This window comes from Ochotona princeps, chromosome 4 (assembly GCF_030435755.1).
Source record: "Ochotona princeps isolate mOchPri1 chromosome 4, mOchPri1.hap1, whole genome shotgun sequence".
NCBI lineage: Eukaryota > Metazoa > Chordata > Mammalia > Lagomorpha > Ochotonidae > Ochotona > Ochotona princeps.
In genome coordinates, this window is record NC_080835.1 from 110734786 (window position 1) to 111003501 (window position 268716).

A 268716-nucleotide genomic window follows, 5' to 3' on the forward strand; every position below is an offset into this window, starting at 1 on the left:
TTTATATCTAAGTAATATGGTCTTTCAATGGAAGGTTTCTATTGGAAATAGCATGTGGTCTCCAGAATAAATGTGTCTGTTTGCCCAAATGATCAGTAACCCAGATAGCATTGAATGATCTTTTTATATGGAGCCAGGCTTTTACGTGAGTCACCTAGTTGACCACTGCTATAAACATAATCTTTCCCCTTTTTTATGTGTTTTCAGACCAGGGTGTTGACAGAAAGGATGTTTAAACATTTTCGGAAATGGTTTGTCATGCACCTCTTCCGGCGTTCTCGGCAAAGGGCAAGGCTGGTCTCCAAGGATGGAAGGTGCAACATAGAGTTTGGCAATGTGGAGGCACAGTCACGGCTCATATTCATTGTGGACATCTGGACAACTGTGCTTGACCTCAAATGGCGATATAAAATGACCGTTTTCATCACGGCCTTCTTGGGGAGCTGGTTCCTCTTTGGTCTTCTGTGGTACGTGGTCGCCTTTGTACACAAGGACCTCCCGGAGTTTCACCCTCCTGCCAACCACACCCCCTGTGTGGAAAACATCAATGGCATGACTGCAGCATTTCTGTTTTCTCTGGAAACGCAAGTGACCATTGGGTATGGATTCAGGTGTGTGACAGAACAATGTGCCACTGCCATTTTTCTGCTGATCTTCCAGTCTATACTTGGGGTTATCATCAACTCCTTCATGTGTGGTGCCATCTTAGCCAAGATCTCCAGGCCTAAGAAACGTGCCAAGACCATTACCTTCAGCAAGAACGCAGTAATCAGCAAGCGCGGTGGGAAGCTTTGCCTCCTGATCCGAGTGGCTAATCTAAGGAAGAGCCTTCTTATTAGCAGCCACATCTATGGGAAACTTCTGACAACCACAGTGACCCCTGAAGGGGAGACCATCATTTTGGATCAGACCAATATTAACTTTCTGGTCGATGCTGGCAATGAAAATTTATTCTTCATCTCCCCACTGACAGTTTATCACATCATTGATCACAATAGTCCCTTCTTCCACATGGCAGCAGAAACACTCCCCCAGCAGGACTTTGAATTAGTGGTGTTTTTAGACGGCACAGTGGAATCAACCAGCGCCACCTGTCAAGTGCGGACATCTTATGTCCCAGAGGAGGTGCTTTGGGGGTACCGCTTTGCTCCCATAGTGTCCAAGACCAAGGAAGGGAAATACCGAGTGGATTTTCATAACTTTAGCAAGACTGTGGAAGTGGAGACCCCTCACTGTGCCATGTGTCTTTACAATGAGAAAGACGGGAGAGGCAGGATCAAGACAGGCTACGACAACCCCAGCTTTACCTTGTCAGAAGTCAATGAAACCAATGACACTCAAATGTAGCAGGAGCTTTTCAATTCGAGCAACACTGATTCTTTAGTGTAACTAGTGCCAGAAGTATTACAAACCAATCAACAATTTAGGAGTAAGAAAGTAGGATAAAAGTCTTCAAAATCTATCAGCACTATGACCCCTGGTAAATGTGATCCTGAAAGACTGGCGGTTCTCAAAGCTACTAGATTGGAACATGCAATGCATTTGTAAGAAACTGGCTTACAGAAACCATATGCACTCGCTTGGATCTTGACCATGGAATCGGGAAGTATTTCTGGGAATGGAAAACAAAAACAAACAAACAAAAAAACAAATAAAAAACCAGGTTTCATGAGCAGGTCAGGTAAGATATTCCTTGAATTTTCTATGAAGAAACTTGCTGAGTTCTGTGCTTTGCATAGGATCAGGGGAATACTGCATTCTTCCTTGGAGTCTACTGATGAGAAAGACAGCATTTCAGCAGTGACTTCTAACAATGGGAAAATGGTACCCTGCATTGGAAGTGATGAACTAACTGACTGGTCACCAGAAAAGACCGCCACTTGAAGCAGGACTTGAGAGTCTTGAACCTTTTGAAGCCTTGGTATCTGCAGGCTTTGTCTTAGACTGTAACATGTATGTTTCAAGAAGTACCTGGCAAGGAGCAGGCCGGGGACTCTGCACCCTCCATCTGCGAGATAGAGAGGAAGGCACCAGAACAGCAGCTGTTCTACGATATCCAGGTGCTGCGGCCTCTGCTGAGTTTGGGTCCAAATGATCTCAAGTGGAACACTTAGATGGAGCCTACATCTGCATTCTAAAATGTTGATGAATACTCTCCTCTAAGCCAGGAAGGATTGAGCTGAGAGTGTAGAGGACACGTCTTCATTCTGTACCGGAAGGCTGAAGTGCTGCACATCCGTTACAACAGCATTTCTTGCTCTTCCAAGTCATCAATGAGAACTCCAAAGGTGCAATGTGAGGCTGGAAGAGGGTACGCTGCTGCTACTTCGGAGAGAAGTCCTGTGTGTTCTCCGCCTGGTGTTTGTCCACAAAGTGATTCAAAGGAGAAGTGGGAAGGAGAAGATTGGGATGTGGCTTCACACTGAGGACACCTCTGTGTCTTTTCTTGGACAACCCATGCCACATCTTCCTGGAAGGCATCACGTTAATGAAAAGATTGCCCTTTGGGAAGATTTTGCTGTGAATGTCTTGTTCAGTTCCCTGCCTGCATTATTTTGAATGTACCTTGGGAAACAAACAAAAACAGGTACTCCAGGATGCTTGAGAATCAAATGTTTCTATTGATTAAAATTAAATTTCTGAAGCTGTGCATGCCATTTTCCAAAGTGTCCGTCAACAGTAATAGCCAACTGGGAAAAATTCTCTTGCTAGAGGTGAGATGTCCCCCGGATGGGGACGGACAGGTGAGAGGGGGGTAGATAGGAAACAGTTGTTGTTTTGACTGCTCAGGAGGAAATGACCTCAGCTGCAGACCCACCCTTTCCTGTACACCTCCATTAAATCTCTCCAGGGTGAGCCTGGGCATATCCAGTGGCAACTGCTGGCAGTTGTCTGTGTGCCTGGGTTTGTTTTTCTGCACTTGGGAGTGGAGCTGGCATAAATGCATATACACTGTGGCACTTCTGACCAAGACCAGTGAAAAGGCTCCTGCGTTTAGGGTTACACACTTTGGTAGCAGCTTGAACAGTTGGCCCAACCAGCCCACACAGACGATTGCTCTGTACGGGCTCTGGCATCACAACTTAACTTGCTGATAAAGTTAAATGGAATCGGGTATCACAAAGCCACGGAAGCTGAAATCCTCGGCTGGCCCTTGGTCCTGAGGTCTAATGGCTTTGTAGCTCTTTATGAACTGCGGGGAGAGAGATATATTGATTCAAGTCATTCATGTCAGTACACACTCCTTTTGGTCTGTTCTGTTGGTTGGCAGCATGCTTGGGGCTTGCTGGAAGTGGAACATTCATAAGCCATCCATTCCCTTGATTGCTAAGAGAGCCGAGTAACTGAAATCCTTCTGATTGGTATTTATTTCTGAGTTCCTTAGAGAAGTTTGTCCTGATTCCAAACATGTTTTTGTTAGGATCTAGGCACTGTGCAGTTAGAGTCTCCCTTTTAAAGCGAAGTCCCACTAGTAGGCATTAATGTTTATCCAGTAAAGCTCTCAGGATTTGGGGCTTGGGGCAGGTAATTGGATATTTCTAAAAGGTGCCTGGATCTCAAAAGCACCCCAAGAACATGGAGCCTTTGGTGAGGAAGGTGTGACAGAACTAAAATAGATGGATCAGAAGCAGGTAGTTCCAGAAAGCCAGCTTGCCTTTGGTTAAGGCTGGCACCCAAAGCAGACTTATCATCTCAAGGCAGGGACATTCTCCCAGTGGCATCTGACCAAAGGGGCCCTGGGATGGCTAAAGGTGGGCCACACCACTGTAATGACTGCCTCGTATATTATAAAAGCCATCACATATCTCTTTTACCCTTCCAAAAAAGGGCATTTGGTGATGGATTCTTACAGTCAGCATTTTTCCTGGTCCTGATTCCCTTTGTACTTCCCAATTTATTTCTGTTGCTAAAGAGATTTTTGACTTGTTTTATTCATCCCAGACTTAAGTTGACTCATGTTCCAATAGTCTAATTAAGCTCTGGGAGACTGTCATGTACAGAAAGGCCTCAATGCCTCTACATTATTGCTTGCTCAAGAAATGAGGGGCAGAAGGAAGAGAGCCTCTGTAAGTGGCCAGCTCTGAGGAGCGTGGTGATGAGAGGGGCTGTGTGCACCCAGGGTCTTCCCTGGACTTTGCAGCGGCATTACAGAGACCATGGCAGAGGTGTCTTCCCTGAATATGTGTCATCAAACGGGAGCTGGGACCTCAATGGGTCTTAACCTGCCCTATCCAGAACACAGGTTAGAGAAACCTCTGGTGGCAAGAATGCAAATGAGGGCCCGCCCCAGTCCTGGGCCGTTGTTGTCTGCCATTACAGGAAGTGTGTGTCAATCAAAGCACGACAAGGGAGATAGAGCACTTTATTTTGGAAGCCAGAAGTTTGAGAACAATGACTGGAATTTCCTCTTTCTGTCCAGCAAGGGCTGTTTGTCACTGGGGAGATAAAAGTCCAGGGGTAGGGAATAAAGGTTATCGGGAACTGTGTGAGGCAGCAGAGCTGTGGGGGGCGCCACAGGAGGAGGGGGTGCAGAGGAAATCTATTTCAATGCCTGTCATTAAAGTTTCCATTAAAAGAACATTCAGTTAGGAATTCAAAAATAATTTAATCTCCCCAACCAGATGCACCCAGCTGGACTCCTTGGAGCTGAGCCCTGCTGGGAGGGAGATTGGGCCGCTGCTGGGGGTTGGGGGTGGGTGGAGGCTGGTGGGTCCCCCTCCATGCAGCATGTCCTTGAGGGCACTGGTGTTCTAGAAGACACAAGTATGGACCAGGCAACTGGGAAACCCCAAGACTCAGGCTGGGGAAGAAGAGACTTGGCAAAGGGACCATTGACCAAATTTCTGCTGTGTCTCAGGTTCTGTTGCAGGCCCTTCAGACATTGCGTCTCACTGAACTTTCTCAACAACCCTCTGACGTTAGCATTGGTGTCACACTTCCTCTGTAGTTGAGGCAACTGAGGGAAGGGCTGGTCCAGGGTCACGGGCTCAGTAAATGGCAGGACTGTGAAACGTGACTTTAATTTTGTAGCGCCTCAGTTTCCTGATTGCCAAGTAGAACTTCAAGGTCGAGTCAAGGGGAGGATCACATGAGCAGCCATAGGCATAGATTTTTCTACCAAGCAAAGGGTTGTTGTCCGGCAGCTGGGGGGGCGGGGCACAGACCCGCAGGACAGGTCCTGTGCAGCTGCTGCTGCCGGGCAGAGGAAAGCAGAGCCCTGCTTGGGGGCTGGGGTGCAGCATGGGGGCCCACGAGGACAAGCATCCTCTCCCAGAGGCCCATCTGTGCCAGCATGGGCTAGGAATTGGAAAAACCAGAGGAGAATCCTGGTGCTTTGGACTTCATTTGGACTCAGCAGAAGTTAGGGGTGAAGCACGAGCCAGCTGGGGCTGTGCAAAGGGAGCTGTGCGCAGTAACGGATGCAGAAGGCTTCAGACAGCCTCGCGGAGAGAGCTGAACCGCTCAATTGTTGGTTACAGAGAAAAACTTTTCTTTTCCTTATGTGATGTGCTTAAGACAGCTTCCAAAATACGATACTGACCTTACCACTCATGGTAAGACTGCTTGTTTTTGCTTTATATATTCCTTTTCATCTTTTTTTTTTTTTAAATTTGAAAAGCAGAGAGGGGCAGAGATATTCCACCTGCTGTTTTTCTCCTCAGATACCCCCAATAGCCAGGGCTGGACCAGGCAAGAGCCAGGAGCCTGGAACTCCATCCAGGCTTCCTGTGTGTGCTGCAGGGACTCAACCATGTGGGCCATCCTCTGCTGTCCCCCGGGATGTGCATTAGCAGGAACCTGGAACCTGCAGGAGATCTGGGACTCCAGTAAGGACCGAGAATGTTCCAAGTAGCCTTGCCAATCACTGCGTCAAATGCTGGCCCCAGAAAGACTATTGGCTGCAGTGTTAAAATCGATTGGCATGGAAAGAAAACATTGCTTTACCTTATTCTACTGGAAATTTAATTGAACCACCTTTAAAACAATTTTTTAAAGGAAGATTTGTTTGAGTTACAGAGAAATGGGGAAGCAGAAAGAGAGAGAACGAGAGAGAGAAAATGAGAGAGAGAGAATCTCCCATCTTCTGGCTCACTCTCCAAGTGGCTGCAATGACAGGCTATGCCAGGCTGAAGCCCAAAGTCAGAAACTCCCACTGGGGTGTCCCACATGAGTGGCAGAGGCCCAAATACCTGGGCCATCTTCTGCTGTTTTCCTGGGTACATCAGCATGGAATTGATCTGGAAGTGGAGTAGTTAGGACTAGAACCAATACCTACATGGGACGCTGCTGTCTCCGCTGGCAGCTTTACCTGTAGCACCACAGTGCTGGCTCTAGCTCCATGCTGGTTTTTGTTTTTGTTTTAAGATTTTTTTTTTTTGAAAGGCAGATGTACAGAGAGAAAGATATTCCATCTGTTAATCCACTCCCCAATTGGCTGCAGTGACTGGAGCTGGGCTGATCTGAAGCCAGGAATCCAGAGCCTCCTCCAGGTCTCCCATGCAGGTGCAGGATTCCAAGGACTTGGGCCATTCTTGACTGCCTTCCCAGGCCACAAGCAGGGAGCTGAATGGCAAGTGGAACTGCTGGGATTAGAACTGGAGCCCGTATGGGATCCCGGCACATTCAAGGCAAGGACCTTAGCTGATAGGCCACTGTGCCAGACCCTGCATGCTATTCTGAAGTCACTTGATGTGCTTCTTTGCTCTGTATGGCTATACACCCAGTGGACATAGTTCTCATCTGTCTCTGCTTATTTTTACTAGTTAGATCTTGCTCAGTGTCTTTTTAAAAATGTCTCTTATTGATCATTCGATTAATTTATATGATTTCAAAAATCACAGAATCAGAGAAACCTCACTTCCCTCTCTGTGCCCTCTGCTTCTGGAGAGGCAGTCATGCCCATCAGGTGCTCCTGCTGCTGGTTCTTGTAGTCATAAGCAATGCCTGTTCTACAGAATGGCTGGAATCCTAGAAGCAACGTGCTATGAGACGTCCTCCCTGCCAACAGTACGTCCTGCACACCACGATGCTGGGATGATGGCTAACAGTGCCGCCACCTGAGGGACCCGCGCCTTGTTGTCCCTCATGGCTACATGTGCGGATGTTGCTGGACTCTGCTCCAGCTCTCTGGGGCCTGGGAGATTGTAGCTCTGCCTGTTTTGAATTCCTCCATAATGCTGCAGGGCCCACGCTGTCTTCTCATGCAGGATTCACTAGGCCAAGAGGGCTAGGGTCCCCCGCAAGGTGGCATCATCCGTCCAGAGTTGGCAGCTCTTTAAGGATCAAATCTCACCAGAATTTTTGCTGCTTGGAAAACTTAGAACAGATTTCCTCAAGCAGGGCTGTGACAGGGGAGAGGTGGTGTTGGTTCCCAGAGAATTCAGTGCAAACACCTGCTTATGGCTCATGCACACAACACTATGGAGTTATGGAGCCCATATGTGCAAGACTTCATGTACAGATGCATCTAAAATATTAATTTAAAAAATAAAAATTCACAAAGAATAAAATATTAAGTTAGTGTCAGATGCAAATGCCACAAATGATATACAAAAAGTGCCAAGGTAGCAAGAGAAAATAGGACAAATATGTCAAGAAAGCATGCATACAAGATTTTGAAAACTCTCAACACAAAAAGATGGATCTAACTGTATGATTGAGGTGATAAATGTATCAGTTGCCCTAATCTGATCTTTATACATTCTGCACAGGTACTGACATGTCACCCTGTATGCCATCACTATGTCTAATCACTCTATGTCAGGTAAAAATATCTTATATTTAAAAGTTAAAGCTTAAACATGCCAAGTGAGACACAGGTAGGAAGAGGTTTCTTGGACATGGCTGCCAACCTGAAATTAACGAGAAGCTCTGAAACAGGACGGAGAAGAAGCGAAGCGGGTGGCTGGGCGAGTCTGGGCTCCAGGCTAACAAAGCAGTAAAGTGGGCAAGTCTGCTGGGGTTCTGGGACAAAGATGTGCAGGGTCATATGGCCTCAGCATGGGTCTGTTGGAGGGGACTGGAAGCCCATGGCCCAAGGAGTTGGACATTTGGTGGTTAGGTTAGGGTTACAGCTGAGTTGGAGTCCTGGCTGCTTCAGTTAGCCATTGCAGCCTTTGAAAGGACTAGACAAACACTTTAGGAGTACACTTCTTGGTTTTCGTGTGTGTGATGGATTGGAGACGAGATTGGGGGCAGAAACTGGCTTTTCCAGGAAGCAGGCAAAAATGTGGCCATTCCTATAGAGCAGAAGGGGAAACTGAGGGTCCAGTGCTGTGGTGTAGCTGGTAAGGCTCTGCCTGCAGTGCTGGCATCCCAGATAGGCGCCGATTCGAGTGCTTGTTGCTCCACCTCCCATCCAGCTCCCTGCTAGTGTGCCTGGGAGAGCAATGGAAGATGGCCCGCAGCCACCCACTCCAGAGAGCCAGAGGAGACTCCGGCTGTTGTAGCCATCTGGGCAGTGAATCAGCAGATGGAAGAGCACTCTCTCTCCCTTTCTGTGACTCTCTCAAATAAAGATTTAGAAGAAGAAGAAGAAGAAGAAGAGGAGGAGGAGGAGGAGGAGGAGGAGGAAGAAGAAGAAGAAGAAGAAGAAGAAGAAGAAGAAGAAACCAAGATCAGTTGACTAGCCCAGCTCTAGCAGCCATGGAGTGGGGAGAAGGTGTCAGAGCCATGGAGTGGGGAGACAGGTGTCAGAGCCATGGAGTGGGGAGACAGGTGTCAGAGCCATGGAGTGGGGAGAAGGTGTCAGAGCCATGGAGTGGGGAGACAGGTGTCAGAGCCATGGAGTGGGGAGAAGGTGTCAGAGCCATGGAGTGGGGAGAAGGTGTCAGAGCCATGGAGTGGGGAGAAGGTGTCAGAGCCATGGAGTGGGGAGAAGGTGTCAGAGCCATGGAGTGGGGAGAAGGTGTCAGAGCCATGGAGTGGGGAGAAGGTGTCAGAGCCATGGAGTGGGGAGAAGGTGTCAGAGCCATGGAGTGGGGAGAAGGTGTCAGAGCCATGGAGTGGGGAGACAGGTGTCAGAGCCATGGAGTGGGGAGACAGGTGTCAGAGCCATGGAGTGGGGAGAAGGTGTCAGAGCCATGGAGTGGGGAGAAGGTGTCAGAGCCATGGAGTGGGGAGAAGGTGTCAGAGCCATGGAGTGGGGAGAAGGTGTCAGAGCCATGGAGTGGGGAGACAGGTATCAGAGCCATGGAGTGGGGAGACAGGTGTCAGAGCCATGGAGTGGGGAGACAGGTGTCAGAGCCATGGAGTGGGGAGAAGGTGTCAGAGCCATGGAGTGGGGAGAAGGTGTCAGAGCCATGGAGTGGGGAGAAGGTGTCAGAGCCATGGAGTGGGGAGAAGGTGTCAGAGCCATGGAGTGGGGAGAAGGTGTCAGAGCCATGGAGTGGGGAGACAGGTGTCAGAGCCATGGAGTGGGGAGAAGGTGTCAGAGCCATGGAGTGGGGAGAAGGTGTCAGAGCCATGGAGTGGGGAGAAGGTGTCAGAGCCATGGAGTGGGGAGAAGGTGTCAGAGCCATGGAGTGGGAGAAGGTGTCAGAGCCATGGAGTGGGGAGAAGGTGTCAGAGCCATGGAGTGGGGAGACAGGTGTCAGAGCCATGGAGTGGGGAGACAGGTGTCAGAGCCATGGAGTGGGGAGAAGGTGTCAGAGCCATGGAGTGGGGAGAAGGTGTCAGAGCCATGGAGTGGGGAGAAGGTGTCAGAGCCATGGAGTGGGGAGAAGGTGTCAGAGCCATGGAGTGGGGAGAAGGTGTCAGAGCCATGGAGTGGGGAGAAGGTGTCAGAGCCATGGAGTGGGGAGAAGGTGTCAGAGCCATGGAGTGGGGAGACAGGTGTCAGAGCCATGGAGTGGGGAGACAGGTGTCAGAGCCATGGAGTGGGGAGAAGGTGTCAGAGCCATGGAGTGGGGAGACAGGTGTCAGAGCCATGGAGTGGGGAGACAGGTATCAGAGCCATGGAGTGGGGAGACAGGTGTCAGAGCCATGGAGTGGGGAGACAGGTGTCAGAGCCATGGAGTGGGGAGAAGGTGTCAGAGCCATGGAGTGGGGAGAAGGTGTCAGAGCCATGGAGTGGGGAGAAGGTGTCAGAGCCATGGAGTGGGGAGAAGGTGTCAGAGCCATGGAGTGGGGAGACAGGTGTCAGAGCCATGGAGTGGGGAGAAGGTGTCAGAGCCATGGAGTGGGGAGAAGGTGTCAGAGCCATGGAGTGGGGAGAAGGTGTCAGAGCCATGGAGTGGGGAGAAGGTGTCAGAGCCATGGAGTGGGGAGAAGGTGTCAGAGCCATGGAGTGGGGAGAAGGTGTCAGAGCCATGGAGTGGGGAGACAGGTGTCAGAGCCATGGAGTGGGGAGAAGGTGTCAGAGCCATGGAGTGGGGAGAAGGTGTCAGAGCCATGGAGTGGGGAGAAGGTGTCAGAGCCATGGAGTGGGGAGAAGGTGTCAGAGCCATGGAGTGGGGAGAAGGTGTCAGAGCCATGGAGTGGGGAGAAGGTGTCAGAGCCATGGAGTGGGGAGACAGGTGTCAGAGCCATGGAGTGGGGAGAAGGTGTCAGAGCCATGGAGTGGGGAGAAGGTGTCAGAGCCATGGAGTGGGGAGACAGGTATCAGAGCCATGGAGTGGGGAGACAGGTGTCAGAGCCATGGAGTGGGGAGACAGGTGTCAGAGCCATGGAGTGGGGAGAAGGTGTCAGAGCCATGGAGTGGGGAGAAGGTGTCAGAGCCATGGAGTGGGGAGAAGGTGTCAGAGCCATGGAGTGGGGAGAAGGTGTCAGAGCCATGGAGTGGGGAGACAGGTATCAGAGCCATGGAGTGGGGAGACAGGTGTCAGAGCCATGGAGTGGGGAGACAGGTGTCAGAGCCATGGAGTGGGGAGAAGGTGTCAGAGCCATGGAGTGGGGAGAAGGTGTCAGAGCCATGGAGTGGGGAGAAGGTGTCAGAGCCATGGAGTGGGGAGAAGGTGTCAGAGCCATGGAGTGGGGAGAAGGTGTCAGAGCCATGGAGTGGGGAGAAGGTGTCAGAGCCATGGAGTGGGGAGAAGGTGTCAGAGCCATGGAGTGGGGAGACAGGTATCAGAGCCATGGAGTGGGGAGACAGGTGTCAGAGCCATGGAGTGGGGAGAAGGTGTCAGAGCCATGGAGTGGGGAGAAGGTGTCAGAGCCATGGAGTGGGGAGAAGGTGTCAGAGCCATGGAGTGGGGAGAAGGTGTCAGAGCCATGGAGTGGGGAGACAGGTATCAGAGCCATGGAGTGGGGAGACAGGTGTCAGAGCCATGGAGTGGGGAGACAGGTGTCAGAGCCATGGAGTGGGGAGAAGGTGTCAGAGCCATGGAGTGGGGAGAAGGTGTCAGAGCCATGGAGTGGGGAGACAGGTGTCAGAGCCATGGAGTGGGGAGAAGGTGTCAGAGCCATGGAGTGGGGAGACAGGTGTCAGAGCCATGGAGTGGGGAGAAGGTGTCAGAGCCATGGAGTGGGGAGAAGGTGTCAGAGCCAGGGCTCTGGGCTTCTGATTAGTTCAGCAGTCCTTCCTGTCCATGCCTCTTGCCTTGCTGGGGACAACTCCAAATTTCATACCTGAAATCACGGTTCCTGAAGGAAAGACAGGTGAGTCTGGGGAACTTTGAGAAAGGTGCTCACTACCTTTGAACTGCTTCTCTGGGGGCATGCAGAGGCCACGTGCATCTACTTTTGCCCCTACAATCCTGAGGAGCCCGTGAGGTCCTCACTGCAGAGACCACATTCCTCCTCGCAGCTGCCTGAAATTTCTGCTCACTGCCTGTGGTTAGGTGCAAGCCGGCCCTGCCAAAGTCTTTGAGAAACAGATCCTGATGAATGCAGGGGCAAAAAGGATGCTGGTAAGAACAGAGGAGCAATGAAGGCAGGGAATGCCCCGTGGGTCCTGGGGACCGTGAAGATGGATGGACTTGGGGCAAGCCCTAGTTTTCCTGTTTGCTAGTGTTCTTAAATCTGTATGTCAGGTTGTGAACAGTGATGACAGCAATGTGGAAACGCTGCTATAAGAACAATAGCATGAAATCATTCAGAGCCGTCTATAGCACACTCTGCACTGTGTCTGATGCAAGCTCCCAGTCCTGGCAGTTTGAGGAGTGGCCCTTGTGGTGCAGTGGGTTACGCCATCATTTGTTGCATGTCATCCTCAGCTGCTCCACTTCCCACGCAGCCATCTGTTAGTAATGCACCTGGGAGGCAGTGGGTGTGGGCCCCTGCCATGCCATGGGGGTGGCCTGCATGGAGGTCCAGGCTCTCGGCCTCAGCTAGACCTGGCCCTGGCTCTCGTAGGCATTGTGGACGTGAACCAGTGGATACAAGGTACCTCTCTCTGCAGTTCATATAAAATAAATCATTTTAAAAATGGGAGTTGAAGTGAGCGCCGTGAAGCTGAGATGGGGATTGCAGGGATGATGGCAAAGTAAGGCAATGTGGGTCCTTACCCATATGATGGGTCCTTACCCATATGATGGGTCCTTGTCCATGGCCAGGGTCTGCCCCCACTCCTGCCATGCATTCTGTTCTCAGCTTTGATCTGAGCCTGGGACAAACACCTCGCCTTTGTTGTCATCAAGCTCCAGCGTCAGCAGCAGGTGCACAAACTTGTCAAAAATGAGCAGGAAAGGCACCCTGGGCAAACTGATGAACCGCTATCTTACAGGTTACAGAAACCAAGATCCCCAGCACGGGTGGCCTGTTCCACGTGAACCATGTTTGTTCCCCTCTGTCCTCCTGAACCTCAGCCAGGAGGGCAGAGGTGAGTAACACTATTGAATTAACCAGAGCTGAACAGGAAGAGGAGGGAGCCGGCCAAGGGTGACTAAGGCAGGCAAGGCACACTTCCTGATTTAGCTGTGCCATAGGCCAGCAGGTGGCGCCATACACTTCCAGATCCCCCATAGTGAACCTAATCTGATTGCAAAGTGGTGGGTCTCTGGGTTAAGAGGGTTTAGCCATAGCCAGTGAGCCCTTTAACAGCCAGCATATGGTTTTCAATATTTAACAGACAGATATAAAATATCAGGATCCACTAATCATTGTTGGACTAGCAAAATGTCAAGGACTTTAAAAATATTGGATTATGATGTAAATTAGAAGTTGATTAAGTGAGATTAGGGTAGCTGAAGAGAAAGTTGTTACCATGTGAGTCTATGAGCTTCCACATTTTTAAACACTTTTCACTAAAGGAAAGCTGCAGTACTATTTTTTAAGTTTATGTTTCATTTTTATTGGAGGGGCAGAGAGAGACACGCAGAACGATCTCATACGTTGGTTCATTCCTCAAGCTCCCATGATGGCTAGGACTAGATTTGGGCGAAAACTTGGGTAGCAACTGAATCTGGGTCTCCCGCATGGATGGCAGAAAGCTAGAGGCAGGAGTCGGCGGTGGGACTTGAACCCAGGCAGTCCGTTGTGGAATGTGAGGCTCTTCACCAGCAGGTCAAATGGCCCACCCTTGGAGGAGTGTTACTATTCCCATCTTCTGGGCAGCCGACTGAGGCTCAGGACAAGACTGTTTAGACAAAGCTGGTATGCGTTGAGGCTCTCAATGCTGGTCAGAGTTGATTTCGGGCAAGCAGAGTCGTAAGTGCTTCACTACTCAGTCCATCCTCATCACAGCTTGAGGTGGCGGAGCACCATCCATAAAGCACGGGAGACAGCACGGCTTCTCCCCAGCAGCTCGCGGCGGCTCAAGAGCAAGCCCGACTCTCCCAGTAGCTCTCACATGAACTTGGCAGGTCCCCAAACTCCTCTGAGATGCAGCTTTAAAAAAAAATTTATTTATTTATTTATTTTGACAATCTTGATGTAATTAGGGTAAAAAAGTTTCAAGCACTACAAGAAGATGGGCAAGACAATTAGTTCTGTATTGTTTCCTTAATATATCTGATGTAAAAGGAGATATTGAGGGAGAAGCCCCACCCAGTCTCCCACCTACCCCAGGTCCCCGATGTGGGGCATGCTCCGAAGGTCTTGCTCAAGTGGTTTTGATAGTTCAGCAGTTATGAATTGCTGCCACTCTCACCATTCCAAGCATGATGTGGTCATTGGAGAATCCACTGATTGACATAGTCCATCATAGAGTCTCCGTTTGCCCAGTATTTTCATTGCCAATATATCTCAGGTGGTTGATAGACTTGTTCTGACCTCTGTGTTTTCATTGTTAGGGTTCTGAGTCTGGAAGCTCGATTGGGGGGATCCCCAAAGAAACTTTGTCTGAGGTGTTCCCAGACCAGATTCTTGTATGCTCTAGCAAGTACAGGGCCCGGCACAGTCCACGCCCCGATCAGCTGGTGGTTGCAGTTGCTGGGTTGGTTCCGTTTTCAGGCCCAACTTCCACTGGAACCAATGGCTGTTGCAGTCCAGCCTGGTTCTGCCCAGCACATACTCGGCCCTCACATATACCAGTGGGAGGAGCTGCAGCTTTTTGTCTGTAAAAGGAAAATGAGACCAGCCATTGCTGTAGTTGAGATGACAAACACACATGAACATACAAGATTGTATGGAAAGGCACTTTGCAGCCCACAGGCACTGCGTGCGTTCATTCATGGGGAGACACACACAAGGGCGCTTGTTCCAAACCTGGGTGTGGTGCTGAGACACCACGCGGACTACAACAGCAAAATGAGCCAGTAGTGTGGACCCTAGCAGGATGAACCACGCTGCGACTTCCTATGAATACCTCGGTCCTAACCAAAGTTCTGGACAAGAAGGCAAAACACATTAGGTGCCCCTATTCTAGCGACAGCTACTGGGAAGCATCGCTGTGAAAGGGGAGCCATGGGACAAGGGCCCTTCCCTGAGCTCAGGCACAAGAGAGAGTGTGAGCTGTTGGCTGGGAGAGAGACATCCTGGTGTTTTTAAATTTTTTTTATTGCTTTTATTTTTTTTATTACTGACATTGCATTATGTGACAGTTTCATAGGCTCTGGGATTCCCCCACCCCTCCCCGTGTCCTCCCCCCATGGTGGATTCCTCCACCTTGTTGCAGTATTGCAGTTCAAATTCAGTCAAGATTATTTCATTGCAAGCATCTACCAAGCATAGAGTCCAGCATCTTATTGACCAGATAAATTCAATGGTTTCTTGGGGAGACCATCTCTGGTCTGAAGGCAGAGCTGGCAGAATATCATCCCGATCAATTAAAAGCCACAGCATAACATCAACAACAATTTACAACATTATGGAATTAATTGACGTGGTATTGAGTAACCAATATGTTAGAAAATGCAAGTTCTTAACCACATCCTGTGACTACTTCATTGACATTTTGATTTTAGTTTATATACAATCGGATTCTATACACCTTAAAATGACTATGGGGTACTATTCAGCTGTCTCGTGTCTATTTTCACTTAAGTATTTAGCAGTTTATAGTGTTGAAGCATAATTTTGCTGAACCTGGCAGATTTAGGATAGTCTAAACTGGCTTATAACTCTAACAAGAGTAAAACCTAATATACTTTTAAGACCCTATGCTACCCGGAAATGGGGCGGGAGAGCAGAGGAATCTTCCATCTCCTTAGAATGTGTGAGGAAGACGTTAAGTATAACCTATCAGGAACATAACAGGTAACTTATACACAACAGACTTGAATCAGTATTAGATAATAGTAAAACTATAAAGACATACAGGGGGAATCAAGAGTGATCCTGACAACCTCTTAACAGGAGGTCATATGCATAGAGCAGGCGGGGACCCCAGAGTGGAGCAGGTGGACAGGAGGAGGCTGTATCCCAACCCTGGAGACTTCCGGATCCTCACCAAGGACTATCAGTATGGGCACCAAGCACTACATCCCAACTGCCAAGGAGACCACGGAGAAATGGAGTGCCTTCGGAGGCCAAGAACTCTGAGGCCATCCACCCCCATTTGGATCTACCACATGGGATGGAAGAAGACCAAATCCTCCCTCGCAAGATCCAATGTCGTCGGAACAACAGCCAGGAGCCCTGAGAGGTCCTCAGAAACAGAAGAACAGTAAACTTCCTTCTGGACCAGGGAGAGGAGCTTTCTCTGGTCCTTACTTAGTTTCAACTTTGGATCCCCACCCTCTCTTGCAATGACCATCAGGGTCGCTCCAGAGGCCTCCCCCAAACAACAACAACAACAACAAATTAGAATAGATAAAGAACAACAAGGGAAGCTTAGAACCAGACAGAAAATGGTCAGTGTGGACTCACACACATCTTACTAGGTCGGAAACCAAGATTAGTTACTCCTCACCAAGGTATTGAAGATTTCTCTGCACACCCCTCCTAAAACTGTTCTGCACCTCAACTGTCGACATATGCGTTGTAGGGATCCAATTTTTAAAAGATCCTCAAAAGGCCACCTTGAGGCAGTGTGAAACAAAACCAAGAAGTCATGTAGAATTAGCAAAGTTTTAACGATTTGTCTGGAATTTTTTTAAGGTGACATTTTGTTGCATGGGTTCATGTGCACCTACATATACAAGGAAGTTTCAGAGAATTCATGGGAAATGTGCACCGTGAGAAAGCTAGGCACGCATTTAAAAATATTTGGCAGCAAAATAAACTCATGCCTCTTTCCTTTTAAAAAAGATGTGTTTATTTACTTGAAAAGTAGTTACACACAGAGAGAGGAATAGACAAAGAGAGCTCTCTCATGCACTGATTCATCTCCCACATGGCTGCAACGGCTGGAGCTGCACTGGTCCAAAGCCAGGAGCCAGGAGCTTCTTGGTGGTTGCCCACATGGGTGCAGGGGCCCAGCTATTTGAGCCATTTCTACTGCTTTTCCCGGGAGCATTAGCAGGGAAAACAGCAACTGGGACTCAAATGACAGGTGCAACAGCTGGGACTCAAAGCTGAGCCCAGAGGGGATGCTGGCACCACAGGCAGCAGCTTTATTTGCAATGCCACGGTGGCAGCCCCTGAACTCTTATTTATACTTTTGATAGGCTTTTTGAGTTTGCTTTGTGTATGGACAAACATGAAGACAGAGAAGTAACCACAAATTCACTTATTCATTCATTCATTCCAATGTGTGCTGAGGCCTCCTGCTCTGGGGACAGTTACAGCCAACAGGACACAGGTAGGGAAGGACGGACAAAGGCCCCTGCTTCATGCACTGACTTCCTAGAGGAGAGACTAAGAAAGGCAAACACACGCATTACACTTAGGATCATTTCCGATGGTGGTACAGGCCACAAAGACGATGTCAATGAGCAGACAGGAGTGACTCAGTATGAGGGCTGCCTTAGACGCCGTGGTGAGGGACCTCCCTACAGCATGGACCCTGAGACCTGAGCAGTCAGGAGGAGGTCACCATGGAAGACTGTGGAACATTCCAAGCTGCTGACCCTCAACCTTATCCATGGAACTACCAAAATAATGTGAATGCTGGCCAGTGAATGCCCAGCTCCCCAGCTCTGGGCTAATTGTATGAAAGCTCAAGCTGACCACTGGGACCTTGAGAGCAATTTTTGTGACCGCTCTTGGCCACTAGCACCCACCGAGCCTGGGAACCACCACTCCAGCAGAAGTTGACACTGCAGTCAGTGATCACCTTGCCAGCTTTAGGGGGACATTTTCTTTTTTTTTTTTCCTTTTTTTTTCTTTTTTCTTTCTTTCTTTATTATTTTTAATTCATTAATTACATTGTATTATGTGACACAGTTTCATAGGTACTTGGATTCTCCCCACCCCTCCCCAAACCCTCCCACCATGGTGGATTCCTCCACCTTGTTGCATAACCACAGTTCAAGTTCAGTTCAGATTCCCCCATTGCAAGCGTATACCAAACATAGAGTCCAGCATCTTATTGTCCAGTCAAGTTCAACGGCTTCTTAGGTATACCCTCTCTGGTCTGAAGACAGAGCCAGCAGAGTATCGTCCCAATCAATTAAAAGCTCCAACATACCATCAGCAAAAATTTACATCATTATGGAATTAATTGACACAGTAATGAGTAACCAATATGTTAAAAGTAAATGCGAGTTCTTATCCACCTTCTGTGACCACCTCATTGACATTCCAATTTTAGTTTATACACAACATATAACATACATAACATAACATGTTATACATAACATCATATCATCTTAAATTAAGGCAAACATGTGGTATTTAACCTTTTGGGATTGGCTCATTTCCCTTAGCATTATGGTTTCCAGTTTGGCCCATTTGGCCACAAAGAACTGCATTTTGTTTTTTTTAATAGCTGAGTAGTATTCCATGGAGTAGATGAACCATAGCTTTCTTATCCAATCTTCTGCTGATGGGCATTTTGGTTGTTTCCATGTTTTTGCAATTACTGATTGTGCTGCTATGAGCATAGGAGTGCATGTTGGTTTCTCATAAAACAAATGTTCTGGATATATTCCTAGGAGTGCTATTGCTGGATCATATGGTATGTTGATTTTGAGTTGTTTGTTCTCCATACTGATTTCCATAGAGGCTGTACCAGCCTGCAGCTGGTAGGGAGTAGGGATCCCTTTTCCCCGCAACCTCGCCAACAAGTGTTGTTGGTGCTTTTATTCATGTGGGCCAGTCTTACTGGCGTTAGGTGGTACCTCATTGATGTTTTAATTTGGATTTCCCTTATTGCCAGGGAACTTGAGCATTTTTTCATATGTTTATTTGCCATTTGGGTTTGTTCTTTTGTGAAGTATTTGCCCATTTCCCGTGCCCATTTCTTGAGTGGCTTGTTTGTTTTGGTGTTTTGGCTGTTTTGTAGTTCTTTGTATATTCTGGAGATTAGCCCTCTATCACCCACGTAGCATCATCACCATTTTCATGGCCTTTTGTTAAAAGTCTGGGTTTGACAGATTTCTCTGTCATGGCCATTCACTTCTTAGAGACAGCATGCTGGAGCATGGAGAGACTTTGGCATACGCCAAATGTAGGGAACCTGAACTGAATGTTAGCACCACTGAGCTTCTAAATAGTGGTACAATCTTGGGGAGATCATGTCTGCGTCCCGGTTGCTCCACTTCCCTGTCCAGCTCGTTGCTAATGTGCTTGGGAAAGCAGCCGGAATGGGAAACAGAAGAAGCTCCTGGCTCTTGATTGCAGCCTGGCCCAGACCTGGCCGTTGTGGCCATCTGGGCAGTGAACTGGCAGATGGAAGAGCTCTCTTCATCTCTTAAAATCAATAATTAAAATCATAGTAAAGGTGAACCCGTCCTTCTCCTTGTCCCATTTCTCCCGTAGCACTCCACTCTGCTCCCACCCCAACACAGCACAATCCACTTCCCATTGTCCCAGACCAGCTGCAGAAATACTGTTCCTTTGGCCTCTGACTCGGCCACCACTCCACCTGCACGCTTCAGAATCCTTTTCTCAGCCTCAAGACCTCAAAGGGAAGATGGACTTGATGAACTGATTCTGGGCCTGCTTCCCGACTTCGCTCTGGCTTGGTGACCTCAGAACCACCCCTGTGCTCCTTGGTCGGGATTTCTGTAGAGGAAGAGGACAGTGGTTAAATGGGAAGTCATGTGTGGCTGCCCTGGGACAGAGCCCCGAGTCCCATGGCTCTTGTGGCTCTGTCCCCAAAGCTGTGTCATTTCATGGCTGTGAGTCTCTGAGGAGGGCCAGGGGGTGCAGTGGGGCTGACTGGGAGCCTCGTCCCCCAGCCTTGCAGTGTGACATGGCTCATGGTGGAAATTCTCATAGTTTGGAAATGAATATGGCCACGGCTCCTTGCCTATCACTGAGGGCGTCAAGCCCAGTGGTGTCCATGGCCCCCCTGAGTTGTTCAAGGTACTGTAGAGGATTCCGCGGGCCAGTGCACAGATCCACATGGGGAGCCGGTGCAGGGACATCTCTTCTGGCAACCTCCTGCTGCTCTATGGAGCAACAAGCCCAGGAAGCTGCGAGAGAAGCCTCAAGCACTGCAGCTGAGTTTGGGGACCAGTTCTGCTAGAGCAGCTCAGAGACTCAGGAGGAGTCTCCTCCCCTGTCTGCAGTTCCCCGGGGCTGCTGGATAGCCAGCCCAGCTAGGCAGGCGCTGCCTGCTAGCTGTGCGGTGGGACGCCCACAGCGCTTTCTGCAGCCACGCGGGGGATGCCTGGTCAAGGGAGCATATCCTGCCATGCTCAGGATGAGCAGGGAACACAGCAGTTAGCCGCGGGCAGCCTGAGTGGCTGTGGAGTTCGTTCTTTCCCCAGCCTTCTCCTCTCTGGGCCAGCCAAGTTGTTGTGCCCTCTCCGGGCCTGTGTCTCCCGACCCCAGCTTCTCCCGTTTGGCTTCCAGAGTCTTTCTGAATTAGGCCTCTCCAGCCCCGCTATTTTATGCCCATTGCAGCCTTCATCTCTGGAAAACCCTACTCGAGCTTCCTATACTGTGTAAGACAGGCCACGCCACTGTGCAGGAGCCCTGGGTGGACTTCTCAGAGCCCAGGGCTTCAGGAGGGAAGCAGGGAGTGCACCACCAGTTGTGGGGCAGGGCACCTCAGCGAGGGTCCCTGTTCCAACTTCCTTCTCAGTTGACCCCCACCCCCACCCCCCCTGCACTGCCATTGCTTCAAGACCACCAGGTGACCACTGCCAGGTCGCCTAGCGCCTACGCTGGGGAGGGACCTCACTGTCGCTGTCAGACCTTTCTGTCATCGCAATCAGACCAGGGCGGGGGTGCAGAGCAGGAGCAGGCCCCTGTGCCGCACCCGCTGCGCTGCCCAGTGCTGCGCCCCTCGCCGCCGCCAGCGCCCCGGGCCGCCGCGGGGCTGAGTCGGAGCCGGCTCCGGCTGTCTGCGCGCCGCGCTCCAAGGCAGCGGGGTGAATGGACGGCGTCCAGCCCGGCCGGCAACTTGAAAATAAAAATAAAACAGAGCGAAAAGAAATAAATAATAAGGAGCGCGCCAGAAAGCCAAAGAAAATACAATTGCAAGCCTGCAGCCGGCCGCGGGCCGCGGGCCTTTGGCAGCGCCGCAGGCGGGCCCTTTGCCGCCCTCGCCGCCCCCGCGCGTTTCTCTCCTAATTGAAGAAACACAATCCCGGGGTTGCGCTGCGTCCCGGCCGCCCCCGCCCGCAACAGAGCCCGGCTTGTTCTTTGTGCGGGCAAATATTTATTTTGGTTCAAGTGGACCCCTTCCACAAAGCCCACCTGGTTGTGATCAATAACACCTATTTTCAGATAATCTGCCGCTCTCGAGGCAGGGCCCACGGAACGCACCCGAACAGAGACCTTTTTCAAAGGCAACTTTCAATGGGCTGGATTCACGGAGGGTTGAGGGAGGTGACCGGGCGGGGTCGGGCCTGGGTGGTCAGGCACCACCAGGTGGACCCGGCCCAACATGGAGCTGGGTGGGGCTGCGGCGGCCGGGGAGGGACCCAGGTAGCAAATGAATTAAAAGCCTTTTTGGTGGTGGTGGTGGTGGTGGTGGTGGGGTGTGTGTGTGTGCGTGTGTGTGTGTGTGTGTGTATGTAATGGGAATAGGGATAATGTTGCAGCCCAGGCAGGATGGAAGGTCCCCAGTAGCTTCCTTTGACCCCAGAGGGCATGTGTCCGCAAACCAGCGTACTTGACCCTGGAATCCCATCACCGTGTGGCTTTCTCCCAGGCCAACCTTCATTCTAGCACGCACCTGAGCACCTGCGGAGGGAGGGAGTTGAGCAGAGAGCTGTTGGGAGGCTGCCAGGTTGCAGGCAGGGACGCAGGCTAGCCACCAGGTGCATGGAGGAAGGAAAGGTGGGTGGAGATCCCCCAGAAACCAGTAGAGGGTGGAGCGCCTTGCCTTTCAGCCTGGAGGGGGATGCAGCTCCCCCTGCTCAGGGCCCTGCTCCCTGCAGCAGGGGTCCAGGAGGTTTCTTCACACAGGTGGAGCAGGTACAACTGCTGCCAGGTCCTCAAGTAGCCCCGGCCTGAGTCAGCAGGCCAAGGGCCAAGTCCACCTCCTACTGTTAGTTTCAGAGGCTCAGAGCCCTGAAGTGCGAGGCAGAGGGACAGTGCCTACCTGGCTGGGTTGTTGTAAGCGTGAGGTGAACTCATGCCTTGCTCTCCGTGTGGGGGTAGGCCTCATTTGGCTCTAGGCCCAATGACAATATAATCTCCTTTGGTGATGTGACATTCTGAGACTTGCCCTAAGGAAGTTTTTTTTTTTTTTTTTTTTTTTACCGTTTCTGGAGGAACCATGGAGGCCGAATAAGTGCTGACTGCTGGAGCTCGGGATGCCATCTGAGCCGTCCGTCACCTGCAGTTCTTCTGCCCTTGGTAGTCGGGATGGCCTCAGCTGGCCAGTGAAGGTACTTGCTGTGCCCTGGGGATGCTCAGGTTGCGCTAAGCTAGGGGTACTCTCTGAACCCTGATCCTCCCCCACCGCCATCTGCAGATTTCATAGAAACCCGGGCTGCTCACAAAGAGGTGACAATAGTTAGTTTAACAAGGCTGATTATGTTTTCACTACAAAGGGTGGAGAGACTGAAGCCAGTGTAAATGGAACAAACGGTAAATGCGAAGATGGCAGGTGCAGAGCTCAACCAGGAGAAGCTGGGACCACCTCCCTGGGACCCAGCCTCCCAGGGACTGTCTCTTGAGGAGTTCCTGTTGGTTCAGGTCCCCCAGCTCTCATTGCCATAAAGTGCCTAGTACTCCAAGAAGCCTGAATGGGCACCTGCCCCTCCTCCATTTTTTTTTTTTTTTAAAGTCAGTGTGGTAGAGAAAGATAAAGACACAGAGAGGCCTTCCATTGGCTGCTGCACTCTCCAAGTGGCCACAGCGCTAGGCAGATATCAGGAGCCTGAAGCTTCATCCTGGTCCCTCACAGGAAGATCCCATTGGTAGATAAGCAAGGGCTGTTCTTGAACCATCAGTGGCCTGTGGGAGGCAGGTGGGGCAGGCCAGTGGTCAATACGCAGTCTGTGCAGTGGGGGATGTCACCTCAGCAGGTTAGCTATTGCTAGGCTTTCCTTTTATTCTCCTCTAACAGGAGTCTCCATGTTCTCACAAGTTCTCATCTCCTAAAGCCGTGTAGTTTGCCCTTGGAGATGGCAGGAAAAGAAAGCACGAGGCTGATTTACTTGCCTTTTGTGTGGCTTAGGCAGGCCAGAGCTGAATTTATGTCACTGCTGTTTATCAAGAATGTGGCTTGTTGCCTCTGATGGGATGCCTCCAGCATGGACTCTCAGCTCAGAATTTGCTGAAAGATTAAACATGTGCTCGCTTGGACACCCCAGCGGGGGGCTGGCAGCCCAGGAAAGATTTGAGAAGGCAGTGGCGAGGGACAGGAAGAAGGGTGGTGTGCAAGAATTTGGGATAATTGAGTTTGTTGTGCAGCCTGCAGTTATGACTTGGGTCATCCACCGGGTCTTTGGTCGTAAATCCACCAGGACCAGGAAATTCCATGGTTAGGCCAATCTTTCCATTTTTCTCAGGGCTAGGGATGGCTTAGGATTAATGAGGAAATGGTTTTCACCTCTAGAGATACCGTGACTCCCTGCAGACTACACTTTTACATTGAGATCCTTAAACTTGTATCTTGGAACCCCAGTGTCAGTCCCCCATTCTGTTTTTCTGCCAGGAGCTCAGTAGGCCCTCAGGCACAAAGAATACTTTTCCATCTACTCTGAGTACCCCAAATACTGGAATCATTAGGGGGTGTAACCAGGGGCCTACTGTAAGTGATCAGGCAGTGCTTTTAATGCCAGTTTTCCCTTCATGGCCATTGGGCCATTTTTAAAGAGCTCTGAGCTGACTGAATAACCCATCTCTGAAAAGTAGTCATTTCTTTTAAGATTAAACCTACGTGCATGCAGTGCACATGGTGTACATGTGTGAATTCTATGGTACTTTGGAGTTTTCTGGAAACTCTACAAATACTCATGATATCCTTCCTGGAATTAGCCTGACTCTGCCAGAGGGAAGGGGCTTGGATTGTCTTGGAATGCAAATCTCCTAAGAGAGCCAGGCAGCTGGCAGAAGAACTGTGTCTTTGACAAGGTAGTTCACTGTAGGGATGGAAATTCTTGCTTTTCTCTCCAGTGTACCCTAAGTCTTGAAGAGCTGATGTGGAGCACAAAGGACAACCCTAGGATTTGGTTGCTGATTTGAAGCCACTGGAGGAACTGGGTCTCTTGTTCTGTTGCGTGTCCTGGATTCGGATCAAGGGAACACTGACATTTTTGATGATTCGGTGTGAAAGGAGCAAGCTGAGAGTTATCAGCTATAATCCGATTAAGTTTGCCGTGCTGTCAGGGGCTGGCATTGATGGCTGCTGCCTGTGGATGGCGTTCCATAGGCGTGCTGATGGGAGTCTAGCTCTTGATGCTCCCCTTTCTACGCAGCTCCCTGCAGATGTGCCTATGGAAGCAGAACATATTGAGGGCATATGGGGAATGAACCAGCAGATGGAAGGTTCTGTGTAATACTGTGATACTAGCATTTCATATTGGCAGTGGCATCCTGGATGCTCCTTTGGCAATCTAACTCCCTGCCAGTGGCTTGGGAAAATCTGTGAAAGATGACCTAAATGTTCGAATCTTTGCACCCTCGCAGGAGACCCAAATGAAGCTCCTGGCTCCTGGTTTCGACCTGGCCTGGCCGTGACCCTTGTGGTCATTTGGTGAGTGAACCAATGGAGAGAAAATCTCTTTCTCTTGTCTCTGCCTGTCTTTCTGTGCAATGATGACTTTCAAATAAATAAATATTGTTAAAAAGAACTAAATTAGTCACAAACGTCTATTTGTCCCTCCACAGATTAAATAATTATGGATCGTTTTTAATTTCTCATATTTAAAGTTCACAGATATATATATGTTATACCGATTGGTTTCCTCATGGGCAGATTTTCTGGTGCAATGCTTTGCTGATAAATGATAAAACTTTTAAGTAGGCAACACATGGCTAGATAAGGAGACACTGCTGAAAAAGAGAGAAAGACCGAAGAAAGTTAAAACTGTCAAGAAAAGTTGAGATGTCTGGAAAGTGTTGCTGAAACGTATGTGATGTCTGATGAAAGAGTTTTGAAAACCAGGGACTCCGGGAAATCTAACAACCAGTGGGGAGAAAATACTGAAATCTAACAACCAGCGGGGAGAAAATACTGAAATCTAACAACCAGCGGGGAGAAAATACTGAAATCTAACAACCAGCGGGGAGAAAATACTGAAATCTAACAACCAGCGGGGAGAAAATACTGAAATCTAACAACCAGCGGGGAGAAAATACCGTATCTTCTGGAAGGAATCAGCCAGCTCCAAACACAAACTTGGTAAAAGTGGCCCCAAATTGTCACAGTGTTGGAGTCCAATGTTTTAAGCGCATCTTCCATGCTTATTATTTTCTCTGCGCATCTCTGGAGTTAACAGTGGCTGAGCAGAAAGGGCCCCCCACACTGACTCTTATTGTTGCTGGGAAGTTCTGTCGAGCTTTGGAAGCTTTCAGTCAAGCAGGTGCAGTTGGACAAAGCATAGACACGGACTGGCTTTTCCTCTCCATCAGATACTGGCTTACCAAGTAAGAATCAAATTTACTGTTGATGAGGACATAGACTTTCTTTCTTTTTTTTTTTTTTTTAAAGATTTTATTGTTATTGGAAAGCTGGATATACAGAGAGGAGGAGAGACAGAGAGGAAGATCTTCCATCCGATGATTCACTCCCCAAGTGAGCCGCAACGGGCCGGTAAGCGCCGATCCAAAGCCCGGACCAGGAACCTCTTCCGGGTCTCCCACACGGGTGCAGTGTCCCAATGCTTTGGGCCGTCCTCGACTGCTTTCCCAGGCCACAAGCAGGGAGCTGGATGGGAAGTAGAGCCGCCGGGATTAGAACCGGCGCTCATATGGGATCCCGGGGCTTTCAAGGCGAGAACTTTAGCCGCTAGGCCACGCCGCCGGGCCCGAGGACATAGACTTTCAAACACATGTAGATCCTGAGGTCTTGTGTTGCTGTCTTCACACTTTCTAACAGCCAAAAGTGATGAAGAAGTCAGGCATCCTTTATCTTAGCCTCTATCAAAGCATTAAATGTTAGGACCCAGAGCATTGTCCACTGTCTCCAGCCTTTCTAGTTAACCACCACTCCTATCCCTTTCTGTCTTGTCTTTATTTCCTGGATTATACATTTCAAAAGAACATTTTTTGGGGGGGGAGAGGGATCAGGAAGAAAGTCACAAAATTACGACTCTGTAGTCGTGCACACGCACACAGAGCTGCACGCAACTGTAAATCTACGATTCCCGCAATTTCACCATTTCCCTTCCATTTCCTTCCTTTTCCCCCTGAAGCATTTATTCTTGAAGCCCAGGGTGAAGGCCAGTACAGGGCTGCCATGGTGGTGGGGCCTGGACACCGGTCCAACAAATGCAATGTCCTTTTATATAAGAGACCTGAACACCAGGAGTTTTGTTTCCTCATGGTGCCTCAGCACCAATCCCCTGGGAGAGGCTGGGAGCAGGAACAGACCCCAACCATGAGTACAGCTAGCACCCAGACATGGGCCTCCAAATATCGCTTTCCAATGAAATGAACCAGGAATCCATGGAAGAATATCTGATTTCAGGGCTGGAACAGGAACTCTCAAGTAGGTTGTTACAGGAGAAAGTGAGGAAATGCTTACAGATTGGCACAGCCAGCTCGGGTGGCCACCCTCTGCCACAGTATAATCAATCAAAGTATCTAATGACAAGAACACACGCTGTCCTCCCAGTGAAAGAGGAAGCCAGGCAGCTAGAGATATGAATGAGTGAAGCCATTGATAATACGTGGGATGTTTAGAGTCTTTCAGACTACATCTCCACAAAAAAACCTACTGCAAAGAGGCCGAGAGTGACTGCACCACTTTCACCCGCCATTGGAATGAGTGCTGGCAAACGTGGGGAGTGAGATCGGGCTGAGGAGAAGGAGTGAGCTGTGCCTCAGGGCTGGGCCTCTCAGAGAAGCCAAAATCTTATTAGAATGAGGTATCAGATGGCCCCAGATGGAGGGGTCTCGACCAAATAAGTGCCCTCTGCTGCTTGGGCAGGTGCTGCTACCTCCTGTCAGAACCTGGTAACCAAAGGCCGTTTGTGTTTCTGAACAGAAGCTGTTGGCTGCGCAAGATCACAGTGTGGGCAGTTAGCAAAAAGGCAATGACAACTGCGAGTATCAGATTGCCTACTTTCCCTCCAGTGAGTCCATACAAAGCATTCCTTGTGGGGCCAGCATTGTGGTACAGTGTGTCGAGCCGCTGATTGCAATGCCAGCATCCCATATGAGAGTGCATTGGAGTTACAGTTGCTCCACTTCTAATCCAGCACCTAGCTAACACATCTGGAAAACCAGAGGAAGATAGCCCAGGTTCTTGAGTCTCTGCCACCCATATGGGAGACCTGGATGAATTTCCAGGCTCCTGGTTTCAGCCTGACCCAGCCCTGGTCATCATAGTTGTTTAAGGAGTGACTCAGCAGCTGGAAGATTCTCTTTCTCTCTCTCTGACTCTACCTTTCAAATAAATGATATTTTTAGAAAAAAAAAATTTTGTACTATTCTTATTTTTGTGTACGTTTGTGACTGTTTCAAGATTGAACATATGATTTAAAAATTGTGTGTTCACTACACATTAGGATAATATGGTTTAGCTGTGACTGATGGCAGAGACCTGCCCAGTTCAGGGAGACGGAATGGGGTTGCCTGTGAACCCAGACAGCGCTCTGCCAATCCTGTGGGTCTCTCCAAGGCAGAGGACACCTTCTGGTATGTCACTGACTTCCCCTGATGAGCTTGTGCAGTGTTTACATCACTTTGCTTTTATGGATGGGAAGATTGAGCTAGGAGACAGCAGGTTGGAATGCAGTGGTGGAATTGCTGGAATTGCAGGCCTGTTTATTACGCAGTCACTTACTGACTGGTAGACATGGTTCCTTCTCACAAGGCCATCAGATGGCTTTAGTTCTGTGGAAAAATCTAGATCCAGGCTTACCGGGCAAATAGCCCCATCTTTCAAGCTATTTGTTGATTTAAAAACCCACCCGTTTTTCTGACCAAGTGTGCTTCCAGCATTCCTTTGCCGTCACCTCATTTTCTCTGCCGCATCCTGCAGTGCGGCCACACACTCTCCTGACTGCGAGATTGCACTCTGGGCCGGAGAAGCACGCAGGCTGGAGGGCAAGGGGGACCAACCAGGCAAAGGCAAATGGCCTCTAGAAAATTAAATTTGCTCTCATTTTTGCCTCGTTTAGAAAATGAACAAAATGCCGTTCCTGACTACGCAGAATCTCCACTGCTCTGAGCTCTGCAGGCAGAGACCGCTGCAGCTCCCGAGGACTTGAACGCTTTTGGGAAAAACACTGGCAAAGCCCAGCAGAGAGCCGTGGTTGTAAGCGCTCCCTAGATGCGTGTGCTGCTGGGTTTTCCACACTGTCACTGAACACCTCCCAGAAACACACGCAGGAGGTATTTCTCAGCTCCCCAGCTAATAGGTGTAGACAAATGACACAAGGTAGAAAGGCCCAGATTTGAACCCAGGGTCTCCAACACTTGTGCTCATGCTCATTTATCTACTCACATCACCTCTGTCGTCTAAGCAAACACATGAGTTAACTCAGTTAGAATCCAGAAGGTTAATCCAGCCATTGTAGGTAAGTTGATGGTCTCACTGGAAACTCTGTGTTTCCCCCTAGAGCTTTTATGCTAAGTGTAAATTGACTATGTGCTTAGGAATTTACCAGCTCAGACAGACTGAAACAATTAGACGGGAGGCCAAGAATGAGCCAGCGAGACAGACCCCAGGCGAGAGAGCTGACATTCCTTTCAAAAGCTTCCCTGTGTATCCTTTCTCAATAGGCTGAAATCCCAGAGGTTTGCCTTGGCTAAACCACTTCCTCTCAGAAGTGTCCGGCCCCCGAGGGAGCCTGGGATTTGTAGTCTTGAAATCCGATGACCTTTCCTAATCCTTAACTGGACTCCTGGCTCAAGGCATGCAGTGTCGATTTCAGTAGCTTTCTACATGATGAAATGCCCAGTGTGCTTTTTGGCAAAACGTAAATTCTTCCTGGCTGAAAAGTAAAGCCTCTCTGTGTTTGGCAGAACTGGTCCCCCCACCTCCATCCAGTTGTCTCCTGTCCACCTCTCTCTGCCCCCTGGATACCAACCACCTTCTCACACAGCTGGCTGTCTCTGGAGGGTCTTTTGGACCCAAGCCCAGCATTGCTATGAATGGTGAGGGGCGCCTCAAGAGACAGCCCCAGTCAGGGGTGGGAGCAGAGCTGGGCAGTGGCGAGCCATGCTTGTGGCTGCTTCCCCCACCCAGAGCACATTCTCCCAAAGGGTGCTTTCTCGGTGTTTACAAGATGCTTGTTAAAGAGTGGGTGGGTCTGAGAGGGATTCGAATGTGAAACCAGTTCACAGATGTCTCGCAGAGATGCTGTTTCTGTTTTGCTAGTTCCCCACTGATCAGTGTCATGGCCTGGTTTGGGGCGTATTGGGGGGGAGGGCACACTGTCCCGTAGCGGCTCCCCTCAGTGTCTTTCCGCCCTAGTGTTTAGGACCCTCCTGATCTCACTGGATCTCAACTGGCGATGGCCCATCTGAGCATCCAGTTGTCATGCATTAAACAGGCACTCAGTATGTACACTTGTTGTTCAATTGCATGCAGGTACTATTGGTTCTGGAAAATGCTGACCATTTTAAGTGTTCTTAAATTTATAGCCTATCTTGGGCATTAAAACTGTTTCTAGATGATTGAAAATCTTAGTATATGTGCTGCCGAAGCGAGCACAGATGATTGAAAATCTAATTTCCTTTGCTTCCCTCCTCTCTCCCTGTCCACCCCTGCCACTATTCCATAGCCTGAACTTGTTGCTCATTTGTTCAAGTTCAATCCACAATGGGAATGTATGAAGGAGACAGGTGCTTTAGGAGGTGAGTAGGTCATGAGCATGGATTCCTCATGGATGGGGTTAGAGTCCTCTGTCAGAGACCTGGGAGAGCTGTCCTGGCTTCTCTTCTCTGTGAGGATCCCATGGAAAGTCACCATCTATGCAAGGAAGCAGCTCCCCAGCAGACATCAAATCTGCCTTAATCCTTAGGACTTCAGAACTGTAACACATTTCTGTTGGTGATGAGCCATTCATCTCCGAGAGTTGGTTAGAGTAATCCGCCAGAACTCAGACAACCTCCTGCTCAAAAGTGCTGCTGGCCTCTGCCCGTGCTGTGAGGATAAAGTGTGGCTTCCATGAGATTGGTCACAGCCCTGCTACACTGCTTGGCAGGGCATAGCTGTATGGTCTGTTAGGCTCTGTAAGTTTCAAGGTGCAAGATAAAGTGACTGAATAGGGCAAAGAGTGCCTACTAACCAGGAGCAAGTCTAAATTGTACTGTGCTACTGGGTGTTCTCTGTGACTCATCCCTTAGTATCCTAGAGCTGTCCAAAGCACTTTATATCTGACATCACAGCAGATTAAATGTCAGTCCTCCCTTCACAGCCTATGAGGAACAAACATTGTGGTCCAGCTTCTGAAATATGGAACAAGTCACTATGGCATACATTCTGGGGACCAACTGTGGGTCAAGTTTCAAGACTTTACAGAGGCAATGAACTGATGGCAGCGTTTGAATAGGACAAGCAAAGAAATCTCATAAAACGGTAAACATGACTAGAGCATCCATTGCTGCAGTGGGCACAACCATGGGTCTTTTCTACGCCCTAAGGATGTTCACTAGGTTTCAAGGTGGATACCAAAAATTCTGAGCAGGGATAGAGATTTGCAGAAGAATCCCATCCACATTATCCTTAAACATGCCCGCGTCCTACATCAGAATGCCTGGTTCAAGTACGGGTTCCTCCACTTCCAGTCCAGCTTCCTGGCGATGTACGCTTTGAGAATCAACTGATGGTGGTTGAAGAACGTGGGTACCTGCCACCACATGGATGGGTGGATTGAGTTCTAGGCTCATGGCTGCAGCCTGGTTCAGCCCTGGATGTTGTAAGCATTTGGGAAGCAAAACATCTCTCTTTGTCTCATTACTGCCTTTCACATAAACAATAAAAATGAAAATAAAATCATCAACAGCTATGAATCACAGTAATTTCGCACCTTTTGCTGTATTGAAGTATGTGCATTTGAAAAGTTCTTCATAATCCAAGAGACAAATAGAGACCTTTCCCTGGAGAAACTGAGGGTCAATGAAGAAACAGAGTCCGTGGTTCTGATAGAAGAAGGCACAATTTATTTAGTAAAATTATTTTACAACATAGTCTCCATTGACAGTTGTCAGCTTAGCACTTAATATAGTTAAAAAAGTCATCGGTTACCTGCAAAATTATATATATTTTAATGTCTAAAAATATATTGCATATATAGAGCAGGAAACTCCCTCGTCTCCACAAGGGCAGGTTGGGTTGGCTATCAGAGCTGTGACGATTGCAGTACTGTTATGTACAAACATCTCCAAAACATTTACGCGTGAAATGATCGCCCTCTCTTGCTTGTACAAGCTTGTTAAATAACCAGTGCTTCTTTTCCCAGGAAGTCAGTGACTTGAACGCCCTGTTTTCTTTCCAGCAATAGTCACATTATGCTTTAAAAAAAAAAGCTATAAAAAGTACAAACAGCCCAAATGTACAGATTGACAAAAGATGTACAAATTACATTTAAAAAAATAACAACGACTGATTTGATAGTAAAATTGCATTTGTGACCGAGGTCAACTCGTTTATTTATTCTTTTTAATTTTAATTATTTACTTTTAATACTGTGAGATATAGGAAAATAACTCTGCATAATTTATACAGTAAGTTGCCTTCTGATTGGTTGACCCTGGTCGGATGGTCTGACAAACGCACAGCGTTTGCGAATCTGCTTATGTTTAGAAATCCCTGTGACTTTTCCAAGTTCTGGGACCCAATGTCATCATAGAAAAAATAGTTATTTCTCTGTCTTTCAGAAATGTCTGGATTTGTATTAAAAATTCTTAGTTCATATTTTGACTATTTCTAGAGAGAGTGGTCAGCCGAGAGCATGTTTCCCACCGAGGAGAATTTTGTAATGCTCATGGCTTCTTAAATACACACACAAACACACACGCTCAGCTGTTCTTTCTTTCAATTTCCAGTTGGGTGAAAACTTCACTGGCCTTAACAACCAATGTTCCAGTTACCGTCCACTGAATTAGATCCCCCTAAAATAAGATTACCAGCTTCTTACCTCTATTTCCTTAAGTCTCAAACAAGAACATGGTGGGTAAGTTCCCAACTCTTTATTGTACTGAATCTTACAATGACGAGACCCGTGTGCTGATAAGAAACTGCTTTGGTCATAGAAGTATAAAGAAAAGACAACTTTTTTCTCAGAACAATAGTATAACCATTCCAGTCATCAAACAGTCAACTCATAAGATGAGAGGAGACTGAGAATCCAAACTGGCATACTGGCCCACAGAATCATTCATTTCTTTGTTCAGGTAGAGGAAGCAAAAGTTACCGACGTTTTTTTAAAAAATTGCTTTTAAAGAGCAAATACAAAGGTTCCATCCAATAAGAAAGAACATATCCAGTTTCATTTTCTCTTCAAGGTCACGTATGTCCTTCGAAGTCCAAATTATCCAGGAAGTGCGAGGGATAGGGCTTCGGCCAGACGACTCCCAGTGACTAAGCTGCTAATAGTAGCTGCCTAAGTGTGAAGGCACGTGGCTGTTAGGATGGCGGGGCACGTTGGGACTGGGGTAGATTCCCCCTGTTGGGGAGGTCCAGTATTGTGATGCAGCTCCAAAGAAGCTGGAAGAAGTGACAGGCATGGAGGTTGGGTGAGGAGGGACAAAGTTCACCTTTTGCTGGTGGGCATGGTAGGAAGGCATGTAGGAGATATCAGAGGGGTACTTGTACATGGAAGACTCGGTTGGGTGTGGCTGCAGGGCCTGGGCGATGCCATGGAAGTCAAATTTGTAGGCATACCTTTTGCCATGCACTTTGGTCATAATGTTTTTATCGTAGTAGTATCGGAGGGCCCGGCTCAGCTTGTCGTAATTCATGTTGGGCTTGCTTTTGCGCTCCCCCCAGCGCCTGGCCACCTCATCGGGGTCCGTCATTTTGAACTCTCCGTTGGTCCCCTCCCAGGTGATACAGCTGGCGTTGGCACTGTCGGAGAGGAGCTCCAGGAGGAACTGCCAGAGCTGAATCTGCCCGCTTCCTGCAGGTGATGAGGCAGACAGGAGGAAACAGAGCAGTTCAGCCTGGAGAAGTCAGAGTCCCCTTCCCTAAACCCCCGGCTCCTGGCACGCATTGTGTGAACCCCTTTGCTTCTCCTATGCTCAGAATCAACTGATTGCTCTCTTAGCATTTACTAAAAACAAGAAAAACTGACATCTAAAATGAGACATACATGGTGACATTTCTATCCACGTGTGTCAGGTGGAATAAGTAGCATATCTGCCTCTTCAGACCATTGATGGCTTCCTTGTAGCGAGGACATTCGAAATCCTTTCTTCTAGCTATCTTGAAATCTGCACTCAATTATTCACCATAGTGTTTGTCATGGAGATGATCATCATAAGCAAGCTTAGACGTTAGGAGGATCTGCTGTGAAGCCTGCTATGTGCAACCTCGGTAATGAACTTGACCTTGAGAACTTGGGCAAGCCAGCCCTCTGCACCCCCTTGGGAAAGACTTTGGACTCTGACCGTCTACAAAAGTCTAAGTGTTGGTCTAGTCTTCACTAGTCATGAAGCTGCTGAGGCATTCCCTGTCAGCAAAGACTGTCACAGCTCAGCAAGAAGGTGCAGCACAGACTCAGCCGATAGGACCTGCATGGTTCCCTAGGAGGGGTGCTGGTGTTTGGCCATCAGTTCTAGACTCTACGGAGACCTTGCTCAGGGAAGGAAAGGAGAGAAACAGGTGGGAGGTGGCTTCTCTCTACCTGGCTTGGACCAATCAGGCACTTAGGAACCTGTAAGGTGAAAGTGACAGGCACTTCCTGGAGATGAGAGGTATAGGCCTCCTGGCAGCAAAGGGCCTCCTGACTCACGGTCTTATGGGGGCGTGGGTTAGAAGAACTCAACTGGGAGTTACTTTACTAATGAACTCTTCAAAGACACAGCCAAACCTATTCTATCTGAAACTTTTCCGAGACACACCTCTTGTCAAAGATGGGAGACCCAGCAGCTCTTTCCCAAGTAGTTCCTCACTGTGTCTCACAGGAGGAGCTAGCCAAGAACCTGCGGAATTGTTTCCTATCTTTTTCTCCCCATCTTTCCCTCCTGAAGTTTGTACAATCCCGTGTTTGCATTCCAGAGACTTCCTCAGCTAACTGACATTGCCCACTTGATACCTAGTCCTGGCCTTTGTGGGCTGTACAGTTTTGGGTGTCCACTACTTGAAGACAAGACATATTATTCACCAGTTGGTTTCTGGACTTAGAGCAGAAATCTCTGCAACCTTACAAAGCTATAGAGCATTCCAGAAGGAAGGGCTTTACACTCACCAGGGTTGGCTAGACGACTGCTGGTAGGACCCAGGATCTGATAGGGATCTAAGGAAACAAAAAAGGAAACTTTCCATCAAGGGCTTATGCTTTTATCTCGGTGCTGCGGGAAGAGCAGATTTCATGAAACTCCACTTTTTCATAGACCCAAGGTGCGTTACTTGAAGTTATGGTCTCCATCACATTAACTACAGAAACAGTATGGAACAGTAATGATGTGTGTTTTCATATCTCAGTTATAAACTTTGTAAATTTCTCAGCCATTACCTAAAATAAAATGACAAAAATGTTTGGGAAAGGCTGGTGTTGTGACACAGTGGGTCAATCTGCACTCCATTTCAAAGGGCTGTTTAAATCCAGCTGCTTTGCTTTCCATCCAGCTTCCTGCTAATGTGTCTGATAGAGCAGTAGAGGATAACTCAAGGTTTGGGTTTCTTGCCACCCATGTGGGAGACCCAGCTGGAATTAAAAGCTCCTGACTTCTAATTGGACCTGCTGTGGTTTTGTGGCCATTTGCAGAGTGAGGCAGTAGGTAGAAGATTTCCCTTTATTTTTGAACTTCTGTCTCTGGTTCTATCTATGTCACTCTGCCTTAATAAAATAAAAATGGGTCTTTAAAAAGTAATTGGTCAGCCAATAAGTTGAAGGAAAGCTTATTAATGGGTTTAAAGACAGACTTATGACCACAGGTCTTTAACAGTTCTATATAATACTAACACACAAATCTCTGTTTTTCTGATGTAGCATAAAAAAACCCCCACATGCCTGGAAACCAAGCAGCCTTGGTTCCAACCTCCATTGTGGTATAAACTAAATAATTATTGGAGAAAGTCTGGAATCAGCTTTCTCATCTGAGAAATGATTGGGTTGAACTACTGGATCCCTCAGCTCCTTTCTAGTGCAATGCTCTGTGATTTTAAGCTTGGAAATGTTAAGTCTAACCAGAATTTATAGTTTAGCTATAAAATCACTATTCTTAAGAAGTCAGTTTGCTTAAAATGTACATGATTATTTAGTTGTAAAATATGTCATGGCAATATTGGCTTAGGTGAGGCTTGTCTGCATCTTTGCAATGGAGGGAATCGTAGAGGAGACCTGGATTTCATACGGCCAGTGTTTTGCATAATTTTGCTGTTTTTTACAATTATGATGTTTTAAATCGCTATAATTTTCAGGCTTTTACTCGGAGCCATGAATGAAGAGTCCTTAAGACCATTTATTCACCTCTTTTTCATCTATACTCTAATGCTACAGCTAGATGACTCTTGGCAGGTGACATCTGCTTCTGCAGTTTTTGAGGTTATTAGCCAACACTCCACATCTGACTGAGTTTTACCACCAGCAAGCATTTTCTTGCCCTTCCTGTGTGATTTTCTGCAGGTGGAGACGAAGCAGATGGCTTGTTCTGAGCCTAATCTGAACTGTTATCTCTATTGAGCACAGAGTGAAGCTGGAGCTTGGGCTCCTGCAACACAGCCCTGCTTAGGTTCATGAAGAACCTTTGCCTACAGTGAATGGGGAGCTTCCCCAGGGAGTGAACTCCGGAGAGGGAGCTGGAGTAAGACTTCAGAGAGGCAAGCTTTGGTTCAGACGGTGGAATTGAGCTCCACTAGGCAGTAAACACCTGGTCATTTAATTTTTTTGGAATTTAAAGCGTGTCAGCCAGACAGAAGAGCTGTCATCTGCTGGCTTATGTCCCAAATATCCACCGCAATTGGGGTTTGCAAAGGCTGGGTTCTCAAATCCAGGTCTTCCACATATGTGGGAGGAACTCAGGTCCACAGTGTCTACCGAGCTAGGACTGAGAGACAGAAGCTCAGAGCTGGACTGCAGGCATCTTAACTGTTAAGCCCAGTGTCTACCCTGTGAACTTCCCAGCCTTGCAGCAGAGGTGTGGCAGGTCCAGGATGGGGCTGCTGCACAGTCCTACTAGACCAAGAACTCACTCAATTCTGCTCCAACAGCAAAGATTTCTAGGCCCACCACAAAACTCTTCTGTCTTAAGGGTTAAGCAGTTGCATCATTGGGTGAGGGTCATTTCCAAAGACATGCTGATGATTTAAAGGTTGGAGAGAATTTGGTTACTGCTCCAGCACTCTCATAAACCAGCTGTGTGGCTTCTGGCAAATCACTTCATCTCTCTGCCCCTCAGCTTCTTTCTTTTACAAAGTGAGACACTAGAACATTTAAGCTCTAAGATCTTTCACCCTTGATATTTGATATATATATCCACCTAATTTTCAGTATCCCTTCATTCACAGATCTGCTACAGAGGCAAATAGAAATAGAAACTGTCTTTGAAAAAAAAGAAAAGATGGGGCAGATACCATTAGCCTGCGGATTCATGTCCCAGCTGTTCTGTGGCTGATTCACTTTTCTGTTAATGTACCAGGGACGGTGGGGGAAGATGGTCAAAGTGCTTGGGCCCCTGCAATCCATGCGGGAAACCAAGATGGAACTTTGGTTCCTGGCTTCAGCCTGGCCCATTCTCAGCTGTCGTGGCTATTTGGGGAGTGAACCAGTAAATGGAAGACTTGTTCTCCCTCTCTGTCTACTCATTCCTCTATCATTCTGCCTTTTGAATAAATAATTGAAGCAAATCTTTAGAGAAAGGAAAGAGAGGTGATATATGCAAAGCAGTGTAAATCTCCCATAGTTGACCATGTGGACTCAACAGCTGCAGCAGAAGCAAAGAAGAGATGGTGTGTCCTGGTCAGGTACCTGGTTGGGGCCGTTGCTCGGCATTCTTGCTCATGGTCTGTGCTCCTCCGAGGGGAGGACCTGGAACAAGAAGACAAGGAGTACAGTGAGTATACAGACAAAGAAACATCTGTCAAAGGCCCTCCGGAGGGATGACAAATGCTCCTGCATTCATTCTCTCATCCACTTCCCGCTGACTCATTTATTCCTTTTATTTCATAAACACTTTTGTAGAATCTGCTATGTGCTAGCTCTAGGTTGAGGCTTCAGTAATGTGCAGGAAGGTTTCTTGGTCAAACTGACACTTTAATGGAGAAACAATGATAAACAGATTTTTTTTTAAAAGTAAACTAAGAGTCTAGCCTGTCTGCTGGATTTGTTTTTAAGTTGGACATTTACAGAGGCCCTTAAGGAGAAGGTGACATCTAAGTGAAGATCACCTGTTCCTCATGAGCCTGTTTCTTGAGTTCCCCTTCATGACGTCTGCACCATTTCCACTTTAGAAGTGTGCTGTTTTTCATGTAGCTGCAGGCTTGGTCTTATCACTTCAACACACTCCACGTGCAAGACTGGTAGTGACTTGGTTGTCTCAGGAATTGGAATCCATTAGCGGATGTTTGATATAGTGATGAAGACATCACTTGGGAGACCCACATTCTATATTGCAGGGCCTGGGTTCAGGTCCTGACTCTCTCCCCAATTTCAGCTTCCTGCTAATGTGCACACTGTGAGGCGTCCATGATGTTTCAAGGAGTTATGTTCCCTGTCACCCACATGGAGACCTAGACTGAGTTCCCAATTCCCACCTTTAGGCTGATTCAGACCTTGCCACTTCAGATAAACTGTCTCTCAATTTTTTTTTTAAGTCTCATCATTCACATGTTCCTTCTTACCTACTTAGAAGCACTTTCTGCCACACATCCCACATGTATGGACCTATAATCCTCACTGCCAGACATGCAGGTCTTCTCTGCCTATCCTTCCAGAGCTAACGCAAATGGCAGCAATCCACAAACCCTCCGATGATAGCCCCAGATAAAGGATGTTGTGTGTGCCCAGTTTCTGTCTCTTGAGTAAGGAAAAAGCCCGTGCCTGACTCATCTATGCGAGTCTCTCACTGCCAAGCTCTGTGTGCAGAGTAAACAAATAATACATATAATTGAAATGGGTCTGGGTTGATGTTTGGATGTTAATTTGCAATCCCAGACTCATGCTTGGAAGCATTCTCTTTACCACTCATTCATATGCTTGGCATCCTACTTCCCAGAGACAGCAACACTGATACATTCTGGTTGAGGAAGCTCTTCGAGTCACCCCCTTTCCGTTCTCTCTCAATGCTCTCTCTCTCATACTGGGTAGACTTCCTGATTGGTTTTGACCTCCATCACTTCCCTGTCAGGTTCTCCTACCACCTCATTCTTTCTTGAAATGGACACAGGGACAAGGGTATCGTCAAGCTTTGACAATTATAGGAACTATGTCATAGCCATTTACCCAAACCTAGTGTCCTCGAATATAGAATTTTATCTCCCAAATCCCTCATACTTCAATGACGCTAACACCAAGTGCAGTGAAACTAACCCAGAGGTCTAAAAGGAAATCCTCTATTGTCTTCCAAGGAGTGGCTTTCAAGGACAAGCCCCCAACAGCAATTCATTTTGCTGTCTACTCAAAAAGCCTGGAGGCAGATGCCCATTTGTATCTTCCTCTACCACCTGACCCTGATTTTCATCCTATCCTCATAAAAAGTGCTTTCTCCCAAAGAATGGTATGGCATTACTTACTTTTGTTGATGCCAGAATTCATGTTATTGCCCCATCCTCCTCTCCTCACTGGGTCGTAAGAAGGATCTGATGGAGAACAACAAACAGAGGTGTGTTAGCCTTGCACGTTTTTCAGACAGCCTGCATGAAGATGATCTCTCTGTGACTGGGAGAAATTCAATCTATTCATTTTGAAATGCTACTAATTCCCAAAGTATACACTCCCATTGGAGTTGAGGATGGGACAATGGAGGGAACTGAACACTCTGACTTTGAGAAGGTTTCAGTCTTTTTCAAAAGCCAAAGTCAGGAAGAAACCTGGATTTGAAGTCAGGAACTTGGCAGGACTTCTAGCACTGATGCCATTAGGTGTGACACCTTAGGTGAATCCTAAAAAAATCTACACGACTTATTCACATCATGGCGTTATGGAATGATCACATCAGATGCCTATGTATCTTCTGAGAAATAGTAACACAAGGTTATAAAGAAAATATTTGTGTGAAAAATTGCTTATGCAACTCTGAAGAAACGGGGGATGTCTGGATGGAAGTTGTGATGGGAGGCTTTGCACCCTGGGCCGTGGACAGCAGGCCCCTTCATCAGCCCCCATGCTATGGGCTGTGATTCTCAGAGCGGTGCTCACACTCCAGGTTGTGTTGGGTCTCTCATGTTTTCCTGTGGCTGGAGAGTTGCCTAGCCCCGATGGCCACAGAACAGGGAATTAGTCCCAACTCATGGCTGGGCAAAGGGCAGAAACAAGAAACGCACGGAGGGGAAGCTGCTTTCTATCTGCAAGAGACCAAGTTTTGCTGCCAGGATGCCCTAGGGTGCATGTGATACCAAACTGTACCTTGAACGAGCCCACATGCTTCCATAGCCATGCCCAGCACTTGCCTAACTGGCTAGGACCTTCCCTTACGTGCTTGTGTCTGCTCTGACTCTCGGAGAGACACTGAACAGGAATAGCAGAAGGATTTAAGGATACAGAATTATGACTTTCAAAGTCTTTCTACGAACAACAAAGAAACCATAAAAACCATCCTAACAAATGGAGCACAAACCTCATCAAACAGCATCCTGATGGGCTGAAACACAAACCATCCCCTTTGGGCCTGTCGGAGCCTCACAAACAAATTAGAAGAAGGCCTGGGGAGAAGGTGGACTCATCCCATGGCCTCATTGTTTCTGGCTCACAATAATCCAAAGACAGGGACCGTTTTCTTGTGGAAAAATCCACGTGCAGATGCACATTCCTCGTGGCTCTGGAAAAGCCAGTTCAGTTTGTAAATTACAGTCTTTAGCCTTGGCATGAAAAGCAAAACAGAATGGGAGGCAGGAGAACAGAGTGGGGGGTGGGGCCGCAGGACCGGGAAGGGGACAAAAAGGAGAGACGTAGTTTAGCTTCTCTAAGTAGTCTGGTTTTATTTTTCCTTGACTATTTCTTTTCCTTTCAGAAGTCCTCCTGTAAATAGATTCTTCTGCTTGCTTCAAAGCTAACCAAGCAAACATGGAAGACCACCTTGTTTACAAGCTTGAAATGGGGTAGCAGGCACTGATGGGCACTTTCAGAGAGGGATGCGGAGTTTATGCCAGGCTGGAGCAAGCACCTGGAAGTTGTCAGAAAGTTTTCTCTGAATAGAAGCAGCCTGCAGGTGAAACCTCCAACCTCCATTTATCTGGGACAAATTTCTACAATGTATTGTGTGTTTTGGTTTCCAAAGAGTTCATGGAAAATGCATATTATGAAAAATCTATTCATGGGCTTCAAATCTTTTATTTTTGTGTGTGTACCCAAATAAACATATTTTTAAATTTCCTTTCTCCATGGGCTTTGTAAAGTGTCTCCACAGACAGGGTGTGAAGTAATAGGTTTCCCCTCTTTGCATTTAGATATGAGATCACTGGGCCCGGTGGCGTGGACTAGCAGCTAAAGTCCTCGCCTTGAACAAGCCGGGATCCCATATGGGCGCCAGTTCTAATCCCGGCGGCTCCACTTCCCATCCAGCTCCCTGCTTGTGGCCTGGGAAAAGCAGTTGAGGACGTCCCAAGGCATTGGGACACTGCACCCGTGTGGGAGACCCGGAGGAGGTTCCAGGTTCCTGGAATCGGATCGGCGCAGCACCGGCCCGTTGTGGCTCACTTGGGGAGTGAGTCATCGGACTGAAGATCTTCCTCTCTGTCTCTCCTCCTCTCTGTATATCTGACTTTGTAATAAAAATAAATCTTTTAAAAAAATAGATATGAGATCAGCAAGCTTGTGAGGAAATGTGGTCTTATGTCCAAGGCCGTGTTGAAGGCAGTTAGACAAGTTTCGTGGCCTTGGTGACACTCACAGGGGAGACCAAGGGAGGCTTTGAGTCTCTGGTGGCACCAGGTAACAAGGCCTGGTGGAGAATGAGCTCACTGAGTACCTGGTAATGGAGGTCATTCTTGCACAAACATAGCACAGAGTGGAATCAAAAGCAACAAACTCAAGCGAAAGAAAAAGAAAATCACTCAATCCCTGGAATCAGTGTATGTGTTACCGGAAGCCTGATTTGACATCATTCTTAGAGCACTGATAAAGCATGTCTCCCATCCATCCTTTTGCTCAGTCATCGGTCCATGGAGGGCTTCAGGGCGCCTGCGCGCTGCATGAGCGGCTTTCAGCACAGTCACTTTTTTTCCCATTGTCTACCCTGGCCTTCATTACCATTGTCTTCTTGGTGTTTCTTTCTCATTTAACTGTAGCTCCATGGATAGAGCACGCTTGTGAAAGTTATGGAACACAGGAAAGAGAATTCCTTTTTCCCACAAAGAGTGAGGGATCCCTGGGCTTTCCTGTCACTCTCAGGGAGCAGTCAGGGTTTGATGACTTGAAGTCGCCTGCTCAGGGAAAGTGATAGCCCCACCTTTTCCGCATTGCCTCAGGGCCCACAGTGGAATGTAAAGCTTTATCCACACGTACTACAAGGCCCGTGTCAGGCCAAACCGTTGGCTGGGAGGACTTACTTGAGAAGTCCCCACCAATCTTAGAGTTCTGTAGGTGTGAAAGGAAGTAACAGAATCAGGGAGGCCACCCAGTGATCAGTCTGAACTGTGTGCTCACTGTGAAGTTAATAGAGCAATAAACAGCAACGGGCCATGCTGGCGTCCTCGGCTGGCATGGGGCAGTGAATGGAGTCACACAGCAGCAACCACAAGCATCCCTCTCCTGTGCTTTGAAATTACAATCTATTCTCACAGAAAATCCTACCACTGGCACTGGAATTCACGAACAACAGCCTGGACTCCTTCACGATGAAGCTCAACAAATGCATATTAGAGGTACTGGGCTTCCTTGGGCTAAGGACTCAACATAAGAGCCAAGTGAAAGCCAATGTGAAGATGCAGGAGATCAAGACCAAGAGCTCAAGCGTGGCCTTCTCAGAGGGCTGTAGAATCAAGGCAGCCTGGCCAATGGTGCCTGGCAGGGAACTGGCTTCCACAAATGTCACACACCTAAAAAACATTCAGCCCCAGAAACCTGGGGCCATTCCAGCACGTACACCTTTTCTCCCTCCTTCCCTCCTCTCCATCCTTCTGACTTGGCTCTACTTCTTAGTCTTCCTAATTAGCTAAGCTAATCAACAGTTCATTCACGTGCACTGTTAAATGTCTGATTTTCCCGCCTGAACACCAGATGTGCAAGGGCAGGGATCCAGGTCATGATTTCTGATTTGTTCTAAGTCACGAGGGCAGTGCCCAGTGTGGAGCAAGCATCAATCAGTGTTCGAGGAATGAGTGGTTCAATCAACCCAGCATTTTATTTCTTGCTAAAGGTACAACAACGCCTCTCCTTGTCCTTTTTTATCACCAGTTGAAGAGAATCCAGAGATCCTGTGCTAACTCTTCCCCCTTTGAACTGAGCCTCCAGTGGAGTGAAGCCTGGAGTTATGGGAGCATGACCATACAGACCTGCATACCCTGGAGACCGAATCATCCACAAGGGGACCTCAAAAAGGGTTGGAAATGGAATTAAAAGATATGTTTGTCTTGCTGCAAAAAAAAGTTTGAAATCCACGCATAGCTTTTTTATAGTACACATTTTTTTTCAGGAACTTTTGGACGACCCTTCCCATGAATGGATCTCATATTTTTTGGCACTCAAATAAGCTTATCTTTTAATTCCATCTCCACAAACTTTGCTAAAGTACCCCTATATTTTCAGGACAGAGGCTAAAAAATTCTCTCTTGGCGGGGGTAGTCAAGGACTAGATGCCACTCCCTGAATTGGCCCGCAATATCTATCATTTCAACACAGGTCATTGTGGCAATGAGTATTTGTTCATTTTCCTACTAAAAGTCAGGCAAGAGGAACTTTCGCAGCATGATCAGGTCTAGTCTCAGATGCATAAATAGAAATATGTCTATAACCAACATGGTAAAACTGCACCAGGAGCTAACCCAGCTTATATTCAAACAGAACACTCTCCCTCTAGGAGCCTGATGCTGACTGGATCAGCGTCTCAGCCCTGCAGGAAAAGACAAGCTCCAGGTAACAGTTGGGGTGCTGTGTGCAGAAATTGTAGCCTCTGGGCTGAGTGCATGAGTCTCAGAAGGTGGTTGACCGCTCTGTCCTCAGGCATCACAGCCTGAGCTGACAAACTCACTTTTGACTTGAGTGGAGGCTGATGCCCCTGACTTTCCAGCACAGCAGATGACAAGCCTCCCTGTGATTTCTTTTGCAGAAGAGTCACCCGAGAGCTTTGCCTTGAGTTTCTTGCTCCAGGCAGTACAGAGATCGGCTTTTGCCAAAGCAAAGAAGCCTGAGTCTCATTGTGGACAATCATGGCATTGGCAGCCATTGTGGAGAACTCGGCCTCACATATGTGACGGCCTAAACAGTATCTCCATTATGCAATGCTCCGTGTGGCTGAATCTGACACTAACCAGCCTTTTGGCTTCCAAGGGAGCCTCCCAGGGTAGGGAAATGTGAGCGTGGAGAAGTTTTCCTGCAAAGTCCCTGTTGGAAAGGGAAAGCTTTCTCTGGACCTGACCTTGGACACACAGACGCGTACCAGAGCTCACTCAGCTTGCAAGTAAAGCTTCAGGCTGATTCTAGAAATAGGGCCAGGGGCTCAGCAAAGAGATCCCTGTCTGCTCCGCTGTCTCCCACTGGTTGTGTGAGGCCCAGACCAGCCAATATGCGGCTCTCCATGTTGTCATGACCTCACCCGGAGGCTAACGACGCGGTGACATCGGCACACAAAAGCCTCTCTCTTCGTCCCCTATGACACTTGGTCTCCCTCTCGATGACTTGGTGGAAAAAAGACAATTTTTTTTTTTCCTGAAACCTCTCCTTCAATTTCTGGTGGCTGCCGAGACGGCTGGCAGAATGTACCCTGTTTATCCCCAGGAAGCCCAGTTGCTGAATACAGACCTTTTACAGCTGAGTGGGGACTTGGGTCACCAGCCCCAGACCTCCTTTCTGGAAGGAGTCAGGATGCCAAGGACAGAAGCTCACAGGAGTGAGGGCCCCAGATCTCATATCCTTGACTTCTAAGGAAAGGTCAGGCTCATCATCTAAGCAGGTGAGAGTCATGTTGGCCTTGGAGGCCTGTAGGATTGGCTACCGCTTGAGCCACACTAGCCTAGAAGAGGCTCTGAAAGCCCTCTTGCTTTTGAGTCCTCCTGTCATCCACGGGGCCTCCTCCCAGAGGGGAAACAGGTTCTGCTGGCCACGTGTCCCACTCAGATCGCTTCCCTCTAAGATCTCTGTCATGCTGGGCCTCATGAACTCCCTCTTTGCCACCATCTCTGTGTCACCCTTGCTCTTGGTCCTACCAGAGGGCATGTGAGCCATGATTCCCTCTTGCCTGAAATCACAAAGAAACTGTACTAGAAGCAAGTATAGCTTATGCAGAATTTAAGACCCTTGATGAACCTTGCGGTTATCTTTAGGGTTGCGATATGACATGGCATTTGGGATCACATAGCTCTGCTGTCCACTCAGTCTCTCTGAACCCTGCTTCTTCAAAAGGCACTGACAAGGGCGAGTGTTGTGGCATAATAGATTAACCACTGCCTGTGCTTAATTCCGTTGCATACCACTATAGCTTGTGCTTGAACCACACTACAGCTGCTCCATTTCCAACCCATCTCCCTGTTAATGTGTCTGAGAAAGCAGCAGAAGTTGGCCCAAGTCTTTGGCCTCTGCATCCACATTTGAGACACAGAAGAAGCTCCTGGCTGCCTGTTTTGGCATAAGCCTGCCCCTGCCACGGCGGCCATTTGGAGAGTGAGCCAGTAAGTGAAATACTCTTTCTCTCTCCCCTTCTCCCTAACTCTGCCTTTCAAATAACTCTTTAATAAACAAACACTATTAACAAATGATTTAGCAGATTGCTAGGAGTATCAAATAAGCATTGGATAAATGGGAATTTTAAAAAGTTGCCTATTCATTCAGTCTTGCTTGTATCTTGATAATGCCTAATTTGGTAAAAATGAGTTTTAGATCTCACAAAGCAAGGGCTTGAACAGGAAAATAAGCCAAGAAGACAGGTGTTGGCTGCAGGTGGAGTCCTGGGATATGGAACTCCATGTTCTCCGACAGGTTTCTTCCCCACTGACCCGCTCCTGGCTGGCCCTAAAGCTCAAGGCTGAGGCCTCAGCTCACTTCCACTCACTCTCCAGGGGCCATGTGGACTTTGACCGGCTGGCATCTTATGTCCCTAAGAGTCACAGAGGAACTGCGCCATCACTAAAACCTCCACAGGGGGGAAGCAACCACAGCTTTCCCCAAACTTGAAAGCTATCAAAACACACACACACACACACACACACACATCCTGGATCAGATTGCCTTTACTCAAGGATCTTGTCCTAGAATCCAAACACAACCTGCCCTGCTGTGTGGAGTATAATGGAGACACTGTTTAAGATATTATATGTGCAAGAGAGAGAAAAAAAGCCAGACAAGCAAAATACTTGAAACAAATGGATTTCTTTTTCAAATATGAAAACCATGCAGTTAAGTGGCACACTCGCCAGGAATGGCCTTGCCACAGTCACGCAAGGCTCACTGCTTTCATTCGTTGTTCTGTGGGCTCCATGTCTAAATGACGCAGATGTCTAAAGGACCTATTTATTTTGATAAAGCCTCAAAGTGGGAGTTTTGAGCCAGCCTTATGTGGAAAAGCAATTCATACTGACTAGATTAATTGGGTATTTGCCAAAATTCCCCTTCACATTGACCCTCATGGATGCAACTAAGCTGCATATTTCTTGGGTTAAATCTGCCTTTGGTTTAAAAGGATTCCAGGTAGGAAAAAGAAAACATAACAGTTCACTTAGGTAACCAGCCTTGAGGAGAAATGCGAGGCGGTCTTTTCTCCATGCCCCCTACTCTGTGGAGAGCGCTGGGCTCACCCTCTTGTGTTGTAATGTTCCAGGCTAGTAGCCTTCTCTCTGGGCCAGCCTATGCCTACCTAAAAACTCAGTATTCACATTCTTCACTTGCAAAGTTCTGCGGGGCTCACTGGTGTGCTGTCTTATGTGTACTTCCATTGACTTGCCAGTCGTCTAGTGGAATTCATTGAATTTCTTTTCTTTGCTAGAATGCAATTTTTTAGAAGGGAGGCACTGTAGCCTAATCACCTTTGCTTTTCCCCTATAATTGATTCTCGACCTCTTGTCCCAGCCACACCTGTCGACTGGATTTAATTGGTATTTTATATCTTGCAATGTAGTCATTTATTCAACAAAATTTTATGGACTATCCACCATTGTGCTAGACACATTTATGTGTTGTAAATACGATCATAGCCAGATAAACACCCTTTCTCTGTGAGGCTTACATTCAAAAGACGTAGTGAACTACACTGTACGTCACATGATGATGAATGTTAGGGAGGAAGGAAGGTAGTGCTGCAGTGGGAGGGCTCTGCTGGAAACACAAACTTGATGCAAGGACTTTCTCTGTCTGAAAGTACAGCTTTCTGTAACTCCATAGTGTTCTCTTGAAAAGTGACCAAATCACGAAATAGCGCTCTCACAACTTGCAGGGTAAGTTAGTTCCTTTGGATTAGTTCTTTATCTAGTGAGAATTGCTCTATCTTGAAATATAGAAAAGGTAGCTAAACAAACAAGCAAATTGAAAGGGTCACTTTAATGTTGGAATAAGAAATAGTGAAAGGTGGGACAAAGTTCCAGTCAGTAAGAGGCAACTGGGGAGGAGCGTTGTGGTGCAGTGGGCTCAGCGGCCACTCGGGCTGCCTGTGTCCCATATTGGAGTGCCCAGGATTGAAGCTTCCTAGCCAGCTTCATTCCAATGTGTGCTTGGGAAGCCTCAGATGATGGCTGAATGCCACCCACATGGGAACTCCGAATGGAATTCTTGGCTCCATGGCTTCAGCCTGACCTAGCGCCAGCTGTTGCAGACACTTGGAGGGGGATAGAGCAGATGGAATCTCTCTTGGTCTTTCAAATACATAATTAAGCAAATAAACTGTTTAAAAAAGCCAACCAATTGTTGCCTATTTGGAGTGAATCTATGATCTTAGACTTGGATTGATTTAGGATTGACATTCCAGTTAAGAAATTTAAAATCGTAATGCTTGCTATGACTTGCATATTGCCTGTAGAAAAAGACAAACTTGGAGTTACACAGGGAGAGGTGGACAGGAGAGCTCGTTCTGAAGAAAAGCCCATCGTTTGTGGTCTTGCAGGTGAACGCAATATCCTCAGCTCCTGAGCCCTGCATCTGCACAGTGGTTAAGAGAAAAGGAACCACCAGTTTCTGGTAGGCAGCCTGTGGCCTCCTCACACCACAGTGGCTCCCTTGTGGACTTGAAGGGACCCCCAGCATTATCCGAGCCAGACATGCAAATCAACAGAGACCTGGAAGCCCAAAGCTGCAGTGACAGCATTTGGTGGCCTTGTAAGAATTTTAATAGACATTGGAAATATGACTCATAGCATCAAAAGTGCCTTTCTCTAACTCTTCTGGGACTCGGGGAAACACTGATAATTATTTTGCTGGCAGGCCAAAGATTTTTTTTAAGATCAAAGACTTTTAAAAATTATATCATAAGTACTGTTCATCACATCAGAACAGTGATCTATAAATTTTATCAAGTATGGCACTGTCTGTGTCGTGGTTAAAGACTTCAAGACTTTCATGGAATAAGATTCCATAATTTCTCTTTAATCTATTCCAAACAGGGAAACGGCTCACTGCAAAGAACTGTGGACTGGAGGCTGGGAGGTGCTGGTTTACCTTCTGGCTCTGCCAGCAGTGGGTGGTATGAGCTTAGGCAAGTGACTTAATGTCTCTGAATCTCAGTCTGTAACAGGTAGACATCTAAGAGAAAATTATTCCTAAGTTTGAGAGTCTGGAAAAGTAAGCAATGCATTTAACCCTCACTGGAATCATTAGACAATAAATGAGATCATGTGTGTGTGAAAATGTTTTCTATACTCTAGAGGATCCCACAGACTCATAACTGCAAATCTTCAAAAGTTTAAAAAGTTAGTCATTCTTGTGTCAACCAAAGCTACTTTCTTCTCGTTCTTTCTTTAGTGGAGCAGAAGGACTGAATAAATAGATGGACAAAAACTAGATTTTTCTTCCTGGTGGATCCATTGGCTGTCAAGAATATGGACCAAACAGTTACAGGGCTTGGAGAGGGGCTATAGTTTTTTTTTAAGTTTTATTTTATTTTTATTGCAAAATCAGATATACAGAGAGGTGCAGAGACAGAGAGGAAGCTCTTCTGTCTGAGGATTCACTCCCCAAAGCTCAGAAATGAAGACCACAGAGTAATCACCGATTCGATTCCTAGATAGCTTGAGAGTGGTGGGACTTAGAGACTGTAGTCCTTGGGAGTAAGGTGAAGTCTTTTGGGGCAGGCAAGTCTTGGGACCGGCTCTGAGGGTGTGCTGGATCTTGACAGATAAAGGGACTGTCAGTGCTAACTGTCTTCTCCCCAGAGGAAGCATGTTAAGCTTGTTAGTCGCTGCCTGTGGGTGCAGACGGATCCTGGAGACCAGAGAGGAAAAGGCCTCCTCAGGTGCTGCTGACTGTTGTTGGCCTCAGCATCGCTTCCTCTAGGGCTTTCTCTCTCTCCTGCAAGGTTGTTTCATGAGCAAGAAGCTCTTTATGACCCCAGAGGCTTCTCTTCATAGAGAGAGCTCCCGCATCGATACAAAGAGCTTGGGGAAAGTTCTCAGGGTAGAATAACAATGATGCTACTGACACCTGGCCTTCCTAGAAGGATGCCCCCACATCCACACACCTCCATCAGCCAGGAAGAAAGCTTCTCTGTCTCTCTCTCTCTCGTTGGAGACACAGACAGAAAGACAGAGGGGACAGTGATGAATGAGTATGAGACTAAACAAGCTTCCTTTAAATACTGTAAAGGATCCTTGCTCTCCAAAAGGATCTCTTGTCAAGAAATTTTCAGATCAATACATTAGGCAAAACAGATGCATATGGAATACCCTGGGTTGAGATAGCCACTACTGGCTATCCAAAACACTTGTGGATCCATTTTTTTCTTCTCTGAAACAGCCATCAGGGGTCACTTTCAGTTTCTGGATTAGACCACAAGCCATGATGACATGGTGGGGCTACACGGGAGGCTGCTTTCAGTTTGAATCGCAATTCTGCTCTCTGGAGTTAGGGGTAGTGGGAGGGAGTTGAATATCCAAGTCATAGTGAAATTGGGCGGGGCTGGCAAAGCTGAAACAGTCACTGCACCGAGTGTGGAGATGAATTTGGAAGGTGAGGCCCAGTGGCCCACACATGAAGCGTGAGTGGCCTCTGAGAAATGAGTTCAGCTGTGTACTAGAACCTGCCCAGTGACAAGTCCCAGGGATGCCTCCCAGCGGAAGAGGTGCAGGCAGTCAAGAGTGCCTGAGCCCAAGGAAGGGCGGCTCGGGAGGACAGGTCGCCCCACACTGCATCCCCACAGCCTGGTGCCATCCCCTTCCCTTGGAGACATGCTCAGCATTATCTTTTCCTATTAAAACGCGGTAGGGATGGTGCCTGCCTTGGCTCACTGTGAATGTGCAGAGCAGGTGCTTCCTCTCATGTTGGAGAGGGGTGTCCTGTGAGCCATGGGCCATGGCCGTGCTTAACAAGGGCAGGAAGGCCAGCATAGCAAAGCAGGAGCAACCAGGCACAGTACTGAGTGCTCAGGGCCAACCTGGCTCAAAGAAGAAAAGCAATGGCTGTGTGATGGCAGAAGGGAAGCTGGTGCCAAGTGAGGTACCTGGGAGGTTTTTCCAGCAAGGTATTGGGACTCAGTAGAGGGGACATGGGAAGCAAGGGGCATTTTGGCATTTTGGAACCAGTGGGAAGAGCTCATTCTGAGCACAGGAAGACTCAGCTTTGGCCTCCTTCCCTGCTCCTTCACCTGCCAGCTGCAACAAGAAGACTTTGGAGTGGCTGGAACATCCTAGAAAATGTCTTTAAGATGATTCTTGGGGCTGGTGCTGTGGTCCCAGCTGCTCTACTTCCAGCTCCCTGCTAATGTGTCTTAGAAAGCAGCAGAAGATAATCCAAGCCATCTTCAGAAAGAACGGAGTAACTTCTGTAACTGCCTCCAGATCAGCACAGTTCCAACCAATGAGGTCGCTCAGGAAATGATTCAGCAGATGGAAGATTCTCTCTCTCTCTCTCTCTCTCTCTCTCTCTCTCTCTCTCTCTCTCTCTCTCTCTCACACACACACACACACACACACACACACACACCTTCTTTCTGTAATAGTCTTTCAAATAAATAAATCAATCTTTTAAAAAAGATTATTCTCTCATGGTTCTGAGATCTTTTCCTTTCAGAATGTTCACTTATTTGTTTATTTGAGGGGATATACACAAACGGGTAAAAAGACCTCCCATTAAACAACTTCTTTCCCCCAAACGCCTGCAATAGCCAGGGCTGGACCAGGAAGAGGTTAGGCTCTAAAGTATGTGTCAGGCACCCAAGGACATAAGTTACCAGCTGATGCCTCTCAGGGTGGGTGTTAGCAAGAAGCTGGAAGCTAGAGTAGAGCTAGGTCTTGGCCCAGGCACTCCCATATGGCAGGTGGACATCCTAACAAGGCATCTTCACCACCAGGCGAAGTGCTTGCCTTCTGACGCCCTTACTTCCTCCTGCCAGAGAACCATGTGTTCATGGGAACTGGAATCACAAGACAAGCTTATTTTTATCAAAAGAGTTTTGAGATTTCTGTCTTGAGTTTGTAATACTCACTGTTCATGAACATCCTGAAGTGCCCCTATGCACTGCTCATTGGGATGATGGGCTGCTTTTCTGGAATCTGAGGAGCACTTTAAAGCCCCACTTCCTGGATCACCAGTCCTCATGTTTAAGATTAAAGCTATTGCACCAGCAATGTTGGGATACACTTAAATAAGAGACTGATGGAATTATAATTCCTTATGAAGGATTATACCACTATAGTCAAATGGGGAAAATCTGTCGGGGCTTGGGAGTTTGGGGGGGAAATCCCAATCTATACAAAATTGTAACACATAATTCAAAAATTCAAAATAAAAAAAAAGAATTAAAAAAAAGCTATTGCAATGCTTATTGACCATGCTATTTCAGAAAATCTTTCCTTCCAAAACTTCTTCTTTTTCCCTTATCCTTTGCAGTGCCATATTAAACACAGGAGGAAAAGAAGGGCCCGCACAATGGCACATCAGGCTAATCCTCCATCCCGAGGCACGGGCATCCCATGTACATCAGTCCATGTCCTGGCAGCTCCACTTCTGATCCCGTTCCCTGCTGTACGATCTGGGGAAAGCAAGGGAGAATGACTCAAATACTTTGGACCTTTTACCTATGTGAGAGACTTGGAAGAAACTCCTGGCTGCCAGCTTTGGATCCGTTCAGCTATGGTCATTGTGGTTGTTTGGGAAATGGAAAACCTCTCTTCTCTCTCTCTTCAAAATCTGCCTTTCAGATAAAAAAGAAATCTTTCTCAAAAACGTGGAAAGTGTGAGAGTCATTGCCTGGGATTCCCCCAGTGGGTTTGGCTCTTCTCTCAGTTTCCACAGGCAACATCCTGGACCCACACTGCAGGGCCATGAGGACAGCCTATTGGTCCAGCAAGTGGACCAATGTGCAGAGGGAACTGACTGCCACCATGGGGTTGAAGTTCGCCCCGTGGAAGCTCCCTTGTTAGCTCAGGGATAGAATGGATCAGAGTTGCAGAGGAATTGCTGGTGGTATAGGGAGCAGAGATTTAGGGAAAGGCACCTGAAACTTGAGGTGAAGAGTCGAGGGGTCACACCATACCAGGCACTCAATGGGGGTGAAGGGAGTGTCCACCTGCCAGTGTGGAGTGTGGTGAATTCTGGGCTTAAGCAGAATGTGGAGCAGTGGTGTGAGTCATTTGGCTTGTCATTTTTACTCAGGCATCCACCCCAGAATTTCTAGTTCTAGGACACCCCAAGTCTTACAAGATCAAAAGCACCATGGTATGCCTTCTGACCCAAGTCCTAGAATCTAGATTTCGGGTGTGGGTAATGAAATGTGGGTGGGAAGGTCTTCCAAGGCAGAAGGAGAATGGAGAAATTTCCAAACTGAGTTTGGAGAGAAATTCAACAGGAATGTGTTCACATCTGAAAAACAGAGCTGACCTTGAATGGGCAAAGCTGTCATACCTCTGAACTCTGGCGTTTTAGAACGCGCACCTCTAGCCATTCCTTAGTTGCCTTCAAACAGGAGTCTGCTGGAAGGCTGGGTGTATATTTCCCAATGCTTCACAGTATGACATTCAAGTCCACAGGGCTCACCCAGTGTGGCCTGGCTCCCAGGCACAGCAGTGCCCCCTGGAGCTCTATATGCTCATCCGTAGCTGAGCTGCTGCTCTGGCAACCTCCGCCCTGCAGGAGGCTGCTGGCTCCTGCCTCACTGTACATGATGGGGAGCATCTGGGTTCCTTCCACACTGAGGGGCAATGGGGATGCATTTCTTTAAAAACCATCAGTCAGTTAATCACCAGTCAACACAGAGGCTCAGGGAATGATTTATCATTGGGTATTATTTTTGTTTGTGTATGTCTCCAAGGAGTAAAACACACACATACAACACCTCACCCCTCCTCTGATGGGATAGACCGCCTCTAATAAAGCAAAGGCATACTATTAAACTCATTTGCCTCATTATCCTGGAACAAATTTACACTTGTCTTGGGAAACAGACTAACTGTTTCCAATAATTTAGAGAAAGTGTGTCTTCATTGCAGTGTAACCCACACGTGTGCAATAACAGAGCATGCAGCACACCCGCAGAAAGAAATAACAGTTCTTTTACTTAGAGAAAGGAAGGATAATGGTTACTTAGAAAGTGTCCCAGACAAGCTGTCAAATTGAATTCAGAGAGCTGGAGTTTGACTCCGGGACAGGGCTGGCTGGCTAAATTCCCTTGGGGCTGGGGTTTCCTGCCTGCTACAGCTTAGAGACAAGGATTCTTTGTTTCCAACTCCCTCACTCCTCTCTCTCTCTCTCTCTCTCTCTCTCTCTCTCTCTCTCTGCCCCCCCCACCGTTCTCTCTCTCTCTCTCTTTCTCTCTCTCTCTCTCTCTAATCTCTCTGGTGAAAAAGAAATGCAATTCTCCAAAGAGGGTCAGATAGAAAGCAGACAAAACATTAGCTGTGGAATTTCAAAGGAAAACAATTTTTAAAAAATAAAATGGAGAGCCTAAGCTACTGTCTACCCTAGAACCATAAATCTTGTGTTGGGACCTCAGAAACAGCATGCAAAGCCATCCGGCAATTTTTTTTTCTAAGAATGGACCAGGGGTATTTCATCATTAAGGGAAAACATGTAACGACACAGGCTCTCTGGGGAGGGGGGAGGGTGTCTCAATGCCCTCACATTTCAAGTACATGTTCGTTGGCTCAGAGAGAGTCTGTGGAGCCACGCAACCTGCTCCATAAGAGATGTTATTGACTCCCTATAAATAACAACGATTACCTCACTGTATTACCAGCCTTTTCCTTTGGGTGCACGTGTTCCAGACCAGTCCCCACAGTGGCTGCTACATGAGGCAGCACAGTCCGAGCTCGCAGCTCACCCACCCTTGCACACATGCACACAAAAGCACATGTAGGATGGCCCAAAGGCCCACACTCCAAAAGTGTTGTCACACATGGCCCTCATTCACTGCATAGTACAGAGGGTGCAGAGCTAGGAGCCAAGATTCCCTGCTCACTTGCAGCAGATCTTCCATCCACACACAACCTCACGGGCATCTCTTACATCATGGAAAATGTCAGAGACACAAGATGCACACCCAAGACATACACAGAGGTCATGGTTGCTCCCACAGGGACTCACCTGCTCCCATCCTCAACACTGGATGTGGAAACTGCCCCCAGATCTGCACTCTGGGTTCTCTGGTGTCCATTCCCTCCACATTTATCAATATTCACTGCTGGACCCTCACAGCATGTCCCACATTGGGGACCTGGGATGGGTGGGAGGCTGGGTAGGGCTTCTCCCTTTTTCTTTTCATTTACCCCAGATTAAAAAAAAATAACAATAATAATAATGAGGAAACAAAGGTCTTACCCACTTTCCTGTAGCCCTTGACCCTTTGTGCCCTAATCAACTATGTAAAGATTGTCAAAATAAAATAATTACAGTCCCCCTCAAAAAATCTAAATATCCTTGTTTGCAATTGACTGAAAATATTGATTTCATGTTACTATCATCCAATTAAATAAATCATTCTGTAAAATTGCTAACTCATTATCAAGTCAGTAAAAAAAAAAAAAGTAGGCAACATTAAAAAAAATACATCTACTGCTGACCCCTAAAATCAAATCATGAAGGACTGGGGGAGGTATCACCCCTATTCTAGGACATAGACTTTCTTATCTGTCGTCTGGCTGGCTGGCTGGATTGAGGTCTCAGCTTGGAGTTTTACACAGAGTAGCTTCTTAGTAAGTCAAGGAACAGAGCAATGCATGATGGGCTTGTATCAATGAATGCCGCGGATTGCAGAAGTAGCATTGAATGTCTACAACATCTATCGCTTCTCAGCCTTTTGGCTAAGATCAAGTGAGAATGTCTACAACATCTAGCAATAAATGTGTCTCAATGCATTTGTCTTCACTCGGCGTGACCTCACTTGGTGTGACTTCGATGCGTCCACACTTTCTCAGGACTCAGACCACAAACCTCTTCTTTTAGAGGAGAGATTTAGCACATATATACAACTTTAACATTTTTGTCTCTGACTGTCCATGGAAAATGTCATGTAGGTAGTCTGTGTCTTCATGTTTAATTAAAGGCAATTTCACATTCTTCCTAAAATCTCATAGGTGTATCTCACTAATGTGTTAAAGCTACTCTTTGGTATCATTTATGATATATTGTTCCCTTCGCAATCCTGGGTGTTGTGTTGGCATCTGGCAAACCCTGAGAAAGAATGTGATGTGGAGGAATATTTGGTTGAGCAGTTAAGACATCAGTTGGGGTGCCTGTGTGAAATGGAGTGCCTGGGTTTGACAGCAGTTCTAGCTTCTGAGTGCACACAATGGTGATAGGTCAAGTACTTGCGTCCCCATCACCTACGGGACAGACTCAGATTCAGAGACTTGAGATTGAATCCTTAGCTTCTAGTTTTTGCCCAGGGCATACATCAGTGAAAGAGGACTCTGTCTCTTTAATAAAACATTTTAAAAGTATTATCATTAGTTTTCAATAACAATTTTATTATAAATTTCATTGTCATACATTATGATAATTTATTATTATTGTTAATGCTAAACCTTCATTCATCACTTGACGTCTCATTTACATTGTGCTGTTGATGAGTACAATACCACCCATGAAAGGACATGATAATTCTCATTTTATATGAGGAAACTTCAGAAAGTTTACAGAAAGTGGTGCCCAAGATGTTGCATCCATGAGAATGAGGTCTTCAAAACAACCATGCAAGCAAGAATAAAAAAAATCTTCTGTATCAAAGTACATTTCTTTTTATCTTTTGTGAAGCTTTTCAAATACCTTCATGCACAAAGAAGTCAAGGGAGGAAAACCTAATCGCCTTCTCCAGGGTCACGTGTAAGGCGGGGCTCCAGTACTCCATCAATAAGCTCTCAAGCTCAAAAGGGAACTTAACATCGGTTTTTGCCAATTAAGAGCACTCAGTCAAGTTGTTGTCAGATGCTTCCACGAAGACACTTAAACTGCTGTTGTGAGAAGCAGTCTGGGGCAATGGGAGGGGAGGGCGGAAAAGAGCAGAGGCTTGGATTTGAGTCCTGGTCTGCCTGAGGACCTAGCTGACCTTGAATGAACCCTGTGACCTCTTTGCATATGATTTCAGTATCTACAGAATGAAGATGAAAATGATACTCGCCTTACTGGCTCAAGGATGCAAAGGATGTGCAAAAACTTGGCAGATAATAGAATCCTGAACAAAAGTAGTTGTTACAGCACTAGAGAGGAGCTGGCCCTGATCAATAAGGTCTCTAGTAATGGCTGGACATTTCACTGTGGAGGACAGAGGTCATCTCACCCCTCTCCTTCCTGCACTGAATGGGAAAGCAGACAGACCTTTTATCCATTAGCCAAGCGGCTGCTGGAGATGGGATTCCACAGGCAGACACCAGCCGCAGTGGGGCTGTGGTTTAGGGGTTTCTTGTCCAGCATTAGGCCCTGGGAGGCTCCCGGACTGGAGCTAGCAGCTCAGCGCTCCACGGGCCCTGGGCAGGTTTATGAGTTCCAGGAGTTAATAAATGAGCAGCTCAATATCCTCTGCCTTTTGAACAGTCAGAGGTATTTAAACAGATTCAGCCTGAGCAGCTAAGGAAATGAGGGCTCAGGCATGCAAAGCAGCTCTGAAGCAGGGGTTCCTACGTGCTCCCAGCCCCGCAGAGAACACTGGGAATGCCCCAGGGCAGGGTCAGCCCAGAAAAACAAAATGAAGCTCAGACCTGTGACCAGGACAGCCTGGAGGAGGCGCGGAGGAGAGTCAGTAGCCCCAGCTCCACAATGCAGAGGTCTTTGAAAAGCCACTTAGCTTCTAGAACCCCACTGCAGGGTCATTTTACGAAAACCATGCTTAATTTTCAGAGGACTAAATAAGGGTATTCAAGGCTAGAATTTCTGGAGCCAGTGTGACAGCACAACAGATTAAACCACCAGCCCACATCGGAGTACCACTTGGAGATCTGTCTGCTCCATTTTTGATCCAGCTCCCTGTTAGTGCACCTGGGAAAGGAACAGAATAAGGCTCAAACACTTGGGTCCCTGACGGACCCAGTGGAGTTTCAGGGTGTACTCAATGAACCCAGATGGAGTTCCAGGCTCCTGCCTTCAGCCTGGTGTAAGGCTTAACCATCATAACATTCAATCAGTGGATGGAAGATCTCCTCTAGCCTCTCTCTCTCTCTCACTCCGCCTTTCAAATAAATAAAACAATTTTAACAAGATGATTGGATTTCTTAGATATAAAGTCAAAATCAAAGACAAGATCAATGACCATGAAGAAACGAACTAACTGTAACCATTCAGGCCCTCCACTGATCCATACCCTCATGATTTACCCTTGGTTCTTGCTCTTGCTTGTCTGGGATGACAAAGGACCAGGCAAGGTCAAATGCAAGTGTCCAGCATATAAGGAAGCACGCCTGGGCCAGCCATGCGGGCACCTTTTCTGGCCTGGTTTGTGCCATCAAGTGGGGCTTCTGAGGGCCAGCTGCAGGCTAGCAGAGCAGTCAGGAGAGCGTGAGGGGCAAGTGCAATGGGGAGTCACCACAAATGCTGACTCAACTGGTCATGTGTGGGCCTGGGCATTAGCATTTTTAATTGATACTTCTGTATTTCTTGTTTTAGTAAAGTCTGTATAAAATGGACTGTGTAAGCTATTTTAACTGGTCAGCTCAGCTGCCTTAAGTACATTCACATTGCTGGGTAACCAGCACCACTATCCGCTTTTGGAAACTTTTCATCTCCCTATACTGGAATCTTCGGGCCCCTTAAACAATAACTCCCCGCTTCCCCTCCCCAGGTCCCTGGTACCACTATCCTGGCTTCTGTCCCCATGAATTTATCTGCTCTAGTTATGCTGTACAATCAGAGTCATATGGTGGTTGTCCTGGGCCATCAGTTTTTTGCTGAGGTCTTCAGGTGATTCCCTATAATGTCAGGGAAGGACAGTGCCAAGAACAGGTTGTATGTGAGTTCATCCTTGGGAACCAGAATAGTTAGAGATACAGATGTAGATGATAGTGGGAAAGGTGCAAAGAAAGAGAAAAACAATGCAAAAACACGATCCAAATCTCTGACCATCTCCCATTTAGACCGCATGTTGCTTTGTGAAAAGGCAAAAAGGTAGTTGGGATGGGAAGGCTGTATTCTTCAGAATGATGATTTGAAGTGAGGGATGTAAAAAATACACTCAAGAGAGAAAGGGAGAGGACAGATTCTATCTTCTGATTTACTTCCAAATGTGTGTTAACTGGTGGGTCCGGGCCAGGCTGAAGTGAGAACTCAATCCAGGGCTCCCACAAGGATGGCAGGGATGCAACTCCTTGAGTCATCCTCTGCTGCCTCCCAGGGTCTGCACTAGCAGTAACCCGCAGTCAGGATCCAGCGCAGGGAATCAAACACCCGGCACTGGAATAGCAAAGCATCATAGGTGCCAAATGTTGAAGTGAGGGATTTTGAATCTGCAATGTGGGTTTGCATCCTTGCTCTGCTGCTGAAAGCTGTGCACCCTTCATGTTACAGAACCTCAGCCTCTGTGAAACAGAATTAGAAGCACCTGCCTCACAGGGATGTGGCAAGCAACAAAAGCGGAGCACATGCAAGTGCCCAGGGTGCTCTAAGATGCTATGTTTGCTGCTGGAAAAGCTAAATGACAGCTTCCACTTCTGTGCAATAACCTTGATAAAGAAAGTCACGGAGGGAGTTTTGCTCAGGCTGGTCCAACCCACATCCACAGACTATGTAAAGAGCTTAAAGATTGTTATGAATCCATTTTTTAAAATCCAGCCTTGTTTCCCTTAGAGGTGGCAGCCGTTTTCAAGAGATAAACTTGATGGATATTTACCCCATCTTAAAGTAAAAAGGCATTCTGATTTGATAAGTGCTTTGAAGATGCATTAATAAACATCATCACTTCAGCTTCTTTCCTTTGTGCACGATGCCAGCACCTGCCCTTTGTGGGGTTTGCGCACGCGCGTGCACACACATAGAGCATGAGTGCTTTTGACAAACTCTGGTTTTGTTTAGACCTGTGTGTGAGGATAGGGCCAAAGCTGCATGATGCCTTCTCCTTCTGCCATTTAATATTTCCAAACTAAAGATAGCTATTAGAGTGGAGCATGAGACAGAGAAGAGAGAGAGAGGTGGGGAGAGGAGGGTGGAGTGGGGAGAGGGAAGCTGGCTAGCTTTGTCTTGCTAATGTGCTTTGTTTTTGCACACTGGGTCCCTGGGTCATTCATACAGATTCAGACCACCTCGCAAAGAGGGTGGGGGAGATGACAGCGGAGCAAGGCAGCACAAGTGCAGAGCTTTATGGGAGACAAAAGGTGCACCTGCAAAGCGCAGACTTAGTTGCCTCTAGAGGCCATGGCCGATGCTGGGAGATAAGTGCCCAGCAGTACCTGAATGAGGCCTTTGGCCATGTGCGTTTGCCTGGATACTACAGCTAATTTATTTCAGAAGAGGGGTTGCTAAACAGCGGGACTGAACCACTTCTTAATCAGCCTGAATAAGCCAGTAGCAGTACAAATGCACTCCCCAACACAAAAGAACCCAGGGAAGGAAACGCTGGCAGGTAGAGGAGGGAGCCTGGTGCAGAGACCTTCAGCCAAGAAGGAGTTGGGTAGCAAAACACTGAAACTTTGCTGAGCCAAATTTGAAACTAAAACTTATGCTGTAGCCCCTATGTCAGAAGCACCCAGAGCTTCCTTGCTTCAGAGCTTCCTTGGCTCATTCTAACACTGTTTAGGGCTTCTCCACCCTTTCTTTCCTCCCTTCTCCAGTGATTTCTCTCGCCCTCTCTCTTTTCTCTCTCTCATCTTTCCTTTCAAGAACCAGGTCTGTATGCAGAACAATTAGGGCATAGACATGGAATCAACTTAAGTGTCCATCAAGGGTATAGAATCAATCCATCAATGGACACAGAAAACATGTTTTGTATTCACAGTGGAATATGATTTAGCCTATAGAAAGAACGAAGTCCTGTCTTTTGTATCAGTAGGAATGAGCCTGGTAGGTAACATGCTACATGAAAAAAGTTAGGCGCAGGAAGACAGTGTTGAACAATTACACTCACATGTGCAATCCAAACAAACTCTCTTTGTAGAAACAAAGAGAACAGTGGAGACTAGCATGGAACGTGGGAAAGAGCAATGAGGAGAGATGATTCTCTCGATACCCAGTTACCATCCAGAGGAAAGCTGGTGCTCATAGTCCGTAATAATGCAAGGTGCATATCAGAGTAGCTAGCAGAGGGGATTCTGAGATTCACCATATGGAAACGACTGAGGGGATATGTGCACTGAATACCACATTACCCATAAATACGTACAATCATTCTATCAGGTAAAAATAATAAAAATATTGTTACAAAAATATGTAAAGCAAATCAAAGTGGAGCGAATGGATGTGTAGCCAAGCTGTGGCTTCTAGATGCCAAGAGCTGCAGAACCAGTGCTGGACTCGGATTCAGCTCCTTACGCGGCGGGAAATGAAGCCTCAGGGGACGAGGTGACTTCCCAAAGCATGTAAAGGGTGCCCTTCAGCCTCTACTCTCAAGTGTTTATTCACTGACATAAATTCTGTCTCTTTCAGACAGCATGCAAGCTGTTCAAACAGGTCATCAGGTAAAACGTGACTGGTTGCAAGATCAATTTGTAGAATTTAAGTTTTCACGAAAAAATGCCATCCATCTAATTTGCAAAGGGAAAACAATGGCATGGGGGTGGTTCAGGAGAAAGAAGGAAATGAAAAGTAACTAAGTTTTAAAGCAGATTTGTGTGGTTGTGTATTTCCCCCACTGAAGGTTTCGGGTGATTATCAAGCTATAAGCTGTTAGCAGGAAATACAAAGTCCTACCTCAACAACCTTGGGCAAGACCCATGGGACTCTTCACCTCTCTGCTCCCTCCATTCCCCAGGAGGAACTCAACTAGCCTCTGCCCTTACACTGTGCCACACTACTCAATATGCAATCAATAACAAGTGATGCTTGCATCCCACCCAATAACAGGTGTCACACACACACAAGGAAGGAGAGAGGGTTGCAGAGCAGAGCAACCCCCCTTTGTTCTGCCAGTACCAGCAGCAGTTTCCCCCTGCTGGATTTACCTTTTGCCACAGGAAGATATTTTTCTGCCCTCCTGCTTGCTAATTATTTGTTCATCTGTGATTTCACGGTAAGTCTAGGAACCATGCTTAAATGTCTAAGATATAACAGAGCCTTTTGCCACTCCCCACAACATTATATTATGAAGATGCTGAGAAAGGGGATTGCGTGGTATCTGTTAAGACCCCAGAGACAAGAATTATTGCTAGAGCTGGCTTTGCCTGCCTCTCAACCAAAGCCAAGTTACAGAACCATCAATTTGAACATGAACCCATATCGATAGCATCTGTTGAGAAAAACTGTCAAGAGATGCACATGCTAAGTTCATTGTCGTCAACTCAGAAAACTCCAGAACTTTTAGGCCTTGAAAGGAAGCAGTATACAACCTGGTTTAAGAACAACATGTTTTTACTCATGGGGTGGCAACTTCAGAGTCTATCTTAATAATATGAGTACCAGACATTTTAAAACCTTATTGTATTTTTGCAAAGAGCTACACAAGTCAGGAGACTTTGGCTAAGATGCCAGGGAGAAAATGAGTGGAATAAGGAGGTGGGTACAGAGACATGAGGTTTTCCACTCCAGTCTTAAACTGCATCAGCCTGCGTGTTACCTGAGGAAACTCTAATCCTGGGGAGGACCAGGCTCACCTTCTTTGACACTCAGCCGTGATGACTGGTCTGTGTGGGAGCTTGTATTGTAGGTCAGCAGTGAACCTGGAAGAAGGAACCAAAACAGGTTACAGGGGTAGGCATTTGGCCTCGTGCTTAAGATGTGGATTAAGATGCTTGTGTCCCGTAGTGGAGCAGCAGGGCACAATGGCCGGCTCCGTCTCCTAGTTGCAACTTCCAGCAAGTGAACATCCTAGGAGGCAGTGGATGGCTTAGGCCACTGTGTTTCCATCACCTGAGTGGTTGAATTCCTAGCCTCTGGCTTCAGCTCTAGTCTAGATCCCTGGCAGACCCTGGGGGCTGGGGTGAGGCATGGTACATCGGCAGGTGGGGCATCTCTCCACCCCTTTTTTTTTCTCTAACTGCCTGCTTGCCTGTCTCTCTGTATATGTCTACTTCTCAATTAATAGATAAATAACTAAACATATATTAAAAAAAAAAACCCTGAACATCTTATAACCAAAACCTTCTGAGACCAAGAGCAGATGAGAGCAGAAGAAGGGAGGGGCGGGAGTGGGCAGTGGGAAGAGGGCAGAGCCCACCACACCCCCTGGAGGATAAGGAACAAGCTGCTGTGATCCATTGCTGGGAACCAGGCATGCAGACTGTACTGGCAGCTTCGGGGATGTCTGTCCTTCCCCACATATTGTGTGAGTGTGGCAACTGACGTTGCATGTCTAGACTGGGATTTCTTCATCAGAAAACTGAAAGGAGTGAACCAGATCAGGCATTGGCGAACTGCTTGTCTCCAGGCCAGATAGTAAATACTTGAGGCTTTACTTGCTGTCTACAGGGACTGTTGCAGTCTGCTTAGTTTTTGTTTCGTTTTGTCCGTGAGTCAGATTTGGTCTGTGACTTGCAGTCTGTCATGTCTCCTGAGGAGGAGCTGGCCTCACTGCTTGCTGCAATGATATCTGGATGCATGCACACTTGGGTTCTTTTACAAGATACGGGTCACTGGGATGTTGGGAGTTGGGAGGGAGTTCTTCCAAGCAGGAGCATTTGCCTCGCCTTGCTTCTGTCTGGGAGGACACAGCTAAGCATCAGGAATATGTGCTGACATGAGGGCAATGGGACTATGGTATCTGTGGGACACTGGATCCAGGAAGCCACACTATGCTGAAATGTACAGATGCTAGAGTCCCTGATAAGAAATAGCAGATGGGCATAGGACCTGTGTACCTCCTGGCCTGCACCTGGCATCATCTCTAGGAGCCAGCAGGGTGGTGGAGTGACTGAAAAGGTGGCCCTTCCAATACCAGCATTCCATAGGAGTGCCTGTTCGTGTCTTGCTGCCTCCACTTCCAATCCAGCTCTTTGCTAATGGTCTGGGGAACATAGTGGAGGATGGCTCGGGTGTTTGGGCCCTTGGCTTTGGTCTGGCTCAGTGCTAGCCATTGTGGCCATTTGGGGAGGGAGTCAGGGGATGGAAGATCTCTCCCTCCCTCCCTCCCTCCCTCCCCCTCTCTCTCTTCCTCCCTCTCTCTCTTTCTTTGTAACTCTGACTTTAAAAACAAACAAAGCAAAGCAGAATAAAGCATGTCCAGGTCACTTACAATACCCCAGACAACCCAAGTGCTCTGTAAACAGTGGCTGTGTTCTATTGGTTAGAGAATGTCAAGGAGAAAAAAACCAGGCTGCACATGCGCAGTACAGCTGCAGTGTTAAATGAATATGGCATGCTGGTGTAGAGAGCTGGCTTTCTGACCTATAATCTTTTAACATTAAGCATCAATGCCTACCTATGCTGGGCCAGGTATTAATTGGTGGTATTTTAAACGGATTTTGTTGTTGTTGTTGTTGTTGCGTATAAAACACAATGTCCTTGCTTCCCTCACACTGGGCTTTCCCTTTGTTTTGCGTTAATTCCAGGGCTGTATTTGGTAATACGCATTTTTGCGATTCTCCTGGGGAAATTGTACAGGGCCACTGGAACTGGGACTGGGGTCTGCTTTGACAAAGGATGCCATAAACTCTCACACATGTGTTTCGGGTGGAGGAGAAAGGTTTTCTCAACAACCCTCTCCCCTGGTGTCCACGGCCAAGGGCGCCAACTGGGTGCCAGGCTGGGGACGGGCTGTCAGACGCTTCTATTTTCAGTCTGCAGTCATGACAGGGACACGGCGGCAGAGTTGCTGCCTCACCCAGCTGTGGGCGTTGGGCTGTGTGCCTCCCAGAAAATGTGTGTTCTAGCAGGCCAGACTGTGGGGAACAGAATTTTGTATGAATCCTCCTGCTGCCTAGACCATTTCACTTCTGGTTTTGGGTGCCTGTTTCTTTCAGCTCTGAAGCAGTTCTAGATGAAAACCAGGAGTGGGAGCGGGGCATGAAGTGGTTCTGCTATGGGGACTGCTGGTTGCCAATGTGTGGCTATGTGGGTACCATTTTAAAACTGAGGTGGTCAAGGGAATTCGGGATGCAAGAACAAGTGATGTTTGGTGTTCCTTCCTCAAGAACATCGGGTCAAAGTGAGACTGGGGCAAATACGTTTTACTATACAGTATGCCAATGAGAGCTTACAAGGAGATCTGCCTCTTACCTCCGACTGGCTTTGTGAACTCCATCGCTCTGGGCCACAGGTCAAATGGGCTAATAACCATACCTGCCTGATGTGGTAGTTGTGAAGATTAAATAAAATAGGAGTGGGTGTTTGACGTAGTGATTAGATGATGCTAAGGCCATTTGCAACCCACATCAGAGGCTCTGGGTTCAAGTCAGGCTCTGCTCTGGATTCCAGCTTCCAGCTAATGCTCACGCTGGCAGGCAGCACGTGATGGCTCCAGTACTTGGATCCTTGCTGTGTGGATAACGTGTGGATGGGGTTCCTAGCTCCTGACTTCAGCCTGGCCTGGTCCTGGCTGTTGTGGGTATCTGGGGAGTCAATGAATGGGAGATTTCTTTTTCTGTCTCTTTAATAATAATAGTAATAATAGTAGTAATAGTAATAATAATGATGATGAATCATTGTAGCTGTGATATTTGCTGCCTTCGTGTCCCTCTGCCACAGATGCCACAGTTCTGCAGAAGAAAATCCTTTAGGCAGCAGTTAGCTGAGCATCAGTGTTGTTCTCTGAAGTTGGAGATAGGAGTGGGTTCTGCTGCAATAAGAAATAATCCTCCAGGACCAGAAGGCAGATCAGAAATGGGACAGAATGTTCCAAGAAAATACAGAAGACCCTCCACTTCCTTGCAGGTGCAAAAAAAAAAAAATACCTGTCTCAAAGCCCCAAAGGGCCTGAGTCTTAAAACCAAAGGACGCCAAGAGCATGCAGCTTCCTAAACCATGTTCACTCTACTTCCCCCTTGCTGGAAGTTCTGTGGGAACATGTGAGTTCCACAGGAAACTCAGAAAACCAAGAGAAGGGGTTGCACGACCTCTGGGAAGCCTGCATGAAATATCTATTTCATGGTAGCCTCAGCAAAGCATTTTGTCCTGAAGAATGGTTTTGGCTCAAGTTTCACTCCTGAAGGAAAGGCCGCATGCCCTTAGCAGGAGCTGCCGGGGGCTGCTGGGCTCTCTCCCAAGGGACCCACATTCCAGCTCCTTTTGGATCCTTCTTTTAACCAGGGCCTCAGGCTATCGAGGGTGGCATGGCACACGCATTTCTTACAGGAACTCATTCCGGGGCGGCAGGGTCCTCCCCGATTCTAGCCTTTGCATTTCTTTCTCCAGCTCTGAAGTTCTTTTTAAGCTCAGCCTGAACAGCTCTCAGCTGCCACGTCTTCCTGCACCAGTGGGCCATGACAGAGAGGAGGGAAGTCACGCGCACTGTGTACCAGGCACTTTCCCTCTTGCCCCTCCCCGAGTCCCGGCAGGAGCCATGCAGAGCCAGTGTTGCCTCGTACCCCTTCGTGGACAAGGATATGAGCATTCAGCAGAGTCACGTCCTTAGTGCAGCAAGATGCAGTGAGCAGAATCCCTTTGCAGCCCCAGACCAGCATCCCCAGCAGTCTCCAGAATACATTCTAGAAACAGGCAAGACCTGCAATGGTGTTGGGAGGCAGGGTGGGCTTGTTTTTGGGGAGGAGTTTGGTGGTGATGGAGAGAGGGTACTGGGGCTCCTCTTCTACTCCTTGGCTTGGGAGTGCTTACACAGGTGTGTGGATTCACACTGGAATAATTCTGCGAGTTGCACATCTGTGAGTTCTGCACACCTCTATGTGCTATGCTTCTCTGTGCTATGCTTCTATTCAAACACCAAGGGCTAGTGTTGTAGTGCAGTAAGTTAGGCTGCTCTGCGAACTTACAGCCCATAGGGGTGCTGCTTTGAGTCCCAGCAACTCTACTTCTGCTTGAGCTCTCTGCTAACATGCCCACAGAGACAGTGGAGGATGGAGTTCCAGGCTCCTGGCTCAGGCCTGGCCTAACCCTAGCGGTTGCAGCCATGTGGGGAGTGAATCAGAGATGGCAATCTCTCTCTCTTAATCTGCCTTTCAAATAAATAAATAAATCTTTACAAATGAAGACATCTGTTTCTTGGGTTCTTTGTTTACAAAGGTAAACAAAAAAGTTCATGACAAATAAAATTTAAAAGATAAATTTGTTTTTGCTGCAAAATATTTGAAATCCATGTATTTTTAAAATAACATGCATTTTCTATGAACTTCTTGGAGGATCTTGGTAGTAAGGATGTTGGTATACAGGCATACATGGCAGTATGTCTATTTATTTGGGGCGATCTTTGTTCTTAAAAAGCTTCAAGTGACTGCTGCCGAGCACGACTGGCCTCCTCAAAGTCCAAACATAAGGAAACAAGGGTTTTCTGCCTGTGAGCCTGTCTGTTGCTGGACACAGTGTTCTGGGCCTAAAAGAAGACAGAAGCAGGCAGAAAGTGGGGGGGTGGCTTGCAGCTGGGGTGGGGGCAGAGTGCTGCCTGCAGCTTGCTTCAGCTCCATAGCTCTCTACCCAACCTGCTTTGCGCCTGGGACACCTGGAGCAGGGCCCCAGGGTCCCCATGCCAAGGCCTTTGTCTGCAACCTTGCTGTTGCCATAGAATTCAACAGTGCCCGCTCACGGGCAGCCTATTGAACACAGGTCTCCCTTTCTGCGTGCCGAGTCAATAGCGCAGGCTGGCTCTATCTCCACTCCTTCAACAACAGGCCTGGCCGGCTTCTGAGTCCAGGGCCTTCGGGGCCCTTTGTTCTGCTGGAATCCCAGCCTCTTTTCTCGGTCAGCTTGGGACCTGGAAGGGATAAGACTTCACCCCGGCTTAATTGCCAGACCCCCTCACCTTTGCCTGACCAGCTGAGACTGCAGGTGGGAACAAGGCAGCAAGCAAAATGTGTTTTCCATTAGGTTTAAATTAAAAATGGGAATCAAGATAGATATCTTTTTGGTGGACTCCTTTTCACACAATATATTTCACCCTCTTGAGCTGCCACTGTTTGAACATGCAATTCCTTAGTATTTTCCCCCAGGTCAGACTCCAGATACCTACCAACCCAACTCATTTATAAAATGAAGCAGGGCTCTTTCTCTTCTGCCTTTGTCCCTGTACCACTTATTGGGCTCCCAGACAATCCCAAACTCCTCATACTTGCCCTGAGTTTGAGCTGCCAGATGGGGTCTTTGAGTCGTCTTCCAGTCTCGCCTCTCGCTCCCACCCAACGCTGCTGCCCTCTGTATGTGGGGTGGCAGACACACCCTGTGCACACATCAGGCCCCAGTGAGAGGAGATGTGGGCACAGAGGACAGGGTCAGTTGAGGCATACATTTAGCTTAATCTGCCTCATTCCAGAAGCCACAGGAAAGATTTTGGAGCGGACTTATCTGTTGGTGTAAATAAAACCAGAACAGAGGCCTGGATTCTCACACTGCAGCTGGAGGAGTGAGGCCAACTCCAAGAGGAGACGTGGTGTGTGGGGTCCTTTGATGCTGTCTGGTTTTGGGCAGCTTGGGCAAGGGCAGGCACATGCTCAGCTTGGGATGGGCCTGGATAGACGCTTAGGGTGGCTGAAGTGCCAGGTCTCAGTTGTCTTGCCTTTATTATTTTTTAAAATAAAATTGTTTATGTATTAGAGAGATAGCTACAGATAGAGATTTCATATCCCACACACAGGCTCACTCCCCAAATGCCTACCAAATGGTCAGGATATGGCCAGACGGAGGCCAGGGACCAGGAACTCAATCTGAGCCTTCCACGTAGGTGACAGGGACCAAGTATCTGAGCCATCACAACTGCTCTCTGGGACGTTTATCATCAGGAAGCTGCAATCAGGAGCAGAGCTGGGAGTTGACTGCAGATACCCTGGTGTAGGATGTAAGTGCCCTAATTGGCATCTTAATTGCTATTGCACATGCTCATTCTGGTTTAATTTTTATATTTAAAATAATTGCTTGAGAAGCAGAGAGAAAGACAGAACTGCTTGCAGGTTCATGCTCCCAAATATCCCAACAGGCAAGACTCTGCCAGGCTGGTCACTCAACACAAGTCTCCTACTTGGTTGGCAGGGATGTAAATGCTTGGACTAGCATGTGCTAGTTTGCAAAGTCTGCATTAGCAGAAGCTGAAACTGAGAATTGGATCCTGAACTTGAACCCAGGAACTGGGATTCTACTATTTTAACTGCCAGTCCAAACACCTATCCTTGCCTTAGCTTGTTGGAGCTTTTAATTGATCGGGATGATACTCTGCTGGCTCTGTCTTCAGACTAGAGAGGGTATACCTAAGAAGCCGTTGAACGTGACTAGACAACAAGATGCTGGACTCTATGTTTGGTATATGCTTGCAATGGGGGAATCTCAACTGAACTTGAACTGTGGTTATGCAACAAGGTGGAGGAATCCACCATGGTGGGAGGGTTTGGGGAGGGGTGGGGAGAATCCCAGTACCTATGAAACTGTGTCACATAATACAATGTAATTAATGAATTTAAAATAAAATAAAAAAAAAAAATAAAAAAAAAAAATAAAATAAAATAGGGACTATAAAAAGTTGTCCACATGCTGGCCACAGGGGGGCATCCTATCTATGTAAAGTGAATGACATCTGGTCAGATACCTGTCCAAACCCTTGGGCTCTCCAGACCAGAATGGTCCCAAATACTGTGGGTACCAGCACACCTCGTCCTGGAATTTCAAGTGTGGGTGATGTTCACATGGCCATTCGCTCTAGGCAGCTGACATGCCCAGAAGAGCAAGCCACTCCAGCCAGGCCAAGTATCTCTGTGGCTTCCAGACTCTCAGAAAGGTTGCAGGGGGCTGTTTTCTTTCCACCTTGGACAACACATTTTGTAAGTTTAAAATTTGGCATATAACAGTTCAAAGTTTAGCTCCCTCTCAGATAACCAGAAAATATGGTCAATGTCCTTTTGTGAAAGGTCTGATACTAGATCTCCTTATCCTACAAAATGCCTCGTCTTCAACTAACATCCAGAAATACCAGCTGAGAGAAGCGCCAACATTTTTGACACTTCTGACTTAAGCCTTGGGCTCTCGTCCCTGATTCTCCTGCAGTGGCTTTGCCCCACACAGGTCCCCAGCTATGTTCAGAATCTCAGCTGGGCTCCTTCCACCTCTTCTCAAAGTGGGAACTCCACTCCAGCTCGCCCCAGCTAAATGACGAGGTAACAAAGCACAAGGCACAAGGCACCCTTCCTCTATCCCTGACTCAGTCACTTGGACCTCTTTCCCAAGCATCGACCTTGCACTTTGGCACAAAGCATCCACTGGAAGTCAGTTTGGGAAACCAACAAAGGGGCCCAAGATGAGCTGCTCAGCCCCAGGGAGTCCCCAATGACCAAGAGTCAGTACCCATGCCTTCCTGTGAGCATGCATGCAATCAACCATCACCCAGCACCAGAGGGGCCCAGAAATGCACCTCCAAGGTCAGGATTCATGACAAAGGAACGGAATCAAAACCCTTTTTCTTGACATTGGATCAATTTAAGTCCAGGTCTTTCCAAAGATTATCATGACACCATGTTGGGGCATGCCGCTTTTTAAAACTTTGTTCAACTATCTGAAATTTTGCTTTCACAGGTATACCTATCAACACTCAGAGCACTTTATTGATGAGTCTTTTTCAGCAATGTGGTATCATGAACACATCTCTAGGTTTTGCAGCAGAACCAATCCCATCTTGCAGTGCCCTGCTCTTCACCCATTGTGTCCCTGCTTCTGGGGCTTCATCCTACATTTGCAATTGTCTTCTGTGTGTGTGTGTGTGCGCGCGTGCTGGGATTTGCCTTCTCTCTACTCTGGGGATTTGCTAATCAGCCTCTTTCCGGAAACTTCATATTCTAATGCCTTTGGTGGCATCTTCCTTAATGACCATTGACGTTCTCAAGAAAAACAAAAGTCATCCACCTTGTATCTTGCCACCCACAAATATAAGCTTCTTCCCCTCTCTGTTTCCCCACCTGCTCACTGCTTTGTCCTTTGTTCCCTGTACTCCAGTAGAAGAAAGTCAGGCAGATAATTAGACATACATGACTGAGGAGTGGCCAAGAAACCCGCATGGAGGGCAGTGGGCCCAGGACCTCTATCCTCTGTTGAGTCCCACTTAAGACTGTTCATTCTACACCTTAGCTTGTAATTAACACAACTCTCAGATGTCAATTACAAATGCCAATCATGACTATCACGTCCATGTTACCAGCCAATGCCCCTGGTATCTTAGTGGCCAAGCCAGGAAGACAGGTTACCATGTTCTTCCTACCAGCTCTTTCCATCTTGGAAGGCATTCCCACAAACTTAGGCTTAACTGTGCTTCCTTTTGTCTCTCTGAGCTGTAATTCCTCACTCCATTGGTGAAAATGAACTTAGGCAAGCCAGCTGCCACTGGAGATGAAAGGTCTCCTGAGGTTACCAGTGACTGAAAAGTCTCCCTCTCCTGGGCCCTCTGAGTGGCAGATCTTGGTCTCACCTCAGTGTCTGTGGCTTGAATTCTTGGTAACAGGAAGTCCTAGCAGGGACTTGGGTTGTTGATGGGGCAGCCAGAAAGTAGGACCTGTGGTCACATGGCCTGAATTGGCTTTCCCCACCTGGAGTTAGAATGCACTTGAACATCCTCCCAACAAGGGCCTTTGCCTCAGAACCCTCAATTCTTGGGCCCTTTGCCCACATAGAGTATGCTGTCCACACCGCTCCTGTCACCTCTTGTCCCATCAAGCAAGCAAAAAGCTGAGGGGCCCTTCAGTCCTCCCCTGCACGTGACTTGAGGAGAAGTAGAAAAGGCAGAAGTGGCTCCTGTTTCACTTTGCTGGTCTCTCCTTCCCCCCCAACCTCTGCACACTCACTTCCACCTCTACTCTACCTGGATTAGCAGGACTCTGCTCAACAGACTTTATTTTGGTTTTTTTTTTGTTTTTGTTGTTGTTTACAAATTCTTAAAGGCTCAGAGCTTCAGATGGTTAGAAACGGTGAATTATCCCAAGCTCAGAAAATCTGGGTGGAAAGTTACCCCCTTTGTTGAATGTCTTGTTTTTTGGGCTGGTCTCATGTTGTAGCGTGGTGCTGACACACACTGCATCATCCTTTCACATCCACAGATTAGCAGCCACTTTACAGGGGTGATCAGAAAGCCTGGCGCCCCAACGGAAGCATTCGGCTAGTATGTGTGACCCCCTTTTCTGGGCCCTGGAGAACCCTACTACAGGAGCCCTGGATTATAAAGATGCTCAGTTAAAGACCCACTGAATAACGGAGAGCAAATGCGAAGCCAGTAGAATCCTGGGTCCCTAAGGAGCTGTCCAAGAGCCCAGCTCTGAAGGGGCTTAAAATCTTCAAACACTTTTCCAAAGCTTAACCTCAGCAAGCCTTGATGTTGTAGCCCATACAGTATCCGGCCATCTTGGAACGAGGCTGACAGAGCCCTCGTCTGAGAGAGCCCTCATCTGTCTTCCAGTGACTGTGCTCCCTGTCCCTGGCACCTTCTTCCCAGGCCACAGCACCAGGCATTAATGCTTGGGCATATCCATGTGCCACTCGGCCTGCATGTCCACTGAGCCAGGCTTGAGCGCCTCAGGAATCTCCATCCTTCGAGTTGTGACATTTGTCTCCCTTCTTCTCTCCCTCCCTTGCTTCCTTCTTCCTTCCTTTCAAATATTTATTAGTTTATTTTGAGAAGCAGATTAAGAAGAAAGAGAGATCCTCCATCTACTGGCTCACTCTCCAAAAGGCCAAGACAACCAGATCTTGGCCAGGCCAAAGCCTGGAGCTAGGAACTTCGTCCTCATCACCCACATGGGTGGCAGGGACCCGAGGATTTGGGCCATCATCTGCTGCCGTCACAGGTTCCTTAGCAAAAAGCTGCATGGGAAGCTAGGCAGCTTGCTCTTGAGCTGGCACTCCCATATGGGAGGCAGGCATTGCAAGTAACGCCTTAACTTGCTGTTCCAAAACATGAGTCTTTTTGGGACATTTTGTATCAAATGAAATTCACACCAAATGGATGAGCTCTTGGTGCTAGGAACTGAACTTTATGTTAGAGAACACAGCAAAACTGTCTTTTTTTCTCTCTCTTGAGCACTCCCTTTGTAAAGACAAGTCCATTTTCCCAGCTGTACCAGGAGAAAACTTCAACCAGACCCCATCACCACTACAGCATCAGAGACTCCCTACAGGCAGCACTGCTGTGGAGTGCCCAGAGAACCTCAAAGACAAGAGGAAGTTAACATGACATTACTAAATTCACCGGGAAGTGGGATGAAAAGATATATTGATCTTGGTGTAAAAAAAAATTTGAAATCCATGTACACAAAGGATATTCACAAAAAGTTCATGGAAAATCAGGGCAGGCATTTGGTGCAGCAACTGAGACGCTGCTTTGAGGTGCCCTCATCCTATATCGGTGCTTGGGTTCGAGTCCCAGCTCTGCTCCATCTTCTAGCTTCCTGCCAATGTCCATTCTGGAGGCAGTGGCAATGGCTCAAGATGGGAGATCCCTCCCCTCTATCTTTCTTTCTCTCTCTATATATATATATATACTTTTCCAATAGATGAAAAATAAGATTCATGGAAAATACATGTTATGTTAAACTATATGGGTTTCAAAATTTTGACGAATCTAAATAAACACGACTTTGCATTTCAATTTTCTGTGATTTTTTTTGTAAACTTCCAAGACTTTAAATCTCATCCATGAACTCAGAAATTCCTGCAAGAAATTAGAAAAACACCTTCTGGTGGCAGAAGATTCTAGAAAGGAATTCTCAAAGGAGGAGCATAACTAGTCTCTGGTAGAACACTCCCACCCCTCAGGTTACAGATCCCCACTTTTTCTTCATCCCTCTTCCTCCACTCCTGACCCATGTCTGGAAGCCTGCTGCCCACCAGCCTCATGGCCCAGGGCTACACTTACTTTCCCTGAGGTAACTGAGGTGTGACAACAGCACTTCTGTGTTGTAGAGCGAGGTGGCGCGGAGAAAGTCCTCCTTGTTCATTTTGCACAGCTCCTTGCCGTCCATGTTCTGAAAAAAGGACGTGTCGATCTCCATCAAGCCATATTCCTTTATTGCCCACTCCAGCCACTGCCGCACATGCTCCTGCGTCCACAGTGTGGGGTCTGCAGGAGGAAAGGCTGGTTAGCAAGGGGGGCATGGGAAGCCCCTCTCCCCAGGCTCTGGGTCTCTGCCTTCCTGCCCCTCTTCTCTCTTTCACCACCTCTCCAGCCCTTTCCTCTGCCCCTCTCTTCCTGCCTCTCTGTCTTCGCATTGTCTGTTTCTGTCCCCCACTTCTCTCTCACTCTCTCCCCTCCCCCACTATCTCTTCTCTCGCCTCCATCTCTAGTCTTTCTTTCTCCTATTCCCTCTCTCCCCTTCCTCATTTTGTTTCAGTCTCTTCTCTCTTCCCATTTTCTCTGTTCTCTCCCTCTCTCCTTTCTCAGAGTTGGTTTCCTTCTAGCTGGTCTCCATAGAGGATCTATTTGACTCCGCAACATTGAGGAGCTTCTTAGCTTCCTCACTCTAAAGTTTTTCCAGGGTAGCAGCTAAAACATTTGCCTGAGCAATAGTGGCGTCAAGGTGAGACCACAGATCCACGGTCCCAGGGAACATTAGTGACCCGTGTGTGTGTGTGTGTGTGTGTGTGTGTGTGATTGGCAGGTGAATGCTCAGAGCCTCCTATGGCATCCCACAGATGCCATAGGAGGCACACAGGTCATACCACTTAGGATGGTCAGGACCCCAGGTCTTCACAGCCCAATGTTGATGTGGCTCTGATCCTTGAGAAATCCCAATTCCCACAAGACCATGAGGGAGAAAGGCACACACTAAGCCATAGATTCCCTGGTGATCATTCAAGGTCTCGGCCTCCAGCTTCCACAGAGCCTGCTTTATGTGGCGAGTTTAGTTTGCAGACATGTCTTGCAACCAACTCCTAGCTTGTGTCCTACAGAGTTCCTTCAACCAGGAACCAGATTGTCCAGCACCAGGTGGACAATCACCAAGCCAGGTGTCCAGCACCAAGCCATGCAAACAGGCAGATGCTGAAATGGTGCTCGAGGTGGAGGGGCTGTTTGGGATCCCAGGTCCCAGACCCTGGGCATTGACAGCTCACATTGTGGGGGGCTTGTTTCGTGCCAGCTGCTCTTCATGACTCCTCTATACTTATCAAGGAAATCCTGCAAAGGGGGTTTAATCATCCCCATTTTACAGAGGGATAGCAGAGTCTTGGGAGGCCCACCACTGCTGAGCACCCTGGCTGGGATTCCAACAGAAGTCCTCTGGGGATTCACTTCAAGAGGTAGGCCCCTTCTGGTCTTAACTTACCTGTGACATTCCCTGTTCTTAGGCCCCAAACCAGAGCTTCTCCAACACGTCATTGTGCAAGTATGCATGCCTGTCTCTGTTGCAGATAAATTCCCTGTTTTGTTTGACTCTTTTATTCTCCAGAAGCAATTAGGCATGGGCCATTGGTAAGTGGCAATAATTTTGCACCATTTCACAATTTTCAAGAAAAATGCCCTGGGGGAGGATTGAATCACACACCATATTATTCCATCCTTCCCTTCTCCTAATTTTTCACTGCGAGTATCCACGGCCTCAAATTCAATTTTACACTATATATTTTATTTATTTTATTATTTCCTCTTTTGCTTTGGGCTGTATCACAACATTATTTCTCTCCCTCTACTGCACAATGAGTTATAAATCTTGCACTCCGGATCATGCTAAACTCTTCCAAATGTATTTCCTGGATGATTTAGTTCTAGTTTCTTCAAATCCAAATGTGGGGTGGGTGATTAACTAGGGCCCTCGTTTATGCCTGTCTTAAAATCCCGTCATAAATTCAATCGGATGTTCCACTAATGTTTTATGGCCTTGATTTGTGGACAGGCTCATTTGAGCCTTCTGCTCGTGTCCAGGAGCCTGACCTGGGAAAGTTAGAATGTTGCGGAGAACACATCGAGATTTAGCAGCGAGATCATGAAGTTAATTCATAGCCTGTGAACTTACTGTGCACAGTGCTTTGAAGACTGCTTGTATGAATTCACGCTATTTGCCTTATCGTGGTTATAGTTTAGTCAGCTCATTGGGGCCAGGCATTTTGCTAGTCCTTCTGAAAGCATTTCAACACCCATAAAGAGTTGGAAGGTCCACCAATCAATCTGGCCACTTCTATCCTCTCTCCATGCCACTTCCCCAAAATGAGATGGTGCCAACAATTACTTCAGAGGTACTCCTGGAGGCTCTAGCATGCCAGTTCCTCAGCGTTTTCTTTCTATGCTGATAACTCTCGCCAGAGCAGACGATTGTGAGACCATTTAAGCCTGTGAGGTTCAGTTCTGCTCTGGGGAGAGCAGAGAGAGGTTCCCACCAGGTTTGCTTACTGGTGGGGTTGTTGTCTGCTTTCTTTGGGCTGGTCTTTGCCAGCTGGTCTCCTAAGGGAGCTGGTATTGCGAGGTAGCCAGTGCAGCTTTCATGGTGCCAGGCAGCTGGGAGACGCCTCTGTCAATGGGACTGCCTCCTCCTCTGTTAGCAAACAAGCTTGTGGGGGAGGGGACACAGTAATGCTTCCCAAGCAGAGTCCAAATCCTCTCAGGTGCAGAAACACCACCCTTTCCCCCAGCTTCTCCTGCTTCACTCTTGCCCACACCTGCTGTCCCTGGTCACATTGAAATTGGCCCAAAGTCCATGGATGCCACCATAGTTCCAGGAGCTGGTGAGACACTGCTTCCCACAAAACAACACAAGGGTTTGGGAGGGGGGGTGGTGCATGGCACAGCCACACCTTCAGACCAACAGATTCCCTGGCACCTTCTCAAAGAGAAGTCTACCTATTTGCCTCCAGACACAGCTGCACTTGCATCTTTGCAGGTGCAAGGGGTTTGCTCAGAGTTCCATCATTTTAGCCAAGATCAGTTTTAATCATTGCCTTTCACTGCCTTGCTCCTTCTGCCTGGCACCGACTCCTCACATGGCCATGTTTACCCCATGCTGTGCCTGGACGGCTAAGCTTGCCACTGCTGGCCCAGGCAGAGTGCCTGGATGACAGATCCAGGGATTGAGACGATGATTGTATTTTCTGTAACCAAAAGTACCAATACCTAGGAAAAAGAGGCTATTTTTACATAATGACATAACTCTTGGGACACATGGGACAGCACTCCATGTGTTAAATATAGTTATTGCTATTTTGAAACTGAAAAGCTGGCTGTAATTTTGGAAAGGTGGAACCCAACTGGTGCCAGGAAGTCCATGCCTGAAGGGAAGGACAGGCCTCGGTGGCCACCCTCCTCTTTACAGGCAAGTTCAGCCACGCTGGGGAGCCAAAGGACTCCTTCTGGGCTGTGGCCGGTGGCCTGGCCTCCTTCTGTGCCTCCCAAAGGACCAGACTGCTGATGCAGACTCCGAGGTGTGACCTGTTTGAGGTGGGACTTTGGGAATTAGCAATGCAGGGTGACCCTTGGTGGCTGTGTCTTGGAGGGCAGCTAGGGAGGAGGCAGGCTGTGCAGATTTCTGGGTTTCCATTTCCATAGGCTATAGGGAAGTAGGAGCAGGCAGATGTTTCCTTCATCGTCAAGGGACAGGCTCATGCTTCCCTCTGAGAGAGTAGGGAAGGGAAGATTCCCGCAGCCTGGTCCCCGAGGTACCTGCGGGAACGATGACTCTTCTCTCGTTGGTGGTCATGTTGGGAGGAGGGGGGCCGTTCTTCTCATCCATGTAGTTGTTGTAGTTCATGGGGTTGGCCTCACTTCCACCCACCAGCTTGCTGCATTTGCTCACACTGCAGTCCACTGGTGATTCCCTAGAGCAAGAGGAGACAGGGCCCAAAAAGTCATCACGGATGGGACAGGTGGCCCCGGCCTCTGAGCTAAGGCCCCAGCAGCTCAGACGCGGTTGAGTCACTTCCCAGCCCCATGTGGTAGAATAACCCTGATGATGCCCATAAGGATGCTCTACTTAAGAGCCCAACCCGGCCCTGTCCTTGTGGCATCTAAAAGCCTTTGCAGCTCTCAGTGCCCTCAGACTCAAGTCCAAGCCTCACCAGCTGGCACCACAGCTTGCCTTCAATTCCCACCTTGCCTGGCACTCCCTGCACCTAGATATGTCTTTTTCACCATCTCAGAGCAACTCAGCATCAGCCTTGGCTATGGCATTTGTCACACTGGGCATTAGCATGTCAGCACTCTTCCTGTGCTGGGCTATGAGATGGTTTTACCATACACAGAGTGAACGATGGATGTTATTTGCGTTGCACTTAAATCATTGTAGCGCATTTCCCACACACACTGGTACAGCCGAATTTCCCAATCACCCTCCAACATAAGCCTGCCAAGATTTCCTATTTCCCTTTCACAGGTAAGGAAACCAAGCTGAGGTGGTGTCTGGCCAGGCTGCACACAGCTAATGATGGGGCAAGCAGGACTAAGAGGACTTCAGGACTAAGTTTCCCTGTCACCGCAAACATGCCAAAGAGACCTGGGATCCAGGAATGCCCACATGGCCCTGACAGTGTGGCATGCAGTCATTGCCAGTTCTGGCTACCAAGCTCACAGGTGAACCAACACAGAAATTCACAAGAAAGAAAGTGGTTCATCCAACTCAACTCAGCAGCATTTTTTTTTTTTTTTTTTTTGCAGCAGAGGGGACAAAGTGCCTGTCTGGAGACCTGCAATGACACCCACCTGTGGCCACCGGGAACCCCAAAGCTGGCGGGTGGGAGCGATACACCTTTGTGTCCTGGCCTGCTCCCACTCAGCCCCTGTAGCAGTAGCAGGAGCAGCAGGACCAGCAAGAGCAGGGGCCCAGCAGAGGCTGTAGCCACAGTTATCCAGAGCAGGAAGCCTCGGTTCTGGCAGCCTGGGAGACATCCAGTTCGCTCAAGAGCTCCTATCCCAGCCTTCAGACCCAGGTCAGATAAGGTTCAGATTGCAGCCTCCCAACCCAGGCCGCAGAGCCTTTCCAGACGTTCCACAATCGCTCTGCCATGGGCATGGAGGACCTCCGCAAGGCCCCAGACGGCGGGGCTGTGCCTGAGAGGGACCCACCCAGTGCCGTAGGCAGAGGCAGTTGAGAGCTACCACCCACCAGGAGGAGGGAGACCAGCCCTGGGCTTCCAGACTCAGGCCGGGTGGGGAGGCCTGAGCACACTCAATAAAGAAAATTAAATGAATTTGTTTCTTAATCTGAAAGGAAAAAAAATATTGAAGATCACTTATCATAGCTGGGAGATAAATGCTCCACTGAGATATTAGAAGTCAGACGGTAATTTTTTCCTGATGTCTTACAGAGGGGAACATGGGCTGAAAATGAAAATAAGATGTATAACTTACACATGTTAGAATTTAAGGTTTTACTATTCGCCTACTGTTTTTCCAGGCAGAGAACCAAGAACCAGCCGTCACAGTCCCAGATTGCTGAAGGTTTAATGTCCCCGTGGCAGGCGGAGGGGAGGCAGTAGCACATCGGGCTTTTCACCAGCGCTGGGCCCTTTGGCTTCTGCCGTTGAAGGACCTGGCCTGAGATGAAGCGGCTCCAGGCGGACCGTGAGCCTGCGTCTGAGCAGCGCCTTGGCCCCAGTTGCCTGGGTCTCCCCTCCCACCCTACGTACAGCTGACTGCATGGTGCACATATTTCTACATATGCACACACACACTCCATGACATATAGACATGCGTACACACTCCACCACAGACATGCATGTATCTACACAAACTGCACCATATAGACACACACACTTCACCACACTCACATGCACATATACATTCTACCACATGTGGGCACACATGCACACACACTACCCTACATTCTGACACAGGCAACACACGTATGTCACCACAGACACACATGCACATACACCAATACATGTAGACACACATGTCCACCATTCCACCACATAAACATGCACAATGCACATATGCAGATACTCCACAACATGCATATACATGCATTCATATGTACACTGGCACATGGACACACATATATATACCACTACATGCATGCACATATAATGCATGTGTGTGCATAAACATTCACTCCATCTCATATATATATAGATAGATATAGATGATTCACACCTGCCAAACCCATCACACACAATATAACCTAATCACACATGATAGACATACATGTTCATACATGCACGTACATAAATGCGCACCTGCATACACAGATAACATGCACAAGCACTCCATTTCCACCACATACAGGCATATGTGCACACAGACTCATACACACAAAGCATTCACACTTGACCACGTATACACAGTGCACATATTCACACACTCGAGCACATGCATGCACAAGTCACGCACACACATAATGCTACCTCACACACATGCCTTTATATGCACACACACACTTTACCACATACACGCACCACCACCACCACCACAGTCTGGCTATCTTTCCCAGCACCCCTGCCAGTTGTAAAGCAGCCCAAGTACTGCAGAAATTTGGAGGATTAAATTGGCTGGCCGCCAAGGGAGCAGAGTTTCATTGGCTGGGGACCTGGGTGGGCGATGGTGCTGGGGACACAGCACTCTTGTCCCCTGGGAGTGCTCAGAGTCAGTCCATGGGCACAGGGCCAGAGAGCAGGGTCGGGAAGGCTTCTTTATGAAGCTCAGAAAGATAATTTTTGAAAAATCCTTTTCCACATCATCATCATCTCCCTGGAGATTTCTTAGCTTAAAACTGACTTTCTGCCATTCAGAAAAGTCAGAGCCTCAAGAATCAGGGAAATGAAATGACCTTTCGTGGTTTATGGCTCTGGGAGCTAGGTACACATGGCAGGACTGGTCCCTGATGCCAGAAGGAGGGAAAATAAACTTGCAAAAACACAAAAGATTTGGTAAAATCTGTCTGACGCATGACCTGGTTAAGAGACAGGCTGTAAGCACTGCCCAGGAGGTGTGGGGAGGAGTTAGGGCAGCTGTTGGAACTGTCCAGTAAGGGCAAGTTCCTTGTTTGTGAATCTGCAGCTGACTGACTCTCCTTGCCGTTCTCCGTCCCTGCATCCATGCCTGCTCCCCAGCTGGACAGCTGAGTTTCCTGACTTCCCACCTGCCTGGCTTTCTCTGTAGCAAGGCACTGTCCTGGGATCCCAGAGCTCTGTGCAAGGACCTGCAAAGGGGGAAGCCTTGCCTTGCTTCCTGGACCCCCACCCTGGCCCAAGGCCAGCCCTCCTCCATCTGCTCAAAGAGACAAAAAAGGAAGCCATCCCTCTCCCCTGCTCACCTGCCAGCCTGCCCTCCGTCCTCTGAGCTTCAGGGCTCTGTGCCTCTGCCAGACGGCACGAGCCTTGCACACACGACCACAGGGCTCCACAGCTACTGCTAAGGGTGGGTACAGGTGAAGCCGGGCATGCAGGCTGCTCTCTAATGAGGCAGCTGGCGCCTGTGAAGAGGGCTCAATGGAAACAAGAGGGAGGGAGGGAGAGCCAGCTCACAGGGGGGCGAGGTTTGCCATTCAGCTGGCCCGCAACACTGCTGCTAATTTGTATTGAGTCCTGCACTTATAGCTAGCATGGGGCTGGGGCCCACAGGCAGCTGACAGCCCCGGGACAGGTGACAGGAGGGCCCAGAGCTGCCACAATGGAGCAGGGAGGAGGTGGTAGCTCCCAGAGTTAAGAACTCAGAACATCTCTATCTCCAGACACCAGAACACCAGGACCCCAGCAATGCTGACCAGGCCTTGTCCTTTCTTGTTGCCACTGGATGCAAGCTCTTTAGGCCTCTGATTCAATTTGTGTATGTTTACTCAAAAATGCTTTGAAAAGACTGCTAGGGTTTGAAAGAAAGGAGAAACCAGACTTCTCCCACAGATTGCCCGTTTACACTAAAGCAATTGTTTTCTCTACCTTCCTATTCAACTCAAGAGGACTGTATTCCCAGCACACACTCAGCCAACACAAGGCCTGCAGGAATAATGGAGCAGAGTACCGCAGGAGAACCCGTCAAGTGTGTCTTTTACGTTGCATTCATATTTTGTATGAATTAAACCATATGAATGGTCTTTAAGATTTTTGTAAGGTCCATGCATAGACGTGACTTTGTTTTCTGGTTTCAGTTTTTAAAAAGGCAATGCGATTGTTATAAAGCAAATTCAAGACAAAGAATTCTACTCAAAATAAAACAAATCCAAGACTAGGAATGCGGCCCATAATAAAGCCATCACTGTGAACCTAGAGCTATTTTCATGTCCACGCGCAGTTAGATGCTGATAACTTATCCAGATTCCTGAGTAGGCCTTCCCTCTCAGGCTATGTGTGGCATGTCTTTGATTGTCAGGCTCAGAACACAGGGATTTCGGAAGCTGCTTTGCAGAGGCACAGGAGACAGGGTGTGTGAGGCCTATCTTGCTGAGTGTGCAGCACAGGTCTCTGGGTGCCCCCGCACCCACATGCTGCTGACTAGTTCGAGGAACATGGGGGCAGGTTAACATGGAACTCAGGTTCTCAACCCCAGCTGCACAGTGCTCTCTTGCACTCCGTCCCTCAAACTCATATTCTTTCTTTCCTGGGATGTTTCCCCCAATTTCCACGGTTAGATAGGATGCAGCCAAGAGGTCTTGGCAGACCACAGCATGGATTAAGATGCTGACGTCTACATCCAACCCAGAGCCTATGGGCCATGCTACTTCAAAGGCAACTCCAGCCAGCAGCTTCAACCATGGCTGGACGGTGTCAAGAGGAGAGCACAAGTGACCCATGACACAGGCAGCCCAGATCTTCTCCATGTCCCTTGGGCCGGCCCCCTGCTTGAACACTTACCCTGGATTCAAAGGGCCTGATGAAAAGCAAGGGAACATGGTAGCACCAGGCACATGGAATACCCTCTTCCTATCAGACACAGCATCTAATGGGTCTCCTTAAGCAGGAAGTAACTCAAAAACATATATGAACAGATAGGAGCCCAGGGTCAGCCAAAGCGCTCCGGCCCAGTGCTATCCCACTTAAGTAGAATGGTAGCCACACAGATCATGTCATACCGTTTGGTTTTGTTTTTGCAAGCATGTTCCCACTTTCTCTTTTCTCAAAGATTTATCTTATTTGTTTGAAAGGCAGAGAGAGAGAGAGAGAGAGAGAGAGAGAGTTTCTCTATTGATTCACTCCTATATGGTTGTATCAGCCAGGGCTGGGCCAGGGCAGAGCCAAGAATCAGGAGTTTTCCTGGGTCTTCCACTTTGCTGCTGGGTTCAAAGCATCTGGTCCAGTCTCCAATATTTTAATCAGATGCATTAGCAGGGAGCTGGATTGGAAATGGAACAGTCCATATGGGATTCTGGCAACCTAGGTAGATTAACCTGCTATACCATAGTACTGGCCCCACAATATTTTTAATTAAAAATCTGAAATGAATTTTAATATTAAAATGTATGAATATGTTAACATAGTCCAGAGATTATCATTTCAATAAAATAATCAAGTATTTTATAGTTTTTCCACATTGTTTTCTAAATCCAGTGATTATTTGTAATTTTTTTTAATTTAATTATCTCAGAGGCATAGAGACAAAGAGATAGGGAGAGGCGAAGAAGGGCAGGACAGAGGAAGGAAGCCAAAGAGAGTGAGAGAGAAAAAAGAAACAGAGATGGAGTGACAGACAGAGTAAGTTCACCCCCCAATTGTCTGCAATGGCTGCTGTTGGGTCTAGCCAAAGTCAGGAGCTGGCAACCCAACCCATGTATCCTATGGAATGGTTGGGGTCCCAATTACCTAAGCTGCCCCTGTTGCTTCCCTGAATCTACATTAACAGGAAGTTGGTGACAGAAATAGGAGTCGAGAATGAAACCCAGACACTATGAAATGGGGTGCAGCGTCTCAACTGCAGGGCCAATCATTTGTACTTTGGCTTCTATTTTCCTTGAAGTGCTCTTGCAATCCTAGTGCTCGGCAGCCATGCCTGGTTCTTCTGGCATGGGATGGCACAGGAAAAGTCCAGAAGCCGACAGACTCAGGTTGTAGGCTCCACTTTGTCACATCTGAGACTTGGAACCTCTTTGTGCAACCTCATCTGTGTTCCATGTTGACTCAGTCACCCAAACTCAAATGATTAAATCACACAAGAGTATCCAAGTAACGGAGCAACAAAGCACCGTTATCAACGAACCTTAGCAGGATTACTATCTGGAGTGTTCAGCATGAGAGGGTTGAAGAGCATGGCATCTATTTAATCACATCACTCCCTTTTGCATCATTAAACAAAGGATCCGACATGACTTCACCTTAACTGAAGACAGACTTCTAAAAATTACGACTGCATGCTCCCTACCCAAGCAGCGTACAAATGATCACTTGGAGAATATTTATGAGGTACATGTGAAGGATGTGCCTAACCTGCTTGGTTCGAGGGTCCCTGAAATCGTCTTTATTTTCCTCATAGCAAATTGGTCTTTTTGAGCCTACTTTGTCACCTGCTGGTGGTCTGGGTCAAAACAGGCAAATCAAAAGTGAAGGCTTCTTTGTGCAACCAAAGCCAGGCAAATACCTTGTCTGCCCTCCTTAGTTGGCTCGAGCGGGACCAGATTTGGCAAGTGGGCTGCAACAATTGATTCCATGGGGCCGAGGGTGGTGCTCTGATAGCAGGTGAGCTGATAAATGCGGTCTCACTCAGCGCCACAACAGACTATGTCAGCGAACCTGCATGTCTCGCCTTATTCACATGTGACCAGTTTAGCATCCATAATCTCAAAGCCTGAACTCACAAATGCTCCCAAATCTACAAACAGTTCAAGTGGACAATTTTCCACTTAACCCATTGTGATGGATGAGTTGCAGTCCAAATACAGATACACTATAAATACTCCACAAAATTACCTTCAGGATACACATATAAGGTGCATATGCAACACAAATGAAATCTGTGTTTACATTTTATTCCATTGCCATTTTATTAGCTATGTTTGAGTATTCCAAAATCTGGGAAAAATAAATATTTGTGGTCCTCCAAGCATTTTGAATGAGGAATATACATGCAACTTGCTCCTTAGAATTTGGCTTTCATATAGGTATTTAACAGCTCTTTACTGAGCATCTATTCAGATTGGCACTGACTAGACTTTACTGATGGAGGAGACAGAACTAGGGAGAGCAATTGGAGACTGGAAAAAGCATGACAGCAGGGAGATGCTTTAGATCCCATGGTCAGGGTTCTGAAACTCATAGCGATGGAACTTGTATGGATGAATAGACCAGGGATGTTCCAGAAAGAAAGAAACTGTGCGAGTGAGTGCTTGGGGGCCAAGGAGCATCTACTGTCTTGTGTGGAGAGTTCAGGGAGCTGGAGAGCAAGAAGGGAGGCTGTGGGAAGGGGTGGGGCCATTCTAAGGACTTTGCCTTTGTTGTAAGACAAGCGAGTCTTGAGCAAGGGCCCCCTATCTTGAAAGAATCACTGGCTCTTTGCTGTCTGCACAACAAACTTCAGGGAGACAAGCAGAGGCAAGGATGGGAGGAGGCTCTGCAACCAGCGCGGAGGGCTGCTGCTGCCTTGGAGGCAATGGTGGGCAATGTCGTTCTGAACAAAGATTGTCCAGTGGCAGAGCCTGGGGTTGCAGCAGGTGCCAGGAGCTCCTATTGGGCATGACAGCCCCTTATGGGCAGGTTAGTATGGGAGACATTGGGAAACGACTATCTTGCCCTCTGGGTGTTGGAAACATGGTATACAAGCGTGGCATATGGTCAGGGGGCAGGCCAGAGAGGGGCCTAACCCTAATGAATGACATGCCTATAGGGCCAGGAATTAGGAAGACTGGTTAGACTGGTTGCTGACACTGGGTTTGCCTCCTCTGAGAAGGCATGTAACCCTCAAAGCCAAACTTGCCTTTCTATGAAACAGCAGTCACCCTGCCTGCTCCCTAGCATAGAGACAGGAAGACTAAGACAGTCTGGAGAAAGATTGCACCAACCCCGTCCTGCAGCCATGAGGCACAACAGCATCATTTTATCATGAGACACTCATCAGAGGGACTCTGGGCTTGGAACCTCTAAGCCTTCCTGAAATCCTAGAATCTGGGAAGGTGGCTGAGATCCCAGTGGCTGGTTTTGGTTAGTGGGATTGAAACGTGGTAGGGCTGGGAGTTCCCACAAGCAGGTCAGAGACCGGCTGCTCTGGAGATCTCCCCCTCTCCCTTTCCCCATTCTCTGGACTTGGGTCCTTCCCTACCCAGCTAACACTCCTTAGAAAGGATGCCCAAACCTAACTCGCAGTCCCCAAAGATAACCAGAGGTTCATTTTCCGAGGCCTTCCAGACATTTTTATCTGATGTCCCGCGGGTGGCTCACCAGGAATCTCAACCAGACTGTCGACATTGGCTCTTGTCTCTGTGTTCTGGCGGTTGCCAGCAGCACTAACCTTGTGCAAAACACCCAGGCTTCTGTCATCTCTGATTTTTGCCTCTCATCTACACCTCCTTGTCAATATTAATTCACCTAAGTGCTGCTGGCATTCTCTTCTCACATGATCCATCCTATGTAACTAACTTTCAAAATTTCCATCGCCCTAGTTCAGGACTTCATGCGTTCTTATCTCAGATACTGCCCTCACTTCTAAACTGATCTTGCCCTCTCTCCCACTCCCATGGGCATGACAGCTGCCAGCTCACTAGTCTCTGATCACAGCCCTGAGGGGGTTTCATGGCACATCTGTGGTTGGAATTGGTGTCTGCCTGGAAAATGAATGGTGTGTTCTCTTAGCTTGTCACTCAGAGCCTTCTCTTCCTGTTCACTGCTATCTCCCTGTGCCTTAGGCCCTGCAGACTATCTGATCCACTGGAGATGATCAAGTCAGACATCAGGTTTATGCTTTCTCCAAGGAGCACTGTCACCAGTGAGGACCATCTGAGTTCTAGAGGACCTCCCTGGTCCTTTCCTGGCAGCACCTAAATTAAGCAGCCTGGGGAAAAGTGAGCATTCTAGCCTTGGTTCTGAGAGGGGTAGCTGCAGGCCCTGAAGCTGCAGGTTGCCTTCCTCCAAGGTGGGCTCTTCCTTGCCTCTGAGCTGTTTCCACTCCTCCTCCAGGTGCATGGAGTGGCTCCATGCTGAGATAGGGAGCCCCTGCTGTACTCATCTTTGTCCCTAGGCTACCACTTTTACTATCACTGGTTAGGTTCTCTCTACCCTACTGAGACTCCTTCAGGGGTTACATATCCTCAGGGTAAGTGTCCTGACTGCTAACTCATCCCCAAGAAATACCGTGCTTGAGTTTGGGCCAAGGACACTGCAAGGTCCCAAAGAATAAGTAGGCAGGCCCCGGCCTGTTCTAGTACCCTAGGGACTGAGGCAGATTCCCTGGGTCAACATCGGATCCCCACCTGCTGAGGTGCCAGCAGCTGATTAGCATGGACATGCCTGATTTGGACACCTACAGAGCCAATGAGCCCAAGCTATCTTCCAGCCCCCACACGGGGGCCTGGTGGGCTTACCTGGAACCATTCATGTGGTCATACTCCCGCTTGACATTGACCCTCACTGGCTGGTTGATCCACTCCTGCTGCGGCGGGAGGGGGTTGATTTTGTGGGGCTGCCCATAGTCAGGACTCCCCGAGGCGGTCATGTCGGCCTTGGAGAGATGGGCTGCTGCTCCGTACGCTGAGTCGAAGAGGGACTGGTCGTCACTCACCACCGACAGAGCCTCCTGCAGAGCCCAAGAAGAGACAAAGAACCTATGTCACTCCTCACCCAAGCAAGTGGCACTCTCACTTTGAGCTGGCAGGGTGGTCCAGGGCTGCCCTGAGACAGTTTGCCCGGAAGTCCCAACTGTACCAATGACTGATTCACTCACACTCCCAGGGGAGGGTTTGACCTTATGCAAACTTGGTGGGGTCTTTATAGCCACCCTAGGGGGACAGGGAATCTGGAGAGTGGAGCAATAGTGGGAGACACATGGAAGTTCATTTTTGGTTAGATCTGTAGGCTGGGATCCCCAGAAAGGAGGCTGTGGGTGGTATGAACACTTAAGAACAGTGGTTGGGTGATATGGGGTGCAGTAATTTGGGGTGGGGCTTGAATGATGAACTTTTACAACAATGACTTTTTTATTTGAAAAGCAGGGTGATGTGGTGGGGTAGACAGAGGGAATCTTTCATTTGCTGGTATACTCTCCAAATGGCCTCACTAGCCAGTGCTGGGCCAAGTCAAAGTCAGGAACTCATTCTGGGTCTCCCCCATCGGTGGCAGAGTCTGAGGCACTTAGGCCATCTTCTGCTGCCTCTCAAGTCCATTAGCAGGAAGTGAAACAGCTGGAACTTGAGCTAGCACTCTGATCTGGGATCTGGGATGCTGGGCTGCAGTGCCAGTCACTCGGCATTACACGTTCCAGATGTAAGCAGAATCTGCCATTCCTAGCCATAGTGACTTGCCCAGCTGTGGAGGTGAAATGAGAATGAGCATTTATTTCCTAGCTGAGGCCAGAGAGAGCCATCAGGGGAGGATGAGTGGCTTGCTGAGGGCCACATAGTCAAGGGTGGGGCTCAGAGCTGTGGCCAGGTCCATTTCAGTTTCTTTATCTGTAAACAGGCAACAGAAAAACATTTTCAGAGTTGATGATAGATTAAACGAGAAGGTCTACAGCAGGTGCCTGGTTGAGAGGAAATGCTTGGCACTTGGCCAAGGAGCTCTCTAAGATATGCTGGTGCAGCTCACCGATCTAAGCTTTGCTGACTCCACCTGCCAAAGCGGAGAAGACTCTCAGGGGGGTGTTTTGGTGGGTTATCAGGAAAAGCCCTCTATGAAAGGTTATGGGGTCCTCTCACACATGTGAACCCTTTACCTAACTCAAGGAAGATTTTTTTAGGAGACCACAGATGGAGGAAGGGAACCTTGTGCTTTCCAGAAATCCACCGATCAAGACACAATGGTAAGCTTCTATCTTATGCCCCAAGACATCAAATTACAGCAGTCCAAGGTCATGGGCTGCAGTGTAGGGTTCATTACAGCCACGTAATTACACCAAGTTAAGTTTACCAACTTCAGAAAAGAGGGTAGTGATCTACATACTCTATAATTGTGTTCACTTATAATTGTGAAGAAGAGGTGGAGTAACACATGGAAAGTGCTTAAAATCATTTCCGGCTAGTAATGACACTCAGTAAGTTCAGGCAAAGATCTCTCAGGCTGTTACGTACTGAATCATGCCCACTCCCCAGATATATAGGATGAAGTTCTAACCCCCAACACCTTAGAGCATGACTTGTATTCAGATGGCTTTAGAAGTGGTAAATTGGTTGAAATGGGGCCCTGAAGGTGGCCCTAATCTAATCTGAATGGTATTATTACAAGAGGAAGTTTGGACATAGAGATGTGTGTCGATGAGGCTGGTTGTGTGAAGACACAAGGAGCAGTGGGTATCAGCAAGCCAGGGAGAGAGGCCACCAAGAAGCAGGTACTCCTGGAACCCTAATCTGGATCTCTAGATTCCAAACTGTGAGCAAACAGATGTCTGCTGCTCTCACCTCAACTTGAGGGGTGTCATTACAGTGGCAACCATGGGAAAGAAAGCCATCTCCTTGGCTAATCATTGCAGTGAGAAATGAACAGCACCTCTCCAACCCGGATGCTTCTACCTGTCTTGTGTAAGTCACAGTCCCACCTGAATGTCTCCTCCAATTAAAACGCTCATCACATGCCTGTACAATTACAATCTGTCCCACCAGATAGCTCTCAATCGCTCTCCCTTGGCTACTCTCTACCCTATAGGACATCTGTGCTTCAAAAAGAATGACTCTTCTGTGGCTGCCTGTGCTTGCGGCTGGGGAGAAGGACTGGACCATACACCAGTCAGTTGGTTAATGGTCCAGAAGGCTCTGGTTGGTTGCAGGTGCCTCTAGGCACACATCTGAAGCTCAGCTTTCCTGACAGCATTGAAAGGCTCACTTTCCTAAGCTAAGTGGAGATCCCTCGATTCATGCCTTTGAATCTCCTGTTGATCTTTCCTCATTTTCCACCTGATGCCTTTGTGTAATGCATGAGGAAAAACTGTGCTTCTCAGAGCCTTCTGTCTTTTGGCTATTACCTCCACTGTACATTTTGGGTTGGGATGATCTCTGGCTCCTCATCTCAAACTTCATACTGTTACTTAGACACAAAGAACTGTGGCTCCAAGCTGAAGAGTGTGAGGCTGTGACCTCTCAGAAGATTGACACTTAGTCCATGAAATTCCTTAGATTCCACACTTGTGTAAGAGTATACTTTCCTGGGCTCGGCAGCGTGGCCTAGTGGCTAAGGTCCTCGCCTTGATCCCATATGGCCGCTGATTCTAATCCCAGCAGCTCCACTTCCTCTCTGTCTCTCCTCCTCTCAGTATATCTGACTTTGTAATAAAAATAAAATAAATCTTTAATAAAAAAAAGAGTATACTTTCCTACCTAGGACACACAAGTTCCCTCTTGAAGGCTGTTCACCCTAGTTCTGTTACAAGAAGAAATTGCAGGCCAGGCTTTGTAGTGCAATGGGTTAAGCCACAACTTGAGACACCTGCAGTCCATAACAGAGTGTTTGTCCAAGTACTGTTCCCTCTGACTGCCATTCAGTTTCCTGCTAGTGTGCCTGGGAAGGCAGCAAAGGGTGGCTTAAGGGCTAAGGACCCTACCATCTGCATAAGAGACCAGAGGGGGTTCTTTCTGGCTTTGGTCTACCTCAGTCAAGATTGTTGTAAGCACAATAGGAGTGGTCCAGTCTATGGAAGAGTGTCTCTCTCTCTGTCACTCTGCCTTCAAAATAAAATTTTTGAAAAATAAATATTTTAAAAAAGAAAAGATTACTTTTAAAGAATCAGATATCACATTCTGCTGTGGGGGAATGGCTTGCATTTTGTTTAATCATGCCTGAATCTTAGAATTTTAGTAGAGAAGTTTCTTCTACCTCTCTTTTTTAGGCTAGAGGTGTAGATAATGGAATAGTGGGGAGGCAGCACAGGGCATAGGGACGATCTGGTGTAGGGCAAAGCTCTCACCATCTTTATCCAAAACAGGATTGACCAGAAAACAAGCGAAGCGAGATTGGCAAATTCAAAGGCAAGCCAAGATCTACAATGAAGAGGTGGCAACAAAGAAAAGATAGGATGAAACTGGGGTTCTGGAGGCGGATCTTGGAGAAATGTCTTAAGGCAATGGATTATAACAATGAAGTGGGGAAAAGGTGTCATAGGACAAAGTATAGGGCAGTGTTGCAAAGGTGCCAGACTGGTTTGAGCTAATTTTGAAATACTAATATCTTACAGGATATAATTGACAATTAATAAAGTATGTTTCAGGAAGAAAGCACCAATGAATTCACTCTAGAACATCTCACAATTCTGTCCAGTACCCTCACTCCCAGACCCAGGCACATGCACTTCTAACATGTGTCTCTTTAAATCTCTTCTCCTTGGCTATGCGCTTCCACACTCTTCCTTTTTCATTCCATCTTGCATGCTCCTCTGAAAGCTGTAGTCCCACCACAACCTGCTTGGAAATCTCCAAGAGTCTACTAGAGATCAAACACAGCAAATCCACTCTTACCCACCTCTTCTACAAAGAGCTCAGCTTCACACAGCTCATTTGCCTTCTATAACCTGACTTTCTCATATCTGGTCTTCTGCCCAATTCTCCCTATTGTCATTGCTGCACTAAACAAGCTCCATTCATGTATACTTCTTTTGTTATATTTTACTGGCCACTTTTCTGTGAGTATCCTTTCTTTGCCCTTCCACCTGGATTTGAGATCAATCCTTGGTTGTTTTGTAAGATGCATGAAAACTTCTTTACTCCACAAAATCCTTCCTGCAACTGCTTGTTTTTAGATAATTGCCTGGGTGCGCGCGCACACACACACACACCTACAAATACTCATACACACAGTTTCTGTTGACTGTCACTGACAAACAAAGAGCATTTTATTTCCCATAATGGTATGGAGAAGAGGATTGGAAGATGGTGGAGGTTGGATAGAGAAAGAAGATAAAAGGGTTCTCTGTATGACCAGTTGGACTGAACTGGGGAACCCAACATGGGCAGAAGGAGGAAGATGAGGAAAACTAAGTGGGGAGATGAGGTCCCAAATAAGCAGATAGAGACCTAAAGAGATGAAGAGGATATTCTTGCTGCCTGTGCAAAGAAACAGCACTGCTCTTCCAACTCAAGGAAAGACTGGCCCTTGGTAAATGCTCACTGTGGACTTTTGAATGAGCAGCAGCAGTGAGGAGCCTTCTCCAAACTGCTTTGAGGGCAGCAGGCATCAAGCAGGGAGCTAGGAGGAGAGTAGCAGAGGATCAACAGCAGCACTGACACGGGTGATGGTGGCCCACCCTATGTCCCTGCTGGGGACTAAAAAGATGTCACTGGGAACTAATCTGGTGTAGCCTGAGGTCCTGCTGTCACCAGGTGAGGAGCTATTGGGCTGCCAGATGTTTTAATTAATCACTCGCTCATTGGTGCACACATGCAACTGTTACTACTCCAAGTATCCTGCAAAACTCTTACACTCTTCTAAACTTCAAATTCTTTTTTGTATTCACAACTCTTTACAGGAAGTGAGCACATTATTAGAGTTTCAGAAAATGCCACCAATGAACTATAGATAAGTGTTCAACTTTGGGCGAACAGATTGCATAGAGGAAGGACCCAGCATACAAATCCACCAGTGAGTCTCTTTTTGTTTCTCACAACCTTGCTGTTCCTGTTGAGAAGAGAAGCTACTGCCAGAAACACTTGCTGAGTTGGTGTTATTTTAAATCATGCTGCATAAAGATAACTTCCAAGAGGGAAAGATGGAAGGCATGGGCTTCTAAGCCTAGCGCTCAGGTCTGGGTTCTTTTTTTCATAGTTGCCACTATGAAAGGAACTTCAAAACTGGGTAAGTGGGTTTAAAAGTATTTCATTTGTCTATTTGAAAAGCAGGGGAAGAGAGAATGTGCATGAAAGGGGGAGACAGACAGACTGTCCCTCTATTGTTTCATTCCTCAAATGCCTTCAACAGATGAATCTGGGCCAAGCTGAAAACAGGAACCAGGTACTCGATATAGGTCTCCCATGCGGATGGCAGAGACCTAAGTTCCCAAGCCCTCACCCACTGCCTCTCATGGTGTGCATCAGCAGAAAGTTGGAACTGAGAGTGGAGCCAGGACCAAAACCAAGGCACTGTGATGTGGATGTCACATGCAGTGTCCAAACCACTATGCAGAAATGTTTCTCTTGGTAAGTGGGTTTTTAGAAACACCTTCCTTTGCTGAATGCAAGAATGTCCGGTTCTGTGGGACAGGATTCCCTGTGCCCTTAACCACTGAACACTAGACCTGGGAGTAGCATGTGGTCCCTTGTTTCAAGCCAGGAAGTGTCCTGGTACATTAGTAATGCCAAGGTGTCTCTTTCCCAGAGAGTTCCAGCAAGGGGACAGCAAGGGTGTTAGCTCAAGTCTTGAGTTTTAGAACATGACCCATATTTGCCCATAGAAATGTTTCCTTCCTACAACCCCTGTTGGTCCAGGCAATTGGGTGAGAAATACAGATCGGGGTGCCTGTGTCCTGATGGGCTCTACTGTATACCCGATGAGGAAAAAGGGCTTTAGAACACAATTTCTGATACATTCCATGTTATCATTATAGAAAATAGAACCAGAAGACAATTAGTAAAGATGTATAAATACAAAGCATAACTTCAATGATTAATCCATCAATACTCCTAGCAATTATAATGAACATGATTAACACATCTGTTTTGTTTGTTTGTTTTGTTTTCAGGTGAGAAAATGGATATTCAGGGATGTGAAAGAACCTGTTGCATTACGCACTGAATAACTGTGATCTGGAATTCAAATTCAGGTCTACTGCTTGGGATGTCACGACTCCTCATTCATCAGGTCTGCATGAATTTCCTGTTCTAGCAATCCGGCTATCAGCTCCTTGACGGCGAGTCTTGTGATTGTCAGAGCACAGTCTTAGTCAGAGATATCTGAACCCCAATCCAAGCTCCATCAGTTGCTCATTAAGTACAAAGGGCAATGTATTTATATCCAGAACTTCATTTCCTCATCCGTCAAATGAGAACAGTAATATCATTTAACCCAGCAGCTTTTGAATAAAGATGAAAATATAAGACATTGTAAATAAGATACCTAAATCAATACTTAAAGTTCTGAACCATAAAATTATTTCAATTTAAACCGATGTCAAGAACTGGACCAGGAGCCATTGGGTTGGAGATAGGTGCAGAAGATCAACCCCAGAGAAATGTTCTCTCCCTGCATTGGGTAAGACCAGTTTCCTGGACAAAGGAATTTAGTTCTCTCTTGGAGCTGGAATACTCATCATTTCCTGTCTTGGGCATCAGATTTCAGGTTCCTTGGCCATTGGGTTCTGGAACCTGAAGCAGTGGATGCCCACATTCTCGGGTTTGGGCCTTTGAACTGAGAGTGACAGTTAACTTCCCTGGTTTCCAAGTCTTTTGACTTAGACTGAGCCACACAATTGGTATTCTTGATTCCGCCTGTCTCAGCCTTTCTGATTGCCAGAGTCACCCCCTCTCTTAGATCTCTGTCTGTTTGCCCACCTGTCTCCTACATGTTTGTCTTCTCTAGAGAACCCTGGCTTGGGGGCGGGTGAGGGAGCAGGCAATCATAACTTTTTATTCCCAAGAATGTGCAATCAAGCCTGAAATAAGCAAATCATTTCTATTGGTAGCTTGACTCAAGATGGGTGAGCTCAGTAGCCACAGGTGGGCACTCCTCCTCCTCATGGTTAGAGATATGTAGAAGTCTGGTCTAATGAAGAAAAGGCAGGAAGCAGACATGCACAGAATGGGCAGATTTCACAACCTAGACGGGACCCATGAGATCTCTGCCTCCTTCCCACAGCCTGTCCAGCTCCTGTGCCCTTGGACAGCAGACCCTATTGTCTGGTTCCAGGGAAGCTCCTGTCCAGCTCCTGTGCCCCTGGACAGCAGACCCTATTGTCTGGTTCCAGGGAAGCTCCAGGATGCTCCCCCACACTCCTTATTTGTTTTGAAACTGTTTCCAGCTTGACTAAGATCCCACACTATCCCTCCTATATGACCAAAGTATCCTACAAGACTGTCACAGATGTCCCCTGCTTGGACAAGCCCTCCCTAACTCCTGCAAGCAACATGAATCATTTCCTGCCCAAGATTCTTCTACTACCACAGTCACCCCATGTGACCACATCACACAACCACAGTCACCCTATATTCGCTACATACCAGACTACCAACCATGTGGCCATCACTGCCCATGGGCCCGTGACCATTACTTGTTCCCTTGTTGATTATACTTGAGCTCTTGATGACATGACAGTGTCTCACTCAAGCCTTCTCCCTGGTGCCTACAATATTGTGCCATGCCTACAAGAGATATACCTTGTCTTGTCACCAGGGTGACCCTGGCACTCAGCAGAGTGACTGGCAGATGAGACAATGAAGTTTATTGAAGCAATGAATTAGTAGGTATTTGAGGAAAAAGAAGTAGGAGGTGTTTGGACTGTGAGGAACTAAATCGTACCTTCCTGTAATTCCTTGACCACAGATAGTAATTTTCTGAACACCATTCGTAATTTTTAAGCCACTTATTTGCCTTCTATTTTTAAGAAAACGTTGAGTAGAAAATCCAGCAGTTATTTAGAAAGCGTTGCAGGCCCCCAGAGTCTCTGACTCCCAACTCACCACCACACCCCTGAACAAGGTAGATGGTTCCCTATACTTTGGACATCTGCCTTCATTTTTCTGTCCATCATTTCAGAAAGAACTTCGCCTCTCTGACAGTTGAGAAGATTGAGACCAGGGAGGCTTCTCTGTCTCTCCTGGTCTCTCTCTTTTTGTCATCCTGTGCTTCTGTCTGGCTAGGCTAGGCTAGGCCCTGACATTCCCGTTCCCTCCCTCACAGTGTCCATTCTGAGCAGAAGCTCCAGGTAAATTCTTTAACTTGGCTCAGGCTGGAGAAGAGGGAAGAGCAATGTGTGACTGTGTCAGTTCCTGTATGCTTACTGAATTCTCACTGTGCCTCACACTGTACCTATAGACTTGGATTCTTGGCTTCCATGGATTACAAAAATAAAAAGAGATCCATTGATTAAGATTCAGAATTAGTAGGCCTGGTGATAAGAGATTATGAAACATGAATTCCATGGGATCCTAGAGGAATGTTGATCAGTAATCTGTTTTTCCATTCTTCCTTTCAAACTGTGGTCCCTGTTCTCTTGCAGGCTCTGGCGTCTCTGTCTCTCTGGTTTCTGAGTCCAGGCTTCTAGATAAGGTTGTATTAGCAGTCATACAAATGAGAGATTAGACATCTGGTCCAAAATAATGAAAACCAATAGATGATTAACAGATGCTTTTGTAGAGTACTTAAAGAAGTACTTGGCATAGTATCGATGCTGCTGCTTACGATGTCCAGCTCTGCTTCCAAGTCCAGCCAACCTTCTATTGTACACCTTGGGAGGCAGCAGGTGAAACTTAAGTAGTTAGTTAATGGGGGACCTGGATTGAGATCTAGGCTTCTGGTTTGATCTGGTCTAGCCCCGGATGTTGTGACATTTGGGGAGTGAGCCAGCAGAGGAAAGGTTATATCTCTCTATCTGTGTTTCTCTATCTCTACCATCTCGCGTTCCATCTCTAACTCTTTCTCAAAAAAAAAAGAGTTTGTGAAAAATTGAATTAACAGATAAATTTATTATGGTGCAAAAAACTTCTTGAAATCCACACATACAAGGAATCTTCGAAAATGTTATAGAGATGCCTTTTATGAAAGAATTATATATAGACATAAAGAACATTTTTGTACTAAAATAAACTTGCCTTTTAATTCAATTTTCCCACGAATCTTTTGAAGTATCCCATATTGCTGGTCAACGTACCATATATTCAGTAAATATCAGAAGAAGGCCATCTGTCTGTGTGTGAATTCACTAATAATATCCCTTCTTTTCACACCCATCTCCATGAGAACACATGCTTGTGTTTCCTAGATTAAGCCAACTGTGACCATGTGGAGTGTTAGGCAATGTGGTTGTAGCATGGTCCCACAATGGCCTGACTGATGTGAGTGATGAACAAGCCACTACAGCCCCAAACAGCTTTGGTAAAGCAAGGGGTATCTTGAGGACCTCACTCAGTCTGTTCAGGAAGATGTGAAAGGAATTTCTGGCATTGTCCTGTTGGAAGAAGGATACAAACAGGAATCACAGTGCCGACCCACACATCCCAGGCACTTCTACTTTGCTGGTCTTTACACTTAGGCTGTGTTTTTGTTTCCATGACAGCGATGAGATGGGACATGGGGCTTGTGAAGCAATCACGTCCCATTGTGTGCCATCCTGAAATGCCAACGGACAGAGTTCTTCCTGTGGTTGATGAGTTGCACTGGAGGAGGCGGGTGAAAGGAACGTCAAAGGCAACTCGACTAGGTTCCCTGCTGCTGCCTCTGCGCACAGGGGCCATTTGGCTGCTCCCAGAAGAAGGCTCTGGAAAGCTAATCCCTGGCATATCCATTACCCAGGGCCACCACAGGGAGCACACAAGCTTTGGCTTTTTATTACATTCTTTGCATAATGGCACCACGTCCCTTCTCTTGCTGCCAGAGAGCACACAAAATGCAGACAAGGTTCTTGGGAGCAAAGCCCTCTCTGTCTTCCCTGCTCAGGGGACCCAGCAGGCTGCGCAGCAGGGAAAGCATTCCGGGGGTCATTCCAGGTCATAGCTGAAGTATCAAGAAGAGGTGCTGTTATGAGCCAAGTCCAGTTTTTGAACCTCCCACCTCCAGTTACCAGCCATCGGCGTATTTCTTGCTCATCACTTCCATCCCCAGAGGACAGGGGGAGAAAAGGAAAAGGCAGTAAAGAAGATGGAGACATCAGTCAGTATGAACTGAATGAAAGCTCCTTTCAAAGAACATAGTTGGTTCTTTGAAACAAAATGAACAAAATGGTCACCACAGTAGTTGTACTTTTTCTCTCCACATGAAGAGGTAGAGCTTATTTCCCTCCTTCCTGAACCCACATGTAGTTTTACAATGGCTTCAACAAATGCAAAGTGGCAGTGCTGGTAGTCTTGCGTGGCTTCCAAGCCTGGTGATAAAAGTCATCACACCTTGCATCTCAGCCTCTCATCCTTGGGAACCAACCACCATACCTTGAGAACCCCAGATGGACCCGAGCACAGACACTCTATGCAGACACCCACACAATGAAGAATGGAGCCCACCTGCCAGTATCAGCCAATGGCACTATGTGATGGACAATGGCATTGCCTTATAGTGATCAACATTGGCACTATGCTGAGCTGGAGGTGGGCACACAAAGCAAGCATAGTCTGGGCCATGCAAGAGTGGTGTTGGGGAATGCCTTAGTACTTCTGAGCCTTAAGAGGAGACCTGAGATAACTGAGCCCACAGCTGTGGGCAGGCCCTCAGCCTTGGATCTCTTAAGGAAGCTGGTGGGTTCCCTGTCTCTGTGACTCACTCTGCAGGTGTCCAGTGGCAGTGGGGGCCACATAAGCCAGTTTCCATCTGGGACTCAGGCTGCAGGCAGGATTGACCCCATAGAAGACCAAAACTGGACCAGATCAACTGTGGCAGGAAGGTATCCAGGGACCAGCCACCAGGAGCCCCAGCCCCTCCCTGCACTTGCAAGCTAAATGGTCTTCACAGACATTATGTGTGTGTACAAATATACGTTGCAGTTTCCATGGGTGACAGATCTCATTCTTGGAAATGATCCAAGTTATATTTCCTAAGTGAAAGAATAAATAACTACCAATTGGGATTTTCAACTCCCTTCTAATGTCTAATAGTATGAGAAACCTTTAAACCAGTGGTTTCTTCCACTTAAAGCAGAAACTTTAAAAAAGCTTCTGTATTTAAAACAAAACAAAACAAAACAAAAAAACTCTACACTTGTGAGTGGTGAATCTTCAGATCTGAATAACAAGCGCTGCCACAGCACAGTAGCTGATTTGTGCCACTACATTTGAAGGTTATTTCTCGTTAACCAGGGTAATTGGCACATCTCCTATTGCCGCATTCAACAGCAAGAGAACACTGAAGCACGCCAAGGGGATTGTCTGCCTCACCTCCCATTGTGGTTGCTGGCATCAGGTGGCAGAAATCGGCACCGTGATTGACCAGTGGGGAAAGTACAGAGTGCCACCTTCCTAGATTCTGACAGGGAGAGAGGTTCAATCTCAGCATGAAGGCCTAATTTCTCTGACAATCACATATACTAAAATTACCCCCCAAATAACAATAAATCACACAAGGACCTCAAATTAGGGAGAGCAAATACTATTAAGCATTATGTGACAAATAATAAGTTTCTATAGAACTTTCACAATCCTTGCCTCATTAGTGAGTCACCACACTGGTTTCCTGATGACAAACCTATTCCCCTCACACACACACACACACACACACACTTACTCTGTGCCATTTCAGTTGGCCATCTCCTACCCCAGGCCATGCTGCCTGGCCAAAGACACCTGAGCCTCCAGGTCATTGTACTGAATACCGCTCCCTTCCCCAAGGGCCCTCTCCCTCTTCCTGTGGTTTGAATGCATCTCCCAGAGTTCAGTGGGAGTTAATCCCCCCATGTTAACAGTGTTGGGAGGTGGGACCTCTGTGAAAAAATGAGGTCATGACGGCTTTGGCCTGAGTGGACTGATGTCACTGTTGAGGAAATAGGTTTGCTACACCAAGCAAGTTTCATTCCCTCTTGCATGCTTTCTCGTCCGCTGGTGTGCATGCTTTTCCTGGCCTTCCACCCTTTGCCATGGCGTGATGCAGCCAGAGGGTCTTCATTAGGTGTGGCTCCTTTCCCACCTCCAGAACCAGAAGCTGAATCAATTTCTATGCCACAAACAAGACACCCTGTAGTATTCTGTCAGGGCATACGTAATGGAGCCATACACCTACTCATCACTCAGATCTGCACTCAGGCCTGCTGTTATGGATGGCTGCGAAAAAGACGGAGCTCCTACAATATGCAGTCAACATCCCTTGCTAGTGCAAGTGCTTTGTTACGAGGAGTCTACTCAAGTTTTTGGACAGAGTGTAAGTATTTTCAGGGAGGATGATTTCAGTGTTCTTGAAGAGCCTGCCTTGCAGTCCAGTTCAGAGCTGGGGCTTTCACCTAAGGCCTCCCCTGAGATGTTCCCCCAGGTCTCCCATAGTCTTCTGCAGGCAGGTGCCTTTATCTGTGGAGTTTGAGTTTCTACAGTCACTTTGTGACCATAACCACATTTAAAGGGCATCTCTCAAGATCAAAGCGAGGTTGTCCTCCCACAGAGAATGATCTCACTGCTGAAAAGAATGAAGTGCTGAACATGGAAACTCACAGGAAGAGGGATAGAAGGTTCAACTGAGCCCCACACAGAGATGATCTTACACTGTTTTACTTTCTGTTTTCTTACTGTGCGTCTGATCACTCGGCAGGCTGCTTTTACTCCACAACAGTGAGAGCAAACAGAAAACATGCAAACATGCTCTGTTATGCATGGTTCATCCCATCTCACCACGTGGGGGCCAAGCTCCTCTTCAATAACAGAGGTGGACCAATGGGGCCAAAAGCACAGGGCAGAGTGGGGGTGGGAGGTTGAGCCTAGTGCCTTCTTCTGCCCATTCTGGTGGATTGGGAAGCTTCTATAAGCCCAGGGGTGACGGTGAACAGGGGAATACCAAACATCAGAGCCAAACCTAGCTGCTCTGGGAAGAGCAAAGGAGGAAAGGCCACAGAGCAAGGTGGCTACCGGGAGAAACCAGCACAAGTGGTTTCCTGGTATTTTGCCTTAAGGTCTAATTTGGTCTGTTTGCACCAAAGTTGCTATACCAGTCCTCTGTCTACTGTGATCTGGCCGTCTGTTCCCCAGAAGTCCTAAGTTAACAGTATTTGGAGGCAGGGTCATTGAAAAGTAAGTGGAATTAAATGCAGTCATGAGGGTGGGGCCCCAACGATTGCATTAGTAGCTCAAGATGAAAGCGGAAAACATGCCCAAGTTAGCAAGCTTGTTCTGCCAGTCCAAATACTGCCTTGGGCTCTTCATGGAGTGGCCACCAGCAAGAAGGCCCTCACTAGATACAAAGCAGATGCTGGTATAGTATCACTGGACTCAGTTCCTGCAGAATTGTGACCCAGTAAACCTCTCTTATTGACAAGTTAGCCAGACAGACAGGCTGAGAGGCTGGCACACCGCTGGTTCCCTGCTGTGCCTCTGAGAGCCCTTCTGGGCTCTCCCGGGATGATACAAGGGTCAGGAAAGGCATGAGAACCCTACAGAACCCTGCTCCAAGATAAGTGGTCAGTACACTATGTACCATACAAGTTGTTACAGATTTAAACATCATCAGTGACATGGAAAATGGTTTTCATGGGCCAGTGATGGTGCTGTGAGAGGATGGGAGTCAGATCTGACCTCAGCTGGGAGTGACCCCTTTCCTGCACAGGAGCCCTGGCACTTAGGTTGGCCTAGGGTAAAGGAAGCAAGCCACTCTGATGCTGTATTCCCTATGCAGATTGTTGCTGCAAAATCTGTCTTCATTCAAGTTCCTGGATACCAGGTAGGTCAAGGAGCTTGGTTGGCTATGTGACTGCCAACAAGCAACCCAGCCTCTGGTTCCAGGACATTTTCACTGTCTTCTATTGAAGTTTTCTTTGATGAATGCGTAGTCTTCCTTGACCTCAGAGAGAGCTAAACATGGATCAAGTGTCCTCTCCGGACAGTGACTACAAGAATTCCACTGAAGGAACACAGGAACAGACCAGAAGCCAGGCTGTGGCTCTTAACCTTTCCTGTAACTCAGAAAGGTCTACAAGGTTTCCCTTGAAGTCCAATCCTTTGGGATCTGGGCTGGCAGCTTGACCAAGAGGACCTCAGGCTGGGTCTGAAGGGACAACGGGGGCTTCTGAATGACAAGGGAAATGGTGGAGAACAAGGCCCTCCAAGTTCAGGCTCTCCTGGGAACCACAGACACTTTTGCCCCAAGGTGGAGATGATACCTTCTCCACTTCTGGCAAACACAGGGGAGAGAAAGAAGGGGTCAGAGCATGTGCCCTTGGATGTGGCTTTGGGTCCTAGCATCATGACATCATTCCCGTCCTTTTCCTCAAAGATCAGTTCTGACGCTATGAGTACCTTGATGAGAGGAAACACATCTATGTTATCCCTCCCCGGGTGCTTGCACACTTCCTGGCACCTAACAGGCGTAGAATGCAACGCTTCAATGAATAGAAACCTCAGAGAATGATGGGAAATACAGAAGCCCTCCCTCCCTTGGCAACACCTCTCAGCAACAGCCAGGATGTCCCATGCCATCTCTGTGCCGTGGGCAACTTCAGTATAGCCATTGTTCCCACAGGCTATCCACCGCCAACACTGGTGGCCAGTTCTTGTTCGAATTTTAAGACTCAGCCACACCACAGATTGCTCCCCACAAGCAGCTATTTGAGATCCTGTTCCTTGAAGCTATGATCTTATCCAGCAGTGTGCTCAAGTGACAGTTGCTACAGCAACCTGGGCTCTCAGAGTCACAGGAATCCAACCAGGAAGTGGGCAAGAGGTGGGGGAGGGGGACCTTTGATCCCACCTGTCCTGCAACGCCCGAGGGCCACCCTGGCAGAGGACGAAAGCAAAGCCAGCTCACCGAGCAGGAGGTCCTGCTTCAGGCCCACTAGTGGAGAAATGCCTGAGCTGTTTGGTGTGGCTGGTGCCTGCCAGGGACAATGCCGCTTCAATGTCACGGGCAGACAGCACAGCATGAGAGATACCATTTTGTTCTTTTTCCTCACAGGGCACTGGGGATGCAGAGACCTGGAATCCGGCTCCCAGCTCCCAATGGTTGCCTCTTTTCTGTGATTCACAGCTGACAAACCCTGGTTGGTGGCTTGGTGACCTCACGCTCACGGCGTTGGGAGGTAGCATGACCTGGAGTCCTGAGGGTGCAGTATTTCCAAGGTGTTTGTTCCAAGTTCTACCCAAGGTGTTTAACCCTGAAGCAGGGCTTCTGTGGCCCTGAAGCAAATTATTATCCAGGAACCCTGATTTCTTCGTCCATGAATTGAACACCATGACAGTCTCCTTCCAAGGGCTGGAAATGATGATTGAGTGAGTTGACATGTGTAGGGTGATCTCTACTGTGAGACATCCAGAGACCTAATATTTTGGAGACATTGTGCCAGCGACCAGATTGTTGGGGACCTGCCACATTCTACTGGGGGGTGGGAGGGAGCTCTGTGCCCCAGCTTTCTTTGGGGTAAAAGTCAAGCCTATCACATAATAAACACTTCCTAAATGTCATTTGTCACAGTTCACGTGTTCTAATATAGGAAGAGCTCGCTGTCTCTTTAGGTTTGCTTCTATGTCACATAAAAGGACTGAATTAGACAACCTATAAGATCCTGTCCAAGGCTACAACCCTAAAATGTATTAGTGGAGTAATTCTCTAAGTCCATTTTTCTGGGATTTAGAAAATGCTAACTGCGGCCCCCTTTCACATTCAAAATTATTCCAGCTTAAATGATGTACCATATGGTTAGTCCATGAGCTGCTTCAGGTGTCTCTGTGTGCCTTGGCTTCGTGGACTACTGGTTGTCATCTTTCTGTCTTTCAGAGAAAAGGTAGGGGAACTGAGGACAGCCTGCTGTGTCCACAAGAGGCCAAGCATCCACCCGTCACGGCCCTCAGGCTCCATCTCCGGTGCACAGCTGATCTCAGATCAGTCACCCACTGGGTTGGCCTTCATCTTTGCTTGGCTTGAATGCTAAACCTAGGCAGTCTGGCACCGAGGCTTCCCGTCTCTCAACATCCATCCAAAGGAAAGACAGATATTTTGTGAACAAGTCTTGCCATAACCCTCCAATGAAAACACCTCAGTGGGATGACATGGAGATATTTTCTTTGTCAATTTCAATAAAGCTGTTTAAGCAGACAACCCAGCTGAAACCTATTGACAATTCCTAAAGACTTGAGGCTGGTTTCATTATGGACTCTATAAAGAGACTCAGTGTTTTGCTGTTGGAAGCTTCTGAAGGTACTGGCCTTGCCCAGTAGGAACCATGCCTGTCTGTTTGTCTCAAGGTCATGTGTCATGGTGACAGTGAGGTTTAATCCCATGGCATTCAGAAACTCATGGAAAATGGGAAAGTAACCTACCAGATGCAAAAAAAAACCACAAAAGTTTCTTTGCTGGCTTCTCTTGCTCAGTTTCATTTGCTTTAGGATCTATTGTCAAAGGCTGCAAAATTCTTATACTGTCACTTCTGCTTGGTTTTTTGGTACTATTTAAAATTCCCCTTTAGGTTATAGAGTTTCTGATTTTAGTGTGAAGGTCAATGGCAGTGATGCCAACCTTCCCATCCCTTCCTCTCCTGGGAAGCAAGGAGCAAAGTACCTATGGGGAGTCTGTGCTCCCCTTGAATCTTCCAATATTGACCGAAGAAATGTCTTGCATTTAATAGCCAGATTGGCTTGTAAAAGGTGTTGAGCATTCTAGAAAAGACCAACAAATGCATACTTTTCAGTGTCAGCCTTATAATTAAAATCAGGACTAGGAGCCAGGAAATGTTGTGTTCCACACAGAAAGAAATTAAAATCTTTAATTTAGTCTTTGAGATCAGCATTGTCCAGTGGAAATTTCTATAATGATATAGCTGATCTACAATCTGGGCTGTACCATGTAAAAGACACTGGCATGTGAACCTGCTGAGCGTTTGAAATGTTGCTAGTGTGACTAGGGGATCTCATTTTTCATTTTATTTAACTGTAGTTACTCTAAACAGACAGTGTTGTGAACAGTTACCATATTGGACAGCACAGGCCCTAAACACTAATGTTTAGTGACTAGACTACGTGCTGTACAAAACATGCAAACATCAGGTCTACATTGTGGCACAGCAAGTTAAGTCTGCCCGCATATGGGCACCAGTTTGGGTCCCAGCGCCTCCACTTCTGATCCAGCTCCCTTCTAATGCTTTTGGGGAGGAAGAGGAAGAAGATGACCCCTCCTTGTCCCCATTCCAACATGGGCAGCCCTGATGGAGTTCCAGGCTCTTGGTGTCAGCCTGCCCAGCCTTCACCATTGCTGTCATTTGAGGAGTGAACCATCAAATGGATACATGTGTGCTCTCTCTTTCTAACTCTGCCTTTCAAGTAAATAAATATATTTTTAATGCAGAAGTCACTCTGCATATTTCTCTCATGCATCCTGTCCTATGATGGGTCACTACAACTTGCTTGTTTCAAAAAAAATCACTCATTCAGTGTTGAATTCATTCATTCCACATATATTTTTGAGTATTTGCTATGAGCTGAGCATTGTGATCAAAGATTAGAATATGTCAATGGAAAAATTGCACCACAGAGTGTTAAGGGCATTTTTAAACTACATTTTACCCTAAATGCCTTAGGTTCAATCACACTTGGGTTGAAAATATTCATAAAGTTTTAAAAAATTACATCTGTACCTAATATGTACGGAAGTTTTTCTTGTCATTCCCTAGACAGCTACTTACATGGCATTTACACTGTATTAGCTATTGTTTGTCACCTAGAGACAATTCAGTGCATATTGGAGGATGTGTTCAAGTTCCATGTGAATTCTGACACTTGATTCTGACACTGGAACATCCATAGATTCGCTTTCTATGGAAGACTCTGGATATTGTGCAAGGGACAATTATACTATGAAATCAGGGGAATTGTAGCAACTTTCCTTCCACGGATCTGACTATATCTCTGAGGTGAACTAAACATGTGACAGGCATGTAGATGCTCTTGGGGATAAGGTCGGTCACCATGGCCAACGAAGTTGCCATTGCAAGCCTGCTGGGTAGACAGAGGCCTTGCTCACAGATTGGTGATGGGAAAAGGAGAGAGAGCCTGTACTAGACTCTTAGATAAGATGAAGATCAAAAGACATAGTAGAAATTAAAGCCTGTGTGAGCATTCAGTTAAGGAGAGGCAAGCTCCACAGAAGCGTTCTGCAAAGTATCGGGCATTTATAAATCAGAGCAGTGGATTCTTCATGTTGCCCTGAATGCCTGAGACAGACTCCAGCATTGGCTTTTCTAGCTACTGTAACCAACACCCAAGACAACATAACATCTAGAAAAACAAACCAAAGCTGCCCCACTGCCTCCTGCATATGAAGCCAGCAAGATGTGAAGTCAAGAGAGGTGGTACAGTCAACTGCTACGAGGGGATTTCAGAGGAGAGAGAAGCAGTGAGCTGAGCAGGAATGTGGCTGAAGGGTAGCATGTTAACACTTCACTGACTAAGGGACTTTCCTGGTCAGAAATAGCCAGCAGTGACCTCAGGTGAAGACTGGGTCTGATCACCTCCAGAACAGGAAGAAGTATGTTCATGTGTTGGAAACTTCATCCCAAAATTCACGCTCATGGTATTTGGAGGAAGGCCTGTGAGAGGTGATTAGGAGCAGGTGAGGTTATGAAGGGAGGGCACCTCCAGAATGGATATCAGTTGCTTCATTAAGAAGATAAGGAGAAAGCCAAGTCAGCATCCTTGGTCTGTCCTGCCATGGGATGCCTCCTGCCATGTGGCATCATAGCAAAAACATGTCAAATGCTGGCGCCACGCCCTAGGACTTCCTAAGCTTCAGACATAAGCGTTCAGTGCCAGCAACAGAACGCAGACTACTGCAGGCGCTGAGACCCACCTCTGACGAAAGCACGTTCCAAGGACACTATCGCCAGTGACTAACATGCTGTGCTTCTCCCTACAGGGCTCCCACAGCAGTCCCTGGGCCTGTTCTCCTGAAGGAGACTCTGCTCTTGCTGGTGGTTCTTCCCCTGCAAGAGTCCTGAGTCTCAAGGGAGCCAAGTGACCATATCTCACACCTTAGCTTGCAGACCGGGGGCCCTCCAGCCCCTTAGCACATCACTGGGACTTTTCAGCCCTCAGTGAAGCAGCCTTCCGGGCCTGCATGCTCTGGACACTGCATCTGGACTCTGCTTGCAGCTCTTTGTTGTTGTTGTTGTTGTTGTTGTTGTTAACAACATTTACGTGGAAATAGGATTCCTGCTCTCTCTTCAGCCATGTTCCTTCTTCCCAGGTGCTGGCCCAAACAGCAGCTAGGCAACCCCCTAGGACTGCAACTCAAAGCATTAGCCCGTCACTGTTGGGACACTTCAGGCTGTTCTACCCCACTGTAGGAAGGGCCGACCACATAATAGCAGCCCATGCCAAGCCCCAACTGTCAGACCTAATCAAGAAAGATTAGATCTCAAGCATTTACTTTCCTAACCCAAAGGGGTGATGGACTACCTCTGGAAAGTCTCCCTGCTTCCCCCACAGCAGATTAATGCTCCTATGGATTTTAAATTTAGGATAACGTTAAAGTATTTAAGGAAATCCACGTAGAACAAATAGGCTAAAAAGAAAAGGACCCAATACTTGTTAGAACCACAGTTAGGCCAATCCAGGACAAATGAGGCTGACCACATGGACACACTCTTCCTTTTGGATAACACCCCTTGCTCTATGATTTCTTTGATTCCACTTCGGGACTCCTGTGGACCATAGCCTCTGTAAGTGCCAAGGGAAGATGTGAGCTCTTAGACAAAGTACTCTCTGCAGGAACCAAGGTTCATTGTGACGATGAATCAGCTCTTCCCACTGGGTCCCTGGAGAGCTTTGGGAATACACCTTTCAGTTTGGAGATGGACTGCTGATGTTCTGAGACCAGGCATGCATGCATGCCCTAATATGTATGGTCTCCAAATCACGCCTTTCAATTTGGCAGTGTTCAAAAGGAAAGCACTACCTATTCAGCAGAGAAACCATAGTTGAGATGATGGCTTTTGATCTTTTTCTGGGATACAGATACGTAATTCAACCTCTCTTGCCATTGCTGGATGGTCCATGGCAACAAGCGCTAAGCTGGGGTGTGTGGCTGGTTAAGTGTACCAAATACGTCTCAACTCATTGTATTTTCAACTTGTATTGACAGGTGAGTCCATTGCAAGGCAAGGACCACTTACTTCCATGGCTGGCTTCCCTCCGTGGCCCACTGTAAGTCAGAGGGTTTCTTGGATGATTGTTCCTGCCACTTAGGATGGATGGACCCGGGGCAAGGTTCCGTAGAGGGAACAGACAAAGGGTGATGAGGAGGCATCGATTTTCTCCTAATATTAAGGCAAGTGACGCAAGGCACATGTGTCCCCAACACATGGGGATGAGAAGCCCAACCACAGGGTCTGGCCAGACCTGAGGCAGCTCAGACACGGCCCTTTGCTCCTGCAGCAAGAGGAAAATCCTGTCAAAATGGCTTAACGATCTTCTAATATTTCCAAGCAATTAAGGCCACATCTGTCTCCCAGGCCCTGCACTCCTTTGCTAGTGCACAGACATGAACCAAACAGTCTGTCTTGTCGATCTGGAAGGTAACAAAGGGCTCCATTCATAACTCGAGGCACTTTCGCCATTTTTTTTCAAAGTAAAATAGAGTTTTCACTTTGAGAATAACCTGTGTGGCAAGCGGGCGAAGGATTTTTCCCCCCTAATAAATCAAATTCAACAGCCTAATAAAATGCTGGCTCCCTCCCCCCTCCTCTCCCTCCCTCTGGTCCCCTCTGCCAACAATTGTCGGGAATAGAGTAGTGGGCCAACCCAAAAGAGGTGGAGGTAGGGGAAGGTGAGCTGGGAGTAGAAGAGGGATATTAAAATGGCTTTCAAAGACTCCAGGAACAAATTAAGGACTGAGATGGGTGGGAGGATCACGGGTAAGGGAAGGGAGCACAGGGCAGCAGTGAGTCGGCCTCTCCCACCCCTTCTTCTCTCACTTTTTCAGTCTTCCTGGGCTTGTGTCAAAATATTCCTCTTCTTCTCCTGCCACCTCAACCCCACTGCTTATCCCCAAACATTCAGAAAACCTCCTACTTCCTTCTTCTGTGTGCAAGGGGACAAGAGCCCCAAGTTCCTGAAGATGTAGCAAGGGCTCTTGGGTCACACCTGCAGCTGAAGCCCAGCCCGCAGCACATGCACAGTTGCCTCTCCTCTGAGCAAGGCAAAGAGATCTCCCCGGGGCTTTGAAGCCCGTGGAGAGTGAGTTTGCAGGAGATAAGTGCTGATAAACATCGGGTTTGGTGCTGCTCCTCAGCAAACACAGTCTTTTGAGGTTCTCCCTGCACTCACAGGCTGTCAGGCTGTAATCAGAAAACAGAAGGGAAAAATGCAAAACCAAGCAGTCTTCGCTGCTGCTTTCTTCTTCTTTTTGCTTTGTTTCAGTTTACACGCTGAAGAGCCCGACACAGATCCTACAATACAGGGGACCCCAGAGCAAGGAGTCCTGGGGCTCTGCTTTGCTGCACGTTTTTGTTCTGACATCAGTGGAGGAAATGGGGTTTGAGTCCTGATCGTCCTGATCTGCACGCAGCATTTTCTTTTCCATCACGCTTTCACAGCTACTGCACAATGTGACCCTCATGACCACTCTGCAAGGTAGAAAGCCACGGCTGCCAAGTGAAGAAGCCATGTGTGACTTCGAAAGAAGCCGTGCCTGAGTGACGGATGATACATGAGTTGTCCAGTGTCACACTGCTTGGATGCCAGGGGCAAAAAGTAATCCTTTTCTACTTACAAACCTGGACTGTTCACTCTCTCACAAAGAACAGCAACTAGAAGATAACTAGAAATGAGAGTGAACTCATTTTCCTTGAACTCGGGTACCCCACCTGGAAGCACTTGGAAAGTGTGGGCAGTAGGGTGAGTTTAGGTGGAGGGGGGCTTTGAACTAGCAGCACTTGAGCTACAAGGGAGAAGGTGGGGCCTTGGCTGTCCTCTATTTCCCTTTGTTAGCCCGGGATACTGGCAAGAAGCAGCGATCAAGGGCCTAACCTGGAGCAGCACTGCCCTGGGCAGTCTGCAGCTCCGGGCTCTGCCCCATCCCTGAGAAGTTGTGGGGTCTTGAGCAAGGATTGCTTCTCTGTGTTTCAGATTTTCCCTCTGTAAAATGAGGAAGAAGGCTCCTCTAGCAAGAGGGTTGGGGAAGGCTCCTGTGATACCTTCTCCTAAGATGCTAGCAGGGTACATCAAAAAGTTCACCCGTGGTGGAATTCAAAGATAAGCTTATTTGTGCACAAAACTTCGAAGGTCACACATAAAGCAGCCTTCTAGAAGTCCACAGCAAACACATATAATGAAGATGATACATGGATTTTAAAGAAAACAGTAATGATTTCTATAGCCTGGACAAAAAAGAGCTTTCAGATTTTTTAGTTAATTAATTTTTAAAATGCATTTTGAGTTAGGAGGAGGGAAAGGAGATGGGGTGCTCCCATCTCCTTGGTTCACTCCACAACATACCAGATACCCCAGGCTGACCCAGACACTGCTTCTCCAGGTGGGGGCTGGAGCTCAAGCGCTGAAACCGTCACAGCTGTCTCCCAGCCTACCCCTTTGCAGAATGCTAACACCGAGTCAGGACTTGAGCCCAAATACTCCGATATGAGGTTTGGGTATCCAAACAGGTGCTATTAGGCAGAGCCCCAGTGCCAAACTCCAATTTTTTTTTTCACCAAAACAAACTTAGCTTTTAATTCAATTGATTTTATGAACATTTTGAAGTGCCTTTGAAGTACTGACAATTTTAAAGGAAGCATCACAGTGACTTGGTAAGCCTAAGATAAAAATTCACACAGAAATGAGATCCAGCCCCAAGGCCCAAAGGAGGTGTGAGATGCGGTCTTCAGGGAACCCCCGATGTCTCTTCATACCCACAAAACTCCACACGGAGTTTTGATTGAACGAGCCTACTGCTGATTGCTGAACCCTCAATGTTGCGTATCTATTACACTCCAAGCGTGCATCCACAGTTGAATAGAAAGCAAACCTGCCACAAAACCTCACCAGTAATGTCATAGCAAAAGTAACTGGAACTCAGCCTGAAGTTTCCGGAGGGCAAAGTTGATTCATCATTCAGATGAGTTAACTTAAGAACCTCAGCACTGTCTCCGTCAGCCATTTCTAGGATTGGAGGTTGTGGGATGTGCTGAGGCTTAGGGGAGCTTTCATGCTCTTTGGATATCTTACAGAAAGACATCCATGAGTTACTTGGTTCATTAAAAAACCATTTTGGAAAATGGGGAAAGGGAACATCTTGTTTTCAGATGAGTTCTCGTACTAGATGCTTATCAAATCTTCATTCAAGTTGTAGAACTCACTGACCTTGGAGAGAGCAGCACGCTGTCAAGGGCTCAGGCTCTGCAAAGAAGAGTTTGCTAGCAGGAGTGGACATGTACCCACGTGTGCTATTGGACAAGCCTCACTCACGAAAATTTTATTTTGTGCTTTTTTGTCTTTCCAGCTCTCTCTGGTGGCTCAGAGTGTACCCATTCCACAGAAGAGGTTTTTTTTCCCGTTTGCTCACTGTAGACCCACACTATCAGCTCCACATAGCTAGTCAGATTACCAATGTCAGTTTGGAAAGGGCCTTTAGAAGACCCTGTCTATTTAAGGGTCGGAAGTCCTATGGAGATAAGCCTCTAGACTCCTTGATGTAAGCAGACGCACCTTTAGAAAAATGGCTGCTTGGGATCTGGGGGGTGAGACTGGGCCTTGCCTTACGGTTCAGGTGCTCCCTTTGGGATACAGACTGAGTGCTGCCCTGGGGTACTGAGTCAACCTGTACCCCCAATGACTAGGGGTCTTTTCCTTGTTCATGGTCCTCTTCACACCTGTGCACACACAGATACCCACAAGGTACAGAGTATTGTGAAAACCACTAAATATTGCTCTATAAATACTGTGCTTATGCAAATACGACAGCAGAAAGAATGCACAAAGACAAGCAGACACTAGTTATCTTTTCTAGAATTTAAAAAACAGTTTTCCACTGATCCTGTGCATAGTAGTTGCTGAACATTCATTAGCCTTGGGGAACCACTACACAGCAGAGCTTGTGGCATACTCTTAGCTCCGGTGTTAGTGGAGGGGTGTCAGCTACAGCAGACATTTATTTTACCAGTATCTGGCCCATTTCAGATTCTGTCTGAAATGGGTGTGTCTTAGAAAAAAATCTCTCTGAATTCCCACATTCTCAAAACCATTCAAATGACAACCTGACTTAAGATATCAAGCCAGCAACTCGAACCTCAAGACCACAGGCCTGCAGGAGGCATCAAGGCTCAGAGGCTGGAATGCTCACACCATCATCACAAGGGAGAGTTTAAATGCACTGTCCCCTTCACATCACATGTTTCCTAAGTATAAGATTCTGGAGTGATTCTTGACTGGTCTTTTTGTTATGATTCCCAATGATCCTGCACAACTGAACCTTGGATGAATGTGCACAGCTCACCAGACAGAAAACAAAGAAAATATACTTTGTTGGGTGGGGTTGGGGTGGGGACCTGGGGGGCCTGTTGCAGGTTCAGCTCTAGTAGCTTGCATTTCCTGTGCAGTGGGGCTGGCTGAAGGGTTGAAACAGGAACGTCTCAGAGCTGCCCCCACGGATGGCCTCCCTGGTGATGCCCAAGCAAAGTTCTGCCCAAAGAAGACCATCTAGGCCTCTGGATCCCACGTAGAATTCCAGTGTTAGGAAACTGCAGGATCAACGGCACGCTAATCCCAGCAGCTTGTTTCATTTGTCTTCTGTCCTATTCTTTCCAAGTCCCTTTTAGTATTGAGTTGACTGGCCTCTCAGACAATCGCACGAAACTTAGAGGCTCCTTGTAGCAATCTTTGGATTTGTACACTGTTTTCGGTCTGTGGCCATCGCAGAGATCTCCAGAAGATGGGAGAAGACCCTCCACGACCTGGGGACTTCATAGGAACTTCACATCAATTTTCTAAATTCAGACTCCCGATTCATTCAGTCACCTAGGAAATGACTATCACACATGCATGAGCATCACCAGCAGCAGTGTAATTCTATGATCACGGTGAGTATTCTCCATCACTGCCTTGATCTCTCAAGGAGTCACACCAACCACACGCTGCAGAAGGCTTCCTAAGCGGAGGCGGCGGCCCTGTCCACACTTCACCCAACCAAATGCTATCTTAGGAGGATACCTCCATTCCTTCCATTGCTGGATACGAATGACAACTACAGCCCCTCCAAGCTGCTATAGAGGGATTTAAACAGATAGGAAGTGGCCAGAACGAAGTCCTGCACTCTGTCGCCTATTTCTGTCTCTGTTTATTTCTTTCCAATGGAAATGACAGGAGATAGTTTCTTATTTCGTCCCATAGGGTTAAGACAGCAATAACAAGTGAAATTTCTAGACTGCTCTGCAAGTTAAGACATTGACCTTCCCTAGGGATCCCCTCCCACCCTGGGGATCTTACTTCACCACTTTTACAAACTACAGAAGCAGGGGAGGTCATTCCCCTCCTCCACTTGGCTGATGAACAATAAAAGGACCCTAAAGGCTATATGCCTTGCCGCGGCCTGGGACCTGTGAGCAGGACTCTGCATCCCGCCCTTTAGACTCTGGGCCCTACCGGGGGCCATACTCTCTCTGGTGCATTCTTGGCCCACAAACACATTTATATTTCCATAGTGATGTTATTTTTTCTTTCCCTTTTGATCTTGCCCCTTTGGTTCGATGGTAGACAATTTCAAGGCAAGATCTTTATCTGCGCATTACTTACCATTTGAACTTGCAGCGGGCTCATTTACGGGTCTAGAGACTTCTGCTGATGGATGGCATGGACTAGACACGAGCCTGCTGGCTCTGACATTTTTCAAATGGCACACTTCCTTCAGTGACAGCGTGCCCAAGCGACAGGCCTCACTGCCGTTTTCTCAAAACCAGGAAATGAAACTGGCCACCAAGAGCAAGTGACCGCCAGGCAGGGCATTGGTGCAAACCAAGCAAAACCCACCACCACACAGGCAGCCTAGGTCACAAGGGTGAATGTGTTCCATCTGCAATGGTCTCTGAAGAAATGTTACATGTTTCTTGGGCTCCCCCTGGTTTCAATCCTCCTCCATGCTAAACAAGGTAACCGGCTCACATGTTTGTGCACCAAACTTGGCCAAGCTCCTGCCTTTTGCCGTCATTTTGGTCTCTACCTGTTCAAGTGCAGCCTTCTCTGAACCTCAGGCTGCGTGTTCAGAGGAAGACATGCAGAGCTGTCTAACGTGCAGGAGACCACTCTTTTCTCACGTTTTTCTTTCTGTGCCTTCTTCCTTCCTTGCCGCTCTTTAACTAGTTTCTCTTTGAACCAAGTCAATGATTTTAAGATTTTTTTTTTCCTGTGTGTAGTTACAAAGGTCTTTTCTGCCTGTGGCTGTGGAGCTTTTTGAGCTCTGGGGAGATAGTTGGCCCAGGTACCGTAATCTGAACCTTGCATCTCAGCGGCAAACCTCTCACTGTCATGTGCTGTGGCTGCTCTCCTCACAGTGCTGAGTGCAACCCAGATAGGAGGGACATGTGGGAGCTGACTCCTCTCTAAGAAGAGAGACAGAGAGGAAAGAAAGAGGCACTTCTTTGCATATGAATGCAACAAGAGGTGTCTTTCTGGGTACCTTGGTCCCACTTGAGAGGAAGGGAGTTGGCCAAAGAGACATGGCTGATTAGACACAGACAGGCTCATCAAAAAGAAAGCTCTTCTGGATCTTGGGTTCACACAGTTTCAGGAATTGGCAGGGCAGAGCATCTCACATCACATATGCAGTTCCTGCTCACAGAGTGCATATGATAAGCGTAGCCTTTGTAGCTCCATGTGGAGCTGACACCTATCAGATTGTAGCCCAGGATTGGATTTGCTGTAAATTATTATTTTTTTGCTTTCAATTATTATTATTAAATCTATTCTCTCCCAGCTACTTGACTCTGGCCACTTAGCATAAAACTAGGCTAGAAGGAACTAGAAAAATCCCAGAAAGCTTGAATGAAGGCAACATGCAGCGCTGCTGAGCTGTTCCTTTGGAACACTAATCTTGCTAGCTCTCCTCAGCTCATTCCTGCCCTTGCTGCATCAAATCACTTGATGTGCTGACCAAAAATGAGAATCCCTGGGATGAGCCTTTAGCCTAGTGCTCACCATGCTATTAAGATGTCTGCATCCCACATTGGAAGACTTGGATTCCATACCCTGCTCTAGCTCCTGACTCAGCTTGCCACTAATGCATGCTCTGGACAGCAGCAATGATGGTTCAAGTGCACAGATCCTTGCCACTCATGCAGGAGACCTTGACTGAGCTCATTACGACTGCTGTCTATCTCCTCTCTTCTTTTGACTCTTATTTCCAGCTCTCCTCTCCTCTCCTCCCCTCCCCTCCCCTCTCCTCTCCTCTCCTCTCCTCCCCACTGCTCTGCTCTGCTCTCCTCTCCTCCCCTCCCCTCCCCCTCCTCCCCTCCTCCCCTCCCCTCCGCTCTCCTCTCCTCTCCTCCCCTCCCCTCTGCTCTCCTCTCCTTTCCTCTCCTCTCCTCCCCTCCCCTCTGCTCTCCTCCCCTCCCCTCCCCTCCCCTCCCCTCCCCCTCCTCCCCTCCGCTCTCCTCTCCTCCCCTCCCCTCTCCTCCCCTCTCTCATTATGTCTCCTTCTCTCCTCTCTTCTCCTCCATTCTCTTCCTTCCTCTCCTTTCTCCTCTCCCCTCCCTTCAGCTCCCTTCATTTCCTCTTCTCTCCTTTTTCATTTTCTCCTCTCCCCTCCCCACTTCTCTTCTCTCCTCTCCCCTCTGTTCTTGCTTCTCCCTTCTCTTCCTTTCCTCTCCTTTTCTCTCCTCTCCTCTCTCATCTCCCCTCCTCTTCTCTCCAATAAGTAAATAATTAAAAATAGTGAAGACTCTCGTGACCATTCCAGATGGAGTGAATTAGAATTTCTGGAATAGGAGTGATGAATCAGCATTCTTTACTCTACCCAAGCCAGCCTTGTGCAGATGCAAGTTTCAGAACCACTGGGTGAGCTGCTCGGTGAAAAAGTTGGTTCACCATCACATTTGGTTATAAAATGCTGCAGACAGTACTGCCCCACCCTGGAAGCTTCAGGATACACCTGAATATGTGTGCAGCTCTGACAAATCCAGGCACAAAGAACCTGCTTTTCCCTTTGCTCCTTCACATGCGGGATCCTGCTGTAAGGCACCTTTGAACATCCCTCAGACACATCTGGAAGCAATGGAAGGCTTTGATAGAGCCACGCTGCCTTCCCTAGTCTGATTTCTCTTTGACTGCCACCATTCTCCCAAACGCCTGTGAGAAGAACGCGTGGTTCCCTGGACAAACAAAGGCACCATGAGTCCTGGGCAGAGTTTCCTTTCCTTTCCCCTTTCGTTGTGAGTTACTTCTTAGAATAATAACTCGCTTTGGTTATGTGTTGAAGGCAATGAAGTGTGGTAGCTCCTCCCACCTTCAGCACTGTCATGTGAAAGTCCTAGCTCCAGAGGGGCTTTCCTTGAATCCTCCAACCCTTAGTTCTTTCTCCCAACACTCTTCACTTTCTTCTTAGAATACACAACCCTTAAAATTATGTGTCCATTGGTGCAAAAGTATGACTGGCAATTCTACCATTAAACTCAGCTTTTTGAAGGCAGGATCTTCATCTCTCTTGTTCACCTGGGTACACAGGAATTTAGCCCAATGTCTGGTGGACAGAAGCTCTCTATGATTTGTCCCATGAATAAATGACAAAGCTTTGATTCAGCACAGTGGCCCAGTGGTAAGATGCCACCTGCATTGCCCATCAGGATGCCTGTGTCGGGTGCTAGCAACTCTGCTTCCAGTCCACTTTCCTACTTACATGCATCCTAGCACCATAATGGTTCAATTGATTGGGTCCCTGCCCACCACATGGGACATGTGGATGGAGTTTCAGGCCCCTGTCTTTTTTTTTTTTTTTTTAAGATTTATTCATTTTTATTACAGCCAGATATACACAGAGGAGGAGAGACAGAGAGGAAGATCTTCCATCCGATGTTTCACTCCCCAAGTGAGCCACAACGGGCCGATGCGCGCCGATCCGATGCCGGGAACCTGGAACTCCCTCCGGGTCTCCCATGTGGGTGCAGTGTCCCCATGCATTGGGCCGTCCTCAACTGCTTTCCCAGGCCACAAGCAGGGAGCTGGATGGGAAGTGGAGCTGCCGGGATTAGAACCGGCACCCATATGGGATCCTGGGGCTTTCAAGGCGAGGACTTTAGCCGCTAGACCACGCCGCCGGGCCCCAGGCCCCTGTCTTTATCCTAACTCAGTCCTGACTGTTATAGAAATTTGAAGAACGTACCAATAAGTAGAAGATTCCCCCCACCTCTCTCTCTCTGTCATACACATATACACACATATACAACTAAAAATACATAATTAAATAAACTTCCATTTAGCAAATCATATATAACATGAGAGTTGAATTGGTTCGGATTCACAATTGGTTCTACTCTCAGAAGTCGCTGAAAACAAAACAAACAAAAACAAATAAACAAAAACTCCTTGATTGCCTCCCAGATCTCTTAAATGAGAAGGGGAAAGGCAAGCTCAAGAAGAACCTAGCAGTCACCGGCTGAGTGGCTGCAGAGCACAGGTAAACGTAATCCTACATCCTTCTGACTTGGACAAGGCTCTCCATATCTTGGTGCCTTTATTCCACCGTATAGTTGGAGTCCCGCTCACCACCTGTCTCTTCTGTAAACTATACTGGAAGATGTTTACTAAGGCATTTTGAAAACCTAAAATGAGCAGCCATACTGAAGTTCAAGCCATACCTACTGCTGCCAGCAGGACCAAAGAGTCTGTCAAATGTTTCCATACAATGTCACTGAGGGAGTTTTTATTTATTATTTATTTGTTACAGACACTGCCCTTTTAATAATAAAAAAGGACTATTGAGTTTGTTAGCCACTGTTCTTTCAAGACTTCGTGTTTTCTTGGTACAAAAGTGACATGGTAGATCACTGGCACTTTTCCTCTGTCTGCGGTCCGACAGCCTGTGCTCAGAGAAGATGGTCACACAGCCAGCGACCACCATGCCCATTCAGCCTCAAGGGCTCCTTCCCTCTGAGCAGTGTCAGGGTTAGTCCCGTCTTAGCCAGGCTGTAGGCAACACAGGAAGCAGAAGGCATGGCTAACGTACATGTCACCATGTGGCTTATGGTCACAGCCTCACCCTACCTTCAAGCCTTCACAAGCTGCTAGAGCAACAGGAAATGGCCAAGGGTGTGTGTGTGTGTAAAGATGTTGTTTTGCACAGATCACAATGAATTGTTTCATTGGGAGAGGGCATGTGCTTTTCTTCAGAGCCTCCCAGGGCACTGGTCACCCTAATCACTCCACCTAGGGAGGAAAAGGAGGGACTTAATGCCTTTTGGGATCTCTTTCAAGGTGAACACACCAGTGTAGCTTCTTTCCAAAGGATTTCTGGATTCATTCCAGAAAGGCTCAGAAAGGATGGAAAATGGTAAGGGAAAAAACACAGGATTTCCATGAGCCTCTAAACACAGCCCATCTGTGAAAGTCATTCATTCCATAGATTGAGTTTCCTCTGAAACTCATTAATTAGGCCTTGCTTCCTCAGATACATTCCCCTGGCAAATGAGTGAATACCTCGCTTCGTGGTGAATCCATCACAGGGCCCTTGGTCTAGCTCTCTCCAAACCCTGCCAGAGGCAGAGGCAATGGAAGAGTTGTGGGAATTGTAATTTGAAGGATCAGGCACGACAGACCCAATCATTCTCCAACAGGAGCCGTCACAAGAAAAGGAAGACATCTACCTAAGAGTAGAGCCGTTCTTCACGGCCTCAGTAGCCATTTTGTTGGCACTCCGGCCCATTTATCAGCATTCTAGATAAGAATGAGTATTTCTGATGCTGGGCCATGGCTTTAGCAGTGTTGGTTTCCTCTTAGCCCAACTCCTTCCACTGCTGAACAAGCATGGAAATAAATATTATGCCTAGTGGGGTGATACTGGTCCCACAATAGTAGGTGTAACTGTGCTTGGGTGACCTCATGCAAACTGGAGATCTCTTGGATATTCATGACAAAAGGGGAAGTGGAGTTGTGAGGATTAAGTAAGAGAATGTAAGTGAAGTTTTCAGTGCAGCAACCGCAGAACAAATGCACAACACGCAGTAGTCACAGTTGAAGCAGGAGCACAGACATCAGAATGGGACTTCAGAGCAGAGAGAATCCTCTACTACGGACCCTGATGTCAAGATTTTTCCTTTTCCACGTCCTGAAACTTCTCATGTTACTCCAGATTGTTGGCTCATGCCACACAAGTCCACCCTGCATTCTGCCATTGGAAAGGCTTGAAGGGTCAGGCACTGGGTTTACTCTGGGGCAGTCTCGAACACAGACCAGCTATGTGGTACCCCAACATCTTATTTGTTCCTATTCTGGAAAGACTTTAAAACTACAGACGAAACTGAAGTAGCAAGTATTTCTTCAGCACAGATGTCCTAGGGAACATGTGTGGAAGCTTTCCCTCCTCCTTGTCTCCTCAGCCAAGGCCCAGGACATGCTCTTCCAAAGCCAGTCCCCAAGAACCCTGGCTCAAGAAGCACAGGTGAACACTTCACACTGGGTATGAGGGGGCCAGAGGGAATTGAAGGAGGTGCATAAGCCTTGTACTGAACCCTATATGCCTTTTTGGAGTCTGCACACTGGACCTGCCCTCCTGTAGGAAGTCTTATGTACTAAAAGACCTCACCCCACCCCTGGCCCGGGCCTTTTCTTCCTCCCGCCCTTGTCACTGTACTGAGTCCAAAACCATTGTTCAGTTGCATTACTAAAAGCTGAGCACACAGTAGCAGGGGCCAAAGCCTGCAGCCGTGTATGCCTGAGATTAAGACTTTTATCTGATCTTTAACAACTTGCAGAGGAAATCCTGTTCCAACACTCAGAGCTGAAGGGACCAGCGGCACTTCTTCCCTCCCACCTGTGAGATAAATCAGGACACCTGGAATGCAAACGTGGGGCTCCTTGTTTATGACTGTGAGAAGCTGCTGTGCTCTCCTCATCCCTCCTCTTCTCCCTTTGAATCACGGAACGTAGCAAAGTCATGGTTGGGTCCACCTGGCATCCTCGCTGTTGCTGCCTGCAGACAAAACTCAAACTGCCGTGGAGTCTTTACAGTTTGCCAGGGGAGCTCAGCCAGAGCTGTAGGAGCTGAGATAAGCACAGGCAGCTGGCCCATCACGGTTACCCGCTGCATCAAGGCAATTCCGGCAGCAAGGTGCTTTCTGCAGTGGCTGGAGAAGGAGTTGTGTGGAGCTGCAGGCTTCTGTCCTTTCTCCCACCCAACACCCTCCCCAGGGCCTAAGGGAATGTGCTTAGTGCCAGAGGTTTATCCAATCCCCTGGCAAGGTGGGCAGCACAGATTAACCAGATACTCAAAGTTGGTGATGCCCTCTAGGGGAGATGGGAAGGAGAAACAAGACATTTCCTGTACCTGATGGGAGGAACCCCAATGTCCTTAACTCTGCCTCCTTTACTGCGATACAGGAGCAGCAGCTGCTACACAACCATGCCCAGCGCTGTGCTGGGTGACTGTGGGAACAAGAAGGCAAAGGCATGGACCTTGCCCAAGGGAGCTCACAGCTCACAGGGGCCTCAGATGGAAAGGATGGGAGACTGTCGGAGAGGCCACACACAGGCGCTCTCCCAGCAGCAGGCCAGAGAAGATGCAGCTCGATGGGTGGCACAACTGAGAGCTGGAACCTGCGGCCCCGCAGCCTTCCCTGTGCGGCAGAGTGACATTGCCAAGATTGTTCTGTCTAACATTCCTCAATTTTAGCCTGCCAGACAATTCTTTCAGAAGGAAATCCATCCTTCCTGTTGTTACCCTAAAAGGAAACCGGAAACGCATATCCTGGGCCCTATAGTCTGTGCCTAAGCACCATTCAGACCCAGCCTGATTGTATGGCACTCTGCAGCAAGGGGTGAGGGGTAGGAGGTGGGCTGGCATGGGAGTGAAGGGACTTTGCTTGCTGGAAAGAGTTTGCTGACAGAGGGTCAACCTCTGTGCATTTGGGGCCCCATGTCCCAAACAGCTACTTTGTAGGAAGCTCACAAAGTACTTGCAGACTATTCTGTTTGAGCTAGGGAGAAACAAATGGACTTGCCAGTCAGTATGGAACTGGCCTGAAGGGAAGTGAGGCCTGCCCAGTGTGGGAAGGCAGGGAGCAGGAGGGCCTGGTCTCCTCTTCATTCCCTCACTGCTTTACTAAACACACCAGGAGAGCAGCAGGGCCAGGCACATTAGGCCGAGGCTGAGGTGGTAGGGAACCATGGCGTGGGTACCAGGGACAGTACCTTGGTAGCACAAGAGTGCTGGAAATACTGTCGTCATGAAAGTGAGTGAGCATTGCATGAACCGGGCAGCAGGCAATCCACACCTGCGGCTGGAGGTACCAGCTTCTCCAGCAAAGAGGGTTCAGAACTGCCTGTGCATCTCAGAGCAGGTGAGCTCCAGAGGCTGACACATCCACTCCAACAGACCTTGAGCTTGAGCTCCAGCCAGGTCTTCAACCCACAGAGAGGTTGAGACAGGGCAGCGTGCAGGCATTCCACTTCCTTAGCCTCCCTCTTGAGGATGTAAGGTGGTCTTCTAATCTGTGAGCTATAAAACACCTAACAGCGGCTGCAACGGATTGAGGCGCCACCACTGGCCAGGTCCGGAACTAGGTACTTTGCATAAGTTATCTCATGTGATTTCATTTTCACCATAGCCTTAGGAAATAATTTCCTCATTTGAAAGCTCAGGAAGGTGAGGTTTGGGAGCTTATATGCGGCAGAGCTAAGACCTGAAGTCTGATCTGAGTCCAAAGTGGGCTCCTTCCAAAAGTTCTGTTCTTTGCACTGCCCTGCACACCTATTACTAACTCACTACATGCTTTTTCCCCACTTGGAATGCAGCCCGGTGGTATCAACTCTAGGTGGGACCTCCGAGTATGGCCCAGCTCCTAGGAACACGGCAATCTGCATAGCCCTTTCCAGAGGCAAACCACCCTCCCCCACACAACACACTTCCTCTTCCCCCTCCTCCCTGGCCGTTGCCCCTCCCTCCTTCAACTTCTACTCAGAGCTCACTTCCTCCTTGAAGCTTTCTCTCATTAACCCCACCCAGTTGCGATCACTTCACCAACTTTGCTTCTCCCTGAATGCTTCTACTGAAATTGACCCTGAACTCGCTGGGCCCTGTTTGCCCAGTAGGAATCCAGTATGTACAAAGGGTCCCCTGAGACTTGTTACGCAGTGGCCTCTTGGGGGTGACCACCCCGCCTTTGTCCCTGGCCTCTGTCCAGAACAGCATCATCTCCTAAGACTTGGGTCAAAGGATTCAGGAGCCAGTGTGCTCCAGACAGAGGTTCCATGGGCATGGAACTCGCTGGCAGTGAAGCGGAAACAGCCCGGGCCAGGCAGGGTCCCCTCTTGGGGAGCTCAACTTTCCACCTTCAAATCTGATGAAGCCTTTGAGGACTTCTCTCAACCAGCTGTGGGGTGACACAGGTCCTAATTATCTCAGAGGGTCTTCATTTAGGTTTGCCTTTCCCACCGCCCTACTCCGTGCTTCCTTAAGATCGAACAGTAGCTTGAAGTTAGCGGTCAAGGCTGGGGTTACATCAGAAGAGGCCTCTTTTTGTGTATTCAGCAGAGTTCTGTAGGAATGATTGCATAGGTGAGCATGGGCAAGTGACAGCCTGAGGACAGGGCAGCTGCTGGGAGAGGGTCACAAACGGCAGTCATGCTCCAATAACTTCTAAGTGGCTTAGCCAGGAGGCAAGGCCTTGGATATTTGGAAGAAGACAACAGTGATGTGACAGTCACGGCTGGTCTGTTTTGCAGCTGGGAAGCTGCCTGTTGCAGGGGGTCCTTCCTTTTCCCTCCTCTTTGTGCCCTCTCCCACCTGGGCCCTGCACCCTCCTTGCCCATGCCGAGGCCACTGTCGTGCCGCCCACCATGGAGGCCCTGCTGTGATTACCCACGGGCTGCTGGGTCATCCGGAACATCAGTAGGATCTCCTCCTGCACGACAGCCAGTTTTAGACTGGCACACGGTTTTCACAAGATGGGGTTTTGTGGTTTGGGTTTTCTTTTTTTTTCTTCATAAGTTTGCAGCTGCTAGTTTTGAAACCACCAGCCCTGAGGCAACTCAGTGAGGGGGAAAAAGAGAGAGAGGGGGTGAAAAAGAGAGAGAAAGACTAAAAGAAAGCAATGACAAGATGCCTTTCTGCTCCTCATTTGTCACGTTCAGAAGGTCTCAGAGGCAACCTCTCTATGCCTGGCCTCATCTGCCAGGATTTGGCTGGGGAAACGGCCCCCAGACACATGAAAGAGGCTGTGGGCCTTTGTGTCAGGATGACTGTGATGAAGGGGACTTGACATGTCTGCACCTGCTGCCTGAGGGTGACAGGTGAGTCGTGAGGGGCCAAGACTTTCAGTTCTGGTCTGAAGTGGACTTGTGGCTCCCCAGGTCCTGCCTGAATGAGTGCATGTGTGTGTATGTGTGAGTGAGAGTGTACATGCATGCGCGCACACGCATACGTGCTTATCCACTGATAAGTGTCCAAAGAGACTTCAGAAACACTCGCAGAAAATGAAATTAAGAGGTGTTTATTTTGTGCTAAACAAATGTGAAGTCTGTACTGCGGAGGGATCTTCAGGAAGTTCATGCAAAATGCGTAATATGAAAATAAATGCATGAATTTTAAAATTCTGCAACTAAGTAAACTTGTTTTCATTCCATTTCTCCATGAGCTTTTTGAAGTTCCCCTGTATGCTGGGGCCAGAGGCAAAGGGATGAGGGAGACACACGGGAGGGCCCTGATTATGTTTCTGAGTGTTACACAGGAACTGGGTTCAGTCTCGTCTAGTGGCCGCTGACAGGGGCAGCCATGGGCTGGACACAGAGCGCAGGCAAAAAGAGGAGCCAGAAATAAACAGGAAAACTCAGAGAAATCTGCTCACATTCAGGTCTTCCTCCCCTGGCGCTGCTGGAAGTTAACTGTAGTTTTTGTGTAAGCCATGAGAGCACTCAGAGTGGCGGCCCTGTCAAACCCCTAGGCACAGTGTGGAGACCAATGCAAGGCCAAGTTCCCAAGCCTAGGCTGGGTGGCTTCTGTGTGTCATTTACTTGCTACTGCTCTGACTTGAGTCCCAAGTTCTCCCAGGGCCTAATAAGAGCACTTTTGTAATTACCAAGGAGAGGAAACGAGAAATAGCTGGGCGTTCAACCCAACACTGCTCTGACCTGGGAGAGCCAGGACGAATCTGTGTTAATGGGAGTTTCTGCCCCATAAACCTCTGTTTGCATCTCTCCCGGAACCACAAACACTGTCTGACCTCAACCAAAGTTATCTGTGCTGGTGTTTCTCCTCACCCTTTCCCGCAACTCCACTGCTCTGCAAATTGACTCTAAGTCCTGGGCTATGTTTTTCTTTGCTTGACCCAAGGAACCGCCCAATACGGTGAGTACTCTCTCTATAGGGGGCGCGCAAAAGTGCCTCTTTAACAGAATTGAATGGAATGTTGGTTGTCATACCGTCTTACAAAAACACGCACTGATTTTCATGTCAGCCACATCAGGAAATCCAAAATCCATAGTTGGGTACAAATGTTCTTGGGGGTCAGGACCTAACCTGTTGTCCCAGCACCCTGCCAGCTGTCCCACACTTGTGACACTCTTACTGACCTCAAGGCTCTTTCCTGTGTTCACATTCCGATCCGTGCCAGGGGACTCCCCAGAATGTACTCTGTCTGGTAAATCTCACTTCATGGCAAAAACCAGCTCCCTTGCTGCCTCTTCTGCAGTTCTGCCTCTGACTCCCTTAGACTGTTCCAGTAGAGTCTGTTGTACCTTCTGTTGGCCTCTTGACGCTTTGCACATGCTCGTGTGAGAGCATTCCTTGCTTTTAATGTGAATATTCATGTATGCCTGTTTCCTTATTCATCAAGGACAGAGATCGTCACATCTCACACAGCATTGCATCCTCAATGCTGCACGCTGGACAGGTGCCCAATAAATGCTTGATGATGAGGCTAATGAGAGGATGGATTCCTCCTCCGACCCCTTTTGGAATCTTAAGTGGGTTCTTTCTATATCTCCACTCATTTCTTCCCTCTCTTTCACACACATGGCTACCTCCTGGAGTTCGGCACACATATGGCACCAGGAATGCAATTTTTTTATTTCCTTTTCTAAGATGTCTTTATCCTTTGCATAAATTCTGAGATTACCCGCAGTCATTCCTGCTCCCCATGCTCCTGCTGCCCGGGGTTTGCAAAGACACTGATTCAGCGGAGATGCGGTTCCTGGAGAGTAAGAGATGTTCTTCCTGAAGCCCTCCCACATGTGTCCAAGTTCAAGTGACTTTTCCATTTCCTCTGAATGTTTTCAGCTGGTGCCACTGCTTGGGCCCCTACTTGCTCCTGTCTTCTCTCTAATCCCTCCACCACCGTACTGAACAAGAAGACACACAATGGTCAGGATACTATGCAGTTAATATTTGTGCCCATCGCTCCACACGATGTAATTCCTAAGTCCCAGTGTGATAATATTACGAAGTGGAATCTTTGGGTGGTCATTTGGTCATAGAAATGGAGCCTTCATGAATGGGACTAAGGCCCTGATAATAGAGACCCTAGAGAGCTGTATCCTCCTCCTTGTGATACGTGAAGATACTGTAAGAAGTTGGCCCTCACCAGAACCCAGCTGTGTTGCTGCAGTCTCTGGAACTATAAGAAATAAGTACTGGCTGTTTGTAAGTTACTTAATCTATGCTATCTGTCAGAGCCACTCAAATGGACTAACACATAGATATTTCTTTTCCTGAGTATTTGGAGATTCTCCTCATCCACAATTACCAGTGCTTGATATGGTATCTGAATGCAGAGCCAAAACAAACAAACAAACAAACAAACAACACACACACATACAATGGCCTTGGCTCTTCTATACCCTGACATCCATCACTAATCCCCCAGGCTCTGCATTTTTATAGGGAACTTCACCACAATTGATCAGGTCTTGATCTAGCAATATTAACTAGCTGTGTCTCAATGGCTATAATTCTCATTATGGAATAAATGACAAGCAACTACTTTTTTTTTTGACCATGTAATTGCACATTCTGGTGGAGGGAACACACATCCCTTGGTTCAAACGCTGCAAGAGCAATAGTATTCTCCCCTGGCAGACAGGGTTGCCTTGCTTGTGGCAGAGCAGGCACATCCCTGCAGCGTGTGCTGGCCCTCTGGCAACAGGCAGTGAGCAAATGGCCAACATGAGAACTGATGGTGGGTAAGCAGGTCAAGGAATCTGTTGATGTCACAGTCACCGATGGATGTCACCAGGCTGTCCTGGTGCTTGTCTGACCCCTTTCCTCCAGCCCTCCTTCCTTCCCAGGGTCTCAACTCTGCCAGAAGCATCCCTTGACTTGGTCATCTTCTGCCTTTTCTGCCTTCCCTCCTAGCACACCCTGTCAAGATCTTCCAGGTCTCCCACACTCCCAGGATGTTGCTAGGCTAAGCTGACATAGCAAGCATGGTGTGCTCCTGCATAATATAGTTAAGTTAGTTTGGGGGTGAGGTCTGCGTGTCGACATGAGCCCCCTAGGCAAAGGAGTGAGCTCATGATGAAATTTCAGGCAGATAAAAATCGGCAATGGAGACTTCCGGGAGTGAGCCTTTAAAAGCATCCCTCCACAGCTCCGCATCTGGGAGGTGGACATCTAAGGACACCTGTGGGATGGGGAAAGGTGCCCTGACTCCAGGATGAGGGAGCTTTCGACTCTAAAGTTGTTTTGTGGAGGGGTTCTGTCCTTGGGCAGGTTAAGGAGAGGATCAGTTATGTCTTCCCAGTTTACACACGACCAGACTCATTGATTCAGAATTCAGAGCTTGGCAAGTGCCTTCGCTCCCCAGACTCAACCTGCTTGGGAGCCTGGAGCTGGCAAGTTTCAGATTCGTTTGCGTCAACATGTTGTTTGGTTAATGCAGCTGAGCATCTAAGCCCATTTTCTTAGAAACAGGAAATCCCAGTGTGCCAAGAGTAAACACATCCCAGCCCCCAAAGGTTTGAGTTCTGTTAGGAACTCCCCGACCACAAGGGTCTGTGGGGCCATGTGCTGGAGCCAGGCATGCTCTCCTGCCCATAATTGATCCTGTATAAAGAAATGGTCTCTCCACAGCTCAGTGGCTACACTGTGGGTCCAAACTGGGTCCAAGGCTGTTGTGGGGAGGCGAAGGCAAGGTCATGGTCGCAACCAGAAGGGAAGGGAGCAGCAAAGGCCTGTTCCTGAGCCAGACTCTTCCATTCTTGTTGCTTCCCTGTCTAGCCTTTGTACGGAGGCCTGTCTCCATTTCCATCCCCACCTGTGCGTTCAGTGCCTAGCACAGTAGGTGCTAAGAACAGATGCTTGGAATGAGCAACTGCACCCACGGCCCAGGGTGAGCTGAGGAAGGGAAGAAGCAGCTGCGATGAAGGCCTTGACTGTTCTGCCTGCTGCAGGCCCTCTCTAAGGAGGCGCCCCCTAGAGCTGCTGGTCCCCAGGGGCTCACGGAGAATTGACGTTCACAGACCTGTCGCCCCAGCCCGGCAAGGACACAGGCTCTGTACAAGCTGCCAGGAGCCTCCAGCTTCTCAAAGTCAGTTGCAGAAGCTCAGGTTAGCAGGGCCTGGAGGCAAAGAGAATCACTGGCTGTGCGTTTGCCTGCGGGGGAGGGTGCGGGCAGCAACCGCTGGCCAGAGGGGGCTTGGGCTGCACAGAGGTCCAGCTCCTGTGCCAGACAAAGAACCCTCAGAGCTTTCCCGTCCCACCTCCGCCACACACAGAGCAGGCGGAGAGCCTGGCCTCTCTCTGACAGCAGCTGCCAGAGCGGGGCCATGGCCGAGTAGGGAACTGTGGAGCCCGCAAGGGCAGCCAAGTGAGGGCACTTGCCTCACTGGGGGTTGCCCTTCAGGCACACATACACATCAAGCAGCCTATGGCAAAAGAGGCCTTCTGGTAGCAGCAAACTCAGATGTGGGTGTCTTTGTGCTATCAGAGCAGGTCCTGGGCTAGCCTGCGAGCCCAGCTCGGACAGGCTTCCATCTGGGCTGCATTAAGAGGCTAGGGGAGGTGAGCACAGGCCAGCCTTGCCTCCCTCTGGGTCTCTGGTTTTATGACTCTAGGGGGATTCGGTAACTTCTTTAACATTGCCCTTTCAGTATTTCATGTGGGCTCCTTTCTAAAGCCTCTGCCGAGTATTTTATTAAAATTAAAAAAAAAAAAAAGAGCCTAGCTCTGTTGCAAAATGCCATCCCCAATCCTGAGGCTGGGATAACCTAGACAACACACACTGTTCACACGCCTGCAAGTCATCATGCAGTACCCCATAAATACAGAGAGGTTTTTAATGCCGATTAATGCAAAAAAAATTCTAAATTATTTTTAAAAGCTCAGAACTCAACTTATTCATTTAATGGTTTGCTTGGACAAGCATTAGAAGTTGGAAGAAGTGATGTAGACCAATGCTGAGTGATACAGGAAAACATCTAATAATTCAATATTTGGAGAATAAAAGGAGGTTACAAAACAACATGGTTTGGGTTATATAAAAATAAAGTTCGTGCGTGTCTCTGCATTTGCATTACAAACGCTGGAAGGAAACCCACCAACACATTCACAGGTTGTTGTCTGTGAGCCTCTGGGTGCTGGAAGTTTAGTGTGTTTTTGTGTGTGTGTGGTTGACTCTATTTTTCAAATTGTACACAAAATCTTACCCAAGGATGATTTACTACTTTGGAAATCATTATTTTTTAAGGAAAACATTTTTACAAAATAAACAATACATTTGAGGAGCTAAAAGAAATGTGAGCCATAAACATGAGAGGTGGCAACATGCACACTGGGCACAAGCTAGCCAGGCGTGCCTCCCCCAACAGCTACGGAGGGCCTTCGCTCTCTGCCCCAACCCTCCCACCCTCTCAGTTCCCTCCCGGCTCACTCGGCACCAGCTCTAGCTGATGTCACTAATTCACTGTGCAAGGGTCTGTCAGAGCACCTTGCTTTCCGACAGCTTTTGCCTCCCAGCGTTACTCCCTAGAAACAGGAGCAAGTGTCTTGAGTCTAGTTCAGCTTTCAAAAGTCACTGTGCGCCTTCCTTGTCCCTCAGGACTGCCTTACAGCTCTGCGGTCCCCCAGACCTCATCCTTCTGAATGTACTCACTGCCTGTGTAAAGCACCACTTGCCAGCTAATTCGGTAGATTTCAGGGACTTCCAAATGCCACATCAGAAGGCAGCAGCTTATGACTCTGGCAGGAAACTTATTCAAGCAATATATGAATAATACACACACACACACACACACACACACTCACACCTACACATACACATGTATCTGTGTATAGGTACGTAGATATACACAAGGGATTTCAAGAAGTTCATGGAATGCACACCTTTTCCATAATAAGCATTTTCTGTGATTTGTGAAGGTTTTTCCTAGGTGTGGGCTTAAGAAACCACATCACTACAAACATCTTTCTAAAAAATATTACCAACAAAAATTGTACATGCTTGTGGGCTACTGCGATATTTCATACACACATTTAATGTAAACTGACCCAAAGAGGGTAATCAGCATTTCTCCTTCCCTGACGTGACTTGAAGTGAGCAAGGGACTTCAATGAGCTTCTCTTCAGTCTGTTTTCCACGAGTTTTTTGAAATTCCCTGAAGAACCCACCCCGCGTACGCATCTAAGACAAGAGGCAGAGGACTCAGGCGCGCGGAGACTAGCGTATCCCCTCAACATCATGGCCTGGGGTACTTTCTTCATCCACTGAGAGGTCAAGCGAGGCGGCCAGGAGTGCCGCTGCTGGAATGGGAGCCATCCTGCCCGCCTCTTCCTCCCACGTGCCCCTTCTCCCGCCCAAGCCGGAATCCAGGCGGGCTGGGGTGGATGGCCGCAGCGAGCTCCAAGGCTCCCTAATTACCGGGTTCGACTTGGCCTTCAGAATAACCGTGACAAAACTAGTGGAAATGTTCACAACAGCTCTCTACTTCCAGGTTCTGAGATCAGAAACGGAAGTTTCAAAATACCGAAAGTTCGTTTATGTTGAACATACTGCTTAAGCTAAAAGCAGGAAGTCCAAGAAAGCCTGATCTCATGAGATTTTTCAGCCCAGTTTGGACCCACATCTGCACTTCTGGATTTTCCACTGAGTCCAAACTCAGCTGCACTGCCTGGTTCACGGAGCTTCCACCTCCAGCATGGGGTGCAGATAAGTAAGGCAGTCCATTGCTGTCCACTAAGACCTAACCCGGACCTGGCCACCTGCAAAGTGACCTGGGATGGGCAGTGGAGAGAAACAATTGAAAGTAGAAAAATATGGAAGTTTCTCTTTGTAAAGTTAAAAACAAAGAAACAAAGACAAATTAAATATCCAAACAATAAGTCATTGCACTAATGGCCTCTGTTCTTGTCTCCAGGTGCTGGAAACAGTGGACAGGCATCTAGCCACCTACTCCTTCCTGCCGCCCTCCGCACTGCTCAATTTCGGCCGGGCAGGGGGAGGTGCAGGCCGTGGCCCCAGCAGTGGACTCTGGGCTGCCAGCTCTGGGTGGAATCGGAGGCCAGGAGAAGGTGAGGGATTTGTTTTGCAACTGTGGAAGCCAGGAGCTGAGAGGAAAACACACTTCCAAGAGACGTGTGTGTCCTGTCTTGTCAAATGGCCCACTCACCTTGCTGCCTTCTGATAAGCTGAATGCCAATGCAGAAGATAAGTGTTGGCTGTGTACTTTATTCTAGTTAATGCGTGAGTTAGGGTGGGAGTGGGCTCCATTTGCATTGTGGTAGTAGAATTTTGGGGGAATGCCAGGACCTAAGGAGGTCTCCCTTAGGAGGCCGGAAGCACCCCTGTATCCATCATCCCTATCCCCACCTCACAGGGAATCTCTGGAAGTCTTCTGAACAGCAAGCGCCCACAGAGCATTGTGTTTGGGTGGCCTTGCTCACTGTTTGTGAAGTGCAGTTTTAAATCGACCACACCCAACTGAAGGAGCCCTGGAGAGGTGACAGCTCCATCATAGGACCACCCACTTCTCAGTTCCAGGAGCTCTGACACTCAGGGGTCACAGCACTGCCTTGCGGCACCTGCCCACACTGGTGCAGACAAGGTAGCAGGTCACATTCAGTGACTGTGTGGCCTTGAGCCAATGACTCAACTTCTCTGAGCCTGTTTCCTCTTCCGGAAGCAACAACTGTAACAGACACCTGATGGGTTGGCAACAGAACTAATCGGGATTGTGAACTGTTGCCATGCACACCCGGCTCTTTCTGTTTCCCTGCAATCCCACACTGCCCTTTGGAGTAAACCTTGGGGACCTAAACGTCTAGAAAGAAGCACCTCTGATTTGTAAAAGAGCTTTCAGAATATTCAAAACATCCTCTCAAGTTCTGCAGTCCACTGTTCTAATAGTAAGAGTAGCAGCAGTACTAGTATTATTACTACTATTATTTTTAGAATTTCTGACCATTAGCCTCAAACAACAAATGCCACCTGCTGGCAAAATCAGCATGAGCTGCCGTTCCATGAAGCAAGCCCTTCTGGGAAGCTTCTTCCTCCAAGCGCAGGTCCAGGAAGGCTGCCGCAGTGTCACAGGTGAGCATTCTTTGCTGGTCATCCTGGTTTAGGGCGTGCTTGGAGCAGGGGTGAAGAGGGCAATCATCCCCAGTACTCCAGGCCCAAGTGGGAGGAAGCGGGGCCTTTCATGTGGCGGATTGGGCATCTCCGCAGAGCAGTTTGTTCCCTGGAAGCCAAGCCGATGGGCAGAGGCCGAAGCCGCCGCTGCTTCCTCCCCACCTTGGAAAATTACACAGAACACCGTTTGGCCCACTGGCTGCCAAGCAGATGCCCTGTGCCTGCCGAGGCTGTCCAGCCTCCTTAGAATGAAAAACAACAGTGTGCCCAAGGCCACAGCGGGCACTTGCCCTTCACTCTTCCTCCTCCCTGCCCTGGAAAAAGTACAGGATCTGTAAACAAGTCATTAGATCCGAGATCCTGCCCAATTTAGACTCTTTGTCTCAGCTTTCTCCAGAGTAAACTCGTGGTCACACCCACCCAAACCCAGCAGAGCCCAGAAGGAATGCAGGGCTCTGTGGCCAGCCTAACCACGGCTGACCCCGGGGTGCCCAGGGCTCGGTATGTTCTCCCCAGCTGCAGCTGAGCCGGTGCTGGGCGGGATCGGTGGCGGAGATCTTAGTCTCTGGGTTCAATTCCCCCTAGCAGCTTTTCTTTTTGGGAAATGCCTTCCCAAACTATCCAATGTCAAAAATCCATCTCTTTAAAATCTGGCAAGAAAAACTCCAAGATCAGCTTCCCTCTTATTCCTGGACTTCCCACACAGGCGGGCTTCTAGCAAATGGAGGTTGGAGAAAATGAAAGTCAATGCCAAATACTAACCAGACAGAAAAATAACTGCTTTTCCCCATGGCCCCCACCCCCAGCTCTGGCAGTATGGGCTGGGGAAGTGGGCCCCTGTCCTGCTGCTGAAGATCTGTTTATGTTGCACTCCATAAAGGGAAACCAGGCCCTCTTCTGACATTTTGGCGTGGAGGGGGTGGGGAGGGAAGGAGGTCCAGAATTTAAACTCAAAACCAGATCAACTTCTCTAAATCTCCTGGTGCTTGGCTTTCGTTCCTAAATGGGCCACATTGTATGAATCAGGCTGTCTCCTGTCCCAGCCCAGTGCCTCCAATTCCAGCAGTCTGGCTTCGCATCCCTCTGAACACCATAAGCTGCAATGACCCCTTATTGACGTTCAACCAGGCAAACGCTCCCCACATGAAATGCAGGGGCAGACGGCTCCTAAGCAGCTTGGCGGCCCTCCATCTCCCCTGCTGAGCTCCCAGCCAGCCCTGCCCCTCCTGGCCACAAGCAGGACAATCTGTGCCTCTGTCCTGGCTCTCCTGAGTGGCCGGTGGCTTCCTTTCAACAATAAAACAGGGACTCGCTTTTGTCCTGGAAATGAACTACTGTGCATCGCTGTGGCCCTTATCAGCACAGCCCAGAGCAACGGGAGAGGCTCAGGCTTCAGGGGGAGCATTGCAATAAGTTCCTTGGTTCTTTCCCCTCTGCCTGAAATTCAAAGCACGACCTTTATGGGTGGAATTCTAACAGGTCATCTCTTGAATTCCCCAGTGGGGAAATAAAAGTGGCACCAGTAAAGTCCGTTGTTTCCACTCAAGAACGTGGAAATGTTGTTTTCTCAACACATTGTTCAGCTCAGTGGGGTGGAATGGAGCGAGGGGAAGTAATACCAGAAAAAAATTTTTTTAAAAAAGAACCCTAAAGATTGTTTAGGATTATGTTATGAAAACATAACCCAAGTCCTAACAACCGTTGTTATAGGAGTTCTCTCTGACTCCTCGGCTTCTGTAGCCCTATCTTATGTCTGTCAGTGTTTTTAATGTAATTCATTTTCTATTTTGATGCGGTTGGAAATAGGTGATTTTTTTCCCTCTTTGGACAGAAGAAGAACAATACTGTTAGGAAGAAGGATGGAGGCTTTTTGAGAACACCAGCAGACCAAAAGAACCACGTGAGAAAACTTCTGACAATATTAACACTATTGAATTCTGAGGCAGAAATAGCTAACTGTATGTGTTTAGTCACTGAGCTCTTATTCTGAAAAAGCTCAAAACATCTTACACTTGTAGTTGAGCATGATGTTTGCCAACAGACAGACTCTGCTAAATGCCTAACTCTGGTAAGGTCTTTGAGTTTGGTGTGCCTACATTCCTCTCATTGGGAAACTCGGTGCGGTGACAGCAGCCATCTATGGCGGCTGAGGCCAGCAGGGACTGCCAGGCCTTGGAGTGCTCCGTGCAGGGCTGGGATCAGCAGTAACTGCTAATATGTAGCCTCGTCTTCCTCCTCCTCCTCCTTCTTTGCATCATCTGCTGGAGGAATAAAGCAGCAGGTGATCTGTCTGGCTCTCTTTCCCCACCACTCAAATCAGTAAAATAAGGAAATACAAAAGAAAAAAAAAATAAGATGAGGCAAATAGCACAGTGATTCCAGAAAAGATCTTAATAGCCAATCCGGTTCTTCACCCCTCTACAGTCTTAGATTAGAGAGTTTCCTCTGAAATTCTAGCAAACACCAGATATAGATAGCATGCATGTTCAGTAAGCTTCTTTCAACTTTAATCTTGCAAAATGCTTTTGACCACCATCTTCGTTACAACATCACTTTGAGGTAGCTTATCACTGGCAGAATCTCCCTGATCAGCAGGAGAGGAAACTGAATCATGGGAGACCCAGGCCCTTGATGAAGGTCAGAAAGCAGTTCTTATCAAAGCCAGGGAGTGCACCTTCTAGAGCTCTAGCTGCTAAGAGCTGCTTCGCCTTGCTGGCAAGGGGTGTAAGCAAGCTGAACCCAAGTGATTTCATAGGCTGGTGTGCTGGAAGATGACAGTCAGCCTTCCGGAACCTTTTTGCCCTTTGAACTTTTGGTTGGATGCATTGCATTTTGAAGGAGTATGGACTGAGGCATGTGTGCTCTGTGTACAAATTGATAATGCCTTCAAACGTAACCATTCTCCCACCATGGTCTTTCTTACATTCTGTTGGCCTTTACTGAAAAAGAAAGTAGCTAAGAAAGTGGTTCTGGTCACATAGATAATGCCTGGAAGGACTGTGGTTCTAATGGCTAAGCTCCGGAGACTTTAATTTAGCAACACCAGGGAGTGGCCATGGATGAAAGCAGCCATGTCATACATTCATTCGTTCACTCACTTGTCCACTCATTCATTCGAAGACTGGCGCACGGAGTCTTCTCTTCCACACTTGGTCCTGCTTGTCACTTTGAGTCCAGTCCCAATGTCACTTCCTTAGGGAAGCCTTTGACCTCCCTGACTAGTTTAAGTCCCCATGTTGTACCCTCCTGAGGCACCCAAACTTCCCCTTTCGCAGAACGTCTGCCCATGGAACAATGAGCTAAATACCCGTTTTCTCCACTTGGCTATAATTTCTGTCCAAATAGGAAACACATAGGTCCTTTTTTTTTTTAAACTAGTGTGTCCTAGCACTGGATGCATAGAAGCTGCTCTGTCAACACAGAAATGTGTATCAGACTGTAAGATACTAAGGACTCAGAGACAGATTGGCAGGGCCTCTGGCCTTAGCGAGCTCTCAACAAACACTACCCTGAAAGACTGCAAGTGAGGCACCAGGAGCACCATCACCACCTTGTTTGCTGATGTGTGTCCTACACCTGACCTCAGATACAGCAGGAAGAATCAAGGTGTAGTATTTCAAACTCCAGAGAGGTTTCTCAGAAAATGCATGAGCCACTTAACTGGCAACTCAGGAATATGTCATCTGCAACAGACTATTCAAGACTCTGATTGGGCTTCCTCTGGTGGCTGTGGGTGGATCTCTATTTTATCCTTTGTGGTGAGCAGGTATATGCAAGAGGCAGGGCCTTGGTGGTTTAGCACTCCTAAAGCTGTTATGTGGAACGATCTTTGCTTCATTTCCTCTAAGTCTGTGCATGTTGGTTTCAAACAAGTCAGCTCACAAATTCATGCCACACATTCAGTGGTAGATACAGGGTTGACCTCCATGATGATATAAAGATTTCCAATGTCAAGGCCAGCAGAGGTCCACTCATCAGAGAGGCATTGGTGATGAGGACAGCTCTCCCTAGGGGGAAGGCCTCCCTCCAATATTTATCTCTCATCAGAATTCTAAAGCCACAGTGAAGTAGCTGGAGCATGTCTTATATTTCTATTATCCACAGGGCATAAACAGAGGAGACACCTTGCTCTGTGTCTTGGTGACAAGGATGTGGGTCTTCAGAACTGAACACAGCATAGAGAATTCCAAATCTAGGGAACACTCATTAGAGGGAAATTGTGTTTCAAAGACCGTTACTCTGGTTGCTAATTTGTAAAATCAAGTTGCTTAGTTCACATATATACTTAAGGAGAATTATTCTTACAAGGAGTGGGGATCTTGGAACTGGAAAAAGTGAACCATCTGTTGATAGTATATTGCTCTATGTAATAGGAAATTGTATTTTCATGCTGGCATAAAGCATAAAGCATTAGAGTGAAAAATGACCTTACAAAGAATTTAATACAAGCCAGCGTTTTACAAATGAGAAAGCTGAAATCACCATGTTGTATAGGGGTTCTCTTCGGTCAAGGTCAGTTTTCAACAAAAATACCTTACTTCGACAAACTTTCATCATGACTTGTGAATATTCCTCAGCTAAATTCCCAGTGCCTCATTTTATAGAGGAAATGAAGTGTTCTGTTCTTAAAGATCAACATGGAACTGGTGATGACCCCAGCAGACTTGATGTAAGCCGCAGCCCGAGCCCCAGGCCAGTGTGCAGTCACTCGGTGACGCTGAGCATTGACTTTCACTTCGTTTTGCTGTAATGTTAGTTGTAAGAGTAAATGGGAGTGCTGTCTCCATGCGGACAACACACTGCTGACTCAGACAGAAACAATTCACATATACACCCTCCTACTGCATTCAGATTGTTAGATATTTTCAATTTACACTATCCAATATGGCCACTGGTCACATGAGGCTGCTTAGATTAATTAAAGCTAAATTAACTTTTAAACTTCCTTCCTTTTTGTCATACTGATACTTCAATGTCCATAGTCCCTTGAATAGTTTGACTAAGCGCTACTCTACTGGACATTGCAGAACAGGACATTTCTATATTTCTAGAAGATTATGTAGGTCATTCCTAATAAAAACATTTTCCTCCATCTTCTTCTTGCCTTGACCTTTAATACATGATCAAGGTCATATATTGATGAAGTTTCCCAACTCTTTTATCTAAGAAGTATGCAACAATCATGTCATTCTATTCATGAATTCCTTGAAAATAAGGATATTCAAAAGTTCCACTGCCCAGGAAAATATTATCACTCCCTTCTGCCCCCCCCAAGAAAATTACAAATCATGAGCTTAGATACCTGGAAAGGTTATAAAGTGTTTCATCAGTCTTTTCCAGAACTGTAACTACTTGGGCAAGACATATATCCTACATAAGATAGCAAGAAAACAGATTTCTCCAGATTAAATTCAGATACCACCACCCAACAAATGAATTTCCTGCAAGGTGAACCACTATGTGAAATATTCTTTATAATTTGAAATATAAAATTAAAATCTTCTCTAGTGTGTTTTCGCTTTGTAGTTTTCATGTGGAAAAACAGAATATTCTTTCCCTGAAGTATCTAAGTCTTGGGGGTGATTTGTTTTCATGGAGAAAGAAGCAATGGAGCTGATTTTGGCCAGAGTGTGGTCATTGTCTGAGCAACACAATATCCAGCACCTTGGATTTGGAAATCCCAACTCTGTGGAACAGAAACAAAACTGTAATAAATGATTCGACACAATCAGAAAAACAATTCTATCAGAAGTTCCTCATCCTAAAGTCTGAATGAGCAATTGAAGTACAAATGGTCTACTTCGTCTTCCTTTCTTTTTTTTTTAAAAAGATTTGTTTATTTTTATTGAAAAGGCGAGTCTACAAGAGAAAGACAGAGAGAAGATCCTCCATCTGCTGGCTCATTCCCCAAGTGACCACAATGGCTGGAGCAGTTAACCCAAAGCCAGGAGCCAGTACCCTCCCCTGGCTCTCCCCTGCATGCCCAGGGTCCCAAGGCTTTGGGCCATCCTCCTCTGCTTTCCACAGGCTGCCAGCAGAGAACTGCATTAGAAGTGCAGCATCTGGGACACAAATCGGTGCCCATATGTGATCCAGCACCTGAAGGGGGAAGATTAGCCAATGGAGCCTTTGTGCTGGGCCCCATTTTTCATGATCTAACAGCTTCAATGTGGGTAGACAACAGCCCAATGTTCTCGTTAACTTTACTCCCAGTCACATAATCATGTTGGTCATTTACTGTGCAATTAAAGACAGAGTTGCAACCCTCCTTAATGTAGTGATGACTTATTAGCAGCATAAAGACAGAGCTTATCTTGCCGCATTTATGGAGAGAAGGGCTGCCACTATTGCTGACTTCACCACTAACAGAGCACCATCTTCCAGTTCATTGTCCTCTTTTGTTCTGTTGTCCCGTCATTGACAGATAAATCTAAACTAGCATCTATACCATGATCTATGCTAACATCTGTACTTCAGATCATCACAACTCAAAGCAATGCATGTCCCTTGATGAAGGAGCTCAGTTCCACTGCTCCTCCTTTTTGGAAAACTCCCCTTTCTAGAAGAAGGTGGTCAAGCAGGGAATATAAAAGGACTGAAATTCTGACTCATCTGAACAGACCAATTTCTGGCATGGTCTGTATGTTTCCCTTAACCCATTGCCACAAGGACATTGGGCAGATAGTGCAAGAGCAGGCACAGGTGAAAAGGTAACAGCTAGTGAACAGCTGGCAAGCCAAATGGGCATTTTGTTTTACTTGTTTTAGATATATTTGTGAGGGGTCTATGTGGTGGCTCAACAGGAAAATTCTCTACCTGCAAGTGCTGGAATCCCATATGGGTGCTGGTTCCTGTGCCGGCTACAACATGGCTCTCTGCTTATGGCCTGGGAAAGCAGCAGAGTACAGGCAAAGTCGTCGGGACCCTGTACCTACATAGGAGACACTCCTGACTTCTGGCTTCAGAACAGCTCAACTCCAGCCATAGAGGCTATTTGGGGGAATTAACTAGCTGATGGGAAAAATCTATCTCCTTCTCTCTGTAATTCTGCCTTTCCAATAAAAATAAAAATAAATATGTCTTTAAAAAAAAAGATATATTTGAGAAACAAAGCAACAGAAAGGGAGGGACAGAGAGCGAACTTTTACCTACTGGTTCACTCCCCAAATGGCAACAATGTCAGGGATGAGCCAGGGTGAAATCAGAAGCCAGGAACTCCAGCTTGATCTCACCTCTGGGTGACAGGGCTCTAACCACCTCAGCCAACCTGTGCTGCCCTCCCAAGTGTGTTAGCCAGGAGCTGGACTCAAAGCAAAGCAGCTGTCGCACAGCAGGGCTCTAACATGGGCTGTCAGTGTATCAAGGGGTAAATTAACCCACTGCACCACAACGCCAGCCCCTGGATTAAGTGTTTGAACTATTCCCAAGGGAAAATCACAGAGGATGATGTGTTTTGCAGTCTAGGATGTTCTTGACTTTTTAAGGGCAGAGATAAATGTAAAAAAAATATATAGAATATAGGTTGAAAAGGAGAATTTGTTTCTGGTATTTTTTGTCTGACACAACTGTCTTTATCAGCAGCGCAAGCCTGGAATTCCTGAGGCCACACTCATATCCTGCCATCAGTTTTTACGTAAAACCTCCGATGGGAGTTTCAGGACTAAAACAATGGCCGGATATGAGAGAGGGAAAAGAGGAATATGAGGTGTTTTGATCGTAATGGTGCATTTGTGGGGATAGCGCCTGTATGGACAAAGAGATATGAAAAAGCAGCTAATGGATGAACTTGATCAAGTTAGCTAAACGCAAGAAAGACTGGAATTACGAAGGCCAGGAAGAAAGGTAACACGATAGATTCAATTTAAGCAATATTTGTTATCGGTTTAGTTCAAGCCCTATCCTGAATGTAACAACAATGAGCATTTGCAGAGATTTCAGAATACAAGGCATTTTTATTTACACTCTCCTTTCGACTGATAAATAAGGCAGGTAGAAAGCTCAACATCACTTATTGTAACTACCATTACTGTTCTTATTTTACAGCCAGAAGAAATTACAGAAGTTCATATCTGGCCCCGAATCACACAGCTACAAGATGGGATTGAATTCAGATTTTCAAAATGCTCGTGACTTCCAAGGACTAATTCTGCCACCATCATCACATTAATTTAGTAGACACTGCAGAATCTCACAGCCAGCCTTACCATGGGTTTGTGTCCCCTCCTGGCACACAGCAGTCTCACAATCCAATGAGCACACAGCTACAAGATGGAGCTTCATCTAGCTGCATCCCACTAGGCAGGCCCTGAGGAGAGAGACTAGGTGATGTGTTTTTCCTTAAGTGAAAAACTCCAAACAAGCCTCCAATTGACATACCATGTAAGTTACAACTGGCAACAAGAACAGCCACATAAAACTCCACTCAGTCTTCAACGTGTAGCATTTCATTACAGCTATTAAGAAACTCAACGCAACTAGTTATTCTAGATTTTATCCAATCCATGGAAAAAAGATTGCACTACTAGTCGTAATCCTTTGGGGTGTATGCAAAAGCGGAGGTTAAGAGATGAAGAGATTCACCCAGTGCCGCCCAGCCAGCCTGAGGCAAAACCAAATGCTAAACTGCAAGTCTCCAGACCCAGAGCCTGTTTCAGCACTCTGGCGGGACCAGCGCATAGAGTGGCGTCCTCCCCGCAAGGAACTAGCACTGAGGTGAGCCCAGTTGTCTGCCATCAAAATTGCTCAAGGACAACCAGCAGAAGGCAGAGACTGAGGCTTGCTGTAATGATAGACAACGAACACCTTCCAGTGGGAAAGTATAGGAAGCAACATCTGCATCTGGAAAATTCCAAGCACCTGTTCTCTTTTGGATGGGACTGGCTGCTGACAGCTGGCTGTGAGGGCTGTCTGCAGTAAGAGTGACACTGGTTTCCCCACTCCAGAGAATGTGAGCTTGGACCTGCCCCCCATGCCCTAGCAGTGCGCACATCAAGGCAGCCCCCTTCAGTGACCCCTGCAATTTTCTCACACTGAGTGTTCCCCTCACTGAGGCATTTGCCTCTCTCCTGTAAGTGTGCTTGCATTGTGCCCACTGGTAAAACAGTCTCTCCTGGTTCCAATTATTTGTAAAAATTAAGCATGCAAATGTCTGAACAACATTTATTAAACTTCTGCGGACATTTAAGAGGAAAGAAAAGATGAACCAACGAGAATCCAAATCATCAAAGAGCTGTTACAAAACTAGTATTTTGAGCCTTTAATTGGAAATGAATCAGAAACAGCCATGTGAAATTTCCCATAAAATACACACAGGGTTTAAAAAGTTTTAAAAAGAGTGCTTTGGGCAGAGAAAAGTCTGGGTCATACCCAATCCACACTGATGGGAAGAAATGATTAATTTCAATGAGCTTCAAACCCAATCAAGCTGCTGAATCGTGGTTTGTCCACAAAACCTTCTGGAGGCAACCCATGGCGAGGCAAAGGAGATGAGAATGGGGATGCCCCCACCAGACCTGGGGAGTATATCTGGAGGCTGGTGAATTCCCACCAGGAATCACTTAGAAATTCAGAGTGGCAAATCCACATGGCAGTACCCAGGAAAAGCTGCACCTGTCAGTTTCCTGAAATGACACTTCTAGAAAGTCAACTCTCTTTTATCTAGCAAGTAAAGAAGGCACAGGTCTCCCAATCTGTGACCTCCAGAGAAGTTCCCAGGTTCCCTAGGGAACAGAGTTAGTAGCAGAGCACACTACAAGAAAAAGAAAAGTCTCCCAAGTTCTACATACTGGTACAGTCATCCTGGCACTCTCCACTCGGCACCACCAATGCGGGCATTACAGTTACCGCCTCATGCCTTACACTTTCTAGTCATTTTCCTCGCTGAGAACAAACTCCAAAAACATTTTCTTCTGGAGATGCTAACGTGGAGAACTGTGTTAGAAGTCAGTATGAATTAACCATGGAAAAGCAGCCCTCTGTGATGCCTCTCACTTGGAAATCTACATTTCAGTCTCATTTTTTGCCCACTGCAGTTCAGTGGTTCTTGTAAGCAGAAGGCTCTGTATGAGTTACTGTTGGCAGCTGCATGACTACTTAGCTGCCCAGGTGGTTCTTCTTCAGTTCCCCAGGAGTGTTCTGATGATGGTCAAGGAAAAGAGCTAGCTAACGAAGAGAAGCTTGAGCTCTATTAGGCTCGATGATCCCAGAAAACACTCCTACTGTGGAATGCATTGCAGGGGAGTCAGAATCCCCAGCTGCCACTTCTGGTGTCCTCCTGCCCCACGGTCATCTTTAGAAGGACCGTGTCCTGGAGCTTCGCATCTTCTGGGTGGTGGCCTCTTACATTTCAGGAGTGCTCAGGGAAGGAGCTGCAAGTCAGCAGTGTCTGCTAGTTGCTTTGGAATATATGACAGAGATATAAGCAGGTCTCTTAATAGTGATCATTGGGCAGAACATTGGGTAGGGTTCTAAGATAGTTCTGTGTAAGGGACAGAGTTACCAGTGAAGCCAATGGTAAGGAGTGATATGGAATGCTCCAAGCAAAATTTCTTAATCTCTGCAATTTCCTCAACTGACTTTGACAGCCCTTTGGATGCACTTGGAAGCATATTGTCTATGTGTGCGATTCTAGAGTTAGGAAGCCGAACATAGATTAAAATCTCTAAGAGGGTTCTCCTTGCACAATAGTCATGTTGAATTAGGTTAATAAACAATTTCAATCTAGAGAGAGAACTGCTTCATGTAGTTCTGAGAGGCACATGCACTGTTCATGAGGAGAGTAGATGGTTTTCCTTCTTTGAGTGAAGTGAAACTATAAGTTGAATTCAAGTAGCTTATTGATCACATGAGAACACACGTGGTGTTCAATGGGTACAGAATGCTGTGGAGAAAGGCAAAAGCAGGCCTTTGGCCATCTGCATAGAGCATGGAAATTCTAAAATAATAGGTTCTTCAGTGCTAAATTATGTTTGCTCCCAAGAATCCTTGGAGCTATGGTGTTCTTTGTTCTGCCAAAGGAAAAAGGAAATATATCAGGAAGCTGGGCCAGTCCACAGGAAGTCTCACTTGGGCTGATAAAAGGAACTGATGTGAGGTGGCTTTGGATGCAGTTATAAGTCAATCAGCCTTGAAATAACAAGAAATGCTATTCAGGAGAAACTGGAGCCCAAAGTCAGCCTTGCTCGGTGATTTCCTTTTAACCTTGCGAAACATTCCCTTCTTTGTGTTTCTTGTAACTTCTAAAATCCGTTATTTAAAAAAAAATTGTATGGAGTTTCATGTGCATCTGGACTATGTGAATGAACAGGAGAAAAACAGAGAAAAAGAGAGAGGGAAAAGGTAGGAGGGTAGGGGGGAAGCATTGTTAAAGAATATACTATGCTCTATTGAGCCTCAAACCATTCCAGCAATCACCTCTTCAGCGTAAGGCAAAGCCAAGCCTGTGCTTTCCGCCATCTTGCCTTCGCATCAGTCTGTCTGCTAACAAGGGCAGGCAGGGTCTCCGACCTGGATCATACAGAGCTTAGGCCTTCTTGAGTAAAGGGCTGAAAACAGAGTAATCGCTGAATCTGTCCGATACAGAATGTAAATGAGAGCCAGTTGAACCAGAGGACGAAACAGCCACATGTGGTTCTCAACTGAGGGCTTAGATCTGGAACTTAAACTGTATGGAAACTTCGAGGTCTACCTGGCCAAGACCCATGAACTTTACAGGCTGCCATGACTAGGTTCAAATCATTGCATTTTTACTTTCTATCTGTATATGCAACCATGGCTAAATTACCCGATCTCTCCAAAATAAAAACAGCATGGATTTCACAGAGTAGTAATAAGGATTGGGGTAACTGATTCATTCCTTTTCTTCCTATGACTATGATTGCTTTTCCTCATATTTATTCCCTTTCAGTTCCATGGGGAGTCAATCTTCCTTCTTTTAGATGAGCACTAGGAAAGAAAGGCCTATCTCAGGGATATTTGGGTCCATTCAAAGTTCTGAGTGACACAGTTTCAAACTAAGGTGGAGTCTTTTAGTATTGAGTATGCATGCCCATAGCACAACACCACTTCCTGTTTAAAAAGAAAAAAACCCTTCCAGAAAACTCGTTAAGAGGCTCAAAATTCTTCTTGGACATCAAATAAGTCCTCCAAATACTGTTTTTTTAAGAGTTAAGTGTAAATGAATCAAAGCCAGACAAATTCAATTTCCCTTCAATTAAACAAGATTTTTTTTTTTTGTAAGTCAAGGGAAAGGCGCTTTGGGCCAAATGTGTTTTGGGTTTTAAATAAGACCAAACTTTGGAAAAGAATCCAACATATCCGAGCGGAGACAGGCCCTATTCTTAGTTTGCATGAACTCAAAGGGAGGAGCAGAGCTTCAGTGTCACAAGCTAGCAGAAACACAGCTCACAGAAATCCACAAAGAATCACCCAAAACCCTCCTGTCAGCTGGCTGAAATTTAGGGGAAGGACTATGTAGGAACAGACAGAATAACCTTCAAGCCCCAAATAAGAGTATTAAATGTGAGCACTGAATGACAGCTTTGAAATCCTGCTCCATGGCATGCATGAGAAAATCTCTGATATAACAACGTTTGTATGAATGGTTGACAAGTGAGGGCCCAGACCACAGCCAGTATGCAACACAACAGAGGTAAAAACCCAGGCCTGCAAAAAAGATAGACAAAGTGGGATCCAAACGTCCCTGTTACCACCGCCTTTGGGACAGAATACTTTGCACAAGTGTATTTCTAATGACCCTTCCTTATTATCCCCGCTATAAAAGTAAGACACTAATGGTTTTTACAAAAACGCTGCATGAATTTATAGTATGAAAAGTAAACACCAATTTCACTGTGCCCAGAGGCATCCACTATCAATAGTTTCTCATATGTCCTTGTAGAAATTGCCTATTTATAAACAATCATATATGTGTGTGTTTTTAATTTTTCTTATAAATGGGACCATGCATTTGGCTTTTATCCATATAATAATATACCATGGAGAACTTTCTAAATCAGTATATGACAATTTATTTCACTGCTCTGAATCATTGCATTCATATATTTTCTTATGTGAATCCATCCCAACTAATGTAACTAGCCCCTAAATGTATGTTTAGATTATTATCAGTTTTTGCCATTACCAACAATGTTACAATGACCATCTTGTATGATAGGCAAGCTTTCACATATACAAGATTATGCACACACACACACACACACACAATATTGTATCTGAATGGACTTATCAGTAAGATACATCTGCAGAATACAACAGAATTATTATCAAATGACACAAATACTTGAGGAGTTAATGCCTCAAATAGATGTGGCCCTCTGGAAAGATTGTATTACATTAAATTCCTACCAAGAAGGTAAGACTGTACCACTTCTCCTTCCTCTTTCTATGGTGGGCACGGCTGAGCCGTTTTAATCTCCATTGGCTTCCAGTCATCACAAACGTTGGAATGCCACTATTTTCATTGGAATATCTTAATGGACATACTTGAGATTCTTTTCATATGCTTGTTCCATTATTTTTTTCCAGTAGCTTCTATTCATAGCATTTTTGCCTATTTTCTGTTAAGTCATTCTTTTCTTGTTGTTTATAAGGAACTTTTGTACAATAAGACACTTTCCTCTCGTCCAGTTATACTTTCTCAGTCTCTCATCTCACTGCTTTATCTAGAGGGCTTTTGTAGGTGATAGTATACAAATAGAGAGCATATCACTGGGTAAGGGAGAATATTACGAAGCAGTTTCCTTGGCTGAAGTCTGGCTTTCCAAAAATGTGCATACAACAGTCTAGTATCAACAGGGCTGACAAGGCAACAGAGACTCAACAGCGGTTGTCACCTTCAGGAAAATGTACCTAAATATTGCTATTAAAATAAACCATAAAGATAGATTTGCCCTGTAAGTCGTGTTTCTTTTGAAAAGTCCAATACTCAGAGCTTAAAATCAGAAAGCAAAGAAGACTCTACTCTTTAAAATCTGGAAGAAGCAGTATAGATGTCCTGCTTTCATTTACTTGCGTGGATGCTCAGCTGAGTACTGCTCCTGGCAACATGAGTTAGTTTTACGGTGAATGACTAAAGAAATGAGTGTGAATTAAATAAGCATCCGAAGGAAAATTAATTCTGCAGACCTAAAAATTTCCACCTGAATAGAAGGGTTTTTTTGTAGATTACAAAAACCTTAATAGCAGCTCATAGGCTAGTAAGTCTGTCTTATTAGCCTGTTTGCCTCACATTTCTTTTCTGCATGGATGGTGTGCTACAAAATTGCTCACTCAGATTTCTTCCTATTCAAAATCAAAGAATACCCATATATTTGGGCACACCAATTCTACATCTGAATGTTAGATCCCTATGGACACGTGAAACCCCCACATGTCTAGAAATACAAGGTTAAAAACCCCCATGACACCTGTCATTGCACCTGTGTACTAAGGCACGAAACAAGGTCTTTTATTGCTTTGGACACACAGGCATTAGTTAGATCAATGGGCCCAGCTCTTAAGGAAGAGTCTTGGTGTTCAGCTTGGCATTCTCATTCAGATGGTTTGAAAAATTTTTATACTCCAAGATTTTGATCATTAACTAAATGACAGACACATTGTTCCCATGAAGATGATAAATTTCTTAACTACTTCAGTGTCCTGATGCATTTCGGTAGGTATAGGCAGCCTTGAAACTGCCAAGAACTGATTGGAAGTACCTGCATACACATCTGAACACCCCATCCCTGGTCCTCCTTGGAATCATGAGCACGAATCTACCAGTCGCTTGATTTGCTTGGGTGAAAAATCAGCAAGCCATGGGCCTAGCTGACAGAATGTCAGACCTGTCGGAATTTCTACAGAAATCTGATTTAAGTTTCAGAGACACAACCCTTCCTTGTGTCTCTTCTTAATTATCAATCTGCTAACTCATTTTCAGCAAGAACTGAAGTGGTGGCTTGGCTTGCAGGGACCCAGTGCTGGGATCCCTGGAGGACTGACCAACAAGGCATATGCAAAGGAATGAAAAGTATAATTATCTTTGCATGATATCTGGTGAAATAAGGTCTCTCCTCCTTGCTCAGTGCCATATTTAGCAAGCCAGTTGTCCTGTCCTGCCTGTGGCTAACTTCTTGTATAGCCTCTGAGAATTGATGTAGTCACTCCCATCTCCATTTCCCAGGGACTTAAATGGGGTAGGAAGGATTAAGCTCCTACGAAATTAATACAGCTCTAAAGATCTTCTTCCTTCTATTCAGAATTTTTGCTCCATCCTTTCTACATATTTTACAAGATCCAAACTCTTTGTGATGATTGCTATGGTCCACTCAATCTTTCCACTCTTACCCACTCCCTCACATGCACCCAGTCACCAACACCAAGTATCCCATTCCTGACCATCTAGTCCTGTGCAAATGCTATCTGTCCTTTAAGGCCAAGCTTCAGACCCACCAAAGCCAAGCAGCAGGTGGCTAGTATATATTGCAAATTAAAGCATTCTTTGATCGGAAATACCAGGCTTTGTCACCTCTGAGCTGGGACAAGGAGCCTTACATCTCTGAGATTTCTTTCACATAAGATGAACAACATTGCCTCCCATAGGGCTGCTATGAGAACATGGAAAAATATTATGTGAAAGTCTTTGGCAAACAATAGGGAGCTAATAAATATTACCATTGGCTTCTTCTCTTTCTTTTCCATTTAAATTGCAATTTCCTTTTTTGGAATGATCTTTAACACTTACTACATGTTACTGGCAGACACACACACACACACACACACACGGATTATCCTTAGCAGAACCTCCCAGGCAGTGGCCCTTTTGTCTTTGGTAGTGTTCCTTCCTCATACAACTCAGAAACCTAGTTCAGCATCTTCACTGTTACTGAAGCCCTGGTTACTGAGATGGGTGTTTGACCCAGTGGCTAAGATGGCTGCATTCCCTATTGGAGTACCTGGGTTCCAGTTGCAGCTTACCTTCTGAGTCCAGCTTTCTGCTAATGGTCATTCTGGGAGACAGAAGTCAACGGCTTATGTGTCTAAGTCCCTAGCACTAACATGGGAGACACTGATTGAGTTCCCAGCTTCTGTCGCTGGCTTGGTCCTGCCTTGTAGGTAACGTGGAAAGTGAAGCAATGAGATTTTTCTCTCTCTCCCTCTTTCTCCCTCATTCAAATAAAATACAATACAATTTTATTTAAAGACCTTATTGCACAGCTTTGGAAAAAGGATCCAAAATATATATTCTAATACATATGAGTATGTTTTATTTAGTCAAGCATTCAATTATCGAGAGTTAAAATAACAATTCAATCCACCTGCTCATGGTCTGTTGAGGGGCCTGTTTATTTAAATAAAATAATGTGTTTTGGGTTGGCCCTTCATCATGGAGATTTTATTTATTTTGTCTACAGGAAAAACAAGGATTCATCTGGGCAAACACTTGTCTGAAAATCCTATGTGAAAATTTGGAGTTTATTCTTTAAGTATGGGAATAATTCAAGATGGCAATACTATTTTATTCATTAAATAACCAAAGAGCCTGTAGTTCAATTTGCCTGATACTTATACTTCATGATTTCTTTTAAAGGTCTCTCTCTCTCTCTCTCTCTCTCTCTCTCTCTCTCTCTCTCACACACACACACACACACACACACACACACACACACTGCTTCCAGGATTCTACGATTTATAACGATGTAGTAAAAGCAAGTGATGTGTTCTGGGAATCATGGAAAGGGCACAGGCCTCTGGGTTCAGAACCCTGAACTGTCATCCTGACTCAGCCAGTAATTAGCTGTGCGATCTTGGACAGTTCATTTAGCCCGTGGGCGCACCCGTTAAGTAAGAATGTCAAACTGCAGAGTTGGCAAGCTCTAAAACTGCAAACTTAGTGTCAATTCAAATTTGAACAGGAGCCCAAGTGGAAGGCGGCATTCTTGTAGAAACTATTCGCACACAAAACAGGGATAGCTCAAGCCCCAGAACCCTTCTTGTCTGAAGTCCACACGAAAGTCAGGTCTCTGGTCTCAAGTGCTGCCTGCCCAACCGGGCATTCTCTCCCAGGCTGCATGCTGCATTGTCAATCCACTGGCTCACAGGGCTTCACAGTAACTTGGTTTTCTTCCCTTCTGCACTCCCATCATTTGCTGATTGTGTCATGGTCTACTTCTCCAAAGTAAATGGTAAGAATGCCTGGTAGCTCTGCCCAGCGGTGTCTGTTACAGGCTCCTCCTTGACCAGCCTGGCCGGCACAACTGTGCCACCCTCCAGCCCACTTCGTTGCTTTTCACATATCAGCATTGGACATGGACGCCTTTCTCCCTTTCTGAATGTAACTACCTCCACCATAATGCTGTCATTGCCTTATCCTCAATACGCAAAGCAAAGGCTGAGAATCTACCAAAGTACTTCCAAAAGTCCAGGAGAAATGGAATTTAATTTAATTTAAGGTAAGTTAATTATGATGCAAAAAGTAATGTGTGTAGTTTTTCGTTATATACATTTATGAACATTTTAAACATGTATCCCATGCATGGATTTTAACATTTTTGGTACTCAAATAAATTTATCTTTTAATTCCATTTTTCATGATCTTTTTTGAAAAACATTTGTAAAAGACAACTCATAAGCAGTTGTTGGACTTAATGGAATATATGTTATAACTCTAGACCTGTGATCCAGCTTTCTGACCAATCAGTCCTCACAAGCTGTATCCCCAAGGAGTTCAACTGATGTGCATCTGGCTGAGGAAACAGACTCTAGCTAATCCTTATCTGTGGCTTGTAGCATTGAAGTGATCTGGCCTCTTTTTATACACGAAGAAATTGAGACTCCAGACTATATAGCCAACAGCACTAAATTTTAGAGCTGAGAAAGAACTCAAGTCTTTTGATTCCAAGTGTGCTGTTCATTTATCTATTTCCCAATTTCATCTAGCACATCTGTATCCTCACTGCTCATTCTCCAACATTAATGTACCCCACACTTTGAACCAAACGTCCATAGAGGACACCGACTGGGTTCATTGAAAACAGACATAGCACTAAGATGTAGTTTTTGAAACCAGGTCAGTTCTTAAAGCAGAAAGCAGTGTCACGTGCTTTTCAACACTGATACCATCACTGTGGGGAGCAGGGGTGGGGCCAGCTGTTGTTCGATACTGCAGTTAACTTGTTTGTACAAAACAAGAGCAGTGCGGCTCCCACAAATCTGGGTGCTCCCCAATGGCGCTCAAAGCCTTCCCAAAAGACATTCTTGGGAAAGAGAGGAGGACATACTTCCATAGAACTTATCATCACACAGACATCAGGTAAGGATTTTGTGATTGCATGGACTTATGCAAATTCTACACAAAATAAGGGATTTCTGTGAAGAAACTCAGACTTCTTGAAATCCTGGACCAAATGCCACCTGAGCACTGAGACCTCCAGGCATTTTGAAATATATGCATGTCCATGTTTGAGGAAGAAATGTGCAGGTGCATCAAATCAACATGCTAGCATCACTCAAAGTTGATCTTCCCCCTTAGGGTGTTCAAAGTTGAAGTGCACTTTCAGATTTGTGTCTACAAATTAGCCCTGATCCATTGTTTTTAAACCAATGCCTGCAGAGCACTGAGTTTGGCTTCCATAAAGGTAAGAGTCCATGATCATAATATTTTAGGCATGGAGAAGATTGGAAATACAGTACCGTGGAGGTAACTTAGTCCCGTTGTTTCGTTTTCGCAGAGTTTATGAAGCTCAAACATGCTTACTGTTTTGTGCATTTTTTTTTTCACGGAAGTCAGCTGGCCCACTCTCTTCTCCAAGCAGTTAAGCCAAGGTGGGAGTGGGATCTGGAAACCCCAAGATCCGAAGGTCACACAAGAACAGGAAACTGTGGCTTCCACACTATTTAAATACCAAAGTACATAGCAGAGGCATATCCCTTAAGCGCAGGGGTCTGAAACACCACTGCTCTGGAAGGGCCCCAATGTCATTAAGGAACATGAATGAGAGCCTAGGGTGCTCCTGGGAAGGCTGGGGAGGGGCTCCCAGGCTCCCACCACCCGCAGAAGGAAGGCCCTCCGCTCTCCTCCTTGGTAGAGACAGCAGTTGGTCTGAGGCTTTCTCTTGCCTGCCCTGCCAATCCCTGTGTGTGCATCTGAAGGGTTAGCACATCCTGGGTACACAGACCACAGCTTCCTCCCTCTCGGCCCAGAGCCTGCGCATGGAGGGCTGAGCAGTGTGGAGATATTGCTTCACTTCTCCTTAGGGTGTCCACATCTAGACCCTGGAGCCACCTTCCCCTATCTGAAGGAGTGCCTGGGGGGGGGGGGGCGGGTAAGTGCCAGGGGGTTCTGAGTGCAGGGAGGAGACCGGTTTCCTAGGGTGAAACACACCGTTATTAAACTTGGGGGAGCACAGCCACCTGTGTGCCCACACCAACAGAAAGCAGAGACATGGGCCCGGGGTGGCCCGGGGATCCTCTCCTCCAAGGTGTCCCCAAGAATCCTCTCCCACCCACTCACTTTGAAATTGAGGAACCCCGGTTCTCACTCCCCATTACAGTCATCTCATCTCCAGATTTTCAATTCTATTCGGTTGGTGCCTAAGTCAGCAAATTTCGAACACACACACACACACACACACACACTTAAAAAATAAAAACCACCACCCCACCCAGTCGATAAAAATCTCTTGAATCCTCCCCATCTCTTCTCACTCAGCCCTGAACGCGGAGTCGACTCGTTTGGGTTTCTGGGGGAATGGCGCGCCTTGCCAGTCCTCACCTCGCCAGCCTAATCGTTTTTCCAGACAAGTTCTGGCTTGGCGTCGCGCGGCAGCCTTGCAGTTAACTCGAGCCCCATTCATTCCCCCTAGGTCCTCTAAGGCCAGTGGTATTAGGGGGTGTCCCTTCTCTAGGCTTCTCGCCACACTTCCCCCTTTCCGAGGGAGCAGCAGTCACCCTTCCCAAGTGTGACACGGAACCCAGACCCTCGCCGGTCCTGGAGGCTGCACTTTGCAACCCAGCCTCCTCCGGCGTGGCGGCGGGGGTGGAGGACTGGCTAGCCAGGCGGAGCGGCTCGGAAGGGCGCGGGGACCGTCTCATGGAAAGACAGCTCCGGGCCAAGCCTCCGGGGAGCTGTGCGGACCCAAGCCGAGAAGTAGAATCCGAGTTTCACCAGCAGCGGGGCTGGCCGGTTAGTCCCGGGAAGCCGAGAACCGGCCTCTGGAGGATAGAGAGGGAAGGGAAACCAGCCTGCGCTGACATGTAAACAGGGGCTTCCATCTGGAAGAGCTGGCTCAGGCAGACCCAGGACACACTCCCTTGCTCGCCTGTCCTCCTGCAGCCAATCCGCGTATCCGCGCCAGGGTTCCACCCGCTAGAGACCCCTGAGCTCCTGGTCGCAGCAATCCCCGGCCGATCTCGGCCTCTTTGGCCAGGCGGAGCCGGTCATCCTCCGGGCAAGAGCCCGGAGCCGAGGCCGGGACGCCCTGGTTGCTGGGTGGGAGCGAGGGACCCGGACGGGGCTCTTCAGCCCCCGACTCCGCTACGCGCCCAAGGTCTCCAGATTGCACGCCAACCCCTCCAGCAGTCCAGCCGGCGGAGCTGTGGGAGGGGGCCAGGCTTCACCTCGGGGCAGGGGGTTTTGAGGCAGATTGCTCTCCGCAGAGAGCTGGACCTATCACCCCAAGAGGGAGACTCGCCACCCCTAGCGCCCGCGGAGACGGCGCGAAGCCGGGGCGCGGAAGGAAGGGAAAGCCGCCACGTCTTCCGGGACCCCGCCGCCCCGCGCCCAGTGCCCCGCCGCTTACCTTAATAGTCCCGTCCATTTGGCCAAGTCTGCAGCCGAGCCCCCCAATATTCCACACATTGACCCGGTTACAGCCTGACCTCGCAGCCCCTTCGTATTAGCCCGGCGCGGCCTCCCTGGCGCCCTGGGCCCTCAGCGAGTGCCCCCTGCGAGCGCCCTGCCCTCGCTCCCCTGTGCACGTTTGTTGTTGTAGCGGAGCGAAAAAGAGACAGTTAACCGGATGAAACTTTTTTTCAGCTAATTTTGGGAAGTGACTTCACTTTGCGAATCGGGGAGGAAGTCCTATCTCTCTCTCTCTCTCTCTCTCTCTCTCTCTCTCTTTCTCTCTCTCTCTCTCTCTCTTCTGCTCGCTCTCTTCTTCCCACCCCCCACACCCCCTCTTCCTCCCCTCGCCGCCGGGTCCTGCTTTTCGCATCACACACTATATAAATATACGCGGAGATGCCCGACGCATTCACGCACTGCGCACACAGGATACTTGCTTCTGGGAGATAAGAGCTGGCCAGGAACAATGACGGGCTCCACGCCCCGCGCCCGCGCCCTGATTCCTGCAGTCTGCAACCCCCTCGCCACCACCGCCGCCACCACCACCATCACCCCCCGCCCCAAACTAAAGCCAAACGCCTTTGGCCTCTTTCCTATTCCTGGGGCCGTTGGCCGAAGGTGGCCCTCCTGACTCATTCACTTTCCGTTTCTTCCCACAGATACGTTCATTAATGCTTTTTCCAGCCGGAGTCAAACTTTTTTGGTGGTGGTTGGGGGAGGGGGGTGGCGGAGAGTTTAATAGAGCTGGGGATAACCTGGCGCCCGATGCCGGGGAAGAGCCGGACGCAGACCAAGGCAAACCGACCACTGGAAAGTGCGCCCGGTGGAACTTTTTCCACTCGGGCCCTTGACTGCCCAGAAGCAGCGGATTTGCAGAGCGGCTCGACCATTCATCAGCGCGGACTCTGGGACCTTTCGGGCTGCCAAGCGCCGTCGAGAGCGCGGCTCCCCTGCCGGCGCATTGTTAGGTAGCAGAGGGACACCCTTGGCCCTGCGCCCGGTGCGCCCGCCGCACCCTCGGCACCCTCCTGCATTCGCATCTTTTGGGGTCCAACCCTTCGCGCTTACCCGCACTTCTGGGTCAGAGTCGTCCTTCCGATTGCAACACCCCAGCCCCCAAGGAACTGACACTGCGGCTGGTCAGCAGGTCCCGGGAACTCACCACGCAAAGGAACGTTGACATCCCCACCCAGCCGCGAGGTCGGCCTCCCCCTCGACCCACCTCTCGGTCCGGCCCACCCGGAGGCCCCCTGGTCCCGTGGCTGCGCCGCCGCGCGCTCCAACAGCGGCAGCCCCTGGGGTCCTGGCTCCTCCCGAATCTCCACAACAGGTTACCTTTTCCACGCTCTGAAGACCACGCTTGGGACTTGCTCACTTTTATTTAAGAGTCCGCACGGAAAAAGAGAGAGAGAGAGAAAAAAATCCAGAGAAGATCCGATTGAATTGGAAAGAGAAAAAATTCAAAAAGGTGTCCACGGCGACGAAAAAGGTGACTAATTCTTTATTTCTCCAGGAGCAATGGAGTCCGGAGAGCTGGCTTGCCTCCCTCCATCCCTCCCTCCTGCCTCTCTCGAAATTAGTCTCATCAATTCAGCTCCAATTTGGGGTTCGAATATACACATGGGTCTGAACGTGACTAGACCTGGAGCAGCGGGTGCAGCCAGCCAGCAATTGAGACTCGGTGTGGGAGTTGGGGGGTTGGGGGTGGTGGATGGTGGGATGGGGGCTGTCCAACTCCCCCAACACTCACCCCCCAGTCCTGTCTGCTTCTCAATCCAGGGGTCTGCTCCGGGGCTCCCCTGGGACCGCCACATCTGGTTACCGCTAGCGGGGTCAGTTCCACCCCCCCTTGCCTGGGGCCACCAGTTCTGGAGCTCAATTAAAAGAAATCAGGCTTAACCCTTTCCTCCCCACAGTCGCCCTCCCGCCCTCCTGTTCTTCCTTCAGTATTTCCACATGCTTTCCAGAGAGGAAAGAGGTTAAAGGGAAAGGAAGAATGAATTACATCCTTTCAAACCCCAAATTGTTTCCTTTTCAGCCCAGACTCTCTACCGACCTTCAAATGACAACAGGGGCTTTTTGGAGGGTGCGGGGAACCCTGGCACCCTCAGCCCATTGCTCCTCTTTCAGCCAGAAAGGATTGCAGCACCACAGAGGTGCCCCCTCCTGGTGCTGAGCAGTCTTGGGGCCCATTAAACACCACCCTGAAAGCAGAGGCTACCCCTGCCCTACACACACACACACACACACACACACACACACACCCCTCCTGGTTCTTTAGAAAGCACCTCTGTGGCAAACACGATTGCTAGGTTTCTTTTTTCACCTCCTGCTGGCCCCACAAATGACAGATTGCCTTTCCTGAGTGGGCCAGGAGTCAGTCTGACAGCCCTAGAGCTGCCCCCACCTGCACTCCTCTTGGCACCAGTGGCCTCCCCTACTAGAAGTCCTCCTAGGAAAGGGGACCCACAGAAGCACTTGCTCTGCTGTGCTAGCCCAGGGACTCAATAGCACTTTCTGTTTCCGCTTGTAAAACGGAAACTTGGCCAGGTCACGATTGGGAAGAGATGGCCACCCAGACAATGTGGCTAGCATCTCAGCCGACTTGGCCTTTCGCTGCCTACCAGCCCCCAATGGGCTCCTCCTGGTTAAGTCTCCCCCCAGAGAGGACCTGCCCATTCACTGGAGTCTCTCCCCCCCCCGCCCCACCCCCCAGAGAGGACGCTGTCCCTGCCTCACCAGGCTTCCCTCCCAGTGACTTTGGGATTCCCTGGGGTCCCGCTGTGTAGAGGAGAGGGTGGCTAAGAATGTCCTGTCAGGTAACTTGGGTTTGTCGGCCAGCTCTACTGAGCCCCTGAAAGAGGGAGCAGCCCTCACCACACACAACAATAAACAAGTGGGTTCTGTTTCATGTGGTTACCACCAGACATCTGGAAAGATGGTTTGATCCTGGCAGCTCACATTGTTTTCACGAGCAACCAAAGAGAATAGTTCGAATGTTTGTATTGAGACAAATTGATAAAGAGCCTGCAGTGAGGGTGAGTGCACGCGCAAGCTGTCTTGTACTGCAGGAAAGGGCCGTCCACTCAATTTCTCTTCTCCGTTCCCTTCTCTGCCCTCATCCTCTTTCTTCCCTCTCTCTGCATCCCTACTCTTCCTCCCGGCCGCTCCCTCGTCCAAGGGTCTAGCCCAGGGCCCACACTCTGAAACACACCCTCTTTTCTGGCTCAGTCTTTTACAGATTGGGCAAGGTTGGGGACCAGGAACTACTATGATACTGTCTGCCCCACTCCGCCCTGCCCGGCGCCGGGTTTTAAGTCAGGACAACCTGGCAGGCAAAGACTCCCTGGCTGAGCATTTAAAACAAAAACTATGACCTAGTTTAAAAATAATAGTATTTAAAAAAAAAAAAAACTCCTACAACTAAACAGGGCACCGCACGTTGCTAAGCCACATACAGAAAGCGCGCCCTCGGAGAAGGTTTGGCTTTGGAGCGTTTTCATTGGGAAGCGGTTAGCGGGACTTGCCTCGCACCATTCGCACTTGACAGTATTTTCAAAGATGCGGAAGTGCTGCTGCCCCCGGGAGGGGAGCGGCGGGGCGAAACGTGTCTTGGCTCGCTCAATGTCAGCCCTTTTGACCGGGTCAAGACTTTCCAGACGCGACTTTCCCGGGCCTCTTTGGTCCCAGCCCGGGCTGGGGGTGGGAGGGCGCCACCAGGGGGGCAGGGTCCCCGGGGTGGCTCGTGAGCCCGGGGTATCTCTGTCACTTTGGACCCCGAGAGATGCCAGGCCTGGCACCGCGTCTGGGGTTGGCCCTTCACCGCACCACCTCCCCCGACACAAACACCGCCCTGGCGGCTGCAGCGGGTATCCTAGCTGGCAGTGGGGAGGGGAGGGGAGGGGAGGGCTGGAGCGGGGGCGGGCGAGAGAGCGAGCGCCAAAACTCCAGACTGCACAACTGCAGCTTCAAGTGTCTGGCCTCTCGCTCGAGGCCATAATTAATTTGAGATTTATTTTTATTGGAGAACCCGAGTCTCGTCTGACCTTAGCCAAACAAGGCAGCTCGGGCCGCCCCTGGATGCGCTTGAATGCCGGGGAGTATTTCTGCAGGAAGGCTGTGCAGGCGCGCCTGCTTTGAATTTGTTTCTCAGACTTCATGCACTTACAGATGGAAGGAAGATTTAGAGCTTCTGCTCGCCCGGCCCGCTCCCCACGCTCCTTCTTGCTTTAGCGCGCAGCGGGTTCAAAACGCGACGTGGGAGGCCGCGGTGCTGGGAGGGCCGAGCAAGGGGCAGGGTCTCTGCGAGCCCAGCCCCAGGCGCTCCCCGCCCCGGGCTCTCAGACCTCGTGGCGTCCTTGGGAAAACCCGAGGGAGCGAGCGCGAAGCTGACCGGAGAGCTCAGATTGACAAGAGCTGGACACCCTCCTGCCAGGTGTCTGGACCCCGCTGGCAGCTCTGAGATGGGCGCGTTGGGGAGACGAGGGATCCGGCTTGTTCAGTTTCCTCTTCCCGCTGCATCCCATAGCCCCAGACAATGTTCCCGCTCACAAGAAACCGGTCTGGAGGCCCTGACGTCCAGACACCGGCTGTAGGCCGGCGCGTCTCTCTGAGCGTGCTGGGATTAGCTGCCATCTTTGTTCTGGGAAGGTGGGGAGGGGACGGAGGAGGGGCTGTACTCGCAGGATGTAGCCTGGGAATAATTGGAGGCTGGGAGGTGGGCAAGCTTCGGAGAGCCGGGATCTGGAGAGGCTGATTCTAGAAGGGAAACAGGAGAATCCTACCAGCTTCTCGTGGGAGGTGGGCAGGCCAGGAGCTTCCAAGGATGTGCTAGCAAGGAGGGAAGTGCTACACACTTTGCCCTTTGCGCAGCACCCCACCGTCCTGCTGAGGCAGGGTTACCCTCGCTGGACCTTCTGCCCAGCACCCCCTCCAATTCCCAGGCGGGGTGCAGGACACTGAAGTGTGTGTGTGTGTGTTGGGGAGGGGGTGCTGCGTAGGTTTCATTCTAGCTCTTCTCTGTGCCTCTGCATTTTCATCTTGTGTGGGAATAGGAACCGTGCAAAGCATTGGCTGCAGAGAGAAATGTCTAGAACTTGCCTGGCTGTCAACACAATGTTGGCCTTCTTAGGTGGCCTCATACTCCCACCCCTGACAAGCTCTGTCGCTGGGACCTGTCCATGCTCTTGCTTCTTCTGCATTCTAGAGTGGTCATTAGTACTGCAGGAGTCGAAGGCCTCCATCTACAGCCAAGGGGTGGGCTGCCCAGAGGGCTGACATCTGTTCTTCATGTGGCTTCTCCTACCCACCTCACCCAGTCCCTGGAATCCCCCCACCTCCCCTCCTTGAGTTCTCTGTGTTCCCCTACCCCTTTCAGATGCCGAGGCTGTGGAACAAGGCACCCTGATCCCTCAGGGCCTCAGCCCCTGGCCTGTGTTTGTCTCCACCCTCAGAGCGGGGTGCCTGATGGGGCATGGTAGGGGCTTGGTGGTCAGTTTACTCCCCTCTGCAAATGGTCGGAAGCACAGACAGGAGTGAGGTTGTCCCTGTCATCATGTAGATTGTCCCTGTCATGCAGATCTTTCACTGCCTTTAGTGCACTCTTTTGTGCAACAAAGCAAACTATAACTGCTGAAAAACCCTTCTCTCTCTCTCTCTCTCTCTCGCGCCTGTGGCCAGCGCTGCTCTAGCAGCCTCCAGCACCTCAGGCTGGGCCCTTCTGGGACTGGTTCTCATTTGTTTTCCTCCCAGGTCCTTGGTCTGCTCCTGTTCATCCACCTAGGGTTCCAAATGCCAGAGTGAGGCCCCGGGATCTCCTGGGTATGTGCCCTCCCAGCGAAGTCCGTGTGAGTAGCAGAGAGACACTGCAGCTCCCTGCCTTGGGGTTCATCACAAATCTTAGGACAGAACTGGAAGTGGGAGCTCTGGTGGGTTGGGAGGGCTTGTAGGTTCTGCGGCTAGAACTGGAACACCAGGGACAGCAACCCATGCATGCTCTCCTCTTGGCGTGTGCCCTGGCAGCTTCAGGGAGCCAGGCACTGACTACTGATCGACTCATTTCTACTCGTTCATTCATTCCTCCACTCGCTGAATCATGGTCGATTAAAGTTCTCTCTCACGCGCAAGCGCCAAGCCCACAGGATGCGACCTGCCTTACCCTGAAGTGACCGCAGACTCGTTGGGGGAGGTGGCAAGTTTCCCCTCAGAGCGACCTGAGTAAGGCTGCACGTGTAATTGTCATTATTCTTGGGAAAATCCCTCAGAATCCTAGCCACATCCAGTGTGAGTCAAGGAGTCCCAGGTAAAGCCCTGGTATGGCTGGACCCGCAAGCACACTGGGCTGGGCGTGAGGGGCGGGGTCCTGCGAGGGCGGGGCTTCACGGGCCTAGCAAGAGGCCGGAATTGGCAAACTGTCGGGGTTTCTTTGCAGCACCACAGTGAGCACTTCCTCCTCCTCCTATCTTGGGCGGCTCGGGCTCCGGGCTCCTACCATGCAGGAGAGAAAGGTCGCGGTTGCCCGGCGTGAGGAACCTGGCCGTGGTGCCTACCAGGGGCAGGGCCGCCCGGTGTGCACTCCCTGCCCCGCCGCGCCCTGCCCCTACCCGTCAGTGGATTTTCATTAAACGTGTAACCCAGATGTCCCAGCCTTGGTTTGTTTACATTCTTGGGAACTGTTGTGGAGAAAAAAAACCCCTCGGCTGTGGGGTCAAATACAGCAATCTGCGCTTTCGAGGGGGCGGGCAGACCGTGGAGCGCGGGCTTGGGATGGAGTCCTGAAAGAAGTGCGTGGTGCCTCGCCACAGCGCGCACTCAGGCGCACGCGTGCCCGCCCCGAACGCCGGGGACCCGTTGTGCGCCCTGGGCGCGGAGCGAGGCTCCCGTGGCGACCCTGCCGCGACGGCGCGCAGCCCGGCGTCACCAGCTGCTGCCTGGGTACGCTCCTCAACCGCTACTCCCGGTCCCGGATCATCCAGGCAGCCTAGACCACTCTCTCTTCTGCCGGGTGTGTGGGTGGAGAGGGAGGGCTCTTAGGCCCTCAGTGGGAGTGAGTGGAGCTATGGGTCATCACTTGTTAGAAGACGCTGTCAGATCTTACCTTGACGTAAGATGACGTGTCAGGGACGGTCTGAAACATCCTGAACTGGTGAGGAAGGTCAGGAAGGCACTCGAGCCGGTCTGGGCGGGGACACCTCGGTCACTCACTTGTGGAGCCGGCTGGGACGGTGATGAAAAGATAGAAAGACAGTTGAAGTTTTGGCCATAGGGGGCTCTAAACCCATTTTTCCACCGTCCTCCCCCACCCCACCACCACCTCCGTCAGACGGACAACAGTCCCATTGGTTAGGTCCAGAGGGCCTTTCCCACACCAGTGCTGCTGAGCAAGCTTCAGGGTGGGCGGTGAGGACGCAGAACTAGCTCACACTGTTGGTCCTACTCCTTACTGGGAGACACCACCTTCCCTGAGATGCAGGAAGTCACCTGGGGATGCAGGGTGCTTATCCTGTCCTGGCCCAGCAATGGGTGATGAGGGGGTGGGGGAGAGGGGATGGACTGTTGGCCAGCCCCAGGGAGCAGATGGTCATAGAACTGCTGGCCCTTAGACCCTGGCCCTTAGACCCTTGTCTCTGCCACCAGCGACCAGCAGGCACAGTCCCCTCAGGAAGAAAGGGGCTTTGCCCTCGGGAGCTCTACAGAAGCCGCTCCCAGAGTCCTGTTCTCTTCAGAAGGAAAACAGGTTTGACGACAGGGACCGGGAAAGAAGTACCTTGTTCTCAATATTTAGTGGTAGGGGAGGTGATGTCTTAGGTCTGAGTATTTGGGCTGAAAAGGGTTTGAAACTTACTGCCAGGCACCAGGTGCCTTTTGCCTGACCGGGTCCCTTTCCTAGCTCAGCCCAGGCCGATGTCTCTCTCTCTGCCTCCCCTCTTCTATAAGAACATCTTTAACGGCAGCACACAGCTTCTCCCGGCAGCCAATGTGTTTTTGATAAAGCACTTTTCTCCTCACTAACAAATTCCAGCTTTTTTGGCTCCTGAAGCCACAGCACACACAAGTTCAGAGACAAGGTGTGTTTCTGGGGCTCAGAGATTCCCCATTACAGTCTCTGCCCCCCGCCCCTTTATCCAGAGCCCACCTCACCACCTCTGTTGTCTGAAATTTGGAAAGCAATTTGCAACAAATGGAAAAGAAGGGATGGGGGCAATCTCGGAGAGAAGGAGAGGAGGAGGGAGCTTCAGAAAGCTCTGCGTGCAGCCAGAACGGGCAGCCCTGCTCGGAGTTGATCAAAGACAAATGGACACTCACCTTAGATACCCCTTCCTACTAAGCCAGCAGGAGCGGGACCTGGGCCACTGCACGGTGCTCTGTGGTTCTCCCTGCGCCTGTATTGCTGTGCCCTGCCCAGAGCTCCTGAAGATCTTGGTGTATCAGAAATAACCTGCCAGCTGCCTGGAGCGGGAGTATGTCTCTCTTTCTCCTGGGCTAGCAGACTGGCTGTCTCAGCTGCGGCACATCCTGGGGGGGCTGCTTCGAGTCAGCAGTCCTGGTGTGTGCACCACCGCCTCCCGCCAGCCCTCTCCTGCCCACTCCCTCTTCCTCTCTCTTTTCCCTTCTTGTAATTTGATTTCCGTTTTCTTATCAATATTTCAACTGCTGTCTGATGAATTGTTCTAATGGGACAGCCACCCATCTGCCCACAGCTGCTTTTCCAGATACCTTCCCACGTTAGTGAGAAACGCCAAGCCCCACCAGAAACCACATGCACGCATCATAAAGACACACAGCTCTACAGAGCCCAGAGGAGACGATAGCCCCAGGCCTTTTGGAAGCTTGGAGTCATTGCTCAGTAAATAATCCTTCCTCAGTGAAGTCCTCACTGACTTTTTAAGCCCTTCAGTTTTCCCTACTGAAATCCTTCCCTTGACTGGATTCCCCAAGAAGGCACCTACTCCGAGTCCATGGTTTTCTATGCAACCTGTGCAAGAGCAGAGTGGTACAAATGTTATAGACATAGATAGCCCCATTAAGGTGTTTTCATAATAATTCCTTTAAAGCCCATGCAAACATTGAAAAATACTCCTACAAAGGTGCTGCTGCTGGGTCCTCAAGTTCAGGTTTGCTGTCCCCCAATGAGGTCTAGAAAATTCTGACAAAATGGCACTTGCTGGGATTCCATTTGAGGAGAAAGCACACTTATCACCCAGATCTCCCCACGTGGGGGGTACCGGGACTGGCGGCAGAGTTATTCATTATTTCCTTCTCAACAATATCCCGATTTTTCTCTGCCGTCCCTCCCCCAAAGCTCCACATATTGAAACATTTTGCTGCTTAATAAGAGCAGCCGGGAGAGCTCTGGGGTGAAAGGCCAGCCTGGGACCGTGACTGGGGCTGCCTGGGCTCCGCGCTGACAGCCAGGCTGCCCCCGCCCGGCACATTCCTGACCACTGCTTAGGAAAACAAGCCAGGCTTTGCGAAGGGGAGGGGCTGGAGGACAGGAGCCACCGCCCAGCCTGGGGTTTCTGCTTTGGGGGGTCCCTAGACGGCTGTTTTTCTTCCCAAAGGAGCACGCCTGACTATTCCCAGCAACCGCTAGTAAAATAGCAGGTGTGCCCACAGCAGATTCCACATGTCCCATATCATACCCTGTATTTTAAAGATGGTTTCTGTTTAGGAAAGTTGGAGATTTGAAAAGAAGAGCTTCTGTTATACTAGAGACAGAGCTAACATCATCTATACCTCCTTCCCTCCCTTCCTCCCTCGCTCCCTCCGTTTCTTCCTTCCTTGTTTCTTTCCTTCCTTCCTTAACCCCCAACTACCTCCTCTTGTTCTTTCCTTCCTTCTATGTAAGCTCTGAAAACTGAAATTGAGTTCATCTTGTTCACTGCTGGATATGAATCTTGGGCCCATGCAATAGCTCAGTTGGCTAATACTCCCCTTGCAAAATGCTGGGATCCTATATGAGTACTGGTGCATGTCCTGACTGTACCATTTCCTTTCCAGCTCCCTGCCTGTGACTTGAGAAGGCAAAGGAGGACAGTTCCAAGCCTTGGGACCTGCACTCACGTGAAAGACTTGGAAGAAGCTCCTGGCTCCTAGCTTTGGATCAGTCCAGCTCTAGCTGTTGTAGCCACTTGGGGATTTATCCAGTGGAGAGAAGCTCTTTCTGGACATTTCTTTCCAGTAAAAACAAATAAATATTTAAAAATTAAATCTCACATCTTTATTATCTTAATTAATTTTTTCAGCACTTGGAACAAGCACTTTCCTAGGTACACAAGACAAAATCCGTAGCCTTGCAATTATAATGAAGTGGGAGAGATAGATCAGAGAGGCATGAACAGTAATCAGAGAACATGGAGAACAGAAAAGACAAAGCAAAATAAGAAGCAGAGAGGGATTGCATGGGAACTGTGCATGGGACACACTCAGAGTCTGGGCTTTGAGAGGGTCCCACTGCCAAAGCCGTTCCAACCCCGTACCTGTTCATGCTGGTGTTGACAGGCAGCTAGGAGACGTGCATTTGCCTCTCATCCTGTTCCACAGAGCAAAACTTCACATTGTTATTAAGGAAAAACTGATGGGGAACCTTCACCTGAGTGGTCCCAATTAACACTGGGATTTGCAGAGAGGGTGAGGTCAGTGTCCATGCGTGTTTGCATTGCCTGTGTACGACGGGTTTAACCAGGGAGCCTGAGGTACACCGTGCACTGGGGTTTGCACCAGACTCTTTTAAAAAAATATTTATTTCATTTTTATTGGAAAGGCAGATATACAGAAAGGAGGAGAGACAGAGAGGAAGATCTTCCAGCCTCTGATTCACTCCTCAAGTGGCCACAACAGCCTGAGCTGAGCCGATCTGAAGCCAGGAGCCAGGAGCCTCTTTTGGATCTCCCACGCTGGTGCAGGGTCTCAAGGCTTTGGGCCGTCCTCGACTGCTTTCCCAGGCCACAGACAGAAATCTGGATAGGAAGTGGGGCCACCAGGACACAAACCAATGCCATATGGGATTCTGGTGCATGCAAGGCAAGGACTTTAGCCACTAGGCTACCATGCCAGGCCCTGTACCAAGCTGTGTGTGTGTGTGCGCGTGCACACACACACACACACACATGCACACAGGTACACAAACTTGAGTGAATGTCCTATTTCTGACTCTTCCTGGGATTTTAAAAGTCAGAATTGGCACACAGTCCAAGGCTTACAGGAAAGTGATAAAAGAAAAGCAGGTGAGCCGACACTGACAGAAGGAATAACCTGCATCCCTTTCCTCACAGGGTTGCAGAGTTGCACGCACACTGACTAGAGTACATGCTTGTGGAAGGGGGAAGTTGTTGCGTGGCCACTGTGGACGTGCCAGGAGCCTTAACCACCTGAGTTAAGGTCAAGTACGAGCTGGAACCCAGGCGGTCTCATTATCCATGTGGACATGGCCAACTGCTTCCCTCACCCGGAGGCTCTAATTGGTCAGAGGAAGAATTCCTGAAATGACAGCTCCCATAGCATGAGCAAGAGAGCAGAATGGGGGCTCTCGAAGGCCCTGGAAAGCCCTTGAAGCCAGAGGGAGGCTGATGGGAATGACTGCTCGAACATGCTCACCCTCACCCCCACCCCCACCTGGACCAAGCCTCTTTCCTGGTCGCTACTATGGCGACCCGCTTCCCCAGAGAGTGAGTGACCCGGTGCAGAATTAAAGCAGGATACTGGGATGCAGAAACAGGCCTCCTGCAGCCTTTGATCCTGAGCAAGACAGTCAGGACACAGCTCCCTTGTTCGGCAACCGAGAGGGCTGCCGTGAGGTGGATGATGCTCAGGTACCTGTCAACTTGAACACGTGTTGATGCCTCGAGACGACTTAGCCTCGAAAAGAAGTGAGTGGAGAGCAAATTAATGTCTTAGGGTAGGAGCTTTGGGTTCCAGCTGGCTGGTGCTATGCAACGAATCATGTCACCTTAAAGTTCATGTGTTGAAGCCCAAACCACCAACACTTCAGAATATAACCATGTGTGCAGACAAGGCCTTTAAGGAGGAAACAATGTAAAATGAAGTCACACTGATAGGACCCAGTCCTCTAGAGCTGTGTCCTTATAGCAAGAGATTAGGATAGACACACGGGAGCTTAGATGAAGATCATGTGAGGGCACAGTGAGATGGTCTTTCACTGCCAAAATGGAAAACCTTGGGAGAAAACAGACCCAGGGACACTTTGGTGTGGGCTTCTGACTGCCCAAGCCATGAGAAAATGATGTCTTAAGTTCACATCTGTGATATTAAGCAGAGCATAATAGCTTGCCTTGATAATATTTTCTTCTGGCAGATATAAGATAACTGACACTGTTGACTTATTTAGCCCTTCTAGAACTTTCAGTGATGAGCAATATCTGATTGTATCTACAGTGCTTTTGGGTGTTGTTTGTTTTGCCACCTGTTGGCTTTGTGCATGCTTTTGGCTTTGGACTTGTTTCCGCTCTCAACAGAATCTAAAGCCCAATAAATTTTAGCCCTTTCTGTGGACTATCTATCCTTTCTATTCTTTTTGCTTTTCGTGATGGGGAAGGAAGGAAGTCACTTCCTGCTCTTTGAATAAGCAATTTCAGATTTTAAAGGGTGGCCAACAAGGAGTCGCACTCCTTATCTCCCATTATCTGCGTCCTCTTGTAGCTCTTGACAGGCAACAAACCTATATTGAACTCCTGGACATTTCAGGCAGAGAGAAGGGGTGGGAAATCTGGTGAGAGAGATAAGTGCAGGAAATAGAGGCAGTGCCTACAGCAGGCCCTCAGAAAGAGCAGTCAGTTCTGGGGGAGTCTCTCTGGGTTCCAGGTTGGGCATGACCAGGTCAGGCCCTCCATGACCCTCCTCCCTGCCATGCACACTGGATCTTAGGGTAGTAGTCCGAGATACAACATGGGGAGCTGCTGAAATGAGATCTGCCACCCAACAGGTGCCATGGAAAGGTCCTCCCTGTTAAGTCAGACACACGTCCAGTGGCCGAATATTGGAAATGAGACAAAGGTTATAATTTTTCAGCTTATTAGGAGATATTCCCTAATCCTGGATCTGTTTTTAAAATGTGGAATCAGAGCCAGCTTTGTGGAGCATCAGATTAAGCGGTTGCTTGGAATCCTAGCATTCTCTGCTGGAGCGCTGATTCTAGCTCTGGCTGCTCTGCTTCTGATTCGGCTTCCTGCTGATGCATGCTGGGAGGGAGCAGAACATAGTCTAATTGCTGGAACCCAGGTCACCACCATGAGACACTCTCTCTTATTCTGCCTTTCAAGTAAATAAAAATACTTTAAAAAGTGGCTGTGGAATGAGTCCTTTGAAATAGTTGCAGTACGATTCTAGGAGTGATGTTTTTTTTCTGATTGAGTGTAGTGGGAAGGGTAGTGAAAAGAACCAGTAGTATCTCTTTGCTAACTCTAAGAGGACCAAGAATCTCACGTTTGCTCTATCAGTCTGGCCTTTCTCAACCCTAAGAAGGACGGAAGAGAACAAAATGAAAGAAAACATCAGGACTCCTACAAAATATTGCCAAGGAATAAATTAGTGACTTTGAAGTTTTGCTTATTATCTGAGAGGCAGGGAGACAGAGATACACAGAGAGGAATCTCTCATCAGTTGGTTCACCTTCCAACTGCACACAATGTTTAGGGATGAGCCAGGCTGAAGCCAGGAGCCCAGAATGCAGTATAGGTCTCCCATATGGGGGAGTAGGCACCTAAATTCCTGAGCCATCATCTACTGCCTCCCGGAGTATGCATTAGCAGGATGTTGGAATTGAGAGCAAAGCTGTGACTCAAATTCAGGCATACTCCATTATGGGATGCCAGTATCTCAAGCAATGTCCTAACTGCTGGGCCCAATGCCCACACCAATCAGTGTGTTTAAAAAAGGGATGGTGAACATTTTTCCTGCCAAAGGCCATTTGGATATTTACAACATCATTCACGGCCATACAAAATTATAAACTTAAGGATTAGGCTGCTATGGATCATGAGTCCTGCCTGCAGTTGTGTTGGCAGGGCCAGACCAAATGATTTCATGGGCTTTAAATGGCCCACAGGCCAGACAGCCCACACCGTACTTCAAAGGATTCAGAGCAAAATTGCCAAGAGTGAGACAATTGAACTGATCATTGCAAAATGGTTGTATTAATTGAGGAAAATGAAAACCCGAACTTTGGGGACATCATTGAGAAAAATGCTGCGGGAATACGTGATATCATTACTGTAACTGCTGATGATAATAAATGCTAGTGCTGTCTGAAGCAAAAATGGTGCTTTTTTTCCCACTTCCTTTCTAAATCGTTTTTTCTTTTAAACTTTAGATATAGGTCAAATGATCTGATATCACTTATTTTGAATGCAAGTTTTAAAAAAATGTAAGTATTTGTTTCTATTGGAAAGTCAGATATACAGAGAGGAGGAGACAGAGAGGAAGATCTTCCATCTGATGATTCACTCTTCATGTGGCCACAATGGCCAGAGCTATGCCACTCTGAAGCCAAGAGCCGGAGCCTCTTCTAGATCTCCCATGAGGTGCAGGGTCTCAAGGCCTTGGGTCGTCCTCTATTGCTTTCCCAGGCCACAAGCAGAGAGCTGGATGGGAAACAGGGTCACCAGAATTAGAACTGGTGCCTGTATGGGATCCCAGAGCGTGCAAGGCGAGGACTTTGGCCACTAAGCTATTGTGCCAGATCCACTGAATGCGTTTTTAAATGAAGTTGGTGGAAGTGGGTGAGCCTGAGTAGATACTTGAATGAGAAGTAGGAATGATAATATCCCTGCTATCGCTATTTAAAGCTGTTCTTGGGAGAGATGGGATGTGCTTGGCCAAGTGCTTCCAACTCTAGTGGGAAAAGATGCTATGTGAAACATGCTGTCTGATCAAGTATCAGTCTGACATGTCATTGTTATTATCTGGTGACCCTAACTTTCATGGGCAAGGGACAGTGCGAGCTCCGAGAGAGCCCCACTACTTCGCATCGCTTTACTGCACCTCACAGCTGAACACGAAACAATGTGCTCCACTTAACACAACAAACACTGGGGGCTCCCAGCCTTGAGAATCCCTCGGAGGGACCCTGCTTTCCCCAGATAAGAGATCAAACGCTGAGGTTGTGTTTGCATTTTCTTGGTGTATGCTTTTAAATGATATTTTGTGCACTAAATGTCTCCTAAGGTTTCTTGAAAAATGTAAATCCTGTTTTCGTTTTTCAGAAGATCAGACCTGTGACTTACACATAGACACATGGAGTGTGAGACTGTTGAAATCTTTTTATATCTGAGATTGGGAATGAGGAGAGCTAATGAGGAAACTAAACTTCATTCCTGCACAGGCTACTGACTATGCCTTTGTATAATCAGTTTCTAAATATTCATTTATTTCTGTATGTATGTATTTATTTGAAAGCCATAGTAACAGAGAGGGGCACACACACACTCACATTCATGGAGAGAAAGAGAGAGATCTTCTGTGCTCTGAATCAGTCCACGAATGCCACACAGCCGGTGCTGACCTGTGCCAAAGCTGAGAGGCAGGAGGCAGGAACTGGGCCTGCCTGGGTGATGCGGACCCAAGAACTTGCGCCGTCCTCCTTCTCTGGAGTGTTAGCAAGAAGTTGGAGAGAAAGTGGAGCATGTGAGACTCTAACTGGCATCGCCACGGGATGTGAGGCTAGCAAGTCAGAGCTTCTGCTGCTGAGCCGCTGCTTGTGGTACCTACACTGCCTAGTGGAGTGCTTGGTTCAATTGTGGGCCACTCCATGCTTTTGATACAGCTTCATTCCAGTGTACAGTGAGTGACTCTGTATGCACTTGGGTACCTGCCACCCGTGTGGGAGATTAGGGGAGAATTCCTGGTTCCTGGCTTTGATGTGGCCAGGACTTGAGTGTTGTGGCTGAGAAGTGTGTGGAGGATTCTGTTTTTCTGTGTGTCCCTCTCTGTTCTAGCTTTCAAACAAGTCAAAAGATGTTTTTTTAAAAAAGAAGTATTTATTTTGGGCCCGGTGCAATAGCCTAGTGGCTAAAGTCCTCACCTTGCACATGCCAGTATCCTATATGGGTGCCGGTTCTAATCCCAGTGGCCCTGTTTCCCCGTCCAACTCCCTGCTTGTGCCCTGGGAAAGCAGTGGAGGACGGCCCAAGGCCTTGAGACCCTGCACTTACATGGGAGACCCGGAGGCTATCTCAGGCTCCTAGCTTCAGAGTGGCCACATGAAGAGTGAACCAGTGGATGGAAGATCTTCCTCTCTCTCCTCCTCTTTGTATATCTAACTTTCCAATAGAAATAAATAAATCTTTTAAAATTACTTATTTTATTATTTTATGATATAGTTTCATAAGCTTTGGGATTTCCCTTCTCCACTCCTCAAATTCCCTTCTCCCCATACTGATTTTCCCTGTATTATTGCAATAGTATAATCCTTCCTAAACAGTCATAAGTCCATCATTCTGCTACGTAAGTGTATCCTGGCATTGTAGGGATGGGCAATGGCCGAGAGTCCAGCATCCTGTTGTCAAGACATATTGAACAGTTTCATTGGGAGTTCATCTTTGATCTGGAAGTAGAGATGCATACTGCATTGCATCTTCACATCTGGATGTGACAGTCTCTCTGTTATTGTAGCTTTCAAATAAGCAAAAAGATATTAAAAAATAAAACAGACTACAAAAGACTAGGGTGGATCTTGAAAAACTAGTGTGCTTCAGGTATGTCATGTTGCTGTCTTTGCTGGCGCCGTACCTGTGCAAACTCTAACTAGACAGTGTGTTAGCCATTGTGGCTACTAAGACATACATGATTTAATTTAATTTATTCTTCTTTTAAAATATTTATTTATTTATTTGAAAGGTTACAGAGAGAGCAAAGGAAAGGCAGGAAGAGAGAGAGGTCTTACCACTGATTCACTCCCCAAATGGTGCCAATGGCCAGAGCTGGGCCAATCGGAAGCCAGGAACCAGGAGTTTCTTCTGGATGTCCCACATGGGTGCAGAGGCCAAAGGGCCTGGGCTATATCTGCTGCTTTCCCACATGCCTTAGCAGGAAGTTGGATTAGAAGTGGAGCAGCCAGACTTAACTGTGTCATTTGAGACACCAGCACTGCAAATGATAGCTTTATATGCTATAACACAACACCAGTCCCACCATTTTATTTAATTATTCAAAAATCTACTTCTATCTATCTCTCTATCTCTCTGTCTCTCTACCTATCTCTCTATCTATCTCTCTATCCACCCATCCATCTATCTAAGTGTGTATATGGAAGAGAGAGAAAAAGAAATGCTCCCATTCATTAATTCATTCTTCACATATCCGCAACAGCTAGGGCTTGGCTGAGGTCAAAAACAGAAGACAGAAACTCAGTGCAGGTCTCCAGCCATGGGTGGCCGGAACCTGACTGCTTGGGCCGTCTATGTGCTATGCCCAAGGGTATACATTAATAGGGGCTGGAATCAGGATCTTGAACCATGTGTTGAACCCAGGAATTCTGGTGTGGGGAAGGACTACTTTAACTGGTGTCTTAACTACTCCAAATACTCACTCCACATGCCTGATCTTAAATTAAGTTCACTCCATTTGTCCTTTATTAACCCAGCCAATCATTCTTTCTGGTCCCCATCACTGAAGGTCCCTATGTTTTCCTTCTATTAACATTTGATCTTACTAGCCCTGGCAATAAAATGGCAACACCAGGCAGGAAGGATTGTTCCAGCTGAAAATTTGATCAGACAAGAGTGACAAAAGTCAGATGGATACTCGGGGAACCAGTTGTCCCAGTTGCTTTCTCACACCCTCCCTCCCCAGGCTCCGGTGACTCCAGTGTGCATTCAGTGTAGGGAGCAAGATCCTGTTCACTGGCTGAGGACAGCACACTACCCAGTGCAAGCCCAGCAAGTCGTTTCAGTAGTTTCTTTTCAAGGCCTGGGAGGGGTGGCCGATGATCACAATTTTCAGTTGAGCAACCCTGTCCTTCTGGAACCAAACTGAAGTTTGGCCGTGTCTCTAGAAGAGAAGCCGGTCCTGCTATGGGCCCAGAACCCAGCCAGATGATAAGCACTTGCAATCTTGTGCGCTTATCTCCTCCTGTATCTGTTTTTCTTGCATTTATAAAGTAAATCGGGAAATCTCACCACAACAGGCTTTCCTGTGAGAAGGCTGGCATTTCCTGCCGGCCCCAGAGGGGACAGGGATGAAGTAACACAGTGCTGCTGCTTAAGCTCTTTCATTTAGCTTCCTGCAGAAGGTTGGACGGGAGAGCGGCACCTACCACGCTCAACCATGGCGTGCGTTAGAGCTAAAGAGATGATTGCATATTTGTAGAGGAGTGTAAGACATAAAACAAAGGCAGGACAAGCAACATAGTAACTTGTTTGAACGTACACACATAGAAACACATGTAGCACACACATTCTCTTTCATACACACACCCAACCGGCTTTAGCATACCTGTGCTGCACGGCTATATAGTTGATATTAATGAACACAACCGATGCATTTTTGGAAAACTACCATTAAATTAATTATAATGATATTGTTACAGTTAATGTGCTGAGGAATTAGTAACATAAATTCAATGGCTCAGCATTTGAAAAACTTGGCAAATCAGTGAGGCTTTCGTGAGGAAAGTGACCACTTTTGACATCTCACACTTACCTGTAGGATAAATATTATTTGATTTTTTTTGTACATATACTTCTGAAAAGGCGCCCGTGCTATTATAAGAGCTCACATATTATTTCTGTCAAAGAAAGATACGCATGTGTGTGGAGAAAACCTAACCTTGTTCAAGTCTTACAACATTCCTGGGGTATAGTTTTGTAGCATTTTGGGTCATGAGTGAATGGAAAATACCCACGACAAATTTCTAGATGAAGAAACAGAATCCCAAACAGAAATTACTTTTTCTTATGGCAAAGGAGAAACTTGTGTATTTTTTATTCATTTATTTACGAAACTAGTTAGTTATTATCACCATCTTTAATTGGTGAAGACTGGGTCCCTTACAAGAAACTTGAGTGTCAGCAGCATCCAGAAGCCATCAAATCTTGCAGCAGGACGCTTAGAACCCACAGAGCTGGGCTTCACTGTTCCACTTGGGCTCTCATGTTTCCTGGCTGGGTTTTATGAACACATCCTATGCCATGAATGAGTTTCGCACCTTCTCAGGCAGGGTGGGAGTTTGTTACTAACATTGCCTGTTCCTTAGCTTTCCTATCTCTCAGTTGTCTCTCTGTTGTATTCACTTACAACACTGTTTCTTCATTCCCTTGGAAGCTTTACAAAGATAGGACAGAAAGCTTATGCCTCCTCCTCTTTCCTCCTCTAATGTCACCATGCTCCATGATCGTATAGCCATATAGCTTCAGGACGGTGTAAATCACATGTTTTTCCACAATGCCATCCTTCCGGTCCAGTCCAGGACCCCATGTTGTCTTTGTCACTGTGTCTAGTCAGGAGCTATGGCAGACCCTCAGCGTTTTCTCTCGTGTGATCTTGCCTTTTTTGAAAAGCCATGGACAGGTAGTAAGTGGCACACCTCACATATTTTACAGAACGTCCTGTAGGGTATTTGAACTTTCCCTAAGGTTTCTCATGATGAGGGTGAGGTTTTGTATTGGGGGAGTAGAAGTGATGTGCTTTTCACAGCATTTTTGGTAGCCTGTGATCTGTCTTACTGTCAGTGATATTGAACTTGAAGATTCCGTCAAAATGGTAACAGCTAGAATAATCCACTACAAACCTACTTTTGTGGCCACTTTGCAACTAATATGAATTGGCAGGAGATACTTTTAACAAGTATTCATTTCAGGGAGAGATAATTTGAGGCTATATCAATATTCCATTTCTTGTTATTCTTTGCTGGCTGGTTTTAGCATGCGTTGGTAGACTTCAATAATCATTACTGAGGCACTCCAGTAATGATTGGAGTTATTTTGCAAATATGTTTTTATGGGTATGGACTTATGACATTTACTTTACTCTTTGCATAATAATCTATCACTACTTGAATTTTTAATTTTGTTGCTTGTATTATTCTGATTAAGACTTCTGGAAGTTCTTTCAGGTGAATACCAGCATGCTTGTTGTGTGTTCCTATTTGTTTTCCGGAGTTTGTTTTTATGTTAGCAACTTTATTTCCATCACAAGGTACTCTGAGATCATCTTGTTTAATGGGATTGCAATAAGCTCTTAGAAAAATCTAATTAAAAGGTAATTAAGTTTACTTTGGTGCAAAATTTTTGAAATTGATCAATCAATGCATGATGTTTTTAAAATATCCATTTTCCATGGGCTTTGTGAAGGCCTCTCATACATTTCCTGCATGATCCCTGTTATTAACTGCTTCTTCAGGTAACTTTGGTTTCTGTTACTTGGAAAATGGCATGTAAATATGTATATATAAATTCAATCTTACTTGTTCTTCTAAAACCTTATTTTTGACTAGACTGTTTCTTGGCAATCTGTTCTTGGTGTTTTTCTTTCTCTTGGACAAAGGTTTAGCATATTCTTCTTTATTCTTCTTACTATGCGATTTCTTTCTTTTTTAATTTATTTTATTTTTTTATTGAAAAAACAGATATACAGAGAGAAGGAGAGACAGTGACAGGAACCGATGCTTACATGGGATCCTGGCACATGCAAGCAGAGGATCCAGCCATTAAACCATAGCACCAAGTCCTTAATATGTTAATTCTTCAGAGCAATATGCTGACCTTTGTGTTGGAGGACTCGCAGAGTGATAAGACACTGAATCTTGCGTGCTTTGGTCCTAGGTTTCTTACCTTCCTTGTTTAGTGGCTTTCTTTCCACATACTGGTGTGCATCATTCTTTAGAGAGATTGAAAAGTTTGGGGATTCTGTTGTCTCTTTTAGCATCCAGGTGATGAGGCACTGTGATATCAGTCCATCCAGGAGTATCTTTTTCTCCTTGTTTTACAATAACCAAGTTGCGAACGCTCAAGTTGATATTTACAATGATTTGAGCTTCCACCAGTTCTTGGTCTACAACAGAAGTACTGCTTACTCAGTAGCAAGCAGACCCAGCCACGGGTCAACAAGACACCTCGCTTCATTGGAAAGCGTTGTTTGTCTTTTCCACCTCTGAGCCATTCCATGCAGCCACTCCACTCTCCACCCAGAACAGTGGAAGCAACTTCTGTGGCCACAGCCTGCTCATAGAAGGTACAAAGTTTACACTCATTTTCCCCTGATGAATTTCTGGCAGCAGGTGGCTGGGAAGGAGATGTTTATTACATCTTGAAGCAGCCCATCCTCTGTGAGGCACCATGGCAAAGAGAAAATTACATATATTTTTAAAATATTTATTTATTCATTCAAAAAGCAAGTGACAGAGAAAGAGGGGCACCACACACACACACACACACACACAGATAGAGAGAGGACTTGTTCTATCTACCGGTTCAATCTTCAAATGCCCACATCAGCCAAGGATGTGCCAAGAAGTTAGGAGTCAGGAACTTCATCCTGGACTACCATATGAGTGCCAGGAATTAAAGTACTTAAGCTATCTTCCACTGCCTTTCCAAGTGCATCAGAAGGGAACTGGATGGGAAACAGAGCAGCCTGGTCTTGAATTAGGGCTTCCATGTAGGGTGGTAGTGTCCCAGTGCTTCTCACAGCTCTGGAGGTTCGAAATCTAGGACCGAGAGGTAGTCAGGTTTGGGTTCTCTGCTTCCAGACAGCTATCTTCTCCCTGTGTCCTGACATGGTCTCGCCTCTGTGTCCCTCAACCTCCTGTGCTCCTTCCTTTTCTTATGGGATCCAGTTCTGTTGGATTAGGGACCGTCCTGAAGATCTCACTTAACTGCACTTACCTCCTGAGCTCCAAATACTATTGCATTGGAAGTTAGAACTTCAACACAAATTTCGGGTGGGTTATCTTCAGTACACATCAATCTCTCTGTATGTTTTTTTTTTTTTAAACAAGTCAGTGCTGGGTTTGGGCCTTGGGACTGGGGGCAACTGCTGCTCCCTGCAGTGTGGCGGCTGTGGGGGGTGCCCCTGCCGGGTCAGACCCAAAGCTGGGGGCTCAAGCCAAAGACACTGCCGGAAGGCAGTGAAAGAGTCCTCGGCCTTGGGTGGTCAGTGCACCAAGTGGTGCCAGGTTTTGCCTGCTGGCCGCCCAGTGGCGAACTCTGGGGCTTTTAAGATGTGCAGTTGCTGCCTGGGGACACCCATGAATAAGGTCAGTTTTAGTGTAGGTGAGAGGCGAATTTTGGATGATTTGCAGTGACAGGGTCACGAAAGTTTCATGCATGCGTGGGGACTAAGATCAGATGGTTTGGAGGGAAGTATCCATAAGATAATTTGGTTAGACTAATTCACCAGCCAAATTAGCAATTCAGAGATGGGCTGGTAGCATAGAACATCACTGATGGCCACACACCAGTCCACACCAAAGCTATGGATGGGGGCCTGTTTGGCAGGGCTAGGTACCATTGCCTGACTGGGTGGTGGAGTTGTCACATTTGTCAAGGTCAAGACACTATCCAGCACACTAGAGAATTTGGTCTGGGGGTAGACTCTGTGGGGTTGTGTGGGCCCAACCCTGTGGTAATACAAATCCCCCTGGTTAGCTCGCAAGCTGGGGTTGCGATGGACTAAGCTAGGTGACCCTGGCACCTGCCACCACCCACAGGTAAAGGAACCCACAACAGTCTGGGCAGGTCAAGGCAGCAGCACCCGAATGTGCATCCTAAAACAGGATGTGGGGTGGGCTGGGCTGCAACCGGAAGGGGGCAGAATGGGCAGGGCCGAGCAAACCTTAACTCACAAGAAAGAACAGAAATCAGATTGGAGCACAGGTCATGCCAAGTAGGCCCTTGCACCTACTGATCTGTGTGAGCCAGGGACGCTAAACCACAGCATCAAAGGCAGGGACCAGGACAGGTGAGGGGCTCTGCCAAGCTGAGTCAGAGCAACCACTGGCCTGCACGTAATTTAAGGTTGGGAATAGGCCCGGTTGGGGAGCTTAAGGGGACACCCTAGCTGAGTTGAGGTTCCCACCAAGGAACGCATGGGCTGGAATGGGGGCTGCGTTCTAATCAGGATACGGTTGTAGTCTCCCCTGGCACAAGTGTGGATGGGACTGGAAGCACCAAACCAGCTTAGACTCCAGCATCATCTTGTGCTCTGGAGGACCAGGGTAGATGTGTGACAGACTAGGCTAGGTCTCAGCCCTTCCTTTACCATGTGTGAGCTGTATGTGGGTATGGACAAGCCATGGCTGGGTTGAAACATCCAACAGTAAGAACCAGATTGGGTTGAAGGTCAGCCACTGTTCCTGCTAGGACAGGAGGTAAACTGAGTAGGGCTGGTTCATGGACCCACTGGTATGCATGAAATCTGGCACTGGGAGAGTTTCTGATGGAGGAGCCTGGGCAACTTCTCTGGCAGGACGCAGTCCCTGCAGGTGAGCGCAAGAAGCACAATAGGAAACAGCCCAGAACAGGCTATGGAAATTATCCCACTGGCATACACTTGGCATTGGTTGGGGGCAGACCAGGCTGAACCTGTTCACATCACCCGCTGGCGAATCCGAGCACCAGAACAGAGTGTGAGTTGGGTCAGGTTCGGTTGTGACAAAAACCAGTACACATTAAGCAATGCCAAGGTGAGATGAGCCATACCAGATGTGGTTGCAGCGCCCAAACAGCACATGTGAAAACCTGGTGGCGGGGGGGGAAGGCAAAGCCGACAGGGGAATGTGGGCTCCCCTGCTGGACAACTACTTCCATTGGAAAGCGTGAGTCGGGATGGGGGCAGACCACACTAGGCAGGGCTACAGCACCTGTGGGCCTCATGTGAGCTAGATAAGGGAAGGGCCATGGTGGGCTGACTGTCCTGACTGGTGCAAGCAAAAATTAGAGTGGGTGAGAGTTGGTTGGGCTTAGCCACAGCATCAGCTGGCAGAGGCTGGCACTGGGAGCTAATTCTGTCAAGTCAAATGCCAGAACCACCTGGAGAGTGCATAATCTGGGGTGGGAGTGACCTAGTAGGCAGATAGTGGGCACCTCCCTTGGGGTTACCGTTCTCACTGGACAGCATGAAAACCAGGACTAGGGCAGCAGTGGCTAGACATTCTTTCTCCCCAACAATGAGAAATCTAGCACTTCATAGATACAGTGTATATACTTATTTAATTATAGCATACCTGCAAAGTTTAAAATTACTGATCCATATTCACAGCAGAACAAGTTCACTCAACTAAGTTATACTTTAAAGTATGTTGTATTTCTTTTTTTTTTTAATTTCATTTTGTGACACAGTTTCATAGGCTCTGGGATTCCCCCAACCCTCCCCCCATATTGGATTCCTCTACATTGTTGCAGTAGTACAGTTCATATCCAGTCATGAGTCCCTCATTGCGAGCATGTACCATGCATAGAGTCCAGCATCTTATTGTCCAGATAAGTTCAACAGTTTCGTTGGGAGACCATCCCTGGTCTGAAAATAGAGCTGTTAGAATATCATCCCCTCCAACGAAAACTCACAACACAACATCAACAACCATTTACAACATTATGGAGTTAATTGGTATGGTATTGAGTGACTAGTATGTTAGAAAATGCAAGTTCTTAATCTCATCTTGTGACTACTTCATTGACATTTCAAGTTTAGTTTATACACAACTGGCTGCTATACACATTAAAATGATTATACAGTATTATTCAGCTGTCACGTGTCTATCTTAATTTTTGTATTTATCAGCTTATAGTATCTAAGCATGTTTTTCTGAACTTGGCGAATTTTGGATAGTCCAAACAGGATTATAACTCTAACAGGGCATTTGTTAACGATTGGGGCGCAGAACAGTTTTAGGAGGGATGTGCAGAGAAATCTTCAATACCTTGGTGAGGAGTAACTAATCTTTGTGTCCTACCTAGTAAGGTGTGTGTGAGTCCACGCTCAGGGTTTCCTGTCTGTTCTACACTTTCCTTATTGGTCTCTGTCTATCTGTTCTAATTTGTGTGTGGAGGGGGGGCGGGTAGTTTTGGAGCGATCCTGATGGTCATTGTGAGAGAGGGTGGGGATCCAAAGTTGGAACTAAGTAAGGACCAGAGAAAGCTCCTCTCCCTGGTCCAGAAGGAAGTTTACTGTTCTTCTGTTTCTGATGACTGACCGCTCAGGGCTCCTGGCTATTGTTCCGATGACATTAGATCCTATGAGGAAGGATCTGGGCTTCTTCCATCCCATGTGGGAGATCCGAAAGGGAGTGGATGACCTCAGAGTTATTGGCCTCCGAAGGCACTCCAATTCCCCATGGTCTCCTTGGCAGTTGGGATGTAGTCCTTGGTGCCCATACTGATAGTCCTTGGTGAGGATCTGGGAGTCTCAAGGGTTGGGATACAAGCCTCCTCCTGTCTTCCTGCTTTACTCTGGGGTCCCCCCTGCTCTGTGCATATGACCTCCTGTTAAGAGGTTGTTAGGATCACTCTTGATTCCCCCTGTATTTCTTTATAGTTTTACTACTGTCTAATGCTGATTCAAGTCTGTTGTGTATAAGTTACCTGTTATGTTCTTGATAGGTTATACTTAACGTCTTCCTCACACATTCTAAGAAGGTGGAAGATTTCTCTGCTCTCCTGACCCATTGCAGAATAATACAGGGTATTAAAAGCGAATTAGGTTTTTCAGTTTTTTGATGTAGATCATAAGCAGTCTGATTCACATTGATTGTTGGTTCATTGGTTACATCACAATATATTGTTGCATGTGATACAGGCTGTTTGAGGTTGACATAATATTACAATTTACAGGTACTATTTTTCAGATTGACATCATTTCATCTTAAATTAAGGCAAACGTGGTGTTTAACCTTTTGGGATTGGCTCATTTCCCTTAGCATAATGGTTTCCAGTTGGACCCATTTGGCCACAAAGAACTGCATTTTGTGTTTTGTTTTGTTTTGTTTTTTAATAGCTGAATAGTATTCCATGGAGTAGATGAACCATAAATTTCTTATCCAGTCCTCTGTTGATGGGCATTTCGGTTGCTTCCAAATTTTTGTGATTATTGAGTTGGTTTCTGGTGTAGTAGGTGTTTCGGATATATTCCTAGAAGTGCTATTGCTAGATCATCTGGTATGCAGATTTTGAGTTGTTTGAGTGTTCTCCATACTGATTTCCATAGAGGCTATACCAACCTGCAATCCCACCAGCAGTGGAGTAGGGTTCCCTCTTCCCCACATCCTTACCAGCAAGTGTTGTTGGTTTTCTGTATGTAGGTCATTCTTACTGGTGTTAGGTGGTACCTCATTGATGTCTTAATTTGGATTTCCCTTATTGCCAGAGAGCTTGAGCATTTTTTCATATGTTTGTTTGCCATTTGGGTTTGTTCCTTTGTGAAATGTCTGCCCATTTCTCGTGCCCATTTCTTGAGTGCCCATTTCTTAACTTACATTACTGCATTATAGTATCTGTCAACATTCTGTTAGATCATCTCCTTCTCCCTAAATTCTTGGTAATATTTTTTACTAATGAATAGTATTACTAAACTTAGTCATCACAGTCATGTTTAGTTCTCCTGATAGTGAAGCTGATTTTTAAGCCTGGTGTAGAGTAAAACTCGCTCTGTGTTGTACAGTTCCATGGACTTTGACAAATGTCTAGCATCACCATTGTATTGTTCCCAGTTCATCATTCCCGCATTTCTCCTGTGCCGCCCTCTCTTACATTCTCTGATCACCAAATTCACTAATTTGCTTTCTATCACCATTTTATTGTAATGGATATGGAACTGTGTATACAGCCTTTGGAGTCCAGCTTATCTCACTAAGGAAAATGTATTTTAGAGTTTCCATGTTGTGTCAAACAATAACTTGTATGCTTTCCTTGCTAGGTAGTGTTCCATGGCAAGGATGTGTTATATTTTGCCTATCCATTTACCTATTAATGAACATATAGGTTATTTCCAGTTTTTTGTTGAATATGTGTGACGTTATACATATTTGGCACAGGTTTATAATAGCTTATAAACTTTCAGTTTACTTGGATAAAAACTTAAGAATGAGATTTCTGGGATTTGTGGCAAGTTAATGCTGATAAGAAGCTACCACAGTATTGTCTAAGGGGAGATGGTGCCCTGAAGTGATTCTGAGCTGTCACGGGCAGGTCTGAAATGTCTGTCTGCTCTAACATTGCCTGGGCTGGTGGCAGTCTGTGGTTCCCTCCATTGCTGATGCTGCAGAACACCTTTTTAGATGTGTCCTTGTCATCCACGAGTCTTCTCTAGTGTTTGCTTACTATGCTATTTTGTGTTGTTGAGTTTTGACAGTCTCCATACGCAGAAGCAAACGTATCATTTATCAGTTTATGTCTGCAGATATTTTCTGCCATTTCATGGCTTGTCTTGACATTGCTTTAACTGTGTCTTCCTCAAGGCAAAAGTTTCAAATTTTGTTAAAGTTCAATTTCCTTAGTTTTGCTTCATCGGTCCTGACTTCATTGGCATATCTAAGTATGCCTGCTGTACATAGGATTATGCAATCATTCTCCTATATATTCCCGTAACAGTTTGATGGTTTTACATTGAAGCCTGTTATATATTTCTAATTAGTTTTTGCTTAAGGTACAGCTTAGTATTTAATCACTTGGTTTATTTTGCATAAGGATAGCTAAATGTTCAAGAGCCATTTGTTGAAAAGATTTTCTTTCCTGCTGAGTTGCATTTGTACTGTTGTCAACAGTTAATTGACCTTCCTCGTGCTGGTCTGCTGTGGGTTCTCTGCTCTGCTCCGTTGATCTGTGCGTTCATCCCTTTGCCAATACCACAGAGTCGTGCTTATCGTAACTTCATAGTAATTCTCCATCACAGTACAAATGGATAGCATGTGTTCTCTGACTTTATCTTTTCCAAAATTGTTTTTTAGCAAATCTGGTACCACTGACTTTCTGTTAAAAAAAAAAAAAAACAACAACTGGGAGTTATCTTATTGATAAAAAGTCTGCTGTGATGTAGATTGTTTTAAATGTATAGATAAAGCCAAGGACAACTGATATCTCAACATTTAGAAACATAGTTGTCTGACTGGTTTATTAATTATTTTTTGCTTTTATTTGACAAGCAGAGTTGCAAAGAGAAGGAGGGACACAGAGAGGATTTTCCGTCTGCTGGTTCACTCCCCAAATGGACACAATGGCTGAAGCTGAGCTGATCTGGAGTCAGGAGCCAGGAGCTTCTTTTAGGTCTCCCATTTGGTTGGAAGCATTTTTTCTGCTTCCCCAAGCCGTAAGCAGAGAGCTGGATGAGAAGTGGAGCAGATAGGACGCAAACTGGTACCCGTATGGAATGCTGATGCCAATAGACAGAGGATTAACCTGTTGACCCACCACGCCAGTTCCTGCATCTATTAAAGAATGTACAACATCGCTACAAAGTTCATATGGCTGTATTGTATTTTTCTGTTTTGATAATGGTGGATAAGCTGAGCTGTACATATTAAAATTGAACATTAACAAATGATTCAAAACTAAGATACAATATAAACATAACTTCTCTCTGGATTATTAGGGGGTTATGTATACTGTGTCTCCAGCTGAGATAGGAACCACGCATTGCTACATACACAGATACTTGCTTGGATCTGTATTTTGATCACATTTGCAATTAAAAAGAAGTTTCCCGGGGCAGGTGTCTGTGCCAGCAGTAAGGACACCCACCAGGGAAGATGCTCGGATCCCCTATCAGAATGCCTGGGTTCAACACATGCCTCTGAGCCCTGACTGCAGGTGTCTGCTGATGTGGACTATGGAATACAGCAGGTGACAGCTCACATGGTTGGACCCTGAGGTGGCTTTTCTGCTTCTTGGGGTCATCCTGGCCCAGCCTGAAGTTTGACACCACTGGAGAGTGAGTCAGTAGGTAGAGGAGTTTTTTCTGTTTCTGGCAAAGAAAGAAAGAAAGAAAGAAAGAAAGAAAGAAAGAAAGAAAGAAAGAAAGAAAGAAAGAAAGAAAGAAAGAAAGAAAGAAAGAAAGAAAGAAAGAAAGAAAGAAAGAAAGAAGAGAGAGAGAGAGAGAGAGAGAGAGAGAGAGAGAGAGAGAGAGAAAGAAAGAAAGAAAGAAAGAAAGAAAGAGGTAAAAAGGTAACCCTTGTTCTTTCCAGAGAAAGCTTCCTGAAAAAGAAAGATCTGCAGAAATTTGAACACATGTGAAGTATTCGAAAAGTTGATAAATGGTGTTGTCATGAGTGATTTAGTAATTACAATTAAATGGACATCATTAATATTCTAGTTGTAGGTCAAATAGATCAAGGTTTGGGCAGTGGTTCTGCTCCCTAGAATACCCTGGTCAGTGACTCACTGTTTTCCAGGCTCAGTTTTCTTGCTGTTATATTAAGGAAAAAGAGGGCCCAGCACTGTGGTTCAGAGGCTAAATTCTCGCCTTACAAGCTGGGATCATATAGATACTGGTTCTAATCCCGGCAGCTCCACTTCCCGTGCAGCTCCCTGCTTGTGGCCTGGGAAAGCAGTCAAGGACGCCCAAAACCTTGGGACCCTGCTCTCGTATCTGAGGAGGCTCCTGGCTACTGGCTTCAGATCAGTTCAGCTCTGGCTGTTGCAGGTACTTGGCGAATTAACCAGCAGATGGAAGATCTTTCTCTCTCCTTGTCTCTGTAGATCTGCCTTTGCAATAAAAATAAATAAATCTTAAAAAATTAAAGAAAAAGAACCATAATAATCTCCACGGGCTCTACGAAAGTTAATTTTGTATTAAAGCACTTAGCACGGTGTATGGAACTTAAGTTTAATCAATATTAGCTATATTAATGAACACATCTTTATCTCTAAAGTTTTTACTTAATTGGTGAAATATGATTACACCAAACTATAAAGCAATCAGCCATTGCAGTTACCAAAACATACCTATTCTGAATTTTGATACTGCAAAAAAAAATCCAACTTTAAAAAGTGGTAAATTGTTTGCGTTGAAATATAAGGGATACACTTAAAAATTGGCATTTATCAAAACAACAACAAAAAAGACGAGAAATGTAAACAATCGATTGCAGAGGTAGGCAGCATAATAATCTAATCGTGTCCTTGAACTACTTGTTAATGCAGGAAGGAGTTGACACCCACACCCTCACAATAAACTGCATTCCAAGTTGGCCTTAGCATTAGCATTTCAGTTAGTTCAGTTTACAAATGGTTCTGTTGATTCATTCCAAAAATCTTTTATTCTCTTCTGCATGACTGTAAGAAAAATTGTCTCTACTGAGATCCAAATCTTCATAATTTAGATTCTAGTCACCTGGGCAGCTTCCACAGTTACGCACAGAGTGAAGGTCACACTGACCACAGAGAAGCATGTGCTGGCCAAAGCCGATGTCAGCGGCAGGTTCTCAGAATTTGGTCCTACTTTGACATCCATAATATGTCAGAGATGAAGAAAGCTAAGGATAAAAATGAAGCAATTTGCATTCACTGTGGTCCAAGTAGTTAGAAGCAAGGCAGGGAGGAACCACACTGCCGGATTCTCTGGCCGGTTTCGCGTGTGACCTGGCCCTGAGGGGTCAGTTTCGTAGGGGCCCAGGACAGCTCCTAAAGGTGTCTGGGCAGCACCAGCTGGCGGGGATACAGGCACAGCTTCAAAGGGGATTCAGGAAACGCAGTGGGCCATCGCAACCCTGGAGGCTACATGCAGGTGCACAGCCACTGGGGGTGGTGGGCCTGGAAGAGCCTTAAGCACCCTGGGCTCTGCATGGTGGCTAAGCCTGGGTCTCTCCTCCCCGATTCCATTTCCTGCCTCTAACTGCCACAGCTTGATCGTTGGGACTTGGCCACCCGTGACTTGGGAGGGAAATAGAAGGAAGATTGAACTGCTCCATTCATCTCCTCTCCTGGCACAGTGGCCGAAGATAAATGAGCCCCGACCAGAGCTGTTGTTCACTGTCACCTCTGTTTTAAGATCCTTCTGTTCCAACACAGTGACGGAGGTTGTGGGAGCCTTGTAGGAACCCTGTGTCTGCGTTACATTTCTGTTCTCTGTGATGGAGAAAAACAAAAGGGATATGTTTAGGCTCTTAAAGGGAGCCAGTGGATAGGTTCAGGGCTAAGGCATGGTGGGAATTTGAGTCTTTATCCTATGGTGTGCTTGCCAAGGAGGTGTCTCTTGTAGGCATTTACTTCATTTCCAAACCCGGGGAACTAATACCAGTCTGTCTGCCCCAGCTGGGCCTCTCTTTTCCTAGTCTTTTAAACGGGGATAAAATCCACTGTGAAAAACAGATGGGAGAGGCATGGGCGGTCAAGACCCATGCATCACTTCCCAGGACGGAATGCGGAGAACCCTGCCTGAAAACCCGATCTTACGAATCCACTGAAGGCTAAAAAGACCCTGTTGACACAGGCCTGTCCGCACCCTCGGATTTTTCATTTTACGTGCACAAATTTATGTTTTTCCATTTTCCTTGGCTGGGGTTCTGTTATTTGAAGGTAAGGTGTGGGAAGGCCTTCAGAGGTTCAATGGGAGACAGGGAATCGGATATAGTTTTTCTCCCTGGAAGGAACTTTCATCGCGATTAAGAAGAAGAAGAAAAAAAAAGATGTTTAGGCTCTGCTTGCTACTGTAACCTCTAGTCTTCTGCCAAATGGCAAGACAACAAAGAAAACGTCCTTTTCAAGTTTCTGGTTAATAAAACAACACAATGCAAGACAAATAAACAGAAACAGAAGGCCCAGGCTCAGCAGCCGTGGTGCACACATGTGTGCGATGAGGAGCTGCTGTGCCTGGAGGCCTCCCAGTGACCACTCTCCCTAAGACACACCGTGTCCTGGGCAAGACCCCGGCCTGCTGCCCAGGTCCCCAGGCACATGGAAATCTCACCCACAAGCCGCCTCTTTTTTTCTCTTTTTTGATTGCTGGTGTCTCCTGTCCCCCAACTTTCACGTTTGGGCTCCTTCCACTTGGAGTAGGTGTTTGAATTTCTAGAGGCGGCAGCTACAGAAATGCTAGTTGGCCGAGACCGTGCGTGTGACTAGGGTGGAAGGGAAGGACGTGCCTTTTGGGAGAACTGGGGAGGGGGGGAAGACTTAGCAGCTGACTTCCTTGAACATTAGGACTGTCTTCTTTCTCTTACATTTAAAAAAAAATATTTCTTTTTATTTGAAAGGCAGATTTACAGAGAGAGAGAGGTATTCTATCTGCTAATTCACTCCCTAAACGGTCATAATGGCCAGACTTGAGCTGCTGTGAAGCCAGGAATTTCTGGCAGGTTTGTCCTATAAATGCAGGGGCCCAAGCACTTGGACCATCCTCCTCTGCTTTCCAGGCCCATCAGCAGGGAACTGGATCAGAAATGGGAGAGACAGGACTCGAATGGTTGCCTATATGGGAGGCCGGCCCTGCAGATAGGGGCTTAACTCACTAATCACAGTTCTTGCCCCAGTCTTCTCAGTGATAATCATTCTTGGACCTACCAGCAGGAAGGCAGGGGCAGGTCTTGCGCTGGCACTTATCCAGGAGGGGGCTGCTGCACGGAGCTGGCTGCACACTGGGATGCTCCCCTAGTGGGGACTTGGGAGGGCCATACCGCCCCTTCCCATCCTTGAGGGTGGAGCTCACGGGGGCAGTTGGACACAAGAAGCAGTCAGGCTACAAGTTCCCGTACATGCCGTCATGCTTTTCTCTCTGTGTTTTTAAAATTTTATTCATTTATTTAATTTGTTTTGGAAAGCCAGGTTTAAAGAGAGGAGGAGAGACACAGAGAAAAATCTTTCATCCACTGGTTCAGTCCCCAAACGGGTGGTGCAATGGCTGGAACTGAGACGTTCTAATGCCAGGAGCCAAGAGGCTCCTCCGGGTCTCCCACACGTGGGTGCAGGGTCCCAAGGCTTTGGGCCGTCCTCGACTGCTTTCCCACGCCACAAACAGGGAGCTGGGTCAGAAATGGATCAGCCGGGACATGAACTGGTACACATATGGGATGCTGGCGCTTGGAGGTTCAGAAATCATTAGTTGAGTCCATGGACCGCCTCCTTTCTCTCTGTCTTGTGCACTGAATGTAAAGGTGCATGTGCTCGAATCTGCCTTGCTGGGGCTGCTGTTGTAATGTAGACACACATGTTGCTGGCAGCGCCTGCGCGCTGAGTCCTGGCTGCCCTGCTCTCCATTCAGCTCCTTGCTAACGCACCTGTGAAGGCAGCCCGTGATTGCCCATGTCCTTGGGCCTCTGCCACTCCTTTGGAGGACAAGGGTGGAGGAAGGTGGAGTACCTGGCTCCAAGTTGGCATGGCCGTTGGGGCTGCTGTTTGGGAAGTAAACCCCAGCGGATGGAAGATCTGTTTCTCCGTGACTCTTGCTGTGTCTCTGTCACTCTGCCTTCCAAATAACTAAAATAGACGTATGTAAGCACTCTGGATTCCCTGGCTCCCCTCTCTCCACCTCTCTCCATGTCGCGCAGAGAGAGGCTTTCAGCGCAGGATTGAGCGTAAGCTCCAAGACCACGAGGAAAGCATTTTCTAGCAGTTGCCTCTCTTCAACGTGCACTGAAGGACTTTCTCAGCTCTTCACACCTGTTCTCAGGGGACATCTTCAGGCCATTTTGGGGTAGTATCTGTGAGTCAGCTGCTGCTACACCCTGCCACAAAGAGCAAGGCCACTGCTTGAAGGAGTGCAGATTTACGATGCTTCGCAGGCGAAACCGCTCAGGAGGAGCTGCCGAGCCGTGTCTCTGCAACGTGTTAAATCCCACTCGGGGGTGCGCGGCTGCTCTCCGTTACTTGCAGCAAATGAAATGACAGGGAAGACCGTGAAGCCGCTGGTGGGATGTCTGGCTTTGGAATTCAGCTGCGTGGAATTTCCGTATTTCTGAGGAGTCTGCTTTTAACATCTCTTCGTTCAGCCCTCCTGCTTCTCCTTGTTTTGCTCAGTTTCTCGAAGCTCCCTTCAGGGGATAGAGTTCTCCCACTTCTCTCTGAAATCTCCTCAAATCCTGTTTTTAAGGGCTTGCTTGGACTCACCAAAGCTCCTGTTTGGGGGATGATCACCCCCAAAGAAAGCAGAAATTGGTCAGAGGCCTTAGCAACAAACTCTAAGTCCCTTTTCTTTACAGTGATGTTTGTTTATTTTGAAATAGTTGCAGAAAGAGGGGGAGAGCTAGAGAGTTTTTTGCTTCTTCCAGGTCTCCCACATGGGTGCAGGGGTCCAAGGACTTGACCCATTCTCTGCTGCTTTTCCAGGACATAAGCAGGGAGCTGGATGGGAAGTGGAGCAGTCAGGCCAGGAACCGGTTGCCTATATGGGATATTGGGGTTGCAGGTTTAGCAGATTGACCTGCTACCCTGTCATGCCGGTTGCAGTTAGTTTTTGAGTCTTATACGCCACGAAAACTTTACTGCTCACTTCCTTCCATGCCCTCCTCCTTCCTGAGAGACCTTTGGCATGGGGTGTGCCTTTTCCACGCGCACGCTGAAGCCAGTGCCAGATTTGCTGGGATCAGATTTGCGTTCATAATCAGAACAAGTTCATCCTTAGGAACACTTGGTTCTGGAGCGGTCATGTGACTGTGTTCTGTGGGAGCAGAGATCACAGAGCCTTCTGCAAAAGTTCCTTCTCCCTTGGAGAAGGTGCGGTAAGTGGTCGTTCTCATTCTCTGCTTGGTTTCTGCTGATAGACCGCTGGGGTAAAGCTGAAGTGGCCAGCCTTGTGATGCAAGGGGTTAAGCCACTGCCTGCGATGTCAACATTCCACATGGGTGCTGGTTTCAAAACCTGGCTGCTCCACTTCTGATCCAGCTCCCCGCTAATGCTCTTTGGAGAGCAACAGCAGACAGCAGCCATAATAGGTAGCCCTGTGTGGGAGACCCAGAGAGAGTTCTCTAGGTTTCTGATTTCCTCCTGCTTCAGTCCAAGCCATTTGAGGAATGAGCCAGCAGAGGGCCACCAGCTACTGAGTATGTGGCCTCAGCTGGCTCAGTTTATGAGCTCATCGTGTCCTCAGGAAGGTCAGGGAAGTTAGAGTTTCCACAAGAGCTGTGCAGGGTGGATGTGTGAGTAGTTAAGCCAGCAGTGACACACTCCCATGCTGTCGCAGGAGGCCTAAATCTGAGTCCTGGTCACATATGCATCCTAGGAAACCAGCAGGGTTAGCTCAGCTGTTTTTCTGACACCTCATGAGTGTCTGGATTAAGTACTCCGATCTCACCTTCAGCGGAGCGCTGGACCTTAGGCCAGCTCAGTGTTGGCTATTGTAGGCATTTGGGGAGTGGGCCAGTGAATGGGGGAATCCCTCCTCTCTGTCAATCAAATAATACTTTTTAAAATGTTTTTATGACCATCATTTGTTGGCTTGGTCCTTTAACCTATGGTAACTGGAAATAGCGATAGTGATCTTAAGATTTCCATGCCACAGAGCCCATGATAAATGTTTGCATGGCTTAGTTAATATAATCTACATTGCTATCCCATAAAATATACCTGTTTTACAGTTAAGAATCAATAGAACAACGAGTAAATGTTGCCAGTGTTATGCAAGCGTGAATTGTGAAATTTACTAATAGATTGTTTAATCAGTATTTCAGGATAATAATTGTGCAAGCACATGGTCAAGAACCTGTTCCACAAAAATCACCATCACTCTGCATTGTTACAAATCAGCTGCTATATTCAGTAGTCCAAGTCCTCATTATCTAGCTCCTCTTCTCGCTCCCTAAACCCTAAGTTAATGCAGCTTTGTTCTTTAGAATCAGTCACTACGTTATTCACAGTGATAGGATATGGAAAAAACCTGCAGCTGGAGATGGCTTTTACCACATCCCTACATTTTGTGTGCATGTTTGTGTGTGTGTATTTTAGGGCCTTAGCAGAAGTAGTGAATGCTCCAAGTATTTTGGGGTCATTAAGATTACATATACTTAATGGATAATATCAGAGCCAGTGGCACCAGTTACACATCGTGGCAGGAAAGAATACCCTGTCTGAAACACTGACGGCCTCTCCGTAGTTTGTCCAATCAGGAGGTGTGGGTGGGCTGTTGGCTTTTAGTGAACACAGAGCATGGGTGATGCTGCGCATCCTCCAACACACAGGCTATCCTTCAGCTACACAGATGTATCCAGCCCCAAGGTCAGCAGTACTGAGGTCAAGTTCAGACATGTCCAAGGACTACTGCAGAGCCCGTCTTTTTTTTTTATTTTTATTATTTTTTATTTTATTGTATTGTTGTTGACAATCTTTACATAGTTAATTGCGGTTTAAAAAAAGGTTCAGGGGGGATAGGGAAGTGGGTAATACTATTATGTCCATATTGTTTCCATCTGAGGTAAAGGGGGATATTGAGGGAGAAGCCCCACCCGGTTTCCCTCCCACCCCAAGTCCCGGATGTGGGGCATGCTCTGAGGTATTTGCTCAAGTGGTTTTAATAATTCTCCAGTTATGAATCGCTGCCAGTTTCGCTCGATGAGGTCGTCCACTGATTGATATGGTCCATCACAAAGTCTCCGTTTGCCCCATATTTCGCTGCCAACATGTAGCTGAGATGAGTGATTGACCTGTTCTGTCTTCTGTCTTTTCTTGGTTAGAGTTCTGAGTCCGGCAGTTTGATTGGGGAGATCTCCAAAGAAACCTTGAGGTATTCCCAGACCAGATTCTTGTATGTTCTACCAAGCACAGGGCCCGGCACAGTCCATCACCCCGATCAGCTGGTGGTTGCAATTGCTGGGTTGGTTGTGTTTTCAGTCCCGAGTTGCACTGGAACCAATGGGTGTTGCTGTCCAGTCTGGTTCTGCCCAGCACATACTCGGCCCTTATGTCAACCAGTGGGAGCTGCAGCCTAGTCGGGGTGACCCACAATAACCCCCATCAGGCCCACCCCCTACCCTGGTTTGCCAGTATGTGTAGCAGTAGACCAGTCTGTCCCACATCCCATTTGGCTCTTGTACTTGTCAATGTGTATTAAAGCTTAGTTCCATCTAACCAACTCAACCATCCAGCCCTCACGGATGTTGTTGAGTGCCTCTCTGTCTAGCCACCCAGCCCCCGTCCTAGTTTTCATGCCCTCCCACGGGACTAGTGACCCAAGAGGGGGGAACCCACTTTTTCCCTCCCAGGTCTCTCTCAGTCCCGGTTTATGCACTCTTTAGGTGGTTCTGTGATTTGACTTGACAGAATTAGTCCCCAGTGCCAGCTTCTGCCAGCTGATGCTGCGGCCAAGCCCAAACATCCCTCACCCACTCTAATTTATGCTTGCACCAGCAGGAATAATCCGCCCAGCCTGGCTTTTCCCTGATCTAGTCCACATGCAGCGCACAGGTGTTGCAGCCTTGCTTAGTCTGGTCTGTCCTCATCCCAGCCCACACTCTCCAGTGGGAGTAGCTGTCTGGCGAGGGGACCAGCCCCTTAATCCCCCTGCCAGCTCTGTCCCTCCCTTCCTGGATCTCACGTGTGCTGGTTGGGTGCTGCAGTCAAATCCAGTACAGGCAACCTCACCCTGGCATTCCATAATGTGTACTGGTTTTGTCGCAACCAAACCTGGCTCAACCCACACTCTGTTCTGGTGTTCAGATTTGCCAGTGGATGACATGAACTGATTCAGCCTGGTCTGCCCCTGACCCATGCCGAATATGTGCATGTTTGTGTGGGAAACTTTCCATGGCCTATTCTGGGCTGTTTCCTATCTTGCTTCTTGCGCTTACCTGCAGGGACTGTGTCCTGCCAGAGGAGTTGCCCAGGCTCCTCCATCAGAACCCCTCCCAATGCCAGATTTTGTGCATACCAGGGGGTCCTTGAGCCAACCCTACTCAGTTCACCTCCTGTCCTAGCAGGAACAGTGGCTTTTCCTGGCTGGCTTTCACCCCATTCCGGTTCTTGTTGTTGGATGTTTCAGCCCAGCCATGGCTCGTCCATACCCACATACAGCTCACACATGTGCAAAGCCCTTCTTATTTTGTCACTGCTTTTCTCCTGGCAATGCGACTGCTGTGGTTTGAATACGATTTATCCCTAAGAAACTTGTGCTATGGGATGTTAAGTGATGGGCCAGGTAGGATTTCAGTAAGGTTTTCAGCAGGGTGGGCATTGTGACACAGAAAGTTACGCCATTTTGGGGGACAGCTTCCTCCCATGTGGGGAGGAAGTGCCCGGTTGGAGTTTAGGATTCTTCACTCTTCTGGCCCAGCATGGGTGGCAGCAGATAAAGGCCAAGTACTTGGGGTCCTGCCACCCATGTGGGGGACCCAGATGGAGGAACTCCTGAGTCCTGGCTCTGATCGGGTGCATCCCCAGTGACTGTGAGCATTTGGGAAGTGAACCAAAGAATGTGAGATTCTCTCTCTCTCTTTTTTTTCTCCCTCTTCCTCTCACCTAACTCTATCACTCTGCCTTTCAAATCAATAAAGATTGTTTTTCTTCTTTTAAAATAAAGTAATTAGATTCTGCCTTCATGAATGGCTGAATCTGCTCATGCAAGCCATGGGTTCAAAGATTATCTCAACAGTGGGCCTGCTCGGAAAGTGAGTTTGGCTAAATCCCTTGCTGGCTGCCTGTCTCTTGCTGTGTGACGCCCCATGTGGCCTCAGGATTCCACCATCATCAAATGAGACTGCTCAACCTTGAACCAGAACCATGAGTCGAAATAAACCTCTCTTCTTTGCCATTCACCGCATCTGTGGGGTTGTGTTATTAGCAACAGAAAACGGACTAAGACAGCCCCCTCCTGCTCTGGGGTTTCTAGGCTGTGCAGGAACGTGCAGGATAGATGGCTACTCTGGGCTCAGCCACATCTCAGACCCTGGCCGTGTGTTCTGCTGTTGGAGGGGACACAGGCCGCTCTTGTGAGAAGCTGCTAATGGAAGGCTCTTGTCTGAGTAGTGTGGTTCTGCTGTGCCTCAGTGGCATACAGAGTTTGCCTGTAATCGGTTTCTCCTGGGTCCCCAGGGTGCTCAGCTGCTGCTGGCAGCGTGGGCACCTTGACTGTCTCCATGCAGTCACCGCCCTCTTTTGCTTATCTCTCCAGCCTCATCTCTATTGTCTTTAGTCCCTGAACCTTGTGAGACCCTGGTCTCAGCACTTGCTGGACTAAGCTAGTGGCCTCACGTCTCTGTAAGGGCAACGCTGTGTTCTTTCTCTCACGCACCAATATGCTGCCAGCACATTCTACCCTGCCACACCAAGTGCCTTCCTTTTGGATGCAGGAGCTTACGTAGGATTTTGTGAAACAATGGAATATTAGCATTATTTCTTGCTTACCCTTCTTTCTATAGAAGGAAATAATTTCCTTACAACCAACATGGATGCCCGCTGGATAACAAACCAGGACATACAAAAAAAAAGTACCAAAGAAGTTACGACAAGGTCTTGTTTCCTAACGTCTGAGTTTTATTTCCTCCCTCCACCCCTGCCACATTCTGCTGTCAGGACGAGGTCATGGTGGTGGTATAGGGTAGTTTTATGGGTTTAGTCAGACGCAAGGGACAGCTGGTGACAGGATGTTTGGTTTTTGAGCATTTCTGGTGGTTATGCTCCAAGATGGCATGTGAGCCTTAAAAGATGTCCACTCTAACATGTGGCAGTTTCTCTGGGAGTCCAGATTAGGGGTAGGAATCAGAAGAGGTGACCTGGCTCAAGAGAAGGCATCCTCTGCCTCTCTCTGCTCCCCTTTCTTTGTCTCTGCTACAACCATCACTCTGGTTCTCCGTCTGTCTGAGCAGTTATTACGTGGCAGGTCCTCCCTGAACCAGGTTCTTGGCTTATATTTTCTTACTTTTATTCAGGTAGAATCTGAAGTGATGGCTCTGAAATCTTATGGAATGAATGCCATTCTTTCCCTCTGTTATCTGGGTGCATGTCATGATCTACACTTAGAAATACATAACGCTCTTACACCTGGGAGGTTTTTGTTTGCTTGTTTTCGAAGTGGTGTTGATGGACTGTCTTACGTTACCACACCCACTAGCCCAATTTCTTTGGAGAGATTACCAGGTCAATGATACTATTTATGATCATGAAAGTCTTTAAATAAAATGAACTTTCTTAGCCCAAAGTCACACCTTGGGAGCTGTGATTCAAAGCTGCAGGCTCTGATCAGATCAATCCATTGTTACTTTCAGAAATTAGATTTTCTGGAGGAAATAGTGCTTGGCTTTGAGTCTTTGCTCCATCCAAGGCGACCTCATAATAAAGTGCTGCATTTGGTGTTCAAAATTCACACTTCAGAGAAGGAAATTGCACCAGGAGGGCACACTGGCTGTGTAGATTCACAGGCTGATGGAAGAAGATTGGGAACAGAATTGTTGCCTCTTCGGAAACACTGGAGCCAGCCCTCAGGATGCTGTGCCCTCTGATGATGCTCCTGTAACTTCTGACTGAAATCCCAGGTACCAGCAGGTGGATGGCTCCTATTTTAGTGAGATTTATAGGGTTCAGTAGAGGTTGTCAGTGGCAGAAAGGAAAAAAGATTCTGAGGTTTTAGGAAAGAAGCAAGGTGGAAGATATATGTCAAGGGAGAAAAATCCCTGTAGTCTTCCAAGGAATAGTAAATTGGCGATGCTAGAAGAAGGGGGAATTAAAGGTTGAGGGGATGAGGAAAATCTTGATCCAGGATTCAGAGACTGCCAGCCTTGCCAGGGTTGAGAACCATCTAGGAGCCTCAGATCCAGAATAAAAGCCTGGTTAGTGGTCCTGAGCTTGTTTGTCTTCCAGGCACCTCCCATACCCCAACAGTCCAGGAGGGACCCTGGAATTGTTCAGTGTAGACTCTGCTGAGGTCAAGGGCTGGGAGTCTGTGAGTCTAGCGAGCAAGCCTGCAGGTGCAGGGACACAAGCACTTAGGCCATCTTATGCTGTTTGTCACAGACTGTTAACAGGAAGCCTGATGAGAAGTGGAGTAGCCAGGACATGAAATGGTGTCCATTTGGGAAGCAGCGGCTTTACCCGCTATGCCACAATGCCAGGTTCCTTTTGTTTTTAAGGAAGAAAATTCAGAAACAATGCAGATGCTTATCGAAAGAGGAGTAGATAAAGAAACTGTGGTACATCTACTCTATAGAATACTACTCAGCCATTACAAAGAATGAACATCAACCATTTGTTACAAAAAGGTCCCAACTAGAAAGTACTATGTTCAGAGGAATAAGCCAATCCAAAAATGAAAAACAGCAGGTGTTTTCTCTGATATCAGGCAACCTTCATGCAAAAGACAAGATCAGTAGATATATAAGGAAGCATATATATATATATATATATATATATATATATATATATATATATATTATCTAGAGGATCTGTGTAATGAAGGCAAGTATACCATGGAGTGGAGATACACTGCTTAATGCGTCTTTACTTCTGAATAAACAATGGACTCCCAAATAAACTGTTCAATATATGTTGACAACAACATGCCGGACTTTCTGCTATTGTCTACTCACAATGTCAGGATCACTTAAATAGAAGAATGATCTGCTTCTGACTGTTGTTGAGGGACAAAAGTATTGTAACAATATAGGAGAGAACAGTGTGCGGGGGAAGCAGGCAGGACAGGGTGGGAGGAAAGCTCCCTGAGCCAAAGGAACTGTACTATGAAAGATAAAGAACTTTTTTTAAAAAACGAAGGAAACTCATCTTTTAAAAAACTCAAGCACAGAGGATTTTAAAAAAATCATTAAGCAATGCAGAAGAGCAAAGAGACTCCCAATATTTCACATGTTACTTCTGTCTTTCAGTGACTCTTGTGCTGTGTTGGGCAGCCGTTAGAGATGTGAAGAGCTAGCTGAAACCAGGGCCTCTCTTTTCATGTCACATCCTATGGAAAGGAAAGCTTGTGCAAAAATTCTGAAATCTTAAAAATGAAGCATTTTGTGAACGGATCCAGGCAAAGAAAACAGATGATTGCCTTCTACTGTATCAGCTTTCGTGTGCAGTTTAGGTATTCCTACCACTGGGGATCAACCAAATACTTCCAACTCCATAAAGTTTCCATTATTTCATTTAGCCAGAGAAATCTGCCAGCTAATATTTTACTAAGCCTGAAAACATTTTAACCAGCCTTTCCATATCTATCAAGTTCAAAGAGATGATATAGTTCATGTATCAAGGCTCCATAAAGTTTAGTCCTAGAAATGTGGATTATATTTCCAATATTTATTAAAAATTTCTCTTTGCCTATTGGCTGACTTATTTGAGGCCCATGGGTATACGCTTTTATTGTAGGGCAGGTTTAATTCATCCACTCTGGCTCAAGAACTCTCGCATCTTTCTGTTCATGAAGATCACTCAAGATGAAAGGCATTAAACTGAGGTAGACTTGAGGTATCTAGGCATGTGTTTAATTCAGCCTCCTCTCCATAATACTTATTTCTGGTGCTGAGCATCAAAGAAAAAAATGAAAAGTCGGCACTGTTCTCTTAAAAATATGTCAAGGGCCCCCAACTCTTTAACAACACAGGAAATGTCAAATATTATATGGATATAAATAACTCAGTAAAACAGGGTTACAAGAACATCTGGCTTTGCACAGTTCCACACACTCGCTGGCCCAGAGATCTTTCAGTAATACTATCCAGCCGCTGGGTTGTGTGAGACGGTGGGGCACAAAAGGGAGTTTGAGTGTCGAGTGAAAAATGTGCTTGTAAAAGGGTCTGAGTTGTTATCTGTCTAATCCGTCCTAATCTGTCCAGTCATTTGCTCCGGGGGCTCTTAAGAGAGGAATACTGACCCCCTCTGGAAGCTCGTCTGTTAGACAGATACCCCCCGGGATCCCAGGGCTAGGGCTGGAGGGCAGAAGGCTAATGACACTTGAGGAGCAAGCTGCCCTAGTGATAACTGGACAGATCATTTAAAAAAGGAATATCTCAATTCCCATGGAATTTGCAGCTTTAGTTGATTCCTTACATCATACATATGCCCCAGGGGCAATGGGCACAACCCTCTGTGTTCTTGCCCTTTGGGCCACTTGTCCGTTCAATTCTATTCCTTGGTTTCCCTCCTCTCTACAGTGTGTCACATGCTTTTGCTGAGGGTGTCCCTTTGAGCTTTAAGACTTGACTTTCCTAGGGTTTGGGAAAAGTCGCCACCATTTGGGAAAGGCATTTAGACTATTCATTGTTCGCATATATACACTTAAAAGAAGTAATTGACCCCCTCAGATCAACATACACAAAAACTTCACATCAGGCACTTAAGGCATATAGTGTTCCCCAAGTCTAACTTGCAATGCTTAGCACCACTAAGAATAACCACAAGCAGTATCACTCATGTCAAAGGAAAGCAAAGCCAAAAAACAAAGTGATGTCTGTTTCAGATCTTATGGGGGCTCAATCCCAAACAACTTTTGTTTATTTTCTATGAATATTGAGTAACTGCTACTACGTGCCAAGCAATGTGATTCATAAAAACTCAAGGCCCTCGTTTGCCCCCAAGGAGCTCAGCTCCTGAGGAGGAGACAGCACATAGACATGCAGAGCCACGCCGCAACACAATGCTGTCCCATGCAGTGTAAATACTGTGAGCCACTGAGACAGAGACTTGCTTCGATATCTCCTATTGGTCTTTGGACTAGCGTGTGTATCTGTACCTCTCATCCCTTCAGCATGTTTTCTGGAGGTCCTCTAATGCTTGGATAAAAATCAAGGCTGGATGAAGAACTACAGGCAGCTTGAAAACTTATTTTCAGCCTTAGACAGTGGAGTTGAGGCTGCTTTTCTGACACAGCTGGCAAAATGTCACTGAGCTAGGAACAAAAAAAAATTACCAGTTGTCTGGAGTGTGGTTGGTAAACCAGCATACTCAGCAGAGCATCCTGAAGCATTCCCCTTAGGACACGTCCTTTTGCATTCCTTCTCATATAACCTTGACCTTTGTATTCATTTTAACTGGTGCCTCTGAAGGGCTGCTTCTAGCTATCAAGGTCTGAGGTGGATGCCAGACCCTGCTTTCCAAGAGCTAATCAGGAGAGGCAAGGCATGCAAACAAAGAGGGTGATGCAGTTTAGGTATCTATGGTGGAGGACATGGCAAGAGAAAGATCTGGCTGGCCGGCAGACAATTAAGGTGAATGTACCAGGGAGTCACCGAATGGGTCAAAGTCTGTCACATTTGAGTGTTTTTCTTGCCAGGTTATTCTGATTGGCTACATGATTTGTTTACATTTTGTGAATACTCTCCCAGTTCTGGTTCCATGCATGCTCCGTAGAGTTGACTTGAAAGACCTGGCCAATGAGCCTAACTGAGCACTCTGCCCACACTGGGGGATTGGCTCCCAGAAACTAGACAGGCTTTCCCAGGTTGCGGGTTGGCAGATTCAAGCCCTCATGATCAGCTCCTCCCCAGACCCACTCTGCTAAGTGTTACCAGCCAAGCTGCTTTCACACTGGTCTCTTGCATTTACTCTCCTCCTTCTCTTCCCATTCTCTCCCAGGAACCTGAGGAACAAACTGCCCCTAAATGCCACTGGGATTGTGACACATGCTAGTGCATTTCAGGAAATTCGAACAGACACTCTCCTACCTTCAGCTATTGCAAAAGTGGATACAGCATGACGCCAGTCAGAACTGGGTGCTGCAGCCAGAGGTCCCCGACCCTCTCTGCAGAAAAGGGACTGCCTGGAGGGCAGGAGGCCTGGGCAAGGGTGATATAAACATTCAGGTCAAGACATTTTTCTGCTGTTTAACCAGATCTCATTATATTGTCAAACAAGAGTGCAGTGCTCACAAGAAACAGCCATGATATTCTTGTCGAGGCTTGGGCAGGAGCTAAGAATTTCTTTTCTTCCCACTAAGGCAGATTGTCTTAATGCTGGAACACCAGGCAAAGTTGTCACGGGATGAACATGTGCTCAGGGAGGGCAATTCAGAGATGAGAAGACAGAGGACCTGGGTACCTGTGTCACTCCTGTGCAGGACACTACCCACGGCCTGTGCTCCCTGGTCATGTTGCATCCTCAAGTCAAGATCAGGTATCAGAATTTGAACTCAGATCTCTTGATTTTCAGTCTAAATGATATTTTCAGTGCAGCATCGTGCCTTTCAATTTTTAAAAGTTAGATAGGCACTATTTTTATTCAAGATGTCTATTGCGGACGTATCTGCCTAACAGCCAGTTGCAACAGCCCTCCATTTCTGATAGCGGGTCACATGTCTAGGGCAGCCAATCACGCTGTTAGTTTCAGCTCTGGGGAAATAAACGCGCAGCTGCCCCAACCTCAGCTCACTCGTTCAGACTTGGGCCAGTGTCCTCACGCTCTGTACTTTCTACAGGGATGAGGCGTTTGGAACCATTGCAACTGTTTTACCATCCTGATGGATATAAACCTGAGGATGCATTAAACACAGAAATAGACAGGAAACAAGACATCGACATAAAATGGAGCCAGGATCCGGACTGAAGGCAACCTCTCAGTTATGTTAACCACGCATTCCTGGTGCTGTTTAAGTTGGAGTTTGATTTTCTGCGTCTTGGGATGGAAAAAAAAATCACCAATATAACTTTTTATTAAAATATTAATATATTTTTCTTATAAATAACTTACAACATTCTAAAAATTATATACAGAAGAGAATAAAACTCGTCTACTAGCTGGAATAACTGTTGTTAACTTTTTGAGCCTCTTTCCTGGTCATTCTGGGGGCCATGGCAGAAATTAAGATTTCATTATACAAAACTTTAGTTTTTGTTTTTTTACTGAATATCATATTATATAAAATTTATATGTCCCTGTGTAAGCATTGCAAAAAAGCTTTTAAAAGGCAGCATATTTAAACTATTTGTGTTGCTTCTCAAAGCTGCTATGGTTAATCTTAAGATTATTTAGCTTTCTATTTGTGTATCCTTTTATAACTTCTTACATTCTGTTTTTCTGTTCCTAGTACCACACAAAATGCTTTTGCGATTTAGTTTTCATTGAATGTTCCTTGAGAACTTGCTGCATGCAAGTGATGTCTTCTTGGGAGGAAGAGTTCTTACCGTGTGGGGTCTTCAGATGGCTGAGAAGAGGACCTTTAGCCAGAAACCCACAAAGATGAATTACCAAAGGGACGCTTATGTTTCAAGCAATGACAAGTGTCTTCAGGTAGGACAAGATTCTAACCAGATCTGCTAGTTAACCCCGAGGGCTGCAGGTACAGGCAAGGAGTTGGGCAGAAACGAAGCTTGCGTGGGTCAGGGCAGGAGGAAAAGTCAGCTGGAGAGAGAGAGAGTGAGGTGAGGGGACTATTTCTCTGCAGAGAGAAAAGCATGGACGAGGCTGTGTGTAGGTGGGCAGCTGAGCACCTCTGACCAGCAGTACCGGCAGCATGAGCAGGCCGTGAAGGGTGAGGAGTTGGAAGGTGAAGTTGAAGAGTCTGGGGGTACACCCAGGGGAGGTCAGGAGTTCACACTCAGACTTGGTCTTGGGTAACACTGGAAGGTGGCAGATTTTTAGTAGTGTGGCTGGCAGTTTAGATCTGTAGCTGGAGAAGCTGGCTTGGTACTGTGGTCACCACATCCAGGTGGTGGCAGTGGATGAGGCAGATGGAGGAGGGGGAGAAAGGGTGCTGTGAATGGGTTAGGTGCCAATGGTGAAAATGAAGGAGATGCCAGGAAAGGATCTTGGCCTGAAAGCTGAACAGTAGTCACAGCATCCACAGGAGAAGGTGAACAGGAAACCAAGGCTCATGACAGACACCTAGTGCCACCCAGCTGTCAGCCAAGATGAGAACATGGCATGGCACGCGGCCTTCAGTCTAGCAGGAGCTGTTCCAAAGGCATGATGTGGAGGGGAGCCCAGCTGTTTTGGTCTGCGGATAGATTAGGACAATGGGGATGGGAAACAGGCTTTATGAAATCCTTCTGGGAGTTTTGCAGAAAAAAGGGAACAAAGCCAGAGCTAATGTAGGCCTCACCTTTGCACGTGAGAATATTAGGTGCTTAGATAAGGCTCTAATATGGACACCACTCTTCAAACAGACTCCATCAGAACCTGGCAGAGAAGCCCAAGCACTGAGATCTTCTGTAGAGCTCCTGGGTGCTTCTGCTGCACACGCAAGACGGAGAATGATGGGATTGGAGGGATAGGTGGGGCTAAAAATAAATAGGAATGTATCTTTAAGGTTGTGACTACTTAAACATGCTTGACTGTTGACAGGAGATTTCTGTGTAGGTGGGACGGAAAGAAGAGATGAATCTGTGAAGTCTTAGATAAGGGAAGTCAAGATGGTAGTGGAGAGAAGGACTTGGAGCGGGCCAGTTGGACAGGACTGCCTTGGCTTTTTGCTGCTCTACTGTGCCTCGCCAGTTTCCAAGCAATTATTTCAGGTTACATCTCTTTAATGACCCAAAGTGAAGACTGAAGTTGCTCTTTGAAGCGTTCCCTGCAAAACATGATGCATTGAAACCATTTTTACTTTACCACATACCCCTTTTCCTTTTCCTGAGTTTTTAACCTAGCAAGTGGTTGCAATATAATTTGTTTACACTCTATATCATCTCTATGGAAAACCAGCTCAGAGATTTGCAGCTTATTTTGTAACCTTGGCTTGAATCAATTATTTAGGCATCATTTCAGATGCTGCAGCCCTATGTGACACCTCTTTTCTGGGTCCAAAAATTCCTCGCTTATTTAACCTGTGTTCAGATGAGTACATGGGATACTATCTACTAAACTGAAATAAAAGATGCTACCGTCTCAATAGAGTATCTGTGTGGTAGGCTAGGTCCCCAGTGTGTGTGTGGGAGGGTTGATAGGTGGTGAGACCTATGAGCAAGGTGGTCCACAGGGAGGTGACTGTCATTGGGGTCATCACCCATGGAATGATGCATACTGGCCTCACAGCTGGCTTCCTTTTCGCCACACAATCTGTGCCTCTCACATGCGCTGTCCTCATGATGCCATCTGCAGGGAACCCTCCTCTGAGCAGTGTGACCTAGGTGCCATGCTCTTGAATCTCCAGCACTGTGAACTGGCTGAACCTCGTTTCCTTATAAATTTCCCAGCCTTGGTGTTCTGTGATGGTGATAGAAAACGGGCTAGGCGGAAATGCAGCATCTTTTGTTTGGATATACTCTACCATTGCTACATTCTGCCCTGATGCAGGAAGTGTGGTTTTCCTACCTGCCTATTTGTGGGATCATTTCCTACAATTATCCTTACTTTTTAATCCTCATCTTTTTATTATCCTTACTTTTACGGCAGATTTCTAGAATGTAGTCACTTGTTGACAATAGTGCCTGGAATATGGGGAACACACTTAGTCTCAAGGACCAAAAACTGTGGCCTTTTTTCTTCCTCAGAGTGCTCTTCAGTTGTGATTCTGACGATATCTCTGGCCCTGGTAGATTTTGTTTGTTCCTCAGGGCACTTTTGTGCTAACACTGGAGCTTTATTCTTCCACGTCTAGTGTCTTTTCTTGCTTTGTTTTTATTTTGACTCTTTTTCTTACATTCTGGACTTAAATTTATTCTCCAGTTGGCAACAGACTATTCTGCAGTTTTATTTCTACTTTTTCCTGCCTCCCGTGAAATGCTGCAATTATATTTCTCACTTGCTTCATACTCTTCTTGAACTTTTAAATTTCCTTTTCACCTTTTCTGCTCTTGTTGTGTCCCTTTTTATCATGCCCCGTTCTCCCCTTAGACTTTCTGTTATTATTTCAAATTGGCATATTCTCTAGAATTCCAATGAAATCGCTGTTTTAGAGCTGATGTTTCTCAGGGCCTTTAATGTGATGTGTCATTTCTCTTGTTTTGCCCATGTGATCTGCCTGTGTGTCCTCTCTTCGACCCTGGGAATGGGTCAAATCACCTTTACATTTCAGTAGGTGTAGGTCAGCTCAAAAAAAGAAAAAAAAAAACCCGCTTAGGGATGAGCTAAACTCCCAGAGTCTGGAAATTGTTCATTTAGCTTGGCCTGGTGGCATGGGAGAGCTTTGCATCTAATACTTACACCTCCAGACAGGCAATATACCACTCCTGACCCATTTTCTTACTGGATTGCTAGTTTCTGAGTAGTTTATGGAAGCGAGCATGAACGGAAATGTGAGGGAGGTCTGTAGAGGCAGCAAGCCACTGCCGGACCTGCCTGTGCTGCAGAGATGGTAAGAGCGCATCCCTCCCACCCTGGTGTTGACTTCCTGCCATGAGGCTGAGCAGCGTGGGAAGCTGCTCTATTCCCCACAACTCTGGCTGCTTCTATAAGTAAAGTTCTGTCAGACACAGAGCCCAGAAAAGTCTTTCCAGAGGCTGTCGGTACTTAGTTGTTGTCCTTCGGAAGTTTTTCTTTTTCTACCTGAGTAGTGTTAATGAGAGGTGGGAAGATTCTTAAATGAAGAGCTTATGTGGAACTCAGAACCTACTTCTTGTTTTTTTTTTTTTTAATTTATTTTATGTTTTTTTTTAATTGGAAATGAGGATTTACAAAGAGAAGGAGAGACAAAAGAGAAAGATATTCCATCTGGTGGTTCACTCCCCAAATGACCACAATGGCTGGAGCTGAGCTGATCCTAACCCAGGAGCCAGGAGCCTCTTCTGGGTCTCCCACATGGGTACAGGGTCCCAAAGCTTTGGGCCATCCTTGACTGTTTTCCCAGGCCATGAGCAGAGAGCTGGAAGGGAAGTGAAGCAGCCAGGACATGGACTGGGGCCCATAAGTTAGCCCAGCATATATCAGGCGAGGATTTAGCCACTGAGCCATCTTTCCAGGCCCCTTGTTTTTATTTTTAAAATATGAGAGGTGTTATCATAGAAACAAATTGAGTCAATTAAGGTGGAAACTTTGGGGGAAGATGAGGAGACGGAGAGAGCAGGTGGTTCATGGATGTACCACGTGGGCAGAGCGGTCTAACAGCTCCAGACTGTCTCCCATAGACCTCAGCTTCCTTGGCCAGTTCTGGGGTTTCCAACTAGGTCCCTTCTAGAATTCATTTTTAAAATGTGCTTACAGTTGAGTGCCGCAGAATCTTCGTGACATAACAACAAATACTTAGATTCGTACATTGTGCAATGAGGTTTGGGTTAATAACACAGGGCACAAGATCATATCGCCTGGTGATGCTGAGTGTTTCTAGTTTCAGTAAAGCATACTCTGTGATGGACAAATGACAACATGGCCCAATAACTCACTTCTCAGAACAACAACCCATTGTTTTTTTTTAATTTTTTAAATTTGCCCTATTTTTTAACTATATATCTATTTTTAAATTCTTGAAATTTATCATAAAATTCTGTGTAGTCTTGGATTCCCCTCTCCCCTATTTTCTGCCTCGTGTTGGATTTTTCCCATAAAGTCACACTCTTCATAAGGAGTTACAATTCCATCAGTCTGCTATTTAAGTGTGCCCCAACAATACTGGTACAGACAATGTCAGACAGTCCATCATCCTATTATCTAGATATATCCAACACTATCGTTCATAGCCCATCTTTTGTTTGGAAACAGAGTTGCATGTTGCATTGTGTCTTCGCTTCTGCACGCGGTAGTCTTCATTACTCCATCACTATACATTCCAATTTGCATGATAGATTCCTTATATTAGAGAAAACATATGGTATTTCTTTTTGTGATTGTCTCTAGTTGGGACCATCTGACAGCAACCCATTGTTAAATGACACATGATTGCATTAGAACTTTGTCTCTAATTACTGGCGTAAAACTCCTAGAATCTTGGAATATTCTGGGTGGCAAGGGTGAAAGAAACATCTATTGTTAGTAACAATAATGCTTTCCATCCACACTTGAACTGATGCTAAGGTGACTTTCGAGGAGCAGGGACTGATCCCTAGAGTAACCAACCTTGCAATGAGAGGATGGGAACTTTGAGCTCCTTCTGCTGACCTAGACTAGAGACTGAGGATAATCACTGGTGACCAATGATCCCATCAATCTTACTGGTGTAGCAGTGCTCACTTTAAAAAATTTGAGAGAGATTTCAGGTTGGAGAACAAGAGCACATCTGTGGGTTGGGAGAATACTGTCTTCCTAATTCCACAGGTAAGAAGCTCATCTGGTTCGGACCCGACTCCTGTATGTCTTTTTCTGGCTGCTCATTTATATCCTGTACAATATTCTTTGTAACAAATGGGTAACATTGGTGCAATAAATACGTTTTCCCTGAGTTCTGTGAGCCATACTATGGAATGACCTAACCCAAGGAATGGCTCTTGGAAGCCACTGGTTTGCAGCTAGTTCATCAGAGGTGCAGGAGGTGTGGACTAGGAACTGGCATCTTGAAGTGCGGGCTGAGACTGTTACTTGCAGGATTGACCATGAACTCCAGGAAGATAGTGTGTAATATGCAGTGAATTGGAGATCCCCTTGGTATTTTAGATGATGACAGACGTGCTAGATGAGGGAGATACCCATGTTTTTTAGTATTTAGTGGGAGTATAGAAAAACAATGTTTTCTTTTCAGTTTGATTAAAGAATTGGATCAGAGGTGATGGTGCCAAGATTCAGATAAGTTTTTACATTATTTACTTATCTATTTATAAACCTTTCTGAATTTGAAAGAGTTACAGAAAGAGAGAGAAAGCAAGAGGGAGAAAGAGAGATCTTTCCTTTGTCCACTCCTTTCAGTCCATCTTCCTCCCCTCAATCCCCTGCTTCCCCAGATGGCTACAATGGGCACGACTGGGCCAGAAGCCAGGAGCTTCATTGTGGTGTCCCATGTGGGTGGCAGAGAGCCAAACACTTGGGACATCTTTCACTGCTTTTCCCAGAGCTGGACTGGAAGTGGAGCAGTGGGACCAGTGCCCATGTGGGATGCCAGCACCGTAGGTAGCAACTTTATCTGCTACACCACTATGTTCACCAAAGTTCAGCTTTTTAAAAAATGTTTATTTGAAAGCAGAGTGGCAGAGAGGGAGACACATGCACACACACACACAGAGGCAGAAAGAGATAAAGTGAGAGATAAATCTTTGCTCTTTTGGTAGGTGGAAGCCAAGAACCAGGAATCAGGAACTCCATCTGAGTCTCCCACTTGGGCCATCATCTGGTGCCTCCCAGGCAAACCAGCAGGAAGCTGAATGAAAAGCAAGAGATTAGCTGAGACTTGAACTGACACTGCAACATAGGGTATGGATGTCGCTAGCAAAAACTTAACTTACTGTGCCATAACAAATTCTCTTAGTTCAGCTTCGCTGTGGTTTTAACAGTGCACGTGGTAAGCAGTGAACAACACAAATGCTGGAGACACACCATTTGGCCTTGAAACCTGTGCCTGTGAGCTCCTTGAATTTGACCATACACTGAATTGCTGCACTTCAGTTTCCTAACATGTAAAATGGAAGTAACATAATCAAAAGTGTTTTTGTGAGGATAAATGAATGAATGCATAAACTATTCAGAGCTGTACCCAGCACAGGGTAAGTACTGAATATACATTGAGTGCCAGCAGGCACATCCATGCAAAATTGTCCTTCAAATTGAATGGAAAATCTTTCAAATTTCAAGACAGATAAAACAAATTATATGTAAGTGAGAAGCAATCGAGCCCATATGTCACTTCTTATGTAGAAATTAGGAGATTGTTGACTATCTCAAGAACAATGGATCTAACCAGAAATCTAGTGTAGTAATGGCAGACTGTCCGGAAGTGCATGACGAATGCTACCCAACAAGTCTTAAAAACAAAGCCATAGACCATGCACTCTGCAGGGGAAATTCCTGCACTGTTCCAGAATTTAATGACCACAATCAAATGAGCTGGCTACGGGGGAAATAAGCTTCTGTAGAGATCCCGTTTGGGGTAAGGAGGATTGGCAGGAAGCACAGCGCTCTAAACGCCTCCCCATATGGTAATATGGAGAGGGGTGGGGCAGAGGAAACCTTGGCTGAAAAAGCAGTTGGTGTTTTGTTTTCAAGCAATACTACAGAATTATGTGACAGATTAAGGACACTTGGAGAAGAAAAGTAACCATTATGGGAGAGGAAATTCCACAGAACTCCAAATTAATAGGGAAGCATAATGTTCTGAGAAGTTACTTGATCAGATTTTAAAAAATAAAGAAAAGGGAAAAACAAAGTGAGATCAGTAGCAAGTTCAAATTGGAGAAGTCATTTGGGACAGTGATTCACTACACTGGGGGGCTTGAGATTAGGGAAGTTCAAGTTCACACACACAGTGTTCTTAGGACAGGGCGGGTTCAGTGGCTAAGTACCCCACCCCACCCCACCCCGCTGCAATTCTGCCTTGCTTCTTCTCTTTGCTTGCATTCTCATTACCGCAATAAATATGAGTGGACTGAATTGTCATCTTAAGAACAGAGACAATCGGACTGCAATTCTTTTTTTTTTTTATTATATTTTTGACAATCTTTGCATAGTTAATTACGGTAAAAATGTTCAGGGGCTATAGGGAAGTGGGTAAGACTATTATGTCCATATTGTTTCCTTCATGTATCTGAGGTAAAGGGGGATATTGAGGGAGAAGCCCCACCCAGCTTCCCTCCCACCCCAAGTCCCTGATGTGGGGCATGCTCTGAGATACTTGCTTAAGTGGTTTTGATAGTTCACCAGTTATGAATCGCTGCCAGTCTCGCTGCTCCGAGCACGATGAGGTCATTGAAGAATCCACTGATTGACACAGTCCATCATAGAGTCTCCATTTGCCCAGTATTTCGCTGCCAACATATAGCTGAGGTGGTTGATTGACTTGTTCTGTCTTCTGTCTTTTCTTGGCTAGGGATCTGAGTCCGGCAGTTCGATTGGGGAGATCCCCAAAGAAACTTTGAGCTGTTCCCAGACCAGATTCTTGTGTGTTCTAGCAAGCACAGGGCCCGGCACAGTCCATCACCCCGATCAGCTGGTGGTTTCAATTGCTGGGTTGGTTCTGTTTTCAGTCCCAACTTCAGACTGCAATTCTTAAAAATATAATTTGGTTATCTGTCTTCAGAAACCACCCAAAGTGAAACTATTAATTTAAAATAAAGGGATACATGAGTATTACATGAAGTGAATGATAGTGAAAGAAAATATGAGAAAAAATAACTCCTAAGAAAGTTTAATTTCAAGCACTAAACAGAATGAAAGAAGTTTAGTTAACATTGGAAAAATCATATATAAAGATATGTAAGCTATGAATGAGTTTACATCAAACCATGTATATAAAAATTATAAACTTGGTATAAGTAAGATTACAAGGTGTAAAAACAATGTATATTTCTTACAACACATGGACAAATATGTGGGATATACATTAACCGAATTAATCATTAAGTGCAATTTAATTATATATATACCTATATCAAGTATTTATATTTGTAGTTATTTAAATATGTATACATATGATACTGTCACCTATTTGATTAAACATAGACATCATTTAGAAGTCAAAGGAACATTCACAAAAATATACTATATACATGAAATTCAGCTTTTTGTCATTACAGGTTATAGTCATAATTCGTTACAAATGAAAACAAAATGTCCAGAAAACCGACCTCATGGGAAATTAAAGCTCTGAGATTACCGGTGACTTAAAAATGTAAATAAAAAGTGAAGTCACAGACTCTAGACAGAAGAAGAATCGGATGGCATGCATGCCAGAGGTTTGTCTGGAGACGTGTGGTCGGCCTGCTCTGCCTCCTGTCCTTCAATTTGCTTTGCTATCTGATTCTGCATTTGCAACAATTGTACGTGATGTCTGAGGAACACCCTGCAATCAGTTGTAAAATTCATATGACTCTGGGCCCAGCGCAATTGTCTAGTGGCTAAGGCCTCACTTTGCATGTGCCAGGATCGCATATGGGCACTGGTTTTAATCCTGGCAGCCCTACTTCAAATCCAGCTCCCTGCTTGTGGCCTGGGAAAACAGTCGAGGACGACCCAAATCTTGGGACCCTGCACCTGCGTGGGAGACCCGGAAGAGCTCCTGGCTTCTGGCTTTGGATTGGCACAGCACTGGCCATTGCGGCCACTTGGGGAGTGAATCAACAGATGGGAGATCTTTCTCTCTGTCTCTCCTTCTCTCTGTATATCTGCCTTTCCAACAAAAATAAAATAAATCTTTAAAAATATCCATATGACTCTTACAGTTGTGCATAGGCAAGGCTGGATGGCACATGGGGGTCTGTGGTAGTTTATATATGCATTGAGAAAAACATTCAAGATTCAGAAACCTAGTTTTTTTATGAGATTATTTCAAGATACTTAAAACTGCAAAAGTTAAGTAATTTAAGCTTTTTATAATCAGTTTTTTTATTAATTACATTGTATTATGTGACACAGCTTCATAGGTTTTCTGTGCTTTCTGGCTTTGACCTAGCCCAGCCCCTGCCATTGAAGCCATTTGGGAGGTGAATCAGAGAACAGAAGATATCTCTCCCTCTGTCTTTTGCCCTCTACTCCTAATCACTCTGAATCTGATATAAAATAAAATAATTAAATGCATTTTAAAAGTAATAGTATAGGGGGATGACATTGTGGTGCAGCGAGTTAAACCACCTCCTATAATACTAGCATCCCAGATGTCAGTATTCAATTAGGTTCAAGTCTTGGCTGCTCCATTTCCAATGCAGTTCTCTGCTAATGCATCTGGGAAAGCACACGAAGATATTTCAAGTGCGTGGCCCCTGTCACCCATGTGGCAGACCCAGAGGGGATTCCAGGCTCCTGGCTTGTGCCTGGCCAATTGCTGACTATTGCAGACATTTGCAAAGTGAAGCCAGCAGATAAATGATCACCATTATCTCAGACTCTGAAATTCTGCCTGCTAAATAAATAAATACATCTTTCAAATGTAATAGTATATATCCCAGAAGGTTATTTATTGCAAAGATTCAATGAGTTCATGCAGTAAAAGTGCCCAGTTTAGGGGGGCAGGTAGTTAGCACAGCCATATCCCACATGGATTATCTAAGTTGCTTCTCAGGTTTGGGCTCCTGGCTGCAGCTTCCTGCTAGTGTAGACTCTGGGAGGCAGCAGCGATGGCTCACCTGGCTGCGTCCTTGCCACCTACATGGGAGACTTTGGTTCAGTTCCTGACTTCTACCTCCAGCCCCAGTCCAGCCTCTTTCCAGGTGTCTGAGGAGTTGGTGGGGAGTCTGTCATTGTCTGTCTCTGTTTCTTTGTCATCTAAGTAAATAAAACGCATGGATCAGTCACTGGCACACAGTCCTATATACACTTTCGCCTCTTGCTATTAAGTGGGGCCAAGTCTGATTCAGTTCGACAAATATGTAAATTGCATGTCTAGGCCCCGGCACAATAGTCTAGCAGCCAAAGTCCTCACCTTGCACCATACGGGCCCCGGTTCTAATTCTGGCAGCCCCAATTCCCATCCAGCTCTCTGCTTGTGGCCTGGGAAAGCAGTAGAGGACAGCCCAAAGCCTTGGGACCCTGTACCTGAGTGGGAGACCTGAGTGGGAAGCTCCAAGCTCATGGCTTCGGATTGGTTCAGCTTCAGCTGTTGCAGCTGCTTGGGGAGTGAATCAACAGATGGAAGATCTTCCTCTCTGTCTCTGCTCCTTCTGTATATTTGGTTTTCCAATAAATAAATAAATCTTAAGTTGGATGTCTGCTTTGGTCTAGGTGGTATCAGATCAATGGATGGCAATTGTATGCCAAATGCCATCCTTAGCTATGGTTACCAAATGTAGAGGACTTTGTCTCTAATCTCTGTCTCGGAGTATATATAGTAAAGGACCTTGGATAAAGAATCAGGTGATTTGGGGATTTGGGCCCGGTGCAATGGCCTAGCAGCTAACGTGCTCACCTGGAACATGCTGGGATCCCATACAGGTGCCAGTTCTAATTCTGACAGCCCTGCTTCCCACCCAGCACCCTGTTTATGGCCTTGGAAAGCAGTCGAGGATGGTCCAAAGCCTTACGACCCTGCACCCGAGTGGGAGATCCAGAAGTTCCTGGCTCCTGGCTTCGGATTGTCTCAGCTCCAGCCGTTGCGGTCACTTGGGGAGTGAACCATCAGATGCAAGAGCTTCCTTTCTGTCTCTCCTTTCTTTATATCTAACTTTGCAATAATAAATAAATAAATCTTGTTTTTAAAGACTCAGGTGATTTAAGAACACTTAGTTGATATCATTGCCTTTAATTTTATTTATTTGAAAGGTAGAGTGACACAAAAAGAGAGGTGAAACACAGAGGAAGAGAGATACATGCTATCCATTAGTTTATTCCCCCAGTGGCCACATCAGCCAGGATTGAACCAGGTGGAAGCCAAAAGCCAGCAGTTCCATCTGGGTCTCCCAAGTAGGCAACGTGGGACCAAGTTCTTGGATCAATATTTTATGCTTTCCCAGATGCATAACAAGCAGGAAGTGGATGGGAAGTGGAGCAGCCTGGACTAGAACATGTACTCTGATACAGGGGGCCGACATAATACAGGCAGCTTAAAGAGCTGTGCCGCTGTACTAGCCTTAAGGACCTTACAGCAGGGTCCTAGGCCTGTGGGAGCTCTGACAAAGAGCCTTAACTGGGCAGTTAGAGATTATTTCCTAGCAGACTAGAGTTGAAACTGAGGTTGGGACTATGCTAAGTGAGGAATTGAGATTCATGTGTGTTATAACGACATTAGATATTGTTTGCCTGAAACTCTGGAACTTCAAGAAAAAGCAGCTGGAGAGCAGGCTCACACATCTGGATGATTGTCTCCATGTTCTCCTTGGGGGCAGCCGGAAAGACCATGGCGTCTGGGATCCCTGTCCCTGCTGGTCACTTGACTCGCCCCAGAAAGCTATTGTGTTCCTGTCTGTCCTAGCTTACGCCCAGCCAAGCACCAACCCTGGGCTGATGGAGTGTGGCTTTATCTTCCCAAACATTCCTTCCTCTCCTTCAGACTTCCTCACGTGTTTCCTGTCTCCATCAGAACCAATACATCCTGTGAAGACTTTTTGCTCACACAGTGAGCATGTGCAAGACAAGTGTCATACTGCATCCAACACTCCTGAAGACTTCTTTCTTCCTCCCTTTCTTTTCTTTCTGTTCCCTTATCTCTCAACTCCATTCTCCACTTGTCCTAGTCCCAGATTTCCTCTTCTGATTCTGAACAAGGACCTCCACCAGGGGGCGGGGCTCTCACGGGGCAGCTTCAGCTGTGGATCAGCAGTTATTTCCGTGCAGGGAAGCAGGTCCCCATGCACAATGCATGGCTTCCTGCTTAAATCTCTCTCCTAAGGCAGGCATTAGGCGTAGCAGGGATGCCTGTATCCTTCGTCCCTGTTTGCTCCAACTGCCAGCTTCTTTTCCACCCTGGGAAGCAGTACACCATGGCTCAAGTGGTGGGGGGTGGGGGAGCCATTCAGTTGGCATACATGGGTTACTCCTTGCTTCTGGGTTCAGTCTTGGTTACTGTAGGTGTTTGGAGTGTAAACCAGTGGACAGAGCTCTCTCATTCTGTGTCTCTGTCTCATGATCTCTGTCTCTCTTCCTTTTCAATAAATTTCAAAAGAATTATAAATGCAGTCTCTTCCTCCTGCACTACTCATTTGTCCTCTAGCAGAGAAATGGTCATTTCACAACCCTCACTGCTGAATGCAATACATGCAGAAACTTCTAATGTGAAACGAGGGAGTTGACGCCAGTTACCGACACCACAGTCTAACTCGGTCACTTCTCCCTGCTCCATCAGCAGGCCCAGCAGCCCTGGTGTCCTAGGACATGTCACTGTTACAGGAGCCAAGGGATTTGAAGCCTAGGGTGGCATTGTCTGGGGAACGAGGCTGATGGAATAACAATGGAGAGTTCTTCTTGGCCTGAGCTCTGAGCATCAGGAAATGAAGCATAAGACACTAACAAACAGGAAGTGGGTGCAAAAAGATGCTCCTTGTAATAATGTACTCAAAGACATGTGGGACCAATGCAGTGGCATAACAAGTTAATCTTCCACCCGGTGGCACCAACATCCAATATGGATGCTGCTTCACACCCCGGCTGCTCTGTTTCCAGTGCTGCTCGCTGATGATGGCCTAGGAGAGCACCGGAGGACGGACACAAGTCTCTGGCCTGTTGCCTCCACGCGGGAGATCCAAAAGAAACTTCTGGCTCCTGGTTCCAACCATTGCAGCCACCTGGAAAGTGAGCCAATGGATGGAAGATACCTCTTTCTAGCTCTCCTCCTCTCTATAAAAACTTGCCTTTCGGATAAAAATAAATCTTAAAGAAGAAAATAGAGTTGTGTCTTAGGGCCCGCTTTCCATTTACCCATCGTCTATCTTCACATAACCGTACTGCATCTTCCATATGAGCAATGCAATAGAGAGGGAAGGACCAAGCAAGTCAGTCATCCGCAGCTATGGCGGAAAGTGCTGTGAGAGCTGGCAGCGCACCAAACCCTTCCTGGTGACATTTGCACAGAGCGTTTGAGCTGAGCAAGAGACCTAAGTGTGAATCAACATTTCCAAGCAGGGCTGGTGGGGGAGGGATCTGGGCCAAAGCTGCAGGTCAGGCTATGGTTCTGTGCAGTGGGCGCAGCGCTTGTTGGGGGTGTGAGACGCAGCCCAGGGGGCCTTCTGTGTGCCCTGATGGGAGAGCCGCTCACTTTGCTTGGACAGTGGAGCCGTGCAAGGTGTCAGAGCAGAAAACAGAATGGAACTTTCAGAAAACATCTCCATTAGGGATTAGATCAGAGGGCTTTTCTTTTCTTTTCTTTTCTTTTTTTTTTTTTTTTTTGCCAATATGTGTTTTAAGATTTGTGGGTTGGGCCCGGCGCCGTGGCCTAGCAGCTGAAAGTCCTCGCCTTGAACATGCTAGGATCCCATATGGGCGCTGGTTCTAACCCCAGCAGTTCCACTTCCCATCTAGCTCCCTGCTTGTGGCCTGGGAAAGCAGTTGAGGACTGCCCAAAGCCTTGGGACCTGCACCCGCGTGGGGGACCTGAAGGAAGTTTCTGGCTCCTAGCTTTGGATCGGCGCAGCACCAGCTGTGGTGGTCACTTGGGGAGTGAATCATCGGACGGAGGATCTTCCTGTCTCTCTCCTCTCTGTATATGTGACTTTGCAATAAAAATAAATAAATCTTTCAAAAAAGATTCATGGGTTAAAAAAGTGAAAAGGAGCATGTCACAGCCCGGCAGATTGAGAAGGTAACCAGTGGGTCCTAAGAAGATGTGCGATTCTGCTTTCCATGCTGTATGTTGAGAGACTAGAAAGCTGATGGAGAGCCGCTCGTGGCAGCCTACACAGGAATCAAACAGTGAAAACAGAACAAACAGAGGCCGTAAATTCAACACAGCGATGAAAGCCAGAATCCAATCCTGCACATTTTACTTGCCTCGGTTTTCCCGCTTGACGTTCGGCAATGATTGAATTAACACAATTTGCCCCAATGTCACTTTTCTCTCTGGATTGCATGTACCGTCCGTGGTTCCTTGGGCTTCACCCTGTCGTAAGTGGCAAAGAGGAAAGGAAGCTTCCAGACTCTCAGACCACCAGCCTGTGCAAGAGAGCGACGCTAGAGGGGGCACAAGGTTGGTTTGTGTGTGGCCAGCTCTTATCAGCCCCACTTGACATTAAAAAAAGAGGCCTTTCAGAAGAGACCCCAGAATGGTCCCTTTGTGGGCCCATACCAAGCGTGACAGACCACGGCCCAAGTGAGTCATTGGCTTGAGCTAAGCAAGCTGGCCCCATTCCCCGTGCATTGGCCTGATGGCGCTGGTTAAGGCTGCAGGTAATGGAAAAAGAATCCGGAGAGGAGGGGAGAGGGGAAGCAACCGTATTTCTGGTCAGCAGCTCCTGTTGCTTTTGGCGCTGCAAGAGTGAGATTCCCTAGCTGCCTGTGGCTGCCGCGCGGACACCGAGGCCAAGGGCAGGGACATTCAGAAGCTCTCTCACGTTCTTCGGTCGTTCCAGCTGGGCTTTGTTATTTATTTACTTTCACATTTCGGTGGCTTCTAACTCTTGGAGGCAGGTGGGGAGAAAGGGAAAGGAAGGGGCCGAGGCTCACAGGGGGCCTCACCGCCCCGGGGACACCTCTGGCAGTTGAGCAGGCTGGGGTTGGGGTTGCAATTAGATCCCACAGCCACTGGGCGGCGGGCTCCGGAGCCGGGCAGGCAAGCGGTGGCTTTTCTGCAGCCGACCTACAAAGGAGGCAGGGAGACTCAATCCAGCAGCTTTCATCAAGAGCTCGGTACAAGGAGGAAATTCTAGGAAGGATGCTGAGGGTGATTCGGGCTCTGACCGTGCTCACCACTAGTGGACACCGAGAACAAAACGGGAAGCTACCGGTTTCCAGACTCATCCCCTGCCAACAAACAGCTGGACGGGTTTGTACCGTGCTCATTCTAATGACGCTTGGATAATTCGTTTCAGAGTTTCTCGTGCTCGTTTTCAAAAATATTTGATAAATATTTGAAAGGCAGAGAGACAAAAACTGCAAAAGATCCGGGTCTCCAACTTACTGGTTCCCTCCCCAAATGCCCGCAACGGTTGGGCCTGGCCCTTGTTGAGGCAGGATGATGAGAACGCACCCGGGTCACCCATGGGCGCGGCAGGGCCCTGAGCACTTGAGCAACCACCTGCTGCTTCCCAGGGTGTGCAATTAGCAAGAAGCTGGAGTTGGAAATGGAGCCAGGACATGAGTGCCCGCAGGCACTCCAGGGTGGGGTGGTATGTCCAGGGCAGTATCTTAAACTTCTTCCATGGTGGCCCACGTGGATCCAATGAGCCAGCCCTGTCTTTCCTCCACCACATTGCTGGCCATGGTCCCTCACTGGCTGAGAATCTGAGCTTGTCTTTTTGAGCAAAGCCTCCTTCCCTGCCCTAACTGCTGCCATACTCGTGGGGGGCGGTGGTTCAGAGGGTCCTGCAGATGGTTTGTGGGAAAATGGAATTAAAACATAAATCTATTTGAAGGTTCCAAACTGTTTGAAATGCACATGCAGTGGTTTGGAGTGTGCGTTTCCCACAAGCCTTCTGAAGACACGCGCATCCGTGCATCAGGCCTGTCCCTTGCAGCGTGGCCTGCAGCTGCTTAGCCCCCAGCAGAGTCAGCGCTCTTCTCACACGGGCCTCTGCCTCTCACGACTCCCCTAGGAGCTCTCACCGCCCCACCCGGAATCACCGCTGGTCCCTCGGCCTTGGCATGTTCTCCTTGGCCACCAGTCTGTGCCACAGGGTCTCATCTCCAACCCCCGCCTGCCACCCTGCTGGCCTGCAGTTGATCGACTCTTGCCTCGCTGGCGCCCCCTGCCTTCCGTCCTAGATCACAGCATTGGGAAGGCCGGGTTCACATGAGCTGTGTCCAGGCTGCGCAACTGGGCGATGCATCCCTAAAACAGGCAATGTGTGTGTACTGAAGAAGCTTGACAGGAGCCCAGGGACTCCCCCGGCCTAGTGCCGTCACTGCCGTTGATCCCGCATCTCAGAAAGCATAGCGTGAAGATCACAAAACATACAAGCACACTGACTTTGTAAAACTGTGAGTTTAATGTTCCAGCTAAGCTGTGTGGTCTCCTGGCTTAGCTAGGATTCGGAGCTTCTCATCAATGCGCTCACTTGTCTTAGCTTAACCTCTTTTCGCACCATTCTCGCTGCTAACTTCAAATCCTCTCTCTTGCAATCCCCACTCAGCTTCATTTACTGTAAAGCTCTCATGCTTATGGTTCATTTCATTCCCATTTTATACGGGGAAAAAACGAGACTAGGAGGAATTCCCTTTTCCTCCTGTCTGTGGCTGCCTGCAGGCCTGCCTGCTGCTCTCAGCATCTCCAGGGGTCTCCTCCCCAATCAATGCTTTTTTGTTTTTTTATGATTAGTTTTATTTTTGTTGGAAAGGCAGATTTACAGAGAGAAAGAGAGATAGAGAGAAAGATCTTCCATCCACTGGTTCACTCCCCAAGTGACCACAACAATCACAGCTAAGCCGATCCGAAGCCAGGAGCCAGGAGCTTCTTCCAGGTCTCCTACATGGGTGCAGAGTCCCTAGGCTTTGGGCCGTCTTCTACTGCTTTCCCAAGCCACAAGCAGGGAGCTGGATGGGAAGTGGGGCTGTTGGGATTAGAACCAGTGCCCATAGGGGATCCCAGCGTGTGCAAGGTGAGGACTTAGCTGCTGATTCATTGTGCAGCCACTCAATTCCTAACAAGAGGTCGCTCCCCATGCTGCCAGCCTGGCAAGCAGGAAAGAGGCTAAGAGCACCCCCCCTGCACCCTCAGGATTTCAGGGAGCTCCAATCTCCTGTTCCTTCCAGGAAAAGAACTGTGAGCAACGTTTGAGTTTGTCTGCCCTGGGAAGCCAGGGTTATGAGAGGGCTAGGTTTAGGACCTGGCGAAGGCTCACGCTCCCCGGTCATCCCCGTTCCTCCACGAGCCTGCAGGAGCGGCTCCTGCGCGAGCGAGCCCTGGGGTTCCGCATCAGCTCAGCAACCAGGAGGTTTTCAGGACAAGGATGTTGCTTCTGGGACACGCCAGGCAACCACATCTGGTCCTTTATGCCACATGGACTTTCCATTGTCTGTGTCTGGGCTGTCCCCTAGCAGGAAGAGGCTGGGCTTGGAGCCCAGGGCAGCCCAGGTGTTCCTCCAGGGCTAAAGTCTCCTTGAGGTGCCACTGAGCCTTCTGATTCTCTTTGAGTTTTTCAGGAGTCCTTGTTTCTGTGGACAGAGGTGGTCATTGGTGGTGTCACTTTTCTCCCGGACCCAGTGTTGCCCCCCCCAGGTATACATTTCCTCTTTCCTGCTCTGTTTTGCCATTAACTGACCTCTCCCAAGATGTCTGCGGTGGAAGTGATTTTGTGTTTTTGTTTGTTTGTTTTGGGGTGTTTTTTTAATTTTATTTTGTTTTTATTGGAAAGAAAGATATACAGAAAGAAGGAGAGACAGACAGAACGATCTTCCGTTTCACTCCCCAAGTAGCTGCAGTGGCTAGAATGGAGCTGATCCGAAGCCAGAAGCCACGAGCCTCCTCCAGGTCTCCCACACGGGTGCAGGGTCCCAAGGCTTTGAGCCATCCTTGACTGCTTTCTCAGGCCACAAGCAGGGGGCTGGATGGGAAGTGGAGCTGCCGGAACATGAACTAGCACAAATATAGAGTTCTAGCACGTGTGAGTCACCTTAAGCTCTGGGCTACAATGCCGCTGGGCCCTAAGTGATTTTTCTTTGTGATGACTTTGAGCTTCCAATTAGAAATGGATGCACATGTACTCCATCTGCAACCCAGCTTCCTGCTAATACACCTTGGCAAACAGCAGAGGATGGTCCGAGTGCTCGGGCCCTGTGCCAAAGTGGGAAATTCGGATGAAGTTCCTGGGCTCTGGACTTGGACAAACCCACTCCAGCTGCTGCGGCCATTTGGGGAGCAAACCAGTAGATAGGAAATCCCCTGCTCTCGCTGCCTCTCCTTCTCTCTGTAATTCTTTCAAATAAAAAAATAATAAATCTTTAAAAAAGAGAGAGAAGAAATGGATGTGCAACTGACTTGGTGGTCACCAAGTCATTATCTTGTCCTCGTCAAAAGTACTTAAAAGATGTTGGGCCTCAGGAAACCTGCGCTGACTCTTTGGTAGGCCCCTAGTCCCCCCATGTCTCTTTCTCTTGGTCATTCCAGACCCAGGTCAGGTGTGGACATCCAGGAGGATTCCTAGCTCCCCGCAACACTTCCTGTTCCTCTGAGACCTGCTGAGGCCACTTCCTGGCCTGGCTCCCACCACTTACCACTGTACACACCTGTTTGGAAGACCCTAGCCCCAGTGGGTAGACATTGTCCCCCCAGGCTTCAGTGTCCTGCTTGCTCGCTTGGGAGGGGGTGGCCCTGAGTGACCACCTGCCCTTCATCCCCGTCGTTCCGGTCCCGCGCCGCAGATTTGCTCCCTCCGTGGGTCAGCTCCTTGCTTTTCAAGCACCAAGCAGTATAGAGCCGGGTTAGAGCCTGCTGAACCGCCCTCTGCCTCCAGAATGTTCTCCGGAGAGTGGTTCCCGGCATCTCTCTGACACGGCTGTTGGGCGTTGCAGCATCGCACCCGGGCAGAAGGGGTCTCTACAGGCGAAGAGAGCGAGGGCTTGGGGGTGCAGCCGCGAAGGTGACCTGAAAAAAATAAGACTACCTTGCCTTGGAAATCCAGCTAGCATCCTTTCAGTGCTAGTCTAAGAGACACTTGGCACCAAAACAGTGCCCAAACAAAACAAAGTTTTTTCCCACTGCTCCTGCCTCCAAACACACCTGTCTTTTCTTTAAAATAGAGCGGGAATACATACATGCATGCATGCATGCACACATGTGTAGAGGGGGCTCCGACCCCTGTGGTGTGTAAGGACACCTGGAACTGCTTTCTGAGCTGAGTCACATCAGCAGAAAGGCCACGTATTTAAAGCTGTCATGAGCATAAATTGACTGTTTTTATTCACACATAGATTTTGGCTTAGTGCATCTGTTGATGAAACCCTACAAACGGGGTTCTGGACTCATCCGGTGGCATTCCATTTCCATGCCGTATTTTCCCATCATTTGAGGTCAGGTCACACCTGTCGGATGCTGTGGTCACAAGATAGTGAGCACCAGAGCAGACTGGAACCCTGGCCCACTTGGTGAGGTACAAAATAGTGCAGCCGGGATGGAATGTACTCTGGAACTTCCTCAGAAAATGAAACATATGAAGGTCAGGGGAAAACTGGAATTTAAAGATAAGCTTATTTGGGTGCAAACATCTTAGAAGTCCATACATCGCTGATTCGTGTGTTTGCTTGCATGATGGGCATTCCCATGGAATGTTTGAAGACTTTGCAGGTCAGCGATACCTTTTAGTAATCCCACTTGCGAGACTTCTTGATGCAAATGTTTAAACAGTCCGTTTCTTGTACCTGGAGTTCTCTTCCATCCACCCTTGCTCTGAGGTTTCCTCGCTATTGTCCTCAAGCGTCGCACACCGGCTCCCAGCCACTTCAGTCAGTTTTGCGGAGCAGCCTACCGTACTCCTCCTCGCTGCTTGTAGTCATCCGCCACAAGGAAGCGGGTCTGGGCCTTCAGTGCAAAGGCCATTCTGCCACTTGACTCCATGAGCTTGTCCCAGCTGGAGACAAGCGTGCAGAGACGGGCTCAGAGCTTCTCTGAGACACTGGCAGCTTCAGGAACAGGGTGGAGGAGCCCAGTTCCAGCGCCTCCTCGGGTGCAGCCTTCATGGCCGGCACCACTCCAGCAGCAAGACCTTCCTCACCTCTGCAGGAAGGAGGGTCCCCCTCCTGAGTCTTGGTGCAAACAGACTGCAGGCAGGATTTGGACCGTGTCTCAGCCCTCTCACACTGCAGCTAGAGAGAGCCAAGATGCGAGAAAGCTTAAATGGCTTCTGGTAGCTGAATGAGAAAAGAAACTGTGACCTATAAGAAGTCTTTAAAATGTTCATAACAAATGTGTGTTATGAAAAATATGGCACATGGCACAAGAAAAAGTTAATAAAGATTTATTTGAAAACTAAAGTTGCATAAGGAGCAAGAAGAGATAAAATGGGCATAATAGCTGAACTTGGTACCTGAAAACTCTAGCCAGGTCTCCCAGGGGTGCAAGGGCCCAAATGCTTGGACCATCTTGTGGTACTTTTGTTGCTTTTTACCAGGGAGCTAGATGGGAAGTGCAGCAGCCATGATGCCAGCGGGTGCTCGTAAGAGGTGCTGATCTAGTAGCTTACAGCTTAACTCACTGTGCCACAATACTCCCTCAGCCCCTGTAGTTCAAAGCTTTTTGCTCCAAAGCAAACTCACATTTCTTAAAGATTTAGTTATTTTTTATTACAAAGTCAGATATACAGAGAGAAGGAGAGACAGAGGAAGATCTTCCATCCAATGATTCACTCTCCAAGTGACCGCCATGGGTGGTGCTGTGCTGATCCAAAGCCAGGAACCAGGAACCTCCTCCAGGTCTCCCACAAGGGTGCAGGATCCCAATGCATTGGGCCATCCTTGACTGCTTTCCCAGGCCACAAGCAGGGAGTTGGATAGGAAGTGGAGCTGCTGGGATTAGAACTGGTGTCCATATGGGATCCCAGGGCGTTCAAAGCGAGGACTTTAGCCGCTAGGCCACGCTGCCAGGCCCTAAACTTACAGTTTAATTCCACTTTCCAGGGCTCGGTGTGTGGCCTAGTGCCTAAAGTCCTCGCCTTGAATGTGCCAGGATCCCATATGGTTGCCGGTTCTAATCCCTGCAGCCCCTACTTCCCATCCAACTCTCTGCTTGTGGCTTGGGAAAGCAGTAGAGGACAGCCCAAAACCTTGGGGCCCTGCACTCACATGGGAGACCTGGAAGAGGCTCCTGGTTCCTGGCTTCGGATTGGCTTAGCTGTGGTTGTTGCAGTCACTTGGGGAGTGAACCAGTGGATGGAAGATCTTCCTCTCTGTCTCTCCTCCTGTCTGCATATATGACTTTGTGATAAAAATTTAAAAATAAATAAATCTTAAAAAAACATTAATTCCACTTTCCAATAACTTTCAGAGATATCCCTGTACATGTGACATGGGCTGTTAATTGAGTTTAACAAGGTGGGCAATCCTGCCATATGTGACCTTTGTGGATGAACCGGAAGGGCCTTGTGCCAGGAGGCTCACTGACTGTTTTACAAGCAGCAAGTGGCCTCTGTCCCCTTCGTCACCTCCTTTTGCTGATTCTCTGTGGGAACTTTCTTGAAAGTGGCCAATCAAGATTGGGAGTCCAGTTACAGCCTCTCTTGGTCAGGTGTTTATTGTATGCCAGCCCTGACCAAGCACGATCCTTCTCTCCAGGCCTTGAGGCGGGCTGGCCAGGTGAGCAGGGTCAGGAACGGGACATGCAGTGAGTCCAGACTCCAGGCCACATCTCTTCGGTTAACATCTGGTCTTGCCAATTACCAGTGGGTGCAGTCCCAGGGTTAGTCTGGGTCTCCATTTTCTCATTTAAACATAAATGAGATGAGATTTGTAAGGATTAAGAGCACATCCCACACTGAGCACCTGGCACAGAGCCTGCCACAGGGGAAGCAACTGAGACACTGTGACCGCAGGGGCAGGCTTGTGGCGCGGTACGCTAGGCTGCAGGTTGCAGCGCCAGCAGTCGCTGTCAGGTGTCCTTCTGGCTGCTCTGCTTTTGATCTAGCTCCCTGCCAATGCACCTGGGAGAGCAGGGGACGCCAGCTCAATTGCTTAGAACCCTGCTACCTATGTGAAACTCAGGTGGAGTGCCTGGCTCCTGCTGTATACCTGACCAGGCATTTGGTGAACGAATGAATGAATGAATGAATGAGTGAATGAATGCAAGGTCTCTCCCTCTCTCTTATTCCTCCTTTCAAACTAACAAATCCTTAAAAGACATTACAGTTAGTTCTCTGCTTGCACCGTCTGCATGTGGGGAGCCTGTACTGTGTAGTGAACCTACAATAGTTGTATCTATTGCAAAAACTATTGTTTAAATTTTAATCACTAAACAACATGTGCTGTTTGCATGGAACTCATTGTTGTCAGTCATGCAGGTTTGGATCGAAGCTTGTGGGAGGTGTGTGGAGGCTCTCTGCCACTCCGTGGGAAGGACTTGGCGTCTACAGATGTTGCTGTCCAAAAAGATTCCTGTAATCCATCCCTTGCAGATACAGAATGCTTCACAGTGTGCATTATTCAGAAAAGGAAACTGAGTCACAGAGGTTACGCGGGACAGCTGTGCTGGAACTTGGCGCAGACTGTCTTAGGCCCCAGTCGAGTCTCTTCCAACATGCAGGCCCTGTCCTTGCCAGCTCTGTGGCATCACAACCAGCCTAGTGGTGCGGCTGCTTGCTCGTGCTGACCCCTGTTTTGTGGAATGGGTGTTGACTTTTATCTTGGTTGGCACACTGGCAAGGCTCCTGTCTTTATCCGTTTTTCCTGTACCTCTCCATATTGGCCTTCAGGGGGCACCATTGAGCTGTCTTCAGCAAATTCCAGGCACTGTACCATCTGAAATCACACCAAGAAAAGAAAAAACTTCAAGGCTGAAGTCCAAGTTACTAAGATGTCTGTATTTATGGCAAAACAGCTCTTACAAAATTAAATCTCTCCCCTGGAAGAATACGGGGGCTTTTCAGAGCTATGCCAACCCATGTTATTTCTTCTCTTTGCTCAATGGAAGAAAATGATGAGGTTACCTTAAAACAAGACAACAACCACTCTGGGCTCATCGATGTCAAAATCTGTAGCTTTCATCTTCTCGGGGGAGGTGTTTTAGAAGCTGCAGAATAAAATCAATGTTGAACTCTGGTTAATGCCAACAGGAATCTCACACGTCAGTGAGCCCAAGAGCCTTGGAAAATAATTGGGACCAGTTTCCCCTTTGCTGATATGCCAGATCTGAGTTTCCAAACTGGCTGGTTTTCCAGGAAGCCTTTGCCAGGAAAGTCCGACTGTCTCCCCTGCGCCAGGCTGTGCCCATCTGGGGCGTTGTCACATCCACTTCCTGGCTCCTGGCTTAATGGGACTCAGGCCCGTTCGGTCAGCCTCTTACCATGGTCATGGGTTTGCCTGAAAATCACCAGGACTGCTAGAGAATGGTCAAAACTTCCTGGCATGACCCTTGAACTCCAGCATGTTGCTCAAGTGTGTGATGGCCATTTGTCTCTGCTCTCTCCTCGTAGTCAGTAAGTCTGCAACAGAGCAACCCAGCTCCGTAGAGAATGCTGCCGGTGCCATTACTGTGGGCATTCCTCTAGCAAATCGTTGACCGTCTCTACTCAAAGACGCTTGGAATACCTCAGCCCAGATCAGCGTCTCCGGGCTCTGGAGGTCACGCCAGACCACAGGGACCAGAGGTACCTGTGACTTCACATCTTCCACCTGCTCCATGGATTTTCATTTCCCTTAGGGCAGAGCCGGGCCCTGAGAAAATGGGCTCGGAAAGGACCCTCAGCAATACCAAGTGTGCCCACCTGGAGTCCCCCTTCCATACTGCCCACCCCAGCTGGGTCTTACCTCTGTACCACACATACTTGGCAGCTATGTTCAATGGGCCCTGCTGTGGGCTGCCATGCCTCGGGCCCGATGGCTCAGTACACGCGGGTGCTGGTGGCAGCCTCTGACCCCACCGTGGAAAGCACCCCTACTGCTCTCAGGGAGGGGCTCAGTCGTGCCGGTAAAGCTGCCCTTAAACAACAAAAAACATGTAACCCCATACCTCATTTTTTTCAAAAGTTCATCTGCTTCTTCGTAAGTGAGCGATGTTGACTTGTGGGCCGACTTTGGCTGGTGCTTTTCTTCTTTCGTTTGTGTGTGGAATGCTGGTGCTCCTAAGAAAAAGGCCACACTTCCCTCTGACCGTGTCATGGCTTTGAAAGCTTGAGGAACCCTTCTGGGGTCAATGGGCCAGTGGATACAAACCTACCTTCCCGCCAGTGCGCCCGTGCACGGAGCACACACACCTCTGAAGGCCAGAGGCTGTGTGGAAGACACCTGGCTAATGTCTAGAGCCCCTGGGCAATGCAAAAACATGGGCAGCCTGGCCAGGGAGCCTAGTGTCTTTCTGTTCCTCCAGGTGGGAGGAAGCTGGATTCTAAGCAACTAGCAACAGGTCGCCTTCAGGGACAGGGAGCACAGATGGGGCATGGCACTGGGGACAGGTTCCTGCCTGTCACCATCCCTGCTGCTTACACACACACACACACACACACGGAGAGAGTGTGTTCGTTGAAAGCAAAGTCCCCAGTGGCAGGGATGTGCCAGGATCAGGGCACAGATGTGCACTGAGAACTCAACCTAGTCTCCCACGTGAGTGGCATCAACCCAGTCTCCTGCCAAAACCTGTCTTCCAGGGTCTGCATGGGTGGGAAGCAGGAGCTAGGAGATGGGGCCGGAAACCAAACCCAGACACTCCAGTTAGGATAGGGGTGTCCTTTTCTTTATTTCTTTTTTTTTAAATATGTACCAATTTATTGATTTATTTAGTTTTAAGAGTGCTTATTTTATTGGAAAGGTGATGAGAGAGTCCGAGAGCCATCGTTTCCATCTGCTGATGCACTTCCCAAATGGCAGCCACAGCCGCAGGCGGCTTGGTCCAAGCCAGGAGCTTCTTCTGGATCTTACAAACAGGTGAAGATGTGCAAGGATCCTAGCTCTTGGGCCTTCTTTTGATGCTCTCCCAGTTGCATTAGCGCAGAGATAGAGCTGAAGTGGAGTGGCTGGGATTTGAACCGACACCCATATCAAAAGCTGGTGCTGCAAAGGCTGGCTTAACCCAATATGCCATAGCCAGTGCCATGATATATTTATTTGAAAGGAAGAGCTAGAAAGAGAGAGAGAGAGAGAGAGAGAGAGAGAGAGAGAGAGAGAGAGAGAGAGAGATCACTCCCCAAATAACTCAGTGTCAGTATCTGGGCCAGGTCAAAGTCAGGAGCCTGAAACTCCATCCAGGTCTCTCACATGGGTGGCATGGTTGCAAGCACCTAGACCATGTACTGTGACTCCCAGGCACATTATCGGGGTGCTAAACGGGAACTCAAACGCATTCCTACGGGATGCTCATGGTACAGGGCCCCAGGATGTGGCTGTCTTAACCACTGGGCCACACCTCACGCCCTGGGAGGCCGTCCTGTGCAGGCCAGTAGGGCAGACGACTATGCACACTGGCGAGAGCAGGAGAGGAGTTTCCTCTGCTCTCCGGGATGAGCCTCGCACTAGCTTGACTGACCCGCAAGAGCAGCCACACTCCCTACCTCTCTGTGTCCCAGGGTGCCCAGGCTGGTGATAACCTACCAGTAATGTCCCTGTAGCTGCAGGCAGGGTGGCCACTGGGCAGAGTGTGACCCCAGCGCCTGCTGCCGGAGCCTCTTCCGTGGTTGCATCTACTGGATTAGAGCCATGGCCTCCGACCCCACCCTCGTAACAACAATCCATGGCAGCTAATTGCGCTTTCCTTTGCATTTTATTTAGTAACTGAGTTCAGCCCAGGAAGCACTGGCTTCCAGTCCTTGAGTGTTTTGACTTGGGGACCGTAAACTGTCTGATTTCTTGGACAAACACAATGTTGAGGAATTTTTCCCTTGACACAATGGCCAGGCTCTGTGAATGTCATGGTTCTCCATTCAGGCTGTGGTGGAGTTTCTTGTTCTTTTTTTCCCCTTCCTATAGACGTCAAACTCCTTAAAATAAATATTCCCTTTGCTTTGGGGAGCCCCTTCCTCTGGATTACTCACTTTCTCTCTGGGATTAGAAGCAGCTGCGTGCAGAGATAGGGCACACAGTGGCCTGTGTGGAGCCCCAGGAGCAGACATGGTTACGCAGCCCCACTTGTGCTCAGGGGTCACCTTAGCAGTGAAAACACCACTCCTTTGCCAGACCCCCACCCCCAACCCGCCCGAGATGCTCCTCTGAGGAGTGACTGCTGATCCCACCCCTGCCCCCAACACTTCCTGCTTCTATTTCTCCCACAGAACCCCCTTGAGTGCTGGCTTTAAAAAACATTTATTTTTATTTTTTATAACAATTGTTTATTTTTTTTCAGGCCCTTGTGCGGTAGCCTAGCGGCTAAAGTCCTCGCCCTGAATACGCCAGGATTCCTTATGGGCACCGGTTCTAATCCCAGCAAGTCCGCTTCCCATCCAGCTCCCTGCCTGTGGCCTCAGAAAGCAGTCGAGGACAGCCCAAAGCCCAGGACCCTGCAACCATGTGGGAGACCCGGAAGGGGCTCCAGGATCCTGGCTTCAGCTTGGTTCAGCTCTGGTTATTGCAGCCACTTGGGGAGTAAATCAACAGACAGAAGATATTTCTCTGTCTCTCCTCCTCTCTGTATATCTGACTTTGCGATACAAATAAATAAGTATTTAAAAAGAAGAATTATGTATTTATTTTCATTGGAAATGCCGATTCACAGAGAGGAGAAACAGAGTTTCTCCTGTTTCAAACTGGTTTGAATTCCGGCTCCACTTCTGACCCAGCTGCTTGCTAATGCAACTTGGAAAGCATTGGAAGATGGCCAAGTCCTCGGGCCCCTGCACCCAGTGGGAGACCAGAGAGAAGCTCCTGGCTTCACCCCCACCAGCACCGGTCACTGTGGCCCTTTAGAGAGTGAATCAGTGGACTGAAGATCTCTTTCTTTCTTGCTCTTCGTCTCTCCTTGTCTGTAATTCTGACTTTAAATAAATAGATCTCTACTTTGTTTTGAAGGAACCCATTTGTTGGCATTCTGAAGAAGCAAGGCCATGGTCTTCCAGACCCTTACCCGCTCTTACCCCCACTCCTGTCATATTTCTTTGTGCTTTTCTCACTAAAAATATTTATAAACTCAGGTGTAGGGGTGCGTAGAGGCCATGTTGGGGCAGGGTAATGTGAAGTGTGAGGCAGAAGACGCTCTGTGAACAGGGTGAGGAGTGTGGGATCCATGCAGAAGGGAAGCCCGTGACCTTGTAGCCTGCTGTGTGGGGCTGGGGCAAGGCAGGTGGGAGCTGAGGGGTGCAGGGTTACGACCTCAGCCTGGCGTGGCCTGCCAGCCCTCACACCTCTTCTTTCATCCAGGGCTAGAATCCATGTACTCAGTCTGGGTGTGCTTATTCGCACATCGGCTCTTTAGGGGACACACGGGGTGTACAATTGCAAGACACAAGCTCTGCTCTTAAGAAGCTAAATTCACGAAGACAGAAACACAGATTGAGGAATTCTTGTTCAGAATGCCTGGGTCCTGTAGTGTTGGAGATTTCACTGTTTTTGCCAATTTCAAAATATATGAAAAATCCATTTTATATATATATATAAAATGTAAAACATTGTAGACATATATTTATACATATTTCTTGGAGAAGCATCTGAGTCTACCCACAAAATTCACTTATTCCTGTTTTTAAAATATGTATCTTCTACATTTCGCCTGAAGGTAACTTACACGATATTGCAAATAATTTGTGCATGAAACAAAGTTTTATGGTATAGAATTTTCTACTTGTGAGATCATGTTAGACTATTCTGTATTTCAAATGTTATTTGTAATTTTTTCAATTTATTTGAAAGTCACAATTAGAGAGAGAGAGAGAATGAACACCCACATCCACTGGCTGATGGTTGCAACAGCTAGGACTGGGCACTAGGATTCAGAGCTTTCTCTGGATCTCCCAAATGGATGCAGAGGCCCAAGTAATTGAACCATCTTCTGATTTTGTTAGGCCATTAGCAGGGAGCTAGATTGGAAGTAGAACAGCCAGGACTCCATCCAGTACCTACACTGGATACTGGTGTCCAGGCAATTTAGGAAGTCAGTACCCAAAATTCAGATATTCTAGTTGGAAATGGTCAACGTATAATAGATTCCTACATTGACTCATTTTTTCCCCTTTATTTGAGAGGCAAAGAACACTCCCTAAATGCCTTTATTGACTGGTTTGTGCCAGAGCCAGGAGCCCGGAAACTCAACAGCAGGTCTACACTGTGGGTGGCAAGGACCCAATTCCTTGAGCCATCACTGCTACCTCCTGGAGTCTGCATTGGCAGGGGGTTGGAGTCAGGATGAGTGCTGGCCCTCCCATGTGGAATACAGGCATCATAACTTCTAGGCCAAGGCCTGGCCCTGACTCTTGTAACCAGTATGGACTGCTTTACTATGATTCCTGGAAAGAGAAGACGTCTGCACTCAGCACACATCAGGCGGAAGCGCTTGCTGCTGCTCAGAGAAGGAGCATCTGCAGGATAAGGGCGAGGGCAGAGCCCGAGGGAGTGCGTGTGCTGCTTCATGCCGGGCATTTGCTGAGCAGGGAGCATCCCACAGGGCAACCCAGATTCAAGCGCTCATACTTTCATCAGTGGCCATGGCTGTAACATCCTCTCTCCACTGCAGTGAGATGCCTGATCTAACGGCCAGACACTGTCTCTGGTTGATATTTAATTGTTTTAAAAATATTTTCATTATACTTTTATTATATTTATGTTTTTTATTTCTTAGGTTATTTTTAATTTTTAATTTATCTTTATAGTATTAATTTTGTATTTTTTAAAAATTTTTTTGGCTGATATTTAGACTGATAATTCAAAACCAAGAGTCACTCAGGAGTTTCTATGTGGTGATGGCTGAGCTGTGCGCTGGCCCTATGCTGCTATTCTGGGGCCAGCACAGTTGGGAGGTCTTTCCCCATCACTCACTGTGGAACAGGTGTCAGGACAGCCAGCCTCAGTGGCAGCAGTACCAGCATGCGCATCTCTGGTTCTTAGCCACCCTCTTGCAGCCCTAATTCATTTGTCTTCTGCTGAAGAAGTTGGCTGAGGTTGGTCACACAGGAGGTCACTGCATGCTCATCCCCTTCACCCCTCAAACCCCAGAGCCCCTGCTTCATGTGCTCCCCACTCTCCTGAGCACATGGCCCATCCAGCTGCAAAGCATCTTGTCTGGGAAGTAATCCTGTTTTTAATCCCAGTTCTGCTAGAGTCAGAGAGGGCTGCTTCGAGAGTCGGCTGTGCCCAGAATATGTCTCTGAGCACCTACTCACCTCTTTTCTTTAAAAAAACAGGACATCACCTCTGGCCAGCATAAACCAGCCCCAATACCCTGAGGTTTGGATTTCATTAGCATTCAGAAAGTGGTTTAAAACTTGGCAAGCCAGGTCAGTCTCTGGGCTGGCCATTTTCTACTTGTCCGCTTTTTTTTTTTTGGCTTCTAGATTTCTGTTTTCAGACTGGTCCTCACTCTTGGGTTTAGACACAAGTTTCTTGCATGACACCTTAGAGAAAGACCGTGGTGGTTTTGGAGAATCTCCCAAGACTCCGAAAAACACACACTGCAGGCATGCAGTTGTCTGTGTGGACGGAATAAAGGCTGCGGCCTCAGATTCCACAGTTCTTGGATGTTTAAAGAAAGTAACTGTTTATTTGAGAAGGAGAAAGAGAGAGACTCACAGGGTTCTCAAGCACTGCTTCATTCCCCCAGCTGCATGTGGTGGCCATGACTGGACCACGACCTAGGCCAGGTTCATGGAACAGAACAGAACTGGAAGAACCTCCGACACAGCTGGAACCCAAAGACTCGAGCCATTGGCAAGGACCTCGTTAGCAGAGAGCTGAAGCCAGGAGCTGGAACCACGTATGAGAAACTCTTCAGTTCCGACGTTCTAATGTGGGACATGGGCTTGGTAATGGCCAGCCAAATGCCTGTTGCCGGAGTCCTCTGCTTCTTTAATGTGACTTGCCCAATCTTATTGGCTCACAGATAAAGTGACATATTCATCTATTTCCTTATGAAGAGGCAAAATACTGCACAAATTTCCATATACCTTTCAAGAAGGAATACTTTTAGGCCTTCTGAAGCTGCTGCTGTTATTCTGGAATAGCTCAAGGCAAATGTGCAAGGATCAGGAGAGAGCAATGAGACTCACCTCCCCTGCACAGCTGCTGTTCACATCCACACCGGGGCGCATCGCAGTGCTGACCTGAGCCTGCGCTGGGCAGCCAGGTCAGGAGATGTGCCGACAGCCCTGAGTTCCCTCAGCAGAGCTCTTTCCCCCTTGCCCATCACCTTCCTACCCTTCCTCTCTCCTTTAATCTCTTCCTATTCTGCTTTCTCTCCCTCTTCCAATTCTGAACGCCCTTCTCTAGCTGTAAGGGAATTCCAGTTCCAGTTAGACAGAATGAATAGTGAATACATGTGTTCCTTTGCCCCACCTTTGATGAGCTGGTTATCTCTTCCACTCTTCCCTGTTTGATCATCAGCTGCTGAGACATGGCCAGACATTGGCAGAAATCCAAAGACGAGGTTCCTTGTTGGGAAGAGCAAAGGGCAGCATCAGCCAAGACCAACCAATCCAAGAATGGGAGGGGCTCACAGCCGGTGACCCTTAAGGTCTGCAACTAAGAGTCTAAGGATGCATTTTCCTTAATTTTCTCTTAGAGGTCCTTTGGGAACTTTCTTGTTGCTATCCCATCTGTTCCAAGGCAGTCTCTGGGACCCCAGTGAAGGCCAGTTCAGAAACATGCACTGGTATTACCCCCGAGCCAAGCATATTGGCTTCTCCAGGTTCTGAAATATTTGTGGCCAGGAGGGCGGGGGTTGGGTTTGGTCCTGGAGACAACTCCACAGAAGCAGTTGGGAATGTTCATGGCTTTGTCTTGGGACATGCACTGAACTCATGCTTTAAGAGAGATCACATCTGATGTAACAGGAGCCAGCCACGGAGCCCTGAGATGCATAGGTTCTCAGGCTTGGAGACCCTATTGGGAAATCGCCTATAGGGCCACTCAGCCTGGGAAACTGGCCTGGATGTTTTATGGCGTGACTAATATCCTACGGGGATCAGCCGGGTCCCAGGACTTGCATCGGGGTCAGCAGGCCAGTTGCTTTCTGAGCAGCACCCCTGGGAACCTGGGTGTCCATCTGGAGGAAACTAATCTCTGAGCCTGAGTCAGGACTTCCTTCTCTCCCCACCTCTCCCGGCAGCCACGGGCTTTACACATCCCAAAGCAACTAAAAAGCTAGCAGAGTTGCTTGAGCTGTAGCTAACGGTAGGAGTGTGTGTGTGTGTGTGTGTGTGTGTGTGTGTGTGTGTACTGTATGTGTTGGGGCAGAGAGAAGGGTAGATTGCAGAATAAAGAGGGAGAGACAGAAGAAGAGAGATAGAGGAACTAAAGCAAGGGTCTGGCTCTCTAAGATTCGGTACTGCCATATGATCATTAGCAACCGTGTTGCAGTTGACGGTAATCAGTAATATTCAATTCAATTTATTCCATATGCTCTATGTAATTTGCTTAAAAGAAATGGCATAAAATTTTCTTTTCTCCCCAAGTGGGGAAGTGGCAGCAGAGGCTACGTTGTGCTTAAGCTTCTTCCTTGTTGCCTGGCTGTGCCTGGGCCCTGCTTGGTTATTGATGCTCCCACAACCCAAGGTCCTTGAAGCTCATCACGCCGAGCTCCTGAAACATTGGCTTTCATGTGCCAGCCTGGGTTCTTGGCCTTGAGAATCATCAAGAGTGGAGCTGGAAGAAGCCAAGGAGACACAGCGGCGAACTGAGAGTGCCTAGGATTTGGGTGACACCAAAATGGCCTTGAGTCCTGGCAAAATTCACCCATTTGTGATCCCGTTTCGCCCTAGGGGACAAGTTTGAGTGTCTGTGAGGGTCTTGTGTGTGGCATTGTATGTGGTGGTGACTGTTCAATAGCACCCTTATTATCTGACACAACCACCCTCATAAGAAGGTCCCAGGCAGGGTGGCCGAGTGGTCTCCGCAGAAGAGAGATGTGGCCGATGCCCCTTGGGTAGATGAAGTGACGTGTTAAGGCCACAGTTGGCATTCATTTTCTGTCCCCCGTGCTGGGCTCTGACACAGATTTCTCTGAGCAGGCTTCCTCACTGCTGTCAATCACAGCCTCCCTCCTGGGAGTCGCTCTGCTGAGGGTGCAGCATGGACATGAGTGAGCTCAGCTTGCAGGGGTTCCTGTGAGCAGCCGACAGCTGGCTTTCCTCGCTGAAGTCCCTCCAGGGTTGCAGCAGCTGGAGCTGAGCTGGGCCCGGGGGGAGGCAAGGCATCCACCAGAAGGGGAACTGCCTTCCCTTCCTTCAATCCTCCCGGCCACCTAGGCCTGGCTGGAGCTTGATAAACCATCTTTGGAGATGGACAGGGAACTGTCTGTCCCTGCTTCCTTGCAAAACCATGACTCAGGGACAGTACTCACACCCTCAGGGACTAAAAATATACTGTGCAGTGCTGTGCCAAAAGGGCCTGGCCAGGGTCATGGACAAGGAAGGCCATGCTGGAGAACTTGACTGAGCGGCAAGTGAGGCGCTGAGGACTCTGCAGAGTTGTGAGAGGCACCCAGAAGGAGGAGAGAAGGAGGAGGAGGTACACAGAGGGTGCACAGTGGGAGAGAGGCACTTCAAGAAAGCAGGAGAGGAGGTGGACCCTGTACACAGGACCAATCATCACCTTCAGGGACAGAACAAGCTAGGGGCCCCGAGGCCTTGTTCGAGGCCACACACGGAGAACGCTCCCCCCACATCCCCAGCTTGTCTCAGTCTCCCCTGGAGATACCATGAATGGCTTCAGCTGTGGCTTCCATGCTGGCCAGCTCACATCTCTGTCCCTGACCCTTCTCTGGCACCCAAGGTGGGCCCAGTCCCTTTTGCTGCCCATGGCAGCAGAATTCTGAGATTGTAAAGACTGGAGCGGCTGGCAGTGGGACAGTGAGGAGCACAGCTCATGTCACCCCTGGTTTTAAACCAGTGCATATCTCTTTATTTTATGTGTGAGGCTTTTTCTTAATATTGATCTTGGAAAAAGAGTTTTCACTACATTTAAAAAGAAGTTTGCTGGCTGTTATTATGATGGTTTTTCTGCTGACATTTAAGACGGTCGAAATTAAATGTACTTTCCCCACCTATACGCCCTCACCTCCTCCTTCCGCCCCTCCCTCTGGCACTGGGACCCATACCCCGGGCCCTTCTGCCTCAAGATCTCGGCTTCTGGGTCCAGCACAATAGCCTGGAGAATAAAGTCCTCACTTTGAATGCACCAGGATCCCATATGAGCACTGGTTCTAATCTCGACAGCCCTGCTTCCCCTCCAGCTCCCGGCTTGTGGCCTGGGAAAGCAGTCAAGGACGGCCCAAAGCCTTGGGACCCTGCACCCGAGTGGGAGACCTGGAAGAGGCTCCGGGCTTGTGGCTCAGCTCCAGCTGTTGCAGCCGCTTGGGGAGTAAATCATCGGACAGAAGATCTTCCTCTCTGTATATCTGCCTTTCCAATAAAAATAAGTAAATCTTAAAAAAAAAAAATCACAGCCTCCATCCACACATGCAACCCATCTGCTGCTGCAGCTCGGGAAATGCCCTTTTCTTCCACCTGCTGGGGACGCCTGGGTCATACCCTGTTCGGGCTCAGGTTGCTGTGGTGGCACCTTCCTGGCCTATGCCTCCTCCTCCTCCACCCTGATCTGAGACTGTAGCCTTCCTCAGTCCTGCTCTCTCAACCTCTCATACCACCTGGGCAGGTTCTCTCCATGCTGCTCTTACCATGACTTTTTTTTTAATTGGTAAGTTAGATATACAAAAAAGAGGAGAGACAGAGAGGAAACTCTGTCTGCTGATTCACTCCCCAAATGGCCACCACGGCTGGAACTGCACTAATCCAAAGCCAGGAGCCAGGAGCCTCTTCCAGGTCTCCCACACTGGTGCAGGGTTCCAAGGCTCTAGGCTGTCCTCAACTGTTTTCCCAGGCCACAAGCAGGGAGTTAGATGGGAAACAGGGCTGCTGGGAGTAGAACCAGAGCCCACATGGGATCCTGGCGTGTGCCGAGGCGAGGACTTTAGCTGTTAGGCTACTGTGCCGGGCCCTTACTAATTCTTCCTAAAAATGTATTTGCTCAAAGGCAGAAAGACATCTATCTATGTAACTGGAACGCTCATCTGCTGATTTAATCTTTAAATACAATGGTTGGGACGGGGCTGGCGCTGAAGCCAGGAGCTAGAACCTCAATCAGGTGTCCCATGTTGGTGACAGGAGCCCAATCACTTGAACCATCATCTCTTACCTCCCAGGGAGAAAGATGCAGGAGCCAGAGCAGGGGCCGAGCACAGGCCATCTGCTGTGGAGTGCCGGTGTCTTAACCCCACGCTCCCTCATCCTGCTGCTTCGTATATCTGCCATCTGTCATATGTGGCCTAAAATTTATTGTCTATAGGTTAATGCCACACCTTGCCCAGGGTCTGGGCCCCACTTCCTACATCCTCTGAGATGTATGAGCCCTTGCTCCTTGGTCTTGAACTTCTCTGGCTTCCTCACTTCGCCTTGCCTCTCCTCTGATACAGCAAATTCAGCTCCTAGCTCCTGGTTCCCAGCTCCCAGCCAGGGGCCAGCTGGCTTACAGCCCTCACCTCTTTCCACTAGTCCACCTTTGGTAAGGTGCAGCAGGCCATCTAGATCTGACTCACCGTCTTCTGAACCACTAGCTTAGACAGGTGCAAGCCTGGACTTTCCAGGCTGTGTTTGGCTCTCAGCATCTAGGGCTGATTACATCAGAATTGGGTCTCCGCATCCGTCTGCAGCCATCTGCCTGAAGCACGCACAGTGTCTACCCTTTAACTGGACTGGCTCTTTGTCTTCAGGACTGGATCGGCTTCTTTCAACCAGGGCCTTGTCCATGATGTCCCTTTCTGCCACCGTTGCCTGGGTGGCTCCTCGTTACAGCCTCGACTTGAAGATCACTTTCTAGGGGACGCTGCCACTGGATCACATCAGATCCTATTACACTTCTGTGCTTCTCTCTGACAGTGCTGATCCCATGGTTATTTCCTTGCTACCACACAATCCCCAGTGGGTCATGTGCGTGATTTGCACAGGGACCTTATTAGTCCATGTCTTTCCGTGCCTTAACCCTAGCACTAAAGAGCATGCTATCTGGCTCAGAGCAGATCATAGATCTGTTGAAAAATAAGAGTAAAAAACCCATTTTGGATTTGCCTTGGGAGGGAGTGAGGGGCCAAATGGATAGTTCTGGACCCAAGGACCCTACCCAAAACTCTGCTGCAGTCTTGACTTCAACCTTTGAGTGCTGCCTTGTCACACTGAACAAGGTTCAGCCGGAAGAGACATCCCTGTGCCATTGTACTTGACTTGTTCATTGAAATTAAAAAGTAATCTTTTATTAAAACTTTCTACTTCATCAATATCCAGCCAGAGGCCCTTCACCACTCCTTGCCCCTCATCCTAGTTCTGTCTTCCCTGACCCTGGCACAAATACAAACATGTAGCAGTGGGCAAAAACAAACACGATGTTCCTGTTTACCCTGTGTATTGCATCTCTGGGACCCCTGAGAGAGCTAGGGAGACTGGGCACATTGGTAGAGGGAGCCCAGGCAACCACCCACTCACCCACCCACCCACCCTCCCATCCATCCATCCACCCATCCATCCACCCACCCACCCATCCATCCACTTGTCCCACTGTCATTCCCTGGGGTCCTGCAGAACCTAAGCCAACCTGGCTTCCTTTCCTTCCTAAGCTCACATCTGCTGGAGGACTCAGAGACCAAGGAGGCCAACCAGCTCTGGAATGCGTAATAGAGTCCTGGCCATGGAAGGGCTGGAGAACCAGGAGATTCCTTCATGTTCCAGGAGGTTAGGAATGAGAATGAGCTCTCAGATCCATTCTGCACCGGCTTCCTTCCCACTGCCTGTTCTGTCTCTCTGTGACTTCTCTTTCTTTGACCTTCTAGGATCAATTCTCGTCTCCTCCTACACCTGCTCCTGTATTAGGAGCTTTCTCCCTGGTCTCTCCTTGTCTCCCTTTGGCTCTTTGTCTGTGGAGACCTTTAGTCCTCCAGGGTCTTGTCTTTTCTTTCACAGGATTTTTCCAGTGATAACCCCCAAAGGTACTGGTTCTGGGTCATCCTCCCAAATCTTCAGATTTCATCCACCTGGAAAGACACTAGATAAAAGAGCTCTGACTCTTTAGTCTTCAACTTCTCTGACATCCTCTCCCCTCCTCTCCCCTCCCCTCCCCTCCCCTCTCCTCTCCTCTCCTGTCCTCTCCTCTCCTCTCCTCTCCTCTCCTCTCCTCTCCTCCCCTCTCCTCTCCTCACCTCTCCTTGGCTCATCTCTCCTCTCCTCTCCTCCCATCTCCTCTCCTCTCCTCCCCTCTCCTCTCCTCTCCTCTCCTCCCCTCTCCTCTTCCCTCTTCTCCTCACCTCTCCTTGGCTCATCTCTCCTATCCTCTCCTCTCCTCCCTTCCCCTCCCCTCCCCTCTCCTCCCCTCTCCTCTCCTCTCCTCTCCTCTCCTCTCCTCTCCTCTCCTCTCCTCTCCTCTCCTCTCCTCTCCTCTCCTCTCCTCTCCTCTCTTTACCTCACCTCTCCTTGGCTCATCTCTCCTCTCCTCCCCTCCCCTCCCCTCCCCTCCCCTCTCTTCCCCTCTCCTCCCCTCTCCTCCCCTCCCCTCCCCTCCCCTCTCCTCTCCTCCCCTCCCCTCTCCTCTCCTCTCCTCTCCTCTCCTCTCCTTACCTCACCTCTCCTTGGCTCATCTCTCCTCTTCTCTCCTTTCCTCTCCTATCCATTTTCCTCCCTCCCTTCCTCACTTTGTCCCCCTCTCCTTCTCTCCTCTCCTCCTCACTCCCCTCTTCTCCCCTCCCCTTAGTGATCTATATTTTCTGCTCTACAAGTGGTGAGTGATCTCAAGATGAGGCTGAGATGTCCTTGTCCCTCCCAACACACACACTCAGAAAGATCTGTGTCACTCATCACCTTTCTGATAGGGTCCAGTGAATTTGCCACACTTATGTGGCTGTCACCTCATCCATCCTTGCTTTTTTTCCTGTGTTTCTTTATTCCAACAAAACCATGGGAAAAGACATGAGGCAATTTTATTTTATTTTTTCTTTTTCTGGAAAGATACTTCCTGCTAGACTACACATCCTTTCGTTAAATCTCTCTCTATTTTGTTCTTGATGCCAAATATCTTAGGAGAGGACAATTATATTTAATGTCTGGGTACCCTCTCCCCAGATAACAGAGAAGTTTGGCCTGGTGACTACCAGTGTGACAAGCCGAGGAGTGCTCTGGGGACAATGTGGGTTGGCTGGGAACCTTGGTATGGCCATTTATTAGCTGAGCAATCTTGAGTAAACCACTTCACTACTCGGAACCTCCTCTTCTTAACGTATCAAATGGAGCAAAATAATACTGACTTCCCAGATTACATGTGAGGGTTGAATGTTTGAATGTGTCTGAAGTAGATGGAGCAGGGTCTGGCGGCGTGGCTTAACGACCGAAGTCCTCACCTTGCATGCACCAGGATCCCATTGGGCACCGGTTCTAATCCTGGCTGTCCCACTTCCCATCCAGCTCCCTGCTTGTGGCCTGGGAAAGCAGTCAATGATGGCCCAAAGCCTTGGGATCCTGCACCCATGTCTGAGACCTGGAGGAGGTTCCTGGCTCCTGGCTTTGGATCGGCAAAGAACTGGCTGTTGCGCTCACTTTGGGAGTGAATCATCGGATGGAAGATCATCCTCTCTGTCTCTCCTCCTCCCTGTATATCTGACTTTGTAATAAAAAGAAGTCTTAGAAAAATAAAATATGTATTTAATAAATGTTTTTTTAAAAAAGTACCTGGAGCATTGCCCAACCCGTATGCTTCATTGAGACTCTGCAGAAAGCGCTGCACACATCACACCTGATTCTGCAAGCTCCACAGGGCTGGGATGTTGCATTTGGGACTGCAAAGGAGCAGGGTTTGAGAGATGGGGTTATAGGCCTGGTCCCGGCCCCTGCCTGGGGGGCTGGGAAGTGGGAACAACTGCAGCCGGAGCCCCTCCCCAGGAGCTGGGGCACACATGAAAGCTTGTAAGAGCTCAGGAACTGGGCCCGCTGCGCCAGCATCTGGATGCCCTTAGATCTCTGTCTGGACTCCTTTTGCTTGTCTTGTAGCATCACTTATCAGCAGCATGCAGACCAGGCTTTCCTCTCTGTGCCCCGGGGCCGGGCCTTCCTCTCCATAAACACTGGGGAGCAGTACATGGGGGAAACGGCTCCGGTCTGCAGACGGGCTTCCTTGCAGGCTGTTCCCTGCTGTTCCTGCTGACTGCAGAGGCCACCATCTTAGTGCAGAAGCAGGGCCTCTGGGCTGTGGTCTGTGCCTGCTGCACTCAGTTCCCCACCTCTTCAGATGAGCGGTGTGCAGGCATTAGGGAAAGTTTGGAAAGTGTCAGGAGAGCAAAGGCTTTCTCCTCCGTCCCCCTCCCCGTCCAACCAGAAGAGGGACACACTGCCTTCTGGAGGCCACCTGCCTCTGCAGCTCTAGCTCTCACGCTGTTTGTTCCCATCTGTCATTGCTGCCCAGGCTGCAAGCTCTGCTGGGGCTGAGCCTTGGCCTTTGATCCCCAAGAGCCTAGGGACATGTGACAGGTGCACTGGGGTGAGCACAGCATGGCCCCAGTTGATGGCCATCTCTTTCTCACCCTCAGGTAGTGGCCTGACTTGCTCAGGCATCTGCCCCCATGGCTGCCCCCCAGTTTGAAAATGCATCCTTGCCTGTCTGTTTCCTTGCCCAACTGAAATACCACCTGTGGTGTATCTGCTTTATTCTCTGCAGCCCTTCTACCACCAGCAGGGTCTACAGATGCTGAACAACGATTTCTGGAATGAATGGTAACACATTTTGTTTCCGTCTTATTTGCTGTACACAGATATCCTGTGAGATGTTACTTTTGTTGTTGTGAAAAGAACCTAATGCTCAGAAACATGAGTAATTAAAGCTAGGCCCGTCTCTGTGTGTGTAGTATGGCTATTGTGTGTCTTGTATAGTGTATGTGTTACCCATGAGTCGAGAGTGGGCTGTGTGTTAGGTATATTTTATATTGTATGCGTTGTGTTGTATCTGTGTTATTTGCTGTATGTGTTGTGTTACAGTGTGGTTTGTAAGGTGTTCTGGGCGTGTTTTGTTTTGTGTATTATGCTTCTTGTACAGCGTGCATATTGCCTGTGTGCTGTGTGTATTTTATGGTGTATGTGTTGTATAGTGTTACCGACTATATTGTGTATTGAAGTGTGCTGGTTGTATTGTGTATGTGTGTGCGTGTGTGTGTGGCTTCGTGTTGTCTCTTCAACGCTGTACTTGACATACAGCAGCTTCCCCTCTCTGACCAAACCGTGAGTAAATGCTGCCATTAGAGACCCCTGCTCTGCCTTTTAGGGGGTTTGATTCTCAAGAAGCCTGATGCTCAGTACTCTGAGCCACAAGGCTGCCTAAGAGTCTGCCCCGAGTCTGCCCTGAGTCTCAAGTTCTGCTGTTCAAACCTCATGGGGCATGCAGAGGCACACATGCTCCCTGCAGGTACAGGCGCCACCCCAGCCTCACTCTGATGCTGCCCAAGTGCTGGTTCACCTAGTGTGGCTCAAGGCAATGAACCTTTTGTGGCAATGGCTGAGAAGGCCCGGTGGTTCTTGCTTCTCCATCCTACCAGGCAGATGTCCCACAAGAATGAGCTGATTTTTCTGCAGAAGGAAGGGTGAGGAGCAAGCAAAAGAGCATTCTTACTTTTAAAAAATATTTGTTTGTTTTAAAGAAGAGTTTGAGAGAGAAAGAGACTCCATCTTGTGGCTCACTCCCCAGTTGGCCATATTGACCTGGACTGTGCCAGGCCAAAACAAGAATCCAAAGCCAAAACCAGAATGCAAAAGCTTCTTCCAGGTTCCTACATGGAACACAGGTGCCCAATAACTTGGGCCATCTTCTGCTGCCTTTCCTGAGCACACTAGTAAGGAGTTGGATCAGCAGTGGGACAGCAGAAACTCAGACTGGCACTCATATAAGCAGTTTACCCTGCTGACCGCCACTGCTGTTGGGGAGCACCAAGAGGCTACACTCTCAGCACCTGCCAATTGCCCCAAACCAGCTGGGCAGGGCAGAATGGGGAAGATGAGATCACACATGGGTCTGCTGCTGTGCCATCCATCCTGCTGGCTGAGTGGCCAAGCCTATAGCCTCCAGAGAGCACAAAGCCCTTGCCTACTTCCTGTGGGTCTCCTGCAACAGCAGTGGCAGGGAACTCAGTGGGAGGGCGGCTGCACAGGAGCTGGGCCACAGACAGACACCTGGGCTAGACATCATGGCATGCCCAACCTTGCTGGGAGTCCATGACCATATAGCTGGCGATTGGGCACTGCTGTTGTGTTTCCCTAGGTAAGCGGAGCGAGAGTCAAATGGTAAGCTTAATGGACACACTTCCAGATATAATTACCTCTGACAGTTCTGCCACCCCACCCGCCCCAGTTGCAATATTGGACACATCCCTTTTGGCTGCTTTGGCCTTATTCTCCTTGGCTCTCTGGTCCAAGCTTTTGCTTTACTGGTCAGTAGCCTGTGCATGGTGGGCTTGTGGGCAGCAAGGAAGGAGGGAAAGGCACGCCTGGAAGTGGGCCAGAGACTCAGGAGCCTTGAATCATTTATCATTGTTTCTCAACTTGGCACACACACACACACACAGACACACACACACTGCTTAATCTGCAACAGACCATTCCTGAAGCAGCCTGTTCAACGCTGTTGCTATTCCATCAAATACAAGTAGGTCTAAAAATAGATCCCACATTTTGCTCCACAAAGTGACAAGCATGGCAGAGATGCTTCCACCAAGCGCTAAGATGCGGGCTGGCTTCCCCCCACCTGCTCAGATGTGGGCAGCTCTGGGCAGCACCCTTGCAGCAGATCTGCACTCCCTCTTGTGGCAGTAGGTGCTTGCAGGGAGTTTGCAGCTGCATGGGGATCGCTTCTGCCTCCCTGCTGGCTTTGGACTTATTTGTGTGGGTACAATATTCATCGATGCCCCAAGCAGGACCATTGGCATCTGCTGGGAGAGAGGAGGAGAAAGAAACAAGGTAGATAGAATTATGACAGACAGAGAGATGGCAGGGAGGGAGGTGTGAAGGAGGGGAGGGAAGGCAAGGCCAGGGACAGAAGAGGAACAGAGTATGAGCTAGCCTCCCTCCTGGTGTGACCAGTATTTGGCAACAGTAGGACAAGTCCACAACAACAACAGCACACCCTCCCTTGCTTCTAATTCTGCTCCTGTAGTTACCGACCAGGTGTCCACAGATCACACAGGCCAGCCTTCACTGTCATCAGCCAATCACGGGCTGTGACATACATAGAACCCAGAAACCAGCAAGGGCCACTCCACACCAGCTAGGAGGGAGCACCCAGAGCCAGGGGAGCCACAGCTGGGAAGAGGGTGCAGGTCAGGCCCAGCCCCCAGCAGCCTTGCCCTCCCGCGCACACCTGTCTTGCAGGTGGCTCTCAGGGCCTGTCCCTTTTCTGAGTCAGTCCTGTCAATGTCACTGGGTTTGCTATTGATTTTGGCCATTCACCCACTTATAAGTCAGTAGTAAGTCCTGAGGCCCAAAGCTTGTGCCGTGTGACACACTCTATAGACGAGCCCTTACGCTTTGAAATCTGAGCCACTTGTCCCCTCGCTTGTGCTCAAAACTCAGTGCAACAAAGAGATTGACTTGCTTTTGTTGACCTAAGCCCCAGCCTTGTCCATGTCACAGACTGAAGTCTTAGCCAACCCTCAGAGAGCAGGCATTCTAGGTCTGCATTTCTCCTGGGGTGCAGGATCCAGCCCCTGACATGGTGTGGTACACCTGACAGACATCCAACCCACACTACCAACCACGCTAAGACTGGGCTCTGACCCAGCCAGCCTTTGCATTGCCTCGCACTTGGTGCCTGCCTGCCCTGTTGTTGAGCAGAGCCAGCCCCTGAGCAGCACCCAGTGTGCATAACGCGGGTCCTGGTGTCCCCTTCCTCCTGTTGTGTGTCTGGGGAACAAGACCCAGCAGATTTTGCACCAATGCGTGCTCAAGTCAGTGCTTTCTGCAACTCAGAGCCGAGAAAGTGACACAGAGAGAGTGTCTGGCCCGGGACACTTGGCTCATGGCAGGCACAGTCAAGAACTCACCAGGTCTATAAACCCTGAGCGTGTGAGATCCCCCCTGGGCTAACACAGGTTGCCACCAACTCCTGCAAAACCAGGCCTGCATACACATGAACAAGTGGAAGCCCGGGGTGTGCCCCAACCAGAATCACACAACCACAATTGCATGTGTGGGTTCCTCACATGCAGCCGTCCCTGGCAGCCCTGGCAGAGACATTGACCGATCTCTGCTCCCTACCTGCCCTGAGCTGCACAAACCACACAGCCCTACGGCTGCAGCTGCTAATCTGCCTGGAGTGCCCTAACTTCTCCCAGGAGGTTCGGCCTATCAAAGCTGCTTTTCTGCCTGTGGAAGATGAACAGCCTCTGTCGACAGACAGAAAAACAAGACACTGGTTACTCCGTGCTTGGACGTGGGCCTTAAGGTGTTTCAAAGCCTCCTGTGGCTATTTCTGGCCCCATTGTAGTCTGGGTGGGAGAGGAAGGCCGCTGGCAGCTCTTTACTTTAAAGGCAGAAACAGAACATTGTTTCTACCGGCTTTGATTTAATGGCCAAAAACAGTTATAGGAGACTGTTGAGCAGATGTTTGATGAAACTCGGAAAAGATCAGGTCTTTTGGGACTATTTTTAGACAAATGCTTCCTACCATTGGGGGTTTGGTCCTCACAAAAGGGGCAGAAAAAGGGAGAGAGACAGAGAGAGAACAAGAGAGACTTGCAGGAGCCTTGAACGTTTTCATCACATTTTATTTTTTCTTCTCTTTTCAGTGTGATTTATTTTTCCATTATTATTGTTCACAAAGATTTTATTTACTCATTTGAAAGTCTGATTTCAAGAGGGAGAGACAGAGGAAGAGATTTTCCATCTGCTGGGTCATTCCCACATGGCCACAATGGACAGGATTGGGATAGGCTGACACTCTTTCTGGGTAGCCCATGAGGAGGGTCATGGCTCAAGCTCTTGACCTATCTTCTGTTGCTTTCCCAGGAACTTTAGCAGTGGACTGGGTGGGAAGTGGAGCAGCTGTGACTTAAACAGGTACTCATACAGAATGCTAACATTGCAGGCAGCAGCCTATGCCACATGCCAACCACTTCAGTATGATTTAACTACCCCTGGGTTGGGTTATACAGGTGCTTCCTAGAAGAAGGATTTAGTTAAGACTTTCCTTATATATATATATATTTTTAAAGATTTATTTTATTTCCATTACAAAGTCAGATATACTGAGAGGAGGAGAGATAGAGAGGAAGTGGAGCTGCCGGGATTAGAACCAGCGGCCATATGGGATCAAGGCCATATGGGATCAATAGGACCTTAGCCACTAGGCCACACTGCCGAGCCCTCCTTACATATTTTTTTAAACTTTCTTATTGAACAGGAAAAGAGACAGGCACACAAGAGACCTCCCACCCACTGGTTCACTCCCCGGCTACTCACAACAACCAGGGCTGGGTCATGTTGAAGCCAGGGCCTAGAAATTCCATCTAGGAGCCCCAAGTGGACCACAGGACTCCAGCAATTTGAGCCATCACTTCTGCCTCCCAGGACCTGCTGTGGCAGGAAGCTGGTGCCAGGTTGAACCCAGGAGCTGGGAATTGAACCCAGGCATCCCAGCATGGGATGCTGACTTTTTAACAGTCTTCTTTGCCGGCGGGCCAGACGCCCTGCCATTCACTGTGTGGCTCAACAGATGGGTTGTTGAGTGCCGGGCACGTCTGCATATAGGTTTTCCTGTGCACTTCTTTTCTTGCCTCCTTTTGCCTAAAATAACCTTTTCTCCTCTGATTCTCTCTCTGTCAACCATATCTTTTATATCTGAGATCTTAATTCCAATGCATGTCAGGGACATAAAACGAGAGACCTCGGAACTCCGCAACTTGGTGCTCCTCCTTCCCGAAGTGCCACATGGACTTCAAACCCTGTCCCCTGACTGTCCAGCAACACAGTGCTTCTGCTTTGGCCTCTTCCTTAGTCCCGAAGGAGCTCTGTGAGGTTGCAGGCCACATCCCAATGCTCTTTCTGCTCTTACTACTGGCAGTGTTTAGCGCAGCAGTGAACACAGGTTGAATGCTTATGGGCTGAATGGGCAGATGGAGAATACATGGAATGAGCAAGCTGGAGTTTGTTTGTTTTTCTTTTTTGAAAATGTGATTGAAAAGTTTTACTTCCCTTCAGGAACAGAAATATATCCTCATTGTTCTGCCGTTCAAGTTGCCCCCTAATCAGTTAGTTCTGAGCTACTGCTGTATTAAAACAGCAACCACATGGTGATATCATTACTTTTCCCAGGAAACAGTGGATTTGGGACAATTGGCTCAAGAGCTGGCCTGAGACCATTCAGATTCAGTGCTAAATTCCCAGGCTTTGGTTTATTGCATGAGAGACAATGCTTTTGTCTGGGGCAGCACAGAAACTGAACAGGGGTTGTGGCTCTGGCAAAGGCCCCCTCATCCCCACCTCCCACCCTGGGTAAGGGAGAGGGGCCGGAGCAGTGGGGCGCAGTAGTGCAGAGGACACATTGCCTAGGCTGTGCTTTCTGGAGCCACCCGAGGCTGGAGCCAGAAGCAAGTGAGGCTGCTCCATGTGAAGCCCTTTCCTCTTCCTGCTCTAAGGCCTCTGACCCACTGTCGCCAAGTTGGGTGAATGAAACAAAGACCCATGTCCCCACTACATTTCTGTAAAGTCCAGGAACTTCACTGAGAAGGATGAGAATCTCAATTCATTTGATGTCTCCTCCTCCATAGCTTCCCTCCACCCAGTGGTCTCTCACGCCTTTGCTGAACTTTTTCCAGAATCTTTGGACCCAGTAAGAGGTAACCTCTGATCTCTGGAAGAGAAACAGCACTGCCTGTGTAAGGGCTGTGGCCACAATCCTGCTCTCAGGGTAAGAGTGTTGGAGTTTCCTGCACTTTGAGCCTGGGCAGGGTTCCCTTTCATGTTCCCTGGCTGTTGAGAGAATGTTTTCATATCCTTTTGTTTTCATAGAGTTAACATTTTTTTAAAACACTTACCATGTAGTAGATACTGTGCTAAGTGCATTAGAAAGATGGTCTCACTTGTTTTTATAGAAGACTGTCTTTTTTTTTTTTTAAGCACACAAAATAAACAGCTTCCTTATGAAGGAATGTGACCTTTGTATGTCCTTGAGAAACCTATGGGAAGTGTTCTGCTCTGACCCTTGGTTCAGAGAGGTGCTGGATAGAGAAGTTAAGGAACACCATGCAGCAGAAAGATAACTCAACTGGAATTCAAGCTCAGGTTCGGCTAGGGCCAGAGGCTCATCTCCCCAAGACTTCATCATCCATTTTCCAGTGCACTTTGGGCACCATGATGGTCCCTGTTGCGAACATTCTCTCCTTTTAGGTCTTCTGCAGTCCTCATGACAGTTCTTACTCTGGTTATCAAATTCTGTTGGGTAAGAGAGGCATTCCTTACTAAGGTACAGTGGCTTCCCAGTGGAGAAAATGCTGACAGGTCGGGATTGTCAATGGCAGTGTATTCCTGGAATGAGGAATAGTAGCTTTGTACAGACAGGAAAACACCACCCATAATGTACATGTAAGGATCAAGACTAGCTGTGATTTCATGAGTCTGCTAAGAGTCTTGGAACGTCTGGGCTCCGGACAAGGAACGCCTGCACTAACAGAAATGCCGGCCAAGTGCGTGCTCTAGGTAGGATCACTTCCATCCTACTTCATCTGTTTCCTTACTTCCTTGCCTCCTTTTGTCCAAATTTACTTTTTCTGTTTTCCTTCAATCCCTGCCTTCCTCTGCCTTGGCCTTTTTACCTGCTTCCTTCTAAGCCTTCATCTCAAGCTCACATCAGGCATTTCTTCCCCCAGGATCCTTTTCTGGACTCTCTTGGATGATGGATCTGATCAGTTTCTTTCGTGCTAAACCAGGCTGACATCAAGCAACGCTCTAACTGCCTGGCTTCCCAAACCGTTTCTGTCTTAGCTCTTTCCTTAGGCTGGAGGCTCCTTGAGGTTAGAGATGGGAGCTGCCCTACTGATCTCCCTGCGCTGGCCACTTGGCACTGCTTAGTAGGCACATGATAACTGAGGTATCAGTCCGGAAGTAGGTAGGTATGTGCTGGACGCTTCTGCCCTCATCACACTTGGTCTGAAGCTCCGAATCTCAGTGGCTCAGAGGGATGCTTCTTACTCATGTTTCAGGGACACTGTGGGGTGCCAAGGCTTTGATCACAACATCACAGTCACTCTGGGTCTCAGGCTGATAAGCTGCTGTCATCTGACACGTGCCAGAGAGAGAAACACATGGCGGAGACTCTGCAGTGCTTCCCCCAAGGGTCTGTACAAGTGACCCCTCTGGAAGTTCCTCAGCTAAAACAAGCCCTACAGCAAACCCCCGGGACAGGGAAGGGGGATCTCACCACGGCTGAGACTGGGGATCTGGGACATTTGTGAAACAACGTTTGATGTGGTTCATATTGGGTAAGACTGAACAAGCAAGATAGATACACATCATTATTCGGTCCTCAGAGAGCTTTACTTTTTCTTTGAAATTTGTGAATTTTAATACTTGATTTTTTTTAAAAAAAAAAAGGTTTATTTATTTTTTATTAGGAAGGCAGATTTATAGAGAGAAGGAAAGACAGACCATCCATCCGTAGGTTCACTTCCCAGGTGGCTGCAATGGCTGGAGCTGAACCAATCCAAAACCAGAAACTTCTTCTGGCTCTCCCACACGGGTGCAGGGTCCCCAGGCTTTGGACCGTTCTCTGCTGCTTTCCCAGGCCACGGGCAGGGAGCTGGATGGGAAGCGGAGCGGCCGGCACACAGACAGGGACCATAAGCAGGGAGCTGGATGGGAAGCGGAGCGGCCGGCACACAGACAGGGACCATAAGGAATCCTGGCCCATGCAAGGTGAGGATTTAACTACTTTGCCACCATACCAGGCCCCATTTTTTCCTATGACGCAAAGAAACACACACACACACAATGACACTATCCTCTGGTTCACTCCCTACATGATGTCTGGAATGACTGGGGCTAAGGGGCAAATCAGACTGGGGCTGAAACTAGGAGCTGGCAATACAATTGAAGTTTCCCGCATGGATGAGAGGGACCCAGCTGCTTGAGTTTTTTCATTGTCTTTTAGGGTCTGCATTCGCCAGGAGCTGGATTTGGGGGCTGGGGCCAGGAACTGAACTGTAACACTGCAAAATGGGGCCCAGTCATCTCAGCCAGTAGGCCCCGTGTCCTCCCCTCCAGGGACTTTTTCATGTACTTGGGACTTCACCACATGTCCAATGGTTAAGGAACATTATGAGCTGGTATAAAGTACCCTGCCAAGTCCCCAGGGGCCTCCTATATGACTCTTACAAACTCCGGGAAGTCTAATGGAGAAACAGTGACCTGGGAATAAATGTCCTGAAAAGTGTGATGCTCAAACAGCAAGAGCTCACACATTGTGGAATTGTGCGCAGGGTGGTCAGCTTTCCCTTCCCTGGGTCTTTGCAAGCCTCCAGTAAAAACATCTATCACCTTATTGTGTGTTTCTGGAATGAAATGGCGCAAGCTCTTTAGAAACCAAATCTTCATCTTTTATGTTCAGTTCTTGTCAAGTATCTGGAACACAGACAAGCTTATTACATGGAGCTTGGGGGTTGATCCTGCTAAGCTCTTTTGCGAAGGCTTGCAAAGAAGACACGGTGTGCCTGGAGTTAGATGGCCACCCATGGGAGGCCCCTGGGTGGTCCCTGGGGTCTTCGCTGCGGAAGCGTCTTAGTGTGTCTGCCCCCTGCTCCCCCAGGCCACCTGGCTCTCCTTGAGTCCTGGGGCACACTTTCTCTTTGTTTGAACATCCTCTTATGTACGTCTTTTTGCCTGGTCAACCTGGAAAGGAAACTCCCTGGTCTTTGAACAGAACAAATGTTCTTCAGCGGCTCAGGTCAAGAGCACTGAGCCCAAGGGACCTGAGAGCCCTGGGTTTTTCATACTATGAGGCCAGCTCTCTGCAGGGGTCCCCTAGCCCACCACTGCTAGAAACTGAGCCTAGGACAGCTTGAATGACTCCCAAAGCCTCATGGAATTCACAGAGACCTGGGCTGAAATCCAGGTGTTTAACTCACATTTCACTGCTCTCTATATTTGGGGTTTATAGATGTCAACTTGTGTTTAGATGTGTTGATATGCTTAACCTTGACACTGAAGATTTTCTGTTTCTCTTTAAAATAAGGTCATGTTTACAGCAAAGCAGGGACAACCAAAGATAGCATGACCGCAACTTTGCAGCCAACATCAGCACCAGCTCTGGTACTAAGAGCACCTCACCTCCATGAAGGTGGGTCTGGGCATCCTGCTGCAGCAGATCCTCTCCTGAGGTCGGTGTGAGCAGGGTGTTTCTGATTCTTGGGGAGGCTGCAGTCAAAGTGTGGAAAACTGGTTGGATTTGAAACCAGATCTGGCTTCACTCCCGACAGAGCTTCAATTGTGTTATCTGCAAGCTGTTATCAACCCTTGCTGGCCTGATGTGTGTGGTCGTCTCACACATGAAATGTAGCCCTGAGAGGGCCTATGTGGGGTGAGCTGGACACAAACATAACTTGTTGCTAGTCCCTGGTTACTGCCAAGGTGTGTGCAAGATATTATTTCCACTCGTAAGTTTGAGGGAGGGATGGGAAGAAAGTGAAGTTATCTGAGGTCACTGGTGAAGAGCAGGCTTCTTCATTCGCTCACTGCCTAGATCTCTGGTGGGCAACAGGCTGAAGAGAGAACGGGGAAGAGGGAACCCACAGAAGACCGTGGTGACGGTCAGTTGCAGACCATGAAGAGTGACGGGAAGCAAAATAACCATCTCTCAGAAATGAAGGTAGAGGGAAAATTATCCAACAAATAAATGCAATGGTACTGCCTCCTCCTTCTCAAAAGTACTGGTTCTGGGGGCCCGGCAGCGTGGCCTAGCGGCTAAAGTCCTCGCCTTGAACGCCCCGGGATCCCATATGGGCGCCGGTTCTAATCCCGGCAGCTCCACTTCCCATCCAGCTCCCTGCTTGTGGCCTGGGAAAGCAGTTGAGGACGGCCCAATGCACTGCGACACTGCACCCGCGTGGGAGACCCGGAAGAGTTTCCGGAAGAGGTTCCAGGTTCCCGGCTTTGGATCAGCGCGCATCGGCCCGTTGCAGCTCACGCGGGGAGTGAATCATTGGACGGAAGATCTTCCTCTCTGTCTCTCCTCTTCTGTGTATATCTGGCTGTAATAAAAAATGAATAAATCTTTAAAAAAAAGTACTGGTTCTGTAAGAATACACTGAAAACAAGAAAGTGATATGGCATGATTTCAAATCAGACTAACTTGAATTTGAGTTCAATCTGCCGATTGCTTATACAATTACCTTGTTTAAGTTGTTCAGCTTCAACTTTTCTTTTCCTTTCAGCAAAATGGGAATAATAATACAAAGTTGTTCCATGAGACAATGAGTGTCAAATATTTAACTCAGAACTTGATACATAGTAAGCGTCCAGTAAGTGTTAACTTATCCTGCTAGGAACAATGCAGTTTTTGTTTTTTTGTTTTTTTTTTAACTAAGGAAGTGCTTCTTGAATTTGAACTGGGACATTATTCAACCTTGTGCCCTTCATATAAATGAACTTAACAATCCCTTCCCCTCCTTCCTGAATAAATTGGGCTCCTGCTGAGTCTTAATTAATGTAACCATTTATTGAGCGTGTCTTAAGTACTGGCCATGATGAAAGGTAAATGGAACAATTAATTTACCCCTAAATAGCTCCATGAGTTAGAATCAGTTTCAGAACTTCACAAGCTGATCCAAGTTCCTTTATTTTGGTTGGCCTATGGAGTGTGAAAGCAAGAATAGGCCAGACTCCCGAAGTCCCATGGGGCTGTCACAGCCACATCCTTCAGCTCCCTTTAGCCAGTGTTGGTTTGTCACAGCCTTGTATGGAAATGCAAGCTTTGCTTCCACAACGCCTCCACTGCATTGTTGTAACTGCTGTCACCATTAACCAAGATGAGGCACTCTTTCCTGTTTTTTGAAGCCATGTTTGCTGTAACCTAGGGTAAATAAATACCAAAGCAATTCTTCAACCAGGAAGCATTTTTAGGGACCATATCCTGCCCTTGCGTGGAGGTGGGCTCAGATGAGCTAATGCGTCTTTCCACGGCTAACTGCTATGACAGCTGCCCTGTCGATAATGGCAAGAACATCAAAACAGCAAGCTGTCGGTGTGAGAGAGGTGGGAAGGCCCAGCGGGCTTAGTCAAACGTCCCTCTCCATCAGCACAGGAAAGTGAGATATCAAGGTAGCCATGACTCTTCTGTTCATTCGGAAATTAAAGGAAATTAAAATTACGATGGGGGAAATTTGGACCCACCTGGTCTAGGATATGCCTGACTATAAACACAGGGGATTGAGTCACAACAACAACAAAACCACCCAAACAAAATGGAAGAATAGAAATGCAAAAACAACACCCTGGGAATTGTTGTCCCAGAGGGAAGGCACGTTGTCCTCTGCCTTTGTTGTAGTGGTTGGCTGGGCTTCAGTGGGTAACTGGGAGGTGTCATTGAGTTGCTGCAAACAAAAAAAGAATAAAATGAGGGGTGGGGCAGGGGTGTTAAAACAGACAAGTACTACGCTGGAGGCCAAATGGGATCCAGTCCTCTAGCTCTGTAAGGCTCAGATCAGGTGGGGCTAGGCACACAGGCTGCAAGCTATTGCCACTCCAGTGAAGTTCCCCTTGAACTTGAATCTCCAGGCAGGTGGCCACAACTCCCATCGTCTGTCATTTACCCACCAGTTAGGGACTGACATATACTGCTGTGGTGTTCTAGAGAGAAGACCTTAAAGCAAGCAGGCCAAGGGATAGAATCCAATCATGTCTGTAAATTGGTAATCACCTAAACCAAATCTGAATTTTAGCTATTATTCATTAAGTGAATATTGACTTAAACACTTACCCTGAGGACCAACGAGTTCAAAGAGCAAGCCTTTTGGATTTAGAAAGGAATCCATACAGATGTGAACGTTTCGCCTTTCTTTTTTCCGCCTCGCGTCTAACCTCCAGTCCAACTCTTTTCCTTGCCTGGACTCTGGGGTTTTTCTGGCTGGAGTCTCAGGCTACATTTTGGCTGCAGAGCCATTGGGAAGGACAGGTCTGGCGTTCAGAGTCTATCTCACCCGTGGATGTGGGTGGCATGTAACAGAGCCAGGAGAGTTGCTGCTCTCTGGCTTCCTTCCTGTTCCCAGGTCGCTCCATGGGCCACATCCTTTCCAGTGTGTGTGTGTGAGTGTGTGTGTGAGTGTGTGTGTGTGTGTGAGTGTGTGTGTGTGTGTGAGTGTGTGTGTGAGTGTGTGTGTGAGTGTGTGTGTGTGTGAGTGTGTGTGTGTGAGTGTGTGTGTGTGTGAGTGTGTGTGTGTGAGTGTGTGTGTGTGTGAGTGTGTGTGTGTGTGAGTGTGTGTGTGTGAGTGTGTGTGTGTGTGAGTGTGTGTGTGAGTGTGTGTGTGAGTGTGTGTGTGAGTGTGTGTGTGTGTGAGTGTGTGTGTGTGAGTGTGTGTGAGTGTGTGTGTGTGAGTGTGTGTGTGTGTGAGTGTGTGTGTGTGAGTGTGTGTGTGTGTGTGTGTGAGTGTGTGTGTGTGTGTGAGTGTGCATGAGTATGTACACACTGCACAAAATCTTTCCCTTCCATAAGCCTTACTACGGGGTCTCTGGCTTCTGTGGTCACCCTCTCATAGTCTTTCTAGTCTAGAGGAAGGAGAAAAGGTCTTGGGCATATTTTAAAGCCATTTCTATAAACCTTACACTGCAAGTCAATGAGAAGCTTGAACTCAGCTTTCTAGGCAGGCTTTGCCAAAGAACAAAGATCCGATTCATACCAACTCATTGACTGCCTTACTTGTAATTTCCCTCCCTTAATATTATAAATGCAGGCAAGCTGGAACGCAGGCTTCCCCAATGAGGCTTTGCACAACTCATTTTTGTTTTCCATTTTCTGTACATTTCCTGTCCAACCCACCCTCAGCCCAGCGCACCCCATGGAAACACCCTCACTGTGGGGCAGAGGAACTGGAGTGGCTTTTGCTTGAGAGAAGAGCCGTGCCTGGGAGGTGAGGGAGAAGAGCAGCATGGTACCTCCCACTGTCTTTCCAGAGCTAGGTGTCATAGAATGGAGGTGACCTGGAGTCTGGGGGTACAACATGGAGACAGAGACAGAGACAGGGGCGGCAGGTGTATGTGCGGAGCGCTCTCCATACCTGCCCACCCTCACCTGGCTGCTGTGCAGGTGTGCTCAGCTCTGTGTGGGTGGCCGCCTGTGTCGAGGTCACTCCATCAGCAGCTTCCTCAGATCTTCTTGCAGAAATCTAATTCTGCCACAGGGAGCACGGGAGCTGTCGACTTAAAAATCACACAATGATTAAAACATTTGGCACATGCATTTGCACTCGGAAATTCGTAACCCTGCCCAGCTTTTTTGCAACTCCTGGCTTATCTACATGGGACATGACCACGGGCAGGAACTCCTGGAATTTAGGATCTCAATCTCTCAGATCCTTGGTCCCTGGAGAAAGAAGTAAAATGTTCTAGAAAAGAATCCTATTGAAGTGTGGGAGGACTAAGGACTAGAAAAATGTGAAGAGATTTTTCTGAGATGACTGTTTGTTTGATTCCCATAGCCAATAGTCTTTCCACGGGCTTCCATGGTCTTCTTGTGAGCCACATCAGAAAATGAAAGCCTAGTTTTCATTTTGAGAGTTTGCATGGTCTGATTTCTCTCAGCTCACCACGGCAAGCATCACAGGGGAAATGGTTATGGGTCAGCACCTTCCAGGACCAATGGTTTTGTCTTTTAGGAAGCCAAAGAATTTTAAAGAAATGTACAGAAATTCATGTAACAAGGCGAAGTCAGAGAAAATGTGAAAGTCTGCATTCCTATCTGATAGCCAGTCACACTTCCAGGAGGTAGCCACATACACTGTGTCAATTTTTGTATTAAAATTTTCAAATGTACTAGATCTACTTGAAAGGCTGAGAGACACTAAGATCAGACACAAAGATATCTTCCTTCTGTTGGTTCATTTCCCAAATGCCTTCAACAGCACAGGCCTGGCCACACTGAAGCCTCAAGCCAGGAACTCAGCTCGAGTCTCCTCCCTGGATGGCAGGGACACAGGTGCTCAAGTCACCCCTGCTACCTACCTTCCATGGTCAGCCTTAGCGGGAAGCAGAGTGGTGGCCCAGCCCTGGCACTCTGAATTGGGGTCTGGTTGTCTCAAGTGGCAGTTCCACTGCTGGGAAAAATGCCTGTCTTTGGTAGTACATTTTATATTTTATGTAACGTAGTTCTATCAGTACTTCTTAAACATTTCAAACCATATTAATTGACTATCGATATAAATCATGAAATATTCAGCTCATTTACACCACACCATTTTCCAAATATGAGTAATTTTTAAATGTTTTACTTATCTTTTACTTATTATACTTTTGAATAATATATCTTTCTTTTTTTAAATGTTTCTTTTCCATGATACAGTTCCATAGGCTCAGAAATCTCTCCTGATCTTTTCTTCGTTAGCCCACACATCTGATTTCATGCCATGGAAAAGGAAGAAATTGGCATCCCTACAGTTCTCCTCACCTTTCCACCCACCATCCCACCTATTAATATTATCAATGTTACATTTGAATTCATTTGTGATAAAATTATCTTTCTTTTGATTCTAAAAATAAAAATTCAATTTATGTCAAGATGTTACGTACTTACGTAGGAAGATAATGTGTCAAAAAAATCAGGCTGTGTCATTATTTATTAGAGAATGAGGTAGAATTCTATAACTTTAAACCAATGAGAAGTTTAAGATCCCATTCTTAGGCACTATGAATTGTTCGCATTCAAACTACATTCTGGTTTTCCTCTTATGATTTTCTTCTACTCAGTTTTGTTTTTCCTGGTATATCTAACAGCTTTTCTTTCTTACTAATTTAGTGCAGTTCCTGTTTTTGCTTTTTGTACAACTTTTTAATGATTATTTGTAACAAGATAGTCCATCCTGTTTTAGTCATTTTGCTTTTCTAATTTGGAAGATTTTGTTTTATATCTACTGTGCACCTGTCTCCTTGATAAAACCCACTCTGTCTTAGAGCTCATTTTCTCCTCTGGTTTTGCTTTCATTTTGTTGCAATAGATCTTCTCATGTCTTCAAGAAGGTCTCCATGGAAGGTGAAATCACACGTTATTTCTGTCCCTGAGAGAAGAATCCTGAGTCAAGTTTTGCTGTGGGTGCGATGTGTTTGGGGACACTGCCGATAATAGCAACCATATACAATACCCAACACCAAATGCAACATTTGTGTGAAATTTTCATTTAGTTGAGTCCAGTTTCTGGAACCCAGGCATAACAACATATTTTTTCCCTATAACAGAGTACAAGACGGAGTTGGAAAGCAGTGAAACTAAAAAGAGACTCGGCAAATTCTCTCACAGGTGATCTTCCTCAGATTTCTAAGATGCTCATTTTCTAAGCGCATGTTCTTAGGATTGGAGGTGGTATACGAGAGAGGCATTCCAAAAGTGGATGAAGAACCAGAAGTTTAAGGGCTAAAACTGGTTGACTGGCTTTAGTCAAATGATTTTTTTTAAGTTTGTAAAAAAATTTAAGATTTATTTATTTTTATTATAGTGTCAGATATACAGAGAGGAGGAGAGACAGAGAGAATATCTTCCATCCTATGATTCACTCCCCAAGTGAACACAACGGCCGGTGTGCGCTGATCCAAAGCCAGGAGCCAGGAACCTCTTCCAGGTCTCCCACGCGGGTGCAGTGTCCCAAGGCTTTGGGCCGTCCTTGACTGCTTTCCCAGGCCACAAGCAGGGAGCTGGATGGGAAGTGGAGCTGCCAGGATTAGAACCGGTGCCCAAATGGGATCTAGGAGCGTTCAAGGCAAGGACTTTAGCCTCTAGGGCATGGTGCAGGGCCCCAGAAAACAATTAGTAATAACATTTCTTAATATTTAAATATTGTTACCTTGTTGTGCTAAATTTTACTACATTCTTCTGAGTTTCGTGGACTGGCCTTAGTTTGATGCTTTGAAAAAAAAATTTCCTCTTCCATGTTACAGCCCGTTACAGGTATAAACATAGCACTAGAGCCCGACAACATAGTGGATTCAAAGATTCTTACGGCTGGAGGAAATCCTAGCCATGGTCTGGTCCAATGCAAGAAACTTCTATTTTCACTAACCTGGTGTTTTTTCAGGCACTCATTTCATTTGTGAATGGCTCCAAACATTCAAAAGCTCTCCCATGTTCAAAGGTACCTCATCGTTTTGATCTGAAATATGCTTTCCAGTTGTGTTTACGTAGAAATCCTCTTGCCATAACACTTGTCCATTATGAAGCAAGTTCAGTTTCAACAATGAAATATTATGAGAGGCTGCCGCACTGAACAAGGCAGGGTTCACACACATACTCTCCGGTCCCTCTCGCATGCCGAGTGCTTGCCTTTCACAGCATTTTCTCTATCGCCTTAGTCTATTTTTTAGTATCAGAGGGAGGAGAGACCTTCTGCGCAAAGCACAGGCAGCAGGAGGGAGTTGTGTGGGTTCAACTAGCGTGTTTGCTTTCTTGGGTAATGTTGACAAGGATGGCAACCGAAGAGTCAGGAGGACCGCACCTAGAATAGGCTTGCGCTGTGATGCCCTCATTCCTTGGAATCCTGCCTGCTGATACGTGGCAATATCAGCACCTCCTGAGATAGGGAAATGTGCCGGGGCTGCTCCTCACTCCCTCACTGTTTCACACCAGAATCACAAGTCTCTAGGCTCGGTGGAATTCATGATAACGGCCAACATCAGAAGCGCCCAGTTGTATCTTCTCTGTGGATAGGTCACAGAGGACTGGCCAGAGGGTGGCTCCTTTTGAGGTACCCAGATTGACAGACTCCAGAGATATGCAAAGATAAAATGCAAACCTTATTTGATCTCCTGATCTTTGTTAGCTTCAAGCTAGTGACACGAATAACTTCATTAGACTCGGAGTCAGGAGAACCTGTCAGGCAATGGCCATGAAAAATTCCTTCAGAACCCAGCGATGTAGGATTATGTGTGGAAGTTTCTGGAAGCCCAGCAAATCTTTCTATCAACTACCCTATCAGGACTCAGGAATTTCTTCGCATTTCAAACCACCGGCAAAAGCAAATTGAGTCCCCATTCATTTTCAGAGACTATACTGGAAAAACATTTGTCTCTTTGGAGCCTGTCTTTGATGTAGGACACAAAATCCTTTTTGGTCCTTTTAAGAGAGGAAAGATTTAACTTTTCTGCTTCTGTTCCAAAGAAAATGAATGCGCCTTTTTCTGTTTCTTTAAAGTCCAGCTGGAACCTGGGAAGAGGGGGAGACCTGAAGCTCCAGCAGGCAGCGTCGTGCACAGAGGCCAGAGCTCAGAGCAGGGTGCTGGCGAGAGCCCAGAGCCAGGTATTTGCCTGGTTGCTGGGTCTGGAAGCAGGACCGGAGCTGAGCCTGCAGGACGTGGAGGCAGCTAGCTTTTCCTTAACCAGGAGGTCTCCTGTCTGCTAGTTTCAGGGCAAAGGCAGTGAATGGGGAAATGCAGGAAAGGAATCAGAAGATGGAGGTGTTGAGAAGGTGTCTCTCCTGTGGAGTGTGCAGAGGAGGCAAGGTGGAGCCTTCTAGGAGTTACACATCCCAAGTGCGCTGCTAGACCTTCCTAGAAATTGACTGTGCACACCTTAGTGTACTGATGAGAAAAACTAAGGTGTCTAGACACCACCCAAACATACAGCTCGTTAGTAGAAATAGGAGTTGAATCCACATCTCACTCTTATCAAGACTAAAAGGTTTGGGATAAAATAAAAGCCCAGTCCTATGCTAAATTTCTGGCATTTTAAGAATCCAGGAGGCCCAGTGCAGTAGCCTAGCAGCTAAAGTCCTCTTCTGGCACCCATATGGGTGCTGGTTCTAATCCCGGCAGCCCCGCTTCCCATCCAGCTCCCTGCTTGTGGCCTGGGAAGCAGTCGAGGATGGGCCCAAAGCCTTGGGCCTCTGCTCCGGCGTGGGAGACCCAGAAGAGGCTCCTGGATTTAAATCAGCTCAGCTCCAGCCGTTGTGGCCTCTTGGGGAGTGAATCAGCAAATGGAAGGTCTTTCCCTCTGTCTCTCCTCTTCTCTGTATATCTGACTTTCCAAAAAAAGAAAGAATCCAGGTACTAGCAAGCAAACAACTGTTAGAAAACACAGTAGAAGATAACAATTCAATGATGCTAAAGAGAAGTTCACAACTAAGGGAACAAAGTGTGAATTCCATGTGTGGTGTCATGCATTTTCTCTTCTGCCAAATCAAATATACTTAATTTGTGTAGAAAATACTGGAACTAGGGCTCGGCAGCATGGCCTAGTGGCTAAGGTCCTCGCCTTGATCCCATATGGCTGCTGGTTCTAATCCCGGCAGCTCCACTTCCTCTCTATCTCTCCTCCTCTCAGTATATCTGACTTTGTAATAAAAATAAAATAAATCTTTAAAAAAAAGAAAATACTGGAATTATTCATTCAAATGTTATCACTGGCTGTTTCTGGGTGTTCCGCCGTTGTGTGTGCTATAGGGAAGAGTTAAAGTATTGTTTTGATGTTTTCCATAGTTCCCAAAGTTTAATTAATGTCTATTACTTTTGGGTTAAAATAGAATAATAATCATGTACTCAAAATAAAAATAGGCAGTAGAGTTGGTTTAGGATTCAAGATGCAAGTTCTTGAATTTCTGCCATGGAGAAGTGATTTCAGAGGGAGAGTCTAATTCCCATAGAAACTTTCTCATGCTTAGGTTCCTTAAATTTGGGTCACCTTTGGGGTCAGCCTTCTCTACAATTTGGATAAGTACCAACCCTTCAGCACCTCTGGCCCATCAGAAAACTGAGCAGTTTTAAGCCAGGAGCAACTATATATATATTATTTTTTCAATCTCTCTTTTTTTTTTCATTTATTTTGGCCTTCTTTAGAAGTGTCTGTTATCGAAACACCCAGAATTTCCAAAAAACATTTTTGAAATGCCACCAAAATAAGATTAAAAAAGTGCTGGACCACAACACATCATGCCTTGGCCATGTGTGAACTCTGATGCAAGATGTAAGAATCAGCCCTAATTAGGGGTTCAGTTTCATTAGAGAATAAGCCAGATTCTGTCCGGTCATAGCCTTCCTCTGGTGCGAGGTCAGTATTGCTGGCTGTTCCAAATGCTTTCCTGTTTATGCAAAGGTGGAGTGCAAGTTTATGTGACTTTTTAAAGCTAGCTTTTCCAAGTAGAAAAAAATTGAGAAGTTAAAATGTTAAACTTTAAAAACTGTTTTTAAAAGTTATAAAAACTGTTTAAAATTTTTATTTATTTGTTACAGATTGATTTTTATTTATGTGAAAGACAGATACAGAGAAAGAGAAAAATCATCCATCTGTTGGTTCACTCCCCAAATGGCCACAAAGGCCACGGCTGAACCTAGCCAAAGCCGAGAGTCAACCTCTCCCATGTGAGTGCTGGAACATAAGTACTTGGGCCATCTTCTGCTGCTTTCCCAGGCACATCAGCAGGGAACTGAATCCAAAGTGGAGCATATGGAACTCGAACTATTGCCCCTATGGAATTCTGGTGCTGCAGGCAGCTCCGTTAACATGCTATGCCACAGCGTCAGCCTAGGATCTCATTTTATATACATGTATAATATGAAAAGTTTGCTGTAAATAATACTCATCTGTGAGAATAAGTAACCCATTTCAGCTGTTTCTCAGGCCTAAAACTCTTGGAATACAACCAAAAGGAAGCAAAATCCTAAAGTCTAGATTCTGTCCAGAAACCACAAGTCAGTGTCTTCTATTTTGCTTTTCCTTAAGGAAAAATAAGATGATCAATGTACTGAGACAACTAATCCAATAGTCAAGGAAAAGCAAAACAGATGTAGAGTAAATGTCCAGGTTACAGACAGAAAAAAAGTCTGATTAAAGTGGTGACTCATTTTTGTCTGTTTCCACAGTCTGAATCTGCTGGTTAACCGTCAGCTCTTCACCACCTGTTCTGCTATTTAAAAAAAAGATACATTTTTCTTCTGACAGGTTTGTTTTCATGTTGATTGGAAAAGCATTCTTGATAAGACAATTAACTTTGTGGCAAAGTTAGGTGCAGAATTGGGTTGTGTGACACTAGGAACAATGAGATTGGTTCGAGTTAAAATTTGGCTTAACTGGAGTAACTCTTCCATTTTTACACCAAAATACGTAGGGCTTCCTCAGACCACTTAGTCCCCAGTATACTCGGAAGAATAAAGAAAAATCCAATGTACCACAAAATATGAACAAAATATGTTTTGCTGTTTCAAAACATGTCTAGGACCAGGAGATTATCCAGCATTCAAATATCCATTTATCCATCCCTTCATCCATCTGTCCACATCTGTTCAACCAACTATCCACTCATCCAGCCACCCATCAAATATTTGTTTAGCTTTACTTCAAGTTTCAGGCACAGCAGTAAGAGTTACAGGAACAACAGTAAACAAGGTTGATTCGTTCTTTGCCCCATGACTTTACAATAAACAAGACAAGACACTGCAGAAATCATTACAATATCATTCTCACTACAAAATGAAAAGTAGTATGCCAATGAAATATGGACTCTAGTGCAAGAAGGAAGACGGGATGGTCAGAGAAAACTTTTGCTGAGATACAGTTTTAGCGAAATCCAGATGTACAAATGCCTCAGACATCTGGATCTTCTTAGTTTGTTTCCTAGTGCTGAATGCTTGGAGAGCCTTGGCTGTGTTGAGAACGAAGGGGGAAGATCCAGGATTAAGATGTTAGCAGTGAACCTGGCATTTGGTTGAAATGGTGTTCCAGAAAGGTTCCAAAGGAACCCACGTACTTTCAGTCGTTCATCAGCACCATACCAATACAATTGGAATATTAACAACTGACAAATGTGATTTTGTATAAATCTCTCAGCGCATCCATGGCTGCAGCTGACTGTGGTTACTGGACTTCCGTGACTAGCCACGTTCCGAAGCAGCAAAACCCATGCTGGTCATTTGTGGCCCATTGGATGGATCTTTCCTCCTCACAGTCTAGTGGGGATTGGGCTCTTCAGTGAAGCCCCAGGCATTTTGGTGTGAAAATGAGATGATTACTCCATCAACAGATCAATTAATCTGGATTTTATTTCTTTAGCACTGTAACTGTAGCCACAACAAGTGGCTATGGCTTCACCCCTGGTGTCCCATAGATCGCTAACTCTGGTCCCTGCAAATAGCTGACTGTTTCTAATCACTTATGTCTCAGCCTTCCTTTAGCCAAGACAGTAATCTCTCTGACTCTGCTCCCATATCTGAAATATTGTAAGGTTACAGAATCCTTAGAAATTCTTCCCGGCTCACAAACCAATGCTTCTAGAACTCTTGCCTTGTGAAACACGGCTTGTTTCAGCAGAGGCTCTGGAGGCATCCTGGTGTAGGACATCCCCAGGGTGGAGAGCAGGGTGTGGTTGCGGCTGAAGCATCTGCCACCTTGAAGAAAGCAGAGTCCAGACTCTTCCCCTGCAGAAGCCCCCAGGGTGTCCCACAAAGGTAGGGGACAGTTCAGGACCATTTCTTTTTTAAGATCTATTTATTTTTATTGGGAAATCAGATTTACAGAGAGCTAGAGAGAAAGACCTTCCATCTGCTGGTTCACAACCCAGTGCCTGCAATAACCTGAGCTGAGCTGATCCAAAGCCAGGAACCAAGAACTTCTTCTGGCTCTCCTACACAAGTGCAGGCTCCCAAAGCTTTGGGCCGCCCTCGACTGCTCTCCCAGGCCACAAGCAGGGGACTGGTTGGGAAGTGGAGCAGCTGGGATAGGAACCAACACCCATATAAGATTCTGGCACGTGTAAAGCTAGGATTTTAACCACTAGGCTACAGCGCTGGGCCCATGTCAGGACTGTTTAGTCCCAAGGAGGTCAGAAGCTGTCTGAGTGATCTCAGTGCTCTGCAGCGAATGTGGGTTGCCTTCTAAATCAGGACTTGAACAAGCTCAGAGTGTTGGCCCTGCTGAAGTAGTCTTGAGGAGGAGGGTCTAACTTCAAGACCAGACTCAATGTGTAATCAGTGGATGATTTCAAAAGAAAAAAAAAAGAAGACTGCAGCCCCATTTCTGGGTGTGAGCCACCAAGACACAGCTGCAGCTGTCCTTCTACTGACTCAGCAGGACACCTTCCCTGGCAAGTGTGTCCTGATTACATTACTGATGCTGTATCAGTGTCTTCTCTCCTGATTAGCAAAGCAGCATTCCAGCCAGGAGGGAGAGAGACTCAGCCCCTGGGCTCTCCTGCTCTGAAGAATCCTGGGGTGTGGTGTGGACCACACTGAACTGGGAAATGGGAGTTGTTGGTCTGGCTGAGGTTCTGGCTGAGAACAAACTCCATACCAAACAATGAATTAAATACCTAGCTCTCACGCTCTCTTTAATGTTCACACAATCCCTCATTCTACGGGGAACCAAGGATCAGCAACCTTACTTAAGATGCCCATGGCAATATAAAAAGGTTTAGGAATGAGACTTAAGTGCAGGTGGGAAGACCTCACAGTCAGTAATTGAACTTTAATACTGTGCTGCCCTGTAGTCTTCATCAGGCCAATAATGTCACACACTGAACAATGAAGCTTGGCTTTTTCTGTTCTTTTTACAAACAGGATACAGCATTGTGTGGCAAATCGGAGGGCAAGGAAAAGGCACAAACAGAACAAAAATGCTTCCATACAGCCAGAAATGACGAAACAACACTAAGGTGACTCATCATTTTAGATGTCAAAATGGTATCTTCGCGTCCGTGACGTATGCGGAGTTATCAGACCATAACTTTTCAAGTTCACCCAGTTCATATCATCTTCAAAGGGAGTGCGCTGGGCAGCCCTTCTTGTCATCATTGGTGATTAAAAAAAAGTGTCCCAAGTACAGACCCTGTCCACCCAGCCTCACATTCCCTGGAGCAGGGTCAGAGGGGGGAGGTAAGGCAGAACAGACAGGGAAAGACGTGAGAAGTGGACGAGCACACCACGTCTGCCTAGGAGCCAGAACACGGGCAAGTGAACAAATGAGGGAGAGAATATGGGGCCGTTCCCAAGAAGGAGCCAGAACTTACGGGATGTGTGGTTAGGGGATGAATGGGGGTGGCTGAAATGAACACCCATTCTAAAGGTGAACGCACAACAGTAAGTTCCCCAGCAACACATCCAACACCATCCCCTCCAAAAAGTCCAGCATCGGTAATATAACAGGAAGATGCCTGGAGGTTGCATACCAAACTGTCAAGCACAGTTAGTTTCTGGTGAGATATTGGGTGATGGGCAGCTGGCAAGTGGAGGCGTTTTCAGTTTTGTATTTGCACCCTCTGTATGCTGTGAAAATGCTACATACACACTTTTTGTAATGAAATTGAGACTGAAACCTTTGTAGGAGACTGACGGAAAAGGTTATGGTGATTTTCTGGAAGAAAGGACGCAAAGATAGAGTAACAGGAATATACAGGAATAGGGAGTTCTGGAAGGAGACATGAGGTCAGCAGCATGGTCAGAATGAAGCAGGTAGCTAGGCGTCTGAATCCCATGTCAGATGGCCTAAGGTTCCATCCTGCCTGTTCTCCCAGTGCAGCTTCCTGGAAGGTCCAACTGCTTGGACTCCTGTCATCCACATGGAAGAGGAAGCGGTTTCTGATTCCTGACTTCAATCTGTTTCAGCCCAGACTGTTGTGATCATCTGGAAAGCAACCAGTGAATGAAAGTTTCCTGCTTCTCTGCCTCTCAAATAAATAAAAATAAATATACTTAAAACATACAAAAACTTGGGGTCAGCATTGTGATGCAGTATGTTGCATTACCACGCTAACACCGACATGATAGCATCCTATATTGGAGTGCTGGTTCAGATCCTGATTGCTCAGCTTCCGGTCCCGCCCTGTGCTGATGTACCTGGGAACACAGCAGAAGATGGCCCAAACACTTAGTCCTCTGCTTCCAGTGTGGGAAACCAGTAAGCACTTCTTAGCATCTGACAATGAGCTATCATATGTTTTTACTGTATATACCCAAGCTGTTCACTTTTGCTGCAAGTTTGTATTTGTGAAACACACAAGATGTTATCATCCAAGATGGGGCATTCTCTTCACAAAACTTACTCAAGCAATTTTTGCAAGCAGTTCAGCTAAGACCTAATGCTAAATCCATTTTACATTGTAGAGGAAGGAAAAAACAAACCTAGAAATTTGTGCAAGCAATGACAGAGAAACACATGATAGGGTCCTAGAAGAAACCCAGCCCCTCTGCACACTTCCCTGGCACCCGCAGGACAAGCACCTGGGAGCCAGATGTGGGCATTCATGTGTGTGCCACTGCGGTTCCATCTGGGCCTCAAGACAAGGGCTTGGCTTTTGATCATGGAAGGGAGAGAGATTCATTACAAAGTACAGGATAAGAAGTTCCAGAGCTGGAGTGTGAAGACACAAAGGTTCCCTGCTCCTTGCTTCCCTTTCATCTTATCTTCTGGGGCCTCTTCGATATTTGGTGACAACTTTCCTGGTAAGAGTATCTGAATTTTAGCTCCACTGGTCTGGCAGATTTTGTTTAGTGACTGCTGCCTTGTATATCTGGAGCTTTTCGAAGCATCAGTTTCTACATGAGATGGGATGGAAAGAAGATAATATGCCAAGTGCAGTAAATGGCTAATGCTTTGCATGTTTCTCCTTAAATGTGATGCCATTGTATATTGCGCACTTGGATTTATGTCCAGAGAGTGGATTGAAGAATCATCATAAATTTCTTCGAAGGAAACTCCTGCATGTTGTAGAGCTGGGGCTGGAGTGAGGGGGAGGATGATGGTGGAAAGAAAGGCAGAAGATTCTTGCAAGGCCATGATACTGGCCATTCACCTCTCCATTTCTTTCTAGAAGTTACTGACTTGCAGTGTCACCTGCGCTGAAAGAAGGAAAAGGGTTCTTCAAGGTAAGCATAGCGAATAGCATGGTGGTCATTCTAGATTCCTGTAAGCACTGTTTCAATGGTGTTGAAACACAAGGAGGTGATCACCACTGAGAACAGGCTCTTGTAGGGAAATGAGTGATGAGTTTTTTGCGTAATTCTTTTACGTGGGGCCCACTGGCATACATGATCCCCCTGGTCACAGGATTTTAATGCTGACCTTCAACTAAATTATCTTAAATTGCATGATCAGACTTTGAGGATCATCTCATAGGGCTTAATACCACAGGACAAAGAGCAGCCAGCATCATCTGTTCAGTTTATTGCAGCATTCTCCACAACTCTAGCAGGTGGCAGAACCAAGGATCTGCGTACCCCAGGGAGACCCGGACACCTTCCTGTGAGCTCCTGCCGTCATTTCCTTTAGTGCTGGGCCACGTTAGGGATCAGCAGGCATCTTTGTGTGCATAGCTTACTTAACTCCAGTGTTCTTAATGTTTTCCTTTGGGACAATATATGCTTCTAATTGTGGGAAAATAGAAGCAAATATAATATGGAATTTAGCATCATAACAGACATGTGAGATTTCAGGACCTTTGAGTATTGCGCAACCATCACTACCATTCATCATCTCCAAGTCAATCTCTTGCTTCATGACACCATACCTCTCCATCCCTCGCTCCCTCCCACCTGCAGTTTCAATTCCCCAAATGTCTACAAGGGCCAAGGCTGGGCCACGATGCACCCAGGAGCTAGGAACTCAACTACTCAAGCCATCACCTGCCGACTCCAGGGTATGTGTTAGCAGGAAGCTGAAATTTGGAGTGGTGCTAGGATTAGAAGCCCAGCAATCTACAACATGGGATGTGGGTGTCTTAAGCATCATCTGAACTGCTAGGCCAAATGCCTGCTGAAATAATAAGTTTTTAAATACATCAGTGAGGATATTTTTGGTTACCACATAAGAATATTATGTGTTTATGGACACAGTATGATATTTCAGCACATCTATCCATCCTGTATTAATCAAATGAGAGCCATGGACATTCAGATTTCTCTGTTGTTTCTTTATTGTTGTAGTCTGCAAAATCTTGTCTTCTGGTTCTTTTCAAAATTCATGTATTACTGTGAACCTCAGGTACCCTATTGCACTGTTGAATACTAGAACCTATTTCTCCCTTTTAATTGTGTTTGGGAACCATTGTCAAACTCTGCCTGCTCCCTTCCCTCTCCAGTGTTCCAAGATCACAATTCTACTCTCAGATTAACTTTCAAAAAATATTTCTTTATTTGGGGCCTGGTGCAATAGCTCAGTGACTAAATCCTTGCCTTGCAAGTGCTAGGATCTCATATGTGCACCAGTTCACATCCCAGCTGCTCTACTCCCCATCTAGCTCCCTGCCTGTCACCTGCAAAAACAGTAGAGGATGGCCCAAAGCCTTGGAACCTTGCATCCATGTGGGAGACCCAGAAGAAACTTCTGGCTCCTGTCTTATGATCGGCTTAAAAATTTTGTTTTATTTGAAAGTCAAAGTCACACAGACAGAGGGACACACAATGGGGAGACAAAGCTTCCATCCATTGGTTCATACCCCGGATGGTCGCAATGGCTCCCAGTGGGCCAGGACACAACCAGAAGCCAGGAGCTTCATCTGGATCTCATGTATGAATGGCAAGGACCCAAGCACTTGAGCCATCTTCTGCTGTTTTATTCAGACCTAAGAAAGGAGATGGATTGGAACCGGAACAACTAGGAAGTGAACTAACAGCTTCAAGGTCATGATGGACAGGCTTATCCACTAAGCCATAGCGCTGGTGCCGCAGATCCACGTAGTTTTAGTCTCCAAGGAGGAGGGGGAATAGCAGAACGTGCATTTCTCTTGGCTTGTCACTCAACATCATTTTCTGTCCGGTTTCATCCATCTCATCGTAAATGATAAAATCGCACTAGTTCCTGGAAGTGAACAGTATAGCATCCGATCGTGCACACAGACCATGTTTTCTTTATCCAGTTCATCTATTAACAGACACCCTTGTTGACTTCTTGCCTCTAACTGTTAGACTAGTGCTGCATTAAACATGATGATGGAGGACAGGTATACGGACGCGGTAGAAGGTCCGTTGGACACATTGGTTTCACTGTTTCTGGCTAAGTACTCCAGGATGAAATGATTGCATCATGCTTACAGAGCTTTACCAAACTGCCCTCTGTTAGCTACATCTCTGCGGCACAAGAGTGTCCCAGGGCTCCTTTTGCTCCATATCCTCACTAGCTTTTTTTTTTTTGCTTTTTAAAATCCTGAATTATATTCATTGTATAAACTCATCAAATTTTCTCTTATCCATTTATTTTTGGATAGATATTTGGTTGTTTCTCCCTTTTGACTCTGATGAATAATGCTGCTATTCACATCGGTACAGAAATGTCTGTTTAGAGTCTGATGTTGTGGATAGTAGATACAGGCATCTTCTCTGATGCTGGCATCCCCTACCAGTTGATATTCTAGCAGCCCATTGCTAATGTGCCTGGGAAAGCAGAGAGAGCTAACGTGAGTGCTTGGGCCTTGGCCAGCTGCGGTGGAGACCCCAGAGGAAGTGTCAGGCTCAAGACTTGGGATGGACCCAGCCTCAGCCATTATAATTACTTGTTAAGGTATTTTTTCTTTTTTAAAGATTTATTTATTTTATTACAAAGCCAGATACACGCAGAGGAGGAGAGACAGAAAGGAAGATCTTCCGGCCGATGATTCACTCCCCAAGCCGCTGCCACGGCCAGAGCTGCGCCAATCCAGAGTCAGAAGTCAGGAGCTTCTTCTGGGTCTCCCATGTGGGTGCAGGGTCCCAAGGCTTTGGGTCATCCTTGACTGCTTTCTCAGGACACAAGAAGGGAGCTAGATGGGAAACTGGGCTGCCGGGATTAGAACCGGCACCCATATGGGATCCTGGTGCATACAAGGTGAGGATTTTAAACCGCTAGGCAACTGCACTGGCCCCATTATGATAATTTGGACAGTGATCTACAGGATGGAAGATCTCTTAGTCTCTGTCTTTAACTCTTTCAAGTAAAAATAAATAAATCTTCCAAACAACATATTCAAGTCCATGTCTTCAATTCTTTTTGACTATAAATACAAAGGAGGAGTTGCTGGGTCTTCTGATAAGTCAGTTCTCTTTCTTTCTTTATGAAGATTCACTCATTTATTTGAAAAATAGAATTATAGGAAGAGAGACAGAGACTGATTTTGCACGCACTGACTCATCCCCCAGTGGCCTTAAGGCCAGGGCTGGGCCAGGATGAACCCACGAACGTTAGCCTCTCACATTGGCAGCAGAATTCCAAACACTTGGCAACTTTAGCAGGGAGCTGGATTCAAAGTGGAGAAGCTGGGACTTGCATCAGTACTCTCAAATAGCATGCCGGTATTGGTACCTGCTGTACCACAACCCCAGTCCCATAAGTCTATTTCTTTTGCTTAAAGGAACTGCCATTTTGCTTTCTGCAGTGGCTTGCCGTTTTGTCTTTCCGTAGCAGTACAAGAGAATTCCATATCCTCCTCATCCTCGCCATTTAATGTAGCATATCAGTGTGGCTAGGATTTGCCCTTTCCCAGTGATCACAGATATCAAACATCTTTCCAGGTATCTATTAGCCACTTTCATATCTTTGGAGAAATAGCTACTTCAATATTTTTCCTTCCTCTTCTTCTGTCTAGAGGTGAAGGTAACTGTTGTGGACACACAGGAGGTCCTTATTTTTCCAGATATAAAACCCTTATAAGATATATGATTTGCATATAAAACCCTTATAAGATATATGATTTGCAAATACTTCCTTCCCATTAAATGTGTGTTTTTCCCCCATTTTAGTGAGAGTGTCACTTGACATGCAAATTTTTAAATTTATCTTTGTGTGTTTGTGTGTGTACTTTTGCCTTCATGTCCAAGGAAATTACTGCAAAATTCAATGTCATTAAATCTTTTCCCCCTATGTTTTCTTCCAACCCAAAAGTAACCCAAAAGTTTCAGTTCTTAAGTTCAGGTCTTTGATCCACTTTTAGTTAACTTTGTCATGGTAGAATAGGAGATTCCAACTCCATTCTTTTGCATGTGGGTACTACTAATGCTATTTTTTAAGACGTTTTTTCAAACAAAAATTTTGGGTTTTTTTTATATCCTCTGGAAAATTTATGGCAGTAAGCACTTTGCACCTTTTGGATTCCTAGTTTATTCTCTTCTGCACCATGACGGGTAGCAGCAGAGGATGGAGGTAGTGTGTAACAGTGTTCCCTGTGAACTCTACAGGTGCAATTGCAGACTCCAGAGTCCCTCAGCAATCACACCGTATACTTCTGCAGAGCAACAGTTCCAATCGTCTCTATGTTGCTTTTTTTTTTAAAGATTTATTTTATTTTTATTGGAAAGGCGGATATACAGAGAGGAGAGACAGAGAGGAAGATCTTCCGTCCGATGGTTCACTCCCCAAGGGGCCGCCACAGCTGGAGCTGAGCCAATCCGAAGATAGGAGCCTCTTCCGGGTCTCCCACGTGGGTGCAGAGTCCCAAGGCTTTGGGCCGTCCTCCGTCCTCGACTGCTTTCCCAGGCCACAGGCAGGGAGCTGGATGGGAAGCAGGGCCGCAGGGATTAGAACCGGTGCCTATATGGGATCCTGGTGCGTGCAAGGCGAGGACCTTAACCACTACACCATCGCACTGGGCCCTATACGCTGTTTTTAATTCCCTGAAAACGTGGTAAATACAACTGTAATTAGTTGTGACTGGTGTGTGCACTCTTTAACTGGCATGGATAAAGCGGCTTCTCTCTCAGCAAACATAGCACCGAGGGAGCTAGTTGGTTCATGTGTCTTCCAGCCCTCCCAACTACACACACATTTCTTAAAGTAAACTGAGTGAGTTGTACTTTCTTGCAAGCAAAAATGAGAAGGCAAAAGATGAGCCGTAGAATCTTGCTTTAATTACGACACCACCTTAACTGCATTCCTAGTTTTACAATGAAGGATAATGATGATGTTGCTTTGAACGGCATTTTCCAAGTTTGAGTTTTCATTCAAAAGGGAAAGGAGCCAATGATGACAAGCTTTGACTCTCAACTGTTACTCAAAGTAAATGGAGTCTTAAGCAGGCAAATATTGACTTTTCAAAAATAATTTTCTAAAATGAAATAACTCTAGGCATAGAAATGAGATTATATTGTAACATGCTTACCTGGCTCCTGAATATATGAACAAAACATGCTGTATGTTTCCACCTGGAACACATGTAAGACCTTCATTTTGCTTATATTTTCTCTAAATGAGTTACATACAGAGTCTTCTTTTCAGAATATCCACCTTATGGGAAAAAATGATGCATGGATTTCATAAGGTTTTTGCCCCCAAAGAAATGTATCTTTTAACTCCATTTTTCCAAGAATTTCTCGAAATGCCCATGGGTATGAACACAGACACCTGTCACTTCATAGCAGAGATATTGCTAGGCAACCTGATCCTGTGCAAACCTCATAGATTAATTATACTTGCACAAACATTGTAGCCTGGTGGTTACAAAGCCACCAGGCAATGCCATGTGAATGGGACACCACTCCAGTGTGGTGCAGGAATGTATTTGTGCCGTTTTCTTTCTTCATTGTGGACCTTGAATTGGGGCCACTATGCTGATCTAGTTTAGAGATCATCTACAATAGGACATATGTAAACAGAGCATTTCAGCTTTGCCTTTTAGAAATCCCGACTCCCAACATACAATATGCATTGGCGGTGCCGGAGCTGAGCTCTCTGTTGCTTTGCTTCTGAGCCAGTTTTCTGCTAATGCATACCATGGGAGGCAGGTCAATTACATGGGTGCCTGCCATCCACATGGGAGCCCCAGATTGAATCTCAGGCTGTGAGTTTTCAGGCTGGTCCAGTTCTGACTGTTGAGGGCATCTGCAGGGTGAATCTACAGATGGGAGACATCTGTCTATTGGTCTTTCACTTTCATTTTTCTTAAATAACAAAAAAATATGGTACGACGTGGTAGCCTAGTGGTTACAGTCCTCACCTTCCGTGCACCAGGATCCCATATAGGCAATGGTTCATATCCCATCTGCTCCATTTTCCTTCCAGCTCCCTGCTTGTGGCCTGGGAAAGCAGTTGAGGATGGCCCAAAGCCTTTGGACCCTGCACCCACGTGGGAGATCCAGTAGAAGCTCCTGGCTCCTGGCCTCAGACTGGCTCAGTTCCAGGCTTTACAGCTACTTGGGGAGTGAACCAGCAGATGGAAGAGCTTTCTCTCTGTCTCTCCTCTGTAAATCTGACTTTGCAAAATAAATAAATAAATCTTAAAAAAAAAATAAAAATAGGGCCCGGCGGCGTGGCCTAGCGGCTAAAGTCCTCGCCTTGAACGCCCCGGATCCCATATGGGCGCCGGTTCTAATCCCAGCAGCTCCACTTCCCATCCAGCTCCCAGCTTGTGGCCTGGGAAAGCAGTCGAGGACGGCCCAATGCATTGGGACCCTGCACCCGTGTGGGAGACCTGGAAGAGGTTCCTGGTTCCCGGCATCTGATCGGCGCGTACCGGCCGTTGCGGCTCACTTGGGGAGTGAATCATCGGATGGAAGATCTTCCTCTCTGTCTCTCCTCCTCTCTGTATATCCGGCTTTCCAATAATAATAAATCTTTAAAAAATAAATAAAAATAAAAAGAAATCCCAACTCCCTATTTGGCCATCCCTCTTTTATACACAGTCATGCATCACATAACCAAGTTTCAGTCAACAACAGAGCTCTTACAATCTTTGAACCTTAAGAATACAGGTAAAAGCTATCTTAGTTTGTGCAAGTACACACTGCTGTTTGCACAATGATAAAATTACCTAATAGGGCATTTCCCCCCAGAATGTAGTCATCTGGTTCAACGCTACCCAACTGTAATTATTTTCTTTTTTTTCCCCCTAGTCTTCTATTTCACTTTACACTAAGAACTAGAAACAAAAAGCCCCGAC

General features: G+C 47.4%; 2 protein-coding genes, 1 long non-coding RNA gene and 1 pseudogene across 4 annotated transcripts; 1 reads left to right on the plus strand and 3 right to left on the minus strand.

The window, feature by feature from the left end:
• The first annotated feature begins 213 nt into the window (after positions 1-213).
• On the plus strand, positions 214-1595 carry KCNJ1 (potassium inwardly rectifying channel subfamily J member 1). Its single transcript, XM_004593284.2, has one exon. The coding sequence runs from the start codon at positions 229-231 to the stop codon at positions 1345-1347; it is 1119 nt and encodes a 372-aa protein (XP_004593341.1). The 5' UTR covers positions 214-228; the 3' UTR covers positions 1348-1595.
• Positions 1596-32376: 30781 nt separating this feature from the next.
• Positions 32377-152650, minus strand: FLI1 (Fli-1 proto-oncogene, ETS transcription factor). Of its 2 annotated transcripts, none has more exons than XM_058664116.1 (9): positions 152627-152650; positions 86600-86811; positions 76831-76985; positions 73099-73302; positions 61775-61840; positions 38840-38905; positions 37077-37136; positions 34356-34403; positions 32377-33065 (listed from the first exon to the last, which is right to left on the minus strand). In XM_058664116.1, the coding sequence occupies exons 2-9, from the start codon at positions 86728-86730 to the stop codon at positions 32536-32538; spliced, it is 1260 nt and encodes a 419-aa protein (XP_058520099.1). In that variant the 5' UTR covers positions 86731-86811; positions 152627-152650; the 3' UTR covers positions 32377-32535. The 2 variants fall into 2 exon arrangements, with proteins under 2 accessions (XP_058520099.1, XP_004593342.2); XM_004593285.4 differs by lacking the exon at positions 152627-152650 and adding an exon at positions 151515-151835.
• Positions 152651-172246: 19596 nt separating this feature from the next.
• On the minus strand, positions 172247-200100 carry LOC101535562 (small ribosomal subunit protein eS6-like; annotated as a pseudogene).
• A 20048-nt stretch (positions 200101-220148) lies between these two features.
• On the minus strand, positions 220149-221406 carry LOC131480123 (uncharacterized). The gene is made up of 3 exons (XR_009245263.1): positions 221323-221406; positions 220503-220585; positions 220149-220314 (listed from the first exon to the last, which is right to left on the minus strand). It is a non-coding gene; the product is annotated as an uncharacterized LOC131480123 (long non-coding RNA).
• Positions 221407-268716: the final 47310 nt, after the last annotated feature.

Coding starts and splice junctions, on each gene's coding strand:
- FLI1 (XM_004593285.4), bottom strand. Junction 73,303..76,830: donor AAGAGTCATCGTTCCCGCAG/GTACCTCGGGGA, acceptor TTCCTCCTGCAG/ACCCCACACTGTGGACGCAG. Junction 33,066..34,355: donor CAGTCGTCTAGCCAACCCTG/GTGAGTGTAAAG, acceptor CATCACCTGCAG/GAAGCGGGCAGATTCAGCTC.
- KCNJ1 (XM_004593284.2), top strand. CDS start 229: ATGTTTAAACATTTTCGGAAATGGTTTGTCATGCACCTCTTCCGGCGT.